This window comes from Rana temporaria, chromosome 3, assembly GCF_905171775.1.
Source record: "Rana temporaria chromosome 3, aRanTem1.1, whole genome shotgun sequence".
NCBI lineage: Eukaryota > Metazoa > Chordata > Amphibia > Anura > Ranidae > Rana > Rana temporaria.
The window spans coordinates 347967950-348256307 of record NC_053491.1 but is presented as its reverse complement, the minus strand read 5'-3'; the positions used below and the strand labels follow the sequence as shown (position 1 = coordinate 348256307).

At 44.0% G+C, this 288358-nt stretch overlaps 3 protein-coding genes across 10 annotated transcripts; 1 reads left to right on the top strand and 2 right to left on the bottom strand.

The window, feature by feature from the left end:
• Nucleotides 1-69210: 69210 nt before the first annotated feature.
• On the bottom strand, nt 69211-188323 carry NTF3 (neurotrophin 3). Of its 8 annotated transcripts, XM_040345147.1 has the most exons (4): nt 187508-188323; nt 90907-91040; nt 84151-84208; nt 69211-70840 (listed from the first exon to the last, which is right to left on the bottom strand). In XM_040345147.1, exon 4 carries the CDS (start codon nt 70817-70819, stop codon nt 70025-70027), a length of 795 nt encoding a protein of 264 aa, XP_040201081.1. In that variant the 5' UTR covers nt 70820-70840; nt 84151-84208; nt 90907-91040; nt 187508-188323; the 3' UTR covers nt 69211-70024. The 8 variants fall into 8 exon arrangements, with proteins under 8 accessions (XP_040201081.1, XP_040201078.1, XP_040201076.1 ...); XM_040345144.1 differs by lacking the exon at nt 84151-84208 and having other exon boundaries at nt 187351-188322; XM_040345142.1 differs by lacking the exon at nt 84151-84208 and having other exon boundaries at nt 187508-188322.
• Nucleotides 188324-258456: 70133 nt separating this feature from the next.
• Nucleotides 258457-263524, top strand: LOC120932627 (protein ALP1-like). Its single transcript, XM_040345139.1, has 3 exons — nt 258457-258793; nt 258878-258979; nt 261222-263524. The coding sequence occupies exons 1-3, from the start codon at nt 258579-258581 to the stop codon at nt 262099-262101; spliced, it is 1197 nt and encodes a 398-aa protein (XP_040201073.1). The 5' UTR covers nt 258457-258578; the 3' UTR covers nt 262102-263524.
• Nucleotides 259926-261225, bottom strand: LOC120932628 (soluble scavenger receptor cysteine-rich domain-containing protein SSC5D-like). The gene is made up of 2 exons (XM_040345140.1): nt 261018-261225; nt 259926-260941 (listed from the first exon to the last, which is right to left on the bottom strand). Exons 1-2 carry the CDS (start codon nt 261170-261172, stop codon nt 259945-259947), a joined length of 1152 nt encoding a protein of 383 aa, XP_040201074.1. The 5' UTR covers nt 261173-261225; the 3' UTR covers nt 259926-259944.
• Nucleotides 263525-288358: the final 24834 nt, after the last annotated feature.

The window sequence follows — 288358 nt, the reverse complement described above, 5'->3', positions numbered from 1 at the left end:
AAACTCTCAGTGACTGCCAATAGGGCGTCATTTTGTCTAATGTTGGTATATAATGACTCTATATCAACAGTAACAAGCCATGTATCCTTGGTGGTAGGGACAGGGGTTATAGATTTAATTAACTCTCTACTATCCTTTAAATACGATTTACCCTGAATCACCAAGGGTTGAAGATAGGTATCGAGGTATTCCCCTATACGAGAGTATAACGAGCCGATGCCACTAATGATGGGTCGACCCGGAGGGTCAGTTCTGCTTTTGTGTATCTTTGGGAGAATGTATAAAACCGGGGTACGTGGTGCTTGAGGGATCAGATACAGTGCCTCCTTCTTGGTTAATATCGAACGCGCAGCTCCATTGTCAACCCAAGAGGTAAGTTCTTTTTTGAGTTTATTAAGTGGATCACCAGATAATGGATGGTAGGTCTCCACATCAGCCAATAATCTATGGATTTCACCATAGTATTTTTCTTTATTTAATAGCACCACCCCCCCCCCTTATCCGCGGGGCGGACTACTATGTTTTTATTGGTTTCTAACTGTTTAATACCTTCTTTAATAAGCCGATCAGTTTTATGATTGTCTATGATTTCCATATCCTTAATTTCCTCCTGTACCATATTCTTGAAAACTTCGACACGGTGGTGAGTCCCTTTCTTGGGATTAAAAGTGGAATTGTTTTTTAAATGAGTATGTTGATATTCAGTAATCTCTACTTGGGGAATAGCATTATTTTGTTGGGAGAAATGTTTCTTGATGTTGAGTTTCCTTACGTACTTCTCAACATCAATGAAAATGTCAAATTTATTAATATTCTTAGATGGTGCAAATTTCATACCCTGCGAAAGAACTGTCATTTCAGCTTTTGAAAGCTCAATTCCCGCTAGATTATAAATACCATCTACTAATTGTCCCTGGGCCTTTTTCTTTCTGGTTCCCCCCCTGGAGCCTCTTTTCCTGATTTTTCTACTGGAGCTTGTATGATAGGAGGGATCTTGTAGGGTTCCTTCCATCCTCTCCATTCCCCCCCCGGTGGTTGGTTTTGATATTGATTATTTGGTCTTCCTCTATAATTTCCCTGAAATTTACCTCTAGGGGGCCTAGGGGCATATTGGGAAGGACCTTGGTGGTAATAGGGGTAATTATAGTCCATAGAATGATTATCCAGAGGAGCGAATCTGTTGTAGGTAGGAACGCCATAAGGAGCTCCATAATATTCGTTATGGGGTGGATAATTATTCTCTTGGGAGGGAGGGGGAGGCACTCCCCTACCCCCCACATACCCTTTGTTTTGGGATGGAGTTCTTACTTTTTTAGGGGTAGATACTTTAAGATTAGCCTTCTTGGTTACATGACTGACCACTTTAGGCACTTCGGGTTCTCTCTCCACCAAAGATTCATTTGTGACACCAGGTTCAAATTGAAGTTGCCATTTATAGACCTTAAGATCTTCGTAATCCTTAATGTCTCGCTGGTATTTCTTCAATTTCTTTTGTTTTATGTCACCGTCATATTTAGATAGCTGAGCATGAAGCTTTTGGGCTCTATCCAAATAATCTTTAGTACCCATATGGGGTTTCATTTGTTCTTTAAGATCTGCTATACTTGATTCGACTAGGATATTTTTTGCTTTACGCCTTCTGATCATCAGCTGCATTAGCTTTTGTTCACAGGCATTAAAAAATTGAAACCACTCGTCCAACAGAGTGGGGTCCTCAATACCATCATTGGGGTGTACGTCCCACCTCAACCTCCTAGGTGTGAGGTTTTTGGAGATATACACCTCAAATGAGGCAGTATCCCACCAAAGACGTATTTGCTTCTCCATATTATGTTGAAGCTGTTGGAAACCTCTCTCAAGATCGAGATTGGGACTAGGTAATTGCTGAAATATGTCGTCAAGATTGGTCTGGCGACTGTGCATAAAGTTAAATACATCCATGGCTGCAAAAAATAAACTAAAAATATATAAATATATAATAGTTGAAATGTGAGTGGGAAAATTTTCGCGCCAATATCTAATTAAATATAATGTAAAAAAGCTGCAATCCGAAAAATTCTGGGGGGCAACCCCAGTATTTGAGAATATGTGAAAGAAAAAGATGCGCTAATTAAATAAATAAATATGTTATGAAATTCAGTGAATCAACCTCAAACATCTAGAAGTAATATATAAAATAAATAAATAAATAAATAATGGTGGGATGTAAGTGAATATATATACAAAAATAAATAAATAAATAAATAAGTGTCCAACAAATGAATAAGACTCCTAGTAGAGGAGATCAAAACGAATTGTTGTGCAAAAAATATAGTCCAAATGATAGTGAGAAGAAATGTACAGGATAAGTCCATGAATCTGTGTAGACTTCCTCCTCCACCAAGGAAAATATAAATAAATCACCGCAAACAAGTGCTCATGGATGGCACCTTACCACAATAAGTTGATCTCCTTAATCAAAAGGGGATCGCAATAGGCATGGGTTCATATAACATCAGAATCCTTTGGGTAGATATCAGCAGATCCAGCATGCAGCATACAGCCTCATAGAATAAGCCAAAAAAAGGAAAATCGCCATAGTATAATAACGTTTAATAAAATCAAAGTTAAAAGACAGGCAACGCCAAATGGCCTCTTACTTGCTAAGTGCCTTAACCCGGCACTGAGGCTGGTCTGCGTTGGATGATTTGAGGGAGAGATCCACGCTCCAGGAAGGGTGTAGCGGCGTGCGTTCCACCAGTATGTGAGCGAGGACCAACAAAGCAGGAACCGGAAGTCCGCAGGAGATAGCGTGACCAATGCGCCTCGACGTACGTTTCGAGATTGACTCGTCGTCAGGAAGCGTCATTGGTCACGCATATGGGCCATTAATATAGGCCGTCCAATCAGATTGAAGTGGGAGGGACAAAGGATAATGACAGCCTCAGTCCCGCGCCAAGCAACAAATACATACAGCGATGCAATGGCCAATCAAAATATACATCTACAAAATGATATGGGCTAGTATAAATATGTCACAACGATCCTAGGCTAACAAACAATGCTAAATAATGCCTATAATCGGAAATATGTCAAACAATAATATACATAAAATTAAAAATCACATTTAATAATGTTAAAAAATGCATAAAATATTAAAATATTAAAATATGATAAACCAGACACTAAAATTTATTCGTTGGTTATAAAACAATTTAGGTCGAGATCAATGTTTAAACCCAAAGGTCGCATGGTACGCAAACGGTGTAACCATTTGGTTTCGTTCTGGGACACTGTCTTTTTTAAATCTGTACCTCTCCAATGGCTAATTACCCTATCAATGCCATAAAATGTTAAAAATCGTGGGTCTCTGTTATGACACTCATCAAAATGTCTAGATACGCTATGTTTAGGGAATCCCTTAAGAATGTTCGCTACATGCTCATTGATACGCACCTTAAGTTCTCTAGTGGTTCTACCCACATATTGTAACTTGCACGGACATTCCAGAACGTAAGTTACGTATCTGGAATGGCAAGTTATTAACGGTTCAATGATAAATTGTTCATGTGTAACATAGGATTCAAAACCAATGCGTTTTTTCCCCACTCTATTAGTACTCTTGCATGATCTGCATCTAGTACAATAATAGAAACCTGGGCTATCTAGGAAAGTCAGAGGTTTTTCAGGTGGGTCAGGGACATTTTTTGCAATTTTGTTGCGTAAACCAGGAGCTCTCCTATAAATAAAGGATGGCTTGGATGGTAAAATTTTGGCCAAATCTGTGTCTTGTAACAGAATAGGCCAGAACTTTTTGACAATCTTCTCTACCCCTTTATATTGTCTATGGAAACCAGAGAGAAAAGGGACTGTATCTGCCCGTTGGGGTCTCTCTCTGGATTCTGAATTTCATAACATATTTATTTATTTAATTAGCGCATCTTTTTCTTTCACATATTTAAAAAAAAAAAATTATAATTTTTTTAAAACTGCTTTGCGGTGCCTGCAGCTACCGCTGCCGAGTCTCTCACTCTCTCTCTCTCATCAGCAGGGCCGGACTGGCCCAGCCCGGTAGGCTGCCTGTCCTGAGGCTGCTTTGAGCTGTAGCTGACTGCAGCGCTCCCCCTCTCTCCTGCGTGTATGACACCGGGCATCTCTCGCTGTGTGTGAGAGCTGGGTCTGTGTTCGGCTGTGCTACCTGTGCTAAACCTGCTCGTGTGATAGTAGATGGAGATGGAACACTGATTGAATCAGTGTTTTGTCTATCACACAAGCCCGTCTAGGGGGGGCCTTGCTAGAGCACACTGCCCTGCCGAACACAGACCTACAGCTCCTGTTTGTTCCATGACACACGTCGGGGGAGGAGATACCTGCTGTGTGTGATCGAGGCAATGCCATGGTGAGTGCCATGCACAGTGGGGCTTCATTCAAAAAACAAAAGTGGGGCTGCATTCATATACAAAGTGGGGCTGCATTCATATACAAAGTGGGGCTGCATTCATATACAAAAGTGGGACTGCATTCATAGACAAAAGTGGGACTGCGTTCATAGACAAAGTGGGACTGCATTCATAGACAAAGTGGGACTGCATTCATAGACAAAAGTGGGGCTGCATTTATATACAAATGTGGGGCTGCATTTATATACAAAAGTGGGACTGCATTTATATACAAAAGTGGGACTGAATTTATATACAAAAGTGGGACTGCATTTATATACAAAAGTGGGGCTGCATTAATATACAAAAGTGGGGCTGCATTCATATACAAAAGTGGGACTGAATTTATATACAAAAGTGGGACTGCATTTATATACAAAAGTGGGACTGCATTTATATACAAAAGTGGGACTGCATTTATATACAACGGTGGGACTGAATTTATATACAAAAGTGGGACTGCATTTATATACAAAAGTGGGACTGCATTAATATACAAAAGTGGGGCTGCGCTCATATATACAGTGGGGCTGCATTCATATGTACAGTGAGGCTGCAATGATGGGCACTGATGAGGCTGCATTGATCTCTTGTACCATGTCTCCAGTCTCTGACCATCCCTTGTACCATTACCATCCCTTGTACCACGTCTGCAGTCTCTGACCATCCCTTGTATCATGTCTGCAGTCTCTGACCATCTCTTGTACCATGTCTGCAGTCTCTAACCATCCCTTGTACCATGTCTGCAGTCTCTGACCATCTCTTGTACCACGTCTGCAGTCTCTGACCATCTCTTGTACCACGTCTGCAGTCTCTGACCATCTCTTGTACCATGTCTGCAGTCCCTGACAATCGTCTACAAACTATGGGATAGATTTATGGCATTTATATTTAAATATTTTTTACTAGTAATGGCGGCGATCATTGATTTTTTAGCGGTACTGCAACATTGCAGCGGACACACCGGACACCTAATTGAGTTCTGTAAGCAACACCTTATTTTCTGGCAGTGCCCCTCCCGAAAATAGACTCTGGATCCGCCCTTGAAGTAACCTCGTCTTAAGGGGCCCTAGATCTAATTTTATGGTTACAGCCCAATAAGACTACCCTTGTGCTGTGGCATAATGTTAGGCAAAATATTGTTCTCCTCTATCTTTCTCTCCACATACACCCCTGTAGGATAATCCTACTGTATCTCATCTACACATCATTCCACATCCAGGGCTGTGAGTGGCCCACAGAGTGGTTGGTCTGAAGCACATTATGTCAGATGGGAGATTGATGGGATTCTCTGACCTCAAAGCTAAATAAAACCTTCCTAATAGCATTTTCTTTAGGTACTTGCAGTTGAGATATGTTGTCCAGGCATAATTTACCGTTTCCATTACTTTGGGGTCTAGCTATATCGAGGGACTGCTCACCTAGAGTATGTCGGGGAAACCCTTTTCTTCATTATACATTAGGTTCTCCCTAGCTTATACCATTATGTCAATTCGTACCTATCAGAAATGGAATGCTGACTTGCCAGATCTGGATAAAGAAAATGGGAAATCTGCACCAGCCACTATATTATGTATATGATCTCTCCTAGAGATCAGTTTGTAGGCAGGTGCAGTCTACTTTCTCCACTGCAGGTGGCGCTCTTCTGCAGTGGCACTACAGTTGGAAAAAAGTCAAGAGAAACATGGTTCCTCTATGGTTTCCTAGTCACTGGGGAAGCAATTCAATAAATGCTGCCTCCCATGTCACTCTAGCAGCCATCTTAGGTCAGGCAGAGCCTATTTAAGACCCTTGTTCCCAGTCTTGGTGCACATTTTGCAAGCTGGTAGAATAAGGACAGGTACCCCATCTGGTAGGGACAGAAAGAGTGGTAGGGAAAAGTTCCTGATGAGAAGGGAAAGCATAGGGCTTGCAACTTCTCTGGACATCTTCCTGCATGGGCACAAGACAGCCAGGCTGGATTCTACCCCTCTCAACAGGTCCTGTCAGTTTGGCTGATTCCTGCTCTCTTTAAACTGTTGGAACTGTGAATGTTCCCGACTGGTCTGCCTTCTTACCAGGTTATTTGTGAACAGCCTTTTGCATTATTTCAATACAAGCTTTTTCATCACACTGAGACTCTGTGTGTTATTGCCACGGCACCAAGCTGCATCCCACCTACAAGTTCATGTAGTGGAAGTTTCTCCATAGAGCTTATTTTACACTGCAACGAGTGGTTGCTATTGCCCATTTGACTGATCCTTTCTGTGCACATTGCTCCATCCTGTCCATTCCTTTCTGTGTGGCAGTGGAGGCTGACCTTAACAGGCTGTGTGATCCAACTAGGGTTGCCACCTGTCCAGGATTCACCCGGGCAGTTCGGGTTTGGAATCATGTGTCCGGGTTTCAGACAGCCTGAAACCCGGACACATTAGACTGGACAATGGCTTCCCAGCAGGGTTGCTGGCTGCAGTTGTCTAAGCTGAGAGTGTCTGTTACACTCAATTTCACACTGCCCAAAACCAATACTATAAAAATCACCCACCCCCCCCAAACACACCTACTCCCCTGTGTCTGCCCACACTCCAATCCCCAGTGCGGTGAATCAGAAAAGGAATGTTGGGGCTGGAAATTTGAAGTCCAGCAGCCTCAGATACATCTGGATGCAAGGTGCTGACTGCCAAGGGGTGAGTGAGCTCACCATCCATCCCTGTCTGTGACTGAAATCTCCCCCCTTCTCTCTCGTGCCTCTGAGTGAGTACACTAAGGTAAATCAGGGTTCTCAGAGCACCCCTTACATCAGAGTTTCCCTTTACACCAAAGGCCACAATGTTTCCCCTAACATCAGAGTCCTCTCTGTACAGTGTTCCCCCTTAAATCAGGGTTCCCAGAGCATCTCATAGGTTATAGGCCCCAGAGTTCTACCTTACATCAGAGTCCCCCTTTACAGTGTAGGGGAACTCTGTGGATTCAGATGTAAAAGGGGAACTCTGTGGACTCTGATGTAAAGGGGGACTCATATATATATGTATAGTTTATACAATAAAAAAAATTGCCATGCAGCGCTAAAGTGTTCGGGTTTGACTTGCAGAAAAGGTGGCAACCCTAGATCCAACCACTGTTGGGTATCTTGGATGGGAAAGATTTGGGCTGTCATGTTAAGATGTTTATCTTTTTTTGCTACCTTTTATGCACAAAGAGGGATTTTTTTAAAGTGGATGTCAACTCCCCCCCCCCCCCCCCCGACTCTGGCTTTGCAGCACACCATCATTGATAACACTTTACTGATATATAAGTTAACCTACGCAAGTAGTAACTGCCCCAAAAAGTTTAATTAGATATGGTGCACCTGGATCGACTCCTGGAGTTCAGGTTAACCCACTTTTCTGAAGTAAGGAAATCATACTGCCTAGAGGCTTTTTACGTAATGAATACCTTGACATTCCTTTTCTGTGACTACATTCACTTTACCTTTCCCACTCCCTGTCCTCTTTCCCCTTTACTATGTGTGTCTACTCTGTTCCACCCCTTATTCCTGTCTCTCCCCTTACCCCCTTCTTCCCCCCCTCTTTATCTCCTTGCAGACCTGAGAATGTACTGATATCAACCCACAAACTTGGCTTCATATCTGCTTTCTTATAGTTTATGTAACGGAACGTCCCACACTCCGCTTGAGTGCTTCCGTCATATACCACTTCCTATCAGTCTAGATATAGATATCGGATATTTCAGCTGCTCTCAACACACAACAAGACGAAGACTTGTTTGTGTGCTAAACATGGAGTGTTTATTAGAACCAATAATGCAACCTTATATACAGTTTAAAGAGGAGGTAACCAGAGCATAAATTAACATGAGCTAATTAACTAATCATTTACCCAGACTAGGTGACTCAGATATGACCTTTCAGAGTAGACGTCACGTCTCCGCTCACCTGCTATACAATATACATTATCATAAGTGTAAACACAGGACATCTTCACACAATAGCAGGGTTAATTAGCACAGAGAACAGACAGATGGCTGGAGGTAATGGCATTAGTATCTAACAGTATGTGTCCCAACAGTATGAATGCATCACTCTTACAATTAACCCGTTGAGTTCAGAATCAACAACCAGTAAATAGTTCTTTACAGATATCCCGGGAAATATATTGTGGATAATAATTACATAATAATCCCATCTCAGGTAGTCCAAGATATCATTCCTCAGTCATCCTATGCCCCTAGTGGACATAGGATGATTTTAGACATAAGAGGGTCCGGTGATGTCCCTGGTGAGTCTGTCACATTTCTCCCCCATCAAAAGTCGACAAACAAGGTCCCAGACCTCCACCTGGTCTGGACATGCATTAGTCGGACAAAGTGAACTCACATAGTCTGTCCGCATGACCTATCTTGGCTGCAAGGAGTAGTTGACACCAGTAGGTGTGGGGCAGAGGTCTTTTACTCTCTGACTGGCTGCCAGCGCTTCAGCTGGGTGGTTTTTAACATTCCGGGGCTTGGTCTGCTGCTGGGCAGAGGGGCCGACCTCCCCAGCTTCCTGAAGCTGTAGAGAGTGGTGCTCTGCCCTTTTGCCAGCGCTTCTGCTGGTGACTCCACATCATCCGCTCCGGCTAACCGTTGGGGAAGGAGGCTGGATTCCTCCACACCCAAACTGTGTAGCTGCCATTGGGGAGGTGAGCTGGCTGCTTCCTTTTCCGTTCCCTCATCTCGCTGCTGTGACAACATGTCTGTGGTACTGTCTCCCAGATGCACAGATCTTTGCTGGGGAGGAAAGACCACGTTCTCCACCCTGGCCTTCTGTTGGAGAGGGACGATGAACACCTCCTCTCCCTTCTCCCTCTGTATCGGCTGCTGGAAAGTGATTGCCACCTTCTCACCCTGAGCCTCCGGAACTGCCACAGGGGTGGGGCAGAGGTCTTAAACCCTCTGTCCGGTGACCAGCGCTTTAGCTGGGGAAGTTCCTTGCAACTCCACTGATACTGCTGTTGGTGATTGGCAGAGCACAGTGAAGTTTGGCCCTGATACCAGCTCTTCTGCTGGAGGATCATCAAGTTGTTCTTCCTCAGCAGAAAAGTCTATCAAATCCCCTGTCTCCACAACTGGTGTCTGGGGATAGGGGTTCACCATCTCCTGTCCGTGGAACCCAGAAGATGCTATCGGTGCTGGGCAGAGGTTAGCAGTACTCTGCCCTGCTGTCAGCACTTCATCTTTGGGAATGGCAATATCCAGATTTTCCACTGCCAATTCTCTGGCATACTGCTGGACAGGCACATTCCTCCATCCCATGCAGAAACAGGATCATCAAGGTCATTCAGCACTTGCTGCATCTGCCATAAGACCTCCACGTCCATAGCTGCGGGGGTAGGTTTGCAAAGCACACTGTTACTCTGCCACATCGCCGACTCTTCAGCCAGGATTTCAGAGTTGTCCACTGGTATTTCCTGAGAGTCCCAGGCAAAGGGAGCCCAGCCCTGGCGCTGAGCAGAGTCTAGCAGCCATCTGGAGGCGATCTCCAGCTCCCATTCATGAACGGCCAGAAAGTCCAAATCTTTTCTGTACCCAGTGCACTTCCGAGACGTTCAGTAGCCCTTCTCTGAAATCCATGATTTCGTCCAACTGCCACTCCAAATCACTCCCAAAGTTAGAGTCCCCTGTCAGCTTCACATACAACAGTCCCAGGCCGCCATAGCTTAAGCCTTCCGTTGGGCTGTCATCTGCTATCCAGGGACATGCTTGGGATACATGCCACCGAAGGGCTCTGTAGCTCTCATCCAGCCGCATCTCTGCTCAGACCAGCCTGCTTAATTCAGCTGTCTGTTCCTTGTGCAGTTTTTCTTCCAACAACAGCACCTGCAATCCATACTGCGACCAGTACCTTTCCCGGTTGGAGGGGAGAACTTTTCCCAGAGTTTGCAGCGAATAGAATCAAACCATCCCTGCAGGACCTGCTCTGATACTGGTCCTCTGTGCTGTATCTGCTTCTCTCGCAACCTCCTTCCGAATTCCTCTTCCATGCCGGCTGGTATCTGTACCTCTCCTCTCCTGCTATCCGAACCTTGGATCCAAGTGGAAAGTTGGATGTCCCAGACTGCAGGAAGCATCCCGCTGCTAGCCACCAATGTAACGGGAAAACATCCCACACTCCGCTTGAGTGCTTCCGTCATATACCGCTTCCTATCAGTCTGGATATAGGTATCGGATATTCCAGCTGCTCTCAACACACAACGAGACGAGACTTGTTTGTGTGCTAAACATGGAGGCCCGGATTCAAAGAGAATTGCGCTTTTTTTGCGGAGGCGCAGGGCAACGATTTTGCCCTGCGCCCCCGCAAATTTGCTCCGCTGCCCTCGATTCACGGAGCTGCCCTCCGTAAATTGCAAAATTGCCCGGCGCTAGAGCACGCAATTTAAATTATCCCGTAGGGGGCGGGAATCATTTAAATTAGGCGCGCTCCCGCACCGAGCGTAGAGCGCATGCTCCGTCGGGAAACTTTCCCGACATGCATTGCGGCAAATGATGTCGCAAGGACGTCATTTGCTTCAGAGTGAACGTGAATGGCGTCCAGCGGCATTCACAAATCACTTACGCAAACAACGTAACATTCAAATATCGCGACGCGGGAACGACGGGTATCCTTTAGCATTGGCTGCCCCTACTATTAGAAGGGGCAGCCTTACGCTAAACACGCCGTACGGAAACGACGTAACTTGCATACGCAGGGCTAGCGCAACATTGTGAATCGGTGTTAGTATGCAATTTGCATACTATACACTGAGCACAACGGGAGCGCCCCCTAGCGGGCATCGCAAGAATGCAGCCTAAAATATGCGTGGCATAAGAGCCTTATGCCACGCAGATTTTAGGCTGCAGTCGGCGTTACAATGTTCCTGAATCAGGAGCATTCGTAACGCCGGAGCAAGTAAGCAATTGCGCTGTGTAACCTATGGTTACACAGGCGCAATTGCTACTTGAATCTGGGCCGGAGTGTTTATTAGAATCAATAATGCAACCTTATATACAGTTTAAAGAGAAGGTAACCAGAACATAAATTAACATGAGCTAATTAACTAATCATTTACCCAGACTAGGCGACTCAGATATGACCACTCAGAGTAGACGTCACATCTCCGCTCACCTGCTATACAATACACATTATCATAAGTGTAAACACAGGACATCTTCACACAATAGCAGGGTCAATTAGCACAGAGAACAGACAGATGGCTGGAGGTGATGGCATTAGCATCTAACAGTATGTTTCCCAACAGTATGAATGAGTCACTCTTACAATTAACCTGTTGAGTTCAGAATCAACAAACAGTAAATAGTTCTTTACAGATATCCCGGGAAATATATTGTGGATAATAATTACATAATAATCCCAACTCAGGTAGTCCAAGATTTCATTCCTCAGTCATCCTATGCCCCTAGTGGACATAGGATGATTGTAGACATAAGAGGGTCGGGTGATGTCCCTGGTGAGTCTGTCACAGTTTATATTTCATATAAGTTGAAATTCTTGGTTATAACCATTCCAAAAAAAGGTTTTATATAATGCTTCAGATGGTTTATACTTGACCACTAGATGGAGTAAAGTATCATAGGAATTTCTGAAACTACTTTTCTCCATCTAGTGGCCAAATATGATATTTTCTATTTAGAATCAATGATTTACATTTAAACAGCACAGTATATACACAATTGACATTGTTTTTTTGCCCTATTCACACAGAGGAACAGGAAGTGAGAAATTCAGACAAAGAAAACAAAGAAAAAAAAAATTTAAAAGGGAAATCGAAGGAAAAGGTAAGTGAACCAACAATGCACTAGCTTAAAGGAACCTATTTAGAAAATGAAAAACTAACCTTTACAACCCCTTTAATCTCAAAAGTCTGTGTGACAAGGTAACAGAATGGCACAATTGGTAGACAGAGTCTCATTCCGTGTACACACGATCATTTTTCAGCATGAAAAAAAACGTTGTTTTTCATTTAAAATGATCGTGTGTGGGCTGCACATCGTTTTTCAGTTTCTGAAAAACGTAAAAAAATGTTTTCGAACATGCTGCATTTTTTAACGTCGTTTTAAAAAATGTAGTTTTTCGGGTTGTAAAAAATGATCGTGTGTGGGCTAAAAAGAAGTTTTAAACCTGCGCATGCTCAGAAGCAAGTTATGAGACGGGAGCGCTCGTTCTGGTAAAACTACCGTTCTTAATGGAGTAAGCACATTCATCACGCTGTAACAGACAGAAAAGCGCAAATCGTCTTTTACTAACAAGGAATCAGCTAAAGCAGCCCAAAGGCGAATAGAACTTGTACGTCACCGCGCTTTGTTTATAATTTTTTTTTAAATGATGGTGTGTGGGCAACGTCGTTTTTAATGATGAAGTTGGAAAAACGTTGTTTTTTGGACATGCTGAAAAACAACGTTTTCTTTCATGCTGAAAAATGATCGTGTGTATGCGGCATCAGAGTGCTATCACCCTATAACAGGAGGCATCTGAACAAGGACCTCCACGGCAGAATAACAGATTATTTTATTGACTGCTGCAGATTTAAAAATATCAAATATTTCTTCTGAAAATACATTAACACGTCAAAGCTTTATATGAATCACCTTTCAAGTGAAATTGTTTTTTAACCGCTTGTCTACCAGGGCCTCTTTTTTAATTTCTTAAACACATTTAAATGGCCATTTTAGGCCTAAAGATAAGTTAAAACCTTGCATACATTTATCAAACCTATATTTTATTTTAGTGGATAAAAACACAATATTTGTAATAAAAATAGTTTTAAGGTCAAATTTAAAAGATGAAGTTGCATCCAGTAAATAGATACTAAAAATGGCAAGTCTTAAGATGATCCCAAGCAATTACCATTCATCAGCTTAAAGTAAACCACTTCAGCCCCGGAAGAATTGGCTGCCCAATGACCAGGCCATTTTTTGCGATTCGGAACTTCGTCGCTTTAACTGATAATTTTGCAGTCGTACAACGTTGCACCCAAACTAAATTGACGTTGTTTTTTCCCCACAAATAAAGCTTTCTTTTGGTGGTATTTGATCACCTCTGTGGTTTTTATTTTTTGCGCTATAAACAAAAAAAAGAGCGACAATTTTAAAATATATATATTTTTTACTTTTTGCTATAATAAATACACCCAAAAAATATATAAAAAAACATTGTTTGCCTCAATTTAAGCCGATATGTATTCTTCTACATATTTTTGTTAAAAAAAATACAATAAGCGTATATTGATTGGTTTGCGCAAAAGTTATAGGCCTGGATTCTCAAAGGAGTTACGCCGGCGTATCTCCAGATACGTCGCAACTCGGCGCCTGATAGAATCAAATACGCCTCACAGTTGCCTAGATACGAGCGATGTAAGTCTCCTACGCTGTCGTATCTTAGGGTGCATATTTACGTTGGCCGCTAGGTGGCACTTCTGTATATTTCCGCATCGAATATGCTAATTAGCTAGATACGCCGATTCACGAATGTATGTGCGCCCGGCGTATCAAGATACGTTAGTTTACGTAAGACATACGCCGGTGTAACGTTACCCCTCATAAAGCAGGGGTAAGTCATGTTAGGTATGGACGTCGGAAACGTACGAACAGCGTAGTATTTTACGTTGTTTGCGTAAGTCGTCCGTGAATGGGGCTGGACGTAAGTTACGTTCACGTCGACTAGGCATTGAGCGGGCGTAATTTAATTTGAAAATTCGACGTGATACTGAGCATGCGCGCGCATGCGCCATTCAAAAAAAGCGTAATTTACGTGGGGTCATGATTAGTTTACATCAAAAAACCCCCCCTGTTCCTCATTTGATTTAGGCGCGCTTACGCCGGTACATTTAGGCTACGCCAACGTAACTTTGGACGCAAGTGCTTTGTGAATACAGCACTTGCCTCTCTAAGTTGCGGCGGCGTAGCGTAACTACCATACGCTACGCCCGCTTACATTTACGCCGCCCTACGAGAATCTGGGCCAATGTGTCTACAATATAGGGGATAGTTTTGGCATTTTTATTATTTATTTTTTTAGACTAGTAATGGTGGCGATCTGTAATTTTTCATGTGACATTGCGGCAGACACATCGGACACATTTGACACTATTTTCGGACCGTTGTAATTTATACAGCGATCAGTGCTATAAAAATGCACTTATTACTGTGTAAATGACACTAGCAGGCAAAGGGTTTAACACTAGGGGGCGAGGAAGGGGTTAAATGTGTCCTAGGGAGTGATTCTATCTCTGAGAGGCCTGGGCTACAAGTGACACGACATAGATCATTGCTCCCGATGACAGGGAGCAGTAGATCACTGTCCTGTCACTAGGCAGAATAGGGAAATGCCTTGTTTACATAGGCATCTCTCCATTCTGCAGCTCCGTGATGCAATGGCGGGACACAGGCGGACATTGAGTCTGCGGGACCCCCGGGTGCGCTCACAGAGCTTGCTCCTGCTAGGCGGCAGATTCAAAGCAATGTACAGGTACGTTGCTTTGCTTGTCAATGCCATTCTGACAAGTGACAATGCCAATTAGGCAAGTGATTAAAGCTGGCCAAAAATGTATCAAAATTCACAGTCAGTGTTGATGGGGGAATTTCTCCCGCTACGCTATTGTATTCGCTATTGTATTCTGACAGTAGCAGCTTTCACACTGTCAGAATACAGTGATCACTGCTGGTGGCAGTAATCGCACAAAATAATTCTACAGGTTGGTTGTACTGAAGTTGATCGATAGATAGTAAAACCAGCCTGCCCCGTGGATGGATCCTGCTGAACCAGCTGAATTTCAAGTGATCCGGCAGCTTTACAGCCATCCAAATCACTTCCACATCAGAAATGTTTAAAGGAGTACTCCAGAGCAAATTTTTTTTTTAAAATTAGCAACATCTTTAAAAAGTATATAACAATGTAAATCACCTTCAGTGTCATATCTGCAGCAATCCCCGACTTTTCAGAAACCGGAAGTTCGGCCAGTCATTCCTGGCTATGAATTTCGTACCCCATCCTGGTAACGAAACGTCATCTTTCTGCATCCTTCCCCCCGTCTGCTCCTGCCTCCTGTGTCCGCCCCTTGCTCCTGTGGGTCACTCCCACACTTTGAATATTCATTTCTCATTCGTTTGCACAGCCCTGATTCGCTGGGCTGTGCAAACTAGGGGGCGGGGGCGGGAGCGGGAGCGATTCACCTCGGATGTCAGTGACAGGCAGCCAGGGCTGGGCGGCCATCACCGTTCCCGGGGTAGCGAGAGCAGCCGATTCCCCCCGTGCTTCCAAACAGTGGCCACATTATAACAGGAGAGCAGGACAGCTGCAGGCTTTATGTGCTTAAGCCTGCTGCCTGCTCGTCCCGCTTCTCCCTCTGTCAGAAGCTGTGGACCGGAGATAGGGAATGAAGCAGAGCAGCGTTCTGTGTTCCTCCCTTCCCACCCCTGCCTGACAGACCCGTGTAGCACACAGCCGAGTGAAGTGTTGTGGCTGTGTGCTGGGTCTGACTCCGTCCCTTGGCTCAGTGTGCTGTTTGCAGTGACAGGCAGCTTGGGAGATGCGGCTGTCCTGGAAGGAGGGGATCCCCGCGCTGCTCCGTCCTCCCCTCCAGCATGACAGACATCCCCTCTTCCAGTCCTCTCTCCCTGCTTGTGTGCTGCTGCATCTGTGAAGGGGAAGTGGGGGCAGGAAGATAAGGAGCCGACAGCCACATCGAGAGAAGCTGCTGTCTGAAACCCCCCAGGGACCATTCATGTGAGAGCACTGACCAGACCATGCCCCCCCCTCTCTCTCTAAATCCCCCTGACCCCCCCTCTCTCTCCCTAATCCCCCTCTCTCCCTGACCTCCCTTTCTCTCCCCCCCTGGCCCCCCTTTCTCTCCCCCCCTGGCCCCCTCTCTCCCTCCTCTCTCTCTCCCTGACCCCCCCTCTCTCTCCCTGACCCCCCCTCTCTCTCCCTAATCCCCCTCTCTCTCCCTAATCCCCCTCTCTCTCCCTAATCCCCCTCTCTCCCTGACCTCCCTTTCTCTCCCCCCCTGACCCCCCCTCTCTCTCCCCCCCCTGACCCCCTCTCTCTCTCCCCCCCCTGACCCCCTCTCTCTCTCCCCCCCCTGACCCCCTCTCTCTCTCCCCCCCCTGACCCCCTCTCTCTCTCCCCCCCTGACCCCCTCTCTCTCTCTCCCCCCCGACCCTCTCTCTCTCTCCCCCCTGACCCCCCCTCTCTCTCTCTCTCTCTCTCTCTCCCCCTGACTCTCTCTCTCTCTCCCCCTGACTCTCTCTCTCTCTCTCCCCCTGACTCTCTCTCTCTCCCCCTGACTCTCTCTCTCTCTCTCTCTCCCCCTGACTCTCTCTCTATCGCTCTCCCCCTGACTCTCTCTCCCTCTCTCTCTCTCTCTCTCTCTCTCTCTCTCTCTCTCTCTCTCTCTCTCTCTCTCTCTCTCTCTCTCTCTCTCTGTCCGCCCCTCCTCTCCCTCTCTCTCTCTCTGTCCGCCCCTCCTCTCTCTCTCTGTCCGCCCCTCCTCTCTCTCTCTGTCCGCCCCTCCTCTCTCTCTCTGTCCGTCCCTCTCTCTCTCTCTCTCTCTCTCTCTCTCTCTCCGCCCCTCCTCTCCCCCTCTCTCTCTCTCTCTCTCTCTCTCTCTGTCCGCCCCTCCTCTCTCTCTCTGTCCGCCCCTCCTCTCTCTCTCTCTCTCTCTGTCCGCCCCTCCTCTCTCTCTCTCTCTGTCCGCCCCTCCTCTCTCTCTCTCTCTCTCTCTCTCTCTCTCTCTCTCTGTCCGCCCCTCCTCTCTCTCTCTCTCTCTCTCTCTCTCTCTCTCTCTCTCTCTCTGGTCGCCCCTCCTCTCTCTCTCTCTCTCTCTCTCTCTCTCTCTCTCTCTGGTCGCCCCTCCTCTCTCTCTCTCTCTCTCTGGTCGCCCCTCCTCTCTCTCTCTCTCTCTCTCTCTCTCTCTCTGGTCGCCCCTCCTCTCTCTCTCTCTCTCTCTCTCTGGTCGCCCCTCCTCTCTCTCTCTCTCTCTCTCTCTCTCTCTCTGTCTCTCTCTGTCCGCCCCTCCTCTCTCTCTCTCTCTCTCTCTCTCTCTCTGTCTCTCTCTGTCCGCCCCTCCTCTCTCTCTCTCTCTCTCTCTCTCTCTCTCTCTCTCTCTCCGCCCCTCCTCTCTCTCTCTCTCTCTTTCCGCCCCTCCTCTCTCTCTCTGTCCGCCCCTCCTCTCTCTCTCTCTCTGTCCGCCCCTCCTCTCTCTCTCTCTCTCCGCCCCTCCTCTCTCTCTCTCTCTGTCCGCCCCTCCTCTCTCTCTCTCTCTCTCTCTCTCTCTGGTCGCCCCTCCTCTCTCTCTCTCTCTCTCTCTCTCTCTCTCTCTCTGGTCGCTCCTCTCTCTCTCTCTCTCTCTCTCTCTCTCTCTCTCTGGTCGCCCCTCCTCTCTCTCTCTCTCTCTCTCTCTCTCTCTCTCTCTCTCTCTGGTCGCCCCTCCTCTCTCTCTCTCTCTCTCTCTCTCTCTGTCTCTCTCTGTCCGCCCCTCCTCTCTCTCTCTCTCTCTCTCTCTCTCTCTCCGCCCCTCCTCTCTCTCTCTCTCCGCCCCTCCTCTCTCTCTGTCCGCCCCTCCTCTCTCTCTGTCCGCCCCTCCTCTCTCTCTCTCTGTCCGCCCCTCCTCTCTCTCTCTCTGTCCGCCCCTCCTCTCTCTCTCTCTGTCCGCCCCTCCTCTCTCTCTCTCTCTGTCCGCCCCTCCTCTCTCTCTCTCTCTCTGTCCGCCCCTCCTCTCTCTCTCTCTCTCTCTCTCTCTCTGTCCGCCCCTCCTCTCTCTCTCTCTCTCTCTCTGTCCGCCCCTCCTCTCTCTCTCTCTCTCTCTCTCTCTCTGTCCGCCCCTCCTCTCTCTCTCTCTCTCTCTCTCTGTCCGCCCCTCCTCTCTCTCTCTCTCTCTCTGTCCGCCCCTCCTCTCTCTCTCTCTCTCTCTCTCTCTCTCTGTCCGCCCCTCCTCTCTCTCTCTCTCTGTCCGCCCCTCCTCTCTCTCTCTCTCTCTCTCTCTCTCTCTGTCCGCCCCTCCTCTCTCTCTCTCTCTCTCTCTCTCTCTGTCCGCCCCTCCTCTCTCTCTCTCTCTCTCTCTCTCTCTCTCTGTCCGCCCCTCCTCTCTCTCTCTCTCTCTCTCTCTCTCTCTGTCCGCCCCTCCTCTCTCTCTCTCTCTCTCTCTCTGTCCGCCCCTCCTCTCTCTCTCTCTCTCTCTCTCTCTCTCTCTCTCTGTCCGCCCCTCCTCTCTCTCTCTCTCTCTGTCCGCCCCTCCTCTCTCTCTCTCTCTCTGTCCGCCCCTCCTCTCTCTCTCTCTGTCCGCCCCTCCTCTCTCTCTCTCTGTCCGCCCCTCCTCTCTCTCTCTCTCTGTCCGCCCCTCCTCTCTCTCTCTCTGTCCGCCCCTCCTCTCTCTCTCTCTGTCCGCCCCTCCTCTCTCTCTGCTCTCCTCTCTCTGCGTCCCTTTCTCTCTCTATCTATCTGCCCTGCTCTCTCTGCGTCCCTTTCTGTCTCTGCCCTGCTCTCTCTATCTGCCCTGTGCTCTCTCTCTCTCTCTCTACCCCGCTTCTCTCTCCACTCCCCTGTCCCCTCTCTTGCTCTGCTCTCTTCCTCCATTTAACACTGGCAGAGGTGCTTACAGTGGTCATTTTCTATTTAATCAAAAACACCTTTATCCCAAAAGGAAAAATACAAATTAATTCAGCCACCACATCTAAGTATTGGTAAGCTGTACATTGTAATCCTCCCCATTTACAGCAGATTCTGTGAGATGGCCAGTGGGTCGACCCTGGGGAATGTTGGTGGTCAGGCCTGGGGGGGGGGGGCAGTACTGAAGTATTGTAAGGGGCCCCACAATTTCTGATGGCTGCTCTGGTGAGGACACTCGCAGCCTGCGAGGAGCCCGGCGCCGCTGCCGTTAGTGGTGGCGGGCAGTCAGCAAGTGAGGCAGTCAGCATGTATAGAACCATGACAGGTCCTCTTTATACTCCTTTATACATGACATGTATAACAGAGTATAAAAAGAGCCTGTCATGGTTCTATACATGTATGTAGGAGTATATAGAGGACCTGTCATGGTTCTATACATGTATATAGGAGTATAAAGAGGACCTGTCATGGCTCTATACATGTATATAGGAGTATAAAGAGGACCTGTCATGGCTCTATACATGTATATAGGAGTATAAAGAGGACTTGTCATGGCTCTATACATGTATTACATGTATAGAACCATGACAGGTCCTCTTTTTACTTCTATACATGTATACCTTGACGGGTCCCCTTTAGTCATCATGATATAAAATAATGAATGTGGGGGCCTTTTGGTGGGCGTGATTTTTTTTTTGGGGGGGGGGGGCAGCATTTCATTCTTGGTCCCAGGCAGGCAGCACAATGTCTTGGGCCGGTGCAGTGTCATATTCTGCTCCCTATCACAGAATGCAGCCTAAGTCACGTGGCGGCGAACTGCGCATGCGCAATGCGTTCCAACGCCAAATGTGATGCGTTCCAGGGGATTCACGACACTACCCTTCAGTGAACCCATCACAATTTGTCACGGAAGTGACGAGGACCATACACAGAGCGGGGGGGCGGGACAGAACATACAGATCTAATGAGAACCATACAAAGAGCGGGGGAGGGGAGACGGAAGAGAAAGAGACATGCAGATACAGATCTAATGATACATTAGGCTGCATTCTGTGATAGGGAGCAAACGGTGACACAGCCCCGCCTCCAACCCCGCCCCCAAAGCAGAGGCTTATTGAGGTCCGTAAAAAACATAGACTCGGGTGGAGGCTTTTAAAACATCACCCATGTATAATAAAATGTTACATTGTTTTGGTGTGCACAATAAAGACTGGCAAGAAAATGTGTATGTAGGAGGAGAGCTTCTGAATACCCGACCACCAAACACATTTCCATTTTATTACTCAATGGGAAAGTTTAAGGTGGAACTTTAGGTTTGATTCAACTTTGAAGTGAAACGTTACCCAAAAAGTAAAGTTCCGCTCTTCTGTATTTTTTTAGGCTCCATGTACACGGGACCATCCTCCCAGCTGTAGGGATCACCCCCCCCCCCCCCCCACCACCATCCTCCCAGCTGTAGGGATCACCCCCCCCCACCACCATCCTCCAAGCTGTAGGGATCACCCCCCCACCACCATCCTCCCAGCTGTAGGGATCACCCCCCCCCCCACCGCCATCCTCCCAGCTGTAGGGATCACCCACCCCCCCCCACCGCCATCCTTCCAGCTGTACGAATCACCCCCCCCATACTCCCAGCTGTAGGGATCACCCCCCCCCCATCGCCATCCTTCCAGCTGTAGGGATCACCCACCCCCCCCCCCCCACCTCCATCCTCCCAGCTGTAGGAATCACCCCCCCCCCCACCGCCATCCTCCCAGCTGTACGAATCACCCCCCCCCCCCCACCGCCATCCTCCCAGCTGTAGGGATCCCCCCCCCCCCACCGCCATCCTCCCAGCTGTACGGATCACCCCCCCCCCCCCACCGCCATCCTCCCAGCTGTACGAATCACCCCCCACCACCATCCTCCCAGCTGTAGGGATCAGACCTGTGAAAAAATCGTACCGCGTCACTTCCGGTGCTCGTATGCCAGGAGCACAGCTGATCGTGGGTCCACGGCGCATGCGCAGCTGCTTTTTCTTTGGTCGGTGAATATCCTAGACTGGGGTAGGTCACTTTTGCCCGTCATACGCAGCCAGTGTGCCCACCGTATGCAGCTACTTGTGCCCGTCATACGCAGCCATTGTGCCCACTATATGCAGCTACTTGTGCCCGTCATACGCAGCCATTGTGCCCACCATATGCAGCTACTTGTGCCCATCATACGCAGCCATTGTGCCCACTATATGCAGCTACTTGTGCCCATCATACAATAGGATCGCCTAAAGCTTTGGCCAATCGGGAGACAGGTTTTACTGACCTGCCTGCTGATTGGCAAGGAGGAACTTTAGTGTGAAAATAGCTTCTGGCTCTTATCACGTGCTTCAAAATACACACCCCGCCTATTCCCGCCATAGTATTTCATGTGTCCAGCATCCTGAAAGGGGCCAGGCACATGAATAGGGAGGGCGGCAGAGGTGACGGGGGCGGTGCCCATGCATTGTGGGCCCACCATGCAACCATGCAGGGGTCACCACTGGTCTTTGATCTCTGTCAAGTGCTGGGGTCTGGATCGCCTCCGCTGCTTTTCCTCCAATCGGACCAAAGAAGCTGAGTGCGAGTTTACCTATAGCCCTCACACTGGAGACTTGCACACCATCATCATGGCATCCCAGGACGGTGGGTATCAGGTCACGGGAGGGCAGAGCGCATGTGTGTCCCGCTTTGGGGTCACTGGTGGCTTAGGGAGAAGGAGAGGGCACCTGGGTGTCCGTGGCAGAAGGAGACGGCACCTGGGTGTTTGGAGGAGGAGAGGGCCCCTGGGTGTCCGTGGGAGAAGGAGAGGGCACCTGGGTGTTTGGAGGAGGAGAGGGCCCCTGGGTGTTTGGAGGAGGAGAGGGCCCCTGGGTGTTTGGAGGAGGAGAGGGCCCCTGGGTGTTTGGAGGAGGAGAGGGTGCCACCCTTCTCTCCCCCGGAGGACGGGGACACCCTTCTCTCCCCCGGAGGACGGGGACACCCTTCTCTCCCCCGGAGGACGGGGACACCCTTCTCTCCCCCGGAGGACGGGGACACCCTTCTCTCCCCCGGAGGACGGGGACACCCTTCTCTCCCCCGGAGGACGGGGACACCCTTCTCTCCCCCGGAGGACGGGGACACCCTTCTCTCCCCCGGAGGACGGGGACACCCTTCTCTCCCCCGGAGGACGGGGACACCCTTCTCTCCCCCGGAGGACGGGGACACCCTTCTCTCCCCCGGAGGACGAGGACACCCTTCTCTACCCCGGAGGACGAGGACACCATTCTCTACCCCGGAGGACGAGGACACCATTCTCTCCCACGGAGGACGAGGACACCATTCTCTCCCACGGAGGACGAGGACACCATTCTCTCCCACGGAGGACGAGGACACCATTCTCTCCCACGGAGGACGAGGACACCATTCTCTCCCACGGAGGACGAGGACACCCCTCTCTCCCCCCTCGGAGGAAGGGGACACCCTTCTCTCCCCCGGAGGACGGGGACACCCTTCTCTCCCCCGGAGGACGGGGACACCATTCTCTCCCACGGAGGACGAGGACACCATTCTCTCCCACGGAGGACGAGGACACCATTCTCTCCCACGGAGGACGAGGACACCATTCTCTCCCACGGAGGACGAGGACACCATTCTCTCCCACGGAGGACGAGGACACCATTCTCTCCCACGGAGGACGAGGACACCATTCTCTCCCCCCTCGGAGGACGAGGACACCATTCTCTCCCCCCTCGGAGGACGAGGACACCCCTCTCTCCCCCCTCGGAGGACGAGGACACCCCTCTCTCCCCCGGAGGACGGGGACACCCCTCTCTCCCCCGGAGGACGGGGACACCCCTCTCTCCCCCGGAGGACGGGGACACCCTTCTCTCCCCCGGAGGACGAGGACACCATTCTCTCCCACGGAGGACGAGGACACCATTCTCTCCCACGGAGGACGAGGACACCATTCTCTCCCACGGAGGACGAGGACACCATTCTCTCCCACGGAGGACGAGGACACCATTCTCTCCCACGGAGGACGAGGACACCATTCTCTCCCACGGAGGACGGGGACACCATTCTCTCCCACGGAGGACGAGGACACCAGGGCTGGACAGGGAGAAGAGGTGAGCGCTGCGGGGAAACAGAGCATCATGAGGGACGGGGGATAGAGGAGCAGGAGAGGAACAGAGAAGCATGTGTGGGAACAGAGAAGCAGGGGGGGGGGTATCAGTGGAGCACAGGGGGGACCAGAGAAGCATGAGGGTAAGAGGAGCATGGGGGGGGGGATATAGAGAAGCATGTGGGGGAACAGAGAAGCAGGGGGAGAACCAGAGGAGCAGAGAGGGGGACAGAGGCGCATGGGGGCCGGCCGCCATGGGAGAGACTTGTCAAAGTGTATGAAGTCCAGGGCAATATTTTTGTCCCAGTCCAGCCCTGGTGTCCCTGTCCTCCAGGGGAGAGAATGGTGTCCCTGTCCTCCGGGGGAGAAAATGGTGTCCCTGTCCTCCGGGGGAGAGAATGGTGTCCCCGTCCTCCGGGGGAGAGAAGGGTGTCCTCGTCCTCGGGGGAGAGAATGGTGTCCTCCGGGGGAGAGAAGGGTGTCCTTGTCCTGTGTGGAACAGAGGTGCGGGAAGTGATATTGTGTGGAACAGAGGTGCGGGGGGGGGGATGCGGTAGGGAACAGAGGTGCGGGGGGGGATGCGGTAGGGAACAGAGGTGCGGGGGGTGATACTGTGTGGAACAGAGGTGTGGGGGGGATACTGTGTGGAACAGAGGTGCGGGAAGTGATATTGTGTGGAACAGAGGTGCGGGGGGGATGCGGTAGGGAACAGAGGTGCGGGGGGTGATACTGTGTGGAACAGAGGTGTGGGGGGGATACTGTGTGGAACAGAGGTGCGGGAAGTGATATTGTGTGGAACAGAGGTGCGGGGGGGGGATGTGGTAGGGAACAGAGGTGCGGGGGGTGATACTGTGTGGAACAGAGGTGTGGGGGGGATACTGTGTGGAACAGAGGTGCGGGAAGTGATATTGTGTGGAACAGAGGTGCGGGGGGGGATGCGGTAGGGAACAGAGGTGCGGGGGGGGTGATACTGTGGGTGTGTAAAAGATAATGGCCCAGATTCAAGAAGCTATTGCGCCCGCGCAACCATAGGTTGCGCGGCGCAATAGCTGTTTTGCTCCCGCGTAGCGAATGCCCCTGATTCAGGAACATCGCTACGCGGACTGCAGCCTAGGATATGACAGACATAAGCCTCCTTATGCCTTCATATCTCAGGCTGCATTCTTGCGTTGGCCGCTAGGGGGCGCGGCCATTGTGATCGGTGTATAGTATGCAAATTGCATACTACCACCGATTCACAAAAGTTGCGCGGGCCCTGCGCACGCAAGGTACGGAGTTTCCGTACGGCGACTTTAGCGCAAGGTTGCTCCTGCTAATAGCAGGGGCAGCCAATGCTAAAGTATAGCCGCCCTTCCCGTCGTTTACGTAAGTGATTCGTGAATGGCGCTGGACGCCATTCACGTTCACTTAGAAGCAAATGACGTCCTTGCGACGTCATTTGCCGCAATGCACGTCGGGAAAGTTTCCCCGACGGAGCATGCGCTGTTCGCTCGGCGCGGGAGCGCGCCTAATTTAAATGATTCCCGCCCCCGGCGGGATCATTTACATTAGGCGCCCTTACGCCGGGCTAATTAGCATAGCGCCCGTGCAATTTACGGAGCTACTGCTCCGTGAATCGCGGGCAAATCGAAATATTTGCGTGGGCGCAGAGCAAAAATCGTTGCCCTTTGCCCACGCAAATATTGCGCGGATCTACCTGAATCTGGGCCAATGAGTGTATAGCTTTTGCATAACTAGAAATACCAGCATGCATTGGTATGTGATTGCTTGGAGTTGTAGTTTAGGAAATTTCTACTACCAGCAATCACATAGCATGCTTGCTGATATTTGTAGTTATGCAGCCAAGAATCACTGATATATTGACAAAAACCATGTTTATTACATGAACTGGGGGCCTGCAGCAGTTGCTAAACTACAGCTCCTAACATGCACTGTATGGGCATGCTTTGAGCTGTAGTTTTGCTAAACTTGGAGGCTACATGTGCTGCATGTGTAGTCACATAGCAGGAGCTCCGTGCAGTCACAGGACACCATGATTTTTGGAGGGGCGGGATATGATAATTTTAGGGGCGGGTGGCATGGCAGGGGAGGCAGGGAGGGGTGTGTTTATTGAAATGAATGGGGAGGGGAGATACTAGGATAGGGGAGGGGAGGATGAGGAGAGAGGCACTGAGAGACAGGAAATAAACGCAAGGGAGCTTGGGTCATGACGATTTTTACATCATCCACCATGGCTCCATAACCAGGAAGTGCCAGAAATTCAGGACGAGGTAGCAGAAGAATGGCTGGGCCGATTTAGGAAAGAAAGACATCGACTGAAAGGTAAAGCCTAAGGGAACATTATATTGTAAAAAAGAAATGCATTATAGAACTCCTTTAATGTAACAGTGCTGGTAGAGGATGAGGAAACATTTAGTAACATTACTTTTGATTTTGAGAGTACTACAATGTGTGCACTATATACAGTTGTGCTCATAAGTTTACATACCCTGGCAGAATTTATGATTTCTTGGCCATTTTTCTGAGAATATGAATGATAACACAAAAACGTTTCTTTCACTCATGGTTAGTGTTTGGCTGAAGCCATTTATTATCAATCAACTGTGTTTACTCTTTTTAAATCATATTGAAAACAGAAACTACCCAAATGACCCTGATCAAAAGTTTACATACCCTATTGATTTTGGCCTGATACCATGCACACAAGTTGACACAAATGGGTTTGAACGGCTATTAAAGGTAACCATCCTCACCAGTGATCTGTATGCTTGAAATTAGTGTGTGTGTATAAAAGGTGAACTCACTAAAGGGGTGCAATGCAAGTAACTGGCACATATAGTTTATAGTTTGGCCCACAAAGCACATTGGGGTATAAAGTTAATGGTATTATAGTTAATGAGTTAGTACAATGTGAATATACAAGTGTTTACCATATTTGACCCATATTTGGCACCCAACGAGGAGGGAAATATGGAGGATGTGACAGCCACCACATCATCCCACCTACCCTTACAGACACATCCACCCAAAAGTGATACTTAAAGCGGAGTTCCGGCCACAGTTTCACTTTTTAAATATAAATACCCCTGTAATACACAAGCTTAATGTATTCTAGTAAAGTTAGTCTGTAAACTAAGGTCCGTTTTGTTAGGTTGTTACAGCATTTAGACACTTTATAAAATAGAAATTGACTGGGGCCATCTTAAGTGTGGGCATCATGAAGCCAGACTGTATGACTTCCTGGATTTTAGCCTTGCAGATCTCACACATGCTCAGTGCTGCACAAGCAGTGTAATAGGTTTCAGATCAGGTTTCAGCACCTGTACTGTCCAAGTCACATGATTCTTCGAGACTGGGGAGTGCACAGACTCCTGGAAAGTTACACCCACTACATTCCCAGGAGTCTGTGCGGTGTAGGTTAGGAAGCTTAAGCACCTAGGTGCAGAAAGAGGGAAGATTAACTATTCTGCCTAGCAACAACACTTTGAAGGCATCTAAAAAAAAAAAAAAAAATTCTTAAAGGACTAATGACATTTTTTTTTTAAAACTACTGATGTAATGTTATATTTATGGGTGGAACTCCACTTTAAGGTGGAATCTGGTGGGTCAAGTGTCCTGTTAGGTACTAACATCTCTTGGGGACTCTAGCAAAATGAGGACTTTTTCTTGCTATAGTTCCTGAATCCTCAATTTTATTTCCATGCTCTGTGGAGTCTTGGGTATTCCCCTGTTACATTTATGTAATATACTGATGTGAAAGTACAATATATATGAAAAGTGCTGTGTAAGTTGTCAACCTTATATAAATACAATACCTGGAACAAATATATAAAATCAGTTTTAAAAATCCATTGTGGGAACGGCTCTAATTGGGTTACATGTGCAGAACTGGATAGTCTAAGGCAAAGATCTTGTCAGCAAAATCTCTGAAAGATAAAAATGTCACTCTACAGTCTATACTAAATACTGAATTACCAGTTTTGAGTGGACTGCCTCTTTGAAGGAAAACATATTAGTTAAGATTGCAAAGACAAAAAGTTGTGCCGTTTTAATGGCAACATAAATTCCTTTCCCTGAACAGCCCCATTTCACCTTCTCAGCCTCCCCGCCCCCTTGAGTCTGAATTACTTATTATGGGAGAACATTGCCGGTGGTTCAGTTTTACGGCAAGAGCTGTTTCCTCTCCTGTGTCATGCAGCAGGTTTGCACTTGCAGGCTGCTTGCTGGAATGGAAGAAGCCAATATCCAGGTGTTTCTACCTAGAGTAGAAACCTAAACCCTTAATCCTCCTGTTTTATAGTCATGGTGTTTCTCTGTAAATTCTAATATTTACTGCGCACTGATGGTATTTAAGGGTATCAAGGTAAGCCAACACCCTGGGCACCTTACTGTACTGTAAATGCAATTGGTGGTGTTTTGTCCATCCTGTCTAATCATGTTACAGCTGTTTGGGGAATTCCTATTGGAATAATGTACCATAGTGCTATGCTGTTTTGTTCTGGCTGCTTGTGCCTGGTGGCTAGCCCATACTAAACAGCTGGTGGTGAATAATGATGAATGATAATGGGAGGGTTTACCCGCGGACCCTGACTGACGAAAATACCTCTTCTGAGTGGGACACAAAGGACCCGGCTTACGGCGCGGCTCTTTCCCCTTGGTGGACTGAGGGAGGAGAGTGCTCCAGGGGGTCAACTACCAGAGGAGAAGCCCATTTTTTCAACAGGCTGTTCTCAAAAGGCTAACGCACTGCTAGGCGCTGAGGAACCACAAAAGACTTCCCATTCCTTATCAAAGAACTTGTCAAAAAAAGGCACACAAGCAAAAACCTTCACAGAGCGGTCCAACTTGTGGGACCGAAAAAAGACTGAACCCTCAGTGGATGCCTCAGCTGCACTATCCAGCTTAAGGGAGTCCCTTACAGCACTGATAAGCACACTGACAAGTGCCCGGTCCTGTACTTACCCATATGAGGAGTCTTCCTTACAAGGAAGGTCCTGGTCCACATACTCTGACAACCCAGAACCTGGGCCCTGTGCCGCAGCCAGGCCCGGGTCTGAGTCAGAGCATTCCCCAGGAGATAGCGGGGGAGGGGGCACTTTCTACCCTCTTTACGCCCGCACGCCACTTCCACCCTGGCAACAAATGTTTCCAGGACCGCCAACAAAGTGTCCATGGGAACCGCAGGTGCAGGGGCACCAGCTGCCACCTCAACTGCAAAAAAATGGCCCTGGGGACGCTAAAATGGCGGCAAAATGCCGCAATGTGGATGAGAAGGCCGCAAGGGGCCTCCAAAGGCAAAGCACACTCCCACAGCCAAAATGTGCCCAGATACCCCACAGTCCCCTGGTGGGAAATGAGCCCCCCCCCACAGGTCCACCCCCATAAGCAGCGGTAGCCAGCAGAGGGAAAAATGACAGAGAGCAGGAAAAAGGGAGGATAGGAGGACCCCCTAACCCCAAGGACTGTACTTACCCGTCCATGCGAGGACCCACTGGCGCATTCCTGACAGTCGTACAACCGCATTGGAGTAGCAGTCGACCCGGTCCACTGTGAGTGAGACAACACCATAGCCCAGTCATGTGTGGACCCTGGAGCAAAAAAGCCCACTGGCCACCCCAGGAGTCATGGGGTATGTCGTGGCAGACCCAAACCTTAGCAATTGTGTGCTCACGTTTTCTGGCCGGACTGAGGAGACTACAAGGATCTATATATCCAGCCTGTCACCCAACCGGCAGTTGATAGAAGAATCTTAAATAAAGAAAATTAAAAAGAAAATAAAACAAAAAATTTCTTCAGGGCACTGGGCCCAAATGGAGCCACGTCCATTTCCTTTGCTAGGCAGAAAAAAACTGAGGCTACATGCTGCAGGGAGGAGGGTTATGTCCGAAGGGACCGCCCCCTTTGCAGGGCTGTTTAACTCTGTTAAAGTAACATGTATTTAAATATCTAACATGTTCTGCCTAGTCCTCTCCTATGAACAGGAACATAACCCACTTGTCAAGACTTGAGAAGGCTTGAGCTTCTAAGCTCCTTTTATCATCCCTCCCAGCAACCTTCAGGCCACTGCAAGGGTCCCTGGCATTTGTAGTCTTAGGGTACAGGGATGCATAGCAGCAAATTTAAAGAGGACTATACGCCCCATAACTCACTTAGTTGGCGCACGGGTAGGAGGTCACTGGCTGCATGAATAATCACAGAGACAAACAATGTTTAGAACATTGGAAGATACAAAGCTTTCTGGTAACAGTCCATATCGCTACATATTCCTCAGGTGTTCATGATGTACATGCAGCAGGCTTTCTAATGCCTTGTACACACGGTCAGACTTTTGACCGTGCAAAAGTCCGCCGTGAGTCCGTCGGAATTCCGACGGAAAGAAAGAGAACAGGTTCTCTATTAAAGGTCCGTCGGAACTTCCAACAAAAAAAGTCTGACTTTTTTTCTCTGAAAATCCGGCCATGTGTGCAAGGCATAATAAGCACAGACAGAAATAATAAAGCACTGTTTACCCTACCTTCCACAGAAGATCCCTGCCATGACCACTATTGGCTCCTCCCCCTCATATCACATGCTGCTAGTTCAGCAGCGATTTTCTCTGTGCTGGACTGGAGGACTGCAAGACTGCTTCCACTACCACCCAGGTAGGAGGGACTTGAGGCTGGAGGCAGAGAAGCGAGTGTGTTGCCCTTCATCTCTCGGAGATAGGAGAAGAAGGAGGGGCAAAACGGGCAATTCAGGGCAAAATAACAGGTTTGCTTAAAAAGCCCAAATAAAGAATGCACTGCCCAGCCTAGGGTTATGACAAAGCACCAGGTGGGCGCGAAACACATTATATTATTTCTTCCCTCACTATTGCATGATGTCCATGCATTTTATGGAATGAACTGGAATAAACTGTCAAGAAGTGCAGCTATCCTGAATCTGTTTGTATGCTTATGCTGCGTACAGACGGTCATTTTTTGTGATGAAATAAAATTACATTTTTAAAAATGTCATTTAAAATGATCGTGTGTGGGCAAAATGTCATTTTATGTCTTCTGAAAAATGACAAAAAAAAAATTCGAACATGCTCGAATTTTTTATGTCATTTTTGAAAATGTCATTTTTTGTGTCATAAAAAATGATCGTGTGTGGGCAAAAATGACGTTTTAAACCCGCACATGCCCAGAAGCAAGTTTTGAGACGGGAGGTAAAACTACCATTCATAACGGAGTAAGCACATTCATCACGCTGTAACAGACAAAAAAGCACGAAACGTCTTTTACTAACAAGTAACCAGCTAAAAGCAGCCTCAAGGCGAATAGAACTTCCCCTTTAGAGTGCCGTCACTTTGTTCATCATTTTTCAAAACGATGGTGTGTATGCTACATCGTTTTTGAAAATGAAGTTTCAAAAATGTCGTTTTTTTTCATCACTTCAAACTTCATTTTTTTTCCATCGCAAAAAATGACCGTCTGTATGCGGCATTAGAACAATGAACTGCCTTATAAATTTACCATTAAAAGCATTTTGTTATATGTTTGATAAACACGAAAGGTACCTGTCTGTCCTTCCAGGAATCTAGTACTAAGCTGAAAATGCTGCACCAAAATCTCAGTTATTGTTGTTCCTCAATAGATATAGTAAGTTGAGTGAACCTTTTCATCCTAGGGTAGGAAATGTGTCGCTGGCAGGGTCATCAGATGAAAATAAATTAACCACTTAACAACCGCCCTATAGACGAAATACGTCTACAAGGCGGTTGCTTAACTCTGGGAGGGCGTCAATGTACGTCGTCCCAGAATCGCGCTCCCGCGCGCCCTGTGGGGCGCGCACACGGGAGTCTCCGTGATCGCCGGGTCCTCCGGACCCGGCTGATCACGGATCACGGTAAATCGCCGCTGATAGCGGCGGTTTACCACGTGATCGCTCCGTCCAATGACAGAGCGATCACTAGTAAACAAACCGGCGTCATGTGATTACGCCGGTTCCTCCCTCTCCTCTCTGTACCGAACGGTACAGTGTGAGAGAGGAGAGGGGAGAGAGCGGAAGCAGCAGCAGCTGCTGCTGTGGGCTGGATCTGTGACACATGCAGTCACAGATCCAGCCATCCATCCCTCCCTGTGCAATACTCTGCAATGCCCCCATACTCTGCAATGCCCCCATACTCTGCAATGCCCCCATACTCTGCAATACCCCCATACTCTGCAATGCCCCCATACTCTGCAATGCCCCCATACTCTGCAATGCCCCAAAATACTCTGCAATGCCCCCATACTCTGCAATGCCCCGCAATACTCCGCAATGCCCCGCAATACTCCGCAATGCCCCACAATACTCCGCAATGCCCCACAATACCCCACAATACCCCGCAATACTCCGCAATACCCAGCAATACTCCGCAATACTCCGCAATACCCCGCAATACTCCGCAATACCCCACAATACCCCGCAATACCCCGCAATACTCCGCAATACTCCGCAATACCCCACAATACCCTGCAATACCCTGCAATACCCCACAATACTCCGCAATACCCCACAATACTCCGCAATACCCCACAATACTCCGCAATACCCCACAATACCCTGCAACGTCGTCTATGGGGATTTTTAAGTAGCGAAGTTTGGCGCCATTCCACGAGCGTGTGCAATTTTGAAGGGTGACATGTTGGGTATCTATTTACTCGGCGTAACTTCATCTTTCACATATATGCAAAAGAATGAAGAAAAAATACTAAATTTGCCAAATTTTATAACAGAAACAAAGAAAAATTATTTTTTTTTACAGAATTTTCAGTCTTTTTTCTCTTATAGCGCAAAAAATAAAAAACCCAACGGTGATTAAATACCACCAAAAGAAAGCTCTATTTGTGTGAAAAAAAGGACGAAAATTTCATTTGGGTACAGTGTTGTATGACTGAGTAATTGTCATTCAAATTGTGAGAGCACCGAAAGCTGAAAATTGGTCTGGTTATTAAGTGGGTTTACGTGCCCAGTGGTCAAGTGGTTAAAACAAAGTGTAAAAAAAAAAAAAAAGAATGAACGCAACAACCACATATAGGGACTGGTAAGCTGAAATATAACATTTTTGTTCTTGGGTTAATATACACTTTAATTTGTATAATATGCAGTCTTTAAAGTAGAACATCCCATTCCCTAAACTTGTATCCTAATAGTCTGTTCTATCAGGTACTGTATTTTAAACATACTTCTTTCTCCAAAAAAAAAAACAGTCTAAGTAGACTACACAGAGCTATTTCTAATGAAAACAAATATTTATCTATGTTATGCTGTGCAAGAGCAAAATTGGTGGCACCCAGTAAGAGATAACTGAGAACAGATTGGTATAGAACTTTTTTGTATACTGGTTGTGCCCTGGTGAGTATTTTATAAGCTGAATAATTCATATTTTGTAGAAATCACTGTTAACATTGGCAAATTAAATGGCTGCTTTAATTGGTATGGGAGGATGTCTACTATCCACTCAACAAAATACCCTACTACACCCCCCTCCCAAAAAAAAAAAAGAAACAAAGCCTACCATTCATAACCCCTTCATCTATCACACTCTCTAAGATTTCAAGTGCACATTAAAAAACATGCTTTACAGAAACGGTGGCCAACTTACTGGATAAAGGGGCCTTATGGGTGGCTCTTGACATCACAAATGGTCAGATATAATATTATATACCATATTTATCGGCATATAACACATGCTTTTCCCCCCTGAAAATATGGGGAAAATAACAGGTGCGTGTTATACGTTGATAGCGTACCTCGGAGGAGAAGGAGGGGGATGAGCGACATCGGAATCACCGAGCCGTCATGTCCTGTTTACTCGGCTCTGATGTCACACACGCATCATGCCTCCATCACCGGCATTGGACCAGTGTTCTGTCAATCACAGGAGCTGGTGGTCCAATGGTGATTGCCGAGGCGGGACTGTGTATGTGACTTCTGACTGAGAGCAGAGTACTGTAAACAGAAGATGACAGCTTGGTGATTCTGGAGGTTGCAGATGGGCATCAGGCTGCATTGCATAGGCAAAGATCAGGCTGCAGATGGGCACAAAGGCTGGATTGAGGCTGCAGATGGGCATCAGGCTGCATTGCATGGGCACAGATCAGGCTGCAGATAGGCACAGAGGCTGCATTGAGGCTGCAGATGGGCACTAATCAGGCTGAATTGATTGACACTGACCATTATTTTGCTTCAAAGTGGTTTATTTGAAAAAAAAATATCCTGAAACTTCCCTCTTAAATTGGGGTGCGTGTTATACGCCGACGCGTGTTATATGCCGATAAATACGGTATGTTTAATGCTAGAAAAGACTCTCAGGGACTGCAGAGATACTACAAGGGACAGTTAGAGATTGTAAACAAGCTGCAATGGATGGCCTGAGACTGCCAGTCTCCAACCACATTTGTGTCGTATCAATAGTCTCTGACCATGCTACAGGAGACAGGGACATGTTACAAGTAATTGGAAACCACTGATACTGTTCAGTTATTGCTCTGGTTGTAAATGAGATTCAAGATTAAAGAAATGTTTTATCATTCTATATATATATATATATATATATATATATATATATATATATATATATATATATATATATATATATATAGGTTTGCTATGTATATATATATATATATATATATATATATATATATATATATATATATATATATATATATATATATATATATATATATATAAAAAATCTTAAAATGAAATACAGAAATACAGAAGCCTTTAGGTTGCACCAGAGTTTAAAAAGCACACCAAAAGGGTGTTCACTTTTGGTTATAAAAATAGAATCAGGTTTTACACCTCTATTTATTTGTTTATGAAATAACCAGTGGCTTGAATGATCTGCTTAAATACAATTGCTAAGAAAATTTGTGTCTTTGGACAACTCTTACCGGCAGGCTTCTGTTAAATGTAACCATGCATTGGGGTCTTCCACACTGTATGGGTTAAATGTTTGTTTGACTGGGGAGGAGGAATAAGTACAAGTACTCACCTACTGGTTCTGCATTGTACATGATGTAGCCAGAGTGCTGTGACTGGTCAGACAACAAAGTGAAGCAGCTTTGTGGGACTGGCCGCATGGAGTGACAGAACCCTGCAGGAGTAAGAAAAAAGGTAAGTATTTCTACTTACTAATTTTTCTTGTAGCCAAATGATAATTTGACTCACGCAGTGCGTGGGCGTGCAATGCACTGAGGTCAGTCCCAGGTATTTCAAGGTACAAGCTCGGCCTTGATGAAATGATGACATATTTTGGAAAAATCTTCAATCAACAACAGGTCAGCCTGCTGAAGGGAAGGTGAAATTTCCTTCTGGTTGCTTACTAAATTATTTCATCTGACCAAGGAAAAATGTGTTCCAGATTTTTATGAATCAGGTGTATGTTTCTGATATTACCACAATATCAGGTTTCCTGCATTTACAGGATGACAAAACTCACAAGGAGTAATACAAGATGATGAGAAAAGCAGATATGTAAGGTAGAGGGAAAGTCTGACAAAATGCACTGCATCTATAGGTGTTTATATTAAAGCTATAGTAAGGATTCAGTCTTGTGCAACAAATCCAGATACCTCGTTCAATAAAAAAAATGTTTTTCATGCATTCTCTTACTTTTAAACTTTAGAATGAAAAAAAATGGTGTGGTTGCTACTTTTATAGCTGGTGCTGCCTAAATTTAGAGGGTGGTCAGAGATTTAGTTGCCTCTGACTGTGTTATTTTTGCCAAATTTGGGCCTCTGTTCCAGCCGTGGCTGTGCTGTGAGTGACCACTATCATTACCTGGGGTGCCTGTACCACTCCAGGACGAGGGTGGCAGCAGTCAAGTCAAGGTGCATTGTGTGTTTTTCCTCAGCAGCCAATCAGTGGGGGTTGGTCGCCTCACTGTGCACGCTGGGGGAGAGCACTTGAGGGACAGAGGTCATTGGTTCCCGGTCGTCGATCGCTGGTCTGTCGTCCCACCACCTCCCGTGTGTGGCCCTCAAGGCCGGGGGTGCGTGTTCAAGTGTTCTTGGCTCGGGGACCACGTTGGTCCGGGGTACTAATCTACCGCGTAGACCTGGTAATCAGACTGGGTCTACAATTGCAGAGTGGTCCTTTGCTGTCCGTCCTGAGGGAGGAAGCCGCCAAATGAAGAACCTGTCTGGGGGAGTACCGAGCACGAGGCTGGTATCTCAGGAGAGGCCTTGAACTTCATCGAAGGACGCACCATTACTGAAGGGCTGAATGATTGTCGCCTGTCAGTTTTGAATTACCAAAGATTATTCAAGAAAGAGATTCGGGTGCTTAATCCTGTGTTGAGAAGAATTCTGGACCGAATACATCTCCATCTTTGGGAAGGTCTGTGGCAGAGACTTTGTGTGACATCCTGGCTGCTAGGCTGGTGAGAGAGGCCTATCCAGGTGCGCAATACCCACTCTGGCTAGAGTGGCGACGAAAGTTTATTGCTGGAAGCAGGATTGTTTCCAAACTAAGTTATACACCTGAACCTACTTCTTACTATCCCTTCTACCTCTTAAACTCTACTATTTTACCCAGTTGGGTAATAAAGCACAGAAAGAGACATCTAAAGTGTGGACATTGCAGTTCTTCTCAGCTCTCATTGTGTACATTAGACAGCAGAGGAATGAGGTAACATGCCACCCAAAACTAACCAGCAGCTCCTTCGGGGGTAGTGCTACACACATAAACCCAAGTACATGGCATTGTCAGCAGTGATCCCTTCCTAAATCAGTGATCATCAGCTAGTTTGATACTCCTTCCTCCAAATGGTTGGTGGTCAGCGGAAGATGGAACACACCCTCCCTCTGTGGAATAATTTGAGGCGACTGGCATTAAAAGTTAGCTTTGATGCTCATTGGCCACTTACCTGACAGATGTATTTGTCTGCCATGCTGCATCACTCTGCTTCTTGAAGTTGAGATCCACACTGGAACTATGCAAATCCTGTCTGGCAGGAGATCACTGCCCCTGAGGATGATGGCAATGATCTTGTGCCATATGCTGGAAAGAGCCTCAAGATTATGTTCGAATTCAAGGACTGATGGGATATACAGTTGGGGTGAAGGATGGTCTGAGACAGTTTTGGCAGCTGTATCCTGGAGTCCTGGATACAGTGGTAGTTGGATGTGTAGCGCATTTGTAGCTAATTCCCTAAAGCTTTGGATGATGGGTTGGTGTCATTCTACAACAGTCTCTTATTTTTTTTGGCCCCTCTTATCTTTCCTTTTGACACCCCTTTGGAATTTCCCGGCCAGTAATCCTTCGTATATGGCTTCCTCCAGCTGGTCCCCTTCCTCTCCTCTGTCCGCTAGCAAATAAGGAGAACATAATGGGGATCCCACTTTTGTTGAGTGATAAGGGGGAGAAGGAACAAGGTTTGCTACCCATGTGGAAGCACATCTCAGTTTCCAAAACTCATTGCTGCCTTCAATATTTACACTGCAGGGATTAAGGGCTTGTTTACACCATCAGCATTGGGCTGCATTGAGTTGTGTTTTCCAACACAGTTGCAATGCACGATGAAGCAAATATGGAACAGAGCGATATAATGCTCATTCCAGCACTGGCAATGTCAGTAATGACATTATATTGTAATGTCAGACAGAGTGATCTCCTGTCCCACAGCCCAACAGTATCTGCATAATCTTGAAAGCAGGAGGAGACAGAAGAAGGACCTTATGCTCATACAGAATTAGCATTCAATGAACACCCATATTTAGGGGGGAATTCTGTAATTACCACTGACCACCAATTATGCTGCCACTGACCACCAACACTTAGAGAGGATTTTGCTTTTATTGCTGCTGCTGCCAATACTCTTATTGCCTAAATTTTTGGGGTTGGAGATCTTATTTTCAATGACCACCAATGCTTCGGATGGGGATCTTATTGTCACTCACCACCAATGATTGGGGAGGATTTTTTTTACTGGCAACCAAAGCTTGGCTGTGGAGAGCTTCTTTTTGGCCCTTGACCACCAATGATTCCAGGAGGTAGTTTTCACTGCTGCTTACCAGTGTAAGGGCAGTATGTTACATATTTGTAATCAGTTGCATGTTACATATTCCTGACCGTTAATATTTTATAGACCCCTATATGTTGATACATTTGAGGGGGATTGGAAACTCATTGTGTCATTTAATGAGAAAGTATTCGTAGCTGCTCAACTGCTAGTCAGCTGTTTTCAGGGAAGTAAAGAAAAAATATATATATTTTTAGACTGCAATCTTCTGACATGGCTCAACCAGGTAGGAAATTGCCTTAAGATTGCCTATGGATAAAAATAGGATGATGCACATCTAAGTCTAAAAGCTCCTGCAGTGAGACCGCAAGCCTCGGCGTGCCTTGCCTGCAGCGCCACAGCTCAGATCACAGTGTTCTATGGTGTGGGACATGTTAGGAACCAAACACCTAGGCATCATTCCTTCAGTCAAATGATATCTGTGAAACCCACATGTCACCAGTGCCTGGCTGCCACAGGGTTAATGATAGCTTTTTCTGCATACTGTAATGTAAAACCAGGTCCAGAAAGTAGACTGGAGCCTGACAAAAGATTGTTGGAAGCCAATAATACCACACTGCCTTCCTATAAACAATTCTAACAAAGCCCTGTGCTTGCCATCTGTTTTGTATCATTTGGATTAATGTTTGCAATCCATATTAGAACAATGGGCTTTCTAAGCTGTACGCTTTGTAGTTTTTTATTTTTTTTACTCTTTTCCTATTTTGCAGAACCTTATAATGACTGACATTGTTTGTAGAAGAAAATACCAATCTCATTTATTTATTCCATCACTGTTAGTGACATTTCCTCTGAAGTGTAGAAGGTTTGGACAGATAATAAAGGGTCAGTCCATTCATAAGTGATATTTAAAGAGCAATTCCAGGCAACAGGTGAAGCCAGTCAATGAACTGATAATGCCATCAAGCAAATGTACTAAATCTATTTAATCCCCTGCAGCCCAAATCAAGGGAACACCTCATAAGGTTACTGGGAGTGTACTTCCTGAAGCCTTTGCTTAGCAAATTCCTGTTTTTGCTCCCCATATCACTAACCACATGGTGACTATTAGAAACGAGTGCTGACTTAAAAAAAAAAAAATAGTTTACTTTGTGTGAAAGACAGTAAGAAACCTTCAGTGTGTGTGTTTTGTAATTACTCTTCTGTATCACAAGCAGGTGTTCCCAGATCCCCAGATTATAGACAAAATGGAATAGGGTGGACTTATAGACTTCATCAATGCCTGGGTAAATACTGAACTACATAGCTCTAAAGTGCTGAATGTATGTGTCTCAAGGTCTGCTTTTCAATTTTTTATTTTTACCTTTAAAGTTGAACTCTGGTTAGCTTACAAAAATCCCACTTGGTTACACCCTCTTCTTTACATATATAAATTAAGGTCTAATTAGTGGTGTATTTTTGTTTTGTACTGCCCAAGACAAGACTAAAATCGGGTGCCCCCTATTTTGTCCCACTCCTTCCTTCTCAAATGTGGATGAGAGAGAGAGAGTGTTGAGAGAGAGAGAGTGGGGGGTGAGAGAAAGGTGGGCTTCACTTTTCCCCCATACTACACCAGGGGACCGTCCAACTCCCAACCCCAAAAACGATTACACCGGACTCTCTCTTTCTCGTAGCTCGCCGGCTCCTTTTTACAGCTGTGTGTAGCAAGGCTGCTGAGGCACGATCACAGTCCAGGACTCCAACCTGCTCTGGCAAATAAGCTACTTCCAGGATCATAGACTGCAGCCACAGTTGCCTCCTGCCTCCGCTTCACTCCCCTGTCACCGAACAGTCAGTCCGTGACCGCCCTTGGTGTCGCCCCTCTGGTGGGTGTAACCCAGGTGCAGTCTGCATCCCTGTAGCGATGATGCTGCTTTTCTGCTGTCCTTGTAGTGTCCCTTCTGCCAGAGGGCGGTGTTGCCCCCCTGAAAAATGCTGCCCAAGGCAAACGCCTTGTTTACCTCACAGTAGATATGCCCCTGACCCCTTGTTGAGTCCAAGGGAATGTAATTGAGAGTAATACCTTTTTCTTGGTCCTATAGGGTTCTCATTGCCGAATGCGGTATTCACAGCCATTCCCACAAAGTTGCTTCTCTTCTCCAATTGTGCAGCTGCCACCTTACTGACGTCATCATATTCAATGCAGGATAAGTGATCATGTATTGCATATGAGTAAGTCAAGGGCTTTCCAACATTATGGGGCTGGAATGGGTCAGCGGGATGAAGAATAAGGTAATTATTCCTACATTACATTCCCCTAGACCAGTCTTTCCCAACATTATTACTATGGATGGAGGAACCCTTAAAATAATTTTTAAATCTCAGAATCCCTGTTAAAATGTATGTAGCACTACCCCCGAAGGAGCTGCTGGTTTGTTTTGGGGGCATGTTACCCCTATTTCTCCGCCGTCTATGGTACTGGATAAGAGCTGAAACAAAGTCAATGTCCACACGTTGCGTTCCTTTTTCTCTGCTTTATTTACCGAACGTGGTAAAAGAACGAACAATAGATTGAAGAGGTGAAATAGGGTATAGGTAGTGGGTTCAGGTGAAGAACTTGATCGGAAGCACTCCTGCATCCAGACATGAACTCTCGTCGCCACTCTAGCCAGAGTGGGTAGTGTGCCCCTGGTTAGGCCTCTCTCACTAGTCCTAGCAGCCAGGGTACTACACGTAACCTGGGTACAGTCTCTGCCACTGACCTTCCCAAAGGTGGAGATACGTTCGGTCCAGAATCCTCTCAGATTAGGATTAAGACCTGGATCTATACTCAGATTAGTTACTTGTGAAATCAGGAAATTGACTGGCGATCACTGCTCAGCCTTTCAGTAGTAATGTGTCCTTTAATGAGGTTCAGGCCTCCCCTGAGTGTACCAGCCTCGTGCTAGGTGCTCTCCAGACAGGTACTTCATTCGGTGGCTTCCTCCCTCTAGGATGGATAGCGCAGGACCACTTTGTCAATGCAAACCCAGTCTGGATACTGGGCCTGCTCAGCAAGACATGACCCAGAACCCGTGATGTTTGTCACTTTAATACCCCTCCAGCGCACAGCGAGGCGATTAACCCCCACTGATTGGCCGCTGAGAAAGAATACCAAACACACCTGGATCTGACTGCTGCCACCCTTGGCCTGGGTGGAACTGACACCCCAGACAACAATAGTGGTCACCTGCAGTACAGCCACGGCTGGAAAAGAGGTCCAAATTTGAAAACAAATAGGTCAGAGGTAACTAACCCTCTGACTAACCTCTAAATTTAGAGCAGGGTCAGCAAAGAAAACAGCTGCCCACTACATGTATAAGATCACAGTACAGCAGCCACACCACATTGGTGGATAGTTAAAACCCAGATAACGAGCAATTGTGCTACAGGTTTGAAAATGACTTGCTAAGCTATTGCTAGACTTGCCAGGCTTCACACATTTTTTTGCACATTTGCAGCAAGTCCGCATTGCATGAATCCAGATCACCTTTCTTTGCAAACACTCTGCAAGTCTGCGGCAAGTTCTACTTCAATTATGTTGTGCAATAGTCATCCCACCACAGGGGTCACTGTGGCTGGATTTTCATGCTGTAGACTTGCAGAGCTCTTGCTGTAGACTCACCACAGCAATTTTGCTCTTGCTAGTGACTTTCTACACACATTTGCTACAAATTGGAAAAGTGTCACCTAGAACGTGTGCTTCAAGTGCTCTGCAAGTGTACAACTTTATAGTGAAAATATGCAGCAAATGAACATACTTAAAATTCAACACAGCCACAAATTTGTGGCAAGTTATTCTTGCTATCTTGGAAAGGGGTCCCCCCTGCCCTAGTGGTCAGTGGGAAACTTGCCCTCATACCTTGTTGGTTAGCGGGATGAATACCTATTACAATGGAAGTCAGTGTAGTGCCTCCAAACATTGGAGGACAGTACAACGTATGCTCCTTACATTGCTAGTCAGTGGAAGGAATTATCCTCTAATGCCGCATACACACGATCGGATTTTCCATTCGAAAAAGTCAGATGGGAGCTTTTCGTCAGATATTCCGACCCTGTGTATGCCCCATTGGACTTTTTCTGTCGGAATTTCCGACGGACTTAGATAGAGAGTAGGTTCTCAATTTTTCAGACGGAAAATCCGTTTATCTGTATGGAATTCCGTCGGGAAAAAAACCCATGCATGCTCGGAAACAATTTGACGCATGCTCGGAAGCATTGAACTTCTTTTTCTCGCCTCGTCGTAGTGTTGTACGTCAGCACGTTCTTAACGCTCGAAAGTTCCGAGAACTTTTGTATGACCGTGTGTATGCAAGCCAAGCTTGAGCGGAATTCCGTCGGAAAAAGTTGGATGGTTTTTCTTGGATTCCTCTTGTGTGTACAGGGTATTAGAGACTGCTAACATGATTAAATAGTGTCAGTAGTTACTTACTTAAGAAACCAGGTGGAGCTCTATTATTCCCATGCCATTTGCACTGTGAAGTGTGGTTGGGGCCAGAATTATGCAGGCATTACCAAGCAGGCGTTTAATCCTTTATGGTTTAAGGAACCCCTATAAACCTATGAAGGAGTCCTAGAGCTCTAGGGAACCCTAGTTGAGAAAAGCTGCCTAAACAAAACAAACATTAGACTCAGTGGTGGCTGGTGCCCAATATTTTTTGGTGGGGCGAACGCCAATCCCCCGCCGCACGCTCATGGGAAAACGGACGCGATCAGAGGCCTCCTTACCTTAGGAACAAGGCAGATCATGCAGATGCAGCTCCTTACTCCGGGGCAATTGATTTTCCTCCAGGCTGAACAGGAATAAAATCCATGCATGCTGCTGATTAGGGATGAGCTTAGTGTTCGAGTCGAACTCACGTTCGACTCGAACATCGTATGTTTGACAATTCGGCGAAATACAAACATTACGGGCCGTTCGCACAAAATTCGAGTGACGTGTCACGGCCCATAATTCACTGCGGCATCGCAGTGCATTGCTGGCTGATGATTGGCCAAGCATGCGCTATGACCCGCATGCTTGGCCAATCACAGCTTGCAAAAAACAGAGAGCCATAATTGGCCAAAGCCAGGGTGGCTTTGGCCAATTATGGCTCAGGGGGTTTAGTACATGCCCCACACTATAAAAGGCCACCTGCAGGTCGGCCTTGTGTAGTGTGTTGCGGTGGTTAAGAGAGAACAGAGAGAGACAGAGAGAGTGTCATTTTTTGCAGGTAGATAGATCAGGCAGGCTTTACAGTGTGTAGAGGATATATATGCATCCCAGGTGTTGTATATATATTTATACACTGTATAGTTTAGCTAGATCCGCTCTTCCTAATTTACTGACAGGCAGGCATGTGATTGTGCTAGCTGCAGTATTCTCACGTGGTGTACTGTCTGTGTCCTCTGCAGTGTGCACCTAAAGCTACGTGGTGTGTGTACTGTGCGTGTCCTCTGCACATTGTGCACCTAACGTAAAGCTGGTGTTTCTCATATTTACTCCTAGAAGCAGAGATCTTCTCATATTAATACTACAAGCAGGGTATATTGCTGCAAGTACTTTCACGTGGTGTACTGTCTGTGTCCTCTGCAGTGTGCATCTAAAGCTACGTGGTGTGTGTACTGTCTGTGTCCTCTGCAGTGTGCACCTAAAGCTATGTGGTGTGTGTACTGTCTGTGTCCTCTGCAGTGTGCACCTAAAGCTATGTGGTGTGTGTACTGTCTGTTTCTGTTGGGACAGAAAGTGAGGTGCTTCTGAACAGATGCACACAGACACCAAAACAAATGTAACAGGGGTGATAACCCTTCTCTATGTTTTCAGAAAAGCTTAAAATTGATTTTATGGCTGGAGCTACACTTTAAAGAAGTACCAGTTCAAAATTACAAACAGATTCTACTTAACAACAAACCTACAGTCCCTGTCTTGTTTGCACTGCCTGTATACTGCTGTTCAAAGTATATAGAGCCAAAGGGGCTGGTACCCACCTGGGGGGAGGGGGGCGGGGAAACCCATGCTTTTTTTCTCAATGATTTTCATCCATATTGCAGGGACCAGACATTACATTAAAGCCAAGCAGTTTTAAATTACTTTTTTCTTATAGTAATTTCATTTTGTGCAGGGACAGTTCTAAACACGTGCCACTTCACAGGCATACCATAAACACCCAGTAGGTATGATATTTAAAGGAATTTTTCAATTTTTTTTTCACTTTAAGCATCATTAAAATCACTGCTCCAGAAAAAAATGACAGTTTTTAAAACTTTTTTTTCCATTGATACATGTTCCCTGGGGCAAGACCTGGGTTCTCAAACCCGTTTTCCGACAATAACTTGCATATTAGGCTTTAAAATTAGCACTTTTGAATTCGAACTTCGAGTCCCATAGACTTCAATGGGGTTCTAAATGTTCGTGCGAACGTTCGGTCCGTTCAAAGGTTCTGATGCGAACCGAACGGGGGGGTGTTCGGCTCATCCCTACTGCTGATGTACAATGAAATGCACATGTGCAGCTGTCAGTGTAAAATTAGGAAAAAAGTGCAACAGAGAAGGAGTTACTTGCGAGCAGTTTTGCTTTTAATCACAAGTGCAGAATCTCATATGTCAGTAAGACTGTTCTGCAGACAAAAGAATGTGGACTGAGAAAATGTATTGAGAAAAGGGACTAAAGGAAAAAATTACAATGGTGAAAACTATATTAACCGTAATGCAATAACTATATTGCTTTGACTGCCAGGGGTCAAAATTGATCATTTCAATTTCATCCACTTCAGCAAGTGAGCTCTTGCATTGTTACATAATGCCTCTTGCTTTGAAATATCAGCAAAATTTAAACTATTGCATGAGACATGGAAAATGCCATGTTTATAGTAATTGTTGCACGGTGCTGCGGTAAAGGGATACATTTTCCATTCCGCCAGTGAACGCTAAGGGGACGAATGAATGAAAAGCGTTCTTGGATAAATTATATCCTTGATTTCCTTAACAAAGGGCTGCTGAAAGCGAGTCGCCCTCCTAAGCCCACAGACTATTTTAAGACACTATGGCAAATGACAAATGTTAGCGTAAAAACAAATAGCTATTGTCTGACAGGCACTCCGGCTATGACATGGGTGACATTTTTGTGAATATGTGGTCAGAATTGCATATGCAGCACTGCTCTCGGCGATGTGTAGATGACATTTCACACATCTCATACTGAGTGCGATGGCTGCTTTTATATCGAGGCAGAAAAATGTATAGTGGCGACTTTTAAAAAGTCAGCATCCTACAAATTGTATGGTTGCTTTACCAGGACTTCTGACACTTTTCTTTTTAAGCAGCATTTATTTCTCCTGGGAGTCTGTACTCAAACATGTTAAACTGTGTATGAACCTTGAGGCTGCGTAAAAATCGCCACTGCCAATCAATCCTAGTGCAAGGAGATACATATGCTGTTGTAAGTAGCAGGGATGGCAAATATGACATAAGTTGTTTATGACTAGGGATGAGCTTCACGTTCGATACGAACGTATGTTCGACTCGAACATCGGTCGTTCGCTCGTTCGTCGAAACTCGAACAAAACGGGTCGCTCGCGCCAAATTCGAATGACGCAAAACGTCCCATAATTCACTGCAGCGTTGAGCACTGATGATTGGCCAAGCATGCTGTATGTCCCGCAGTAATTGGAAAAATTACCCTCTGCTACGTCACTGGGGAAGCCCAGGAAGAGGGAATCCGGGGCTTACCCAGTGACGTAGCAGAGGGTACGTCAGAGGGTGCGGGGTCACGTGACGGGTGGCCCTGCCTCCTCTATATAAGTAATGTCACAGCTTCAACGCGTCATTCGCTGGGCTGTGTCCAGCGGTGAGAGGAGGTCGGGGATGCTGCGCTCCGGATGAATGGATCTTCTCATCGCTGGAGCGGAGATCACCCGTCGCTGGATCTTCTCATCGCTGGAGATCACCCGCAGCCGTCGCAGGATCAGGACAACGTTGAAGCAGGAAGCCGGGAACGAGTGGATTATCACCGCTGGAGTTTTTTTTTTTTTTATTAATAAAGGACTTTATTCTACGGTGTGTGTGTTTTTTTTTTACAAGACTTTACACTTCCATCGTGAAATGGTAGGGGTAGTGTACCCCATTACCATTTCACACAGGGGGGGGGGGGTCAGGATCGGGGGGTCCCCTTTGTTAAAGGGGTCTTCCAGATTCTGATAAGCCTCCCGCCCGCATACCCCCACAACCACCGGGCAAGGGTTGTGGGGATGAGAACCTTGTCCCCATCAACATGGGGACATCCTCCCCATGTTGAGGGCATGTGGCCTGATGCGGTTCAGGAGAGGGGGGGGGGGCGCACTCTGTCCCCCCCTCTTTTCTGCGGCCGGCCAGGTCAACGTGCTCGGATAACGGGTCTGGTTATGGATATTTAGGGGGAACTGCACGTCATTTTTGTTTTAAATTGACGGCGGGGATCCCCTTAATATCCATACCAGACCTAAAGGGTCTGGTTATTGAATTTGCGGGGACCTCCGCACATTTTTTTTTTCTAAAAGTCCGTGTCCCATTGACTACAATGGGGTTCGGAGCTCGGGTTCGGGTTCGGGTTCCCGAACCCGAACTTTTTTTTTTTCGGACCCGAACCCGAACATCCAGGTGTCCGCTCAATTCTAGTGATAACCCTATGTCAAGGATATGCAATTAGAGGACCTCCAGCTGTTTCAGAACTACAAGTCCCATGAGGCATAGCAAGACACTGACAGCCACAAGCATGACACCCAGAGACAGAGGCATGATGGGACTTGTAGTTCTGCAACAGCTGGAGGTCCGCTAATTGCTTATCCCTGCCCTATGTTATCCAAAAAGCTTAAAAAATGATTTTTTGGCTGGAGCTACACTTTAAAAATGTACCTGTTCCAACTTACAAACAGATTCAACGTAAGAACAAACATACTGGGCTAGATTCAGATAGGTGAGCGGATCTTTAGATCCGCGTAACCTATCTGATTTACGTTACCCGCCGCAAGTTTTTCAGGCAAGTGCTTTATTCACAAAGCACTTGCCTGTAAAGTTGCGGCGGCGTATCGTAAATCCCCCGGCGGAATTCAAATTCGGCGGGTAGGGGGTGTGTATCATTTAAATGAAGCGCGCCCCCGCGCCAACTGAACTGCGCATGCGCCGTCCCAAAAAAATCCTAGAGTGCATTGCTCTAAATGACGTTGCAAGGACGTCATTGGTATCGACGGGAACGTAAATTACGTCCATCCGTATTCGCGAATGACTTACGCAAACGACGTTAAATTTCAAAACTCGGCGCGGGAACGACGGCCATACTTAACATTAGCTACGCCTCATATAGCAGGGGTAACTATACGCCGGAAAAAGCCAAACGCAAACGACGTAAAAAAAAAGCGCCGGGCGGTCGTTCATTTCTGAATCGGTGTAACTCCTCATTTGCAAATTCGGAATTCAAATTCGGCGGGTAGGGGGCGTGTATCATTTAAATGAAGCGTTGCAAGGACGTCATTGGTATCGACGGGAACGTAAATTACGTCCATCCGTATTCGCGAATGACTTAGTGAAAACGACGTAAAATTTCAAAACTCGGCGCGGGAACGACGGCCATACTTAACATTAGCTACGCCTCATATAGCAGGGGTAACTATACGCCAGAATTCAAATTCGGCGGGTAGGGGGCGTGTATCATTTAAATGAAGCGTTGCAAGGACGTCATTGGTATCGACGGGAACGTAAATTACGTCCATCCGTATTCGCGAATGACTTACGCAAACGACGTAAAATTTCAAAACTCGGCGCGGGAACGACGGCCATACTTAACATTAGCTACGCCTCATATAGCAGGGGTAACTATACGCCGGAAAAAGCCGAACGCAAACGACGTAAAAAAAAAGCGCCGGGCGGTCGTTCATTTCTGAATCGGTGTAACTCCTCATTTGCAAATTCGGAATTCAAATTCGGCGGGTAGGGGGCGTGTATCATTTAAATGAAGCGCGCCCCCGCGCCGACCGAACTGCGCATGCGCCGTCCCAAAAAAATCCTAGAGTGCATTGCTCTAAATGACGTTGCAAGGACGTCATTGGTATCGACGGGAACGTAAATTACGTCCATCCGTATTCGCGAATGACTTACGCAAACGACGTAAAATTTCAAAACTCGGCGCGGGAACGACGGCCATACTTAACATTAGCTACGCCTCATATAGCAGGGGTAACTATACGCCGGAAAAAGCCAAACGCAAACGACGTAAAAAAAAAAACGCCGGGCGGTCGTTCATTTCTGAATCAGTGTAACTCCTCATTTGCATATTCCTTGCGTAATAATATGGAAGCGCCACCTAGCGGCCAGCTTGGAATTGCAGCCTAAGATCCGACGGTGTAAGTCACTTACACCTGTCAGATCTTAGGGATATCTATGCGTAACCTGATTCTATGAATCAGGCGCATAGATACGACGGCCGGACTCAGAGATACGACGGCGTATCAGGAGATACGCCGTCGTATCTTCTTTCTGAATCCGGGCCACAGTCCTTATCTTGTTTGTAAACCGGGGACCGCCTGTACAGTATACAAGGAGGAGTGGGAAGCGTTCGTCAGGGTCGCAGGTGGGTCTCTACGATCAGGCTGTAAGAGCCATCGATTTAGCTGGGAAGGTGCTGTAGGTGGCAGCAGGTTAGCTGCAAGATGTGGACAGCAGTAGACTTTGGAGATCAGCTGAGGGGATATGTACCGAGGGGATGGAGGTCCGGTCGGCAGGCTGTGGTGACTCCGCTAATAGAGACTCTGAGAATAGCAACTGATCAGCCACGTGGCAGTGGGACATTAGTCTGTAACAATCGGCTAGCTGGGTGCAGTGCAGGGATGGTAGTCCTGTCAGCAGGCTGGGATGGTAAAGCTGATGTCTGGGAATAAACCAGGGCTAGAGCCAGAGTGACAAGGAGGCAGTGTTCCAAGACTGAAATTGTTATAAGTGTCACCAGCGCAAAAGTAATTAAAACGTGATCTGCTGCAGTACTGTGTAGACCCTCAATAGAGGGGTTAAATGTGCATATAAAAATGTTACTGCGCTGATCTGATAATCCAAAGAATTCAATCTCTGGAAGTGTGAACTGTGAACTAGTTTAGTGCACAAACAACCATATATAGCATATACAATATCAAGAACTATAATGTTCCCAATATTCTATGTGGATAAACTTCTGTGAATCAATTAATATTAATACAGACAATATAAACAATATAAAATATATGTGTTATGCGAGTATTGCGATAAACACAATGCTTTAAATGTGACCCAAGATTTGTTTGTCGGCATGCACATCAATGCACCATAGTGCTCCTGTGAAAGAAAAAATGGCCACTCATGCTACTCTCAGGCCCCGTAGACACGGCCGAGAAACTCGACGAGCAAAACACATCGTTTTGCTCGTCAAGTTTCTTGTGAAGCCGCCGAGGATCTCGGCGAGCCAAATTTCCTCATTGAGTAACGAGAAAATAGAGAACATGTTCTCTATTTGGCACGACGAGATTCTCGTCGGTTTCCTCGGCCGAAAGTGTACAGACGGCCGGGTTTCTCGGCAGAATACAGCTCCAAACGAGTTTCTGGCTGAATTCTGCCGAGAAACTCGGTCGTGTGTACGGGGCCTAAGCCGACCAATAGTGAAAACAAAACAGAATAAAAAAATAAATTAAAACATACAAAAACAACAACAAAACCAATAACAGAGCATAGAGTCCCAAATGTGAAGTGCGCCAGCTGCACTGAAAAAAGTCCAACGACAGACAATCTTGCTTTTACACAATAAATTCCAATGGAAAAAGGTTCAATGCTGGTAATGCTGTATATAAAAAGATGCAACTGTCTCTTCCACCCGACAAAGATGTGCCACCATCACCAATGGTTAGACTCAACACTCACCATTCCCCGGGATAATAAAAGGCCCCAAAGTGGTGTCTTTTCTTTGTCCGTCACTGGGTGTTGCCTCCTTCTCCCTCTTACAAGGTGTCCTTATTTCCTCAAAAACAAGGGGCTCATCATAGTGTAGTATATAAAAACGTATTTATTAAAAAGATAAAAAGATGCACTTACAAGAAAAAGTGCCTCTGACCGGCACTGAGTATCTCTGGCAGAGTCAACCGTTATAGCCGCTGACCAGCATTTATATTGCGTCTTGGAAGGTGTGCATACCCCGCTCCTGTCCTCATGTGTTGCTACAAGCGGTCCTGGCGTGCTGGTGTGCTTCCCCCTCCGTGTGTGTCCAGACAGCCTCTACGCGTTTCGCTATTGCGTCATCAGGAAAGCTGTGGACACTACTTTCTTGGCTGTATTTATACCCCATCATACTGGCTGAAAAGTGATATTGTGGTTACCCAATACCGGAAGTATACCGGCCACCATCTTAGCTGGTGACTCCGGAAGTTCCAGTATTTCCATTTTTTTTTGTTTCTGGATACCTAATGTTAATACATTCGGTCGCCATTTTAACTATTGCCGCCGAATGTATACTATATGTCCAGTGGTTCCTAGCCATAGATGGCTCTGTGTGACTAACGCTATGCGCGCCTCTCTCTGTTACCTCCTTATGGGCGCGCGTTACCCCGTAGGCTATCTTCTCCATTCACCGCCCCCACCGGAAGTCTGTGCCCCGCCATCTTGGCTGCGTCACCGGATGTACTCGTTCTGCCATCTTTGTCACTGCCGTCCCTCTTTTTTGTATGTATTTCCTATGCTACCATTCATTTTGGCACCGGAAGTGCCAGATCGACCATTTTGACTATTGGTATTATCCCTGAGTAGCCATCAACGTCTATAGTTGACGCTGCCAGGGGCACTTCACTTAAAGAACATTTTGATAAAATTAACTTTCTCCAAAACAATATAATTATGTGATAAGGGCAAAACAGTGATCAGTGTTAGATTCCCATAAAACAGCATTCCTGTACATGGACGATTCCAAGTATGTGCCATCACTGATACCTATCTGTCCATATACTGCTATTTTGTTTTGCTCAATACATATACCCACTGGTATTGGTGTTATGATAAATACTTTACATTAGATTCTCTAATAGTATTTTCTGGGGAAAATTGCACAAAATAAAAACCAACAAGTATATATGTATGTACTATACATGCATATATATATATATATATATATATATATATATATATATATATATATGAAAATAATAAAAAATGATCAAAAATGAATGTAGAATATGCAAACCGCTAGTAATCTTCCAAAGAACAATTTACATCTAATTCTACATTCATTGTGTATCTAATTTAAAAATCCACTCAGTTTCATTCCTTGATACTTCCCTTCTCAGGTTTAGGTTTCTCCAGTTTTGTTCAATTTTATCTATGGCATAGAATTTCAATTTGCTAGGGTCTTTGTTATGTTTATGCTTAAAGTGTAATGACACACTGTGGTGTATGAACCCTTTTTTTAATATTTCCGATATGTTCTCCCATTCGTACTGAAAGTTTTCTTGTGGTTCTGCCCACGTGTTGCAGCCCACACTCGCACTCCAACACGTACGTAATGTGTGTGCTGCTACACGTGATCAGCTTATCCACTTTAAATTGTTCATTATTAGTGTGTGATTGAGAATGATCAACCTTCCTCGGCCCTTTCGTAGTGCGGCAGGGTTTACACCTTCCACACCTATAGAAGCCCTTCTGGTCAAGGAAGGATGTCATCTTTTTGGGTGGGTCCGGTACATTTTTAACCAAAGTGTCTCTAATTCTTTTTGCTCTTCTGTATACAAATTTGGGTCTGGCTGGTAAAATTTTATTAAGTTGTGGATCTCCCAAAATAATGGGCCAATGCTTTCTTATAATGTTTTCAAACACTTGATAGTCTGCATTGAAACCCGTTATGAAGGTGACGTCATTCTTTTTGGGTGGTTTATTTACTTTCTCTTTTAGCATATCATCCCAGTTCAAAGATCCTACCTCCAATCTGGTTTGTTCCAACCTAGTTCTATCATAACTTTTATCCGCAAACCTGTCGATCAGGGTATTGGTTTGTAAATTGTAATCGATCATAGTGTTCCAAGACTCACAAGTTCCAAGAGGAGGACTTGGGTGGCATGGATGTGTGGCTACGCATTTTGGGGCAACACGGACTGCCCCTTTTGTCAAACCAAGGTTTGACAAAGCGGTGGTTCTTGTTGCCTCGAAACGCATAGCCACACTGGAACACTTGGAACACTACCATCTCGCCGCTCCGGCTCTAGCCTTGGTTTATTCCCTGACTTGAGCTCTACGATCCCAGCCTGCTGACAGGACTTCCATCTCTGCTCTGCGTCCAGCTAGCCAATTGCTACAGACTCCTGCACCACTGCCACGTGGCTGATCAGTTGCTAGTCTCCATCAGCGGAGTCACCACAGCCTCCCGACTGGACCTCCATCCCCTTGGTACATCCCCTCAGCTGATCTCCACACTCTCCTGCTGTCTCCATCTTGCAGCTGACCTGCCGCCATCCACAGCACCTTCCCAGCCAAACAGATGTCCTCTCCTACAGCCTGATCGTAGAGACCCGCCCACGACCCTGCCGAGCTCTGCATAGTTTCCCAAAAGATAGATTTTTCTGTCTCTCCATTCATGAGATTTACAAAGTCTTGCAAGACAGCACAGACATTTTTTAACTTCACTTTTATTTATGCCAGTTAAGCAACACAGTGTGGTCACATCCCTGCCCCTATTCTATGATTGCGCGGTGAAGAAGCTCCCTGCTTTCTCCTCCAGTCAGCATGTTCATTGTCAGCACATGTAGTATACAGCATAGACTGATTGGTTTATAGTATTACCCGTCCTTTTCCCATACTGGGTAATGTTATAAAGGGGATAACAGAAGGCTCCCAACTAGGATACCCAGAGTCCTGTCATCACAATAAAAAGATAAATTCCAGTAAATACATCTTTGGAAAATAATCACCACAAGTTTCTTCTGCAGCTTTGGGGTACACAATAGTAATTTAGCGGCCAGGGGAAAGGAAGATAGTTGTAGTGGGCAGTGGGGGAGATGCAGGCTTTTCCATATTGTTTGAATTTGTATATAGAAATTTGTAAACTTCTAAGTTTACCAGAAAACTCATCTTATATATTATGACGGGTGCCAGGATTACACTCGCAGCTGCATGGAAAAAGACTAATGTTTCCATCCTATATATGAAAAGAAAGGTCACATGGATTATGGAACAAGAGAAAAGGGTCTGCTCCATGTTGGATAAGTCTACTCTTTTCTATGAAATCTGGGAACCTTGGTTGGAATACATGGGGATAACTTATACTCTGTGAAGGTTTTGATGACATCAGTGTCTTTTGGACGATGCTGGTAGATGGCAGGCTAATTTTCTATCTCTCCTGATTTTCTTCTGGCTTTCTTTTTTCACTTCCTCTCTTGTCTTTTGTCACTCTTTCTTTTTTTTCTTCTGATTCTTCTTAGGTTTTATCTCATTATTTTATCTCTGGGGATAGAATCCTTAAGATTTTTGGTCCTCAGTTTGTTTTATTTTGAAAAGATAATTTTATGTTTAAGTAATTGAAGGATTCTACTAAACCTTTGAAATAATTAGATTTGATGGGGATTCCGAAAATTTGTTTTCGGTTATCGGAGAGTTCCAGTAATGCCGCGTACACACCATCGTTTTCTGCGATGGAAAAATGCGACGCTTTATGTGCTTTAAAAAAACGTCATTTTTCAAACTTCAATTTGAACAACGACGTAGCATACACACCATCGCTTTTTCACAACGCTCTAGCACAGCGCAGTTCCGTCAATCACGCACGACGTCACTATAAAGGGTCGTTTCCATGCGGAAGACGGCCTCTTTTGCTGATATCGTGTTGCTGCGTGTTAGTAAAAGTTTGGTGAGATACGATTCGTGATTTTCAGTGACTGTGCTTTAAATTTCGTTTTCTGTCGTACAGTTTGTCTATTTGTTGTCGGATCTGTGATACAGTGCTTGTACTAAGGACGTATTTGTTTAGGCATTACGTTTGGTGTGCACGGTGCTGTTTAGCAGGTCGTTCTTCAAAGGCCATTCTTTACTTCAGGGCGTAATTTTTAGTCTGATCTGATTTGACGACCGTTTTCTAGCCATGTTGCGGGTACGAACTCGTCGCCGAGATCGTGCTGTGCTTGTTGTTAGGATGTGTGCTGCATCCCAGCGACGGTCCATGAACAGGGTGAGGAGGAGGTTGTGGACCAAGAACTGGTTGCTACGCAGGGACCAGTTCTCTCATATGCCTCTGCTGCGGGAGATCCGAGAAAATAACCCTGATGATTTCAGGAATTTTCTTAGGATGTCTGACCCCGTATTTCAGCAGCTTTTGGCTTTGGTGTCGCCATATATCACCAGGCAGGACACCGTTATGCGGGAAGCCATCACTGCTGAGCAGAGGCTAGTTGCTACGTTGCGCTACCTTGCAACAGGGAGAAGTCTGCAGGACTTGAAGTTCTCGACGGGCATCTCCCCCCAGGCTCTGGGCCTCATAATCCCTGAGACCTGTTCGGCCATCATTCAGGTTCTTCAGGAGGACTATGTTAAGGTAAGTGGTGTTCTTTCAATGGTCAAACTAATTCCCAAAAAAAAAAAAAAAAATACTTTTCTAATATGCTCAGAATGCTCACTTTGTCTCTATGTATGCTGTTCTACACAATTAGTAAAGCCCTACATGTTTATTTAATTTAGCCAACCTGTCCATCATTCTATGTTGTGGGCAAACCCACCTAGCATAGTCCCTATATTCCCGTTTATTTGTGGCCTCCATTGTAGTGCTGCATTTTGTGTGTCCCTATATCCCCGTTTATTTGTGGCCTCCATTGTAGTGCTGCATTTTGTGTGTCCCTATATCCCCGTTTATTTGTGGCCTCCATTGTAGTGCTGCATTTTGTGTGTCCCTATATCCCCGTTTATTTGTGGCCTCCATTGTCCAAACCCCCCCCCCCCTAGATTTTTGAAATACATACTAATAATTATTTTTCTTATTTAGATATTTTTTGGGGTGTTGTTTCTCATCTCATCTTGAGCCCCACTCCCCCTAAATATATTTTTTTCAACATCAGAGGGGGGTGATTAATATGCTTAATTGTTCACATGTTATTTTTTAATACTAACCTTTTTTGTGGAATTGTTGGTGGGATCCCTTGTAATTTTAGCTATATTCTGTTTAAAATCTTTGTTCTAATGTTTTTTATTTTTTCTTTCTATCCAGTTCCCCACCACGCCACAGGAATGGCAGACTGTGGCAGCGGACTTCTCCCAGCGTTGGAACTTTCCGAACTGTGGAGGAGCCATTGATGGCAAGCACATCCGCATTGTGCCCCCACCCCATAGTGGATCCCATTTCTTCAATTACAAGGGGTTCCACAGCGTTGTTTTGATGGCGGTGGTCTCTGCAAATTACGAGTTTTTGTACGTGGATGTTGGGAAAAATGGCCGGATGTCGGACGGCGGTGTCTTTGCGGAGACGGAGTTCGCACAACGGCTTCGGTTGGAGGACCTAGGATTGCCACCTGCGGAGGAGAACGAAGAGGGTCTGCCCTTCGTGTTTGTAGCAGATGAGGCTTTTGGTTTGGGTCCCCACCTCATGAGGCCATTTCCCGTACGCACCCTCACCCATGAGAGGAGGGTTTTTAATTATCGGCTGGCCAGGGCAAGACGTGTGGTAGAGAATGCCTTTGGAATCATGGCCAGCCGATTCAGATTGTTTTTAACAGCAATAAACATGGCGGAATACAAGTGGAATTATATCATACTATCTTGTTGCATTTTGCACAATTTTTTGAAAAGAAATTCTCAAACGTACCTGACGGTATTGCCTGATGAGGCTGATCTTGTGGCTCCGGAGCCGGGACATCAGGCTAGCCATAGAGGCTTGGCCCCCCAAACCGCACGTGCAGTGCGTCAATCCTATGTGGACTATTTTATGGGGAGGGGGGCCATTGCAATGCCTGATCTTGTTTAAAAAAATAAATTTACTTTTTGTTTGATGAAACAGTGTTTATTTGTTTGATTTTAGTTATTTGTAAGTTTTGGGGGGTAATGTTTCTTTTTCGTAGGTTCTCATCCAGCCATGTGTTTGGGATGTAATAAATTCCCATGAGTGTTAAATCTTAATAACTCTACAAATATGCCTGAGTAATTGAATGAGTCTGCATTGATACCAATAACTACACACAAATTGTTTGGAGTCCAAAATGTTATTTATTTGTTACTTTTTTAGTTTTGATTAGTACAACAAATCAATATTTTTATTTTTTTGGTCTTTTTTGATTATTACAAAATATAATATAATTATTTTATTTTTTTGGTCTTTTTTGATTATTACAACATATAATATATTTTTTTAGTTTTTTTGGTCTTTTTTGATTATTACAAAATATAATATAATTTTTTTATTTTTTTGGTCTTTTTTGATTATTACAACATATAATTTTTTATTATTTTTTTTTTTTTTTTAAATTCAAGGAAAAAAGAAAATACACCAAAAATTAAACCCTCCCCAAAACATTAATAAAATTTTTAAGCTGCCGTTCCAGCGTCTTTGCTTTGTGACGTATTTCACGGCAGGCCAGACGTATGTCCTCAACTTGGGCCCTGCAGGTGAGAACCTCGCCGATGAGGAGCTGGGCACTATACGTGTCCAGTCCCTGACCAGCCCGATTTCCTCCTGAAATGTGGAACCAAAACATGTGTTAAAAGATTGTATGCCTATATCTATATTCACAGAAAATGTGGTAGATGTTACTTTACCGGATGTTGAGGCAGGTTCCTCTTCCTCTACATCCCTCGGGGGTGTGGCTTGATTGGCTTGTGCCTCCTGCCTTTGTGCTTCATTGTGCCCTACAAGATTGAAGAAAGGGAAAACATGAGGTTCAACCATTTACGAGCGGCATGAAATGACACCCAAAAAATAAGAAATGCTAAACAAAAGGTCACTATTGTTGATTTTTAAACAATTATCAATAAAATAGACCAATATTTAATCCATTCACAAAGTAATGTCAAATCAGTTAACACAATTTTTAAGTTTAGATATGTAAGCTAAACAAGTCTCCCCTGGATCTGCTCACCCCTGTGTGTGACCCAACATAGGTTGTGATTGTGACAAACAATTGTGCTACTGAGTACACATGTTCAATAAAAAAAGGAGTAGCAAACGCTCCTTTTTGTGAATCTCAAGGTATTTACGTTTCTTCTAAAATAAGCTGAAACACATTTCCATCTATTCCAGAATTGAATACACCTTTTTTTTAAGCCCCAAAAATGTCACAACTTTCATATTTGTGTCGACTAATTGGTCATAGGAGTCGTCGTTCATTCGCCCACAATTCCTAAATTTACGATTTTTGTTCAGATACAGTGCTTCAACTCCCCTTTGCACATGCAAACTAGGCATGATGCCATTTCTCATTAATATGGTCTTGGATTATTGAAAGTCACCGAATGAACGACGACTACGACGACTGCATCATGCGTCCACATTCATAATATTCATTTTATGGTCAACCTGGCCCCAAAAAAAAAATGGCACAAAGAACACACCAAAATAATTAAATACACATGGAAAAAACTTACTTCTTCTTCGAATCACCCTATTAATTCTGTAAAGTTGGTGGGGTTCCCTTTTTTTTAAATCCGACCACCTTTTGCGCAGGTGCTCTCTGCTCCTGGTTTTCCCAAACTTCCGCTGGAGCCTACGGATGACCTTCTCCATAATTTTGGCTTTAACTTTATTGGGATGCATGTAGGGGCCATGCTTGGCATCATAGTCCTCCCTCCTCAATATGATGACCATCTCCACCATTTCATTAAAGCTCATGTTGGAGGCTCTGCAGCGGAATCTGCGGCGTGTTTGGGCCTGGCCTGCCTCCTGGCTAGAGCTAGAATACACCTCCATGTTGTCCATCTTTTCTCACTCACCAAACGACAGAGAAGGGGCGTGGAAAGGACGATACCGAACGTCAGGGGCGGGGTGTCGTGCGGAGCGTCACGCGTGCGTAGTGTAAAAGGGATGGGACGTGTTTGGAAACGGCCTGCATAGTCTGTGGAAGAAGTCGTAATTCCCGATCTTTACTAACGACGAGACGTAAGTTTTTAATTCCGACTTTATTATAGTGAATAGGGAATGAGTTTGTGGGCTAGTTAGGGGAAGTAAGCTAGTGCCTTTAATTACATTATTGTTTTGGCTTCTGTTTCATGTGCAGAAAGAATGGATGCCTTCAAGGATGCGGACTTCCTGACAGAATTCATCCAAAAATGGAAGGAACATCCAGTTCTGTGGCAAACCAAAAGCACACTAAATAAAAACAAAGATGCCAGGGAGAAAGCTAGACAGAGCATGCTTGTTTTTTTGAAAACAAGGGTCCCCAACGCCACAACAGCCACTGTGAAAAATAAAATCAATTCCATCAGGGGCACCTACAGGGCCCAACGGGTCCAAGTCCTGGCCTCAATGAGGTCTGGGGCTGCAGCTGACTCCATATACAAACCAACCCTGTGGTACTATAGTCAGCTGCAGTTCCTGGACGACCACATTGAGACCAGGACATCCATGTCTACCCTTCCCCCAAGAGGTAGCTCCCAGCTTCCCAGCAGCCAATCCTCCAGTGTTCCCTGCAGACAGGAGCAGACAAGCTCGGAGGAAGAGGAAGAGTTCCTGGAGGACCCCAATTGTGAGCCGTGGAGAATGGTATGTGTTTTTTGTTTGAATTTAGTTAGTATATGACAAGTATAGTAATAATGGTAAATGTATGTTACTATTGTTATAAATTCTATGTGAATCTCGTAAGTTTAGGGATAGGATCAATAGTCAGTAGTGGGAAAACATGATGGGGTCAAAATGGGCAAATTAATAATGTTGATGAAGGAGTGGGTGGCATTTTCTGATAGGCCAGTAGGGGGGGAGTAACGCAATACACCTGCAAGGGGTCCCAGATGGAAGACACCCTTTTTGAGTACTATCTAGTTGACACTAAATTGATTAAATGAATTTTTGGGGAAAAGGCCACTTATTTACTAAATTAGGCATGCAACAACCCACATAATTCCAGGGGGACCATGTCTGAAGGTGTTTAAGGGGCCACATAATTAAGGATGGCGACCCTGTGTGTAATATATATTGACATTCAATTTGCATCACTCATGATTGTAAAAATGTGTGTGATTAATGACAAACACAAATAACATATGTTCCTTTTTTTCATACACAGGCAGACCCAAGCCAGGAAGAGCCAGGGAGCCAGGAACAGCCAGGGCCCACAGGGAGCCAGGAAGAGACAGGGCCCACAGGGAGCCAGGAGGAGCCAGGGCCAACTGCAAGGCAGGAGGTGGCAGAGCCCACTGGGAGCCAGGAGGTGGCAGGCCCCAGTGGGACCCAGGAGGCACGCCGGCGGGATACCATCTCCCGGATCCCTCCATTCCGCAATCCCAATAAACGGCTCAGGAGTATGCGACAAATGGAGGAGGAGACCCAGGGCCTGCTTCGCCAAGCTACTGCAGCCATCCGAGAGCCACCCAGTGAAGTTGAGGGGTTCGCAGCGCTCATTGCAGCCAAGATGTACAATCTGGAGCAGAGCCAGCGTGTGCGCTGCGAACTCCTCATCTTCCAAGCCATAACCATGGCATCCCTGGGGCAGCTCGATGACGACACCCACATTGTGCGGATTGCTCCTCCTGTCCTTGCTGCTCCTCCTGCTCCTGCTCCTGCTCCTGCTCCTGCACCTGCTCCTGCTCCTCCACCTGCTCCTGCTTCTCCACCTCATGAGGCTGCTATGGCTCCTGCCACCTCATCTCCTCCAGGAACCCAGCCCCCAAGGACTCGGGCTACCGGGAAGGCTGCAGGGAAGACTGCAGGGAAGGCTGCTGGGAAGAAAAGGGCGAAGAAATAATACGGTGCCCCTGATGGAATTTTAATGTGGACTCACAGGCTGTATTTGTGGCTTCGGGGACCCTTGTTTTCTGAAAAAAACAAGCATGCTCTAAAGTGCTGCCTACCTTGGCATCTTTGTTTTTATTATGTTGTGTTTTTGGGTTGCCACTTTTTTTTTTTCAAAATTTTTATGAAGACTAAAATAAAAATTAATTTTTCTGCCAAATTTCAACATGTTTCTTTATTGTAGATTTGAGAGATCAGTATTGAGTGGGCAGACCCATTACAAAATAAATAATGCAAACATTAACAAGGTAAAAAAACATGCTTGTGGGTGAGTTAACTAAAAAATTAGGTTGTTGCAGACACTTCACACACTCCTAAATAAAAACAAAATAGAGATTACTAATCAAATTGGTGACAAAAATTAAAACAAAAAAAAAAAGGTGGACCAATATATATATTTAAAATGTTTAAGATGGAAGATACAACTAAATAACAGAACACAAACATAAACATTATCAAACAAGAAAGAAACTAATTAAAAGCTTGTCATAACTATGTAACAAGATCAGCCGCAACAAACGTCCATTTCTGGGTAGCAGTTAAAAGCAGGGGTTAAAGAAGCGCTTTATTTTCTTGTCTATAAGCTGAAAAACACCTTAACGAATGTGCTGATTCCATTCTGAACAGTCGTTTTACATGAATGAGCGCTGCCGTCTCCTAACTTGCTTCTGAGCATGCGCGGGCTTAAATCGACGTTTTTACGTACACACGGTCAATGTTTAGAACACAGAAACTGACGTCGGCCAAAAACGACACATAAAATTGAAGCATGCTTCAATTTTTTTCTGTCGTTTTTTAGAAGACATAAAACGACGTTTTTGCCCACACACGGTCAATTAAATTGACGTTTTTGAAAATGACGTTTTTTTCCATCGCAGAAAACGATGGTGTGTACGCGGCATAATAGTTATTGGAGGGAGGATTGGAGGTTTTGCTCAACCTCTTGGAAACAGAAAGTTCCCGTTAGGGGTGTCGGAGAGGTTGATGCACTCCGGATATCTTATCCTTTAATTATTCTAAGTAATTTAATCTGGTACACTCAATTAGTTTTATCCCTTATATAAGTTATTGTGTGATAACGCTAGACCTAGGAATTCCTTGATATATGAAAATATTCTGTTTCTCTTTCAAGTTTAAAGTATTACTTTGAAATAGTCTTTTAATTTAGCTTATGTGAACTGCCTTACTTTCACCACATGGTGTAGAGCATATATAATGGATAGATATAAGTGGCAGTTAATAAGACAGGAATGATTATTATGAATTGAAATGTATTTAAATTATTATATTTCTGCGTGCTATTGACTTATTTCTTGCTAATTTAATACAAATGTATGTATTTATTTTATTGAAAATAAACTTAAATTTGAATGAAAAAAAAAGAAATTTGTAGGTTAAACATTTAAATACACTGGCCTGGATTCAAGAAGCAATTGCGCCTGTGTAACCATAAGTTACACAGCGCAATTGCCTACTTGCCCCGGCGTAACGAATGCTCCTGATTCAGGAACCTCGTTACGCCGACTGCAGCCTAAGATATGCGCGGCATAAGGCTCTTATGCCCGCATATCTTAGGCTGCATTCTTGCGATGGCCGCTTGGTGGCGTTCCCGTTGTGCTCAGCGTATAGTATGCAAATTGCATACTAAAGCCGATTCACAATGTTGCGCGAGCCCTGCGTACGCAATTTACGTAGTTTCCGTACGGCGGTTTTCGGGTAAGGCTGCCCCTGCTATTAGCAGGGGCAGCCAATGTTACGTATACCCGTCGTTCCCGCGTCGCGAAATTTGAAAGTTACGTAGTTTGCGTAAGTGAATCGTGAATGGCGCTGGACGCCATTCACGTTCACTTTGAAGTAAATGACGTCCTTGCGACGTCATTTGCCGCAATGCACGTCGGGAAAGTTTCCCGACGGAGCATGCGCTCTACGCTCGGCGCGAGAACGCGCCTAATTTAAATGATTCCCGCCCCCTACGGGATCATTTAAATTGCGCGCGCTTACGCCGGGCATTTTGCCGGCGCGCCCACGCAATTTACGGAGCTACTGCTCCGTGAATCAAGGACAGCGCAGTAAATTTGCGGGGGCGCAGGGCAAAAACGTTGCCCTGCGCCTCCGTAAAAAATGCGCAAATCTACTTGAATCCGGGCCACTGTTTCTCCCTCTCTCTCTTAACGGCTGCTGAGATAAAATATCAGCCACACAGGGAGTTCATTGTTTTTAATACGTTGGCCTGCTCATAGGCTTGAGTTATGAGAAGAAGCAGTTACTGTAAGTAAAACCACTGTGTAACATTACAAAGCAGGAGCAGCAAAAAACACTCATTATATGCACTTATAAAATTGCATGTTGTGCACAGATACAAAGGGGTTTAACTACTAAAGGCCAATAGACTGTGCTCTTTGCAAAGTTGCTCCAGAGCTAAGCAAATGAGCAGAAGCTCTGCTGACTACCATCATCCAATCATGTGCAAGCACTAATGTGTTTTTTATTTTTCATTTTGCTTGCATGGGATTGGATATTCTTTGCAAAGTGAACCTTTACCTCATTTCCCAAGTTCTGAAGCAACTACACAGAATATTTGCCTTTAGTAAATGAACCCCAAAGCTTTTAAAACAGTACACATTAGTTATTTACCTCAAGCTTATTTTTTTATATATATTTAGAAAATTAAATATATACTTTATTCCCTATATGTTTACCCTTAATGTTTATTTTATTTCCCTAAGTGAGTTGCATAGGACACCTGTGTTCGCCTTCAGCAGCCTCCGGTCCTGCTGGCATAGGGACTCTGGTTTCAGGTTTTACCTGCTCTGTAACAGTTTAAGTCACAACAATACGCACAATAACAAGGCCCTTTTGACACTCTTACTTACACCAAGAAAACCGGGTTATGGTGGGGGTAGGATGTGATCCACTCCATCTTGAGTTATCTTAAAGTAATAGTAAAAGATTTTTTTTTTGTTAAATAACAAACATGTTATACTTACCTGCTCTGTGAAAAACTATTGTCCTGATCCTCCTTTTGTCGGGTACCCCACCGGCATTTCTAGCTCCATTTCCGCCAAGTGCCCCCATAGCAATCCACTTGCCATGGGGGGCACTCGTGTGTGCTCGCTCCCGTACCCCGTTCTGAATGTCCATAAGATGCACAGAGTGGGATTGGGCCCTGCTCCTTCCCCACTGGCTCTGACTGACATCAGCGGGAGCCAATGGCCAATCTGAGCCAATCAGGAGCAAGAGACTCAAGATTGTGCTCAAGTAAGTAGAAGAAAACAATCTGGTCAGCTGCACATCTGATAAAATCACCTTTGTTTGCACATATTCAAAATAGACACTCCAAACTATATAGTCAAGGGCACATAGCACTCCAGCTAATGCATTTCACGCCAACACCAGCGCTTAGTCATAGCTAAGCACCGATGTTGGCATGAAATGCGTTAGCTGGAGTGCTATGTTCCCTTGATTGTATAGTGTATCCCCTGCAACGGTCACAGCTCTCCTGGTGCCCGGCACCACAGCTGTTGTGTTGACCCGGTCTTCTTTCCGGGTTCTGGGGCTTTGGCCTCCTGTCCTGATTTGGCCGGGACAAAAAGCCGGAAGCCGACAGCAGTGCTCTGGGCCCCGAGGACTACATGAAAGAGGCCAATTGTGGCCTCGGGCTCTGGTCACGTGCTTGTGAGGGGATGATGGACCTGGTGGAGACCTGTTGGTCCAGTGCTCCACACAGTGCATTGCCACACACATGGAGCTATTTGATTTTTTAGTGAATGATTGTATGACTAACATTTTTTAATATTAAGATGTTGAAGGGTGTTGGTTATATTGTAAGGCCCCTTTCACACGGGCGGATCAGTAATGATCCGCTTCCATATGCTCCACTTGCTCAGCGGGGATCTCTCCGTTGATCCCCGCTGAGCCGGCGGATGACAGGGCGGTCCCCGCACATTGTGCAGGGACCGCCCTGTCTTTTCTCCGCTCTCCCCTATGGGGGGATCGGATGAACAACGGACCGTACTGTATGTCCGTGTTCATCCGAACTGATCCGCAGATGGAAGGAAAAATAGGGTTTTCTTCCGTCTGCAAAATCGGATCTTTGCAGAGGTGGACGAGATCGGGTGTCAGCGGATGTTCATCCGCTGACACCCGCAATCTCATTGGGACCAATGTATGTCCCTTTTTCATCCGCAAACGGATGGATGAAAAAGCGGACATACGGTCCGCACGTGTGAAAGGGGCCTTAGTTATTTAGAAATGGATCGTTTTGATGTTTGATTGTGCAGGCTAGGGGGCCCCTTGTGGACCAGACACCACTATTGAGCAGTGATTTTTTTCTGTGCTCAGGTGTGTATGGGGGGTATATGAAGTGTATAACCTAAATCATGGGTCCAGTATGCAGAATATTTTTCTTGCTTTGCTCTACATGTTTCACGTATCGTGATGCTTCTTCATGGTGGTCTGTAGACAGGTCGTATTGAGTAGTGTAACACGAGCCTGAGTACCAACACACTGGAAGTGTATCTAAACCAAATAGCCAGTTGGGTTTGTAGAAATCATAATAAAAGACAGCAGGATATTAAACGAAGCACAGTCTGCTGGTAAGCAGGAAAAAGGGGGTTCCTTCCAGGTGTATTTAGCTCTAAAACGCCAGAAATTGCACACTGATATGAAACTGGTGCATAGACTGGGCAGGGATAATCTGTCCAGAATGTAGCCCAGAGAAGGTAACGTAGTCAGGCTTAAGACCTGGCAAGTTGGCGTGATAGAGAATCCTGTAGGGAGCCTCTCCTGTGGTACATTAATTACCTGTGTGCCGTCTAAAGTCCAATTTTCTACATATGACTCTTGTCTAGAGTTTACCTTCAAAAGTGATACATATTGAGGGCAAATAAATGAACAAGCAGTTTGAGGACAAATGTTTTGTGTTCTAAAAAATATGATACAGATTGTACAGTCCATCTTTTCTTTGCCAAATTGCAAACAAGTGGCATAAAATGACTTTTTTACACCCTATTTGTAACCCTATTTGTAATTGTGTCACTATTTAAAACAAAGAAAAATACTCATAAAGTTTAAATATTAATCTTTCCCGATGTCATGACACTGAACTCCTCCTCACTAATACTGAGAAATCTTCTTCTCTGTGCTCCTCCAAAGCTCTCACTGGTTCTTCCCACTGACCTCCTATAATGCATAGAAGTCAGAGGGAGGAACCAATGAGAACTGTGGGGTACCTAGGAGACTGAAACTCCCGGAAGTGTCAATTTTGGTGTGGACTTCAGCAGAAGATTCATCAGCATCTTAGAGGAGTTCTATGGTAAAGGCAGCAGAAAAGATGAGTGCAAATTTAATTTACAGGTATAGCTTGGCTGAAATGTATATGTATAGGGAAATGGTTACAATGCATATGGTCACTTTAAATGCAGAAGCCTATGTCAACCAATAAGACCCATCTTGTACTGGTCTGACTTCAGCATTGCGTCCTCTTATTGGCTTCTGCAGGTTATAGGGCTTTTTTATTGAATAAAGCTGATAATTAGGGATAAGCTTCAAGTTCGAGTCTAACTCAAGTTCGACTCGAACATTGCCTGTTCGCCTGTTCGGCGAACATCGAACAATTTGGGGTGTTCACGGCAAATTCGAAAAGCCGTGGAACACCCTGTAAAAGTCTATGGGAGAAATCTAAAGTGCTAATTTTAGAGGCTAATATGCAAGTTATTGTCCTAAAAAGTGTTTGGGGACCTAGGTCCTGCCCCAGGGGACATGTATCAATGCAAAAACGGCAGTTTTTTTGGGGGCAGTGATTTTAATAATGCTTAAAGTGAAACAATAAAAGTGAAATATTCCTTTAAATTTCGTACCTGGGGGGGTGTATAGTATGCCTGTGAAGTAGCGCTTGTTTCCCATGCTTAGAACTGTCCCTGCACAAAGTGTAATTTCTGAAGGAAAGAAAAGTCATTTAAAATCACTTGCGGCTATAATGAATTGTCGGCTTCCAGCATTTCAGAGAAAAGTCATTCATAAAAAAAAGCGTGGGGGTCCCCCCAAATTCAATTACCAGGCCCTTCATTTTTGCATTGATACATGTCCCCTGGGGCAGGACCCAGGTCCCCAAACACTTTTTAGGACAATAACTTGCATATTAGCCTTTAAAATTAGCACTTTAGATTTCAAACATTCGAGTCCCATAGACTTTAACGGGGTTCTAAAGTTCACACAAACTTTTGGTCTGTTCGCAGGTTCTGGTGCGAACCGAATGGGGGGGTGTTTGGCTCATCCCTACTGATAATCTCTGGTTCCTGGGACTGTCTGTTGTCTGACTGTCAGACAATGGAAACTTTAAAACCATTAGCAGATCTGGAATTATATTTCAGTATCAACGTAAGCTTGTGTCACCACTTTCTGAGCCAAACTACTGCTTCTTTAATATGATGGGCAGCCTTAATGACCAAAGGGAATGCTCAGTCGGAAAAGGCTAGCATTGATTGACTGACTTGTTTATATGATATCATTAAGCCATTGAGAATAGGGAAATATGTTTTTTTCCTTATCAAAAGACACATTTATTTCATAGAAAAATTAATACAAAACATATTGAAAAAGGCTACTTGGAGGATGTTTTGAATTTTGCTAGGGCTTTGAATTGTGCAAAACATCTGTCAGAAACATGAGTGGAAAACAAAATTGTTGCAGAACTTTGGTCATTAATAGAACCAAATGAAATAAAATATACAAACATATCTTGTAATGAAAGGATTTCTCATGCACACAAAGGGGTTGATTTACTAAAGGAAAATCCACTGTGTACTATATTGGCTGAACATTGAAATCATGCTTTGGAAGCTTATTGGATACAGAAAATGACTTTACTTTTATAGAGAAATATATTACATGCCTTTTATCATCCTGGAGACAGACAGGAAGCTAACACAAATGAGTGCAGTCTTAGATACAGAGGGCCAGATTCAGAGAGATCGGCGCATCTTTAGATAGGCGTAGCGCATCTCATATGCTAGAAACCGTTTCTAGAGTTCGGTTTCCTAATGGTGACAGGTGGACTATGCCGGCACAATAAGTGCCTAAACAAGGACCTTTGTGGCAGGATCACAATGCGTTTTTTGTTTTTTTTATAAAAAAGCTACAGGTGTGAAAATATTAAATTCTGAAATTACATTAACATGTTCAAATTTATATGAGATTTTCTTAGCAGAAGTAGAAATTATTAGAATTACTGTCAGGCTATAACGTCCTCTGCCTCCGCAGTATGGAGATTTGTCATCAGGTAAAGTGAGGAGTAATCTCTCCAAAGAGATGCAGAAAACAATAATAACCAGTGTCATGAACCTTGGAATACTGAAGTATTTCTCCTTTGAATCTGTTACACAGTGGGGGGTCTTCTGCCTTGTCTTAAGGCTAACCCTCCCCTCCAGACGACTCCATGGTCTGGAAGAAAAGCATTGTTCTGTGTTTGGCTGTTTATGTACTTTAATTACCCCCTGGGGCTTCTGTCTCATTACACATATCAGTCCTCCTATTCAAGCTATTGGACCAATCCCTGCTGACCCTGTTTCAAGTCCTGATTTGCATGGCCAAGAGGACCTAATTGAGAACTACAATGTACTTTATAATTGACCAATAGGAAAGTGGTTGTTGGGGGCAGGGTGTTCAAACTGCTCTGTATAAAAGTGTGTGTGCATCCAATAAAATAGTTTCGTGTTTGAACTTACATACAGCCTGCCTGGTGTTTGTTCTGAGCTATCACAACTGGATTCGAATGGCACATAGCTGTAGTTCGAATCCCGGAGCATCGGATGACCGAACCATCAGACGTTGCGATCTGCAATCTGATTCAATAGCAGGAGAGGAGTGTCGGGAGAGTGGAACTGAGCGAGCAGGGGCTTGTAACAACCAGATAACCCTTACCCACTCCATCCAAAACTAAAATAAAAAAAATTATATGTAGTTGGGTTTGAAAATTGAACCAAAGCCAAACTTTTTCTTTTTTCATTTTAGAAGGAGTACAGGAGGGTAATAACTTCTCTTGTTCTCTTGAGGAGATTGCCCATCTTTTGTCTCATAACCAAAACAGGGTTGTGTCTTCAAAGCACGAGAAGTCCCCTGGTAGGTATTGTTTTGTGTATTGAATTTCAAAATAACTGTACAATTACATACCTCCTATCAAAAGTAAAAAAAAGAACACAATTTAACAAAAGCTGCAGCACATGTGAGTGACTGTCTCTGTGAACCAATCAAGTATATTTGTGTTCCTTGTTTAGAAGACCCTCTTTGTGCTGCACATGTAGTAGAACATTTCCATTTATTAATATTTAGTGTCAGCTACTTAAACATTATGGGCCAGATTCAGATAGGTTAGCGGATCTTTAGATCCACGTAACCTATCTGATTTACGATCCGCCGCCGCAAGTTTTTGAGGCAAGTGCTTAATTCAGAAAGCACTTACCTCAAAACTTGCGGCGGCGTATCGTAAATCCCCCGGCGGAATTTAAATTCCGCGGCTAGGGGGCGTCTACAATTTAAATCAGGCTCGTCCCCGCGCCGATCCAACAGCGCATGCGCCGTCCGCGATTTTTCCCAGCGTGCATTGCTCCAAATGCCGTCGCTAGGACGTCATTGGTTTTGGCGTGAGTGTAACTTGCGTCCGGCCGTATTCTAAATCGACTTGCGCAAACGACGTAAAAATTCAAAACTCGGCGCGGGAACGACGGCCATAATTAACATAGGATGCCCCTCACATAGCAGGGGTAACTATACGCCGGGAAAAAACGAACGCAAGCGGCGTAAAAAAAAGCGATGGGCGAGTGTTCGTTTCTGAATCTGCGGAAATCCTCATTTGCATATTCGTCGCGTGTAAAAAACGAAACGCCACCTAGCGGCCAGCGGGAGATTGCAGCCTAAGATCCGACGGTGTAAGTCACTTACACCTGGCGGATCTTAGGGAGATCTATGCGTAACTGATTCTATGAATCAGTCGCATAGATCAGACCGTCGGAACTCAGAGATACGACGGCGTATCAGGAGATACGCCGTCGTATCTCTATCTGAATCTAGCCCTATATGTATTATTGTAATGACGATCATTCACATTGATATTCTGCATTGCACTTCTTTAGGGCAGATTTACAAGGCACACATTCTTGCAACTCTGTATTCATTAATTCTTCATGACTTTTTTATTTTTATTTTGAGCAGTATAGGTACCCAAGCTTGAATTATTATCAGCCTACTGCAGTCCCTGTACAGCAGCTCTCAGACTGGGAGAGGGAGAAGTAGAACAAGCATCAAATCAATTCATGTTCTGACAGGAAGCGTTCTGATATAGGGATAAAGTGGACTGATGGAGAGATGGGCTCATCACTGTGCTGCTTCTCCTTTTTAAATAAAACAAGACACTGGTCGCACACTGGAACTCCAACTTATCTTGATGTCATCTTTATTGTCAAAAGGGTCAGACAGATAAAGGCAATGGTAGACGCGTTTCATAAGCGATAGCTGTTGTGAACAAACAAGCTATCGCTTGTGAAACGTGTCTACCATTGCCTGTATGTGTCTGACCCTTTTGACAATAAAGATGACATCAAGATAAGTTGGAGTTCCAGTGTGCAACTAATATCTTGTTTTATTCATCTTCCACGATGGTGAGCCGAGGTCTGCACCTGTGATCTACCTTGCACCTTATTCTGCCTGAAGCGGTGTGCTTCTCCTTGTTCTTTGATGCTTCTCCTTTCACTGTCCAGTCACAGGCTAAGAACCAGTCAGTTGTGCCGCAGAACTCACAATCTAACAAAATCCAAGGTCATAGGAGAAGAGGGCAGAGTGGCATAAAGATAACCTCATCAGTGTGCTGTTTTTACTTTCACTGTCCAGTCACAAGCTGGGGAAAGGTCAAGACCTTGAAATGTTACTTAACTAGAGCTTAAAATGTTACTTAACTAGAGCAAAAAACAATCAGGTCTCAACTTTTGCCCATTACGAGACACCTTTTTCTATTCAAATCAGTTATTGGACCAATCAAAAATATATCAAATTTTCACCCATAGTTGAATATGTTCTTGTGTTTCCCAATGCATTCAGTGTAAACAAGACTTTTGTAGACACCTGTTGCAAAAATCTCAAAGCAGGATTGCAAAATAACCGTTTTTATGCATGTTTAAAAGTACAGTCCAAATGACATTTTCAAATCTAAAAGCCCAAAAAATAATATTTTAAGAATATGCTCTTAATATGTACTGTGGCAAATTTAACATCTTTCTTTTTCTAGGATCATTTTTCACATATATATATATAGACTGTTTATTTATTTTTAATTCTTCTAAGGTAGTTAAGCTTGGCAGTAACGTGACCCACTTTATAGCAAATTCCATCAACAATAGCATCTATCTCGGGCTAAAAATGCACAATTTTTTAGAAATCCAAAATTATAAAAAGTCTATGTAGATAAAACAAAATCTTATATATACAAAAGAGCAAAATAAGTAATGTATAACATCACTGGAATCTTACCATTTGTTTTGCAATGGAACTTGTATTTTCTTTTTAATATTACTTTTTTTTAATTATCGAGGTAAAATATATTGAAATTGAATATAATGTGCATACAATTTATACATCTTTGATATAGTTGAATTTGAAAAGTCTGAAAAGACAGTCACTGGCAAAGAAAATACTGTATGACAAATACTGACATATAGTTTTGGGTCATATATACTGCTCGCAGTGGAATCAGAAGTGTACTTTTTTTTGCTTGTTTGTTTTAAGAAATGCCCGACAGGAGGCACAGACCTTAGGATCTGTTTGGAGGGGAGATAAAGCTTATATAAGTTTGCTGAAATTTAATAAATAAGAACATCTTATAATATATAAACAATATAAACATTTATATGCTACATGCATATTATATAATTTAAAGTAATAATTTATATAATGAAAAGTTGAAGCTATGTTCTCCCGATTTTCCTCGATAACGCGCAAACGCAAGATGTGTCTATCCTGATCCACCTCCATCCCACCAGTTTGTTGTTTTCAGAAGTCAATGCTCGGACATAAGTTTGGGATGTTTTACATTGAGAATTCCAGTGTTTGTCGTCAATGCCTCGGCATCCATTTTTGACCGGCCTCGCATCCTTACATCTTGTCTCATAAAAATATTGCTTGACCGGTGAATTGCCAGACTTAATTTCCCCCAAAACAGTTACTTGGTGCCCCCGAATGTCAACGGCATTTGACTTGTCTGTGACCCATAAGCTCTCGCTGTCGCACACAGAAAATTCTCCCCGGTGGCCCCTGTGCTCTGCGAACCTTTTCCTCCGTGACGTCCTGTTTGTTGAAGGAGAGTGTCCTACAAAGTCATCCATTAGATACAAAGGTGGAGGTTCCATTGGTAAGTCTCCACTCAAGAACACGCGTGGCGAATTATAACGTCTCTGACGCTGATGCTTAAATAGTTCTGCTTCCAATGAGTGGATCGGCTGAAAGTCTGATTTTCCACTTTCAAGGCTGTCATCAACCATATCCAAGTCAACAAGGATTTCTGTCTTTGGTATTGTATTTTGTTGGTGGTTTTCCTTGGTGTTGGCCACCTGCTTGGAAGCTTTATTTTTTACAAGGTCGGCTTGCATGAGCTTTATAAAGAAAGAATTCATTGAGTTTTCGGGCAAATTACTCTTATCCATGGTGGTAGCGTGGATGCCACAAAGATAAGGAAGAAACATCACACAGAACAGGAAGGACATCACCTTATTCACCTGTAAGATCTAAAAAGAAAAAACATATTTTAATCAGGATTTTCCAAGAATAAAACAACAATGAAAAAAAAAACTTTTTATATAGCTATCACTTAATTCTGCCTTTCCTACCTATTATTTCAGTAAATTTACAAACAGTTTGTAAAATCCATAATTGTTGTATCTGGTAATGAATGTCAGTTATGGACATGCAGCCTACATGTCCATAATGGACAATCAAGGACAGATGCAAAAAGTACAGATTTTACCAACCATTCGTAAATTTACTGAAAGTTGGAAACCCTGCACTGTCCTGGAACAAGCATGCACTATGAAAATCTGAATTATTAGCCTACATATATGTTCCAGGTCAGTGACTACCCTGGAACTTGCACCTTTCAAAAACAAGTTACACTGGCAGGCTCCATATTTCAATCTTCACAGGTTCACTTTAGGGATTATATGACAGAAATACATTTTTGGCACATTCATAACAAAAATAAGGCCCCGTACACACGACCAGTTTCCTCGGCAGAATTCAGCTTCCGACCGAGTTTCTGGCTGAATTCTGCCGAGAAACCCGGCCGTGTGTACACTTTCGGCCGAGGAAGCCGACGAGGAGCTCGGCGAGGAAATAGAGAACATGTTCTCTATTTCCTCGTTGTTCTATGGGAGCTCTCGCCCCGCCGAGCTCCTCGGCGGCTTCAGTGCTGAACTGGCCGAGGAACTCGATGTGTTTGGCACGTCGAGTTCCTCGGCCGTGTGTACGAGGCCTTAGTAACAAAACTGAGGTTTTCTGAATCTACACTATACTCAGCTTAAAACATTAGTAAACCATGTAAAATGAAACCTCAACGCCTTTTTTTCTTTTTTGTTTGAGCCCTAATAGCCTCCAAAATGAGTGCTCCCCTCCTGCTACTCCCAATTGCTGATTGGGTGATGCCTCTTCATCTTGGCCCTGGTCATCATGGGCACATCTCTTTTAGGCCTATGGACTGCAGGCGATATGTGATCACATTTACTCTCTGCCCCTGGAACCAACCAATCACATTTTTTTGGTGGCTCCCTGCATATAAGGAATTGTAGTTCTTTAGACATTTCTCATTCAAAACGTGAGGGTTTAGAAGTGTTGTTTAACCCAAGTCACGCAGATCTGCTGGGGCAGGGGTACATTTGATTAAATCACATAACAGCTTCTTTAAATCAATTTTTCAGATATTTGGGCAGTTTTGGCCAAAAGAAACACAATTTGGGGTAGTGTTCAGGAAGTAGGGGAAGAATAATGTGGCTTGTTTTAAAGATCCTAGAGTTGGACATTCAAGTACGGTAAGTTGTATTATCATCAAACTTATTCTGAGGTTTTAGGTGTCTACGTACAGTACAAATATGTTTCTTTTGATGTGAGTGTTACATTCTTATCAGCGTGTTTTTCTTTTCATAATTGTTATTGCATTAAATCTGGAAATGTGAAAATTAACCTCAAGCGGGAGATATGCTGTAATATCAGCCACATGGGGAATACATTGTTTTTAATGCATTGGGTGACTTATAGACTTGCATAGTGAGAAAGACCAGTAAAGCACAACCACTGTATAGCACTAATGTGCAAATATGGACACACATATGTACTTATATATATATATGTATTTACATCAAGCTTATCTCTAATAAAAAAAAAAAGAAAAAGGTTATACATTTCATCCAATGTGTATGTATACCATAAAAAGATACTATGGGTTTGATTTTTTTTTTTAATAAGAAACATAGCATACTTACCGCCACTGTGCAGTTCGTTTTGCACAGAGTGACCCCGATCCTCCTGTTCTGGGGTCCCACGGCGTCTCGGCTCTTTGGCTCCTAAAGCTAACCTCCTCTGAGAAGCTCTTTCACGAGGGGGTTAGCTTGCAGGCGCGGTCCCTTGTCATACACTTGGCGTCCATAGATGCCAAGTGTATGTCTCAGTCCCGCCCCCCCCCGGCGGCCGCGTCATTGGATGTGATTGACAGCAGCGGAAGCCAATGGCTATGCTGCTATCAATCTATCCAATCAACGGCCAGACTCTGTGGAGAAGAGGACACCGGGGGACACGCACAGCAGGTGAAAGCTCTCAGGTAAGTAAAACGGGGGGCTGGGGGGCCCATGACAGCGAGGTGTTTTTCACCTTAATGCATGGGATACATTAAGGTAAAAAAACACGAACCTTTACAACCCCTTTAACAATATGTTTCTCTTATTTGCTCTCTTTTGGTCTGTTAATCATACCATTAATTAATCATACCATTAATTTAACAAAATTTGTGTTTGGTTAAATCTGTTCCATAAGTGAAAAAAATACCTATTAGTCCTGCCACAAATTCAGTGTTATCCTATATTCTGTGTACTCTGCAGTCTCTTGTTAAACAATGTTATCAATGAGTGTGTTGGGATTACAAAACACCCCACCCCCCATGTTATGGTGCTCTGTAGTCTTGCCCTAGGGTGAAAATGTTGCTTGTCCATAGACGCAGTACAGTGAGTGTTGTAACCCTAAAACAGGACTGGTAAGCCCTGTACACACGACCGGGATTCCCGGTGGTATAAAGTTCGCTGGGAATCCCGAAGGGAAAACCGAGAACCTGCTCAGTAGCTTTCCCCGTGTACACACGGTCAGGTTTCCCGTCTGGAAAACTGTTGGGAGAGCTTTGGCCTTGAATCCCCGGCTGTGTGTATGCTCCCTCGCAGTGTTTCCCCATAGGAAAACTTCCGGGTTTAAAACCGCTGGGAATCCCGGTGGGAAAATAGAGAGCAGGTTCTCTATTTTCCCGTCGGGATTCCCAGCAGTTTTCCTGTCGGGAAAACTGCGAGGAAGCATACACACGTCCGGTTTTCCCGGCCAAAAGCTCTCTTGCCAGTTTTCCTGGCAGGAAAACCAGATGTGTGTACAGGGCTGTAGGGTTACTAGGCGAAAATGAAGGGGGAAAAATGCTGCCACCACATCTGAAGGCTTGTTAAGCTGCAATAAATTATATTTTTGTTCTTGGGCTTAAGGTTTATTAGGGAGAGTGAAATGTTTTTCAAAAATGTTTTTATTTAAATATTAATGGCATCAAATCGCCTTGAATCCCTCCTGTTTGCTCTTCAAAGGCTGTCAGTAGAGTGTTGAGGCTTAGATGAGGGTTGTAACTCACTAAAAATGCATATATATATATACATACACGCATGCACACACAATATTTATATATATATATATATATATATATATATATATATATATATATATATATATATATATATATATATATATATATATATACCTATTTTACAAATGAAACATAATATTGTGTGAAAATTAGGACACAACAATTAAACCAGATTCATTGTTACTCCTAAAGATTGTTTTCCACAAGTATCATGTTTTTGATTCCCCCAAGGCTAAGTTTGACTTTCTTAATCCTGAATAATCTTTTTATTAAATACAATATGATTAAAGCACCACTCCAATGGGCACCAGAAAAAAAAACGAAAAACTTTGCAGTGGGACCTCCCTGCACTGCAAGGATTAAATGTTTGGTAAGTCTAGAGGTGGAGGATTAAACTCACTTCTTGTTCTGGCACGCTTCCTCCATCTCCTCCATCTTCCTCCAAAGCCTATTTCCTAAGGTTCCCTGGCCAGTTGTTGCTCTCTGATGCCATCACATACAATATAGGATGAATAGTCCTTTATTTTATATGAGGACAGTGCCTGCTACAACATGGAGCATTGGAGAAAAGCGGTGAACGATGGAAACCTGCAGAAGCTCATTTCTCTTCTAGACACAATGATCATTAACCTTTGTACTTCTTTTATTACAGAGTTCAGCTTTTTGTATCTCATTTGTGCAGGCATACCAGAAAAAGGGTGGCATGATGCATTTTGTAGTACATACTGGCAAATGAATATATCTTAAGTACTAAATTATCATTCTGAGTAGAGAAAATTCATCCTCTGCCATTTAAAGAGGAACTCCAGGCTCCTTCAGAACAAAATAAAAACCAGCAGCTACAAATACTGTAACTGCTGACTTTTAATATTAGGACACTTACCGGTCTAGGGATCCAGCGAGTCTTCACCCAAGCCGATTTTTCAAATCGGCTCTCAGGTGCCTCTGCCCCCATGAGATTTTGTTTGTAGTAGAAAGTCAGCATACCATGGTTCGAATTATGTACTAAGGTGTCCGTTTATGAAGCAGTGAAATCTATTCACTGCTTCTTTCTCCGGCATTCACGGTGAAGATTTTTCTCCTCTGTGTGCCAGTTTATGAAGCGGAGAAGATTGCTTCACCCTTGGAGGGGTGAAGTGATCTTCCAACACTTCAAACAGTGGAGAACGGACCAGAAATTCACAGAAATACGGAGATGTCAGTTTATTGAGCAGTGATAAATTATCACCGCTCAGTTCACTGAAAGACACGTGGTTAATGTAATTAAAATAACGAGTTCCCCTGCATAATATATATATGTATACACACACACACACACATTGTATATACATGTATATACACACACATTATATATATGTACATGTATACATTATATATATTTATTTATGTATATATATATATATATGTATACACATAAAAATTACAGGGGGACATGGTTACAGTGTTGGGGGGTCTGAACGAGGTAGAAGGAAGTTAAAAATCTTCCTCCTTTCTCCTCAGAACCCCCAGGATTCCCTCTTCACTCCCCACTTCACCAGCTCTGAGATGGTGAATCGGGGAGTGTGAATTCTGACACAGATCACCAGTGAAGAGCTCAGATCACAGCTTCATAAACTGTCCGTTTCTGTGTCAGTCTATGAGACTTCTCTGTGAGTAGAGATAATCTGCGGGAAAACAAGTTCAAACACTTCTCCCCCCGATTATCACTGTTTCATAAACTGTTTATGGGCTGTGATCACTGGTGATCCTTGGGATCACCGCTCTTCACTGCTTCATAAACGGACACCTAAGCATGGATTCTGTTGAACATTACAGCAGATGCCTGTAATCTTTGCAACAGGTTGGTAAGGCTTTCCCTATTAAAGTTAGCCAAATGCCATGTGTACCCATCTTTACACAGAGGATGGATCTTTTTCCTAATTTCAGCAACTAGGGGTGGAGACAGTGACGTAAGCAGCAGCTGGGTCAACACAGGGTGGCCATTTGAACCAAATTGATGGTATCTAACGTGCTACCTGATACAAACATTCAACTTATTCTCTCTGGAGAAGAGACACTTAAGAGGAGATATATACAAATATAGTCGCAATATACAAATATCTAAATGGTGATTCCAGCATAGGGAAAAAAAACGATTCATTCTTAGGTTGCTTAAAGTGAAGTCCCACCCAAAAATAGAACTTCCACTTTTTGGAACCCTCCCCCCCTCCGGTGTCACATTTGGCACCTTTCAGGGGGAAGCAGATACCTGTCTAATACAGGTATTTGCTCCCACTTCCTGGCATAGATCACCTCTGTGATCTACACTACTTCCACACCTGCTCTGTACCCCAGCTGTCTTTTGGGAGACACACAGCTCCCAGAACACAGCGGGGACCAGTGAAGACGCGCAGCGCGGCTCGCGCATGCGCAGTAGGGAACCGGAAAGTGAAGCCGCAATGCACCATGGACAGGTAAGTGTCCATATATTAAAAGTCAGCAGTTGCTGTATTTGTAGCTGCTGGCTTTTAATATTTTTTTAAGTGGGACCTCCGCTTTAAGAAGACACGTGGCTACTCAATGAAGTTGGAGAAGCAGGTTAACCTTAAACTGCAAAAGGAGTTCTTTACTGTTAGAGCATTAAGGATGTGGAACTCCCTTCCAAAATCGGTGGTGTCATTGGGGAGTGTCGATAATTTTGAATTAAGATGCCCTTAGATGGGCATCTTAGAGAAAGCAATGAACAGGGATGTGGGAAATGTTAGACATACATACATACTTATACACCCACACAGGTTGAACTGGATGGACTGACGTCTTTATTCAACCTTACCAACTATGTAACTACTTTATATTAGGTGATGAGTTCAGTAACAGGCACGCCTCTCAACACACGACTTGTATCATAGAAGGGGGCGTGTCTGATCAGGTCTATTACATTACTAAGGGTACTGAGTCTTACTCCAGTGCCTACTGAACTGCACAGTTCTGCACAGCTGCTATTACAGTAATGCCCCTTTCAACAGGGTAGGCTTCATTGGAGTCAATCTGCTCAGCAGGGAATCTGTCCACTGATTCCCAATGAGCAGATGAATGGCTGGACCATGTCCGCTCTGCTTATGCAGAGTGGACATAGACACAGCCCACACTCCTCTTTGGGCAGTCGGATGTAAACAGCCTGTTCATTTACACCTGGCATCAGATCAGATCCACCAGACAGGTTCTGAACGGACCCTTATCTGTGTTTTTAGCAGATTGGATCGGATTGGATGTCAGTTCACATGTCCGTTGACACCCCCTGCTCCATAGAGGAGACTGGAGGGTCTGATTGGATTCCGCCTGAAAAAACGGATCTGATTAGTCTGCCAGTGAAAGGCCCCTTTCACACGTGGCTGTCTGTTTTGACAGACTCCACTTACTCAGCAAGGATCTCTCCGTTGATCCCCGCTGAGCCGGAGGATGACAGGTTCATCTCTGCTCACTGTGGAGAGAAGGACCTGTCAGATCTATGCTCTTCACTATGGGGGATTGGATGAAAACGGATCCACCTGTCCATTATAATCCGATCCGATAGACGAATAGGGTTTCCATCCATGATCTGAATTTAGCAGAGCTGATCGGTCCATCGTAGTCCAAGGACTGTTCAGGTCTGCCTAAAGAACTGACAGGTGTACCTGAACATGTGTGAAAGGGGCCTAAAGGGGCCTAAGGTGGAAGTAATAGTATCAACCAACATGGAGATTGTTAGTACACAATCTTTCTATTTTTGTGACTTCAGTTGAAATTCACTGAATTTTCACATCAAACACGTACTTATACATTTAAAAACTTTTCCTTTTAGGTAGCATGAACAAAAAATGGATTTCATTTTTACCTCTTCATAATACATCTGTTTTTTGCAGCTCCCTAAAACACCCATGGCCCATTTCCAAGTATTGTGCAATCCTACGATCCCTGTTTACAATTTAATTTGCAGCTTAAATGGCCTTGGATATTTATGAAACAAAGAGAAACGTTAGCTGGCTTAACGAATGTCAACATTTGCCGCAACTTCAATGACTGAGATAAAATGTGACATTGGAGTTTTGAAATTGTTCAGCTTCCCCAAAGGAGCCAAAGCTTAATATAGCAACCCAGCAATTGCAGATATGAAGATTTTGCAAAACACTCTGGTTCAAATCAGAATACATGATTCTCTTGCCTGCGTCGTCGTCCTCAGCTGAACTAAGGCCTTCAGTCAAGGCTTTGCCTATGGTGTTCACATGAAATAGAGTCTTTTGTAATTAAGTCCACAGGGTGTTCTTGGACCAGCTTACCAGGACTGTCACTGAAGTCTGATCACAGATGGACGTGTATAAGACGAGGGACTGTAATTGCATTAATCTGCATTTAGAAAACTTTCTCCAACTTTTCACACTTAAATTAAATTGTATGTCTAAAAATATTTAATGCATCTCTGTAGTGCATGCACATTTCCCAATGCTTTGTTGCTTTAAAAATGCTAAAAGGTACAGAAAAATGCCAGTTGACCTGCCAGACATCCAATGCGCTACTAAGTTGAGGTGACAACACAATGATCTCTGCAGGACTGAAATTTAAAAAAATGCTGTCACCCCTGCCTACTTCCCTCCCAGGGAATGACAGATTACCTCCTCCTATGTTATGGGAATAAGGAAAACTGGACAGGACTGACAACACTGCTGTATGTATTCATCTTCTTCTCCTTCTACAGAGTAGTTCTGGTCATAATCTCCTGCCAAGTTATGAAGGGTCACTTTAAACAAAAACTGGCCAGCTGAATCATACCCCAACCATATGGGCAACAATATAATGTTTGGCATGGTGTTCATTTTGGCACAGAAGACTCAACAAATTCTTGTACACTTAATTGAAGTCACACTGGTCCTATCATTACAGTGGTGTTAACGGGCTGCTATAACAGATTTTAATGAAGGGCAAAGCTGCTTTAACTAGTACAGCAGCCATACATAAGATTGTCATTCAAAGTAGAGACGTAACTAAAATCCTGTTACAAAATGTAAAGCCGAGATTCAGGCAGATATAAAATACACAAATGAATGCAGCTCTGGATTAATTAATTAATACACCTTTTAAATGTATATTTTTTAATGAAAGCAGTGTGACTTGGCATTAGCCTTTTGCAATCCCTGTACAGCTCAGTCTGGTAGAGGGAGTAACAGTACAAGGATCCAATCAGTTGTGCTGCAGAGCAAGGAACATGCCGCTAGGTGGTGGCAGGGCTGACTGACTTTTAGGACTGGATAGACAGAAATAAAAAAATCTTTTGGCAGGCAAAACAGCTCCCATATACAGTGCCTTTCAAAAGTATTTACCCCCCCCCCCCTGGCATTTTTCGTGTTTTGTTGCTTCACAACCTGGAATTAACATGGATTGTTTGAGGATTTACATCATTTAATTTACAGAACATGCCCACATCTTTTTAGATGTTTTTTTTTTATTGTGAAGCAAACAACAAATAGGACAAATAACAGAAAAGGTCAATTTGCATAACTACTCACCCCGCCCCTAAAGCCAATTATTATTATTATTATTATTATTATTATTATTATTAAAAAAATGCTTATAAACGCAGTCTTACCCATGGGCCTCGATGCGTATGACTATAATGAGCAGTGAAATTCTGATCTTCTTAATCTAGCTCCCTTACTGGCCAGGATGCAGTGACCTATAAGCCCCCATAACTCTTCTGCAAGAGCAAGGTCTTCAAACTCTTCCGGAAGCTTAGCAAATTGGTGGTGTTTTTTTAGGACCAACGGTAAATCATTCCATACCTTACACCCCTGCACCAAGAAAGCGCATCCTCCTCGTCTCTGTTTCCTCACCCTAGGGACAACGACATTCGTTTGTCCCGCTGAACCCAGTGCTCTACTAGGAGCATATTGTGTGAATTTCACAGCTCCAAGTCACTTTGGATAAGTCTCTATGAGCTTGTCACACCTTACCACTTGGATTTTTGCCCATTGCTCCTTACAAAACTGCTTCAGCTCCTTCAAGTTCAACAGCAATCTTTAAGTCTGACCACAGATTTTCTGTTGGATTGAGATCTGGGCTTTGACTAGGCCATTCTAACACATTTACATGTTTCCCCTCAAACCACTCAAGTGTTGCTTTAGCAGTGTGTTTGGGGTCATTGTCCTGCTGGAAAGTGAACCTCCGTCCTAGCCTCAAATCACACACAGAGTGGTACAGGCTTTGCTCAAGAATATCCCTGTATTTAGCACCATCCATCTTTCCCTCAACTCTGACCAGTTTCCCAGTTCCGACTGCCTAAAAACATTCCCACAGCATGATGCTTCACCATCATGTTTCACTGTGGGGATGGTGTTCTTCAAGTGATGTTATGTGCTGGGTTTGCACCCTGGGTTTGCGGATAAGTTAAAGATAAGTACTATTTTGCTTATAGTATATTGTGAGCCCCTAAATTATAAAGAGAAGCAATAGTCACAGTTGTGCTTGTTGATATTTTGGGTCTAGGATAAGAACATGTCAAAAGAGCAATGCAAAACTGAAATGGACAAAGGGGTTTTCTTTTAATTCTGGACAGAGAGGGGAAGGGTTAGAACCTCTGTTAAGTTTCGGTAAATTTTTTCCAGTTAGGATGACCAAACATCCCCAGGACAAAATGAAGGGGACAATAGTATGGTTGACAGTTGTCACTGGAACAAAAGGTGAGGGAAAAGCTGCCTGTCCCAGTGTGCCCTTGCTTTGGTGAGAATATATTTCCCTTTAAATTGAATATTTTTCTAAATTCCAGCACCCCTATGTACCAATATAGCATCCATGTACTTATTTTTTAAAAATAAAACAGCTTTCTATTTATTCTACACACGCTTACCTTACTTTCTGCACAGCTGATTTAAAACACTTCTGAATTACTTCTGCCTTACTTGCTAGACAGACTTTAGGTCATGACACAGGAACAAGTTGACCAGCTGAAGGTAGATGATGCAGGGTGTGTGCTAATGTGATCAGCTGGTCAACTTCTTCCTGTGTCAAGACTTAAAGTCTGACCAGGAAGTATGGCAGAAGTAATTGAGCAGTGTTTTTAGACAACTATGAAGAGAGTGAGGTAACTCTGTGTAGAATTAATGGAAAGATGTTTTATTTTTGAAAAATAAGTACATTGATGTTATATTGGTACATAGGGGAGCTGGGATTTTAGAAAAAAACAACAACAGTTAGCCTACATTCACAAGACAGTTTAGCCATGAATAATTTGGTGCTAAATGGCATCTCTGGACACAGCAACACTCTGTGCTATAGCCGTTAGACATGTGCACACTGAAATATTTTGTTTCGGAATTTAATTTTATATTTAGTTACTCCAGCAATTAATTTTTATTTATTTTGTTTCTTTAAAAAATGCATTCGTCCAAAAATCTGAATTAATTAAGGTTGAATCTGTCATTGAAGGCTCATTGTGTCTGTCGAATTCTAAGAAGATTCGACGGAGCAGCTAAACCGTACAATGCCACAATCGTACATTTCCTGTCGAATGATCCGCCTAGAATCTATAGAAGAATTTTAATGTTATATGACACTAGTAATAATTATATTTATAAATTATTTTTACTAGTCAACCAACATTCAAATTCTTCTATAGCCGGGATCCTCAAACTACGGCCCTCCAGCTGTTGCGGAACTACACATCCCATGAGGCCTTGTAAGACTCTGACATTCACAGACATGACTAGGCATGATGGGAATTGTAGTTCCTGAACAACTGGAGGGCCATAGTTTCAAGACCCTTGTTCTATAGCCTATGGGCCGAGCATTTGACCAGAAATGTACGATTGCGGCGTCGTACAGTTTAGCTGCTTGTCGAATCTTCTTAAAACTTTTGACAGACACCATAAGCTTGTTTTTTGCCACTTAGTCGAATCTTCGTTGTTCATGTCGAATTGTCTACCCCAACACTGTCTCTATAATGTTGAATCTTTTCTCTCTATGTCAAATCTTTCCTCTCTATGTAGAATAATCTTGGACTAATAGAGTTAAAGCGGAGGTCCACCCAATTTTTTTTTTAAAAGCCAGCAGCTACAAATACTGCAGCTGCTGACTTTTAATAAATTGACACTTACCTGTCCAGGGCACCCGCGATGTCGGCAGCCGAGGCCGAGCAATCGTTTGTCTCTCGGCTGCCCCCGTCGCCATCCTCGGTAAGGGAATCAGGAAGTGAAGCATTGAGGCTTGCCGAGTATCGCGGCGCACCCTCACTGGCCCCCGCTCTCTCCTGCTCTCTCCTTGGTCCAGTGTGTTCCCCAGGAGACAGCGGGGGGGGGGGGGGAGTGGCATGATTCTCATGGGAGTCTATGCCCAGAAGTGGGTGCAAATACCTGTCTTAGACAGATATCTGCATCCCCATTTCTACCAAAAGATGCCAATGTGACACCGGAGGGGGGGAGGGTTCAGAAAAGCGGTGAAACTCTGCTTTAAGGTTAGGCACATTCGATCACAGGTTCGATAGACACAGATTGCTATTGTCAGCATCATCTCAAATCTCCTATCTATATCGAACTGTTGTAGCAACGAAAATAAAGCATTTTTTATGTAGGATCTTTCGGATTTTGCGCGTTCATTTTTGTTTATTAAAACGATAATGAAAATACCCAAAATTCGGACAAAAATGCATTAAGACGAAAACGAATGCACATGTCCAATAGCCGTATACAAACTGGCTGATTAGCTGCAGCTAAAACTGCACAAAGACTTTGACCCTGGCTGCGTCCAGAGTTGATTAGAGGCTAATGCTAATGCAAAAACTGGCGGCACTGGTCATTGATTTGTACAAATCTGACAGCCACCACTGACAGCTTCAGGTGCTTGCATATGGTGTCTACTTATTCTTGCCGGCATCTACCCCTAGCCGCGCATAAATTGCCATGTGAATGTGGCCCAAGTTAAAGCTGCACCATCAACCACATGGAGGTGGCATTTGCATAATTCCTATGATCCAAGCTGGCCCAAAGTAGGTGTAATATTTATATTTTTGGAGTTCTTTTTGAAATAATCTAATGGTGTTTGTAGAAGCGGACTGAAATAGTAAGAAAATGCTGACTACAAAGTCTGATTTAACTCACTTTAAGGAAAGTAGAATTTTGAGGTTACTGTGCCATTAACTGTTGATCCACATGCATTAAAACAATTAGTGGGTGTAGAGTTTTACAACCGTGTTTTTGGCTCCCAGTCGGGATGTATAGAATGTTCATATAAATCTCGGTTCCATTGTAACAGTTTCCTGTTTAGAAGAGAGAATTAAAGGCTAGCTCGGCAGTATGAGTCTTTGGAAGAGCCAGGTCACTACACTAATAAAGCCCCAGGCTTCCAGTAATGAGATTACCACCACCATTTCCAGTATCCAGGTGCACCAAATGGACATGTAATTAAGCCTTTTAATCGATACTACATGTACTCTACTGATAAATGGGCAACTCACAGGCATAAAAGGAAATCTTATGCCCCTTTCACACAAAGGTCTGATAACGTCCACCTGTCAGTTTTTCAGGCGGACCTGATCAAACCCTTCATTCACCCCTATGGACCGAGGGGAGTACAAACTGACTTATGTCAGTTTACACCTGGCTACCTCAAGTCTGTGATGGATCTGTCATTCCCCTGCTCTGATCTACTCAGGGCTACTAGTTTTCTACTACTATATTATGGTGATTGTATTCAAGTGCAAGATCGGCTTTAAGTGTTTGGTCCTGTAAGTCTTTCATGTTAGCCTATAGAAGATATGAAACCAGGAGGAAGATTCACAGCTCTTCTTTTAGATGTAAAAATACAGGACAACAGTAGAAAAGACAACATGGCTGGCAGTGAAAAGAATTAAGAGTTCACACTTCACATAACTGGTATGGCAACTTAGTTGCTGTGTATAACCTAAAGTTCAACCCCAGGCTACATGTTTTGGTCTCCAAGCTGGTAAAAAAAAAAACTCCTGCTGCAATGACCTTTAGTCTGAAGCTGTACCCATAGTACTTATTTTCCACCACTAGATATCCTCAGTCACTCAGCGTCACTCAACCCAGAAGATTGAAGACAATATAATGAAGCAGGACATCATGGGCCTACCCTCTGAGGGGCTGTCATCATACCACCCTTTATTCATAGCATAATGATACAGAGAGCCACACTTACATCATCACATCAGCACCACTCGCTGCAATATGGAGGACTTCCCACCTCCAGTAGAAGACTGAAAAATAAAGAGGACCTAGCATGTCACTCAAATGGCCTGAAGACTTTGGAAAGAGGTGAGTATAAATAAAGCAAAACAGGGGTGGCTCCAGGGAGTAATGGTGGAGGGCTGAGCCTGGAATTAGGCTTTAAAGGACCACTATCATGAAAAATGTTCTTAATCTACATATTGGGCTAATATCTAATATGTGGTTAATAACAAATGTATTTATAATATAAATTCATACCAGAACGTACACAGCACTGACCAGAGATTAAAAAAAAAGTAAAAACACTGAACAAGAGGCACAGCAATATTTATAGGTAGAAGGCAAATATAGCAGCTCCAATTGTATATATATATATATATATATATATATATATATATATATGTGTGTGTGTGTATATATATATATATATATATACACACAGTATCTCACAAAAGTTAGTACACCCCTCACATTTTTGTGATATTGAAGAAATTACACTTTGCTATGTAACGTAATGAGTGTACAGCTTGTATAACAGTGTACATTTTCTGTCCCCTCAAAATAACTCAACACACAGAATTTAGTGTCTAAACCTCTGGCAACAAAAGTGAGTACACCCCTAAGCAAAAATGTCCAAATTGGGCCCAATTAGCCATTGCCCCTCCCCGGTCTCATGTGCCATGTTACTGTTACAAGTTCTCAGGTGTGAATGGGGAGCAGGTGTGTTAAATTGGGTGTTATTGCTCTCATTCTCTCATACTGGTCACTAGGAATTCAACATGGCACCTCATAGCAAATAACTCTGAGGTTTCTGAAAAAAAATGAATTGTTGCTCTACATAAAGATGGCCTAGGCCATAAGAAGATTACCAAGACCCTGAAATTGAGCTGCAGCATGTCGGCCGAGATCATACAGCGGTTTAACAGGACAGGTTCCACTCAGAACAGGCCTCGCCATGGTCGACCAAAGGAGTTGAGTTCACATGCTCAGTGTCACATCCAGGGGTTGTCTTTGGGAAATAGACAAATGAGTGCTGCCAGCATTGCTGCAGAAGTTGAAAGAGTGGGGGGTCAGCCTGTCAGTGCTCAGACCATGCGCCACACACGGCAACAAATTGGTCTGCATGGCTAAAACCCTATTGAGCATCTGTGGGGCATCCTCAAACGGAAGGTAGAGGAGCGCAAGGTCTCTAACATCCTCCAGATCTGTGATGTCAGAGTGGAAGAGGACTCCAGTTGTATCCTGTGAAGCTCTGATGAACTCCATGCCCAAGAGGGTTAAGGCAGTGCTGGAAAATAATGGTGGCCACACAAAATATTGACACTCTGGCCCCTATTTGGACATTTTCACTTAGGGGTGTACTCACTTTTGTTGCCAGCGGTTAAGGCCTCGTACACACGACAGAGATTCTCGGCAGAATTCGCCGAGAAACTCGGTCAAAACCCGGATTCTGCCGAGAATCTCTGTCGTCTGTACAGTTTTGGCTCGATGGAGCCGCCGAGGAACTCGACGAGAAAATAGAGAACATGTTCTCTATTTTCTCGTTGTCCTCGTTCTTCTATGGGAGAAGCCGGCCCGCCGAGCTCCTCGGCGGCTTCATCCCAAAACTCGACGAGGAACTCGACGTGCCAAGCACGTCGAGTTCCTCTGTCGTGTGTACGGGGCCTTAGACTTTAATGGCTGTGCGTAGAGTTATTTTGAGGGGACAGCAAATTTACACTGTTATACAAGCTGTACAATCACTGCTTTACATTGTAGCAAAGTGTCATTTCTTCAGTGTTGTCACATGAAAAGAAATAAAAAAATATATACAAAAATGTGAGGGTGCATGTACACCCTTTTTGAGATACTATATGTCCAAACACACACCTATATATTATATATAGCTATAAGTTATACATAAGTATAAACAATCATATTACTAACACATTGATAATAGCAAAATAAATCCAAGCTTAAAATGTTTGCATACCATGTTTATGCATTAAATATACTGTATATGCTTATTTTCAGGGACACTAATATCTATTTATTATAAAAATGTCAAAATCTAAATTATTAGTGAATATCTAAAAAAGTATATATGCTGTGTATATATAAATATATACAGTGGGTACAATAAGTATTGAACAAGTCACCATTATTCTTGGTAAATATATTTCTAAAGGTGCTATTGACATGAAATTTTCACCACGTCGGTAGAAACCAATGCAATCCATACATACAAAGAAATGTGTAATATTATGGAATGACACACGGAAAAAGTATTGAACACATGAAGAAAGGGAGGTGCAAAAAGGCATGGAAAGCCAAGACACCAGCTGAAATCTTTTAGAAATTAGAAAGCAATCCTGCCCCTTGTCAGTGTAAATGTAGCTGGTTCAGTCTCAACTGATGGCCTATAAAAAGGTGCCTCATTACCAAGGTGTCACACAAGAAACATCTAACGATGGGTAAAAGTAAATAGCTCTTTTAAGACCTTTGCAACCTTATTGTTGCAAAGCATACTGATGGTATTAGTTACAGAAGGATTAATACAATTCTGAATATTCTAGTGAGCACTGCTAGGACCATAATCCAGAAGTGGAAAGAATATATTTTCACCATAAACCTGCCATAACCAGGTGCTCCCCTCAATATTTCTGACAGAGGAATGAAAAGAATTATCAGAAGAGTTGTCCAAGAGCCAAGGACCACTTGTGGAGAGCTTCTGAAAGACCTGGAATTAGCAGGTACAATTGTTTAAAAAAAAATATAAGTTATGCACTTAACGGCCATGGCCTGTATGCGCGCTCACCATGCAAGACCACATTGCTGTAGAAAAAGCATGTTGAAGTTCATTTAACCACTTCCATACCGGGCACTTACGCACCTTCCTGCCCAAGCCAATTTTCAGCTTTCAGCACTGTCGCACTTTGAATGACAATTGCGCGGTCGTGCTACACTGTACCCAAACAATTTTTTTATCATTTTGTTCCCACAAATAGAGCTTTCTTTTGGTGGTATTTGATCACCTCTGCGGTTTTTATTTTTTGCGCTATAAACAAAAGAAGAGTGACAATTTAAAAAAAAAACACAATATTTTTTACTTTTTGATTTAATAAATATCACAATTTTTTTTAAAAAACATTTTTTTTCCTCAGTTTAGGCCGATACGTATTCTTCTACATATTTTTGGTAAAAAAAATCGCAATGATCATATATTGATTGGTTTGCGCAAAAGTTAAAGCGTTTACAAAATAGGTGATAGATTTATGGCATTTTTATTTTATTAATTTTTTTACTAGTATTGGCGGCGATTTGCGATTTTTTTACTGTCACCGTGACATTGCGGCGAACACATCGGACACTTTTGACACGTTTTTGGCGCCATTCACATTTATACAGCGATTAATGCGATAAATATGCACTAATTACTGTATAAATGTGACTGGCATTTAAGGGATTAACACTAGGGGGTGAGGGAGGGGTTAATATGTATACCTGTATTGTGTTCTAACTGTGGGGGAAGGGGGGTGACTGGGGGAGGTGACCGATCTATGTCCCTATGTACAAGGGACACAGATCGGTCTCCTCTCTCCCCTGACAGGACGTGGAGCTCTGTGTTTACACACAGAGCTCCACGTCCCTGCTCTGTCGTTACCGATCGCGGGTACCTGGCGGACATCGCGACCGCCAGGCACGCGCATTGGCATCTCGGGGACGCGCCGGGCGCGCTCGCGCGCCCCCCAGTGGCCGGAGGAATACAGGACGTCAATAGACGTCCTGTTGAATATTCAGAGTCACCGTGAAGCCGTCATTTGACGATGGCCCGGTGCTCAAGTGGTTAAAATTTGTGGCACAACATTTAGACAAGCCTGAATATAGTCCGGTCAGATGAGACACTCTTTGGATGCCTTAACCACTTGAGATCTGCGCTATGGTCGAAAGACGTCCACAGCGCGGCTCTCAAGTGCCGGGTGGACGTCCCTGGACGTCCTGCTGTTGTTGTTCCCTGTGCGCGCCACTGGGGGCGCGCAGCGGGGAAACAACGTGCCCAGCGCATCGCTCGGGAGCCGATGCGAGTGTCTGGCAGCCGCGATGTCCGTCAGACACCCGCGATTGACGGTAACACAGCAGGACGTGGAGCTCTGTGTGTAAACACAGAGCTCCACGTGCTGTGAGGGAGAGAGGAGACCGATCGGTGTCCCTTTACATAGGGACACAGCATCGGTCACCTCCCACAGTCAGTCCCCTCCCCCCACACAGTAAGAACACAATGAGGGAATACATTTAACGCCTTCCTCACCCCCTAGTGTTAACCTCTTCACTGCCAGTCACATTTATACAGTAATTAGTGCATTTTTATAGCACTGATCGCTGTATAAATGTGAACGGTCCCAAAATTTTGTCAAAAGTGTCCGATACGTCCTCTGCAATATCGCAGCCCTGACAAAAAAATCGCAAATCGCCGCCATTACAAGTAAAAAAAAAAAAAAACATAAATCTATCCCCCATTTTGTAGGCACTATAACTTTTGCGCAAACCAGTCGCTTATTGCGATTTTTTTTTTTTTTTTTACAAAAATACGTCGAAAAATACGTATCGGCCTTAACTGAGAAAAAAAATAGTTTTTTTAAAAAAAAATTGGGATATTTATTATAGCAACCGGTAAAAAAATATATATATATTTTTTTAAATTGTCGCTCCTTTTTTGTTTATAGCGCAAAAAATAAAAACCGCAGAGGTGATCAAATACCACCAAAATAAAGCTCTATTTGTGGGGAAAAAAGGACGCCAATTTTGTTTGGGAGCCACGTCGCACGACCGCGCAATTGTCAGTTAAAGCGACGCAGTGCCGGAAGCTGAAATTTCGCCTGGGCACAAAGGGGGTTTATGTGCCCAGTAAGCAAGTGGTTAATAAACACCATGTTTGGAGGTCAAATGGCACTGCACATCACCCCAAAAACACCACCATACCAACAGTGAAGTTTGGAGGTGGGAACATCATGGTGTGGGGCTGTTTTTCAGCATATGGTACTGGCAAACTGCATATCATTGGAGGAATGGAAAAATGTAGCAAACATTCTTGATAAAAATCTGCTGCCATCTACCAGGATGATGAAATGAGGGAGGACATTTCAGCAAGACAATGATCCCAAACACAAAGCCAAGGAAACTCTCAATTGGTTTCCAAGAAAGAAAATAAAACTGCTAGAATGGCCCAGCCAATCGACTGACTTGAATCCAATAGAAAATCTATGGAAAGAACTAAAGATCAGAGTTCATAGACGAGGACCATTATACCTTCAAGATTTGAAGACTGTGTGGAAGAATGGGCCAAAATCATTTTGTACAAAGTATTAAATACATTTCAGTATTGTTAGTGTGTTCAATACCTTTTCCCTGTTTCATTCCATTTTATTAGACATACTGAAACTTAATTTCTGAACTTATTTGCTTTGGTTGGTTTGTATGTATTGATTGCATGGGTTGTTAAATTCCATGTCAATAGCACCTAGTCAATAGAGCTTTCCTGATGATGCAAGTATTGCGAAACGCGTAGAAGCTGTTTGGACACACACGAAGGGGGAGTGCACCAGCGCGTTGGAACCATCTGTAGACATACAGGGGAACAGGAGCGAAGGATGCACACCACTCGAGTAACAACACAAACGCTGGTCAGCGGCTATAACGCTTGACACTGCCAGAGATACTCAGTGCCGGTCAGAGGCACTTTTCTTGTAAGTGCACTGTTTTTATTATTTTAATAAATACGTTTTTTTAAATACTACACTATGATGAGCCCCTTGTTTTTTAGGCAATAAGGAAATTCTTGAAAAAGGGAGAAGGAGGATATACCCAGTGGCGGTCAGAAAATAAACCATTTTGTGGCCTTTACTATTTGGGGTCTGGTGAGTGTTCAGTCTAGCCGTTGGTGATGGTGGCACATGTTTGTCGGGTGGAAGAGACAGCTGCACCTTTAATTATTCACTTCGCGCAATAAGCACTACCAGCATTGAACCCCTCCCTACTTACCACATTGGAATCCATCGCTCAATTGCGAAATTGTTTGCTGTTCCATTATTGAACTTTTTTAGTGCTGTTTGCACATTTACTAGTTATTTATGGGACTTTGAAATGTAATATATATATATTTTTTTTCTGGTACTCATTTCACATAAGTAGCACTATCAGCGGTAACATTTCCACAACAGGAGCACAACGTGCAGTGATTTTGTCCCTTGATATTCCATGTTGACAATTAACCGCTGTTGTTTCGTTTATTGCACATTTTTTGTAACATCCATTTATTTATTTATATATTTATTATTTTTTGGTATAGCGTGATAGACTCACGTACGTTTATTCATATAATATATCAATTATGTCGTTGTACTTGATATGGCACTTTATCTACGGCTGTTGGTGCACTAATTTAGTTCACAGCTTAATAGCACTTTATGAAATTGCACTTTTTGGATAATTAGATCAGCGCAGTAACATTTTTTCCAATAGCACCTTTAGAAATATATTTACCTAGAACAATGGTGACATTGATTAATAATTGATTTTATATATATATATATATATATATATATATATATTCAATTAAACATTATTTCGCATATTACTATAGTGCTAACATATTACAGGACACCTTTCACATTTGTTCCTTTTTAAAGTGATAGCCCCTACCACAGTCATACAAAACACACACTCTAGGTCCAGATGCCAATTAACCTACCAGCATGTTTTTGGGTTGTGGAAACCAGAGTACCTGGAGGAAACCCACGCAAACACGGGGATAACATGTGATAGCACATAAGGCCTGCTTAGTGTCCACTCTCAGTTCCACTGTTTTGTTCCCCTTCACGGCTGCTGTAAAAACAAAAATAGAAACAGACCAGCCTGCAGTTTACTTTATTTGATATATTAAATCTGTCAATCAGGATTAAAAAGATACAGTTTAAATATGTATCTAAAAAAGGACAATTTAAAGTACCGTATTTCGAACCTCTAAGTAATTGTAAATTAGGCCAGGAAGCAATAGCAAATTCAAAGTTTAACAGTTGACACTGGAACATGCATAGAGTGGAGATCTTCCAATAAGGAGATTTATCTAAATGGTTACTGACTGAGAGTGGATTTCCCATCAGGCCCCTTCCTCACGGATGCCCCCGCTAAGCAGAATCCGCTTGCTCAGCAGGGGATCCCTCCGCTGATCCCCACTGAGCAGGTGGATGACAGGTTCATGTCTGCTTTGTTATGCAGAGCAGACATGGACATGGTGCCACTCTCCTCTATGGGGAAATATGATGGAAATGGACCACCTCTCCATTTCCAACTGATGTCATCCGTTCTGATCTGACAGACAGATGAAGAATAGAACCACCATCCATCTGTTTTTGGCAGACAGGATAAGATCAGATGACGATAGATGTCAGCGGATCCACCGCTCCATATGAGAGACTGGAGGGTCCGATCAGGTCTGTCTGAAAAACTGACAGGTGGACCTGTTCTAACAGCCTGTGTGAAAGGGGCTTTATTTTACAGAGATTTTCTCTAATTTCCTCTCGTGTCTTCAAGACAAGGAACAAAGGGAATTCTCCTAATTGGACACATACACCCCAACAAAAATATAAAACAAGACAAAGAATTTAACCTGACCAAATCTGGCGGGAGGTCCCATTTGCACCATGTTATACCCTAAATGTGGGTGTAACATAGTCCCAAAGGTGGCGTGAGCCGTTAACTATACTTAGGTGCTGTGCCTGAAAGGGAGATCTTATACAGTAAATGGTAAGAGGATGTTGCTTTTCTCCTGGCTGACATCAATTACTCCAGCTCTAAAAATACAAAAAAATATATTGTATTAACTATTTATAAATAATAATAATATGTACTAAACATTAAAGGCTATGGAAGCTCCATTGATACTGGTGACATAAAATAATTCCAATGCAAGTATGTGAAAAAGAAAGACACACACTTTCTGACAAATGTATAATTGTAGCAAAGTAAATTCGAGCCAAGGTAGGGTTTTGCAGCATTACAGGGTAGATGAGACTATTAAACAATAAATAATGTTAGGTGCTGCGGGCAACTCCTCCACCTCTGTTCCTGGTTTCTGATCACTAATGTTCAGTTATTGCTGCTTATGAATTCGATTGCTACAACAGTCATAATAACCCAGTGGAAGAGTTAGGAAAAACCAGGGCTTGAGTCCTGCAGGAACACATGGGAAAGGCTGTACTTTTTCCACAGCAGGAACTTCATTCCTGTTAGCAGCCATGTCCTGCAGGACTGGCCTTTGAAATATGCAAGCTGTGTAGCAGGTGCTACACCAGCAGCCGTTGACACAGCTCGCAATAGTAAGTGCCGCACATTGATTGAGGCCAGTGTTGCCAACCACCCATTAATTTAGGTGCAGCCTGTAAATTACAGCCCTTTTTCAGGCTGCCCGTAAATGTCCGTTATGGGCAGCAGCGCCCCTAAAAAATATGGCTGCGGGCCGACAGTGCAACCGCGCATCCGCCATTTTTTCCCAGGACTTGACCCCTGAGAAAAACAGTGTAGAGTGGTACATGACCAGTTCTTCTTCTCCTCCTCCCTATAGCTGCTAATGGAACACGTCAGCCCCCCTTAACTGCTTATGCTCACCATTACCTGCTTCTCTATTTAGCCAGGCAGGGAAGTGACATACTTAGTTCTTCTGGTGTAGAAGAGCATTTGACTCCCTCTCTTTTCTACTACATTACAGTGCTGGTGCTTTGTGATCAGCACATACAGTACTAGTAGTGTGAGTGACCCAATGGTGCTTACACAGGTCTTGCTATTGCCGGCAAATGGCATGGAAACAAAGGGAAGTTAAGTATAAGCAGTGGGGTCCTCTATTTAAGTTAGCCTGTGCCAACTTCAATGCCTAGGCAAAGCACTGTTCACTTTAGGCCTTGACTCAGACATAACATAATGTTTTGCAAATGTACATATCGGCAGCCCATCCAGCTTCAGAACATAGGACTTAGGACACCACACCACAGGTTAATCGTCCAGGTTGTTTTATTACATACCAGTAATTTATTCTGATGTATAGTATGATAGAATAGAGGATCTTATAACAGAGAAAATGTGTTTCGGGGGCTAGAAACTGCTTCCTTCATCAGGGATTGAAGATAGGAAACAATATATGGACTGCACTGAATTAAGAGTTAAAGGGTAATTCCATTTTAACTTCCACTTAAAATATAGCAAATACAATTGTGACGCATGTCATATTGTAAATGAATGTTATTAAAAATTACCTTTCCTTTTCAATTTGCAGCTCTGTAATTTTCTGTAAAATGCAATGCAATATGGCTACCTGGAGGTTTTCTGTACACAGAATGTGTACAGAACACCCCCAGAAACATAATGTCCTGCTTGTGTGATTGGCTCACTGATTTTCCCAGATGTCTACACTAAGATACAAGTCAGATTTTTCTCATCCCCCTGCAACAAAAATTAAATTTTTCGGAAGATACTCCCAATAGAAAATCACGTCTAAAGGGATGCAGGCCCTGCAGTTTTCCTCATTAGAGCCCTACAGCTGGTTGATAATTATGAAACCACTCACATTAGACTCACTAAGCACAGGAGAACAGAGGAACAAACAGTAATTTCTTCAGAATAACAAAGGGTAGGAATCTGCAACAAAGTTTGTTAAAATCCTTGCAGTGTACATAGATCAACCAGAAGGGAATGATTTTTTTCCTCAACAAAAGAGTTATGCTTTAAGTGTGTTATTTGGACCAATTAAGTGTTAAAGCACAGTGTTTGACTTAAACTGCTCAGAAAAGCTGCTAAAAAATACTGTGCTTTAATATTTACAGAGTAGGTTCACCTTTTCACATGTAGCCAGGTGCGGGGCTACTAAAAAATGGGGGAGGGGAGACTTTGCCAAAAAAAAACAGTGACTGTTTATTTTACTGCTCATGGATGAGGTCATTGCATAGTCTTCTGCCTCTAGAGGGAGATTGCTCTTGGTGTCTTGAAGCAGAGTATTTGGGGATTTGTGGTCCCGTAGCTAACATTTACTGAATATTGAAGCCACTTTGAGCCCAGGTTCACACTGGGTGCGTTTTGCTTCGATATGAGATACGATTTCACATGTGAAATCGCATCTCAAATCGGCGGCATTTGCCGGCAATTGTCGGCAATGACACTGTCCTAATCGGTGCGACGCCGCATCTGCGGCGCTGCACCGATTTCAAAAAGTAGTTCCTGTACTACTTTTTGCGATTTAGGGCCGCGATTTACATAGACATCTGTGCAGAAACCTGCACAGATGTCTCTTAAATCGCGGCCGAAATCGGGACTGCCAGCGGGAGTGAAGCCGTGCGAGTTCAGCTGAACTCGCACGGCTTCACTCCCGCAGCCCAGTGTGAACCAGGGCTAAAACTACTGGATTCTGGGATAATCTATAAATTTGACTGTAACTGGAAGGCTCGTTCTCTTGGCCTGGGGACATCTGAGAGGTTAGTCAGGACCCCAGTTCTGCTCGCAGCTGCACTGAGATCCAGCGATCCAGCCTCACACAAGCAGCAGTCCACAGATTGATCTGCGTGAGAGGTTCAGTGACACTACATATGCCAGTGCCAGACACTCATCTACACAGCTGTCATTAGCGCCCAGAGGCATAGAGGTATCCACACTGCCCGCCATCAATACAGCAGTGTTTGAAACCCACGTTCGTTGCCTTTATTTTGAGCTGGGTACTGTTTGTTACAAGGTTACTAACCAGTGTTTGTCAAATTCATGTCTGAACCTAGAGTGTCAGAGGAGTCGAGGTGTTTGCAACGTCAAGGCAGTTCCAGAGGATAAGCATCACTCAGCGGCCCTTACGGTTGTAGCACTACACTCAAAATATTAAAAGGTGAACTAATTCACAACGTCCCTACAGCACTTACCTCTGTGTATGATTATCTTTCACTACCCAAGCTAGCTTATGTAGTGGTCTGGGCATTTTAATGCCACACCCTTCTACACCTCTCTTTCTTCCGGGACAACTTAGAGAGATTCTCATTGGTCAGCGCAGTCACATGTCAGGGCTGACCAATGCCCACCATTGTGGGCATTATGATGCTACTCAGCCTCTAGGCTGTGTACTGCATTTTTCAGATGCCTGAACACCCACACACGGGCAGCAGAAGCTAATCAATGATGGAGATAAGTGCAGTAGGGCCTGGGGGTGTGGGAAAGGTGAAGTGAGTTAGTTCACCATTTCATCTTCTGTGAAAAGATGAACAACCCTTTAATTTGGTTCAGCCCTGAAACGTGTTGGCTCTGTTATAAAGTCTTCTATTTAATCATACATTTAAATAAATCTGTATCTGGATGATTAACCTGCGGTGTGGTGTTTCAATCACAGATCATTTAGCAAAAAAATCTTTACAGAAAGTGTAACCCACCCTTTACTCTGTTCAATGCTAACAGAAAAAAATAAATCCTTTACATGCACTATAAGCTGTATTCACATCAATCATCCAATCATGTCAGTTTATTCTGCATTCCTCTGTATGTGATTGGGCGTTCAAAGTGAACACAAATTCACATAGCTAAGTAAAAAAACATTCTCCCTTAGTAAGTAAACTACCAGTGTCCCCATACTGAATATAAATCTCAGAGATAAGTATCTGTGTCTGCTTATTGTTGGAATCAGGCTAATGTCAACAACACACTTTGTTCCGTCAATTAATATGAGTAATCTGAACAATTTATGATGGATTCAACTTTATCCAGATTGGTGGTGTGTGCTTTATCCCACAGGAACAAAAAATAAATAACTGTGACTACGTAATAATACATAGCTGAAAGCCACAGAAAATCACCACAACAATAAAAAACACTATGCCTCGTGTACAAAATATGGAGGAAAGGAAAATAGTAGCTGACCCCCTAGCTACCAATCAGATGCCGTCTTTCTTTAGAAAGATGTCAAACACAATCTGATTGGTAGCAAAAGCAAAACTGGCCTGCTGCCCGCTGCTTTGTTACCATTAGTATTTTGTGAAAGTCAGTAACAGCCAAAAACTGTTCTGTCGTGTGCCGCTATAACAATGATGACATTTCATCAACAATACACTTATTGCACCTAACATCTGTTTATGTACGGTAAACACATTGGTCCTGATTTATCAGGCTGCATGATGTAAGGCTTGCTATTTAGCACTTAAGGCAAGCTGCAACAAGATACATTAAAACTTGTTGAATTGAGTGGCAAATTTTAGTATACCTAGTTCTTACTCCTGCCGCTGAATGCCCCTTGGCTGTACCTCTTGCTTTTTATTCATACTTAGCTTTTTTGGCTAACATCAGGCTGGCCATGTAATGCACACGTGAGTCCTCTTTTTCTTTGGATCTCCCCCAGTGCTGGGCGGTCCTCGGTGATGCAGAAAGTGTCACTAGTGTTATGGTGTGAGGCTCTCTGCATCATTGTATGTGTGTGAAGGGTGTTGTGGTCCCCCCAAAAAAGTGCTCAAATGTGATTGAGGAGGGTGGTGGAGGCAAAAAAAAAAACATAACTTCCCGTTTTGTGTGAAGTTTTACTTTAATATTTCAGGCTCTGAGAGCTGGATGGGGATGTTGCTTAAGCACCTGACTGAATGGGTAGTATCTTTTTTAGGATACCATCTATTTGTTGGTTCTATACATTTGTTGGTTCTATACATGCTGAATCAGTACGACTTTTACTAATTTAGAGGTATAGGAGCTGTTAACCAGGTAAAATTGCAACCGTTTGTTAACACACTAGAAAATCTCTCACTGGTGAGAAATCGTTCCCTTTCTCCTCTTAAAAAAATGAACAATCCCGTTTAGCACACAAATACATCAGTCAGTTGATTTTCAAAATGGAGTAAAAATTCCAGTGGACTAATAACTCACAACCCGACACTCATGTGTACATGTGTACATCTGCTTAGACTTATACGGACTTCGATTTCGAAAGTTTAAAATCAGATGGATTGTCAACTAGGCTGCTTGGATATTTTTTCTATTCATCTTAAGGCTAAACCAACATATGATGATTCCTACCTAAAATACCCAACTGTCTACTGAAAAGGACGTGGTTAAAGCGGGGGTTCACCCTATCAATAAAAAAATATATATATTTTTTTCCTCTAGCATAAAATTAGGCATAGTAGCGCGAGCTACAGTATGCCTGTCTTTATTTTTTTAGCCCCGTACTCACTGTGCAATCGTAGAGACAAGATTCCGACTCCCCTCGTGGAATGGGCGTTCCTATGGAGAGGGAAGGTGATTGACGGCCGGCTCTGGCACGTCACGCTTCTCCGGAAATAGCCGAAATAGAACTTGGCTCTTCACGGCGCCTGCGCATAGTCTGTGCGCAGGCGCCGTATAGCGCCGTGAAGAGCCGAGACCTGTTCCGGCTGTCTTCAGGGAGCGTGACGTGCCAGAGCCGGCCGTCAATCACCTTCCCTCTCCATAGGAATGCCCATTCCCCGCGGGGAGTCGGAATCTTGTCTCTACGATTGCACAGTGAGTACGGGGCTAAAAAAATAAAGACAGGCATACTGTAGCTCGCGCTACTATGCCTCATTTTATGGTAAAATGTTGTCATGGAGGGTGAACCACCGCTTTAAGAATGTGGAGGAAAGAAAACTTAGCTCAGTACCACAATCAAAACCTTTGCTGCCTCTGAGTGTCGCCTGTATAGAGAAATATAGAACATGTTCCACCAGCCTACATGATCAAAAATCAGTTGGGATGTTACCTTCTCCAAAGTTTCTAGTGGAAAACACACAAACACATATTTACTGTATCAGGCTACCTTTGGTATCTGCCACAGCTTGCAGACACTAGAGTTAATATATTTCCCCACAAGTAACTTCTTTCAGATATCCTGAGCCCTCTAGTTTCCAACCTACAGTGAGGTTAAGTACTACCAGTGGTACATAAGGGGTATTGTATACACTGTTGTGCAACTTACTTTTTTTTACAGCTGTAATATGGAGAACCCAGGATCCCCAACCAGCCATTTGTAAAAATAAACAGTTTGTATTGTCATTTAAATGAATGAAAACTCTGTGAGACTCTGAATTCTGGGTCCCAAATGAGGACTTACAAATCTTGAGGTCACTGTAAATCAGTCTCCTCTTCTCCAACCCGACTGCCCCAAAAGCACTTATCCTGCATGGGTGAGAACATGTGAATACTCAAAAATTGCCTTCAAGTCATCCCCCTTAAAAAGACCATAACCCAAATAATAGGGACACATACTGTGTCTCCAGTCCAGGACCCATCCCAGGCGTCCCGTACACAGTTTACAACCCTGCTTTGACATGGACCTTATGCCGAGGATACACACCTCTTTCGGGATATTCCATTTGTCTTTGTATCCCAAGGGTCCAAGCATCAGTCCATGGTTTGCATAGCATCTCATGACTCTCTGCTTAGCATCCAATTTTTCTCCAATATATTAGGCCAATCTGTCCTCTTCCCAGTTGTCCAGATGTTAATATGGGGCCCCTATTCTACAACCATATTGTGACATGTACGGTCACACCCAAGTCTCTCATCTGTGGCAATTTTCTTGCAAACCACCGATGTGGCTTTTTTTTTTCTCACAACCTCTGTGATAAGTCACTGACTCACTAGTACTTCTGCTATGACATCTTTGGGTCTGGGGCCACAAACATAGTTTACTTTCTCGGTGGCCAGTCTGTTAGAAATAACATTACATTAGAGGGAAAGCTTCACCCCTCTTTAGTGGTTGATAACAGTTCTGAACAAATGCTTAGATATAAGAACTGGAAAACTATTACATAAAAAGGTTTGTGTGTCCATGGATAGTTTTTAATTGAAACATAGCTAGATTGTGCTATAAAAATAAATTACTATATATTTCTTAAAACAGAAGGGAATATATAACATAATCTTGGCAGGAAATGTAAAGCAGGATAGTTTATTTCCATATGATGCCATTAATTGTTGACACACAGACAGGAGATGCAAAGAACAATGAAATATGCCATTCCTAGAATCTATAGTATGCACATGGTAATGCATTATTTCCAATCTTCTTCTGATGGATTACACATACATATCCAGGTTATAGTTGGTAATATAATTATTGCTTTGTTCTGTCATCAAATTATTTAAATTCTAAAAATATATAATGAAAACCGACAAAACGCTCTAAACTAGGAACAATTCAATATTTTATATATTTTGATGAGTTTACCCATTTGCTCAAAGTAGAATTTAACCCTGAACAGACCAATCTGTGAGAGAAAGTTTACCACAGATCTCGGATCAGGCATATTAACCTAGTGAACCAACAGAAGGTTCCTTCAGACTCCTGGAACCCTTACCAGTTACCGTTAACTGAGGGATCACACGCTGTTTGAAATCTGTTTATCATCCACACTAATGGAACTCTATTATCAATTAGAATAGGGCTTTAAACTGCATGCCCTGGCTGCTATAATGTTACTGACCTAATAAAGAAGTGATATACACCCTTATTAAAGTAGAACAAGGCGGTTTGATGAATCCCAAACTGAGTGAGGAGATATGGAATTCATATTGAGCACGGTGCAGGGCTTGACTGGGACAAAAATGTGGCCCTGGACTTCATCCAGACCGGCCCAGGGCACAACACATCAGGGTACAGTGCACATCAGGGCACGGTACAGAGCTCAGCACATCAGGGCACAGCACATCAGGGTACAGGGCACAGCACATCAGGGCACGGGCACATCAGGACACAACACGTACAGGGCACATCACATCAGGGCCCATCACAGCACATCAGGGCACACCACACTGAGGCACACCACATTGAGGCACAGCACATCGGGGCATGGGGCACATCAGGGCACGGGGCACATTATGGTGCACATCGTTTACTAGCCAGCATGCAGAGTAGCGCAGGAAGCATGTGTAATATGTTCTCTCTCCTGCAACGGCACTCACACGGCCCCCCGGCGGCCCCCTCTCTTTTAGTCCATCCCAGATGATGTCACAAGCAAATGGGGATGGACGAGAAGAGAGGAGGGGCCACCAGGGAGCAGTGTGAGTTCCAAGACAGGAGAGAGAACATATTACACATGTTTCCTGCGCTATTCTGCATGCTCGCTAAATCTCGATCTACCCGTCAGGCGCCCGCTGTCGACGATTGACAGGTAGATCGCCGTTGACCTCCGACCGGCCCACTGAGCCATCGGCCCACTGGGAATCTCCCGATAATCCCGATGGCCTGTCCATCCCTGGCACAGTGATACCCTCATTTTCCCAAAACTCACAAGTCTTCAACAAAATATTTAGAAGTAATTCTGATGCTTGTGCTGCAGTACAGGACAACATTTCTTAAAAGCCACAAAGTTGAACTCCCCAACACTAAAAAATAACCAGCTAAGCAGATCAGGTTGGAATGCATAATAGTACTTAACAGAGTCTGAAAATACTCCAAAAACATCTAAGCAAACAACACAATATAACTGGCATGTCATAAGACCTCTAGCAGAGCATTCAACAATGTATCCTGATCACCATCTGGCTCAAAAAACGCCATTAAGAAAGAGACTTGTAATTGGTTGTCTCAGAGGCGGCTCTAGGCTTTGTGAGGCCTTAGGCAAAACTCGACATGGGGCCCCACTCTCGCCCATGATGGGAAAAATAGTTCAAGGCCAAGAGCCTCTTCCCCACAACCCTGGCCATTGGTTGTGGAGGTCTGCCGGCAGGGGGCTTATCAGAATCTGTAAGCCCCCTTTAACAAGGCGGCCCACCAGATCCTGCTCTTTAATAACTAAGGGGCGGGGCCACCCAGTGATGTCACCTGGTGAACCCGCCCCCTTGTGACGTCATTGACGGAGGGCATGCTGGGTCATTGACGTCACAAGGGACGGTGTCACCGATATTCACTGGTTGTTAGGGATGCTGGCGGCTCGCTCCTAAATCAGGGCTCTTAACCCTGCCTGAGCACAGCAGCGTTAAGGTCCCCTGTCCCTCAAAACTGGGGTAACGCATTGGGAAAGTTAGGCGGCCGCGAGGCCCCTGTGAGTGCGAGGCCTTAGGCGACCGCCTAATTTGCCTAATTAAAGAGCCGCCTCTGGGTTGTCTTAAATCATTTAGAATCAATACACACGTGGGGTGTGGCTATACTTGACCTAAAACTGTCCTTTTCATACATCTCTAAACTCTCAAAGGCTGGACATAATCCATTATCCCAGTTATTATAATTACATTCATAACAAGCATTTGCCTGAATTTATAAGAAAAATGACCAGTTAGATTCTAAACACCACTATAATGAGAGGTGCGGTAAGGAGAATAGACATAAGGTCAAAATCATATTTGATATCTATTGTGATGTCACCGCCCCCGCCTCTCCACTTCAACAAATCAGAGAACACTTTGCATTTTTAGAGAGAAAGCAGTGTGTTCTCTGAATGGCATGCATGCTGAGCGAGGGACTTCAAGCAGCAAGGCAGTCACTTGGCACAGGACCCAGAAGCTGGCATGTGTAAAACGGAAAAGTGGTCTATGGGGGCCAGAAGCTGGCAGAGATCACTGTAATAACGACATCTGCTACAATGATTTGAATCTTCTACCAGGATCCAGAACCAATATCCATACCTGGAATTTAGCTTTAAAAACATTAAAGGCTTGTGTATTTTCATACATAACCGTTTCACACATAACTATATCAGATACATTTAACAATGTCTGACTCAGCAATACAGGTAGGACACTCTTCCTGCCAGTACATTCTTCATGGAGCCCAAGTAGACAATCTTCCATCTTGGGCAACCAAATAAACCTCTGTATGTTTCCACCAACTGGAACCACCAATATTAGCACTGAAGCCTTGCTGTCCTCTTCGGTTTAGTAAAAGCCAAATCTAAAACATAAGCAAGGGAAGAAGGCACATCAGCCTAGTGCACTACTGTATGACTCTTTATTAAATAGTAAAAAGGTAATCCATTGTATTCACAGGGAGGATAGGGAGGATAAACACAAGCGTAAACTGTGCAGAATACCACCAGACGCACAACGCATTTTGAGGGTCATGAAGATTAGCTGGTTGGTTCCTTGCTGGAGGAAAAATCACAGGATGCAGGAGGAAGGTAAGTATTATTCCAGGGAGATTTATAAAAGGTGAGTCTTTTAAAGGAAATATCTTTCCACTGAATTTTCTACATAAATAAAAACTATCCTTATGTATGGATATCATATCTGAAACCATCTAAAGTCTTATGCCGAGTACACACGATCATTTTTCGGCATGTAAATAAACGTTGTTTTTCAGCATGTCCAAAAAACTAAGTTTTTCCAACTTCATCATTAAAAACGACGTTGCCCACACACCATCGTTTTTTAAAAAATATTAAAAAAAGCGCGGTGACGTACAACACGTACAACGACACTCTAAAGGGGAAGTTCTATTTGCCTTTGGACTGCTTTAGCTGATTCCGTGTCAGTAAAACACGATTTGCGTGTTTCTGTCTGTCACAGCGTGATGAATGTGCTTACATCTGAACGAGCGCTCCCGTCGCATAACTTGCTTCTGAGCAAGCGCGGGTTTCAAACGTCATTTTAGCCCACACACGATCATTTTTTACAACCCGAAAAACAACATTTTTTAAAACGACGTTAAAAAATGCAGCATGTTCGTTTTTTTTTTGTCATTTTTCAGAAGCCGAAAAACGATGTGAAGCACACACACACGATCATTTTAAATGACGTTTTTTAAAAACGTCGTTTTTTTCATGCTGAAAAATGATCGTGTGTACGCAGCATAACTCCAGCCCAAAAAAAAAATGTTTATGTCTTTCACCTAATTTGAAAGATTTTTCCTCAGTACGTGACCTTGTGTCAATCAAGAAAAAACTTCAAGATGCAAGAGGTCATAAAGACATTGTCAGAAGTTTGTTTCTCTACCATAAATGTGTTTTCCTTGCACCAGCATGGCAGCATACATGTGGTAGTATTCTGTCATGGATTGGCACCAGGAAAGAAAAATGATGGTAAGTATTTGTTACAAGTTTCTGTTATCCTGGCACCAACATTGCAGCAAACAACCATATGTATGCTGTCTTGGATTGGCACCAGGAAAGACAAATTATGGCAAGTATTTAATACAATTTTTCCTTTTTTTTTGGTGTTCTTATTGGACATTTCTCATCACTTCCTGTCCAAAGAAGGAATAAAGAGAAATCGGCAGTAAAACCAACCAAAAACTCCAACCCATTCCAGCTTTTTTCAAAACATTTTTTTGCTGTCCCTAGTTGGACTTTAACCCCTTCCCGGTCCTTTAAGAGGTTCTAAATGCCAGGAGGCGGAGGCAGGCATTCTGATCATGTGACCACTGTGATTGGCTACTGGAATCCTCCCGATTGAAATTATGCATTGGGAGCTTTCTGGTTCCCAGCGGTCTTTGTGCTGCTCATCGGCGTGCGCAGAAAGATGTTTACATAGGGCCACATATATGTGACATCTTGGCATTAAGGCCCACCCGCTAAGAGGCCACATATATGCGCACGGCTGGCGAGAAAAGGTAAACCACTTCCCGATCGCCTACCACACATTTACTGAGGCACGGCAGCCGCTCTGTGCCCGATCATGTACCTAGTATGTGATCTGACACTTCCAGGTCTGGGGTGCATGCACTGGTGGCAACCGGCTTCTGCTGTGATCACACACAGCAGGAGCCCAGCCACAGGTACCCGCCGATTGTTAATTTCAGGGGGAGAACAGCTGTCTGCCTATGTAAACAAGGCAGACGGCCGTTCTGTCAGTAGGGAATACATAGATCCTGTGTTTCTGCTAAGCAGGAACACCGTTTTTTTGCCTTCCCTTAGTAGAAGCACCTCCCACACAGTGAGTAAGCACTTGCTAGGAACTCATTTAACCCTTTGATCGCCCCTGCTGTTAACCCTTTCCCTGCCAGTGTCATTAGTGTCATTAATACAGTGGAAGTGCATATTTTTTAGCACTGATCGTTGTATTAGTGTGACTGGTCCCCACAAAGTGTCAAAAGTGTCATTTAGTGTCCGATTTGTCCAATAGTGGAGTCCTACTATAAGTCGCTAATTGCCGCTATTACAAGTAAAAAAAAAAAAAGACGCTATAACTTTTGCGCAAACCAATCAATATTCGCTGTTTGCGATTTTTTTTTTTTACAGAAATATGTAGCAGAATACATATTGTCCTAAATTTTTGAAGATTTGATTTTATTGGATGTGTTTTATAGCAGGAAGAAAAAAAAAAGATTAATTAATTTTCAAAATTGTCGGGTTTATTTTGTTTATAGTGCAAAAAATAAAAACCACATAAGTGATCAAATACCACCAAAAGAAAGCTTCATTTGTGGGGAAAAATGAAATCAATTTTATTTGTGTACAGCATCGCATGCCTGCACAATTTTCAGATATTGCAGCACCGTATCGCAAAAATGTCCTGGTCGTGAAGGGGTTAAATCTTCCAAAGTTGAAGTGGAAAATGCACAGCTCAACCAGTAGGGTTTTACCACCCCCTAGACATTAGTGTGAATGAGCCCTAAAGAATTATTTTCACAGAAAGATAAAATTTGATCAGCCATACTTTTATTGCAGCTAAATTCTTCCATGCTCATTATTAATTTAATCTCTCTTTCCAGTCTCTTCTCTACAAAGTGTTTTTCAGATTACATAAAGTGGTCATAAATGCCTCTTTGACTTCCTTTTTGCATAACCCCCATTTCAATTCACAAACACTCAAACAGCCAAAAAAAAAGCCTATAACATCAAACAATCTCCAGTTCTTCTAAAGCATTGCACCAATCCACCAGATCGGGTTTAGAGTCTTTTGTCCTAACAATTATTCAAAGGCACATCACTCTTATAAACAGAATCATGTGAACTATTTGAACAATTCAACAATTACTTTACATGGTTCTATTTTAAGGTCGGAGTCTATTCCCACTTAGGCCAAATGCCAATCTTTTTACAGTTTCAAGAAAAGCTAAATCTCAGGCAATGGCTGTACAAGGCTCTATAATGAAACAGTAAAACACACTCTGAAACCTGTAAAAAGCCTTAAAGCGTATGTATAGTCATATGAAAAGGCAAGCCTTGAAGCTAAACTTCGGGCACAGCATTTGTCATTTACATACACAATATTACCAAAAGTATTGGGACATCCGCCTTTACATGCACATGAACTTTAATGGCATACCAGTCTTAGTCTGTATAGTTCAATATTGAGTTGGCGCACACTTTGCAGCTATAACAGTGTAAACTCTTCTGGGAAGGTTGTCAACAAGGTTTAGGAGTGTTTTCTATGTTTGACCATTCTTCCAGAAGCGCGATTGTGAGGTCAGGCACTAATGTGGATGAGAATGCCATGTGGATGAGTACCATTCCATAGTAAATACCTGGGGCTACGGCAGGAAGATCAACTTGGATAGTGTAGTTATTTGCAGATCGGATTAAAAGAGACATTACCACTTCCATACTGGGCCTATTCTGGCACTTCTCTCTGAGCAATTTTTTTGCTAGAAAATTACTCAGAACCCCCAAACACTATATATGTGTTTTTTTAGCAGACACCCTAGGGAATAAAATGGCAGCCATTGCAACTTTTTATCTCGCACGGTATCTGCGCAATAATGTTTGAAACGCCTTTTGAATTAAAAAATAACAAAACAGTAAAGTTAGCCCAATTGTTTTGTATAATATGAAAGATTGTTATGCCGAGTAAATAGATACCTAACATATCATGCTTTAACATTGCGCACATTCATGGAATGGCGCCAAACTTCAGTACTTAAAAATCTCCATAGGCGATGCTTACATTTTTTTTACAGGTTACAAGTTTACAGTGAAGCCTCGTACACACGGCCGGTTTTCGCGGCAAGAAAACTGCTGGTAGAGCTTTTTGCCGATAAAACCGGTCATGTGTATGTTTTCTTGTTGAGAAAACTGCCGGGAATCTCAACGAGAAAAAAAGAGAACCTGCTCTCTATTTTCTCGTCGGGATTCTCGTCAGCCTGTTTCCTGATGAGAAAACTGTATGTGTGTATGCAGCTACAAGCTTACCTGTCCTCCTGTAAGCCCGCACATACCCGATGAGACTTTGACGCATGCGCAGTAGCTTACAAGGGTAATGTAGGATGAAGCAAGACGGCGGCGACGACATAAAATGTGACAAAAGCATGCTCGTCATGTCGATGACGTCACCGCATTCTTGCCATTCAAAAGAACGGCAGTTCTTTTGAACGTACCGTGTGTACAAAAAAGCTTGCCAGGAATCTCGTCGGGATAACTGAAGTTTTTTTCCCCGACGAGATTCCTGGCCGTGTGTACGAGGCCTTACAGAGGAGGTCCAGTGCTAAAATTGTTGCTCATGCTCTAATGCACGCGGCGATACCTCACATGTGTGGTTTGAACAACGTTTACATATTTGGGCTGGACTTGCGCGTGTGTTTGCGAGGTCACGTAGACGCGTTTTACACATACATCTCGTGCTTGATCATTAATCATGTATGTGTGGTAATGATTAAGCACAAGATGTATGTGTGAAACGCGTCTACGTGACCTTGTGTTGGTGTCTTTGGTGTTATCACTTTGAACAATAAAAGGCAATCGGAATTCCTGGATGTGCAGCCATTTCTTTTCTTACAAGGTAAATACATGAGGGGGCGGATACAAGATCAGTTATCCTGCACATGAATAGAGAGCAGCAGTGACCGGTCTTTAATACAGGAAGCTCCTACACAGAGGTAAAGGTTCACATTGGATTACTGCACAGATCTAAAAGGAATACACAAAGCACACCAAGATTCAAGGCAGAATACAGATGCCTCAGCTTTAAAGTGTATATTTGTATAGACCAGTGGTCTCCAAATTGTGGCCCAAGCGCCGAATGTGGACCTTTGCTTGCCTTTGTCTGGCCCTTGAGGCACTATTCCTCCTACTGACATCAACAATGAGGCACCATTGCTTTCACAGCTATTTTATCTAAGAGAAATTCCCAAAACATTGGGGATACTTGAGGACAAGTTTGAGAACCACTGATTTAAGGTATCAGAACCCTGGAACTAGGACAAAAGGAATGGCCTCTACAATTTTTACAAGGTAAATGGTTGGGGATCATTATTTAATACATGTTTAAAGCTAGAACATGATTTAAAAGGCACAACTGCAAAGACAACGCTGAGGGAAAAAGAAATCGTAAAAATAAAAACAGTGGAACGTATCCAATAGTCAAATGTAACCAATCATTTATTATCAGTCAATACATTTTGATGCAGATGTATGGTATGACAGAGAGCCAGTCACATTTTGTTAACTACTTACATCCAACCAAAAACCTTGTTCTACCTAAACCACTTGACTACAGTGCACTTTTACCCCCTTCCTGCTCAGGCCAATTTTCAGCTTTCAGCGCTCACACTTTGAATGACAATTGCGCGGTCAGGCAACACATCAATATGACATTTTTATCATTTTTTCCCACAGAAATAGGCTTACTTTTAGTGGCAATTAATCACCACAGGTTTTTTTTCCTAAACAAATGAAAAAAGACTGAACATTTATTAAACAGGTCATTTTTCTCCTTCACTGATGTGCGTTCATGAGGCTGCACTGCTGGGAACTGATAGACTGCACCGATGGGGTTGCACTGATGTGCACTGATGAGACTTCATTGATGGGTGGCACTGATGGGCTCTGAGGCCTCGTACACACGACCGAGAATCTCGTTGTAAAAGAAACGTCATTTTCCTCGACGAGGTTGTTGTCAGGCTTGACGAGAATCTTGTCAAGCTTTCCTTGCATACACACTGTCAAGACAAAATCTTGTCGTTCCTAAACGCGGTGACGTACAACACGTACGACGGCACTATAAAGGGGACGTTTGATTCCACTGAGGCTGCTTTTGCTAATCTCATGTTACTGCGTGTTAAGTAAAAGTTTGGTGAGAGACGAATCGCTCTTTTCAGTCTGTTACAGCGTGACGAATGTACTATCTCCATTACGAACGCTACTTTTACCGAAGGTGCGCTCCCGTCTCATACTTTATTCTGAGCATGCGCGGGTTTCTAAGCATACACACGAACGTGTTTCTCGTCGTAAACCAGCCCGATGAGAAACACGACGAGGAAATTGAGACTCCCGACGAGAAAAAAGAGAGCATGTTCTCTTTTTTTCTCGTCGAGATCCACGACGAGTTTTGACAAAAAAGTTTTCTCGACAAAAAACATACACACAACCATTGTTCTCTGCAAAAATGCTCTGCCAGCATTTTTCTTGATGGAATTTACCGAGGAAAACAGTCGTGTGTACGAGGCCTCATAGGCAGCACTGATAGGTGGCACTGATATGTGTCACTGATGGGCACTGATAGGCGGTACAGATGGTCAATGATGGGCACTGATAGGCAGCACGGATAGATGACACTGATTTGGAGGTACTAATGGGCAGAGTAAAGGGACGTGCGATCACCAGAGGACATTCATGTATGCCCTCCCGGCAAAGTAAGCCCACGATGTAGCCTTCTTTCGGCTACAGGTTAATTAACCACTTTGCCTCTTACACTTGTTCACCCCCTATGGACCAGAGCATTTTTTAAATTTATGCTATGGATCTGTTAAATCACTTGCCTACTGGGCACTTTTACCCCCTACCTTCCCAGGCCAATTTTCAGCTTTTAGCACTGTGGCACTTTGAATGCCAATTGCATGGTTATGCAACACTGTAACCAGGTGACATTATCAATTTTTTTCACACAAATAAAGCTTTCTTTTGGTGGTATTTAATCACCACTGGGTTTTTTATTTTTTGCTAAACAAATGAAAAAAAAAAAAACCTTTCTTGGAAACAGGTAATTTTTCTCCTTCACTGATGAGCACTCATGGGCACTGAATGGCAGCACTGATGGGTACTGATGAGTTGTCACTGGTGGGAAAGGATGAGGAGGCACTTTTCATGGCTAACTTTCACTCCTCAGAGCAGATGCAGGATAGGCATCTATAAAACATTAAGAATCTTAATGGGTCTGTCTGTAAGGGGAGGAAAGAAAAAAGGATAGAAAGGTGAATCACCCACTCATACTTATGCCCTGCACACACGATCGGTCCATCGATGAAAATGGTCTGATGCATTTTTCCATCAGTTATCCGATGAAGCTGACTGATGATCAGTCGTGCCTACACACCATCAGTTAAAAAAACGTTCGTGGCAGAACGCGGTGACGTAAAACACGACGACATGCTGAAAAAAAATGAAGTTCAATGCTTCCAAGCATGCGTCGACTTGATTCTGAGCACGCATGGATTTAATTAATTTTGTATATTGTATGATTAGGTGGATGTAGGCCACCTACCAGGGTAGCACAATCCTTACATATGGTGATCTTGGCTTTGATTAATCAAAGAAGACATTTGTTGTACACCGGAAGGGGAGAGGGGTCCCAGCAGCAGGGCAGCAAGACTGGATGTGCTACACACGTCCTGTGTACAATGATGACGTTTTTTTTTGTTGCACACTAGTTACCAGTCTGCAACTAGTTAAACCATACAATAAGCAAACCTAAAAAAAGAGGTAAAAACTTGATACTAACTTTAGGTGTTATATAATAAGGAATAATACAAAGTAATAAAAAATTATGCCTAATCAGTGCACAAACTAACAGACTTGCGTGCCCTTAACCCAATCAGTGTCCTTAACCCATTGAGAACAATTATGGACAACATATTATAATCTACAATTGTTCTCAATGGGTTAAGGGCTCTGATTGATCTATTAGTCCAGACCTCCTTTCATTCTTTGCCTAGCCCTGCCCCCACAATGGGGTTATATTGCCTCTGTTATGCATTTTCCAGTGACTTGACAAAGCACGCAAGCGTGCAAAACCATTAGTCACTGCAACATAGACACCTTGCTCCACGTTGGCCGCGTCTGATTCCCTGAGACCTCAGTTTTGGCTTGTCTTCGGTGACGCCCCTTTCCTTTGACGCTCCCCACTGAGCTTTTTTCCCCTGAACACAGTCGGTTGCTTGACTCTATTCACATTGTCAGTGTCATTGACACCATCTTCCCTTTCTGTTGGGTCCGGCTCTACACACCACACACTGGAGCTGGCAAGTCCTTGTGGCTTCCCATGGTCAGTGTCCCTTGGTTGGTTGTCCCGGTCGGTCCTAGTGATCTATCAGTGCCTGAGCCAGCCTTACAGCCTTGTAGTAACGTTGTCATTCAAATTTGCATTTTTTTATTCTTTGGAATAAATCACTAGCAACCTTTTTGATTATACATGTGGTTCATTGCAGCCATTACCCATCAATTCCAGCTCAGTTCCTGAGCGCTGTCAACCCTTTTCAACCCTTTTTGTCTTTCTACTGTAAAAAACGTGAACTCTAATACACACGATTGGAAATTCTGACAAGAAAAGTCAGATGTGAGCTTTTGGTCTGAAATTTTGACCGTGTGTATGCTCCATCAGACTTTTGCTGTTGGAATTTCCTCCAACAAAAGATTGAGAGCTGGTTCTCAAATTTTCAAACGGAAAAAAATCGGAAATTCCGTTCATCTGTAGCAATTCCGATGCGCAAAATTCCGACACATGCTCGGAAACAATTTGACGCATGCTCTGAAGCATTGAACTTAATTTTCTCTGCTTTTTAGTAGTGTTGTACGTCACCGCGTTCTTGACGGTCGAAAGTTCAGAGAACTTTTGTGTGACCGTGTGTATGCAAGACAAGCTTGAACGGAATTCTGTTGGAAAGACCATCCAAGGTTTTTCCAATGGAAAATCTGATCGTGTGTACGTGGCATGAGGGCCCGTTTACACTGGAATGCATTGTGGGAAAGCCATGTTCCTGCCCAGCTTCCCAGATCGTAATGCCCTTGCAATATGCTGCAAGGGTCAGTTCAAGTGAATGATACCCCAAACATAGATCGCAAAGACAATGAGATGGCCCGCACTGGATCGCAAGGTACTTAAGTACCACACAATGCGGTTTTCGCATGTTTAAAAAGGTAGTGCATGCACTACTTTTAGTGTAATGCGATTTCAGCCCATTCAAAATGAATGGGGCTGAAATTGCACTGCACAGAACTGCATGTAAAGCGCACTGGAACTGCACAGCCTACCTGTGTGATTCACATACATTTCTAGTGTGAATGGGCACTTAGACTTTTGTATTGATGCACCAGAAAAGGGCAGTTGGGATTTAATGTGACACCAATTATAATATATTTTGCAAACTATACAACATTTTCACTAGAAACAAAAAGTTTAGACTGATTTTAAGGGGGAAAAAAAGCTTAAAAAAATTAACAATAAAAAAAAGCTTAAAAAAATAAAAGAAAAAAGTGTCCCTTTCTTTCAAATGGTAAACCAAGCGAAACTATAAATTATGTCCTACGTGTGTGACTGCAGTACACCAAACATCCTTAACGTTCCCCAGTGTGTCAGAACTTGGCTGGTCCCCCATTAAGAGAAGCAGAGTAGAAGCAAAGAAGGGACCGTCTGCCATGGAATTTTGTGTGGAACACATGGTAGAGTAATAGATCTCGCCTCGGTGGGATGACAGCTTGTAGTGAATAGGTTTAATAACCCAGTAAAACTCTTAGCTCTCAGTTCAGAAAGATTTCAGCGTAATTCTATTCTATCGCGGAAATTGGAAAGAGGGGTGGGTTGGCGTTCGTGTCTACAGACAATAGGTATTATTCAGTGTTGGATTTATAGCAGGTCGGTGGCAAATACCCTGTAGACTTTCAGACTTCACTGCAAAATTAAAGCTGAACTTAAAGCCGATATAAAAGAAAACAATACTATATATATATATATATATATATATATATATACAGGGCTTTTTTTCAGGGGGAACTTGGGGGAACTCAGTTCCACCACCTTTGGCTCAGACCCTTTGGTGTCTGCTCACCACAATCACTTGTAAACACAGAAGTCTGGTTTCTGTGTTTACAAGTGACAGCTCTGCACTCTGTGTGTAACCCCCCTGAACTCTGCACTCTGTATGTAATGCAATCCTGGTATTTAATGCCCCTTTTATGACCCTTCTACTGTTTGTAAAATCTGAACTGGGTCGTGGTTGAGTTCCTGCACCTATTTTCTGAGAAAAAAAGCTCTGTATATATATATATATATATATTCACAAGGCAATGGAGGAGAACTGCACACGGTATATAACGAGTGCCAGCAAACAGGTATTTCCACCGACCATATATATAAGAGAAAAAGTTCAAGATTTGCTGCACTTAAAATCTTTTTATTTTTCAAATTTTCTTGTAAAGGTTACATACCAGAGTATTCAGGACATGGATTTTTCAGACATGGATGTGCGTTTCGGGCTTACATGCTACCGCCCTTCTTCAGATCAAGTCAGAACATATCTCATGATATGTTCTGACTTGATCTGAAGAAGGGCGGTAGCATGTAAGCCCGAAACGCACATCCATGTCTGAATAATCCATGTCTGAATACTCTGGTATGTAACCTTTACGAGAAGATTTGAAAAATAAAACGATTTTAAGTGCAGCAAATCTTGAACTTTTTCTCATATATATATATATATATATATACACACACACACATATACACACATACAAGTCATCATTTGTTCTATTTCCTTATGTTATCTCTGAAGAAAAGGGACATAGGGACATTCAATCACCAGAAGTGTGCTTGTTATTTTTTATGAACTTTTATCTACCAATGAACTCCAGCAAAAAAAATGATCTTTTGGATATTAAATATAGATATATATATATATATAATAAATCAGCTCTAATGAGGTGTGTCTCACGTGGATAAGTGCTGCGATGTCTAATGTTATGCCATAAAAAAAGGAAAGTAGTGGGATATCTAAGGTAAAAAAGTAGTGAGCAGGGGCGGCCCGTCCATTAAGGGTGTACGGGCGCCACCCCATTATCCATTGCCACCTTCCCTATCCATGCATAAATTACAATGGCGGGGTGTTTTTTTGAAGCACCTTATTAGAGCCAGAGGCTTTAATAGGCTTCAAAATAGGGTAGGCTCGGGGCGCAAAGAATGCAAACGGAGCCCACCCAGGTGTGTTCCAACAGCAAATGAATATTCCCTATTGTAACACTGATCCTCCTCCTGGCCAATGAGGAAGTGGGGTTTGGGACCCGTCACCAGATTGGCTTAATCCTATTGGACACCTAGTCGGAGAGGAGGAGCCGCATGCTGGAAGCCACTGATGGAGGAGAGGACACAGAGCCGCTGCAACTGCCCGCCACCCGCTACCCACCTAGATGGGGTAAGTGCCAGACCGACCGTCAGACAGCAGGGTGGTTGCCCCCTTTTGGTACTTAGTGGGGAAGGGGCGTAGTTTTTTACCTGATTGGAAGTTGATGGTCATATGGGAGGGGTGGAGCCACAAAGGTGGGTTGTGCAAGGGATGCTGGGTATTCACTCCAGAAAGTTCAGGTGAAGAGGAAACTTTCCCTTCCTCTTAGACTGTTTTCTGGGTTACAAAATGTTGCATTTCCCTTATTTTTTTTGTCTCAGAGGCAATGATCATTAGGGCAAATAGAGAGTGAAAACCAATAATGAGGATGGAGATTGTAATAAAAACCTTATAAATTCAAATAAAAATGATTGAAATATAAAAACCTTATAAAAAAAAAATTCATTTACACCATAAGAGCGGGAATATACAGTGAGGAAAATTATTATTTGATTCCTTGCAGATTTAGTAAGTTTGCCCAGAGATTAAGGGCCAGATTCAGATAGGTCAGCGGATCTTTCGATCCGCGTAACCTATCTGATTTACGTTACGCCGGCGCAAGTTTTTGAGGCAAGTGCTTTATTCAGAAAGCACTTGCCTCAAAAGTTGCGGCGGCGTATCGTAAATCCCCCGGCGGAATTCAAATTCCGCGGCTAGGGGGTGTGTAACATTTAAATGTTACACACCCCCGTTCGGCGCGTCCCCGCGCCGAACGGACGGCGCATGCGCCGTCCGCAAAATTTCCCAGCTTGCATTGCTTTTAAATGACGTCGCTAGGATGTCATTGGTTTCGACGTGAACGTAAATTACATCCATCTGTATTCGCGAACGACTTACGCAAACTATGCAAAAAATTAAAAATTTGACCCGGGAATGACGGCCATACTTAACATAGGATACGCCGCATATAGCAGGGGTATCTATACGCCGGAAAAAGCCGAACGCAAATGACGTAAAAAAAAAAGCACCGGGCGGTCGTTCGTTTCTGAATCGGCGTAACTCCTCATTTGCATATTCCTCGCGTATACAAACGGAAGCGCCACCTAGCGGCCAGCGTGAGATTGCAGCCTAAGATCCGACGGTGTAAGTCACTTACACCTGTCGGATCTTAGGGATATCTATGCGTAACCTGATTCTATGAATCAGGCGCATAGATCCGACTGACTGAACTCAGAGATACGACGACGTATCAGGAGATACACCGTTGTATCTCTATCTGAATCTGGCCCTAAGGGTCAATAATTTTAATCATAGGTGCATTTTAAATGATAGAGACAGAATGTCAACCAAAAATCCAGAAAAAACACATGATACAAATGTAATAAATTGAGTTGCAATTCAGTGAGTAAAATAAGTTTTTGATCTCCAAGCAAAACACTACCTAGTACTTGGTAGAGAAACCCTTTTTTGGCAAGCACAGAGGTAAGACCTTTTATGTTGAAGTTGGTTACCAGGTTTGCACACATCTCAGGTGGGATTTTGGTCCACTCTTCTTTATAGATCTTCTCTTATTTCCTAAGGTTTCTTGGTTTTTACTTGGCAACTCGAAGTTTCAGCTCCCTTCATACATTTTCTATAGCATTAAAGTTTAGAGACTGGCAAGGCCACTCCTGGACCTTAATGTGCATCTTCTGGAGCCACTCCTTTGTTGCCTTGGCGGTATGTTTTGGGTCATTGTCATGCTCGAAGGCCCATCCACGACCCATCTTCAGTGTTTTGGCTGAGGGAGGAAGGTTCTCATCCAAGATTATACAATACATGACTCCATCCCTTGGCCCCTCAATGTGGCCAAATCGGCCTGCAACTTTAGCAGAAAAACAGCCCCAAAGCATAATGTTTCCACCCCCGTGCTTGACTGTAGGGATGGTGTTCTTAGGGTCATAGTCATTTTTCTTCCTCCAAACACGGCAAGTCGAGGTAATGCCAAAGAGCTTAATTTTGGTCTCATCTGACTACAGCACTTTCTCCCAATCCTTCTCTGAATCATTTAGATGTCCATCCATTGGCAAATTCAGACAGGCCTGTATTACATGTGCCTTCTTGAGAAGAGGGACGATGTGGGCGATGCAGGATTTCATTCCAATGGGGGCATATACAGTAGTGTTACCAATGGTTTGTTTGGTAAATGTGGTCCCAGCTGCCTTGAGATCATTCACAAGCTCCTCCCGTGTAGTTCTTGGCTGAACTTTTGCTTTTCTCATGATCATCCTTACCCCCATGAGGTGAAATCTTGCATGGACCGAGGGCTGGTTATTTTGTATTTTTTCCATTTGCGAATAATTGCTCCAACAGTTATTTTCTTCTCACCAAACTTCTTGCCGATGGTATTTTAGCCCATTCCAGCCTTGTGAAGGTCTACAATCTTGTCCCCGAAGTTCTCTGGGTCTTGCTGATGGGTGGTTTGAATGGAAGAAAGAGATTCTGTGAATAGTTGTCGTTAGGAGCACCTTCTTAAATTGACAGGACTAATCTGTGTACCACATGAACACATACTGCAAGAATTATTGTTGGTTGGTAGGGGATCAAATACCGGTACTTATTTTACTCACTGAACTACAACTCAATTTATAACATTTGTAGCATGTCTTTTTTTCTGGATTTTTTTGTTGATGTTCTGTCTCTGTAAAATACACATGTGATAAAAATTATGGGCCAGATCCACAAAGAGCCGCCGTAACTTAAATATTCTGATTTAAGTTACACTGCCGCAAAATTTCTACCTAAGTGCCCGATCCACAAAGCACTTACCTAGAAATTTTCGGCTGTGTAACTTAAATCGGTACTGCATCCTAAGATCCGGCAGTGTAAGTCCCTTACACATGTCGGATCTTCTGCCTATCTTTTGGAAACTGATTCTGTGGATCAGTTCCAAAGATAGAAACAGGGATACGACGGCGTATCAGTAGATACGCCGGCGTATCCCTTTTGAGGATCTGGCCCAATAGACCCTTTGTTTCTTAGTAAGTGTGAAAACTTGCAAAATCTGCAGGGGATGAAATAATTATTTTCCCCACTGTATAAGAAAATTGTTAACACACACACATATATATATATATATATATATATATATATATATATATATATATACACACACATACTTAAAAAATGGCAGAGGGTCTACTCAATTCAAAACTGTTTTTTTTTAAGTTGCCTTTACTTGCTGATCACCTCACGTATGAGTACAGCAGCTCTCCTTTGCCAGATCACGTACTGTATGTGATCCAGCACTTCCGGGTAGGGGTCGTGTGCCGGCTGTGCTGTAGTTAGTCACAGCACAAACCAATCAGAGGGTGCCAGCCAATGGATGATGCACGACACCCACTAATCGGTATGGAGGAAGACAGGACAGAGCTCTGTCCTGTCAGTGGGGATGTTTCCATGCAAAGCAGGGGATAAAACAGCACATCTCTTATTAAAAGCACCTTACAGTAAACACACCAAGCACCGTTAGGCACATATTTAACCTTTTGATCACCCTTGGTGTTAACTCCTTCCTAGCCGGTGTCAATAGCACAGTGAGAGTGTATGTTTTTAGGTGCATCAGTGTCACTGGTTCACACAAAATGTCAGTGTCAGTTAGTGTAAGATTGCCTGCCATACTATCACAGTCCCGCTAAAAGTCGCTGATTGCCGCTATTACTAGTATAAAAATAAATAAAAGTCCACTGTAAATATACCATAGTTTGTATATGCTATAATGTTCATGTAAACCAATAAATATACACTTATTGTTTTTTTTTACCAAAAATATGTAGTGGAATACATTATGGCCTAAATTTATGAAGAAATGTTTTTGTTTTTTTATTGGATATGTTTTATAGCAGAAAGTAAAAAAAAAAAAAAAAAATTTTTGGTCTTTTTTTTATTTATAGCCCAACAAATAAAAAACCCAGTGGTGATCAAATGGCACCAAAAAAAATGTAATATGTATTTCATGTGCGTACAGCTTTGCATGAACGCGCAATAGTTAATAAAGTAACTCAGTACTAAAAAGCAAAAAATAGCTTGGTCATGAAGGGAGGTAAATCTTCCAGAGGGCAAGTGGTTTATAGCACTTTAACCTTTCCTGATGCTTTTTCTGCCAGACACTGTTCCGATCACTGGTCCCCTGATTTCCACTGGAAAACCAAATCTTCTGGATGTGTTCATCTCTTTGGTTCCTTTTTATGACCTCAATATCCTTGTAGGATAGAGTGGTGATGTGAGGTCAGAGGGTGGAACCTGCAAGTGCTGTGCAGAATCCCAGAAATCTCAATCTCCTTGGTCTCCTGCAGATCTTAGGACCATCTCACACGTGTGGATGGGGCCGTTAGAATTTACAGGCTGGAGACCCATGAGCAACTACATGTGATCAACCACGATTAGCTGCAGGAGCTTGTGGGTTGCCACCCCATCCCTTTAAAACCGGACATATATTATTTACACAGGTTCAGTGGCTGATTAAGGGGGTCATTAAACTCTGCATTAAATATCTGCAATAAATTAGCCCCAGACCCTGTGTAATTCATATGTGTGTTGGTTTAAAGGGATGAGGTTGCAACCCTAGGAAGCTTTCAGCCTCCAATTGTTTTAACAGGGCTACAACACACAGCTAATCAGTGGGACTGGGGCAGACTGACCATTCGGGCACTACCCGAGGGCCCCATGCCACTAGGGGGCCCCATCAGGGTTGCCAGCCTCAGAAAAAACAGGGACAGTATGTAACAATCCCAAGATTATAGCTGCCACGGCTCCCCAGTACCTTTTCAGTGTGTGTATGTGTAGTCTGTGTGCATGTATACTGTGTGTGTATACTGTGTGTCTGTGTGTGTCTACTGTGTATGTAAACTGTATGTGTGTGTGTGTATACTGTATATGTGTGTGTGTGTATACTGTGTGGCCCCATAATCTCCTATTGCTCGGGGGCCCCATAATCTCCTATTGCCCGGGGGCCCCATGAGTTGTCAGTCCGCCCCTGAGTGTGACCCTCATGTAAATGCTAACGGCCCGCTTTGCAAGTGTGAAAGGGACATTATGGTTCCTTATACTGACCTCTACCCATTACAGGATATGTCACTATTAAGAAGGTCAGCCAGGAGACCAGTGAATACTGCAAAAGACCAATGAGATTGTCATTTATGTCAGTTTTCCAGCAGACATTGGGGGGACTATTTATCAAGATAAGAACAGATTTTAGTAGCACAGAGGGCATTAAACATGGGTATTTACATTTATCTTTTACAGGTATGGCTTTTATATGACATTTTCATATACTGCCACGGTCAATGTGAATGTCTATCTAGCTTTGTTTTTAATTTTTTACTTTCAATAAATCTTTATTGAGGATTTTTAAAGTACATATGATAATGTTAAAGATCATATAAAAGTGAGCAAAATGTTACTGGTTGCAAAATTAGTACTACAGACGATGGAAAGCTGTACGTGAACACAGTAAATATTCATAAAGGTACCCGTAGAGATAAAGATGGCCTGTGTATGTCGCACAAAATTCCTTTAAAATGGACCTCTCATTAATATTCAGCATTTTTTCAGATTAGTAGAGCTCATGTCAGCCTTACCAAATCACAAAAATACCTCCCTCTTGCCATAATATATATATATATATATATATATATATATATATATATATATATATATATATATATATATATATATATATATATATATAAATGCAACCTGTGCTACTGTTCAAAAATTCCAGTTTCCAAACATCAGTGGAATATGAGTATCTATTAAGACTTTTTTTTAAAGCTTTGAATACCATGTGGAAATGGTAATACCCCTGTCAGATTGTTATTGCTTGCTGTCTTCCCTAGGGAGATGCACTCTCTATTTTGTTTGGTGATAATTCTCACCAGTCTACAAAATTAAGGTAATTCTAAAATTGTCACCAAAACAGCAATAGAGGGGACATCTTCCAATAGGGACATTTGGTATGGTTACAACTGTCCAAAAGAAAAATTCCCTGTCTTTGGAGAGATTTCTTCTTACTTCAGAAAATGAATAGAGATCACCCCAATAGGACACAGTTTTGAAGAAAAAATTACAGATATTTTAACGATTCCATATTTCATTCAAAACAACAATAAAAAAAGTTATAGCTTTGCATGCACTTTAAAGCTGTGCTCAGGACACAAACATTTTCATTTAAATATGTTCCTCTATGTCCACATAAGTCCACCTTATATGCACCAAATACCTTTGAAAACCCAGATACTACTTTGGAGAAAGTAGTGATGACATCATCAATGTGCTGCATAGAGCAGACTCCACCCACTACAGGCTGCCTGCAGAAAATCAAAGGAATGGGGGTGGAGACAAGACCAGTCACCCTGCACACGTAGTGAGAGAAACAGTGACTGGTCCTTATTACAGGAAGCTCCTGCACAGAGGCAAGAGTTGTTTTATGTTGGGTTACTGCACAGATCTTGAATAAATACACAAAAAAGACACCAAGATTCAAGAAAGAATACAAAATCTTGTATTCGGACAGGACTTGTTTAGCCTGGAGTTTAACTTTAAAAAAAAAGAGAAATTATTGCTCGTGTTTTTCTTATTCGAATAAACTTTGAAAATAAAAATTGGAAGCTGATTGGTTTCTATGCAGAACTGCACCAGATGTTGCACTCCAGTTTTAGTAAATCAATCCTATACTTTAAAATAATTTACATGAACATGCTGCTACTTGGCTATTGAACCTTCATATTGTTTTGGTGCATGAAGATTCACTGCATTTGTTGATATAACATTTCCCCTTTGATGGTTATAAAATCCTTTCTTTTTTATGTTAAAAGCATAAATCATCATAAACATTAACATACTGCATTTTCTGTGCCCACCAGTGTCAGTTGCCATTGCCCACTATGCCACTTACCAGTGCCACCTATCAGTACCCACCAGTGCTACCTACCGGTGCCTACAGTGCCACCCATCAATGCCCACCAGTGCTGCCAATTAAGGCCCGCTTCATCAGTGCTTATCAGTAGACATGTGCACAACAACAAAAAAACATTTTTTTTGTTTAGTTTCATCTTGTTCCGTAAATTTGTAATTTCGTAAGATGCAAGTTTTCCTATTCGGACCCATTCGTATTTAGTAAGACGCAAGTTTTCCTATTCGGACCCGTTTGTATTTTCGTAACAGTTTCATTTTCGTTTATACTGAAGGATTCGTAAGTCTGTCTAATTTATTTTCGTTGATTCTAAACTTGTTAGATAATAATTTTTGTTTAATGGATTCGTAATTTTGTACTTTCGTAAATACATCGCGGCGCAGTCATTCGCAATCTCGTATTTTAGTTTCATTTTCATCACGCGGCTAATCCATATTAAGATAGACTTTCTCTTAAGCCCTGTACGCACGGTCGGACTTCAAAATGAGCAAGTTTTCAAAAAAATTTGACCGTGTGTACTCTCCATCTGACAAACATTTTCAGTTTCAAAAGTCCGGTCAACTCCCTTTGGACAAAAATCCACGGAAAAATTTGTTTGAAGTCCGATCGTGTGTACGAGGCTTTACACTGTCCAATGTGACTCAGCACAAAATAGATAAGCTGATTGGCTAAGATATTAAGTAAGATACATCATTTACTAACTACACTGCCCAGTGCCCATTCGAAAGAACGGTTGGAGTACACAAATTTACGAACAGACAAAGAAACGGATTTACAAAACACACAAATGAAAATACGAACATACGAATGAAAATACGAATATACGAAATTATGAACAGACAAAGGATTTAAAATACGGAATGCAAATCGTTCGTTATAGATGTCATTTTCGTTCTTTTGCTGTTTCGGTGTTTCGTATTTTAGTAAGTTTGTCGAATCGTACGTTCGTATTTTTGCTTGTTCGTTATTTTGCTTATTCGGAATTACGGAATTTTCGTATTTTATTACTTTCAGCTATTGAATTGATCCAAATGTACGAATACTAACAAATTCGTACGAAAATCCATTTTTTTACGAACGGAAATGCACATGTCTACTTATCAGTGCCACCTATCAGTGCCCATCAGTGTCGCCTATCAGTGCCCATCAGTGCAGCCTCATCAGCGCACATCAGAGAAGGATAAAAATTACCTGTCACTGCGGATGTTACATCATTATATACAATTATTCCGCATGACCTAGGACTTTTCGCAGTGGAATACTATCTGAGGCGCGATTCGGGTTTGTTTGATGAACAAATCTGTTTCATTTTAGATTTACTCCATTTTGCTGCCTCTCGAAACTATTTCTGGTTTCAAAACCAGTTTTACCGCCAAGACAGAGGTGTGGCGATGGGGGCTAAGTACGCCCCCAGTCTGGCCAACCTCTTCATGGCATTATGGGAGGAGGATGTCGTCTATGTTAGCCAGACACCCCAGCTTAAGCTGTGGAGGAGGTACATTGACGACATCCTCCTCCTGTGGGAGGGGTCTCTTGAAGATCTACAAGCCTTTATGGAGTTTCTAAATAATAACTCTAGGGGCATTCATTTGGACTTTGAGGCCAGCCAATCTAGTATTAGCTTTTTAGATTTGAAGATTTCTATTAAGGATAATAAATTTGTTACATCTACTCATTTTAAAAAAACGGACCGCAATTCATACATCCCAGTTGACAGCTGTCATCACAAGTCCTGGTTACAGTCCGTGCCTAAGAGCCAATATCTGAGAATCAGGCGTAACTGCACTGATCATCAGGAGTTCCTCAGTCAGAGCGGACTCTTGACTGACAGATTCCTTGAGAAAGGCTATTTATTAGGCCCACTTATGGCCACTTTGGAGGAGGTCAAAACAATGGATAGAGAAACTCTTCTTATCACAAAACCCCCCAAAGAAAATAACCTATCTATGGTCCCTTTTCTTACTACTTTTTCGACTCAACATCATAATGTAAAGCAATTAGTTAGAAAACATTGGCATATTTTAAAAAATGATTCTATACTTGGTCCTGTCCTACCCTCTGTACCACAAGTTATTTTCAGAGGTGTTTCAGCATTGAGACATAGATTGGCCCCTAACGTCATTGAACCTCCTCCTCGTAGGATGAAATTTTTGGATTCCTACACAGGGTTTTATCAATGTAGGAACTGTAGAGTGTGCTCCCTTAATGGGTGCACACATAGACGGACTCATGTTTTCACTTCCACATCAACCTTGGAGGAGCACAAGATTAAACCATTCATTACCTGCTCCACTGAGGGGGTAGTTTATCTGCTCCAATGTCCATGTGGATTGCAATACATTGGTAGAACGAAGAGACCACTTTCTGTCAGGCTCAACGAGCACATTACAAACATCCTTAATGGATTTCCCAACCATTCAGTGTCTAAACACTATTTATTATCACACAACAAAGACCCCTCCAAAACTATCTTTCTGGGGATTGACAAATATACCCCACATTGGCGAGGGGGTTCTTTGGTTAGGAGTATTTCAAGACTTGAAATGGATTGGATCCATAGGGTTAAATGCTACACTCCCCATGGATTGAATGTGGAGGTAGATGTCAATGCATTTATTAACAATTCTTAATCCATTTTCAAATCTTAATTCTGCTGGATCAATATTTCTTATTGTATATTAGCCATGTGTTTTCGATTTTTGTTAATGAACAACTTGAGTCGAGTTCAACACGGACTGTATATTCGTGGGCCTCAAATGGGGTGAGCCTCACTTATATATATATATATTTTTTTTTTGAGAATAATTCCTTTCCTTTTTTATCAAGGAATCAGTTCACCATTTTTGGTGATTTGATTTCCCTATTTTGTTATATACTATAATCCTTCTGGCCTATAGGGGGATGTACATTAGATATGGTCTAACCACTAATACCATTAAGTGGTTTCCTTATTAGTGTTTATTGATTATTTTTCGTAGATAGATTTTTATTGAGCGTATTTGTCCCTTGAGTGGGTTGCTCGTATCATACAACAGAGGTTTTATGATATCCATCTCTGTTGGTGGTTGTTTTACTAACTAATATTCAGACTCATTTTTTTCCCATCTATCGTTAAATCTATTGTTAAGTCAATTGATTACCATTATATTTAAACGGAACCTCACTTTCATTTTTATCTTTTTTATATTTTATATTTATTCCTAGTTCAATGTGAGGTAATGGCACTCTTTTCTGGCCATAGTGGTTGGCTCGACTTGAGTTTGTTTATTTTCTTCATTTTCTATGTTCATTTTCTATGTTTATTTCATATGTCTAATCCTGTTATCAATTTGGATGTTACATCGAGATTGCAGGGGTCTCCCTGCGGCATCTATGTAATACTTGTCTCGATTTTTGGCTCCCGCGATTGGCTAACTCCCGCCGCGTGACAACCATGAACATTCTCACATCGAGGCTTGGTTTTACCATTGTATATTTAAGCGCGACACGTCATTGCGTCGCCCGTTCCCCAGACGACGTCACATACTGACGAAACGTACGTCGGGAGGAGGAGACGCTTTGACGTGCTGCGTCTAGGTCCCGAAGGACGGGCGTTCGTAGTAGCCGGCCGGCTCAAAACTTTTATGCTGATATTGATCGACTTTTATGTAAGTGCATTTTTTGCTTTATTAAATATTTTATCTACGGTACATCACTATGTGGATCTTCATTTTCTTTTGGTGATATACTCCGCTGTGGCTGCTTGTGAGAGTACCCTTTCTTTAGCTGGTGAATTGGAGACAATCTTTTAAAGGCCCTGGCTGGGTTTGGCCACAAGCGCTCTGTTTTCATATATCTGGTAAGAGTCCCCCCTTACTTGGTGATACCTATTGGTGGTGGCTTTCCCTTGGTGTGCCTTTATTGGATTCATTTGCGGTACATCACCATATGAGACATATTTTCTTTCATGTATCCTGGACCTTGATCCTATCTATCTATTGGAGGAATACCATCCAGATCATTGGTAGCAGCTCCGGATAAAGACCCTAGCTGGGGGTTCCAGCTGCAAGCCCTGTTTGCTTGCCCTTCTGGTAAGCGCATAATCATATTCATCTATCACACTGGTGGAGGATTTGTGTTTGCCAGTCACTCATCATTTTATTCACCTGAGTTGAACTTTCATCACGTTTTTTTGTATGAATTTTTTGTCCGTTGGATCTTGGACACGATTTATATCAATTATATTTATTTATTATTATTCACTTAATAACTTATTATCACATATTGTTAGCGCAACTTAATTTTTCTTTCTGTCTATTTATTGTGTGTATATCACAATTTTTGTTGCAGCTTTTTTTATTATTATTTTTTAATGTTTATCTAGTTAGGTAGCGCAGTTTCGCATTTTTTCCGATAAAAATTACCTGTTTTCAAAATGTTATAACAAACTATGAAAATTTTCGGTCCTTTTTCGTATTATTTAGCAACACATAAAAAAAACAGAAGTGATTAAATACCATCAAAAGAAAGCTCTATTTGTGTGAAAAAAAATTATTTGGGTACAGTGTAGCATGACCGCGCAATTGTCATTCAAAGAGTGACAGCACTGAAATCTGAAAATTGTCTTCCTTCGGTGTTCACGCACTCCGACTGTGTGAGTGGCCGGACCTTCAGAGCACATGCCCAGTGAGGTCACGGGCTGCATCCAGGGTGAATATCTCCTAAACAATGCCCGTTAAGAAGATATTAATTTTTTTTTTTTTTTTTTTAACAATCAGGTTGTCTTTATTAAGCAATAATGTATACAGCAAAGATATTAATTTTACCTACAGGTAAACGTAATTATAGGCTTACCAGTAGGTAAAAAACACAAAGCGGACTTTACTACCACTTTAAGAGAAAAGTTCAGTGTCATAATATATCGATGTATAAATACAGAATCTTGCTCACTATGATTAATAGTTTTTATACATTGATATTGATCTAAAATTTTATAAAGCCAATCATTTAAAAAGGCGCTTTCTTTGTTCAGCAATTTTTCATGAAATGTTCTAAGAAAACAAAGCATCCATACCAAAACAGCAGACTTGGGTGACAGCCTGGCTCCTCCATAAGTACAATGAATTGAGTGTCAGCACCCTTGGACAGAAAGTATGTTACTAACAGGAATACCAGGAGAAAATAAAGGAGAAAAAACAAAAACAAAAGAAGAAATGGGGGAGTTCTTCTGTTAACCAGAACTTTGTACGGAATATCCTGAATTAATATTTAGTTGCTGATCAGACTCTTCCTGCCCACTAGTTTCCAGAGCTTTCTGGTCAAACAGGGGAAAGTAGTCAATCCTGCAACTACTGAAACATAGAGCAGGCTAAAACAATCAATGCAGGCACACTGGTTACAGCAAGGCAAAAACTCAATTTACCTAACAATGTAAAGCAGCTCCACTGGCTACAGTAAACCATGGCTAAATTTACCCAATCCTAACAGGTGTTTACCTAATCCTAGCACTCATCTAGTAGGGTGCTACAAAAGCACAACAAATTCTCTGACAATAGTTACTAGGATAAATAGGGTGACTATCTCAAGCTGCGACACAGACTGCAATAAAAATTATTTTTTTGCCTATTTTGCCTTCTGTATCCAAAACTAATAATAAAAGGTTTTGGCTTTTGGGGCTTTAGGTACAGGTAAACTTTCACTTGCTCATTCTCCCTCATTTTTTTTATTGTGTTTAATCACTTGCCAACCGCATAATATAGGTATACAGCGGCAGAGTGACTCTCCTGGGTACTTCTGGACAAGGGGCGTTCACACCTCTTCTGCTGTGGTTAGTCACAGCAGAAGCCGATCATCGGGTTCTGGCCAATGAATGTCTGCTGGCACTCGCTGATCGGTGAGGAGAATGACAGAACAGATCTTTGCCTGAGTAAAAAATGCATAGCTCTGTCCTTTCAGCGTGGATGTGCTGGACTTTGTTTCCCTGCTAGCACCACATAGTAAATGTTCCCAGTGTCATTACTACAATGACAGTGCATATTTTTATCACTGATCACTGTATTAGTGTCACTGGTTCCCACAGAGTGTCAGACACACACACACACACACATATATATATATATATATATATATATATATATATATATATATATATATATATATATATATACACATTTACAGTATCTAACAAAAGGGAGTACATCCCTCACATTTTTCTAAATATTTTATTATACCCTTTCATGTGACACTTTGCTACGATATAAAGTAGTGAGTGTACACAGCTTGTATAACAGTGTAAATTTGCTGTCCCCTCAAAATAACTTTACACACAGCCACTAAAGTCTAAACCGCTGGCAACAAAAGTGAGTACACCCCTAAGTGAACATTTTCAAATTGGGCCCAATTAGCCATTTTACCTCCCCGGTTTCATGCGATTAGTGTTAAGCCTCGTACACACGGCCGAGGAACTCGATGGGCAAAACACATAGTTTTCCTCGTCGAGTTCCTTGTTAGGCTGTCGAGGAACTCGACAAGCCAATTTTCTCCATTCCCCTCAAGGAAATAGTGAACATGCTCTCTTTTTGGCTCGTCGAGTTTCTCGACAGTTTCCTCGACGAAAATGTACACACGACCGGTTTCCTCGGCAAAAAAATATCTCCTAGCAAGTTACTTGCTGGTTTTTGCCGAGAAACTCGGTTGTGTGTATGAGGCTTTAGAAGGTCTCAGGTGTGAATGGGAAACAGGTGTGTTAAATTTGGTGTTATCGCTCTCTCTCTCTCATACTGGTCACTGGAAGTTTAACATGGCACCTCATGGCAAATAATTCTCTAAGGATCTGAAAAAAAGAATTGTTGCTCTACATAAAGATGGCCTAGGCTATAAAAGGATTGCCATGACCCTGAAACTGAGCTGCAGCATGGTGGCCAAGATTATACAGCGGTTTAATAGGACAGGTTCCACTCAGAACAGGCCTCGTCATGGTCAACCAAAGACATTGAGTGCACGTGCTCCAGAGGCTGTCATTGGGAAATAGATGTATGAGTGCTGCCAGCATTGTTGCAGAGGTTGAAGGGGTGGGTGTCAGCCTCTTAGTGCTCAGACCATACACTAGAAAAGTGTAATTTCTATAGTTTTGTCACATGAAAATATATAATAAAATATTTACAAAAATATGAGAACGCAATAGTATTTGCATCAAAATTATCTCTTCTATAAATACTGTATAGGTAAAAATATTGAATGTATTTTCAACATTTTGGAAATAAAACAAATATACATGTATATGTTGTATTTAAAATACAATTGTTTAATCGGCCACAAAACCTGTGCAAATAATATGTCCTCAATTTGCCAGGACAGTCCCTATCGTGACATCTACCTCTCCAATGCAAGCCATGTCCCAGAATCACAGCATCAATCTTATTTGAGTTACGGCACAAGTGCAATAATTAAAAAATGCATTAATTGTGGGGGTCAGGGTCATGAGCAGGTAGTCTGTGTATATTTATAGGCTAGGTCTTGGTTGGAGAAAACTTTAAGTATCAGCCTCAGTTATTAAAGGGTTGCAATGCCATCATTCTGACCACCGATAACCACACTGGGTCTAGCAATTCTGGAATCCAGGATCATAATATTGGCAGGCATAAATGTGTGAGTTATAAAAGGGCTGAAATGCAGTCCCTTCCACCAACACCAGCCACAATGGCTCCGCCAAGAAACAGAAACAAGCTTTCAGAAGGGACATGCCAGAGATAGACAATAAAGAAGCTTATAATGAAGACGCAATGGCAACACACGGCTCAGTGTGCAAGTAACGAGAAGAACATACTTCTGTTTTCATAGCCGTGGCAAGAAATGGTCACAACTTGCTTGGCCTATGTCATCCCCAGATGTCAGAACTATAACCAAGACTGAGGTTCCGTCACATTGTATTAGGACTCTCATAAAGAATAAATTGATTAAACTGCTGCCTGTGCCTCTCTCTGTCAGACTTCTGCTTTTACAATTAAACTACAAGCTGATTTTGCCATTAGCAAAATGCTCCCATCAGGAGATTATATTCACACCTCACAATCTGATTAACTGGTGACTCAACCCCGGTCTGCTGGCAGGCAGCACCTAGCTCTGAGATCCGCCAGTAATGCGTGCAGATGAGGAGGCAGCCACATAATACGGCCGTCACTGGAGCTGTCATTAAGGTGAACCTGTCACCACATCTTTGTCTCCATTATTTGCAGCTTTCCTGAAGGGTGATTGGTATATTCATTTTTGGAGTTATAAATTAGGCATGGTATTTTGAGGACTTTCGTACCAATAACATTTACAAATTATAAAAATCAAAAAAAGTTTCTAACACTGAAAAATGTAATTTTCATACCAAAAGAAAATTGTCAATGGTAATAGATTTAGAAAGAATATATTAATAAACATTACAGCATATCTTAACCCAAGAACAAAAATGTTATAGCAGGGGTGTTTTCTGAATGCAGAGGGCATGTGTGCAAGACGTTAATTTGTTCTAATGGGCAAAATAAATGAATGTTTTGGCCAATAGAATGCATTAATGCTAAACATGGGAATGCACCTAATCGCGGCATTAGGCATTTTTTTTAAGAAGCCCCTGGAACAAAGGCATCTAGGGAAGGAAAAAAAGTCCTGTGTGCGTGAGGCCTTATACTCAGAGGCGTAACTACAACCATGAAGGGCCCCCCTGACATCTGGTCCCGAGGTCCTTTCCTTCCCTCCAATCCCGGGACCCTTCCCACTGATCTCTGAGGTCTTTATGACCATCACAGGGCCCTTCATTATGGTCCACAGTGGGACCCCTGTACATGTTCTGCAGAGTTCCCCTTTACATCTGAACCTCAACTTGCAGTCTGCAAAGGAAGGAGAGAAAGGGCAGGGAGGGGGGACACCTCAGTCGCGATGGGTGGTGAGCTTAGTTACACCAGGAAGGAAGGAGGCTCATGCAGTCTGCATATACTTCACAATGTAGTTGCAGTTGCTTGGCTTTCCCACCTACTCATTTTACTTTCTGAGCACAGCTCTGCCGGGGAATGGAATGTTGGCGGGGCTGTGGGCACACACAGGAGGAGAGGGGTGGGAGGAAGAGGAGTAGATCCAGCTCCAGGGGGGACTTTGTCAGTGCTCGGTCTGGGCAGCATAAGAGAGAGTGTCATGGAAGGCGTTTCAGCAGTGTGCCCATCAGCAACAATAGCAGTGGAATCCAGGTCCAGCGTGTGCGGGAGCGTGCTCGCGGTGATGGCATTTGGAGCCAAAACACGCTATTTAAGGCAGCCAGGTCCCCCACCATCTTGCTGTCCAGTCTACAGCGTGACCCTGGAGTATCCTGCATCCGTATACCTGTTTGCATCTGATTACCTGTCCCGGCTTTCTCTGACCACTCCTGTCTGCCACCTGTCCCTGATCCTGGCTACGTCTGACCATCGCACCTGCTCTTCCCCTTGCTCTGATCTCTGCCCGCCTGTTATACCGACCCGGCCTGGACTTTGACTACCCTTTGGATTCTGCTCTGGCTCCCGATCTGCCCGTCTGTGTTTGACCCGGTCTGCTTCACCCTGCTTGGTTCCTATCCCACGAGTGTCGCGCTGCTGCTCCAGCTTGCCGTTAGCATCCTACCAGGACTTTGGTGCACCATTCTACTGCCGCATCCAGTCCGCTACTCAACTTACTAGCCAGGCGCTTGTGTCCCTCTGAACTCCTGACCCCTGTCTGCTCTACCAGGGGCTCCTGAGTCAGAGGCTTATGAGAGGCCGCTCCCTGCACGTTGGGCTCCACTACCAGGTACGTGACAGAGAGTGTAACAGACACTCTCTGCTTAACAACTACAACGGTGGCGGAAGGCTAGGGTCTGGTCGCAAGTGTGATCTTTGAGACCCTAGTAGTTCCGCCACTGCTTAGACTATATACCATTACTTGGTTTACGGGTGAGCATTTGCTCACCTTTCCTTTTTTTGTGAAAAAACACTTTAACACTTTAAGCTTGCAAAACCACTAAATATGTAGATAACTGTATATCAGAAAAAGGGTCATGGAATTGTATTCCTTGAAGCGTTACTAAAGCCTTTTTTTTTATAACAAACATGCTATATTTACCTGCTCTGTGCAATAGTATTCCACAGAGCAGCCCTGAACCTCCTCTTCTGGGGTCACCCGCCAGTGCTGTTTGCTTCCTCCTTTTCTCTGTCTGCTCCATAGCAAGCAATTGGGCACAGCGCTGGATCGAGGTAAGTATTTGGGGGGGGGGGGGGATAATCTATCTTAGAAGGTTGTTCACTTGCAGAGAATTAAGCCTTACAACCACTTTTAATGTCACAAAGAATTTATATCCAATTTGTTTGCACCAAATGCCTTTGTGCACCCAGATATAAACTTGTAAAAGTAGCAGTGATATCATCACTGTGCTGTACAGGGCCTATGCAGAGAGCAGAGCTGTGGGTGGGACCCACAAGGTGAGAATGCCAGTTCTTGGTGACAACCATAATGCATGCCACTCTGATTCTGAGAAATCATCTGCTGAAGTTCGAAGGGAAGCTGACACTCATCCCTTTCCCTACAGCTTTAACTGGTTCAATGATGTGGAGGTCAGAGGAAGAAACCAATAAAAGCTATGTGAGACTCTTAGGCCCCATGTACACTGTTGCTGCTAAATGGACATTCAGAGGCAGTTGGACTCATTCAATGTTATCTTATAGGTACATGTACACAGGTTCGTTTTTAGGCAGTTGCGTTTATAGGCCTTTTTTTAAGGCAAAAAAATTAGTTCAGATGCCAAAGTTTCCGACGTTTTAGATGCCAAACGCTTCTAAACGCGTCTAAACGTGGTAATCCGCGTTTAGCAGCATTTTGTTTATAAGCGTTTTTCGTTTTTGCCCATTTAAAAATAAATACATTTGTATTTTTTTTCAAAGCAGCAAAACGCAGCTAAACGCAGCATGTAAACGCAGAAATACTGACATTTTGAACGTGGGTTACTATCTGTCAAGTTAAATCCTTCAGGAGAGGTTGTAAAAACGTCCCGTGTACATGGAGCCTTATTTTGCTTTCCTTGTACTTAAAGTCATACTAAACACACACTGTTTAATTTACATTGTCCCTTCTATTTCTGTATGTGGATGATGGCACTTTAATAATTTTAATAAAAATAAATAAATCTAAGTACCTTTTATCCTCATTCACACTCTTTCATGCTCATTCACACTGTATGAGTCAGAGAACCCGTGTGAATGATCCCTTCATTTTTTAAATGATAATGTTTTAATTGTTTTTTACAAATCTTTAAAAACAATTTTTTTTACAAGTTGTTATTTTTATAAATGTAATTTGTTATTTTTTTTTTACAACACTGTTGGGGGGCTTTGGTGAGATATTAGGGGTCTAAACAGACCCCTAACATTGAGACAGAAAAAGGAATTGAGGATACAGATTCTTCAAATCCTTTCTCTGCAGCCTCTGAAGGTGAATGGACAGGAGACAGAGGCTCCTGCTTGTTCATAGACTGACTCATAGTAAACAGTTTACTTTCCTCAGTTATTAATGGACACAGGAGTGATTGGTACTGATCACTTACTTTGTCTATTAAGAAAAGAAAGTAGCCGGTAATTGAAATTTACTGGCCCCTTCCACGATTCTCCATTCTGGCACATCCCTCTGTGTACCCGTAGCAGCCGACGGGTAAGCCAGCAGAGCTGCGGGGGGGGGGGGGGGGGGGGGGGGACCCGAGCACACAGCCAGGCAGACAGGGGGGGGAAAAAGATGTTGGCAGAACAGGGATGGGGATTGGTGAAATTGGGGACAGTTATAGAACAATACCTTGTGCCTCTTTCTCTCCCTGCAGCAGCTAAAAACAGGCGGGAGGGAGAGAAACTGGCTTTCAGCTGCTGCTGCAGTGAGCCACACAGGGCAGCATTCTGTAATTGTCCCCCCACCCTGCCACACAGATTCCCTGTGTGCCCAGGCCCCCTATAGGAAAACCAGAGGTAACCCCCTATTGGCGGCCCTAGTGGGGGGGGGGGGCACTGCAAGAGTTTTTTATTGTGTAATTCCCAGAGTTTAGCTTTAAACTGAATATCTATTTTAGCCTTTCTATTGTTTGAGATATGTTTTTAGCAGCAAGTCTACAAAGCTCATAACATGTAAAACAGCTGTCATTTTAATAAGTAAATTGAAGCAAAACACCTTTCTCGGAAGATGCAAGAGGAAGTAGCAGTGTACCAGGATGGGTAATCAGCCAAATAATCACACAGAGTGACTGTAACGTTCACTAAACAGGAGTAAAGTTGGAATCAATATTGCAAAACAGGTCCAGGATGGCAAAAAACATACATACACTGTGGGGTATTAAAAAACAGATCATGAAAACTGTACAGACTCATAGCAATGTATATGTGGCTCAGTCAGGGTAACATGTGGTTGCATAGTATAGTATCTATATGACTCTAAAAAAACAAAGCGTGTAGCTTGGAATTGCTAATAAAACAGTTTAGAACACAAACAGCTCCTTGCAATTATCCTCATAAACAGCCTCCCCCCTACTTTACAGTATAGTCCAGGGTACAGTAGGTGTTTGTGATATTGTGTTTTTAGCACGACAGCATCGCGCTGATTCTCGGCGACATGGTGCCGAGATCTCGCCTACATCTCACACTCACTGGAATAGTGACAGCACATCCCAGCAAGCGCGTCATAGAAGCGACGGGAGATCCGACTTGGATTCCCGCCAATTCTACACGTGTGCAGCGTTTGTTATGAATCCTGAGGGGGAAGTCCCCGCCGGATTTTAAATAAAAATCCGGCATGGGTTCCCCCTCAGGAGCATACCGGGCCCTTAGGTCTGTTATGGGTTGTAAGGAGAGCCCCCCTACGCCGAAAAAAACGGAGTAGGGGGTCCCCCTACAATCCATACCAGACCCGTATCCAAAGCACGCTACCCGGCCAGCCAGGAAGGGAGTGGGGACGAGCGAGCGTCCCCCCCCCTCCTGAGCCGTACCAGGCTGCATGCCCTCAACATGGGGGGGTTGGGTGCTCTGGGGCAGGGGGGCGCACTGCGGCCCCCCACCTCAGAGCACCCTGTCCCCATGTTGATGAGGACAGGGCCCCTTCCCGACAACCCTGGCCGTTGGTTGTCGGGGTATGCGGGCGGGAGGCTTATCGGAATCTGGGAGCCCCCTTTAATAAGGGGGCCCCCAGATACCGGCCCCCCACCCTAAGTGAATGAGTATGGGGTACATCGTACCCCTACCCATTCACCTGCAAGAAAAGTGGTAAAAACACAAATAAACCACACAGGGTATTAAAATATTTTATTAGTCTGCTCCGGAGGCCTCCCCTGTCTTCTTTAGCTCTTTTACCAGGGTAGGCTTCTTCTTCCGATTTCCGGGGGTCTTCACCGCTCTTCTGTGACGTCTTCTCCGCTCCGGGGGTCTTCTCAGCTCTGGGGGGGTCTTCTTCTATATTCGCCGCTCTCCGCTCTTGACTCGGCGCACCCCGGTTCTTCCTCCCGCTGTCCGGTTCCTTCTCCTTCAGGGCTGGCCGCCGCTATACTGTAACGTCATCTTCTTCTCTTCTCGTCTTCCGTCTTCTCCAGATGTTGACACGCCGGCTCTTCTCGCTGCAATGACAAGTGCGCGGCTTGCGTCGGATTTATATAGGCCTCACAGTCCCATCATGCTCTGTACCTACCCATGTGATACCTACCACGTGGTAGGTATCACATGGGTAGGTACAGAGCATGATGGGACTGTGAGGCCTATATAGGTCCGATGCAAGGCGCGCATCCGTCATTTCAGCGAGAAGAGCCGGCGTGTCAACATCTGGAGAAGTGAAGAAGATGACGTCACAGCCCGGAAGAAGAAGAATACTTCACAGCACGGAAGAAGAAGATAGACGTTCAGCGCTGAAGGAGAAGGCACCGGACAGCTGGAGGAAGAACCGGGGTGCGCCGAGTCAAGAGCGGAGAGCGGCGAATATAGAAGAAGACCCCCCCAGAGCTGAGAAGACCCCCGGAGCGGAGAAGACGTCACAGAAGAGAGGTGAAGACCCCCGGAAATCGGAAGAAGAAGCCTACCCTGGTAAAAGAGCTAAAGAAGACAGGGGAGGCCTCCGGAGCAGACTAATAAAATATTTTAATACCCTGTGTGGTTTATTTGTGTTTTTACCACTTTTCTTGCAGGTGAATGGGTAGGGGTACGATGTACCCCATACTCATTCACTTAGGGTGGGGGGCCGGTATCTGGGGGCCCCCTTATTAAAGGGGGCTCCTAGATTCCGATAAGCCTCCCGCCCGCATACCCCGACAACCAACGGCCAGGGTTGTCGGGAAGGGGCCCTGTCCTCATCAACATGGGGACAGGGTGCTTTGAGGTGGGGGGGCCGCAGTGCGCCCCCCTGCCCCAGAGCACCCAACCCCCCCATGTTGAGGGCATGCAGCCTGGTACGGCTCAGGAGGGGGGGGGGCGCTCGCTCGCTCGTCCCCACTCCCTTCCTGGCTGGCCGGGTAGCGTGCTTTGGATACGGGTCTGGTATGGATTGTAGGGGGACCCCCTACGCCGTTTTTTTCGGCGTAGGGGGGCTCTCCTTACAACCCATAACAGACCTAAGGGCCCGGTATGCTCCTGAGGGGGGAACACATGCCGGATTTTTATTTAAAATCCGGCGGGGACTTCCCCCTCAGGATTCATAACAAACGCCGCACACGTGTAGAATTGGCGGGAATCCAAGTCGGATCTCCCGTCGCTTCTATGACGGCTCTGTCTCCATCGCGGCAAGCCAGCTCGGCGCTGGCTCCCGCGATGGGGCTCGTAGGTGGTCAATCTCGCCGAGAAAGGGAGCGAGATTGACACAATATCGAGTTCACCTACTGTATCTCTGGTAACTTAGGTGATCAGCTAAAGGCTTCCAAGGCCCAAGGATACAGATGGCCACTTCTCTGGAACAAAAGTACTCTGGTAGCCATTGGGGTTCAACATAAGGTTGCCACCTGTCCGGGATTCACCTGGACAGTCCGGGTTTTGAATCATGTGTCCGGGTTTCAGGCATACTGAAACCTGGACACATTATTAAGGCTGGGCTGTGGCTCCTCAAGTAACCTAGACAGCCACACACAAATCTGTTGCAACTGTGGTGCAGGCAGCTGTCTGGGGGCAGGTTCGATATCACTGGAAAACTTGAAGAGAAAATATGGACAGCCGCACACCAAAAAAAACTTGAAAAGGTGGCCTTTAATGGTAAAAGGAAAAAAGGCACTACAAAGCACAGCAAGCAGTGGGGTATATATCTGACGCGTTTCGCACTGGGTTTCAGTGCTTAGTCATAGCTGGGGGATATCACTGGGGGGCAGGGCGATGATACTTGCTGCGAAATGCTATGCCTAACGGATTGCTACTATCCTTGGGACACCCAAAGATGTCCCAGGCTGCTAAAGTGTTCAGGTTTGGCTTGAAGAAAAAGTGGCAACCTTAGTTCAACACCATAACTGGGTCTTCCATTCCAAAGAATCTGCGTGCTATTAGGCTCCAGCCCCAGGCTGTCTTAATAAAAGGGCACACCTGGGCACTGCCCAGGGGCCCCAGCTGCATGGGGGGCACCTGCACTTTCTCCAAAGCAGCTGGTGCTTCAGCCCACTCTGCCCCGCAATTGGGAGCTCCATGATGGCACTGAGAGTGATGGATACACAGGCAAGGCAGGCTGGCAGTGGCGCGCCGTGCTGTTGAGAACGATATCTATTATTTCACAATCAGCAGGGAGGAGCAGGGCCGGAGTGCCAGTGATGCTCTGACCCTGTCCCATACAGCTTGAATGCTTGGGACTCGAAGGCTGCGGGGTAGGAGCTGGAGTGGGAGCTGCTGAGTCGGCAGCACTATGAGCGCATCTGCGGAAGTGGCATTGTGGATGGTGTCATGGTGAGCTCAGCTGGCCAGCACTGTTTTCACTGAAAGGCTTGGAATGCCCGGAGGGATGCTCCCTCCTCCGTCCCTCCTTCTGCCTGCTTGATTGGTATAGGTGAGTGCAGTGCTGGAGGTGGGCACAGAGTGAAAAGTTTAAATGTTCTGTATCTCCACTGGAAAAAGGGTACTACATGGATGGAATAATGGTGCTGGGGATATCAATGCTGAGGGGGGGATCTGGGGTGTGTAGGGGGTAGCAATGCTTGGGGTAGCTTGGGTGGCTATAGTGCTAGAGGTATCAGGGATGTAGAGAGGTCACAGTGTAGGAGGTATGAGGGATGTAGTGGGGTCACAATACAAGGGTTATCTTATGGTTTATGGTTACAGTGCGGGGGATATCTAGAGTGTAGAGGGGTCAGAGTGCTGGTTGAATATCTGGGGTGTAGAAGGGTCAGAGTTCTGGGGGAATATCTGGGATGTAGAGGGGTCAGAGTGCTGGGGGGGATATCTGGGGGGCAGAGGGGTCAGAGTGCTGGGGGGATATCTTGGGTGTAGAGGGGTCAGAGTGCTAGGGGAATACCTAGGGTGTACAGGGGTCAGAGTGCTGGGGTGATATCTGGGATGTAGAGGGGTCAAAGTGCTGGGGGGATATCTCCGATGTGGAGGGGTCAGAGTTCTGGGGGATATCTGGGGTGTAGAGGGGTCAGGGTCCTGGGGGGATATCTGGGGTGTAGAGGGGTCAGAGTGCTGGGGGGAAATCTGGGATAGAGAGGGGTCTGAGTGCTGGAGGGATATCTGAGAAATATAGGGGTCAGAGTGCTGGAGGGATATCTGGTGTGTAGAGGGGTCAGAGTGTTGGGAGGGGATATCTGGGATCTAGAGGGGTCAGAGTGCTGGGGAGGATATCTGGGGTGTAGAGGGGTCAGAGTGCTGGGGAGATATCTGGGGTGTAGAGGGGTCAGAGTGCTGGGGGGATATTTGGGGTGTAGAGGGGTCAAAGTGCTGGGGAGATATCTGGGGTTTAGAGGGTTCAGAGTGCTGGAGAGATATCTAGGGTGTAGAGGGGTCAGAGTGCTGGGGGGATATCTGGGGTGTAGAGTGGTCAGAGTGCTGGGGAGATATATAGGGTGTAGAGGGGTCAGAGTGCTGGGGAGATATCTGGGGTGTAGATGGGTCAGGGTGCTGGGGGGATATCTGGGGTGTAGAGGGGTCAGAGTTCTGGGGGGGATATCTGAGGTGTAGAGTGGTCAGAGTGCTGGGGAGATATATAGGGTGTAGAGGGGTCAGAGTGCTGGGGAGATATCTGGGGTGTAGAGGGGTCAGAGTGATGGGGGGATATCTGGGGTGTAGAGGGGTCAGAGTGCTGGGGGGATATCTGGGGTGTAGAGGGGTCAGAGTGCTGGGGGGATATCTGGGGTGTAGAGGGGTCAGAGTGCTGGGGGAATATCTGGGGTGTAGAGGGGTCAGAGTGCTGGGGGGATATCTGGGGTGTAGAGGGGTCAGAGTGCTGGGGGATATCTGGGGTGTAGAGGGGTCAGAGTGGGCAGCTTTGTTACTTTATGTATGTAGTATTTTCCCACTGTTCCTTTACTGTACAGAATGATTGTTCATGTAGTTAATGCGGAGTTCCACCCAAAAAGGGGAAGCTCCGCTTGTCTGCCTCTGACCTACTTGATGTCTATTTACCTGCACTGTCTCCATTGTAGGGGCCCCAGAGCATTACTTTGCCCAGGGGCCCATAATGCTATTAAGATGGCCCTGTCCAGCCCATCTGTCTGCACACAGGTTCTGACAGTGGAGAGCCACCCACCTGGCTGCACATCAGTCGCACAGTTACTTCTGGCTTATTAGGTCTGGTGTCTCTGAGCTGCAGAGGGAGGGGGGCTGAGAATCATATCTTCCCTGGGCCTGTCCAGGATCCCAGGGAGTTGTGAGATAAGGAGATAAAGCATTCTACGCCTGCAACTAAGCATAGTAAATAAATGGCCATTACATAAGTACTGGTGAAACACATTTTGGTTCAGCTTAACTCTCCCTAAATATTATGCGTGTCATTCAGAGCATGCCTGCTTCCATCCAAGGCTTCTCAGACTGATATTTTGCTTTGTGATGGATTCAGATGAAGTTATACTGTAAAAAATAGACAAGGCAAAAAGATCAGTCACTGCCCTCCTAGTTACTGGCTTCCCATGCCACTTCCATATGACAAACATCTGAAATGGCTCAGCTCCCAGTACTTTTATTTAATAATAAAGAAGTATTTGACATTAAGCTAATGTATTTTCCATAAAAGTACTATTTTTCCAGAGGGTTAACCATATTTTTATCATAACACGAATATTTACTGCGGGTTAAGTAGGATCTGATCCTGTCCTATCAGAAATTATATTAAAAACAGAAAAGAAACTTTCCCACAGAACCCAAACGTACATCCTAGGACGAACTCCTCATATCTTTCCTTAATTTGTCCACATCTGAACTTTTTCCAAGATAACGGAAGAAAGTGATGCCAAGTGCGGTCTGCGGGACTGCGGACCTAGAATGACTCTTACAGCACACGGCTATCTTTCAGGAATACATACAGCATATGCACAAGATCATTTTCACCTCTCTGTTTATAGTTTCATTTGACTACATCCCCGACCTTCTCTAAACGCAGGAAAAATTATCAAGGAGGAAACTATCTGTGCATGCCCACCCAACGACAGTTTCTTCCTGTGATTCGTTAATCGTGGGACATCCAAGCAAACTCTTCATTACACCATGTCTTGTCACATGCATAAACTGTAACTAGCTGATTCTGTGCACACCTGACAGTTGCTGAAATATGAAACGTATGCATAGGCGTGCGCACAGGATGTGCCAGGTGTGCCTGGGCACAACCTAATCACCCTGTGCTGAGCAGATTCCTCCTGCTGCTTGGCTGCAGCGAAAGAGACTGGTAAATCTCTGTCCTCAGTCCCTTTCCCTATCTCAAAAGTGAGACATCAGGGGTCTGTTAAGTCTGTTTAGACCCCTGATATTTCAGCAAAGCCCCCCAATGGGGCTCCTAAAGAATTGTAAAAAACTTTTTTTTTGTAAAAGAACAAAAATAAATAAATCATTAAAATAAACTACTGACACTAATCTCTGGCCTACTGACATCATTTACTGCTCTACTGGCACTGTCCATTGCTATATATATATATATATATATATATATATATATATATTTATATTTTTATATATATATATATTTTCACACATGTGTTTGAGCTTTGGGGTGCACACCCTAATCCAATAGACTGTGCACACCTATGCACGTATGTATATATCCGTTTAGCTCTCCATGTACCATGCCTGAAATGTTTAAAAGTGTTTTTCCATAACATTTTTGTAGCAAATTTTCTTGGAGGTAGGTCACCAGGTCTTTGCTTAACGCTCCCCAATTGCACGGTTTAGGATCAGCATGCAGAATGTGATAACACGTGTGCATAGCCCATTTGTTCACACATACTGGGGCAAATTTAGACAGGAGCCAATTAACCTACCAGAATAACATTTTGGACATGTTCACACTTCTGGTTGGGGAAAGGGGGGGGGGGGGGGTCATAAAAAATAGGTGCTTGAGCCATGGATTTACTCCTGCCTGACTGCCACACTTAACCCAATATAGCGGCTAGAGTGTGTTGAACACATGTAGGCAGGTGCAGTCTATTTTCTCCGCTGTAGGTGGCATTTAAACCACAATGTCATTGCAGTTGGAGGGGAAGACAAGAGGAACATGGTTCCTCTATTGTTTCCTGGGTCACTGGGGATGCTATCCGGTTGAATGCTGCCACCTCATGGGACTATGGCGGCCATCTTGGGTCAGGCAGAGCCTATTTAAAAAATTGCTACACCCAAGAGGGGAAGCTTTGCTTTTTGCACCCTTCACATTTGGCACTTTTTGGGATGAAGAGGGGGCAAGTTCCTGGTTTCGACTCTTCTGGCTCAGTCCGCCCCTCTCCTTACCCTGCAGTATTCTGAGACACATCACAGGTCCCAGAAGACTACAGGACCATTCACAAGGTGCAGCGCGACTCGAGCATGCACAGTAGGAAACAGGCTGTGAAGCCACAAGGCTTCACTTCCTGTTTCTTTTACTAGAGATGGCAGCGCCTCCCCCCCATGCCGATTGAAGAATTATTTCGGATGAGAACATTGCTGGATCCCTGCACAGGAAAAGTGTCCTTATATTAAAAGTCAGCAGCTACAGTAATTGGCCTTTAATTTTTAGGGGGAAGCCTGGAGTTCCTCTTTAAATCCTTTGCTTTTAGGCTTGGTACACATTTTTCATGTGAGTAGTGTAGGGAAAAGTCATCTGTCTGGTAAAGACAGGGATTAGCGGCAGGGAGAGTTTCCAGATGAGTAGGGAAAGCATATGGTCATGCCAACCTTCCTGGGGACCTCCCCATTTGGGTATGGAATGGCCAGGCCGCATTCTGCCCCTCAAGACAGATGCTGTCAGCACACCTGAGAGCTGCTTTGCTACCACTGCTGTTACATTCTATGAATGTTCCTGGTCAGGCGCCTTTCGGCTGGGTTTATTGGGAATTATTGAACTCTAACATTAATACAAGTTCTGTTCTCTACAACTAAAGAAAGAGGCCCGGAGTAAAGGAAAAGCCTCAAAGGAGTTGTAAAGGAAAACATTTTTATTTGCTGAAATGACTGGTTACAGGGTATAGAGACATAATAGTTAACTGATTCCTTTTAAAAATGATTAAAAATAGATAAAAATCAATCATTTAATGTACCTACAGTTTCAGTTTCGTTTTTGCATGTTTCCTGCTTCTCTGCTGCACAGAGCCAATACAAGGCTTTGATGGTTTGGAAAACGAAACTGATTGGTGTTGAGGGGTTTTAGACACACAGTAATCATACCTCCTTGATTAGTGACCACAGAGAGAAAAAGCTCCCATCACTTTTTTCATCAGGAAACAGACAACCAGGAAGTGTTCAGAACAGAGAAGGATTACAGCAACATCAGAGCAAAAACGAACAATAAGGACATGAAACCAGGACTGCAGTAAGGTAAAGGAAGCTATTTAGCTAAAAAAAAAAAAATTCCTTTAGTGTCCCTTTAACAGAGGGCCTGCGTGACTGGGTCAGAAGGGGTTTGAGAATAGGAGTATCAGTTACTAGTTTAAGGTAATGTAGGAAGTTTTTGCACTCACCTGATTGGTGAAAAGATAAGAGCAGGAGAGGTTTTAGGAGTTGGTACGTAGGAAGGGTATGGGAGGAGTTCATTTGGAAAAGAGCATGGACGTGACATCTTCCCACCCTCTCTCCCTAAGGGGTGTTTGGGTATTGTGGTTGTTTTGTTTTTCTGGCGGCGATGGCCAATAAACTCCAGTCTGTGTCACGTCTAGTCAATTCTATTTTAAGTGGTTGGTGGAGCAGTGGTTAGGCACTGGGGTCAAAGCCTCTTTAGTACCCTAGTCATGTTTACTGCTGATGCACCCCGCTGCACCTCCCAACACATGTGTCACAGCTGCGATTCTTTGCTTCACGGCAAAAATGATACCCCCTATGACGTTCAGCAGTGGTTCTGGTGCATTTAAGTGCACCGCAACTGCACCACAATGCACACAGTTGCAGTGCAGTGGTGCAGGCTTTTCAGGGTTAAAAGAGGAGGGGAGGTGCACATCTTGTCCGTACCAAAAAATTGCAAAACAAACACAGTGTGGGTCTGTTCACACCCACTTGAATTGTGGTTCTGAGTGTGTTGCAATGCACTTTATCATACTTTATAACATACTGAGCTACCACATTCATTCTGAATGGGCCCTAGCCCAAGAAAAATCACTTACATTTTTATTATATTTTTACCACAATGTACATCATTCTATGCATGGTGCACAACCATGCCACCATGTGATGGAGTAATGGTGTCCAAACACTAAAGCCCTGTACACACGACCGATGGACCGTTATCATCGTGTGTGGGCCCCATCGTTTTTTTATCTATCGGTGAAAAAAAATAGAACCTGTTTTAAAATGTTCTTATGGTTAAAAAAAACGATAAGAAAAAAACGATCGTCTGTGGGGAAATCCATCGGTCAAAAATCCAGGCATGCTCAGAATCAAGTCGACGCATGCTCGGAAGCATTGAACTTTATTTTTCTCAGCACGTCGTAGTGTTTTACGCCACCGCGTTGGACACGATCAGATTTTTAACCGATGGTGTGTAGGCAAGACTGATGAAAGTCAGCTTCATCGGATATCCAATGAAAAAATACATCGGATTAGATTCCATCAGATATCCGATCGTGTGTACAGGGCATTACTGTTCTTAAACTAACGCAAGTCAAATAGAAAAAAAAAAAGCATCTTTGTGTCTATAGATTGCATAGAAAATCTATTAATTTTTGGAAGACACTATTAACAAAAAAAAAGTTTTGCTTGTTCTGAAAAAAGTATCTATTACTTTGTTCTTATCTGAAAGTAGAACTAAAAGCAAAACTTTTTTTGTTCCATCTGTGTCCCACCGGAGAGATTTCTTTTTACTTTTAGTCCCATATCCAAAACAGAAAGTGAGATAAAATCTCTCTAAAGTGAGAGAATCCAGGGGTGTTACCAGAGTGACCAGAACTAGTGTCCCCATTGGAAGATATCCCCACAATTTCTGTTCTGGAGACAACACAAAATGTGGGGTTTTCTTTTTGGTTATAACAGTAAACAGGACTAATAGAGAGGGTGACAAAAGAGTAAAAAAAAGACAAACGGACCGAATGTAGGCCGTTTTTATTGAAACTTTTGGGCAATTTATCAAACTCAGATTAAGCCCTCGTTCACACTGAACACAGCTTTGAAATCGTGCGAGCTGAGTTTGCACGATTTTAAAGCCGCATTTTAGTCTGACTTCGGGGAGACTTAAAAATCATCTATGTGGGTTCATGCAGGAACTACTTTTGGAAATCAGTGCGATGCCGCAAAGTCGGCGTCGCACCGATTGGGACGCTCCTATTGCCAGCAATAGGCTCAAATTTGACATTGGATTTGACCTGTCAAGATCACGCCAATGAGAACGGGGGCTCGGACCCATTTAGCAGACTTTATACCTTTTCACTGATGGATTTCAATTGTTGTCTAAATCTCTCCTTCAGACTGTTGGGGTATACAGCTCTCATATGAACATACTATTGCCATATTTAGATCCCCAAGCACATCTGCAGACACACTACAGAGACAGGGATCATATGTTCCTGACACAGACAATGGCCTTCTGGTGACCACGGTCCACAGGCTGCCCATATCTCACCTTGGCTAACCTATAGGGCTATTATTCTTCTGCCATTCACAGGCATTACAATTTTGAAGCCTTCCTGGGTGGCAGCCTAATAGGGGACCTTCGGGGGGCACTTAGGGGGCTCCTTCTTTTGATGTGCACACTACCTCTGCTCCGCCTGGGTGTCATCCCACCATACCCTCTGCAGTAACAGCATCTGGCTACATTCTTCTATACATAGAAGGTCACAGAAATAAAACTCCATAATTTACATGCCTGGAGAAAGTTTATAATTACCTGAAATGCGTCCGGCGAACAGAGAAACCTACAGCTTTAAATCTGTCACACACTCTGATGGTCATGTATATCAGCCATATTTTTATGCTATTGATTCTGTTGTGATATATTTCTCTATATGTATTTTAAACTTTTGAATACATATTTTTTTTACATGTTTATTGGTGTTTTGCTTGGCTTTAAAATCCCACCATTCATGGTGGTCCAACCTTTTTTCCTAGTATACAGGGATGTTGGCAAGCACACACCAGACTCCATCGTGGTGGATTATTTATTTTTTACTCCTGTGTTATTACTCTGTCACATGGGCCCCTGATGGAGACTACTAGAGGCCATATCTGCACACTGTAAGGGTAAAAGCCACAGTTGCGACTATAAGAAAGTTAGGCCTGGAGTAAAACCAAAAGACATTGACGGAGGGGCTACATGACTGGGTTAAAAGGTGAGTTTAAGTATTGGAGGTGTTTGTTATTTAAAGTATGCTAAGAGTTTTGCCGCATACACACGATCGGAATTTCTGACAAGAAAAGTTCCATGTGAGATTTTGGTCGGAAATTCCGACCGTTTGTAGGCCCCATCTGACTTTTTCTGTCCGAATTTCTGTCCGAATTTCTGTCAGCAAAAATTTGTGAGCTGGTCCTCAAATTTTCAGATGGGAAAAGTTATTGTCGGAAATTCCGATTGTCTGTATGCAATTTCGACGTGCAAAAAAACATGCATGCTTGGGAATCAATTTGACGCAAGCTCTGAATCATTGAACTTCATTATTCTCGGCTCGTGATAGTGTTGTACGTCAGCGCGTTCTTGACGGTCGGAATTTTGTGTGACCGTGTGTATGTAACACAAGTTTGAGCCGAAATTCCTTCAGAAAAAAATCCACGTTTTTCTTGTCGGAAATTCCGATCGTCTGTACGCGGCATTTGGGTACTTTCCTGATTGGTGTGGCTGGAACAGAACAGGCAGAGTTTTAAGGGGTTGGAGGTAGGAGGGTCTTGTGAAAGTTTTGGCTGGAGGACAGCAACCCTTGAGGAATCTTCCCACCCTCCTTTCCCCTCTTTGAAGTGGTTTTATTGCCAGTCTATGCATTGATCAAAAAAACCTTCTCTGCTGCAGGATCCCTCCAGCCCACCCCATTATTCTTACCTGAGTCCGATCCAATCCAGTGACGTGCACGAGAGCAGCGGTTTTCCTTGTTGGACATATTGATAGCAGCTAGAGGGAGTTGGGGGGCGACGCTAAGTCTTACTATTTGTGTCAATGGTTGCAGCAGCGGAGCCCGGGAGTGAGCTACTCACTGGTGCCCCCATGGGAAACAGTTTCCTATTGGGGGCACTAGCAATAAAGAAGGAGCGCCGGCGGGGGACCCGAGAAAGGGAGGATCGGGACACTCTGTGCAATTAATAATCTTTTAATAATTAATTAATCTATGAATAATTAATCTATTGCACAGAGCAGGTAAGCATAGACATGTCTGTTATTTATAAAAAAATTGCCTTTACAACCACTTTAATAATTTTTTTTATTTAGTTCTTCCCTTTTTGTTTTGTGACATTCAGTCATGGCAGCTGGCAGGGTTCAAAGTGCTTGAAGGTGGGCAGCAGGTTAAACCTGAAATGGTAAGGAGCTGTCTTGGGTATGACTTCCCTCATTTCTGTACATTCATGGTAGTACCTGAGACCACTGGTGATTGTCTCCAAGTAGGTGTGGTGAGGCTGGAGGCCTACCTTGCAGGTTGTCGCAAGCAGTTAAAATGCCTACAAGAATCTTGAGGCTCCATTCACATTGAATTGAAGGTCATTCTGTTTTGTTATTTATATTTATTATTAAAGGGCTGCTGTGGTCATTAAAACTCCAGTCAATGTTTGCAAAAAACAAAAGAACAAAAGCTGGACAGCCGCACTCCAAAATTTTCTTTAAAAGAGATGTCTTTATTTTCAACTGTGCATACAGTCACTGCAAGCCCACAAAAATCAGTATGGCCAACGTTTCGCACTGGCGTCAGTGCTTAGTCATGGCTAAGTCAATGTTTGGTGTGTTCTATTTAGATAGTGGCATGTGGTGGAGGGATGGTCAGGTGGCATGACTACCTAAAATTCAACTTTAATACCTTAGTCAAGCTGGTCCTGATGCATTTAGATAGAAGTGGCTGGAGGACAGCAGCCGTAAGATGAAAATAAAAGATGAGAAAGAAGTGAAAAATATTTTATGGAAGTAAGAATATGGCAATTGTTTATGATAAACAGTGCTTTAGCAAACTTAATGTCATCCAGAGTTTACATGTACTTCGGATCAGAACGCAGGGTTGCCCCTTGTTCCAATCTCATGTCCACTTGACGTTGTTATAAAACAGCCACCACTCTATCAAACTTATCTGGACTGAGACACTTGAATATGAAACATGATCAGGAAGTTTGCAGCGAATGCCATTAGAACGGCTGACATACAGAGCATAAGTGACCCTTTTCTGAGTCAGGGACTATGATTGTTCAGCTTTCTCATGGGAACCTGGACCCATGTCCTCGATTAAATAATGATCCAGCTTGTCTGCCCAGCCAAGTCAACCAAGTCAAGTCCAAAATGTGTAACTAATCAGTAGCCAGATTTAGAACAGGAGGGAAAAGAACGTCTCTCTCTCTCTCTCTATATATATATATATATATATATATATATATATATATATATATATATATATATATTTATATATATATATATATATACAGTCAGGCTGTATATACAGAAATAAATACAGTGCTCTAGCATTTTTTTTTTACATTTCCTTAGTGCTGCAGCATTGATACACTGGGATAAATCTACTTACGCCCCTTTCAAATGGGCTGTCCGATCAGGTCTGCCTGTCAGTTTTTCAGGTGGACCTGATCGGATCCTCCAGTCTCTTTTATGGAGCGGCGGATGACAGCGAACACATGTCCGCTGACACCTGCTGCTATCTGATCCAACCCTGTCCGCCAAAAACACACAGATGGTGGTCCTATTCCCTAATCCGTCGGGATTGGGTCGGATGGCATGAGATGGAAATGGACAAACGGTCCATTTCCAGCCAATTGCCCCATAGAGGAGAGCTAGACTGTGTCCCTGTCTGCTCTACATAGAGGAGCGGACACAGACCTGTCATCAGCCTGCTCAGCGGGGATCAGCGGAGAGATCACCCCGCCCCCCCGAGCAAGCAGAGGAGCCATGTGAAAGTGGCCTAAAACTGAAGAATGCACAATCTGGTGCAGCTGTGCATGGTAGCCAATCAGCTTCTAACGTGAGCTTTTATTTTATTAAGCTTTGATACTGAAACCTGGAAGCTCATTTTTTTTCTATGCAGAACTGCGCCAGATTTTGCACTCTCCAGGTTTAGTAAATCAACCCCACTGTGCTGGCAGCAGGGGAGAGTAGACTGCAGCTTTACACATAGACGTTTGCCTTGTGATCTGGCATGCCCACCTGGATGCTACTCCAGTGCTTGTGTGGGAGGGCAGAGGTCCAACACTCCAATGTGCTGCCAACACAAGACATTTAACCCATGCTGCAGTACTTAGGATCTAAAGAACACAAACTAAAAGAACAGTGCATTTATTATTGTATATGTAGCCAGACTTCTTTACAGTAAGGTTCTGTTCACACTAGTGTGATTTCAGATGTGACTTGGAGTCACACAGAATTGCATGACAATGGAAATCACATTGTTTTTAATTTTGCCAGTTCCCATCAATGCAACTAAGCACAGAGCAATTTTGGAAAATATTTCTGTACTAATTTGGTGCAATTCCAGGGTGATTTTGGCTCCAGAAAATATGAAAACCACATCAAAGTTGCCTCCTAGTTGCACTACGTAATCAAACTGAAAACAGATACAAAATCGGATCACTGCAGAGTGAACCTAGACAAGTTGCCCTTTGCAAAAAAAAATCAGTAGTTAAGCCCAAAACTTTATCAATAACCATGTCCCCTGTAGGAAGGACACGGGGAACCAGGGAGTAAATGGGTTTCTGGTGAAAGATGGGAACAGAGTTTTTTCTATTGAGAATGCATCAGTAAACTTTTTATAAGCTAATAATTTGATAGTGATTTCTAAAACAATTTAAAAGGAAATGTTTGCATTAAAGACTGCCAGTGACTGCAATAATAACCCCCAGTATTGGTGCCAGTGAATGCAAAATAGTAACCTCCAGCAGTGCTGTTAACATCACATCACCTTCATTGGCAGTACCAATGATGTTAACCCCCACCCTACATAGTGGTCGTGGCAAGGTTTACTTACCAGATCACACATACTTGCCAACTGTCCCATTTTTAACGGGACAGTCCCGTCAAATAGGACCTAGTCCCGGCTAATTTAGCCTTTCTGGGACTTGTCCCGGCTAGTGGGGAAGGCTTAGCGGGTTTCATGGCTGTGGGCTCTCCTGCGGAGGATTCCATAGAAGCAGCTTCCTAAGCACCGGAACCTCGGCCCCCTGACCCCGAACACAGCACAGGAAGTGTTGGGGGAATCCTCCGGTCAGGGGGTCTCCGCTCCTCCCAGCCGCCAGGTGGCGCTGGAATCATAAGCCGCTGGTCACACCGTGCCTTCACTCTACACTCTTAGGGCCTCTGGAACTGTGGGTGGCGCTGTGTATCAGGAAGTGAGGGAGAGTGATGTGAGTGGTGGAGGAGCGCGGGGTCACCGGGAGAAGATGGCTGTGATGTGAGTGACATGAGCGCTTTGTATTCCTGTGAGAGGTGTCATGGCCGGACCGGACTTGGCAAAAAAAGCTTATTTAGTTCTGAGAGAGAACCAGCCATACACCCTCAACTACCAGTCCGGGTGTGTGATGGGGTCAGGCTGGGAGTACAGTGATAGGAATACACAGAGCTATGTGATGGGGAGTACAGTGATAGGAATACACAGAGCTATGTGATGGGGAGTACAGTGATAGGAATACACAGAGCTGTGTGATGGGTCAGGCTAGGAGTACAGTGATAGGATAACACAGAGCTGTGTGGTGGGGTCAGGCTGGGAGTACGGTGATAGGAATACACAGAGCTGTGTGGTGGGGTCAGGCTGGGAGTACGGTGATAGGAATTATGTGTGATGTGGTAATTAATTAATTAATAGCTGTGCTGCAAAGTGTCCCTGGACATTTTTTTCAAATGTTGGCAACTATGATCACACGTACTCTCTCACTTTGAGTATATCTAGCTGGTACTATAATGATACTTTTGAGTAGATATCATTCCACTTGGCAGCACCGGCTTCATTATAGTGCCCAGACCACAGCAAGCATCCCTGCACCTGGCATCCCACTGCCACTCTGCTCAACAGATGGCAGAACCTGAATTGCATCCAAACTAAAGTCTTTTGTACCATGTAAACAACATTTAGTACTGCAGAGCTAAATTGAAATCCACCATACTGAAATAAAAATAAAAACAAATATAAGGCAAAACTTTTTTTAAATGAGACTAGTTATATTAGTGCACATCAAAAAGTAAAATAGGTGCATAAAACAAGTGTGAAAGAAATCAGTGTAAGCCCTGGTTCACACTGGTGCAGCTTTGGTGGCGTTTATTAAATACGGTTATATTGTATCCTTATATTGTGTTTTTTTTCTTTCATATTTATGTTATGGAATAGACAGCACCAATAGTCATCTGGAATCTCAAATCCCGTAATCTCCTTTATATATGCTCTTACCACCTGCCAAAATTCCCTCATCTTTGGACATTCCTGCACTACGTTTTACTGATTACATTGCGAATTGAATAGACTTCTGAATGAAGTCACAAGCCGCAATTAAATCAGCAGTGCAAATCGCACTGATGTACGGCTTTGAAATCGCACTTAAAGGGTCACTAAAGGATTTTTTTTTTTTAGCTAAATAGCTTCCTTTACCTTACTGCAGTCCTGTTTTTATGTCCTCATTGTTCGTTTTTGCTATGATGTTGCTGTAATCCTTCTCTGTTCTGAACAGTCTGTTTCCTGATGAAAAAAGTCATGGGAGCTTTCTCTCTGTAGTCACTAATCAAGGAGGTGTGATTACTGTGTGTCTTAAACCCCTCAGAACCAATCACTTTCATTTTACAAACCATCACTGCCCTCTATTGGCTCTGTGTCTCTGTACTTCACAGAAGCATGAAACTAGATGCATAAACAAAACTGAAACTACAGGTACATTATATGATTGATTTCTATCTATTTTTAATCATTTTTAAAAGGAATCAGTTAACTATTATGTCTCTATACCATGTAAACAGTCATTTCAGCAAAAAAAATGTTTCCTTTACAACTCCTTTAAGTAGCGGCTTGTGACTTCATTTAACAGAAGTCTATGCAAGTTGCAAATTAAATCTGTAAAAAGTAGCGCAGGAATATCCGAAGATGAGGCTATTTTGGCAGGTGGTTAGAGCATATATAAAAGGAGAATATGGGATCTGAGATTCCAGATGACCCTTGGTGCTGTCTATTCCATAATATAAGTATGGAAAAAAACACAATATAAGGATACAATATTATTTAATAAATGCCGCCAATGGCACGATACTAAAAAAAATGTCAGTATAATGAAAAACCCACAACAAGAATATTTTAATAGGATCAAGCATATACTGTATAAAAAATTGAATATCTGAATAATAAGGAGGAAGAACAAGCCAGAAGATTTGAAAGCATATGGGAAAGTTGAATTAGATTTAAGAAAACAAGGAAATACTCAGAAGTATGGGTAGAGAAGTGAACAAGAAGGGCAGTGAGAGGGCGGAGTACCAGGGAGGAGACGGGAGAGGGGTCAGCACAAGTGGGGAGGGGGAAGGGCGGGATTTAAATGTCTGTAATAAAATGTTTGTTACATTTTGTATGCTATATGGAAAAATAAAACTTTGAATAAAACATTTAAAAAGGGAAAGTAAGGAACCTTTTTCATAAATCACTGAGACATGAGTAGCGTCGATCTGAATGGTTCCATTTTCAGCAATGGGGTGCAACTTGAAATGTTATTTGGAACTGTTAAATCGCATGACAAGTCACACCAATGTGAGCAGGGGCTAAGTATTCTTAGAAATCTATAATAATCAAAAAGAAGAACTACAGCTAAAAAAAAGTTGTAAGTATTCTCTACCACTCAATATTCCAATCTTAAGCCTTGTACACACGATCGGATTTTCTGCAGACAAAGCGTCAGACTTTTGTCCGAAGGGGGTTGGCCAGGAACTTGTCTTGCATACAAACAGCAAACAATTGTCTGTCAACAAACATGAACGTAGTGACGTACTATGTGAAATTTCAGCTCTTGAGCGCCACCCTTTGGGCACCTTCTGCTAATGTCGTGTTTGGTGAGCAATCGTGTTTGTACTTTGGACTTTTTTCTGATGGACTTGTGTACACACGATAGGAAAATCTAACAACAGACCGTTGTCCATGGAAAATTTATAAGCCTGCCATCCAACATTTGTCGGTGGAAGGTATGACAACAATTGTCTGATGGAGCGTACAAACGGTTGGTCTGGCTGTCATCACACAATTCCTGTTGAAAAATCAGATTGTGTGTACAAGGCTTTAATGACAGCGAGCATCATTCAACCCACTTCCTTAGAGCCTAGACTGTCATGGACAACCTGCCCCCGGGGGTGTTGTCATCAGGGCACCCTATGATTTATTTTATGGTAAATAAGCTACAGTGGGAGCCTCAGATAGGCAGGGTCTAATCAGAAACTCTGAAGTTCTGCTCTGTTTTCTCAAATTAGAACAGTGGTGTGCTGGGCAGGACTTACCATTGGGCTTGACTAGGCTCAATAGGGGGCCCTGCCCGTTTACGTTTGATTTTTTTCAATAATATGCCAGTCATTTAATTTTTCATTTAACCACTTAAGCCCTGGACCATATTGCTGGTCAAAGACCAGAGCACTTTTTGCGATTCGGCACTGCGTCGCTTTAACTGATAATTGCGCAGTCATGCAACATTGCTCCCAAACAAAATTGGGCGTCCTTTTTTCCCCACAAATAGAGCTTTCTTTTGGTGGTATTTGATCACTTCTGCGGTTTTTAGTTTTTGCGCTATAAACAAAAATAGAGCGACAATTTTGAAAAAAATATAATATTTTTGACTTTTTACCATAATAAATATCCCCCAAAAATATATATAAAAAAAAAAATTCGTTTTCCTCCGTTTAGGCCAATACGTATTCTTCTACATATTTTTTCGTAAGAAAAAAAAAGGCAATAAGCGTTTATTGATTGGTTTGCGCAAAAGTTATAGCGTTTACAAAATAGGGGTAGTTTTATGGCATTTTTATTAATATTTTTTTTTTACTATTAATGGCGGCGATCAGCGATTTTTTTTCGGTAATGCAACATTATGACGGACACTTTTGACACAAATTTAGGGGTAATCAGAGTGTAAGTGACTCTGATTCCAATTGCAACCAATTAAATTAGGGTCTCTGTTTCAGCTTGGCTGTGCTGTGGGCTCATTCTGTCGTGCTGAGGTGTTTTCCCACCCCAGTGCGGTAGGTGGCAGCAGTGGATTTGAGGTTTGGGTGTTCTCTCCCAGCGACCAATCAGGAGGTTTGGGCCTTGCTGGGCATGCTGGGAGAGGGTACTTATGAAGCAGACGCCATTTTGTGAGGTCATTTTCCACTTTCACTTTTAGGGTGGCCACCTCACTGCGCTCCGGCGTTATGGCCTACTTGGCCGGAGTGTGCGTACTATGTGGTGTTCCTGGTTTCGGGCCTAAGTTGGTCCGGAGCATTTGAGCAGGACAGGGACCCAGTGGTCGACTGGGTTGCCACTTCGAAGACCCCAAGCGAGTTTAACTGTTCGGTGGGGAGTCCATCTGTGGAGCGCCAATGAGAGGTTGGCGGTCCAACAGGATTCTGACGAACCATCGGGGATTGAGGTGACCGGACAGTGAAGGATTGACTCCTCTTTCAGTCGGTACCTGTGGCGACGTTGACAAAAGAGGTTCCATTCTGACAGTCATTTAAAAGGGTCTGTGGCAGAGGTTCCATTCTGACATTCATTTAAAAGGGTCTGTGGAAGAGACTTTGTTCTGAAGAGATTTGAGTGGTGTTCCGGCTGCTAGGTCTGTGAGAGAGGCCTATCCGGGCACGCTAAACCCACTCAGGCAGGAGTGGTGTAAGAAAAGCTGCTATGCATAGGAACAGGACTGTTCGAAGTACTAAGCCTGAATCTGCGGTTCTCCTTTTTCACCTCTATCCCTTTCATCACCTGTTAACTGTTTTTACCCGGCTGGGTAATAAAGAGCACATAAAAAGACAATTATTCGTGGACATTCCTTTACTGCTGCTGTGCGCATCATTCATTCCTAGACATTTAAAGAGAGCCATGAGGTAAATTTGCCATCCCATTTAATAACCAGTGGCTCCTTCTGGGATGAGCGCTACAGTTATTTATCCCCATACACACATTAATTTTATGCTGTTTTGCGTTCCTAGGCATACCCCTTTGAAGTGGGAGAATACATAGCTTGTGTATGTATCATTTTGTTCTATTTAAAGTAACGTATAGAAGGTAGGGCCCGAAAGTGACTCAAGCCCAGGGGCCCCCACCACCCTAAATCCTGCCCTGGTGGTGTGGGCTAATGCCTGCACCACTCTTCATTATTTTCCCATTGTAAAGTTTGTAACCACAATACACATGGACTATAAAATGTACCATCTTATAGGAGTAAGTTTGGGTATCTCAAAATAATTGTCACTTCAGAAATACTCTCATAAATACACCAGACCCTCAGAAAAGCCCCAGAGCTGACAAACCAATCCAGGCCTAGATGAAAAGCTTTAAGATTCCCAGTTCATTCACAAAACGTCCCTTTTTTATATTTAATGGATGGGCCCTCTGTGATTTGATGGCAGATGAAGAGATCTATCTTGATTTAATCACCGTCAAGATGTGAGTTTATGACCATCCTGTAATTGTTCCGCTCTGTTTCTAATTAGATGCATGAAAATTAATTTTCAAATAAATGAAGACACTGAATTGAGCTAAGCCGATTACAGCTAACTGGAACACGAAGATGTATTCTGAAATGTAGATGATATCAGCAGAATCCTGGAACTGTTGAAAAACAGTATTTAACGCCGCGGTTTTGTGTTAGTGCTGAAATCTATCAAAGCATGAACGTAGGAGCAGATTTAGGTTCGTTTGAGGGTGGGGGGGGGGGGGCACACAGGCGTTTGATAATAGTTTGAGATGCGTTTCCTACAAACTTGCAGTCATTTTTATGAATTTATAAAGTAAATAAAAACTGATCTCAGATTTTACCCTAAAGCTGATCTGGTACCAGATATCATTTTATTTTAAGTGCAGAAAGTTAAAAGGGTTGTAAAGGTAATTTTTTTCCCCCCTAAATTGCTTCCTTTACCTTAGTGCAGTCCTCCTTCACTTACCTCATCCTTCCATTTTGCTTTTAAATGTCCTTATTTCTTCTGAGAAATCCTCACTTCCTGTTCTTCTGTCTGTAACTCCACACAGTAATGGGACACTTTCTCCCTGGTGTGGAGAAAGCCTCTTGAGGGGGGAGGGGCCGAGCAGGCAAGTCAGGACACTCTCTACTTTGCAGATAGAGAAAGGAGCCGTGTGTTAATGGATGTCCTGACACTCCTGCTCGCCCCCTCAAGAGGCTTTCTCCACACCAGGCCTAATAGACCCCAGATCTTTCCATAAAGAGCACCTGTCATTGTCTGTTGCTGCCACAAGGGATATTTACATTCCTTGTGGCAGGACTAAAATCCATACATAAATGGAGATCACACCACACTTGTGAGGTATTGCCATGAACGTCAGAGAGAGCAATAATTCTAGCACCAACCTCCTGTGTAACTCTCCACTGGTAACCTCTTGGCTGGTAACCTAAGGTTTTTAAAGTGTTGCCTATGGGGATTTTTAAATATCGTATTTTGGCGCCATTCCGTGAGCGGGTGCAATTTTAAAGCATGACATTTTAGGGGTGACACAGCAGTGCCTACTCACAGGGCAGAGTCAATACGTGTCACAGAATTCCAGGAAGAAAATGTTTGGGGATCTTCACAAAGTACGTTTACAAACTTCAAGATTATTTGAATTATTCTAAGTAGGCTAGATTTAATTGAAATACAGTGTGGAAATGGATATATGATTTTACACTTTGACCATAGATACAATGTTAAACAGTTTATTGTCTTGTGTGTAATAAGGCGTGATTTTTTATTTATTTTTTTGCCATACATCGGTTTGTGACTTTAGTACCAATTAAAAAAAAAAAAAAAACACAAACAGGAAAGTTTAAGATGACAAGTGCACTTTGTTTTAAAGTGCACCTGACCTTTTAATCTTTCCTACTTTTATTTTTGCCCCATCCCTTAACCGCTTCTTAACTGTGCACTTTTACCCCTTTCCTACCCAGGCCAATTTTCAGCTGTAAGCCTATCAGTGCCCCAGTAAATATTATTTTTTTACACAAATAGAGCTTTCTTTTGGTGGTATTAAATCATCGCTGGGTTTTAATTTTTTTTTGCAAAAAAAATTAAAGAAGACCGAATATTTTGAAAAAAAAAACTTTTTGTTAGTTTCTGCTAGTTTCAATTTTTTTGTAAATAAATAATTTTTCTCCTTCACTGATGTGCGCTGATGAGGCTGCACTGATAGGCTTCACTGATGGGCACTGATGGGATGGCACTGAAGGGCACTGATGGGCACTGATGAGGTGGCACTGATAATGGGGCACTGATATGGAGCACTGATAGATGGCACTGATGGGCACTGATATGCAGCACTGATGGATGGCACTGATGGGCACTGATAGGCTGCACTTATAGGCAATGGTAGGGGGCACAGATAGGTGTTACTGTTGGGGCTGCACTGATGATCAGTGCTCTGATTATCTGTACAGGTATCCCCTGTGAGGTACGGCTCTCCTCTCTTCACACGCTATCAGTCTGAGGTGAGGAGAGACGATAACCGGCATTTCCTTATTACATTTGGTTGTAACATGGGATTGGACACACCTGATCACATGGGTAAAGAGCCATCATCAACTCCGATATCGTGGTCGCGCCGCGTCCCAGTGACACAGCGCGCCCGCAATTGCCATGCTGCATGCCCCAACGGGTGCGCAACTGCGGTGAGACTGGGGTGACGTCATATAACTCGTCCCAGAACAACAAAGCATCCTGCTCGCAATCATTTGTCTATACTGTGGGCGGGGGATAGTTAAACTTCCCTAATCCACCCTATGTAATTGACTGTAATTTCTGTGGTGCTGGGAATCACACAGCCTGCAGCTGATTGGAATAAAAAAAGAGTGAGACTTAGAAATTCGGGTAGAGATTGAGTTCAGAAAATTTACGAGCTCATCTATATTGGTAAGTCAGTGATGGGGAAAAGTTCTTTTTTTTGGGCGGCCTTTTTGGGTACAGCTTCCACAGCTCATGTCCTCTTAAATTTTTTGACTGACGATCTGTATACAGATATCAAACTAAATTCCGAATCATTTACCAACACACCAACAACCAACGAAAATTACACAAAAACAGCCCCTACATTTTCTCAAAGTTTACATTTTCACTTGCAGGTTTAACCTGCATCGCCCCCTATAGGTGGATTCTGTTGTCGTAGCAGAACCTTAAATCTCTTTTGCTTCCTAAGGGGGCAGTTGCCTAATGCTGCATATACACGAATTGGAAATTCAGACAAGAAAAGTCCGATGTGAGCTTTTGGTTGGAAATTCCGCCCGTGTGTAGGCTTCAACTGAATTTCCCTGTCGGAATTTCCGCCAAGAAAAATGTGGTTCTCAAATTTTCCGACAGGAAATTCCGATCGTCTGTATGCAATTCCGCAAGTCAATGCATGCTCGGAAGCATTGAACTTAATTTTTCTCGGCTCGTCGTAGTGTTGTACATCACCGAGTTCTTGAAGGATGGAATTTGGTGCAACACAAGTTTGAGCCAACATTTCTTCTGAAAAAATCCCACGGTTTTCTTGTCGGAATTTACGATCGTGTGTATGCAGCATCAGGCCCCGTACACACGGCCGAGGAACTCGACGTGCCAAACACATCGAGTTCCTCGGCCAGTTCAGCCCTGAAGCCGCCGAGGACCTCGGCGGGCCGAGAGCTCCCATAGAACAACGAGGAAATAGAGAACATGTTCTCTATTTCCTCGCCGAGGTCCTCGTCGGCTTCCTCGGCCGAAAGTGTACACACGGCCGGGTTTCTCGGCAGAATTCAGCCAGAAACTCGGTCGGAAGCTGAATTCTGCCGAGGAAACTGGTCGTGTGTACGGGGCCTCAGTGTTGTGAAGTGAGAGGAAATTGTCCAAGTGGGGCAAATGATCTGGTGACAACGGTTTAAGGCAGGAACTCCTTTTTCAGATGTCCTTTTACTTCCTGTTACATCTCTAGGACAGGAAGTGAAGGGAAAAAACGTGATAGGGATTTCAACACCTCTCTACTCTATCCAGAATAAACAAAAGGGGCTATGCAAACACTTTAAATCAATATAGTCACATAATGATCATTTCTTGTGTATTTACTTATCCCACATTCAACAAGAACACCTCGTCATCAAGAGGGTTCTCTTAAGTGTTGTGTTTGCATTCAGAAAATCAGTTTTATTCAACACAGTAATCCTATCCTGATATATAAAGCTTGCCTTAGAGATCACTGCCAACTCTAAGATGTCATCACCTTTCCTTGAGTTCTCATCTTCACCTAGTTAAAGGGTAGCGGCTACAAGTTTCATTGATGTTTCCTAACAGCTATCGAAAGCCAAAAACATGATATTCCAGACAGGAAAGTAAGAAAACCCATCTCTGTATCTTAGTAAATAGCAGCAGCCCACGCCAAGTCCACTTAGTAGCTAATGGAAAGGAGAGGCTTGAGAGACTCAAAAAGCAAATAGAGTTTGGGATGAATTTGTAATAGTGCTGTTAAAGATTACCTTTCCGTTACAATCTGTAGCCAGCTGTGGTATACAAGAATACTTCACAAGAGTTCAAATTTATTTTCCTTACCCCCATGGAAATTGTTCCGAGGCATGATTTCTTAGTTATCATCCTGCTGCTCCAGTAAATAGCTCTCAGCTTTTTCCAGACACTTTCCAAAGAATAGTTGGGTTCTGGAGTTTAACCAACACAGAACTGGGTGAGGCATATGCCTCTACCACTCATAGACCCCTGGCTCAGGCTAGGACAGGGGAGGCAGCAGACTGCTGCCACCCCAGAGGAGCCACCTACAGGTATATATATATATATATATATATATATATATATATATATATACACACACACACACACACACTATTGTCAAAAGTATTGGGATGCCTGCCTTTACACGCACATGAACTGTAATGTCACCCCAGTCTTAGCCTGTAGGGTTCCATATAGAGTTGGCCCATCCTTTGCAGTTATAACAGCTTCAACTCTTCTGGGAAGGCTGTCCACAAGGTTTAGGAGTGTGTCTATGGGAATGTTTAACCATTCTTCCAGAAGCGTATTTGTGAGCTCAGGCACTGATGTTGGACAAGGCCTGACTCACAGTCTCCGCTCTAATTCATCCAAAGGTGTTCTATCGGTTTAAGGTCAGGACTTCCTCCACCCCATACTCGCTAATCCATGTCTTTATGGACTTTGCTTTGTGCACTAGTCCAAATCATTTGGTGGAGGGGGGATTATGACGGGGGGTTGTTTCTCAAGGGTTGGGCTTGGCCCCTTAGTTCCAGTGAAGGGAACTCTTAAGGCATCAGCATGCCAAGACATTTTGGACAATTTCATGCTCCCAACAGTTTGGGGATGGCCCCTTCCTGTTCCAATATGACTGTGCACCAGTGCACAAAGCAAGGGGCCAGATTCAGGTAGAATCGCGGCGGCGTAACGTTTCGTAGATACGTTACACCACCGCAATTTTTCATCACAAGTGCCTGATTCACCAAGCACTTGCGTGAAAAATTACGCCGGCGGGCTCCGGCGTAATCCTGCGTAATTTAAAGGGGTGTGTGCCATTTAAATTAGGCGCGCTCCCGCGCCGGACCTACTTCGCATGCTCCGTTTCGAAATTCCCGCCGTGCTTTGCGCGAACTGACGTCATTTTTTCGATTGGCGACTTGCATAGCGTACTTCCGTATTCCCGGACGTCTTACGCAAACGACGTGAAATTTTAAAATTCGACGCGGGTGACGACGGCAATACTTTATACAGCACATACGTGTGCTGTGTAAAGTTAAGGCACCAAAAATGACGACTAACTTTGCGACGGGAAACTAGACTAGCGGCGACGTAGAGAACGCGAAAATCCGTCGTGGATCGCCGTAACTCCTAATTTGCATACCCGACGCTGGTTTACGACATGAACTCCCCCCAGCGGCGGCCGCGGTACTGCATCCTAAGATCCGACAGTGTAAAACAATTACACCTGTCGGATCTTAGGGATATCTATGCGTAAAACTGATTCTATGAATCAGTCGCATAGATTCTCTGAGAGATACGACGGAGTATCTGAGATACTCCGTCGTATCTCCGCTGTGAATCTGGCCCAAGGTCCATAAAGACATGGATGAGCAAGTTTGGGGTGGAGGAACTTTGACTGGCCTGCACAGAGTCCTGACCTCAATCCAATAGAACACCTTTGGGATGAATTACAGCGAAGACTGGGAGTCAGGCCACAGTGCATTCCCACACAGTACCCAATAAAGGCTTATAAAGTGTCACCTATGGAGATTTTTAAGGCATCAGTATACCAAGACATTTTGGATAATTTTATGCTCTCAACTTTGTGGGAACACTTTGGGGATGGCCCCAGCCTGTTCCAACATGACTGCATCATTGGAACTAAGGGGTCAAGCGCAACCCCTGAAAAACAACCCCACATCATAATACCCCATAATAGGCTCTGCATATAATGTTTCTGTTTCTGTGTGCTCAGAATATTTATGTCACTGCCATCCATTCTATATGGCTGTTTTTTCCTAAAGACTGAGACTACTAATGCTCTGTACACACGATCGGTTCGTCTGATGAAAACGGACCAATGGATTTTTTCATCAGATATCCGATGAAGCTGACTTTCATCAGTCTTGCCTTAAAAATCTGATCGTGTCCAACTCGGTGACGTTAAACACAACGACGTGCTGAGAAAAATTAAGTTCAATGCTTCCGAGCATGCGTCTAATTGATTCTGAGCATACGTGGATTTTTGACCGATGGATTTCCCCACAGACCATTTTTTTTTTCTATCGGTTTTTTAACCATAAGAAAAATTTAAAATAGGTTCAATTTTTTTTCACTGATGGGAAAAAAAAACGATGGGGTCCATACACGATCGGTTCGTCCGATGAAAACGGTCCATCGGTCCATTTGCATTAGGCCCCGTACACACGACCGGATCTGTCCGCTGAAACTGGTCCGACGGACCAGTTTCAGCGGACAGATCCGGTCGTGTGTAGGCCCACCGGACAATTGTCCGGCGGATCGGACAGTTTCCAGCGGACAAAAATTTCTTAGCATGCTAAGAAACCTGTCTGCTGGAAACCTGTCCGTCGGACGTGTTCGGTCGTCTGTACAGACTCACCGGACACATCCGACCGATCGCCATCCCTCGCATGCGTCGTACTGATTCGACGCATGCGTGGAAGCTTTGAACTTCCAGGGCCGCCCACGTCGCCGTGTCATTGTCCCTGCGTATTGTTTACGCACGGATTTCTGTCTGATGGTGTGTACAACCATCAGACAGAAATCTCCGGGCGGACATGTCCGCTGAAAACGGTCAGGCGGACCGTTTTTAGCGGACTGTCCGTCCGTGTGTACGAGGCCAAAGACGAACCGATCGTGTGCACAGGGCTTAAGAGTTTTATGCCTGCTTCCAGGCTAATTGCAGTCACCAAAACAATCCCAAAGGCAGCTTCCTGCAAAAGATAAGCTTTTATACTTACAGTTGTGCTTATAAGTTTACATACCTTGGCAGAATTTATTACTTCTTCGTCATTTTTCAGAGAATATGAATAACACAATAACTTTTCTTTCACCCATGGTTAATGTTTGATTTATTAGCAATCAACTGTTTTTACTCTTTTTAAATCATAATCACAACAGAAACTACCCAAATGACCCTAATCAAAAGTTTACATACCCTGGTGTTTTTGGCCTGATAACATGCACACAAGTTGACACAAAGGGGTTTGAATGGCTATTAAAGGTAACCATCTTGTAATTAGTGTGTGTGTATAAAAGGTCAATGCATTTCTGGACTCCTGACAGACCCGTGCATCTTTTATCCAGTGCTGCACTGACGTTTCTGAGTTATGGGGAAAGCAAAAGAATTGTCAAAGGATCTGCGGGAAAAGGTAGTTGAACTGTATAAAACAGGAAAGGGATATAAAAAGATATCCAAAGAATGAATAATGCCAATCAGCAGTGTTCAAACTCTAATCAAGAAGTGGAAAATGAGGGGTTCAGTTGAAACCAAACCACGGTCAGGTAGACCAACTAAAATTTCAGCCACAACTGCCAGGAAAATTGTCCGGGATGCAAAGAAAAACCCACAAATAACTTCAGGTGAAATACAGGACTCTCTGAAAACATGTGGTGTGGCTGTTTCAAGATGCACAATAAGGAGGCACCTGAAGAAAGATGGGCTGCATGGTCAAGTTGCCAAAAAAAAGCCATTACTACGCAAATGCCACAAAGTATACCGCTTACAACACTGCAAACAGCACAGAGATATTTGGAGTGATAAGACCAAAATGTAGCTTTTTGGCCACAACCATAAACACTACATTTGGAGAGGAGTCAACAAGGCCTGTGATAAAAGGTACACCATTCGTACTGTGAAACACGGAGGTGGGTCGTTGATGTTTGGGGATGTGTGAGCTACAAAGGCACAGGAAATTTGGTCAAAATTGATGGCAAGATGAATGCAGTATGTTATCTAAAAATAAACCGCATTCTTCAGCCAGGAAGCTGCGCATGGGACGCACTTGGACATGCCAACATGACAATGATCCAAAACACAGGACCAAGTCGACCTGTCATTGGCTACAACAGAAGTGAAGGTTCTGGAGTGGCCATCTCAGTCTCCTGACCTCAATATCATTGAGCCACTCTAGGGGGATCTCAAATGTGCAGTTCATGCAAGACAGCCCAAGAATTTACAGGAACCGGAGGCTTTTTTCCAAGAGGAATGGACAGCTTTGCCATCTGAGAAGATAAAGAGCCTCATCCACAAATACCACAAAAGACTTCAAGCTGTCATTGATGTTAAAGGGGGCAATACACGGTATTAAAAACTGGGGTGTGTAAACTTTTAATCAGGGTCATTAGGGTAGTTTCTGTTGTGATTATGATCTAAAAAAAGTAAACACAGTTAAATGATAATAAATGGCTTCAGAAAATAAAAGTTTTTGTGTTATCATTCATATTCTCTGAAAAATGGTCAAGAAATCATACATTCTGCCAGGGTATGTAAACTTATGAGCACAACTGTATCTCTCTGGCAGTCCCTGATTTATCTTCACTCTGCTGCAGTGCTAATGATGATAGGGTGGTCCCCGCACACTGTGCAGGGACCGCCCTGTCTTTTCACCGCTCTTCCCAATGGGGGGATCGGATGAACACAGACCGTATGTCCGTCTTCATCCGATCTGATGCGCAGACGGAAGGAAAAATAGGGTTTTCTTCCATCTGCAGAATCGGATCATTGCGGAGGCAGACGAGATCGGGTGTCAGCGGATGTTCATCCGCTGACACAAACGCAATTTCACAGGGACCAATGTATGTCCCTTTTTCATGCGTTGTTTCCAGCAACATTGACAACATTGCTATGATTTCACCTCAGAACAAACAATGTTGTCACTCTGTTAAAGAAAGTGGAAAATCAATGGATCTACTTTCAGGATCAACAGGTGGCAAAACTATGTTTCAGAATGGACTCAAAAATTAAAATTGCTGTGTTATTGTAAGTGTCAGACTTCTTCATATACAGTAAAACCTTGGATTGCGAGCATAATTCGTTCCAGAAACATGCTTGTAATCCAAAGCATTTGCATATCAAAGCAAAATTGTTTTTTTTTACAACAATTTATTCATAGTTCCTTCAGTTCCTAGTCCCTATAAAAATATTATAGCAATTTGATAGGTTGTGTAACTATACAATGTCCATCCACAAATTGAAGCCTCCACAAGGGGATTAGAAGCAAAATCCAACAGGAGCTACAGAGTATAAGGCCCCTTTTACACGGGGTGGATCAGTAATGATCCGCCTCCGTATGCTCCGTATGCTCAGCGGGGATCGCTCCGTTAATCCCCGCTGAGCCGGCGGATAACCGGGCTGTCCCCGCACACTGTGCAGGGACCGCCCTGTCTTTTCTCCGCTCTCCCCTATGGGGGGATCGGATGAACACAGACCGTATATCCGTGTTCATCCGATTCGATCCGCAGACGGAAGGAAAAATAGGGTTTTCTTCCGTCTGCAGAATCGGATCATTGCGGAGGCTGACACCCGCAATCTCATAGGAACCAATGTATGTCCCTTTTTCATCCGCAAACGGATGGATGAAAAAGCGGACATACGGTCCGCAGGTGTGAAAGGGGCTTAAAAGAGAAGAGAGGCGCCTCTAGGTGTATCAATGTGTTGCTAAATGTTGTACCTTCATTAAATGTAACCAAATTGCTACACTTATGCCCTGTACACATGATTGGGCTTTAGCCCGACAAAACTCACATCGGAATTCGGAAGGAATTCAATCGGAGGAAAAGAGAACATGTTCTCTATGTCAACGCCGACGGAATTCCTCAAAATATCTGATGGAAAAACTCAGATGGGCATACACACGGTCGGAATTTCCGATGGAAAAAGTCAGTCTGTATTTTAAAATGTAGTAAACAAATACATATCTTTTATAATATTTTTGCCTTGCGTTGTGCATGAACATGTTAAATTTGCCTGATGTTCTACTTTAGCTTGGTAAGTGTGCAGAATATTGAGTAATGTCATTCTGTCTGCATGTCCAATATACTACAACAAAAGGACGGTTACAGATTTTGTACTGTGCTGAAAGGTTTTTGCTACAGGCCTATTCCTCAGCTCACACCTAGACCCCATGTGCGTCAGTACGGGGCGTGGCCAACATGGGCGCAACGTGAAATAAAAAAGCTTTTAAACTGAATAAGCATGGGAAAATGTCTACATGAAACGTGACCATCTTGAACAATATTAGCTGAAATGTAACACAGTGGGTGTAGTGGATACGGAATAAATAAAAGTACAATGACCTAAAAATAGGTTCAAGGCCATAAAAGCACACCTGAAACATACTTTTTCTACCTTTTCCTTTAAATGATATATATACACTTTATTACCTAAAGTATTGGGACACCTGCCTTTACACACATAAAAACTTTAATGGCATCCTGCTGTCTTAGCCTGTAGGGTTCAATATTGAGTTGGCCCACCCTTTGCAGCTTTACCAGCTTCAACTCTTGTGTGAAGGTTGTCCACAAGGTTTAGAAGTGTGTCTATGGGAATGGGTGACCATTCTTCCTGAAGAATGATTGTGAGGGCAGGCACAAGAAGGTCTGACTCGCAGTCTCTGCTCTTATTCATGCCAATGGTGTTCTATCGGGTTGAGGTCAAAGTTCCACCAACCCAAACTCGCTCATCCATGTCTTTATAGACTTTGCTTTGTGCGCTGGTCCAAATCATTTGGTGGAGGGGGATTATGGTGTGGGGTTGTTTCTCAGGGGTTGGGCTTGGCCCCTTAGTTCCAGTGAAGGGAACTCTTAAGGCGTCAGCATACCAAGACATTTTGGACAATTTCATGCTCCCAACAGTTTGGGGATGGCTCCTTCCTGTTCCAATATGACTGCGCACCAGTGCACAAAGCAAGGTCCATAAGGACATGGATGAGCAAGTTTGGGGTGGAGTAACTTTGACTGGCTTGCACAGAGTCCTGATCTCAACCCAACAGAACACCTTTGGGATGAATTAGAGCAGAGACTGCGAGCCAGGCCTCAGTACATCCCCACACAGTACTCAATAAAGGCTTAAAAGTGTCACCTATGGAGATTTTTAAATAATAAAGTTTGGCACCATGTCACAAGCGTTCGCAATTCAGAGTGACATGTTTTGGATCTATTTACGTGGCGCAAAACACCATATTTTATATTTTAACAAAAATGTGGGTGTTATATTGTCTCTGTGTGCATTGAAATTCATTAAAATGTATGTATGCGTTAGTGTGTACAATTGTGTTAGAAAAACTGCTGCGCAAATACCATGTGACATAAGAATTTGCGAAACCCACCATTTTATTCTCGAGGGCCTCTACTCCAAAAATATATAATGTTTGAGGGTTAATTTTCTAGCAAAAATACAGATTTTCACTTGTAAACAAAAAGTGTCAGAAGAAGGGCTGGTCTTAAAGTAGACACTGCCTGAAGGTGCTAACTGCATGTTAGGGCTTACTATGTGGCTAGGCTGTAAAAAAAAAGTCTCACACATGTAGTATCTCCATACTCGGGAGGAGTAGCAGAATGTGTTTTGGGGTGTACTTTGCCTATGCCATGTGTGAGAAATAACTTGTTAATATGACATTTTTGTGAAAAAAAAATCTTAATTTTCCAAAAAAATGTGGGTAAAAATTACAACTTAAAAAACTTGCCATGCCCCTTACTAAATACCTCAGTCTGTCTACTTTCCAAAAAGGGTCATTTGGGGGATATATGTCTGGGCCAGTTCACACCAGACGCAGTTTCAGTACAGTTTTGTGTGCATTTTTTCTGCACTAAAAATGCATGCACAGTGTTTTCCATGTATTTCAATGCCTCTATTTAGCTCTAGTTCACACCATGCAGTCAGTTTCCGGTCAGTTTTTGGTGCAGAAACTGACCGGAAATTGACTGCATGGTGTGAACTAGAGCTAACTAGAGGCATTGGAATACAATCTACACACACATATATATATATATATATATATATATATATATATATATATATATATGTGTGTGTATAGCCATGGTGTCCCATTGATTTTCAATGGGCAGGAGCGGTGGAGGCGCGGTATACACACCGCTTTTTCACTGCCCCAAAGATGCGGCTAGCAGGGCTTTTTTTACCGTCCTGCTATCGCACCGCTCCAGTGTGAAAGCCCTCAGGGACAGGGTTTTGAAATTTACAGATGCAGCAATTTAGAATTAGGATAAAAGGTTTAGCACCGTGAAACACTTTTTGAGAGATAAATAGTGCATTTTATATACAACTTTAGACCAAAATGAGGAACAAATGAGTAAGAAAGAGGGGCAGAGGGACATTGTGCCAAATCAGGGACAGTTCTTTAAAATCAGGGACAGTTGGAAACTATATAGATCACCAGGTGAAATAAAGGGAAAAAGACCTGAAAAAAAACAAAAAAATTTAAAGAGCCGCCACATCTAAGGATTGTTAAGCTGCAATATATACAATTTTTGTTCTTGGGTTTAATGCCACTTTAATATTACTTTACATTCAGACTGAGAGAGGAAGGAGTACCACTATGATCCAATCAGGCTTTGCTGCAGTGCACATTTCCTGACAAAGGGTCATGCTGACAGGAGAAAGCAGAATCACCAGTCTGCTGTTTCTCCCTCAGCCTCGGTTCACACTGACTGTGGGAATGAAATTGTGCGAGTTCAGCTGAACTCGCACAATTTCATTCCTGCATGTCAGTTGTGAGTTTGGGGGCGATTTCAGAGACATCTGTGCGGGTTTCTGGATAGATGTCAATGGAAATCACAAAAGTAGTACAAAAACTAGTTTTGGGAATCAGTGCGGCACTGCAAATGAGGCGTCGCACTGATTCGGACGGGGCCATTGACGCCAATTTGGCATGCCAAAACACAAAATCGCATCAATGTGAACCAGGGCTGGGGAAAGTGACCTAACCAAGTTGTTTTACTACAGCAGAGAAAAATCAGGTCACTAGGCTGGCTGTGTAAAGCTGCGCACACACATATAATCCAGCTGGTTGACAAAAAACAGACAGATCCCTGCATCCACACAATGATTTGTGATGCAGGAATCTCTCCCACTGTTCTATTTCATTCTGACTTGTGGACTCCCCCACCTGACAGAATACACTCACTGCCAATGGCTGCAAGTGCTGATCAAATGCTGATGGACCATTGGTTACACAGGCTTCTGTTGAATAGACAGCGATATACATGTACACATGTTCCTGATGACTTTCCATCGTCTCAAGAATTGATGGACAGAAATACAAATTGCTTGGCAGGTAATCAGTATTTCAGCCGTTTACCTTGAGTTCAGCTGTAAGCTTATGAGCCAAGTTTTGTCCGGCAAGAGTACTAACCACTTTAGCTATCATGCTGCTCCATGAAAATGAAAGACCAGATTCAGGTAGAATCGCGGCGGCGTAACGTATCGTAGATACGTTACACCGCCGCAATTTTTCATCGCAAGTGCCTGATTCACCAAGCACTTGCGTGAAAAATTACGCCGGCGGCCTCCAGCGTAAGCCCGCGTAATTTAAATGGGCGTGTGCCATTTAAATTAGGCGCGCTCCCGCGCCGGACCTACTGCGCATGCTCCGTTTCGAAATTCCCGCCGTGCTTTGCGCGCAGTGACGTAATTTTTTCGAACGGCGATGCGCGTAGCGTAATTCCGTATTCCTGGACGGCTTACGCAAACAACGTGAATTTTTAAATTTCGACGCGGGAACGACGGCCATACTTTATACAGCAATATGTTTGCTGTGTAAAGTTAAGGCACCAAAAACGACGACAAACTTTGCGACGGGAAACTAGACTAGCGGCGACGTAGCGAACGCGAAAATCCGTTGTGGATCGCCGTAACTAATTTGCATACCCGACGCTGGTTTACGACGCAAACTCCCCCCAGCGGCGGCCGCGGTACTGCATCCTAAGATCCGACAGTGTAAAACAATTACACCTGTCGGATCTTAGGGCTATCTATGCGTAACTGATTCTACGAATCAGTCGCATAGATACTCTGAGAGATACGACGGAGTATCTGAGATACTCCGTCGTATCTCCGCTGTGAATCTGGCCCTTTCTTTTTAGCCACAAGCTCCCAGGCCATTTACCCTTCCCTTGGAATAAATTTCTATCCTCCTGGTCTGGGGTAGGAAGAGGAGCACATTTGCATATCGTTGTAAACAATATTGCCACTATTAATGCAGCTGCAAAATGAGATACACATCTGCAAGCTTTTAGCAGCTTCCCATGACTAATTAGCATTGCTGGAACGATCCAAACCCAAAGTTGATTTGTTCTAATGGCAATAACTGACAATGACTTTCGGAGTCTATCCATAAAGCCTAGAAAACTCCAATTTAAGCAGATGTTATTAATTGCGCCTCTTGCTACTATAAACTGTTAATTAAAAATAATAGCCTGGATTATGAATTCCATTACTTAAATCATAATCCACTAATTGTCTCTTCTTTCAAACATGGGTCACGCTCTTTACATTGACCATCAATGGCTATTGTCAATCAGCACCACAGTCAAAGAGCATCCACATGGGTATTAAAAAGGTTAGGTCAACTGCAATTATATTCTTAGTTTTAAATAAAACACCCATTGCCGTTCTGTCTTACATTGTATTTGTGGGTAAAGAAAATATGCAGTAGATATCTGCAATACATGCACATTTCCCCATGTTTTATACCCTAAAAATGCTGCTAAGGTTTCTGTGCCAAAACTCCAGTGTGCTCCCAAATTCCTGCTTGGGACTTCAGTGCAACAGAGTGCTTAGGATTTCTGGCAGGGTCAACTGGTATTTTTCTTTAAAGAGACAAAACATAGAAAATGTGCATATATGGCAAAACGATATTGTACCTAATATGTTTTTTTCCCCTGACATACGCTTTAACCAAGCCTTGTGGATAACATGGTACTCTGGCAGCAGAAGTAGATTAGCTGACATCAGGCATGCCCTCGTGCATCCTTAGTATCAAAATTGCAGACCTATGGTTTTTACTCAAAGTACATAACTGACACATGCTTAGATTTGTTGCATTGGATGTCAGACAGAGAGACTGGCTTTCTAGGTGAAAGTCATTGTGTATTGAAGTCCTTAGCTATCCCTCTAGATCAGGGATCTCCAAAGTACGGCCCTCCAGCTGTTGCAGAACTACACGTCCCATGAGGCATTGTAAAACTCTGACATTCACAGACATGACTAGGCATGATGGGAATTGTAGTTTCTGAACAACTGGAGGGCCATAGTTTGGAGGCCCTTGCTCTAGATCAAGGGTCTCCAAACTTTCTAAACAAAGGGCCAGTTTACTGTCCTTCAGAGTTTAGGAGGGCCAGACTGTGGCCAATGGGATTAAAAAAGGTTCCGACATCAGTGGGAAAAATAATACCCCATTGTTTATAGGGCAGCACAGTGGTGTAGTGGCTAGCACTTTCACCTAGCAGCAAAAGGGTCGCTGGTGCAAATCCCGACCACGACACCATCTGCCTGGAGTTTGCATGTTCTCCCTGTGTCTGCGTGGGTTTCCTCTCACACACTGTAACTGGGAGGAATTGTACTTCATCACTGATGTTATTGGGCCCTATTGTTGGCATCATTGAGAGGAATTGGGCCCCATTGTTGGTGTCATTGGGAGAAATTTTGCCCCATCGTTGGTGTCATTGGGAGGACATGTGCCCTTGTCATTTGTGTGAGTGAGGAGAATTGCCCCATTATTGGTTTTAGATGAAATAGTGCCATGGGCCATGACAGATGTTTTTTTTTTTTAACCCGTTAGAGACTGACAGAAACTTTAGAGTCTTCATTGAAATAGTTAAAGTTTAATTAAACTAAATAAAAAAAAGAACGCTGTCAGGTAGGGTTTTTATGACCGAAAAGGCCCCATTGGTCTGTTCTTTCATAAATGGTTCGCCTTACCTCTCGGCGGTAATGTACACTGAGCAGGGCCGGTACAAGGCAGGGGCGGGCGGGACGAGTGCCCTGGGCGCTACCATTCCGTATAGGAGGGGGGACGCAGTTCTGACAAACAGGCAGCCGCAGCCCGCCAGACCAGTACACTTGTGTGTCATATAGACTAGTAGTAAGCGCGGGCAGCGGCAGTGGCTGCCGAGTGCGCTCCACACCTCCTGGCTCCCTTTCCTCTTTGTATACATACTCCCCCTATGGAGTCAGTTGGCCCATTCCAGCGGTGTGAGAGCCGTGGTCAGCACAGCACATCGCAAATCAACAAGTGTTAGGGATTGCTGCCCACTCTCTGCACTGACTGCTATCTCCGCCCCCTGTACCTCCCTCGGCTATTTTGCAGGCACTCTGGAACATCAGTGAGGCGGAGCCTTCTGGCTATAGATGTTTAAGTGGGCGGGAATCGGGATAGACGTCCTATGAGATTGCACCTGCCGGGATGTGGGTGGTGTCATAGCGAAGTTACTGAGCAGTGAGGGAGCCGAGTCTCGAGCTAGTGTGTCTGGACGGAGGTAAACTCATCTAGCAGCACATCTTGGATTCACTTGCAGCACCTCTATGCTAAGTCTGCTGATCTACTGCAGCTTAGCATAGAAGTGCTGCCTGTTACAGTAGCTGAGAAATGGGGGGATGTTTTTTTCATGTAGCAATGGGAGACATTGGGCTCATTAATGATTGCCACTGCCTGTGGTGTATGCCCTCCTGACCCCCCTAGTGTGTGCCCTCCCAACCCATGTACTGTACCCTCCTGATCATTGTGCCATCCAAACCCCCCCCCCGGCATGTGCCCTCCCACTCTTCCCTCCTGACCCCCCTGGTGTGTGCTCTACCAGCCCCTGCACTGTGTCCTCCTGACCCCCCCTGATGTGTGCCCCCAGCCCCTGTACTGTACCCACCTGACCCCTATATTGTGTCCCAGCCCCTGTACTGTACCCACCTGACCCCTATATTGTGTCCCCAGCCCTTGTACTGTGCCCTCCCACCCCCCCATACTCTGGTGTGGGCCCTCCTGTCCCCCATATTGTGCCCTCCTATCCACGTGTTGTGCTCTCCTGACCTTGTACTGTGCCCTCCACCCTCTGTACTCTTTTCTCCTGACCCCCCTGATGTGTGCCCTCCCAGACCTGTATTGTGCCTTACTGACCCCTGCACTGTGCCCTACCACCCCCATACTCTTCCCTCCTGACCCCCCTGGTCTTTGCCCTCCCAAGCCCCACCTGTACTCTTTCCTCCTGAATCCCTGGTATGAGGTCTCCCAGCCCCAGTATTGTGCCCCCTCAGTGGAATTCTGTGGACATGTTTCTGGTGTGTAAGTTTGGTACCTCTTTTGTGTCCGCTTACATGTTTTTGGTGCATAAGTATGCTACTTATTGTTTCTCTGCAGGGATATGTTGTAAATACAGTAAATGGATGATAAAAAGATAAAAAATCATAAAAAACTGTAACTTTCAGCCACCAATCAGTGAGCAGTAATAATGTTCAGTAACCTCTAGCAACCAATCAGTGAGCCTGGACCAGTTTTTGGGGTTTAAGGCTGGAGAGTGAAATTGCATGAGGAGGGGGGGGGGCCCAAGAAAATGTTTGCCCAGGGCCCAATCAATAATAAAGACGGCCCTGACAAGGAGCCCGAGTGTGCCACGCTATAGTACTGCAAAGAAGACTACTGACTTCTAAAAAGTAAGCAGAACAGAAAAGAACCTGTTAAAGCAAGTAATTAAATGGCTGTATTGGGGGGGTAAGCTGACTGAGGTGATCAGCACTTTGTGTTTTTGTGTTATTTTGAGCCATGCCTTCTCTGACTAGCAAAAAAAAAACATCAATTGCAGCCTCACTGTGCCACCAAACGCAGCCACTGTGCCATCAATTGTCGCCACTGTGCCCATCACACGCAGCCACTGTGCCAACACACCATCAATTGCCGCCAGTGTGCCCATCAATCGCTGCCAGTGTGCCCATCAATTGCAATCAACGCTGCCACTGTGCCCATCACACGCAGCCACTGTGCCCATCAAACACAGCCACTGTGCCCATCAAACGCAGCCACTGTGCCATCAAACACAGCCACTCAGCTGTGCCATCAAACGCAGCCACTGAGTGGCTGCGTTTGATGGCACACTGGCTGCGTTTGATGGGCACACTGGCAGCAATTGATGGGGCAAACTGGCAACAATTTTATCTGCACTTTGTTAATAAAAATGGCAGATAAAAAAAAAAAAAAATGTTTGTTATTTTGAGGCATGTTTTAAAAACAACATTGATTCTTTCTTAAAAACGGGGGGGGGGGGGGGGGCAGTTTGCCATCTTTGCCCTGGGCACCAAATGGCCTTGTCCCAGCACTGACACTGAGCCACACATGCGCAGCTCAGCATATATTTACGGCTTCCTACTGTGCCGTGATGATGTAACTCCTGTGCACATGCATGGCCTGGTGGTTCAAGCAGCCAGGCAGACTGGGCCCCGGAAGGAAGACCAATAGATAAGAGTGCCTGTGAGTAGTGCTGACAATGCAGCCTGGCGGGCATCATTTGGCAGCCAAGTCTTCCATAATGTACTAACATGTGGTGTATACTATTACATTATGACATACAGCTCCTGGGGGCCAACTGATTAAAAAAATAGCAGAGTTTAATCCCACTTTAAGGACTTATGAATTATTTCACAATACAAGCAGCTAGAGAGGTCAGGAATGCCTTGCTTTAAAGCCCTTGTGAAGAATATTTAGGTAGATTCAGTAAGAGTTAGGCCGGCTTATCAGTAGATAAGCCGACCTAACTCAGAATCTACGCCGACTTATGTTTAAGTGTATTCTCAAACAGAGATACGCTTAAACATATCTAAGATACGACGGCTTGCGCCGTCCTATCTTAGATTGCAATATTTTGGATGGCCGCTAGGTGGCGCTTCCATTGCGGTCGGCGTAGAATATGTAAATGAGTTGATACGCTGATTCGCGAACGTACGCCCGGCCGACGCATTACTTTTACGCTGTTTACGTAAGCCATTATCAGGCCTAAAGTTATTCCATCTATTAGATGGAATAACAATGTTAAAGTATGGCCGCCGTTCCCGCTTCGAGATTCGAAATTTTTACGTTACGTTGTTTGCGTAAGTCGTCCGCGAATAGCGATTTACGTCGTTTACGTCCACGTCGAAATCAATAGGCCCGTGCGGCGGACGTAGCCGCAATGCACACTGGGAAATGTAGGCGCCCGGTGCATGCGCAACTTAAAAAAAACGTCAATCACTTCGGGTCAAAGCATATTAACATAAACATATGTAACCACTTTAACATCCATAGTCTGGGCACTTTAAATTATTGTCACAATGTACAAAACAATTATAACAGTTTAGACATCTATATATTATTGCTGTATGTGTCCCCGCTGGGAGATTCATCATCTCTAATTCCCCCCCGGTGACCATTGTCACTGAGATCGAAATTGTGGGAAATAAAACATTTTAGAGTTGTCAGCTGAGTATAAGGTAAGGGAAAATCTTTCAAAGGAAACACGTTTTCTGGTGATAAGTGTCTAAGAAGGAAATTAATTTAATCTCACAGAAATTTCCTTTCACATTGTGTTGCATCCCTGAGCCAGGTAGTGAAAGGGGTTGAAAACCCTTACATATACCCAGCGAAGTGACTAGCCTCAGGTGATACAGAGAGGGGAAACATATTCTCCTACATAAGTTGTACCAGTTTATCTGCGGGTATCTCTTTTCTACAATCCTTAAAATGCAGTTTGCACAGCTTATCTGAGCTTTCAGAAAGCAGGGGATATGGAGCTAATGTTACACTCTGAAGAGCTCAGTGAGAACTGATTGGAAGGAAGGAACACACCCCCTTCACACAGCACACAGGTACAGAGCTGTCAGTCACAGGCTGTATGCTGGAGCGCCCACCACTGTCATATTTTTACCACTTGGTGTCAGGAAAACCTGATAGAAGTGACTCATATAGATAGCAGAGGAACAAGGCAGCAAGCAGAAATGACATTTAGCGTTTTGGATTGAGACAAGTACACACTATAGAGGGATATGCTTTGTTCATATTTCATGTCTGAAGTTTACAACCACAAAGCAAATCTCCACAAAGGAACACAGACAGCAAACAATAAATTGAAAGAAGGTTTAAACATTTTGATTCTATGCAAAAGTGAAAAAATGTTTAGGGCTAAACATATACTTTAAATATTGTCCTGGACTGAGACGGCAAGCTAAAATACTTACAAGTTTCATGCTCTAGGTATATAGGGCCAGATTCACAAAAGAGATACGACGGCGTATCTCCTGATACGCCGTTGTATCTCTGTTTCTAACTATGCGACTGATTCATAGAATCAGTTACGCATAGCTAGCCCTAAGATCCGACAGGTGTAATTGTTTTACACTGTCGGATCTTAGGATGCAGTACCGCGGCCACCGCTGGGTGGAGTTTGCGTCGAATTCCAGCGTTGGGTATGCAAATTAGCAGTTACGGCGGATCCACGACGGATTTACGCGTTCACTACGTCGTCCGTAGTCAAGTTTCCCGTCGCACTTTTAGTCATTATTTGACCTGACCTTACTTTACACAGCAATCGTATTGCAGTCATTCCCGCGTCGAAATTTAAAAATTAACGTCGTCGTTCGGTAAGCCGTCCGGGAATACGGAATTACGATACGCGCGTCGCCGTTCGAAAAAATTACGTCACTGCGCGCAAAGCACGGCGGGAATTCTGAAACGGAGCATGCGCAGTAGGTCCGGCGCGGGAGCGCGCCTAATTTAAATGGCACACGCCCATTAAAATTACGCGGGCTTACGCCGGAGGCCGCCGGCGTAGTTTTCATCGTAAAGTGCTTTGGGAATCAGGCACTTGCGATGAAAACTTGCGGCGGTGTAACGTATCTACGATACGCTACGCCGCCGCACTTCTACCTGAATCTGGCCCATAATGTCAAGGACAGTCACAAAAAAAAAAAAAAAAAAAGGGATTAGATTCAAACCAAAAAGAGGTGTTACAAGTAAAAACAATAAAATAAAGTGCTTAAAAATAGTTTTAACTGGTTCCTGTCTTTTATAGTGTTTCTCAGCTCACATTTCTTGGCTTTTAAAATGTTTGAAGGGTTCAATGGGGAAGGTTCATTTGAATAGCGCAGATATTATGGTAAAGGGTTACCGCAGACACTTGAGGTTTACAGTTTGATTTCACTGTGGTCGATTTCAATTGAACTCAAGTGAATTGTGAATTGTAAACTATAACAAAGTTTTGTTTAAACTTCTCTAAGTCGGCTTACAAAAAGGATGAAAAAGTATGCTTTATGTGCTTTTAGACCTGGCAAAAATAGCGAGCTGTTCTTCAACAAAGAATATAAACAGTGTAGACAAGAACATTGCAATAAAAAATATGCCATGCCTCGCTCTCCCACCTTTGCTGTCTGCATTGCCCTGAACAGCCAATAGGAATTCAGACATCATGTTTGCAATGGGAGTTTGTTGAAAGGAACCATAAGAGTGCAGGGAAAGATATGACTGCGTGAAGAACGAATTTTCATTATAAAGTAAAATTGACTTTCTGCCCTGAAATCCTATTAAAAAGTCTATGCTGATAGTCTTTCCCAGTCAGATACATCAAGGCTCGGACATGTGTTCCTAACAGCAAATAACCCCTTGGTGTGCGGCTACACATGTAAAAAAATGACGGCCGCTGTCAGCCTGTCATTAATTTAAAGAGGCCACCGCTATTTGCATGCACCTGTTATTCCAACAGCAATTATTCACAGTGTAGGTAGGTTAATGCCCATGTAAAGGAGGCCTAAAAGACTGCTTTATATCTAAAGCCAAAACGTATTTTTAGAATGTAAAAGGATCAGAAATGTGAGTTTTTATTGCTATCTGTACCCCCATTAAGTAGATTCAACCATAGGGACAATGGCCACCAGGACAGAAGGCCATATATAATTCAAAATGTTAAGATGGTCACCAGAACAGTGGCAGAAGGGAGATTTCCACTCACTTCCTGTTTTGTCTCTAGCACAGGAAATAATAGAAAATCTCCCCAATGAAACACAGGTAGCAACACAAATATGAAAATCTTGATGTTGTTTTAAGCAGTTCCTACCCTATCCAGAATAAAAAAAAAAACAGTCTTGGATTTAGATATACTTAACTTTTCCTGGACATAAGAAATCAACGTGGGAGTAGGAATGCCAGAACTGTAAGACAATCAGACTTTCCTTTGTGTCAAACGAATCAGTTTCAGACACTTTGGGTGGGCAGAAAAGGTTACCAGAGCAAAATCTGACCAGTGTGTGGAAGCTCACTTGGTCCATTGAACATTCTGATGATAGGTTGGGGAATCCAAAAGTTCCAAAGTTGCAACCATTGTAGGTAGCGGTATGCCAATCCCACCCAACCAGTGTGACAGGTACAGTTTATGTAATTCACAAGAATGAGTGAGCTGAAATACAGATACTGTGACAATACAACCGTGTACCTCTCCAAACTTTGTTTTGAGCCTTTGCCACTGCATTAATCCTCCCAAAAGAACATTGGTGACAATTTACCCAAGTACTCGATGTACTCAATTTGTGTTGGATAACGTGTGAATGGGCATTGTAACAAAATCATTGCCTATTCATAGCACAAAAAGAAAAATCTTTTCCATATTATGTACTATGTTATGTTATGTTATGTTATGTTCTATTGCACCAATCCCAGTGGTGAAAAAGAACATTTAAAGACCGAGACAAACATTATAGGGTTGATTTATGAAAACTGGAAAGTGCAAAATCTAGTGCAGCTCTACAAAGAAACCAATCAGCTTCCAGGTTATTATGTCAAAGCTTCATTGAACAAGCACAAGTTAGAAGCTGATTGGCTACCATGCACAGCTGCACCAGATTTTGCACTCTTCAGTTTTAATAAATCAGCCACATTGACTAACTCCAAAGAATAGTAAAAACAGAATGAGGCAAATTTACTGAAGCGGACAGAATCTGGAGCATCTGTGCTTGTCAACCAAGCAGCTTCTATCTTTCATTTTTAAAGCTTATGTGAATAAGCTAAAGTGGATTGGTTACAATGCATAACTGTTTAAGATTCTGTCTGCTCCAGGTTTAGTAAATTCTCCCAAATGCTCTTAAAAAATCATGTCAGTGCTTATTAAAGGTTATAGGGTAGAACAAGTATTGTCACTATAGCAACAATTGTGATCATCATAACAAGTATAGTAAAACTGTTAAGTAGATGGTCTGAATTTGCACCCACTGCATACAGAAGTGCACTAAATGGCTAAGTCTTGGGTACCGCTAACGAACAAAAGTTGGACTAACTCCAACTTTTACAACATAAATGTAGGCATAGTTTTACTTCCATCCCTTCTAGGCATTTTCTTGTAGACAATGGAGTCATAAATCCATTTCAGCTCATTGGAATTCCTAACAGCACATCTGTTAATTTGACTTACTTCCCCAAAAACTTAACCCTCAGAAGAACACACATAGGTACTGACAAAGAACTTCATTGGCTACAACCATCATTTTAAGCATGATAAAACTCTGTAACAAATAAGTTATCTTAAGACCTTGGACCCAAGTTATGAGTTTCCATAGTGAACATGTTGTTTGGTGTAACTGTGACCAAGGCCTTGGTATTAGTAATTCAATATTGTAACAGTTTATTTGACATCTGTTTGGCCCCTGTCACACTAGCAATTTTGTCACTGGCCAGCTATTGGATCACCAAAATGTGCATTGAAAACAGTCAATGCACGTGTCTCTCCTTGTCAGCAAGACATGGCTCCCTTGCTGAAAAAAACACTGTAAAATTTAGATCACTCGCAAGTGAGCAAAGCCTCCATCATTCAGCTGGCAAGGAAGTGACACATGCAGTCATATGAGTTATCTACTGCCCTTCTGTGTCCTTCATAGCAATCCTGCTGCTGGCAGATTGATCGATTGCTAGTCTGACATGTCCCTCACCTGGGTGGACCCCTGTAGCAATTAAAGAGATCTTTAACTTAAATATTGTTTTCCTCTTTGGCCTCTTGCTTATTTTAAATTGCAGCTGTTTCAAGATATCCTAAACTTTTAGTTATTTAGGTCCTTCATTTTTCTTTGTCAAACCAAAATGTTAGCTTAAGGCAACCCCGTGCTTTTGCTATGCAGGGAAAAGAAACAGGTGCTCTTTAAAGCCTAATTACCTAGCAGCACATACCCACCCTCCCATTTTCACCCCCCCTGCTGCTATGTTCTGCTGTCAGAAGTAACAAAAATATCTGGTACGTTAGGGGATGGAGGGGCATGTGACTTACTCCATGTGACAGTGCATGTGCTTGGTGATTGGCCCTGTATGTTCACATGGGGTTGGGGCAACAGTGTAAGCTTTAACTGGAGAAAATGTTTTTACTTACATAGGGTTGTCTTTCTTGCATTGAGTGATGTTACATAGTTACATAGTTAGTCAGACTGAAAAAAGACACAAGTCCATCCAGTTCAACCATAAAAAAATAATAATAACAATAATAATATCATACAATCCCATATATCCAATTCTATAACCACAGTTAATCCAGAGGAAGGCGAAAAACCCCAGCAGAGCATGATCCAATTTGCTACAGCAGGGGAAAAAATTCCTTCCTGATCCCCCGAGAGGCAATCGGATATTCCCCGGATTAAATTTACCTATAAATGTCAGTACCCAGTTAAATTATGTACATTTAGGAAAGAATCCAGGGCTTTCTTAAAGCAATCTACTGAGCTGGGCAGAACCACCTCTGGAGGGAGTCTATTCCACATTTTCACAGCTCTTACTGTGAAGAAACCTTTCCGTATTTGGAGGTGAAATCTCCTTTCCTCTAGACATAAAGAGTGCCCCCTTGTCCTTTGTGTTGGCCTTATATATTTGTACATGTTGATAATATCCCCCCTTAATCACCTCTTCTCAGTTCCTCTAATCGTTCCTCATAGCTGAGCTCCTCCATGCCTCTTATCAGCTTGGTTGCCCTCTCTGCACTTTCTCCAGTTCCCCAATATCCTTTTTGAGAACTGGGGCTCAAAACTTAACTGCATAATCCAGATGATGTCTTACTAATGATTTGTACAGGGGAAAAATGATATCGCTCTTTCTGGAGTCCATACCTCTCTTAATACAAGAAAGGACTTTGCTCGCTTTGGAAACCGCAGCTTGGCATTGCATGCCATTATTGAGCTTATGATCTACCAAAACCCCCAGATCCTTCTCCACTACGGATTCCCCCAGTTGTACGACCCCTAGTATGTATGATGCATGCATATTCTTAGCCCCCCAAGTGCATAACTTTACATTTATCAACATTAAACCTCATCTGCCACATAGTTGCCCAATTAGACAGAGTATTGAGGTCGGCATAGGAGTGAAAGAAAAGTACCGTATTTATCGGCGTATAACACGCACCCTAACTTTAAGAGGGAAGTTTCAGGAAAAAGAACTTGCCACAGCTCCCTGCGTATAACACGCAGGCACAGTTTACCCTCTATTTTCAGAGTACAAAAGTGAGTGTTATACGCCAATAAATACAGTAACTAAAATCTGCTGGGAAAGTGACGTTTCATGGATAAGACATAGCTTCACTTTAAAGTAAGTTGCTGCCTCCTTCTAAAAATGCTAATAGCTTTGTTGTCATGCTGATGTCTTCAAATCTTTTTGGGTCACTGACATTCAACAAGCATGCAGATCGGTTGTAACTTAATTTACTGCATGCTCCTTCTAGCCTACTGGCTCAGAATGTCTGAAGTTTTTAGAAATAAAACAAGGCAAAAAGATACATAGAATACAATCATATCATAATCATAATGCATGTTGCAAATATCATGCATAACCAAGAATGAATTTACATAAAAATTTGGTAAGATCCCATGTACTCTGGCTAAACAAACCTGAATGTTATGGACTATTTAATCTATTCAAACGGGACACAGAGATAAATTGTAGGGGTGCAGCTTGAACCAGACAGGGGTGAGAACAAGTTTTTTTTTTTTTTTTAAAAGGCAACCAAAAAGGAAGAGTCTTTGTAGTTCTGTTCCTCAAAGACGGAAGTGGTGTCTGTTCTCTGGATTTATACAGGGCCACCATCACAGCGGTCGATAAGTTTAATACCGTTTTTTCCGGGGTATAAGATGACCTTTTAGACCGGAATTACACAGCCAAAAACCAGGGGTCGTCTTATATGCCGGGTGAAGCAGCTGCCCAATAGATATCATTATGTAGCCTGCTCGGATTGGCAGAGGTTGTTACTTCAATCCGAGCAGGCTTAGCAGGCTCTGTAGTCATCAACAGAGTGCATCGCCTGCCGGGATTGGCTGAGCGGCGCACATACTAAATTACATACAGCATTACAGAGCATCCGGCGGGCTGCGGCCTCTTCGTTTTTGAACGGTATTACCGCACAAGGGGGTCATCTTATACGGTGAGTAGAGCACAAAACCATTGTTTTAAACTGCATATTAGGGGGTCGTCTTATGTGCCCAGCCACCTTATATGCTGGCAAATATGGTAATTTATAATATCCCAGTTTCAGACTTTATTTTCTGGCTTCGTAGAGCTTTAAGAATGAATCCCATATCAAAGATTAACACATATGCTGTATATCTATAACTATTATGTGTCATAATTGTTTACCAACCATAAATATGTGCTCTCTCTTTTGTCTAGACACGTAGAAATTTGTCAGGTAATTTGCAGTCATTAGGATGACAAAATAGAATGAAGATTCAAGGAAACTGGAAGCTACCATGATAATTGATAAAGTCTCCAGTTCACCCAAAGATATACGACACCCTAACCACAACAACCTATGGTTATAGTATTCAATTGCAGATACCAAGGGTCTGGTCACAGTTAATTCCAAACATGTTTAGTTACATTAATAACCATTTTGAGACCTGTAAATCTTTCACTGCAAAACACTTAAACGATTAGACTTTTTGCCCGTTAGTATCAAACAAGTGTAACTTTAGTCAGATAATTAAGTCCTGCTAGCTTACTTCATTCTGGCTCCTTTTGCAGGTGTAGCTATGTAAAACATTACCTGCCTATACTGTTTATAATCCAGTAATTTACTATCTCATACTGCTCTGCACATGCTCAATTGCTCTCTATTTTTAGGCACTGTGCTGAATTTGTAGAGGCCAATCTGCTGACAGCATAAAGATTTAATGCTGCCCAGGGGCTCTGGGCTTCAGTAAAATGGCAACCCCTGGCAAGAAGAAATACGAGCAATGCTAAAGGCAATTTACAACACACACTCATTTTGGTAGCATAATTATTAATATGGAATGTATGTGCCTTGCTAAAGAACATTCATTTTTATCAAGTTGTTAGCGCTAAGGGAACAAACACAATTAAAAAAAAACTGCTGCCAGCTTTGGATTCCCATATACAAGGAGAGAATCACTGAGAGTGCCCCTACTTTAGGGCCCAATGGGTACCTTTACCAAATAAAAGGCTATGGAATGGTAGCCTGTATGCAGTTTCTGTATGATCTTATACAGCTTTGGTACCCCATGGTTTGATATGGTGGCCATCTGCGTTATGTTTGTTTTTTACCCCAACATTTAATATTCCTGATATGTGCCTGCTGTACCATGCACTTGTATGAGAAATTATGCAGTTCTCTTTGTATTGCTTCCTTTATGCAAAATTCCTAGTGTTCTTTCTGGCCCCCTTGCTTTCCTATTAAAAACACATAATGCTCAGTTCTCTAGCTATGCTGGGAACTCAGCGTGCTGTCCTCCAATGATCCGACTTGTCCTGACACCCCCCCACCCCCTTGTACAGCTATTTACTAGGAAGCTTAGTGTACTGCTGCTTCTCCTCCCCCAGCTCATATGCAGCTGAGCACAGAGGGAAAGTAATAACTAATAAAAAAGGGAACAAGGTATTTATAATGTATTTTTATATCTATACACAACTGTTTTTCCGTTCATTCCTATTTTAAACTAAATAGGTTGTTTTACAAGGTGGTCGTTTACAACCACTTTAAGGAGTGCTACGTTTTGGTCAAAAAGGAGATGTGTTCTTACTACAAACAAATAAAAGAAGCCTAAATACTGACTTTACACCAGGGTTTTAACGAAGGCCATTCTGTATTACAACAGAGTTTGCCTTTTACTTTCTGACAGTTCAAAAATGAAGCCTGAACACTGATCATGGATATCAAAGGCCAAATTCAAACCTTTGTGTGTGTATTTTCACATACATGAATAGGCCCCATGATGTATGCAGATGCATAAAAAAAAAACATATGTCCACGCTTTAAACATATGGGAATTAGCACCATTTAAAACAATGGCTTCCTGTGTTTATTATTATTGTTATTATTATAAATGATTTATATATTGCCAGTTTGCACAGCTACAGTATGCATTGATATGTGCTAGGTGTGCATACATAGGTGTGAATGGGTTCAAAATTGAGACTTTTGCTCAGAAGTCCCTGTTTTAAGATTTGTGACAGTTACCCTGCATATGCAAACTGTTAAAAAGCAAAACAAAAATTTACCGCTGCTTGTAGATTGCTGCTGTATTTATTAAAAAATTCACAAACAATATATAAACTAAATGGAGCATCAACAGGGCAAATCAAAGACATCTTTATGGTTGCACTGGAGGTGTATGAGCCATCATGGAAAGTCACACGATTGTCTATACTCTACTCTATAGTGTATCCTTGTTGCATGGATAAACCCTCAATAAAGAGGAAATGCACCAAGCAGTTTCCTACAGCTGAGGTGTACAACCAATGGGGAACCAGCATAAGTTTTTTGACCCTCTGGTTTTCAGAACTGCAATATACTGTATGTTTTTTTGACAAGTAGCAAACCAAAACTGGGGTCCAAACAAAATACTGATGCCGCGTACACACGACCGTTTTTCGGGTTCTAAAAAACAATGGGGCAGATTCACATACATTTAGACAGGCGCAGCGTATCAGAGATACACTACGCCGCCGTATCTTACCTGGCTTTAAGTCGAATCCAGGAATATTTCGCGCCGTAAGTTACGGCGGTGTAGTGTATCTCTCGGCGCGTAATTCAAATCGGCGGGTAGGGGGCGTGATTCATTTAAATGAAGCGCGTCCCCGTGCCGATTGAACTGCGCATGTTCCGTTTCGAAATTTCCCGCCGTGCTTTGCGCGAAATGACGTCACAACAACGTCATTTTTTTAACTTAGACGTGACTTACGTCCATCCCTATTCACAGACGACTTACGCAAAAAAAAATATTCAAATTTCGACACGGGAACGACAGCCATACTTAACATGGCAAGTCTATCTATACGCCGCAAAATAGCAGCTTTAACTATATGCCAGAAAAAGCCGACTAGAGACGACGTAAGAGAATGCGACGGCCGCGCGTACGTTCGTGGATCGTCGGGAAAAAGCTAATTTGCATACCCAACGCGGAAAACGGCACAAACTCCACCCAGCGGACGCCGAAGATTTGCATCTACGATCCGAAGGTGTACGAAGCCGTACGCCTGTCGGATCAAACCCAGATGCCGTTGTATCTTGGTTTGAGGATTCAAACTAAAGATACGACGCGGGTAATTTGAAAGTACGCTGGCGTATCAGTAGATACGCCGGCGTTTTTGCTATGAGGATCTGGCCCAATGTTTTTAAGGGTCTAGAAAAAAAAAGTTTTTTTCAACCCCATCATTAAAACGGCCTTGCCTACACACGATCGTGAAAAAAAATGCTCTAGCAAAGCGCGGTGACGAACAACACATACGATGGCACTATAAAGGGGAAGTTCCATTTGGATGGCACCACCCTTGGGGCTGCTTTTGCTGATTTCGTGTTAGTAAAAGACGATTCACGCTTTTCAGTCTGTTACAGCGTGATGAATGTGCTTACTCCATTACGAACGGTAGTTTTACCAGAACGAGCGCTCCCATCTCATAACTTGCTTCTGAGCATGCATGTTTTTTTCAAGTCGTTAAAGCCCACACAAGACCATTTTTTACAACCTTAAAAACGTTGTAAAAAAATAGAGCATGTTCGAAATTTTTAACGCCCATTTTTTAGATCGTGAAAAATGCTCTGGAGCCCACACACGGTCGTTTTTAAGACATTAAAAAAAATGTCATTTTTTTAGAACCCGAAAAACGGTCGTGTGTACACGGCATAAGAATTGGGTCTCAACAAACATGATGTTTGACCACAAATTTAAGCGGTGTAGATTTTCTGTACTCATTTCCAAATTATCCTGATCTTAGAACTTTTTTTAGTTAGAGTTTATCACTTAACAGTGATTGTCTAATAAATATTACAGGGGCTAGTCATTAAATTAAAGGTGTTGTAAAAAAAAACAAAAGTATACATCAAAATTCGTTTATATCTTGAAATAGAGAAGGGAGATTTGAACACCTGTTGGGTTTTTTCTGATATCTAAAGGTTTGTTAGGAAGATCTTCCTCATCCTGTTGACAGAGCTTTTACCAGACAGGAAGTGAAAGAAAATCTAAAACAACAATCGACAGAAATAAAAGTACTATTTTTAGTAGAGTAGGTAAAGGTAGAACTGCGTCAGAATTGTATTGCTTTTTTTGCCCCTTTTGCAGATTTTCTCTCACTTCTAGTCTGGTAAAACCATGGTCACTGGGACAATGTTAAGTAAAAATAACTTTAACAAGTCCCCGGATAGCAGTAAAAAATAAAAGGTACTAAACTTTCCCTTCTCTATCAAAAAACATTTAGACTGAAAAAACACTCTAATAATCATTCCATTGCTTCATACAACTCTATATGGCAGCACAACACCTGTTCACAAACCTGCCAGTATTAACATTTACCAGTAGTTAATGTACTGTAAAGGGGTCTGATTGCATTTTAAAGGGGCACCCAATAAAGTTAACTCTGAAAAGACTTCCCCTGCCAAACACATGGCCACTCCCCTGTTACGCCCATCCTCTGCCACCAGACATAAATGTTGCCAATTTTTTTGCAAATTACAACTCAAGTTGTAAAGCGATTAAAGTCTAATCCAAAAAAGTGAGAAAACACAATTCATTTTAATATTTTGATTTAAATAGTTGAGCAAAGGGTTTCAGTATGAATAAAAGGAAAGTTTCATTCTTACAACCTGTCAGCCAGAAAATTAGGTAACATCCAAATTCCATATCACTAGTCTAAGAATAAATAAACACATGACACAATTTCCACACACTGCAGAATGCTAGTGACTACATCGCACTATCCAGTACAATCCTATTAGTGGAGAATTACTAAAGGAGATTCCAGCACAGTGTATGCCCACAGCTTTAAATTATATCATTGAGAAAAAAAAAAAAAAAGTTGCAAGCCAAGTCAACGTATGGAATCCTCACGTTCGAGTTAATGATTGCAAAAACACTTACACTTCATTTAATGGTTTTCCAAGCCAGCAAGGTAATTAGTTGAAATCATTCATCGTTTTTACACTCCTAGCTTCCCTTTAGCACTTAGTCATAATAACCATCTATTATGCCCATGCATGTAGCAACAACTGTACCATCACTCACATTTATGATTGTGCATGCCAAAGATTTCACACTTCCAGTATTTTTTTTTTATAAACTTACCATGCTACCTTGCAATCAAATGTGTTACATTGATTGCTAAACACTGGTGACATTGGTTACACAACCATTCTGCATAAACTCATTCTAAACAGGCATGGAGCATCTAACAGTAATCTGGCCCTTGAGCAACCATGCTATAATGCACTATATCTGTGTAAAATCTTAGCTGCTGCCCAGATGGCAAACCTTACATACCAGTTTACAATGTCCTGTAAAGCTGTGAATTATTCTTGAAAATTTACTTTGCCATTAAACATAAAAAAAAAAAAAAAAAAGCACACACATTTCAGAGTATTTTCTCTGTAATAATATTTAGGTAAAAAGCTTTTTTTAACTAAAATCCTGCAATAAAACAGTTTGACATGTCCCCAAGAAACAGGACGTTATTTTTGGATACCAGACTCTATTAAGTAACAGTTTATGCCTGTGGAAATGGTATGTTCAGAATTAGTATACCCTAGAGATTACTGCAATAGTAAATAACTTTATCACGGCACTCCACAGAAACACTTACAGTATCCAGCACATGTGGAACTGCGTGTTATTACAAAAAAAAACAATGGTGGCAAATGTGTAGCTAAGCTGGAAGCTTAAGTGCATTACCTGAGCAGGAAAACAGAGAAAGAAAAAACATTTTGACTGCTTTGTCAAGAGTTAAAATTTGCCTCTGGGGTGTAAAAGGTCTGTTAGAGCTAGTTCTAGATTCCTTTGAACTTAAAAAAAAAAATGTTTTTTCATGTCTTTAAATATTTATAATTTTTCTCACCAACAACTTCTCCTTAACCCAAGAATATGTCCTCTTAGTCTCAGCAGTGACATCCATTGCAAGAAAAACATAATTTTGTTTTTTAATCTAGGCAATCTACATTTTATATTATTGATTTATATTTCAACCCTTTTAAAAATCTAATTTAAAGTATACATACAATAGATGCATTGAAGTTTAATGCCCCCTACTTCATGCCTGTTCCCTGGTCTGCACATTGCCATCCAGATCATAGGTATTTTGTCTTACCGTGGCGGTTGGATTAACCATGGCATCCGCATCAGTCTGTGAAGAAACATGAAGTTGTACTTTTCTGGAAGTCTATTCATTCAGAGTTGAGAAAAAAAGAAGTTGACTTTTGCTAGCTTTGTACGAAGATTTCTGAGTTGCTCTATGGGTGAGGAGTCTTAAAACTCTGAGTCTTGTGAACATAATCTGCTCGATTATACCAAACCAGCCCAGCCAGATGGCTTGGTGCTCTGCAAAGTAACCCTTTCCCTTCTGACTGCTTGTGTGATACTGTATCACAGCGTCACATGATTTTACATAAAAAAAGAGGTAAAATTTGAAATTGATAATAATTAATTTAAAAATATGTACTTTGCCTTAGGGGCTAATAAAATAAATTGTAAAAAATAAAATTTTCACATTTTACAATTTTATTTTTTTTCTGAATGATGTAAGGAGATTATTAATGTGATATTGTACAAACAGATGTATTTTTTTTTTAACTATTGCATAATATGTTTACGATAAACCAATATTAGGATTGCAGACACAGAAAATCAGTTACACACCTGTTTTGAGAAAATAGGAACTTAGGTAGCCAAGGTATTACTTGACTTTTTCATTTTTAATTCCTATAGGAGAAAGTTGGAATAAGTAAAGATGAGCCCTGCAACCCTGCTCCAATCTGAATTGTTAATTATGTTTTTAATAAGATATTTGATATTTAAAATATATTAGAAAAAGATTTGACTGCGTTTTACCTGAAAACCTGTAATGTTTCTAAATCATAAAGAAACACACATTTTAAATAGTAAACGATGACTTCATACGGGCAATCTACTTTTGGATGTGGGGCAAAAAATGCCAGCTAATGCAGTATATCAGAAAATTATGACAAAACTGCAACCTCTATTTTATGCCACCTTTTCATTGATGAGGCTTGCACAAAATTATACTCAAGTTACCTAGATTCTACAAACACAAAAGCCCTTATCTCTAAAAGCATCAGAGTACTCTAAAGAAACTTCTGTGCGTGTCAAAATATACATGTGTTAGTATCAGTTGAATAGCATTGATGACATGTATATTCTTGCATTGGTTAAGTGGACCTTCAAATACCTTTTAGAGACTGAAAGCATTAGGTTACAATGAAATTAGGAGCAGTTCCTTCTATTCCACTTTCCCCAAACTCCTTTTGTTCCTCTGTATTTCCATCTCCAGTTTCCCCCTTTTTTTTTTTTGCATCTTCAAATATCTTTTGCCATTTTGACCCTACCTGTTTCCTCTTTTCAGGAAATCCTAAACCCCCTTCTGGGTCTAGGTTTCGTAGTAGGGTAAATTTCACTTTGAATCCGAACAGCTCTCCCAATCAGATGAAGCAGACAAAAAAGCTTGAAAAAAATCTTCTCTATACAAATTGCCCTTGTCTGATCATCCCTCGCTGGTAGACCTGTTGTCACGACTGGAGGCTCGCAGTCAGATGGAGAAGAGGTATCAAACACAAGCTCCTCGGCGTGAATTCGTTCAGAAAACGGCTTCTCAGTAGCTTGCAAAGTCAATGGTCTGAGCATTTTTCTGAGTCCTCAAAAGTTGAAAGAACAAATCGCGAATAGGGCAAAGATTTTCCAGCGTAGCGAGATTGACTCCTCAACATGAGTCCTAACAACCGATCAGGGAGTTTAGACAAGCCAAGTCAAACTTGCTGCTGTGAAAGAGGTGCCTGGCAAGTCTCAGATAATGTTATCCCCCTGGAATACACCACTCCCTGGGTTCTGAGTGACAGATAAGGCCATCCAATGCAGAGTTTGTAGTGAGAGAGGACTGCAGCCCAGCAAAAAAGAGCAAAAGTCACCATGCGTTGGTGGCAACCAGAAGAGTTAAATCAGGCAGAGATAAGACACAGCTATGAACCTCTTTCATATCACCAAGCATTACGAAAATCTGGCTAAGCAAAGCAGTGTACACAGCTCATAGCTATTACAGCTTCCTCCAGAGAGAAACAGGGACCAGAGGAGGCATGCTATTGCATTAGGATCGTTTGGAGGTGGAGGGTGGGGGGGATCATTCATGAGCATAAGTGTGTCCGTGTGCCTGAGCAAGGGGAACAAGTACGTGTGTACTGTACACATTTGCATGCAAACAACACGCCTTGTAATTTGAGATCTGACAGCTTTTTCGTGCCAAATATGCACAGAGAACAAAAAAAAGTCAAGAAAAATGTCTCTAAAACAGAACAGTCTTTAGAACAGCGGACCCATTTCAACACGGAGGGTGTATTGCGTTCTTTTAACATTATTTATCTTTGATCATACAAGAAGCATATGTTATCTCTTTTGAATCGATTCTGGATTTTATTATTTGGTTTGAAAGGATGCAGATTTTAATTTACAATCTCTTTCAGTAGGAATAGTAATCAGAAGAGTAAAAAATAAATAATAAAAATATATATTTTTTTGCAGATAAACTAGAATGTAACTGCATTGTGATTAACTACAAGACTGATAGGCTGTGGAGAGACAGCTAAGACGTGTTATAATCCAGATCCGATTGAGCTTGGCCCTTCCTCGGGAATTAACTTTGTTATATTTTTAGGCACCCAGAGCTAACAGTGTCAACAAACACAGAACACAGTGCGCATGGACAAAAATAAATCAAATATTACTACATATTTCACTGCCTTTCTTGGAAGGAAGGTGTTGTAAAAACTGGGTGTCTAAATGTGTCTATTTGCAAAAAAATAAAAAATAACAAAGGATGGTTGTATGATTTGTGTTCTAGTTTACACAATTTATATTACATACATTGAAAGAAAAATTGCCAGTATTAAATATAGTAATGTAAAATTCAGCCTTTGGCTTTTGCAACAGCACCACTCTGTGGCTGGAAATAATAAAGTGATGAAGGAAAGACTATATATGAAGGGTCATGCAGAGAGAGAGAAAACAGTGTTGAAGGAAGGAAGGAAAGAAGGAAGAAGAAAAAGAGAGAGAGAGAAATAAAGAGAAAGAAAGAAAGGAAGAGAGAAAAGGAGAGAAAGAAAGAGAGAGAGAAAGAAAGAAAGAAAGAAAGAGAGAAAGAAAGTAAGAAAGAAAGAAAGAAAGAAAGAAAGAGAGAAAATGAGAGAAAGAAAGAAAGAAAGAAAGAAAGAGAAAGAAAGAGAGAAAAGAAAGAAAGAAAGAAAGAAAGAAAGAAAGAAAGAAGGAAGAGAAAGAGAAAGAGAAAGAGAAAGAAAGAAATAAAGAAAGAGAGAGAGAGAGAGAAAGAGAAATAAAGAAAGAAAGAAAGAAAGAAAGAAAGAAAGAAAGAAAAAAAGTGTTTTTAAATTAATTTGAAGAGACCCCGTCACTACTTTGAAATCCCAAGCCAAACTCATGCCTTTAAACAAAAGGAAACCACAGAGCCAGGGACAGACTGACCATTTGGGCAATCAGGCACTGCCCGAGGGCCCCATGCCACTAGGGGGCCCCATCAGGGTTGCCAGTCTTAGTAAAACCAGGGACAGAATGTAAAAATCGGTGTTTTAAAAAAAAAATCCCAAGATTATAGCTGCCCCGCCTCTCCAGTACCTTTTCAGTGTGTGTATGTGTATTCTGTGTGTGTGTGTATACTGTATATGTGTACTGTATGTATGTGTGTGTGTGTATACTTGGGGGCCCCATAATCTCCTATTGACCGGGGGCCCCATGAGTTGTCAGTCCGCCCCTGCACAGAGCGCAGATGGGGACCAATTAACCGACTGAAAGTGTTGGGTGCAGAACTTTATTTTAGCTAATTTAGCTTCTGAAGATGGCAGATATCAGCAGTGCATGCCATGTGAGGGGCAAGTAATAATCCTTTTCTTTTCAGCTATGCATTTAGTCTGAAATTAGAAATAGTGACAATGCCCCTTTAAAGAACATAGGTACAACAGTATTGTATATATATATATATATATATATATATATATATATATATATATATATATATATATATATATATATATATATTCATACAGTTTTATCTGACTCTTGGAGATTTTGAGCATTTTTTTCCATATCATTTATTTTTAGCAATTTACTATGGGCCAGATCCAGAAAGAAATACAGATCCAGAGATACACTACGCCACCGTACCTTACCTGGCGCATTTTCGAATCCTCAGCGAGTTCGCGCCGTAAGTTACAGCGGCGTAGTGTATTTCTGGTGGTGTATTTCAAATTAGGCGGGTTGGGGGCGGGTTTCATTTAAATGAAGCGCGTCCCCGCGCCGAATGAAATGCGCATGCGTCGTTCCTAAATTTCCCGCTGTGCATTGCGCTAAATGATTTTTTGAACTTAGACATGAGTTACGTCCATCCCTATTCACGGACGACTTACGCAAAAAATATTTTTTTTCAAATTTCGACGCGGGAACGACGGCCATACTTAACATGGCAATTCTATCTATACGCCGCAAAATACCAGCTTTAACTATACGCCGGAAAAAGCCGACTACAGACGACGTTAGAAAATGCGACGGCCGTGCGTACGTTTGTGGATCATCGTAAATCGCTAATTTGCATACCCGAAGCGGAAAACGCCACCCAGCGGATGCCGAAGTATTGCATCTTAGATCCGAAGGTGTACGAAGACGTACACCTGTCGGATCTAACCCAGAAGCCGTCGTATCTTGTTTTGAGGATTCAAAACAACGATACGACGCGGAAAATTTGAAAGTACGCCGGCATATCAGTAGATACGCCGGCGTACTTCGTCTGTGGATCTGGCCCTATATCTTTAGGAATGGAATGCAGAATGTGCATAGCCAATTTGAAAACTCATACTAGAGCCATTTTAGACAAAAGTCAATCAGCCTACCAACATGTCTTTGGAATGTGGAAGATAACCCATGCAATCACAGGGAGAACATGCAAACTCCATGTAGACCAAGTCATTGAGAATATTTGAACCAAGAATTGTTGCTGCTGACAAGAAGAATTGCTAAGCCACTATGCTGATATATACAGGAAGCACATTGCCTAAGTGGTTAGCACTTTTGCCTAGCTGCACTAGGGTTTTCAATTCAAATCCCAACCATGGCAACACCTGCCTGGAGTATACATGTTCTCCCTCTGCCTGCGTGGGTTTCCTCTGGGTGACCCAGTTTCCTCCCACACTCCAAAGATATGCTGGTAGGTTAATCGCCTGACTGTTAGCTCCTTGAGAGCAGGGACTGATGTGAGTGTACAATAAAGTGCCTTGAAAAAGTAACCTTACCCCTTGAAATGTTCCACAATTTGTCATGTTACAATCAAAAATGTAAATGTATTATATTGGGATTTTATGTGATAGACCAAAGTGGCACATACTTGTGAAGTGGAAGTGGAATGATTAATAGTTCTTAAAATATTTTACAGATAAATATCTGAAAAGTGTGGCGTGCATTTGTATTTAGCCCCCTTTACTCTGATACCCATAACTAAAATCTAGTGGAACCAGTTGCCTTCAGAAGTCACCCAAATAGTAAATAGAGTCCACCTGTGTGTAATTTAATCTCAGTATAAATACAGCTGTTCTGTGAAGCCCTCGGAGGTTTGTTCGAGAACCTTGATGAATAAACAGCATCATGAAGGCCAAGGAACACACCAGACAGGTCAGGGATAAAGTTGTGGAGACATTTAAAACATTTCCTAGGCTGAGATCATGTCATCAGACTGCGGGTTGGGTTATAAAAAAATATCCCAAGCTTTGAACATCTCATGGAGCACTTTTTAATTCATAATCTGAAATGGAAAGAGTGTGGCACAACTGCAAACCTACCAAAACATGACACATCCACCTAAACTAACAGGCTGGGCAAGGAAAGCATTAATCAGAGAAGCAGCCAAGAGGCCCATGGTAACTCTGGAGGAGCTGCAGAGATCCACAGTTCAGATAGGAGAATCTGTCCACAAGACAACTATTAGTTGTGCACTCCACAAATCTGGCTTTTATGGAAGAGTGGCGAGAAGAAAGCCATTGTTGAAAAAACCCATAAGATGTCTCTGTTTGCGCGAAGCCATGTGGCAGACACAGCAAACATGTGGAAGAAGATGCTCTGGTCAGACAATACCAATGTAACTTATTGGCCTAAAAGCAAAACGCTATGTGTGGCAGAAAACTAACGCTGCACATCACCCTGAACACACCGTCCCCGCCGTGAAACATGGTGGTGGCAGCAACATGTTGTGGTGATGCTTTACATCAACAGGGAAGCTGGTCAGAGTTGATTGGAAAATGGATGGAGCTAAATACAGGGAAATCTTAGAAGAAAACCTCTTATGCCACGTACACACGATCTGTTCATACGATTAAAATGGACCGATAGATTTTTACATCAGATATCCGATGAAGCTGACTTTCATCAGTCTTGCCTACACACCATCAGTTAAAAATCCGATCGTGTCCAACGCGGTGACGTAAAACACAACTACGTGCAGAGAAAAATGAAGTTCAATGCTTCCGAGCATGCGTCGACTTGATTCTAAGCATGCGTGGATTTTTGACCGATGGATTTCCCCACAGACGATCGTTTTTTTCTATCGTTTTTTTAACCACCGGAAAATGTTAAAACAGGTTTTATTTTTTTTCACAGAGGGAAAAAAAAACGATGGGGCCCACACACGATCGGCCCATCGAGCCTTTTTCATCAGACGAACCGATCGTGTGTACAGGACATTAGAGTCTGCAAAAGACTTGAGACTGGGGCAGAGGTTGATCTTCCAACAGGAAAATTATCCTAAACATACAGCCAGAGCTACAATGGAATGGAATGGTTTAGTTTAAAGCATATTCATGTGTTAGAATGGCCCAGTCAAAGTCCAGACCTAAATCCAATTGAGAATCTGTGGCAAAGTGTGGTTCACAGATATTCTCTATCCAATCTGACAGAGCTTGAGCTATTTTGCAAAGAAGAATTGAAAAAATGTCACTCTCTAGATGTGCAAAGCTGGTAGAGACATCCCCAAAAAGACTTATGCCGCGTACATGCGATCATTTTTCGTCATGAAAAAAAACGGCGTTTTTCAGCATGTAGAAAAACCGTTGTTTTTCCAACTTCATCATCAAAACGACGTTGCCCACACACCATCGGTTTTAAAAAATGCTCTAGCAAAGCGCAGTGACGTACAACACGTACGACGGCGCTATAAATGGGAAGTTCCATTCGCCTTTGGGCTGCTTTAGCTGATTCCGTGTTAGTAAAAGACGATTTGCGCCTTTCTGTCTGTTACAGCGTGATGAATGTGCTTACTCCATTATGAATGGTAGTTTTACCAAAACGAGCGCTCTCGCCTCATAACTTGCTTCTGAGCATGCGTGGGTTTTTAGCGTTGTTTTAGCCCACACACGATCATTTTATACAACCTGAAAAACGACATTGTTAAAAACAATGTTAAAAAATGCAGCATGTTCGAAAAACATTTTTGTCGTTTTTTAGAACCTCAAAAATGATGTGAAGCCCACACACGATCATTTTAAATGACATTTTTTAAAAACTACATTTTTTTCATGCTGAAAAATGCTTGTGTGTACGCGGCATTACAGCTGTAATTGCAGTGAAAGGTGGTTCTACAAAGTATTGACTCAGGGGCACTGAATACAAATGTACGCCACACTTTTCAGATATTTATTTGTAAAAAAAAAATTGAAAACCATTTATCATTTTCCTTCTACGTCACAATTATGTGCCACTTTGTGTTGATCTATCACATAAAATCTCAATAAAATACACATACGTTTTTGGTTGAAACATGACAAAATGTGGAAAACTTCAAGGTGTGTATACTTTTTCAAGGCAATGTATAGGGCATTGACTTCTATCTATACATTCACTTTATCGTGGGTGTAGGACAGGGATATGCAATTAGCAGACCTCCTGCTGTTGCAGAACTACAAGTCCCATGAGGCATAGCAAGACTCTGACAGGAACAAGCATGATAGCCAGAGGCAACGGCATGATGGGACTTGTGGTTTTGCAACAGCTGTAGGTCCCCTAATTGCATATCCCTGGTGTAGGATATATACTGCATAGACATACAGTAATATACCACTGATGTCTAGGCCATTGTCTGTTTTACTGCAGGTGTCTCTATGTGCTTAGTCCAACGCTCTACTTGTCTTTTAAGCATTTACAGTCATCTCATTGGTGTAATTGCTTTATTATGCTGAATGTATGGCTCTCTTCTCTGCCCCCTGGCTGTCTGGATTCCTGATCCACGAATGGAAGAGGAAGCTTAATACACTACAATTCCAACACTTAACTTCAAAAAATAAACATTAGGGTCTGCAAAAGTTAATAATTACTTGGAATGGTTAAAACTCTCCCAAAAGAGGCAGCAATGTTCTATTTGTTTGGAAATATTCTGCCCCAAAGGCTTTAAAAAGAGGATTCTTCACTTAAGTGTTTTCTATAATTTTGTTTTACAGATTGGGATGATGATTGCAGCCTGTTAATGTGTTTTGAATTCCTCAAAACCATCCAGGATGAAATGTGGTCCAAAGCTAAAGTCCAGGGAAGATTTTCTACATCTGAAAGGGTTTATCACTGGGTTATTTAAAGTTAATTTAATGCCACATTGCTCTCAATTGGCTGTATATACTAAATAAATCAAGCATTAAATTAGATATAATTATCTTAAAGGTCTTAAGTCAACTTTTTGATCAAAGTAAATGTTGTCCTATATTTTACATAGGGTCCCTGTTCTTACTGGTTGTTTAATGTCATATGCTGTAAGTAAAAGCCAAATCATTTAAAAAAAAATACTAATTATATATTGTAACGGAATGAACCGTGACACCCAAAGACTTTGTGAGGATGGAGGATACTCCTGTGTCAGCGTCACTGATAACTCTTGGGTCTGAGTCCACTCTGTGCCCTTTGGGCATGGAGTGGCAAGGGAATCATAATTCATGTATTACATGAGATAGGACCTCAATAATAGTTCATATTGCAGGATCTTGAGAAATTGCAAGATGTTGGCCCAACCAGTCAATAGTGACTCATTTCTAGTGACATGCTAATTGCATCAGGGCCTGGAAGACAGTCCATTGTTCGTGTCTCGTCTTGATTCTGGGAAATTGATATGGATCGGGTCCTGTGGGTTGGAGTGTCGATAAGCTGTCGTGACTGGGATGGAAGGTCGTAAACGGTGGTGACCGTAACATATATATACTGTATTTAAAATGAAAATATAACATATATAAAATAAAGTAAAAAAACTGCCACACTGTTTAATGACTTGTAATCCAACCACAATTTGACACCATGGGGTTGCTCTTCTTAACCACTTAAGACCCGGACCAAAATGCAGCTAAAGGACCTTGCCCCTTTTTGCGATTCGGCACTGCGTCGCTTTAACTGACAATTGCGCGGTCGTGCGACGTGGCTCCCAAACAAAATTGGCGTCCTTTTTTCCCCACAAATAGAGCTTTATTTTAGTGGTATTTGATCACCTCTGCGGTTTTTATTTTTTGCACTATAAACAAAAATAGAGCAACAATTTTTTTTAAAAATGCAATATTTTTTACCTTTTGCTATAATAAATATCCCCCAAAAATATATAAAAAAAAATGTTTTCCTCAGTTTAGGCCGATACGTATTCTTCTACCTATTTTTGGTAAAATAAAACGCGGCCGCCGCAGTGAGGAACGGGGAAGCCGTGTTTACACACCGCTCTCCCCGTTCTTCAGCTCCGGGGACCGATCGCGGGACTCCAGCGGCAATCGGGTCCCGGTCACGGAGCTTCGGACCGGGCCTCTTCGGACCGGACCTCTTTCCCACCGCGCTATAGACAAAACACGTCTACAGCACTGTCGAGTTGTTCTGGGAGGACGCTCCCGGAAGCATCACGGATCGCTGTAAATTGCCGCTGATAGTGGCCGTTTACCACGTGATCGCTCTGTCAAATGACGGAGCGATCACTTGTAAACAAACCGGCGTCATGTGATGACGCCGGTTCCTCCCTCCCCTCTCTATACCGATCAGTACAGTGTGAGAGGAGAGGGGGGAGAGCGAAGCAGCGGCAGCACTGTGGGCTGGATCTGTGACAATTGCAGTCACAGATCCAGCCATCCATCCCTGCGCAATACTCTGCAATACCATCAATACTCTGCAATACCACCAATACTCTGCAATACCACCAATAGTCTGCAATTCCCCCAATACGCTGCAATTCCCCCAATACGCTGCAATACCCCCAATACTCTGCAATACCCCCAATACTCTGCAATACCCCCAATACTCTGCAATACCCCCAATACTCCGCAATACCCCAATATTCCGCAATACCCTGCAATACTCCAATACCTTGCAATACGACGCCTATGGGGATTTTTAAGTAGCGAAGTTTGGCGCCATTCCACAAGCGTGTGCAATTTTGAAGAGTGACAGAGTTAGGTATCTATTTACTCGGCGTAACTTCATCTTTCATATTATGCAAAAACATTGGGCTAACTTTACTGGGTTTTTTTTGGTATATATTTGGAGGCAGGGCCGCCATCAGAAATTTTGGGGCCCCTTACACAGCTTCAGGCATTGGTCCCCTGGAGCAGAGAACCGTCGGGGGGGGGGGGGGGGTGCTGCCGCCTGAAATTGAGAAGCGGGGGGGGGGGGGGCTGCCGAAAATTGAGAAGCGCAGGGGGGGACTTTACAAAACAACGAAGAAATATAGAAAAAATATATATATATATAAAAAAGGGGGGTAGCCATCTCTGGGCCCTTTAATAAAAATAAAAAATAAACCTCTGGGCCCTTTAATGAAAAAATAATTAAAACAAATATATATAAAAAATAAACATTAAACCGATAAACCCTTATTGCGATTTTTTTTACCAAAAATAGGTAGAAGAATACGTATCGGCCTAAACTGAGGAAAAAAAATGTTTTAATATATATTTTTGGGGGATATTTATTATAGCAAAAAGTAAAAAATATTGATTTTTTTTCAAAATTGTCGCTCTATTTTTGTTTATAGCGCAAAAAATAAAAACCGCAGAGGTGATCAAATACCACCAAAAGAAAGCTCTATTTGTGGGAAAAAAAGGACGCCAATTTTGTTTGGGAGCCACGTCGCACGACCGTGCAGTTGTCAGTTAAAGCGACGCAGTGCCGAATCGCAAAAACTGGCCGGGTCCTTTAGCTGCCTAAAGGTTCAGGTCTTAAGTGGTTAATAATAATAATAATAAAAAAATATATATATGTATAAAATAAATATATGTATAAAATAAATATATAAAATGTATATATTTTTTCATTTTTATATATATATATAATATATATATATATATATATATATATATATAATATATATATATATATTATATATACACACACATATATATATATATATATATATATATATATATATATATATATATATATATAAAATAAAACAATATATTCCTTTTTTTTGTATATAAAAATAAATAAAAAAAGGGGGGGTTGCCATCCGGGGTCCTGGGGGCCTCCGGACCCCTTACAGGTGTACTGCCTGTACCCCCCTGATGGCGGCCCTGTTGGGGGGCCCACGTCATTTAAAAAAAAATGTGTGGTTCCCCTTAAAATCCATATCAGACTTTTTTTATTGCCAGCAATGTTTTTTTTTTTACATTCAGCTGTCAGTGGAGAACCCCGCTGAAGGCTGATGAGTCATCCGTTGTTAAGGACACGGCAGATGGCTTCCTGACCGCCTCCTTAACCATCAGCTAATGTTAAAGATGCCGCTGCCCACCGGCGCCAGAAATTTGCATCTAAACTGCATCTAATTTGCAGCTGAACAGCTGCTTAGGAAATTCACAGTGAATACAGGGGGGAAATTTTCAAGGGACATGTGTGAACAATACTTATAAGATCATAGACATCAAGCTAATCTTTTTTTTATGGATATATAAAAAATCAATAAGATTATACATTCCCTTTAAAACAGACTGCTGTCTTGTAAGGACAATTATAGTTATACATTTTCCCTGTGCGTTAAAAACAAAGGGACCCCAGGAACAAAGTGTGACACGTGAGAGGAAAATTATTCTTGCATTCCCAGACGTCTGCTTGAAGCATTTGGCCTCTAAAACAATGTATTCATCATGATAATTTTTATTGCATTAAAAAGCCAAAAATAAATATATCTATAGAGCTTGCCAGCTGCTCATGACCTTTAACAGAAATGTAATCAGGTTGGAGGTTGTAGATCCATGAGGTCAGAGGAACCAATCGTAATCCCCCTTTACCCCCTAATTATCAGCTGTTTGCATTTTAATATGTGCAAAACAAATAGTTTTTTTTTGATTGCATTACATTTTCTTCCCCTCTGTTTTGTGCTGTTTCAGCATTAATGGGATTGTCAGGACTAAAAATACAGGTTTATTTTAACCCAGAGATTAAACAGGACAATTAGATGTTTGTGTATGAGATATGCTATGACCACAGTTTGGCCCCCAGCCTTGCTGCTACACGTTGCTTTTCGTTAAATAAAACCAGTCACGGGCTATTGAAAACATTTGACTATTCATTCTTAAATTATTATAGCTGTTCAGGTTACTTGGAAAAGGTATATTTGCCCCTATATACAGCCTTAATTCATTTACATTATGATGACTCTGGAGCACAATTGAAGGACCTTCTGAGGTCTGAGGCCCCGTACACACGTCCGAGAAACTCGACGAGCAAAACACATCGTTTGCTCGTCGCGTTCCTTGTGAAGCCGCCGAGGATCTCGGCGAGCCAAGTTTCCCCATTGACTAACGAGGAAATAGAGAACATGTTCTCTATTTGGCCGACGAAATCCTCGTCGGTTTCCTCGGCCGAAAGTGTACACACGGCCGGGTTTCTCGGCAGAATACGGCTCCGATCGAGTTTCTGGCTGAATTCTGCCGAGAAACTCGGTCGTGTGTACGGGGCCTGAGAATTGCCTGACCACATGTTGACCTCTAGCTCCTGAGTATACACAACATTTTGTACCAGTACCCAGTAGTAGTTTATATTGCTGAAGTAAACCTTTTCTAAGAGAAATTTAAAAGTTGACCTTCTTTTTAAAACCCTAGTTGTCTGGCTGCTAAATGTACCCTTTAATTAACCACACGACGACCGCCGCACGCAGATATACTTAGGCAGAATGGCACAAGCAGGCACATGGACGTATATATATATACGTCCCCTTTATAAGCTGCATTGTGGACTCCGACCGCGGGTCCCGTGGACTCGATGTCCGCGGGCATACCCGCGATCGTGTCACGGTGAGGAAGAAGGGGGAAATGCTTATGTAAACAAGCATTTCCCCAGTCTTCCTAGTGACAGGACAGTGTAATCGGAAGCTGTGATCACTGCGTGTCACACATAGCCCATCCCCCTACAGTTAGAACACATCCCTAGGCACATTTAACCCCCTCAGTGCCACCTAGTGGTTAACCCCTTCACTGCCAGCCTTATTTTCACAGTAATCAGTGCTTTTTATAGCTTTTAAAAATTATGATGGTCCAAAAAAGGTTTTAAAAGTGTCCGATGTGTCCGTCATAATGTCGCGGTCACAATAAAAATCTCTGATCGCCGCCATTACTAGTAAAAAAAAAATATTAATAAAAATGCCATAAAACTATCCCCTATTTTGTAGACACTAGGGCCTGGATTCTCATACCTCGGCGCATAGTTATGCCGGCGTAGCGTATCGAATATACGATACGCCGACGTCACGCAGACCGGCGAGCACAGTATTCACAAAGCACTTGCTCCCAACGTTGCGCCAGCGTAACGTAAATTCTTCGGCGTAAGCCGGCCTAATTCGAAGTAGGTGGAAGTGGGCGTGATCCATTTAAATGAACCGTGACCCCATGCAAATGATGGGCCAAACGAACAGCGCATGCGCCGTCCCGTGGACGCATCCCAGTGCGCATGCTCAGAATCACGTCGGAAATACTCCCTAAGATATGTCGAATCACTGCCTACGACGTGAACGTAACCTACGCCCAGCCCTATTCACGCACTACTAGGTAAACGACGTAACATCCGACAGCTGTTCCCTGGTCCATACCTTAACATGACTTATACATGCTTTATGAGGCTTAACTTTACGCCGGACGTACGACTTACGTAAACCTCGTATATTAATGCGCCGGGCGCAAGTACGTTCGTGAATCGGCGTATCTCACTCATTTGCATATTTGAATCGTAAATCAATGGGAGCACCCCTTTCGGCCAGCGTAAATATGCGCCCACGATACGACGGCATAGGAAACTTACGTCGGTCGTAGGAAACCTATTTTCAGGCGTATCTAGTTCTATGGGCACGGAGCATAGATACAACAGCGCACATTGACACTTAAGCGGCGTATCTCGAGATACGTTGGCGTAAGTGCTACGTGAATCCGGGCCTATAACTTTTGCGCAAACCGATCAAAAAACGTTTATTGTGATTTTTTTTACCAAAAATATGTAGAAGAATACGTATCGGCCTAAACTGAGGAAAAAGATTTATTTTATATATTTTTGGGGGATATTTATTATAGCAAAAAGTAAAAAATATTGAATTTGAATTGTCGCTCTATTTTTGTTTATAGCGAAAAAAATAAAAACCGCAGAGATGATCAAATACCACCAAAAGAAAGCTCTATTTGTGGGAAAAAAAGGGCGCAAATAAATCGCTGATTGCCGCCATTAGCAGTAAAAAAAATATTAATAAAAATGCCATAAAACTATCCACTATTTTGTAAACGCTATACATTTTGCGCAAACCAATCGATAGACGCTTATTGCAATTTTTTTTACCAAAAATATGTAGAACAATACGTATCGGCCTAAACTGAGGAAAAAAAAATGTTTTTTATATCTTTTTTGGGGATATTTATTATAGCAAAAAGTAAAAAATATAGAATTTTTTTCAAAGTTGTTGCTCTATTTTGGTTTATAGTGCAAAAAATAAAAACCGCAGGGGTGATCAAATACCACCAAAAGAAAGCTCTATTTGTGGGAAAAAAAAGGACGCCAATTTTGTTTGGGAGCCCCGTTGCACGACCGCGCAATTGTCAGTTAAAGCGACGCAGTGCCGAATCACAAAAAGTGGCCTGGTCTTTACATTGGAAAAATCAGAGCAAAGTTTGCAGATCAGTTCTGGGTTAGCATTTCAGGATATTAAAGTGGAGTTCCACCCATTTTTTTATGTTTGTCTGTGCTGCATGCCCTAATCTCATAGTGTTCAGAATGGACAATTTGTATTTATTTTGTTGCTTGTAAATACCTTTATTTGTAGTCCTTCATTACTTCCTCCTCCTTATTAGCCTAGGCTATTAAGTCACAAGGCTATTCACAAGGGTTTCTGGGATAGGCATCATGTATCCCCCAGTAGTCCTTGCAAATAGCCTATTTGCATAGAGAAGGGGCGGCAACTTCCTCTGACACTCCCGTTGCTATGGAAACCTGACTGAAACCTATTACATTGCTTGTGCAGCACTGAGCATGTGCGAGATCTGCAAGGCTAAAATCCAGGATGTCATACAGTCTGGCTTCATGATGCCCACACTTAAGATGGCCACGGTCTATTTCTAGATTATAAACTAACTAAATGCTGTAACAACCTAACAAAACGGACCTTAGTTTACAGACTAACTTTACTAGACTACATTAAGCTTGTGTATTACAGGAGTAGTTATATTTAAAAAGTGAAATTATGGGTGGAACTTCCCTTTAAAGCCAGAGACTCAGGCAACTTGAATATTTACAATGAGATGTCAGCAATGGCAGCCTCCATTTTTATATAATGATTTTTTTTTCTTTTAGTAAACAGCATTTACAATACAGCTTGTTGATAAAGATATCCATTTATGAAACATCTTCTTTTTTTTTTCTTTCATGGATTTCTTTATCAATAAGCTGATTAGTAATGGGTACTCAGTGATTGCATTCTGTGGAGGTAAAATGAGGATATAATGATAAATAAAATAAATGTATGCCCTCTTCCTTTTTATATGTATTCTTTTGTATTTAGTAGATAATTGAGGTTTTTAAGACAATGCATTCCAAACGGCATCATGAAAAATAACATCCAGACTCGTATCCCACTGCTATCTGAAGTATGTAACTGAAATCTTTTTTTTTCAATAGTTTGAAATACAACTATTCTAATAAAACTATTCCTATAGAGAAAATGTGCATTTTGTAGTTATGCAGTAATGCCATATTTCCCCAGTTGGTGGAGCTGCAGTTTGTCCCTGTAAAATGTCCATCTCCTGATGACTACACAGAGGGTGGGCACAGAAGTCTCACTCTCCTTGAGATTCTCTGTTAATCTCAAGCATAAACTAGACTGTTAGATAATTCCTGAACTAAACATTTCTTTTCTTGGGTTGAAAGTACACAATGTTCCAACAGGGAAAATCTGATAAAATCATAAACAATGGCTTAGAGAGACACAAGAGATTAGGAATACATTTACAGATATTAATGTCTGTGCCCTGCTATGTCTGCTAAACAAATTACAGGAAATTACAGTTTTTTACACATTCTTGATTTTTGATCCCTCCAATAATTTACTGGGATCACTGAGTATGCTTGAAAGGTCAGGATAATCACTTTCATAGCTAAATATGTTTACTGAGCAGCTGATGGCCAGACAGGAAGTCATAAAAGAATGCACAAGTTAAATTTTTTAATCATTTTTTATTTATTTTCCTCTTGCTTACACATCTTGCACTAACTCCCTGCCCTAGGTGTTAAACTTCACATTTTCTTCTTCTATCTATTATTATGTACCTGTGGACACTCGAGAATGTTTTTTCAGGACTGTTTTTTAAAACTTTTATTTCATTGATACATGTTCCCTCGGGCAAGACCCGGGTTCTCAAAGACGTTTTCACAGGCATACTATAGACACCCAGCAGGTACATTATTTAAAGGAATTTTTCATTTTTTTATTTTTTTATTTAAGCATCATTAAAATCACTGCTCCTGAATCTTTAGGTGCAAACTACAGAGCACACGGCCAGTATACACCAAGTATCTTTAGGTGCAAACAACAGAGGACACAGGCAATAAACCATGTAAGAATACTGCAACTAGCACAATCACCTGCCTGCCAGTAAATTAGGAAGAACTGATCTAGCTAAACTATACAGTGTATAAATATATGTACAACACCTGGGATGTATATATATCCTCTACACACTGTAACATTAACTGACTAGCCTGCCTGGCTGCTCTATCTACCTGCAAAAAATGACACTCTCTCTGTCCTCTCTTAACCACCACAACACACTACACAAGGCCGACCTGCAGGCGGCCTTTTATAGTGTGGGGCGTGTACTAAACCCCCTGAGCCAAAATTGGCCAAAGCCACCCTGGCTTTGGCCAATTATGGCTCTCCATTTTTTGAAAGCTGTGATTGGCCAAGCATTCGTGTCATAGTGCATGCTTGGCCAATCATCAGCCAGCGATGCCGCAGTGAATTATGGTCTGTGAAAGGTAATTTGAATTTGGCGCAAACGACCCGTTTTGTTCATATTTCGACGAACGATCGAACATACGATGTTCAAGTCGAACATGAGTTCGACTTGTATATGAAGCTCATCCCTAATGGACAATCATTTTAAAATGAATGTACAGTGGGTTTGTGTTTGTAGAGTTAGATAAATAAAATGTTGTCACCAGAACAGGCATAAAAGATAAAGGTTCCAATTGGGAGGTTTGTTTAGACTGTCCTTCTACTTGGAGATATTTTTTCTCACTACCTGTTTTAAAGGCAGGACAGGAATTGAAGGAAAATCTCCACAATGGAATATAGATGGCAAAAGAAGATCAGACAGGGGTTGTAACCATTCCCTACTCGACCCCATTTTTTTTTAAAGTTGGCTTTAGATATACTTGAAATTTGCACACAATTTGCTGATGTAAATAATATCATTAATAGTAACCAGTAGGGATGAGCCCGATGTTCGACTTAAACATTGGGTGTTCGCCGAATACTGAACATTATGGGGCATTTGCGGGAAATTCAAAAAAAGAAGGGGGGAGAGTGGGACTTTGAATGAGGTGCATGGGATAGAGCCAGTCAATTCCATATTCCATTCACGGGAAATTCGACCACACGCGGAACTCCCCATAATAAACGGCGAGACCATAAACGGCGAAAAATACTCACTTCCTGTTCTTCTGTCTGTAACTCCACACAGTAATGCAAGGCTTTCTCCCTGGTGTGGAGTGTCTTGCTCGCCCCCTCCCTTGGACTACAGGAGAGTCAGGACACTCTCTATATTGCAGATAGAGAAAGGAGCTGTGTGTTAGTGGGCCTCCTGACTCCCCAGTAGTCCAAGGGAGGGGGCGAGCACGACACTCCACACCAGGGAGAAAGCCTTGCATTACTGTGTGGAGTTACTGACACAAGAACAGGAAGTGAGGATTTCTCAGAAGAATTAAGGACATTTAAAAGCAAAATCGAAGGATGAGGTAAGTGAAGGAGGACTGCAATGAGGTAAAGGAAGCTATTTAGGAAAAACAATTGACCTTTACAACCCCTTTAAGAAGACACATGGCCACTCAATGAAGTTGAACAAGAAGCAGTTTAACCTTAGACTATGTAGAGGGTTTGGTGGTATTAGCAGGGAGTGTTGATAAATTCAAAACAACTTTTCATGGACATCTTAGCTAACACAGTACACAGGGATATGGAAAGTCGTAAAGGCATAATACACACACACCCACATCCACACAAGTTGAACTGGATGGACTGGTGTCTTTATTCAACCTTACCAACAAGTAATTATTAATGAGAATGAAGTAACTCCTCCCAGTCTCCTTTGAATCATTTTTATTGAAGATTTTTTTTATAAAAAAGGGGGAACAAGGCTAAAACAGACACATCTTCAATCACCTAACAGAAAGGAAGATGCAAGTCCACCATACAGGAAAAATGCATTGCAAACAAATAAGTAAGGGCAGCAATAATTGAAGACTTACATTGGTAAAAAGAAAGGTAAAGAATGACATCAGCATTGCATATGCTAAAAGGAAACTAACATATAAATTGCAGGCTCTCCAATTAAACGGGACAATTCCCAAACCTAGTACCAAGTGCCTACTGAGGCGCACAAAGAGTAGCTAACCAACAAATACCCCCCACTAGTACAACATGTGGTTGGCAGCACATGAAAATCCTGTTGAGACATCAACAGGTTAAAGAAAAAGAGCACAAAGGAGGGAAGAGAAGGAGTAAGAAAAAAAAATGGGGGGGGGAGGGGTTAGGACCTGTCCTACCAATGCTCCCGATCGCCACCACAGTAGCCGTAACAAAGGAGATTGAAGGTATTGTATCCATAAATTCCAAACTCTATCAAAATCGTGGAGAGGTATAGCGAAGTATGCTGACCAGCTTCTCATTAATCATGATCCAAGTAAGCTTGTGCTTCATCACTGCCAGGTCAACCAGTGGTTTCTTCCAAGTGGTTGAAATGGCTATTTCGACCAATAGGAACATAAAATAAATTGGTCTGAGTTTGTCTAAGCACCCCCTCTATAGGTTCATTAAGCAAGGCTTCTCTGGGGTCCGTAAATCAGGGCATGTACTCATATCCAGAAATACTTGACATTACAAGACCACTACGTGTGAAACAATCAAACCCACTTGTCTGCAGCCCCAAAAACTGAGGAATCCGGGTACATTCTGGAGAGGTGCTCTGACACCGACTCCTCCCCCTCTTAACATCCAAGGTTTCAATATGACACAGTAAAACAAGAGCTCAATAATACCCTTTGTTTCAATAGATTATGACTTCAAGACTTTTTTTCTGTATGGTATTACTGCAATGTAACACTACTGTGTTTGGCCTACTCAGTGTGATATAGCTGAACGAAACATTTTACCTCTCCCCAGGAAGCAACGGGAGCTTCTTCGTATCTGTTGTATGTAAAGTGTGCCATTACTATGACTGGCAATAGTGGCCATGCTGGCACACATGATGAACCAGGTTGGAGAAAAAAAAAGCTCTAGAATCAATGGTCAGTGGGAGGGAACATACCCCTGGCATTGATGGTCAGTTAAGGGAAAAAAGTTCCTCAACATCGGCGGTTAACAGAAGTAAAAAAAATCCCCAATGTCAATAATCATTGGTAGAAAAAAAATTATTCAGTGTCATTTGGTGGAAAAAAAATGTAACAGAGCTCATTGTCAGCCAGTGGAAAAATATCTCCAGTGTATGTAAGAGAATGATATGCTGTGACGTTGGTGATCAATGAGAGGAAGAAATTCTCCAGTGCCAGTGGAAGGAGAAAAGTTCTCCAGTGTCAGCGAGGTAAAATAACCCCTACGTCAGTGGTTAGAGGAAGGAAAAAGTTCCCCAAAGTTAGTTGGGGAAAAAATTTGACAGTGTCCATGGTCAGTTAGGGCTAGTTTATTTACACTTGCTTCAAAACGTGGCTTCGGACACGCTTTGTTAAAGCTCTCTGAAAATGCCCCAGTGTTGGTGTCAGTAGTAAGAAAAAACTGTTAGCAAGAAAGAGACAATGTCCTGAAGTTGGTGATAACTGGGAGTTAAAAATGGTGCAACATTGGTGGGCAGTTGGAGGAAAAATAATTATTCTGAAAAAATTACCTGAAGGTCAATGGTCGCTGAGTGGAAAAAAGTCCTTAGTATAGTGGAGAATAATATAATCTGTTATTAGCATGAGATAGAGAAAATAGAGAGCGAGCACGGAAACAAAAATGTGCAACTGTGTCTCATTCTGGACTATGGGCCAGATTAATGTACATTTGCGGCGGCGTAACGTATCGCATTTACGTTACACCTCCGCAAGTTTTACGTGTAAGTGCTTGATTCACAAATCACTTGCCTGTAAAGTTGCGGCGGTGTATCGTAAATCCCTCCGGCGCAAGGCCGCCTAATTGAAATGATCGGGTAGGGGGCGTAGATCATTTAAATTAGGCAAGTTTCCGCGCCGAACGTACTGCGCATGCTCCGTTTTGAAATGTCCCGTCGTGCTTTAGGCGAAATGACGTCGCACCGACGTAATTTTCTGAACGTAGACGTGAGTTACGTCCTTTCCTATTCACGGATGACTTACGCAAAAAAAAAATATTTAATTTGACGCGGGAACGACGACCATACTTTAACATGGCACGTCTATCTATACGCCACAAAATAGCAGCTTTAACTATACGCCGGGAAAAGCCGACTAGCGACGACGTAAGAGAATGCGACGGCCGCGCGTACCTTTGTGAATCGCCGGAAAAAGCTAATTAGCATACCCGACGTGGAAAACTACGCAAACTCCACCCAGCGGGCGCCAAAGTATTACACCTACGATCCGAAGGCGTACAAAGCCGTACGCCTGTCGGATCGAAGCCAAAAGCCGTCGTATCTTGGTTTGAGGATTCAAACTAAAGATACGACACGGCAAATTTGAAAATACGCCGGAGTATCAGTAGATTCTTACTTCTTCTGTGAATCTGGCCCAATGTATTTACAGTCCTGCAAAAAAAAAAAAGTATGAGCTTCTGCAATATAGCGTTCCAAGCAGTTCCTTATTACAAAACAATATCCTAATTTTGTACATAGACCAATGTTCTGCTTTAAGGGACACTCCGCTCCCAGCTCTCTGTCACCTACAACAGTAGCTTGTAGTATCCCTTTTAATAAACACTTTCTATGTGTCAACACTGCAATGCACTCACAGCTTGGATTAGCTCTGTGGTCTCTGTGGGTAAATGATGCAACGTTTAATTTTCAGCTCTGTGTCCTTCTAATCCCTCCCTGTCTCACACTCCTCTTCCAAACAATTACATTTGCAAATCTCAGATTTAACTAACCAAAAAACCTCTCTGAAATTCTGGCTGCATAATGCCAACGTATTGAATAAAGTGGTATAAGTAAAATTATAACATACAAGGGCCAGGTAAATAAAAGCACCATTAACCCAAAAGCAAACATTTGTTAATTTAGGTTTTCTTGTTCTATTTTCATCTGGTGATACAGACTGTTATAGACTTTTTTTAACCACTTCAGCCCCGGAAGATTTGACTGCCCAATGACCGGGCCTTTTTTTGCGATAATTGCGGGTCGTGCGATGTTGTACCCAAACAAAATTCACGTCCTATTTTTCCCACAAATAGAGCTTTCTTTTGGTGGTATTTGATCAACTCTGCAGTTTTTATTTTTTGGGCTATAAACAAAAAAAGAGCGACAAGTTTGAAAAAAACACAATCTTTAACTTTTTAGTAAATATCCCAATTAAAAAAAAATCCTCAGTTTAGGCCGATATATATTCTTCTACATTTTGTCGGTAAAAAAATACACAATAAGCGTATATTGATTGGCTTGCACAAAAGTTATCATCCCTGTGCTGTGCTGAGTTCCTTCTTGGGCTTTACCCCTGTTGTGCTTATTATGAGGGGCTCCCACCATCCCTGTGCTGTGCTGACTTCCTCCTGGGGTTGTACCCCTGCTGTGCTCATTATGAGGGTCTCCCATAATTCCTGTGCTGTGCTGACTTCCTGGGTTTGCTTATTCATCATAACGAACGTTCGTCGAAAATTCGTATTCAATCCAAATTGAATTCCGGACAGGAATTTACGAAATAAGAACTAACAGGCCGGCCCGAGCTAAAATACCTTTCTCAATATGGCAGTTATCTTATTATGCTCATTATGAGGGGCTTCCACCATCCCTGTGATGTGCTCATTATGAGGGGCTCCCACCATCCATGTGCTGTGCTAAATTCCTCCTGGGACTGTGCCACTGCAGATAGTTGCCAACAGTCCAGATTTTCTCGGGACAATCCCGAATTTGGGACCCTCGTCCCAAATTAAGCTTGTCCCGATTATTTTCCCGGGATTTTGACTTTGTCCCGGGAAAATCTGAAATGTTATAGGGATAAACGGCCGGCGGGCTACAAAAAGATGGCCACCACAGACACAAGGATTATTTCCCCTTGTATTCAGTGGCGAGGGGAGGGGCAGCCAATCATGTCAATAGAGGGGAGGCTGCAGGGATGTATCTTGGCCTAGGCCGACAAGGCCTAGGCCTGGGGCGGCACTTTGCGGGGGGCGGCACGGCCGGGCACCAAAGCCACCCCCCGCATGAAAAAAAAAGACCCCCGATCCATCCTTTTATTTAATCGGCCCCCGCGGCCGCCTTCCGGCTCCCTCATAAATTTAGCCCGGACTGTAGCGTGGTACTTGGCCAGGGGGAGGGAGCGCCGCCTCTGGTATGACATGCACCTGGTCTGGCCAATCACTGGCCGTTCAATGCGGGCGTCACTGTGTCAGTCGCTCCCTCCCCCTGGCCAAGTACCACGCTACAGGCCGCCGTGCCTGTGCCGCCCCCCACAAAGTGCCTGGCCGGCCCTGAAGTGTCTGCAGGATCCCACCACGGCGTTTTCACAGGTAGGGGAAAAACAGGCTGCACACTCAGTGCACCCAGTAACCAACCTGAATAAAAATAAAAAAAACTTTTCTGCTGTCAGGTTTATATTGTAATTTACAATATGTACAGAGGGGGACAGAGGTGTGGGGGAGGAAGTTACAGAGGGGGGGGGGGGGGGGGGGGTACAGATATGTGGGGGGCAGCACAAAACCTAAATACACCTCTGGGAGGCTGGAGCAGAGCGTAGGTACATTAAGTGCGATCGCATAGCCTTCTTGCTGCACGTTATAGTTCCGGCTGGCTGCCTATGCTATGACCTCCCTGGCGGAGTGATTCTTTGTACCTCAGCTCCCTCAGCAGATGCCATGGAGTGAGGGATAGGCTTGTGTTGAGGTGACTGAGAGGGCGCAGATCGGCAATCCCAGCGGCGGGCAGCGGTGCACATGCAAGAAACACACGGTGACAGCATGCCTGAATGTAAGGTACAGTCCCCAGACTCCACATGGTGTGATAATTGACATTACCATTACCATTGTAATGAACACAGGACAGCAGGTCCCCTCTGGCTCTGTGTCAGTGTCACATGGCTCTTGGGTATTGACTTTGTTATAGCTGTACAGTGTTAGTCTGAAACACTTAGGACAGCCATAACAAAGCCAATAACCAACAACCATGTGACATTGACACAGAGCCAGAGGAGCAGCACTGAGTAAATTTTTTTTTTAACAGTTATTTTGTGTTTCTTCCATTTGTGAATCATCGCAACAACTGTTGTCACCCTCTCACCAAGCTGCTTGGCGACGGTCTTGGCGATGGTAGCCCATTCCAGCCTTCCTGACATCCTTGGACAGCTCTTTGGTCTTGGCTATGGTGGAGAGCTTGGAATCTGATTTATTGCTTCTGTGGACAGGTGTCTATTTTACTGGTAACAATCTGAGAGAAGGAGCATTCCCTTTACGAGAGTGCTCCAAAACTCAGCTTGTTACCCATATAGAAGACACCTGGGAGCCAGAAATCTTGCTGATTGATAGGGGATCAAATACTTATTTCACTCATTAAAATACAAATCAATTTATAACTTTTTTGAAATGTGTTTTTTTTCTGGATATTTTTGTTGCTATTCTGTCTCTCTCTGTTAAAATAAACCTACCATTAAAATTATAGACTAAGGCCCCGTACACACGACCAGTTTCCTCGGCAGAATTCAGCTTCCGACCGAGTTTCTGGCTGAATTCTGCCGAGAAACCCGGCCGTGTGTACACTTTCGGCCGAGGAAGCCGACAAGGACCTCGGCGAGGAAATAGAGAACATATTCTCTATTACCTCGTTGTTCTATGGGAGCTCTCGGCCCGCCGAGCTCCTCGGCGGCTTCAGGGCTGAACTGGCCGAGGAACTCGATGTGTTTGGCACGTCGAGTTCCTCGGCCGTCTGTACGGGGCTTGATAATTTTTTTGTCAGTGGGCAAATGTACAAAATCAGCACAGGTTTAAATACTTTTTTTACTCACTGTACATGTATGTAATTTTGCTTGCATGGGCTTAGGAGGGCACAGCGACGATCGCTGTGTCTACCGGCGGCTAGGGGATTGTGTGATTGTTATGATCACAATGTCAACAAGGCTGCTATGAATGAATTCATTCATAACAGCTGTGTTTCATATGCTTGGATGGATCCACAGCTATCACATGGTACCTGAGCCAATCACAGCAATTTTATTTCTTCATTCTCAAAAAAAATACCATAGTTTCTAGACTCTATAACTTTCACAAAAAAACAATTAATATACAGTTGCAATAAAAAGTATGTGAATCCTTTTTGAATGATATGGATTTCTGCACAAATTGGTCATAAAATGTGATCTGATCTTTATCTAAGTCACAACAATAAACAATCACAGTCTGCTTAAACTAATAACACACAAAGAATTAAATGTTACCATGTTTTTATTGAACACACCATGTAAACATTCACAGTGCATGTGGAAAAAGTATGTGAACCCCTAGACTAATGACATCTCCAAGAGCTAATTGGAGTGAGGTGTCAGTCAACTGGAGTCCAATCAATGAGATGAGATTGGAGGTGTTGGTTACAGCTGCCCTGCCCTATAAAAAAACACACACCAGTTCTGGGTTTGCATTTTTACAAGAAGCATTGCCTGATGTGAATGATGCCTCGCACAAAAGAGCTCTCAGAAGACCTACGATTAAGAATTTGTGACTTGCATAAACCTGGAAAGGGTTATAAAAGTATTTCCAAAAGCCTTGCTGGTCATCAGTCCACAGTAAGACAAATTGTCTATAAATGGCTAAAGTTTAGCACTGCTGCTACTCTCCCTAGGAGTGTCCGTCCTGTAAAGATGACTGCAAGAGCACAGCGTAGACTGCTCAATGAGGTGAAGAAGAATCTAAGCGTGTCAGCTAAAGACTTACAAAAGTCTCTGGCATATGCTAACATCCCTGTTAGCAAATCTACAATACATAAAACATTAAAAACAAGAATGAATTTCATGGGAGGATACCACAGAGCAAGCCACTGCTGTCGAAACAAAACATTGTGGCATGTTTACAGTTTGCACAAGAGCACCTGGATGTTCCACAGCAGGACTGGCAAAATATTCAGTTACATAGTTAGTCAGGTTGAAAAAAGACACAAGTCCATCCAGTTCATCTACAAAAAATAAACAAAAAAATAAAAAAACACAGTACAATCCCATACACCCAACTTCATACCCACAGTTGATCCAGAGGAAGGCAAAAAACCCCAGCAGAGCATGAGCCAATTTGCTACAGCAGGGGAAAAAATTCCTTCCTGTTTTTCACGGGGGGGACACTGGGATGGGGGAGGGGAGTACGGGGGGGACACTGGGATGGGGGAGGAGATAGTTACATAGTTAAATGTCAGTGGACAGATAAAACCAAAGTTGAGTTGTTTGGAAGAAACACACACCACTATGTGTGGAGAAAAAGAGACACAGCACACCAACATCAAAACTTCATCCCAACTGTGAAGTATGGTGGTTGGGGCATCATGGTTTGGGGCTGCTTTGCTGCGTCAGGGCCTGGACGGATTGCTATCATCGAAGGAAAAATGTATTCCCAAGTTTATTAAGACATTTTGCAAGAGAATTTAAGGCCATCTGTCCACCAGCTGAAGCTCAACAAGAAGTGGGGTGTTGCAACAGGACAACGACCCAAAGCATAGAAGTAAATCAACAACAGAATGGCTTAAACAGAAGAAAATAGGCCTTCTGGAGTGGCCCAGTCCTGACCTCAACCCGATTGAGATAGTGGGGCATGACCTCAAGAAAGCGATTCACATCAGACATCCCAAGAATATTGCTGAACTGAAACAGTTCTGTAAAGAGGAATGGTCAAGAATTACTCCTGACCGCTGTGCACATCTGATCTGCAACCACCGGAAACTACAGTTATTGCTGCCAAAGGAGGTTCAACCAGTTATTAAATCCAAGGGTTCACATACTTTTTCCACCTGCACTGTGAATATTTACATGGTGTGTTCAATAAAAACATGGTAACATTTAATTCTCTGTGTGTTATTAGTTTAAGCAGACTGTGATTGTCTATTGTTGTGACTTAGATGAAGATCAGATCACATTTTATGACCAATTTGTGCAGAAATCCATATCATTCCAAAAGGAATACTTTTTATTGCAACTGTAAACTTATTGTGATTTTAATTACGAAAGACATGTAGCCGAATACATTGTGGCCTACATTTGTGATGAAATTTGATTTTATTAGATATGTATTGTATCAAAAAGTAGAAAACATTGGGCGGGGGGGGGGGGGGGGGTTCTAAATTGTTAGTCTTTCTTTGTTTAAATCACAAAAAATATAAAACCCAGTGGTGATCAAATATCACCAAAAGAAAGCTCTATTTGTTTGGAAAAAAAAATCATAAAAATGTAATTTGAATACAGTATTGCCAGTTAATAGCATAAAATGCCCTGCTCACGAAGGGGGGAAAAATCTTCCAGAGCTCAAGTGGTTAATTGTGGCACAATGCATAGAAATCAATGCATTGCAAAAATGTGATGATTACCTAAAATATTCCAGTCTTCTGATACAATATGATACAATTTAATTGCCTTTCTGCTATTGTCCACTCCACACACAATAAAATACACAAGTAACAGAATCTCATCTTTTTCTTAATTACCTTTTGCATATTAATCCAGGGATCATCCCCTCTCTAGCCGGCCTTCCGATATCAGAGTGCGCATTGGCGTTACCGTGCACCATTCATCTCCGAATGAGTGCTAAAACTTTCTGGCTTATCTTCCTGCAGACTGATAACCTTGAAATGTCAATGGCACAATGGCCAAGGGAGGGAAATCCCAAAGTTTTTTTTTGTCATGGCAACAACCTACGTCTTAATTCTATTTATTTCCTTTGGCACTTTATTCTTCTTTCTTTAATGGGCAGTAATTGTTTTCCATTGTATTTCTGTCTTTCTGATGCAAGAGACCTGTGTATCCAGGAGACAGAGGCAAGGTGAGACAGGTGTATGCCGAGAACACCTGGAGAGGATCTCAATGGGCAAAAACCGACACAGGGAAAATATTTCCTTCCAGCACTACACTATCATTACGGAAACAAGGAAGAGAAGGTACGTTCATTGATATGTATGATTTGCTTTCACTTTTGCTTGATAATTATAGGATGCAGTGGAATTTCTCTAGCTGGCTGGAAGAAGATTAAAAAAACAAATTAAAGCTGAACTCTAGGAAGATATACAAGGCATAGATTATTGCAGCTTGATAATCATTGATACATCCCTAAATGTTTTTTTTAAAATAGTATCTGATCTGGTCTCCAATTCTTGCAGTCCACTGTACAGTATGCACAGCAGAGCTCAGAAATCAATGTGCCGCAGTGCAAGTAGCATGCTAATAGGAGATAAGAGCAGAGTGACCGAACGATTAGCTCATTATTCTGCTGTTTGTCCTTTTACTGTCCAGTCAGAGGCTAGTGGAGGGAAGGAGACCTGTAAGTGAAAGTGAAACTGTGGCAAATATCAGGTTGTTAGCATGTGAGTTATCACCCCCTACTGACCACAGGTCATCTTACATTAGGGTGACCAGACATCCCCGGTTTCCGGGGACAGTCCCCGGATTGAGGACACTGTCCCCGGACCAAGTCTGTCTCCGGTTTTGTCCCCGGTTTCGATCTGAACAGGGGCTGAAAAGACAGTCAGCGCAGAATAAAAAAAAAGTCCGAATTACACCCTCCCCCCCCCCCGCTCTGCTGCTCCTACTAGGTTGGGGGGGGGGGTATTTTTTTCATTATCTGTGCCCCTTTCTGATGATTATGTGCTGGTCATATCAGAGGGAATATTTCTTCAGTTTCGGGTGCATGCCCGTTCCGCTCCCTCTTACATGTTCTTCTGCCTTGGCTCAAGTCCCGGCCAGCCACCTGCCTGCCTATCTCATTGCCTTCCCTGGCGGAGTGATCTTCCTCCGCTCCCCATCCAGTAGTAGCCGGGGCCCAGAGAGTAAGACTTGACAGGCTGTGAGGCGGGCAGCGACGGGCAGAGAGTCGCTGATTGCCGCCATTACTAGTAAAAAAAAATATGTCCCCGGATTTAATTTTAAAAATCTGGTCACCTTATCTTACATAGTTACATAGTTACATAGTAGGTAAGGTTGAATAAAGACAATCCAGTTCAACCTGTGAAGGTGTATGTATGTCAGTGTCTATAATCATTTCCCATATTCCTGTATGTTGTATTCTTTAAGATACAAGTCCAAGAGTCTTTTAAAAATATCAATACTCCCAGCTGACCCCACCAATTGTGTGTAGCACCCTTCACATTGGTAGTGCAGGCAAATTTAAGCAGGCCCAGCTAGTTTGTTTTTGGTTTGTGTATGTGCTGGGAGTGGCTCAGAGTAGCAGCTATGACTCACAGGCAGCATCACTTCGCTGTTACCTCCCTTTTTCTTCTAGAGGATTCTAGAAGAGGAGGAGGAGGGGAAGAGAGGTGGAGCTGTCTGGGGTGTCTCGGGGAGCCCTGACCAATCCCCAACTAGGATTGGCAGGGGGCAGGCCTTCTTGAAATACCCAGGGTCAGCCCAACTGGGGGAGTCTTCGGGTGGAAGAACTGAGAATGAAGTACTAGGCTGCCTGGGCCTTTGAGGGAGCTCCCCAGTCTGGGGGGGGGTGACCTTGGGCCTGGGACTTGGGTGCAGGACGGAGCCCTTTCAAGAACTCATGAAGGATCTGAACAGGAGGAGTGAGAGAGGATAGCAGGAGCTAGTAATGTCGGGCAAGTCTTCAGGAGGGAACCACTGGTTTCAGCGAGGAGGGCTGGTGAGTGACATAAAAAGTCAGGAGGACTGGGGAGGCACGCCTGAGAGGACTGGGCGTGTGCAGTCTGGGATGGGTGCAGAGCCAGGAGTGTGAACTGTGATGTAGCGGGCGGCTGTAGCCAGGGGGGCTGGCAGGGCCTGAAGAAGGCTGACTGGGGGCAGTAGGCCATCTGTCAGGACAGCTAGCACTAGAGAGACTTTCCATATTTTCTGCTACACTATACTAAAGAGTGTACATAGTTGTCCCTAGCAATTGTGCTATTATTCCACTGGGCATCCCATATTTCCCACACCCCATCCAAGTTAAATTCCCTCAATAAAACAAAAAAACAAAGCCAACGGACTGTGAATTGTCTTGGAGTGTCTGGGAAGTGAATGCCGGGCCAGGCAGGGTGACAGGTGGGCCACATCACTCAGCAGCCCCTATGGGGGGTACCGCTGCATGTGTAACAGAGTTCGACATTTTTAATGCCCTGACAGTCATAAACCCCCTGCACAGTTTAAAGTTAAACCACTTTTCCGCCAATCTTATTGTGTGGCTATGTGTCCTCCTACACTGCCCTCCTTACCCCACTATCCAGACCCTTTGCCACCTGGCCACCACCACTCCCATTCTAAGCTGCTCCTCCTTTCTTCCAAAACCAGCAATAACAGTTTCAGATACTGGTGGTAACATTCCCCAAAATAATGGCAAGTACAATGCAGTAAATGCCTAACAACAGTGTTGGCTGTTTTCTATATAAACACTAGGGGGTGATGTAGTGCTTAGATTACCGCTTTCTCTCTATCTTTTCTAGGACGCAAAACCCCACCTCACAAGTCTCACACTTCGTTCAAGTCCATAGAGACATATCCCTATTATGGAGTGCCCAGCCTTGTATCAGAACCTCCCCAGGTTTGCCCTCACTAACTCTGCTTCTTTATAGCCTCAGCACAGAGAGGTATAGAGAACCACACCTACAAGTGGGAGGGCTCCACAGCAGCAAAATACTACTTTAAATCCTGATTACATTGTCCTCCTCTGCTAGGCAGAGCTATGTTCCAGAAATTTGTAACGCCCAGAATTAAATGAACAGCAATACAAATCCCTGAGCAGGTAAAACAGCTCTTATGTATACATTTCGCCTATGTTTGCCTTTGGCTATAACTAAAAATCAGCAGTCCAACAATAAAAAAGCAGCTCTGGCCACAAGAATCACCTACCCGCCTTGGGTTAAATAATAGCTTCCTGTAGGCCCAGGCTATCTCATATTAGTATATTTTGTTTTAAATAAAATTGGGCCATGAAGCCCTGAAAATGCACTTTCTGGTTGGCGTGAGCTCACTGAAACACTCTGCACCATTAAGTTAACTGCCCAAGAGATCATAGTATATATAATGTGAAGAGGGGCTTCAAGAAAGGAGGAGAGTAGGTTGGAGTGAACCTGGAGTTGCCCTTAACTGTGAACCAATTGTAAACCTATACCTCCACGCTTAAGAAAATGGAGGCCATCCACTGAACTTCACCTTTCAATTACTTAACTAATACTGATCCAAAACTAAAAAGTTTGTCTACAGTTACACTTTGCATTCTTTTTGACAGAAAGGTACCACTTGTGACATGCTCTGGATTTAAAAAAGATGTACCTGGATGGATTTTGCAGGTAAAATAAAAGGTATGAAACGTGGATCGGTTCTGTATTTTTTTCAGGTGAGTGGGGTTTGGCAAGCGTAGATAGGGCTTGTCAGGTGACTGATGCCTTAAAGACAGAGAACTTCATATAACTTCATATAACCCTTGTAATTTATTAATCTGGCCTACAGTTGAGTTTAGCAATTGTCCTCTTATTAAAATTGCAAATGTTTCTCCCAGAGCCTAATAATGAGATAGCATTCCCTACTACCTCCATGTTTATCTCTGCTCTTCCAGCACTGTTAAGTATTCCCACGTGACTAAAATATCTAAAACTCTCCTAAAGTATTTATATGAGCTTTAGTCATAATTTTATTGGCAAGGGAAAATCTTAATCATTTATCTTTGAAATACCTCCATAATGTTAATTCAAGATGGAGATTAACTATCCCACACAGCCACACCACTCAAATGTCTATTTAAAAGTCTGCTATCCATCATTAGCTTAAATCTTTAAGATTCCAGCTTGCTTATGTTGGCATATGACTCCAGTTCCCAAAACTTTCCTCTTTTTTGACTTAATATATTTTACTTGATTTCCTAAATGTTGCACAACTGGCAGCTCCTAGTTAATTCCACATTGGATATTAGAAATTCCAAGATGTGTTTTCCATTCAAGGACTGATAACTCTTGCAAAAGGTTAAAGAAGAGCTCCATGGTACTTTTGGGGTCATTTTGAAGGTTGTACAAAGATTAAAGATGATGTGCAAAGTATGATAATGTAAAGAGTAAAAATGATGTGCATAGCAGCCAATCAACTTTTACTCTATGTAGTCAGCTCAGGTAAAATATCATTTCTGATTTCCCTCACTTTGACTATTACCATTCCTAGTTGTAGTCGTATGAATAGCCAGAGTTTTCTTTTTTTGGTTTTGGATGGTAGAGGTAAAACCTTGTCAGTTTATTTTTTCTCCAAAAAGACAAATCCAAGAGGCACCAGGACGTTAACACCTATTTGTTTATTAAAATAAAGAAAACAATTATTCAATAAGCTAACCGACTCTGCTGAAACCGCTCATGTAAAGCAAGGCTCCCATGTGCTGGGTACCCAGAATGTGATGAAGGAGTGCCAGACCAAATGATGTAACAGTGGTGTAAGCCTGGGAAGAAGCATGTTATCTGCGAGTGTGCCTGGCTGGTCAGAGGTATATAACGGTCATTGGTAAAAGACTGGTATACTAATGAAGGCGTATTTATCGGCGTATATCGCGCACTATTTTCCCCTTAAAATAAGGGGAAAATCGTGGGTGCGCGATATACGCCGATAGCCGCTTCCCGCGCTCAGTTTGAAATCCTGCGCCAACATATACCGAGTGCAGTACACTCGGGTACATTCGGCTAGTCTCGGCTTCGCTGGTGCTCACGCATAAACGTCACAGAGCGTGAGCGCGAGCGAAGTCGAGCCTTGCCGAATGTACCCGAGTGTACTGCACTCGGTATATTTCGGCGGAGGCGTTCGAACTGAGCGCGGGAAGCGGGGACTCGACTTGAGGCGCGCGCTGGAGAAGCCGGGAGGACACCATCGAGGCCGCAGATGGACGCCGGACCAGACGATGGATGCTGGGAAGACACCAAAACTTTAACTAATAAAATCATATAGCTTTTTTTTTTACAGGAATTGGGAAGACACCAAAACTTTAACTAATAAAATCATATAACTTTTTTTTTTACAGGAATTTCGGGGGCAACTTTAGGGGCAATACGGTACCTTAATTCCCCCTCACCCTCAGAGGTGTGTTCTGTGACTTTGTGACTGATGCTAAATGCTGTGGAGTATATGTGGTTCTAACTCATTGGGGCTCCCAAGGAGAGGAATGGAGTAGAGGGAAGATGGTTTAGCTTAACGATGCGTGTTTGTGATCTGCACTGAAATGACTGCTACAGAACATCTAGCCTGACAGGGGGCGTTCCGTGCCGAAGAGTCTACTAGTATGTCAAATGTGATAGGTCACAGGCAGTTGTGTGAAGATGTAAAGTAGCTGTAGAGTGCTGGAAATGCATTTGTCTGTGGACATTCCTTTATTTTAAAATATTAGGGTTTCTGGCCAAGGATTTCATGAGCAGGCCTATGGCTGGGAGTATGACACAAGATGGAGGAGAGAGTTATCTCAGCAACAGGTGTATGGTTGTCCTGTCCAAGAAGAAGTGGGGCAGGGACTGTACAACTTGGTACCAACATGTGCCAGTCGTAAGCCCCCTTACAAACCTTCTATATACAACAGCAAGCTTTGCCACATATATTTATGACTTCATTCCTGGACACATGGGGACAAGTGTGAATATGATGATTTTATTTCACTTTTAATGTATTTTGGTTATTGAATAAAATGTTGTATTTTGGACTATAATATGGGTGCCTAACCACTTCATCTCATTTTTTGTGACACGGCACTGCGTTATTTTAACTGACAATTATGGTTGTGCAACGTTATACCCAAATAAAATGTATGTCCTTTTTTTTTTTTTTTTTTTGGTGTTTGATCACCTCTGCATTTTTTTTGAGCTAGAAACAAAGATAGACTGCCAATTGTGTGTGTGTATATATATATATATATATATATATATATATATATATATATATTTTTACTTTCTGCTCTAAAACATATCCAATAAAAATATGTAAAAAATCAAAACAAATTTCTTCATCAATTTATGCCAATATGTATTCTGCTACATATTTTTAGTCAGAAGGCTACCATACCTGTCCCTCATAATAAGGGCCGATATGATAGCACCTCATTGATTCCCGGCGGCTTAGTCGCTTCAATTCGCTCAATCCAGAAAGTTTCCTTCTGAAAGATGCGTTTATCCTGGTTGCCGCCACGTGGGTCCTGAGGTATGACTTCTAAAAAAATCAATTGAGTATAGTGGTATCAAGTTTATGATATAGGCCCAGATGGCAGCTAACCGAGGTAAGCATCTTGGCATATTGAGAATAGTATATATGATCATATATACATTGTTTGAACTGACAAATTGTTTTCCCAACATAAAAGGCCCCACACCTACAGGTCATAAGATACACAACTCCCTCTGTATTACATGTAGCATGAAAGCAGGGGCGAAACATGTCCCCATTTGGCAAACAAAACTTTAAGCCTGTCTGTACCCAAGGACAGTAGGTACATTGTCCACATGTAAATGTGCCTCGTGCTAGGGCATTTCTACCATTGTTGGGTCTGTATTAGTTTGCCGTCAGTTTGTTGCCTATCGAGGAGCTTTTTCGAAAAACTCTTTCCAAGTACACAGGGTTGAACGTGCCCCCTTAGTTGGCGCTATGGGCCGGCGATCTACCTCTCATTTGGAAGGGTGTTTGTGTTACTGCAGCACGTTTTGAGCATGGGCGACTGTTAATGCTTTCTATTGTACCATTCATTGGTGAGTTCACATGTTACTAATTGTGAAAAGGCGCCTGGCGCCGCTATGCGTTCCACGCTGGAACGCAGCGTGGCGGACGTGCGATCACGTCATCTCCCGGCGCCATGTGCGTTCCAGCTTGGAACGCGGAAGTGCCCAGTGCAATCAGTACTGTATAGGGCACATATGCCTCTCACCTATAAACAGAACAGCGTGTATTACACATGCCGTTCTATTGTCAGTCATAGCTCGGCCACGCTACAACGCCGGTGCCATCGCTCTCCATGCTACACTTCTACCCTACCAGGAATCCCTAAATCTATATAGCTACTATGCTATGTACCTCCAGACTATTATTACTGCTGACACCTTAGGAGGAATTCCTTGCTGACACCCTACACTACGGAATCCCATGCCACAAGCCCTGCAAACGGATAAGTAGCTGTTGTTATACTTGTAGTGCCTTAAGAAGATCTGCTACACTTATTGCTGCTAAACAAATGCTGTACTTAACGTTGGCTTCTTAACCATCTTCATATTACTTGGGACTGACTGTTGTGTCTTGGCTGTTTGCTGTAGGAACATCCTAAAGGAACATATACTTTCAATTAAGCTGAGCTATATATGCCTCTTCTATATAACTACTAATTACTACCAGTATTCATATTATCTACGTGCTTGACATAAGTGTTACTTGTTTATGGGCCCTTGCCCTAAGTTGCTGAACATGTTCGCTTTAACTTTTCTATGCTAAGGATTGAAGGTATTTCATACCAACTCCCTTAGTGGCCTAATGCATTTCTTTATGTTTAAGTGATATGATGCAGAGAAACCCCAAACTCCTGTTTGCGTGGAGTAATGCCTGGGGTCCCGTACTGAGGGTCACTTGCATATAGAAGTGCATTGGAATCTTGATCTGTATGCTATAATTTTAAATGCTAAGCTTTGGTCGCATGTTGTAATACGTCCAAGCTTAGTAGCTCAACGCACTTCCTTATGTGAGAGAGAGATTATGTAAAGAACCCCCAAACTCCTGTTTGTGTGGAGTGACGCCTGGGGTCCAATACTGAATTCTCACATAGAGAGGTGTATTGAAATCCTTGCTAACCGCAGTTGAGGTTCACTCCTTTCACCAGAGCTGTTACACTAATGTATATAGATGTCAATAAGTATTATTATGTATTCCACGTTTCATATTATATTCTAATTGAAGCATGCTCTTTGAAAATTTAGAAGCGCCTGAAGAAGAGACAAATTCAGTCGCAAAACATGTAGAGCCTTTTTAACTCTTCAAGGACCCCTTGGCAACACCCAGGAGATACTTCATACTCAGCGTGGGCTCTGTTTCTTCATACAGCACCGCAGCAAGTTTATACTGTATTTTCTAAGTATTCTCTCTGGGAAAAACCATCTGGCTATTTCTACGTTTTTATTTTTATCTTAGATGTATTATGTGCTTATTATATGACAATTATGTGAATTATTAAAATATTGTTTAAAATGTATTACGTGCCTACAAAGTGCATTTTTTTTATAAATTTCCAATCCAACACACTATTAGGATGTAGCACTTTTTTACCTTGGGTGTTTGATCACCACCCCAGGGCATTCGTAATCAATCTATACTCTCCTTATTGTCTTACCTTTAAATAGGCTATCCCCTATTCAGTCCATCATGAATGTTGCTGCCAGTCCCATCCACCTTACAAATCGTTTAGTGTCCTCCACCCCTTTCTGCCAATCCCTCCACTGGCTGTCACTCACCCAACAAATTAAATCAAAAATACTAACAATAACTTACAAAGCCATCCACAACTCGGCCCCCAGCTACATCACTAACCTAGTCTCAAAATACCAACACAATCGTTCTGATTTTGTTACTCCCAAGACCTCATATGCTCTAGTTCCCTTGTCACCTCCTCCTGTGCACGCCTCCAGGACTTCTCCGGAACTTCACCCATCCTTTGGAATTTCCTACCCCAATCTGTCTGACTATCTACTACTCTATCCACTTTTAGGCAATCCCTGAAAGCTTTTCTCTTCAAAGAAGCCTATCTATCCTGCCTCCACCTAACAACTGTACTTTTATTTTCTCCACCTCATCCTCCACAGTAATTACCTGATTAATTAGACTGATACCAGACCAGTTCAGGTACTTAAAGTGGATGTAAACCCTACATACACCCAGGGCCGGTGCTAGACTATTTTGCGCCCTAGGCGAGACCAGCTACTTGCGCCCCCCCCCCCCCCCGAAAAAAAAAATCTAAACAAACTCAATAATTTTAGCACCAGAACTGGTCCAGGTGGAGAGGGGGTTCAGCCAGGTGAAGGGATAAAGCCAGGTGGACAGGAGGGGGGTGCAGGCAGGTGGAGGGATGGAGCCAGGTGGACAGGAGGGGGTGCAGGCAGGTGGAGGGATGGAGCCAGGTGGACAGGAGGGGGTGCAGGCAGGTGGAGGGATGGAGCCAGGTGGACAGGAGGGGGTGCAGGCAGGTGGAGGGATGGAGCCAGGTGGACAGGAGGGGGTGCAGGCAGGTGGAGGGATGGAGCCAGGTGGACAGAAGAGGGGGGTGCAGCCAGGTGGACAGGAGGTGGTGTGCAGCCACATGGAGGGATAGAGCCAGGTGGACAGGAGGGGTGTGCAGGTAGGTGGAGGGATAAAGCCAGGTGGACAGGTGGGGGGTGCAGGTAGGTGGAGGGATGGAGCCAGGTGGACAGGAGGAGGATGCAGCCAGGTGGAGAGGGGAGGTGCAGCCAGGTGGAGAGGAGAGGTGAGGTACAGCCAGGTGGAGAGGAGAGGGGAGGTACAGCCAGGTGGAGGGGTGCAACCAGGTGAAAGGAGGATATGGCCAGGCTGACAAGAGAGGGGGTGCAGCCAGGTGGAGGGAGGATATAGCCAGGTGGACAGGAGGGGGTGCAGCCAGTTGGAGGGATGGAGCCAGGTGGACAGGAGGGGGGTGCAGCCAGGTGGAGGGAGGATATAGCCAGGTGGACAGGAGAAGGATTGCAGGTGGACAGGAGGGTGCAGCCAGGTGGAGGGAGAGGGGGTGCCGCTAGGTGGACAGGAGGGGGGTGCAGCCAGGTGGAGGTAGGATATAGCCAGGTGGACAGGAGAGGGGAGAGCAGCCAGGTGGACAGGAGAGGGGAGAGCAGCCAGGTGGACAGGAGAGGGGAGAGCAGCCAGGTGGACAGGAGAGGGGGGTGCAGCCAGGTGGACAGGAGAGGGGAAGTGCAGCCAGGTGAAGGGATGGAGTCAGGTGGACAGGAGAGGGGGGTGCAGCCAGGTGGACAGAAGAGGGGGGTGCAGCCAGGTGGACAGGAGAGGGGGGTGCAGCCAGGTGGACAGGAGAGGGGAAGTGCAGCCAGGTGAAGGGATGGAGTCAGGTGGACAGAAGAGGGGGGTGCAGCCAGGTGGACAGAAGAGGGGGGTGCAGCCAGGTGGACAGAAGAGGGGGGTGCAGCCAGGTGGACAGGAGAGGGGGGTGCAGCCAGGTGGACAGAAGAGGGGGGTGCAGCCAGGTGGACAGAAGAGGGGGGTGCAGCCAGGTGGACAGAAGAGGGGGGTTCAGCCAGGTGGACAGAAGAGGGGGGTGCAGCCAGGTGGACAGAAGAGGGGGGTGCAGCCAGATGAAGGGATGGAGTCAGGTGGACAGGAGAGGGGGGTGCAGCCAGGTGGACAGAAGAGGGGGGTGCAGCCAGGTGGACAGAAGAGGGGGGTGCAGCCAGGTGGACAGGAGAGGGGGGTGCAGCCAGGTGGACAGCAGAGGGGGGTGCAGCCAGGTGGACAGGAGAGGGGGGTGCAGCCAGGTGGACAGCAGAGGGGGGTGCAGCCAGGTGGACAGCAGAGGGGGGTGCAGCCAGGTGGACAGCAGAGGGGGTGCAGCCAGGTGGACAGCAGAGGGGGGTGCAGCCAGGTGGACAGCAGAGGGGGGTGCAGCCAGGTGGACAGCAGAGGGGGGTGCAGCCAGGTGGACAGCAGAGGGGGGGTGCAGCCAGGTGGACAGCAGAGGGGGGTGCAGCCAGTCTCAACCCAGTCTCCATTAACCCCCCCTTCTCCTTCTTCCAGTTCCATTAAGCCCTCCTGCTTTATTAATTATCCACCCGACCCAGTCTCCATTAACCCCCCTTGCTCCTTCTTCCATCATCCATCCATTCTTCTTCCCCACCCTCACCTCCTGTGCGATTTTCTCCAATCTTCCGGCGCGGGACTGGGTACTGTGTCACTCTTCTGTACTACTGCTGCAGCCTCTGTGGCGCCAGCAGCGGAGGGCCGCCCCTTCAGTGACGTCAGACGTCCTCCTGCGCGGAGGAGGACGACGTCGTCACTGAAGTGCCGTGCCGTACAGGCCAGAAACCGGCGTCATCCATCACCTCACCAGGCAGTAACGTAAGGATGGGAGTCGGGACTGGCTGCGCCCGGCCCGGGCCACATCCAGTCAGCAGCTGACAGGCGCTGCGGTGCATTAGCACACCGGAGCGGGGCGCCGGAGGGCGGCGGCAACTCCGGATCATAAAGTATTAAAAAAAAAAAAAAAAGTAATTTTTCCGCCCCATCCCAGGCTGCGGACCTGCCCGCCCCAAGCGGCCGCTTGATCCGCCTGGTGGTTGCGCCGGCCCTGCATACACCCAGTGAAGTGAACAGCCTCAATTGATACACAGCGATGAACCAAATCTCCCTACATCCATATCTGCCATCTTCACATTTATATACTGTTTATAAAGTTCAGATCATGTTAGGAAATATTCTCTTCCTGTTTAACACAGAGTGTGATGCCTGGGCATACAGCCGAGATAGCTAAAATTGCTAATTGGAGGAAAGGCACACACCCCCTCTCCACATAGGCAGAGACTCTCAGGCCCTGTACACACGATCAGTCCAAACAGATGAAAACGGACTGAGGTTCAGTTTCATCAGTCCAAACCTATCGTGTGTATGGCCCTTCAGACTTTTGTCCTTCAGTCCAAAGTTTTAGAACTTGCTTTAAAATCGTACTGATGGACTGATGACCGATCGGTCAAAACCGATGGTTAGTACGCAAAAGCATCGGTTCAAAACCTGTGCATGCTCAGAATCAAGTCGACGCATGCTTGGAAGCATTGAACTTCATTTTTTTCAGCACGTCGTTGTGTTTTACGTCACCTCGTTGGACTCGATTAGATTTTGAACTGATGGTGTGTAGGCACATCGGACCATCAGACCATCAGTCCATCAGACCATCAGTCCGTTTTCATCAGTTTGGACTGATCGTGTGTACAAGGCCTCAGAGGTGTTTTGTAACAGGGCCAGCTCCCTGCTAATCTATTAAGCAACCTCCCCTGACAGAAATGTCAGGCTGCTTTTACCTGATGTGTCAGAGAAATTGGCAGGAGTAATCTGATAACAGAGGAACCGTTCAGGAGAGAGCTATGGGACTTAGCTCTTTGAAGAGAGATAACAAAATACTGCAGATATATGTGCCCAGCTCAAATTTCATGAATTGGGTTTACATTCACTTTAATAAGGATGAGACCAGATGTGTTTGGATCCTATGCTGAACCCACCTAAGCTATCCATCAGGAAGCTGTCCCAGCACATTGACAATCATAACTAAGCAGCTGAATTGTTGCCTGCTCCGCAGTCGTACATATACAAGGAGCCGCAGCTGCTTTTGATTGGAAGTGTACAGTGACAGCTTCATGGCAGTATAGCTTAAATAGGTTCAGACTAGGATCTAAACATTCCTGAGCTCATCCCTGGTACTTACTCTCTGGTACTTGCACTATCTGCAAATTAAAAATACATTTATTAGTGCATTATTGATTACAGGGCTGTAATAATTTGTGCTGGTTATATCTGCCTGGAGTTAAGCTTTTAGATACATGTATGCCTTTTTCTCAGTGGAAAAAAAGTAGCAAATAACTGTCAAATTATTTATTCACTGCTTTTTTAATGCTCTCCTTTAAAAAAATAATTGCAGGACCAATAAAAAAAAAAAATTCTCATCCACTCTCTGATTAATCAGCACCGGTGGTCTAACAGTACTGTACTGCTTGTAGATATTTTCCCAGTTTTCTAGTGGTATTGTTTCTCATTCTTCCCTCTATAACTGCTATAAACGGCAAAATCACATCCTAGTCTGCTCTGTTTCTATATTTAGTTACATTTGATACTTTTGTGAGATAATTTGGTGATAGACTGGGAAAGTATAAATGTGGCTTGCGCCATTGTAAGTGAGATTATTGGGATAGTCCCCACATCTTCCACTCAGTTCTGGGCCAGCGATGAAATCCATCCACATCCAGCATACAACACAAGCCAGGGGCTAAGACACACCTTTGTCTGGAGTCTGTTTATAGTCACTGTGGACCACTCATTTACCTGAACAGCAGGGATCAGAGAATTTACAGATTACAGAAGAGGTACTTGCGTCCAAAACTAAACCGACATAGTCCATTTATTTTATGTTTTTCCCAGTTGTTTTTTTTACATTCGATTCTGTCACGGGGATGATAAAGCAAGAAATATTCTCCATAGGAATATCTACAGAATTTGTTGGAAACAGCAGAAGATCAGCCGAAAATAGAGTTTTGGCCTGGTAAGGAAACTGCCCACTGGGATCTCAAGAAACTGTAAAAACCTGGCAAAACTTTAAACTCTGCTCAACCACACAAAAAAGGGCAACCTCCATTGACTTAACCAAGGGGCCTCCAAAAGTTTTAATCGAAGGACCCGAAAAAAAAAAATAGTTCTTACCCATCCCACTTCTTTTACTGGACAGTGAAAGGAGAGCCAGTACAGTGATGAACTGCTTCTTCATCCTGTCCACATACTTCTTCTCAGCGTATGAACCGATTGACACCTCATGCTGCTTCTCCTTCTTCCAGTTAGAAACAATGGGGTTTATTTACTAAAGCTGGAGAGTGCAAAATCAGGCTCACTTCTTCATATAAAGCAATCAGCTTCCATGTTTTATTGTCAAAATTTAAAGTGGTTGTTAACGCACTCATATAATCTTCTATAAACCTGCATGATTCTTAACCGCTTAAGGACCGCCGCATGACAATATACGTCGACCCAGCCGTGGGTCGCGAGTGCTCCGCCGCTGGCACGCTCGCAACCCGGTCCGAAGCTCTGTGACTGCACCTGCTGGACCCGATCGCCGGTGTATCGCGATCGGGTCACAGGAGCTGAAGAACGGGGAGAGGTGAGTGTAAACAAACCTTCCCTGTTCTTCTCTGTGTCTTGTCACTGATCGTCTGTTCCCTGTCATAGGGAACGACGATCAGTGACATCACACATCCAGCCACGCCCCCCTACAGTAAGAAACACACAATAGGACACACTTAACCCATTTAGCGCCCCCTAGTGGTTAACCCCTTCACTGCCATTGTCATTTTCACAGTACTCAGTGCATTCTTATAGTACTTTTCGCTGTGAAAATGACAATGGTCCCAAAAATGTGTCAAAAGTGTCCAATGTGTCCGCCATAATGTCGCAGTCATGAAAAAAGTATCGCTGATCTCCGCCATTACTAGTAAAAAAAAATATTAATAAAAATGCCATTAAACTATCCCATATTTTTTGGGGATATTTATTATAGCAAAAAGTAGAAAATATTTTTTAAATTGTCGCTATATTTTTGTTTATAGCGCAAAAAATAAAAACCGCAGAGGTGATCAAATACCTCCAAAAGAAAGCTCTATTTGTGGGAAAAAAAGAACGACAATTTTGTTTGGGAGCCACTTTGCACGACGCGCAATTGTCAGTTAAAGCGACGCAGTGCCGAATCGCAAAAAGGGGCCAGGTCTAATGCTCCGGGTTTTAAGCGGTTAATGACAGGAGCTCCTGTCTTGTGTGTTTTATAAAATAAATGCCTTATTTACTGTATTGCAGCTCTCTCCTCTGCCTGATTGACAGATGTAGTGGGCGGGGCCGAGATTCCCCCGCTGACGTCAACTGGGATGAGATTGCAGGGAGCCACTGAGAAATATGATAAATAAGGCATTTATTTAAAAAAGCACACAGACAGGAGCTCCAGTCATTAAGAATCAAGCAGCATTACAGAAGATTATTATTGTTATGAGAGCCGCAGGAGGGGTGGGGCGGCACTGACACAGGAGCAGACAGGCAGAGGGGGAGGAGTACACAGGAGCACAGAGGAGACACAGGAGAGTTGCACAAACTGACCACGTGTCAGGGCTCAGCAACAGTTTACAAAGCAGAGGGTAGAAACCGTCAGGATCAGCCAGGTATTTCAGGTGATACAGTGGGACCAAATTACAGCACACAAGCACTGTGCTGTATAACAGGCTTTAAGGGAGCAGGATCTGTTTTTTTTGGGGTTGCTTTAAAGTGATTGTAAAGTCTCCTTTTTTTCTATAAAAATAACAAACATGTTATACTTGCCTGCTCTGTGAAATGGTTTTGCACAGAGCAGTCTGGATCCTCCTTTTCTCAGGTCCCTCTTCTATGCTCCTGGCCGCTCCCTCCTGTCGAGTGCCCCCACAGCAAGCAGCTTTCTACGGGGCCATCCGAAATGAGATGCAGCTCTGTGTGTCCATTCACACATGGAGCTGTTAGGCCCCGCCCCCTCTCTCCTTATTGGCTAACTGACTGTGAATGACAGCAGCCTTGTTTTTTACCTTGCTTTTAAGGTAATTTACTATATTTTCAAAAACTGTACTCAAGCAGGTGGCTTAACGGACAAATTACTGAAGTTTGAAGTTATAACCTCCAACCAGTAATTTCACAGTAAATAGATAAATAATAAATTATTATGTTATGACATATAGCATAAAAATATATGATTTAACTTGAATATAACAGTACCTTTTCAACATAATCAGTTTCTCCCTCCTAACTGTGTGAGAAAAACATGGGATTATGGGTAAATCTTGTACCCATAAACACCTGTTTTTCCTTGTAGATAAGAGGGCTGGGCTGGAAGCGAGCATTTGTCTTTTAGACACATTGCCCCTTCTATGACGCTGCAGTGAGAGGCGTGCCTCCAAAGCAGGATTTTTATTGGACAGCTGGCACCAATGGTACTTTACCATTGGTCCAAGCCTCCAAGCTGTTCATTGAGCTCAGTGCCTCTGACAAGAAGTGAGAGGCATTGTGAGCTCAACCTCTCAGTCTGCTGCCAGCTTGTATTTAAAGTGGCTGCTCTGTATTTAGCTTCTGACAGGCTGTAACTTTAAACTTGTAACGTGTAAAGGTTTTTAAAGCGTCACTAGTAGAGATACTGTAGTCTGGCATTGTTCCACGGGTGTACGCAATTTTAAAGCGTGCAATCTATGGTATCTATTTACCCAGTGTAACATCAGCTTTAATATATTTTAAAAAATGTAAAAAAAAAACATTTTTTATATTATATAGTGTTTGTGTGCAAACGTATATTTTTTCCCAAAAAAATTGCTTTGAAAAAACTGCTGACAAAAATTGCCTTAAAGGGATAGGAGCATGATTTTTTTTTTTTTTTAGGGTTACATCCTTTTTTAAAGAAGTTGTAACCCTTGCTTAAAACAACACGGGTGTCAATAGATGACATCAAGGGTAAATGCACTGTGATTTTTGTTTGTTCAAAAAACTTGCCTCTGCAGTACTGTGCACCTTCAAACTGTAGGTTGCATGATCTCTGTCAGCTCCACAGTGATGCATGGACCTTCAACTGTGGCTTATACGATATTGCACCTAAGCCCATTTGCAGCACCTCACCACAGCCCTGTCAGGAATTCTGAAGATGAATTCTAGACAACCAAGGCAAGAGTAGACATTGGACCTGGATTTTCCTTAATAAGGAGTACACAACAGAATAGAGAATAAACTGCATGTACAGGAATGCTAGATATAGGACAACGAATGTGCCACAGCAGCTCTTAAAAGCAAAGTAGCTTTGCAGAACAGGAGACAGAGAGTGGCCTTTAGGGCCAGTTCACACCACATGCAGTCCAGTGCGTATTTTTCCTGCATCAAAAACGAATGAATAGTAGGTTATATGGTTTCCAGTGGCATAGTTCACACCAGTGCAGTAAGTTCCAGGGTTTTCCAGTTCCAGAAAAAAAAAAAAACAACAACACAGTACTGGAACACAGTAAAATGCATCAAAAATTCACTGGAATGCATCAAAAACATGTCAAAAACTCACCAGACCCTAGTACAGTGTAAAGAAGAAAAAAAGAACCTGGAATGCTTCTGAAAACGCATCAAAAACGCACCAGAACATGCTAAAAACCTGCATTAAAAACACATCTGGAAAGGATCTGGAGTGCGTTTTTGTGGTGTCAACCAGCCCTTAATGAACAAGAGAACTTAAAGCGAAGTTTTACCTGCTCCTTTAAAAATTAAAAGTCAGCATCTAAATATATTGTAGCTGCTGACTTTTAAACATTAGAACACTTACCTGTCCTGGAGTCCAGCAATGTTGGGACCGCAGCTGATGTTTACATTGACTGTCGGGTGCTGCCGCCGTTGCCGGTAAAGGGAACCCGGCAGTGTAGCCTTGCGGCTTCACGACCGGGTCCTTACTGCGCATGCGTGAAGCGCACTGCGCACTCTTACTGGCCCGGCAAAAGGGGAGGAGGAGGGGGGATATGTGTCGTACTTCATCACGGCCCGGTTTCCCGGAAGTGGGAATAGGGTACCTGTCAAAAACAGGTCCCCGTTCCCCTCTCTCCCCTGAGATGTGCCAAATGTGTCACCGGAGGGGGGGTGGGGGAATGAGATAAGCAGAAGTTCCACTTTTGGGTTTAATTCCACTTTAAAGCAGTTCTTTAGCCATTCTGCAAAAAAAAATTATAGTCAGCAGCTACAAAAACAAAGACTTTTAATAAACAGATAATCACCTTTCCATGGATTCAGCGCTGTGTTCAACCAAGCCTGTTTCTTCAGTGGTCTTCTGTTCCAGGCATCGGCATGTTGACTGTGGGCAGCCAGCTGTGGCTCCTTGTGGCTTCACAGCCAACTGAGCTGTCCCAGAAAACTGCAAGCAGGGGGGCGTGAGTGGGTAGAGAAGGAGGAAAAGCGGAACTTCCCCTTTTGGGTGACATTCCACTTTAATAAAGCACGTGGCCTATGTGCTGGAAGGTAGGGAGGCAATATGACAAATAGGATAGGATGAGGTTGGCCAAAGGTTCATAGCTGACCAGAGGGCCCTAGGCACTTATTGCTACATAAAAAAACAAACCCCTTCTTGAATTTGAAAAGGAAGTGATGACATAAAGATAACTTCTATTTTAATAGAGGATTTCTATATTATCCAGCATTGAGAGTATTGGAGAGTTCTTTGGTGTATTTAAACTCTTTAACAATAACGTAAATGAGTTGTACTATTTCATTGCTCCCCAAGCCCTAATCTGTAGAAGACCTGGTGTCTATATCTTACATTGCCGAGGGCTAACAAGCTGGAAGCAGCTGTTAGCACGTTAGAGAAATGTCTGTGTATTCTAGGCTGTATCTGTTCTGGTATGCATAGGTGACCACAGGGACATATTGCAATGATTTGCACATCCCTACACACTATCCTTAAAGTGTCAATAAGCTTTTGTTGAAGAAAAAAATGAATAGCTCCAGGTGTACTATATAAGCATAGGAAGGTATTCAGCAAATTAAATTGCAGGTTCTTACATTTTTCATATTTGATGTAGGCCTTACCATGTCCTTTTCCAAACTGACTGTTAAGTGAGATTTTCTGTTTTCATTATAATTACTATGCAGAGCAATGTGACAATGTCTATGGAAAGACCCCTTACCGTATACTTATGTAGCGGTACCCCAGTAGGAGCTGCTATGTGATGTGGTCCACCTGTCACCCTGCCCAGTCTGGCATTCAATTCTCAGTCACTCTAAGACAATGAACAATCCATGTGCTTGTTTTTGTCTGTTTTATTGAGGGAATTTAACTTGGATGGGGTAAGGAAAATATGGGATGCCTGCTGAATTGTAGAACAATCAATTGGTGAATTGTAGAACAATCAATTGGGACGAACTATGTACACACATCACTACTTCAGTCTCCTCCAGCACTTTCCTTGCTTGCAGACTATTCCTCTTCCTTCCTCCTGCACAGGTCCGGCCTTTGGGGTGTGCGAGCTGTGAGGCCGCACAGGGCACCATTGGGCAATAGGGGCGCCGTGCGGCCATCACAGCTCACAGAATGTGAGCCGTGTAGGCAGTGCTGTATTCTGGCCCAGGCCTGCCGCCCCCCCCCCCCCCCAAAGAACATGTCGCCCTCCTCCTGACTCCCACACGCAGTGCCACTATCAGGGGAGTACTGCTTAGGAGAGCAGTGGCTTGCGCGGGGTGCGGAGGGGGCCAGGAAGCAGTTTATGCTGTGGCCAATCAAGCTGGGCAGTGGCGCGGCAAATCCAATTGGATCCACGCTGTACCCCGCACCACCAGAGAGCCACGCTGTACCCGCACCACCAGAGAGAGTGCCATGCTGTACCCGCACCACCAGAGAGAGAGCCACGCTGTACCCGCACCACCAGAGAGGGAGAAAGACCGAGCCACTGCCAGGATACAGACATGCTACACTACTGACTAGAGTCACCCCGGGCAAACCAGAGTGAGCGAACGTCCAGCCAGAGGGATCACTGTTGCGATTTCGCTGGGTCTGGTAAGAGGGCCTGTTGGCCATTATCCATTACTGTTCCCAGGGACTGAGTCATTAGGAAGTGCCTAGCCTGCTATTCTCTAGGCCTTATTGACCGCCACAACATCCCTCTCTGTCCTCTTCCCACGGCGTCCTTCTCCCACAGCTTCCCTCTGTCCTCTTCCCACGGCGTCCCTCTGTCCTTAACCCACGGCGTCCCTCTGTCCTTCACCCACGGCGTCCCTCTTTCCTTCACCCATGGCGTCCCTCTTTCCTTCACCCACGGCATCCCTCTGTCTTCTTCCCACGGCAACCCTCTGTTCTCTTTCCAGGGCGTCCCTCTGTCCTTCACTTCACCCACGGCGTCCCTCTGTCCTCTTCCCAGGGCGTCCCTCTGTCCTTCACCCACGGCGTCCCTCTGTCCTTCACCCACGGCGTCCCTCTTTTCTCTTCCCACGGCATCCCTCTGTCCTCTTTCCATGGCGTCCCTCTGTCCTTTACCCACGGCAACCCTCTGTCCTCTTCCCAGGGCGTCCCTCTGTCCTTCTCCCTGACCCCTGTATTATGATGCTTAGGCTTGCCACCTGTCCGGGTTCCACCTGAATAGCTCAGGTTTTGAATCATGTGTCTGGATTTCAGTCTGCCTAAAACCCAGACACATTATTCAGACCAGACTGTGGCTTCCCAAGTAACCGAGACAGTCATATACAAATCTGTTGCCACCTGTTAAAATTGGCCACACCAACTGTTTGCTGCGGCGTACTAAGCATGCCTGCATTATTTCTCTCCTCAAGGTCTTTAAAATCTTATAAAGTACAGCACAAAAAAATTGCCATGCGCAGCTAAAGTGTTCGTGTTTGGCTTGAAGAAAATGTGGCAACCCTAGCCTGTGGGCCCAACAGAATTAGCTCACACAGGGTGCCTGAACACCTAAGGCGGCCCTGCTCCTGCACAACTCTTGACTCTCAGGATCAGCTAGCTCTAAATGATTAGGCATGATTCTGACTCAGCCAGACCCTAGCAACTACCCTTTGCAGGCAGAAAATAGAAAGTCTTCAGTGCTAGCTCTCCTACAGATGGACTACTGCTCCCAGTCAACCCTCTGTCCTCTCTGCTCCTCCTGTGCCTCCTGTCCAAAACCTTCATGCTTTTCTGAAGGGCTCTGTCCACATCCGAGCCCCAGGCCCAAGTTCACCCCCCAGACTGGGGAGTTCCCTCAAAGGCCCCAACAGTCTAGCACTGACCCAGGGTATTTAAGAAGGTCTGCCCCATGCCAATCCAGGTTGGGGATTAGTCAGGGCACCTTAGAAAACCCCAGGTGGCTCCACCTCTTCTTTCCTCCTCTCCTTCTAGAATCATCTAAAAGAAAGAGAGAGGTCACATTGATGCTGCCTGTGAGTCACCAGCTGCTACTCTAAGTCACTCCCAGCCCACATAAACTAAAACAAACAGGCCTGTCTACAGCCAGGCCTGTCTAAATTTACCTTACCTATACGCAAAAATCCTATTCCAGCACCTACCTAAGTAAAGGGTGCTACACTTACTTGACCTGCACTCTCTCACAGATCCTCGCTCCTCCAAAGCCATCAAAGAATCCCGCCACTTTTGGGGATATGAGAGTTTAAAAAGTAATTATTGATCCTTCCAGAAATCTTAATAATTTCCTGTGCTCTGTGCCTGTGATGTTTTCTGTTGACTATATCTGGGCCAGAGTCCTATAGTCATAGTCATGACCTGTTTCTGTTGTCTTAATACAGAGGGGTAAGTGAGTATTGTCATCATAGGACTGGACGAGTGTTACTGGCAGAGTTACCAGATGAAAATAAAGGGAAAACAGCCTGAAACACATGACCAGGACAGGAATTTCATGGTGCATTTTGTATTTATTTCAGGTATTTATATATAGAGGGTATAGAAAAGAAACCACCCCTTTTAAAACACTCACATTGTGTTGCTTTGAAGCCTGAAATAAAAACAGACACCATATTTGTTTTATCCAGCTGTATTTACTGTGCAATTTATAGCATACAAGTGAAAGATATAACACCAACATGTAAAAAACAAACAAAAAAAAAACAGAATCAGAGTTGAAAAAGGGATCGCCCCATTTTGTTGGTATTTTGTTAAACCACATTTTGCTTTAATTACAGCCTTTAGTATGTTGGGATATATCTCTACTAACTTTGTACATCTAGACATTACAATATTTGCCCAGAACTGCTCAATTTCAGTTAAATTTCATGGTGACTGCAGTCTTTAATCATTCCACAGATTTTCAATGGGGTTTAATTCTGGGCTCTAACTAGGCCATGCAAGGATATTCACCTTTTTCTCCTTCAACCACTGTGTGGTTATTTTTGTTGGGTGCTTTGGGTCATTGTCATGTTGGAAGGTAAGCCTTCTTCCCATTGACAACTTTCTGGCAGAGGGCAGCAGATTTCCTTCTATCCTGACAAGTGCTCCAGTCCCTGCTGCAGGGAAACACCTCCATAACAGGATATTATCACCTCCAAGCTTTACTGTAGGAATGGTATTATTTGGAAGGTGAACTGAAAGACCAACCAAAGGTATTCAAATTACAATGGGCAGCAAACGCTTGCAGTCATAATCCCCATCCCAGATGATAAGAATATCATTGATGTATCTGCTGTACACAATGTATTGTGGCACACCTGGTCTTCTACGGCAGATACATCAATGATATTCTTATTATCTGGGATGGGGATCATGACTTAGTACAAGAGTTTGCTGCCCATTGTAATTTGAATACCTTTGGTTTGTCTTTCACTTCAGTGGTAGATCCCATAAGAATATCAAGAATGTACTTGCCGTAGAAAACCAGGTGTGCTGCAATACATCATGTACGGCAGATACATTGATGATATTCTTAGATTTTTTGTCTAGTTTTCCATTTGTAATTCCACCACCTGTTACTCGTAGGGTGGTAAGTAAATGTGGATATGGTGATTATAGCTATATTAACAATACATAGCTAGAATAACTGTTTTTAAATAATTTTAACCACTGACAAATGAAATCGGAATCACCTCATTGAGACTGATATTGGTTGGAATTTTGTTTTTCCATAATACATTTTTTTAATAATTATTCCCCTCCTTTTAAATAATTTTCCCCTCATTTTAAAATAAATAATGCTCTCTCTTTAACTTTCCTATTTTTAATATAACCTAATATGAATAAATAATTTTTGATAAATATATCTCTCTCACATATCATACCCTTTATTTAAATATATTCACACCCACAGTCATTAACTTCTTTATTGTTGATCATTACTGATTGTCTTACAAGACACAAGAACGAATAACAATACTCACAGTTAAATATATACCTTGTTTTGTCTCATGATATTGGAATGCAGGGGCATTGCTAGGTCGCAAAAAGACCAGGGACTTCAGCCCGAAGTCACCACCGGGGGTGGGGGGGGTCTCCGTGGTGGTCGTGGCACATTTTTTTGGCTGGGTGGTGGGCTTGTATGGCGGTGGGTAAGCTCACTTGCTGCCTGGCTTACCAGTGCCCATCAATGACCACTAAACTCACCTATCTGACACACTGACCTATCTGACCTCACCTACCTGACATACACTGACTTCACCTACCTGACATACATAGACCTACCTGACATACACTGAATTCACCTACCTGACATACATAGACCTACCTGACATACACTGACTTCACCAACCTGACATACATAGACCTACCTGACATACACTGACCTCACCTACCTGCCATACATGGACCTACCTGACATACACTGACCTCACCTACCTGACCTCACCTACCTGACATACACTGACTTCACCTACCTGACATACACTGACTTCACCTACCTGATATACACTGACTTCACGTACCTGACATATATGGACCTCACCTACCTGACATACACTGACCTCACCTACCTGACATACATGAACCTACCTGACATACACTGACCTCACCTACCTGACATACATGGACCTACCTGACATACACTGACCTCACCTACCTGACATACTGACCTACCTGACCTCACCTACCTGACATACATACACTCACCTCACCGACCTGACATACACTGACTTCACCTACCTGACATACATAGACCTACCTGACATACACTGAATTCACCTACCTGACATACATAGACCTACCTGACATACACTGACTTCACCAACCTGACATACATAGACCTACCTGACATACACTGACCTCACCTACCTGCCATACATGGACCTACCTGACATACACTGACCTCACCTACCTGACCTCACCTACCTGACATACACTGACTTCACCTACCTGACATACACTGACTTCACCTACCTGATATACACTGACTTCACGTACCTGACATATATGGACCTCACCTACCTGACATACACTGACCTCACCTACCTGACATACATGAACCTACCTGACATACACTGACCTCACCTACCTGACATACATGGACCTACCTGACATACACTGACCTCACCTACCTGACATACACTGACCTCACCTACCTGACATACACTGACTTCACCTACCTGACATACATGGACCTACCTGACATACATGGACCTACCTGACATACACAATGACTTGACCTACCTGACATACATATAACATGGACCTACCTGACATACACATTGACTTCACCTACCTGACATACATGTAACATGGACCTACCTGACATACATGGTCCTACCTGACATACACTGACCTCACCTACCTGACATACATGGACCTACCTGACATACATGGACCTACCTGACATACACAATGACTTCACCTACCTGACATACATGTAACATGGACCTACCTGACATACACAATGACTTTACCTACCTGACATACATGTAACATGGACCTACCTGACATACACCCATCATGTGTCACGGCAGCCAGCCAGCCAGAAAGGAGGGGAGGAGAGGAGAGCCGCCCGCCCGAGCCGGGATCTTTACAGTGCATGGTGTGGAAGAGGCTTGTAATTGCCGCCTTCTGGAGCCTGCGGAGCCTATGATGGACGTCACGCGTCCCGCGGTCCTAGCATTGGACCTGTGGGACGTCCATTATAGGAGCTGCAGGCTCCAGAAGGCTGGACTTGCAGTATCACTCGGCGCCGTTCCTAATAATAGCGGTCCCTGTTCGGCGGTGGCCGGCAGCGCTCGGGGCTGTCAATTGGATGCAACCTTCTTGACACTCGGGGCTTTTCAGGGACCCATTCGGGGCTCCAGCCCCCCTAGCCACACCCTCCCGACGCCCCTGATGGAATGTCAATATTTAACATGTATAATTATTAAACATGTATTTTATTTGTTCACAATAAGTTATCTTGCCTCTGGTCTTTGGTCTGTGTGATTTTCTATATAGACCGTTTAGATCAATAGCCATTTAGATGTCATGAAGAAACGGATGCTTTGAAATGTTATCACCATGTTCTGACGTCACTTCCGATGTGACTCTAAATGTGTTCCATGCTGGTTGCGAGACGACGAGACGGATGTCCGGCCGGTTGTTCCTCTCCACTTGTGTTAACATCTACACACCACCAACCACTGGGGACCTGCTAAGTGACCACAGTAGTATACTGTTATATGCCTATTGATCTTTATATTAGTGTGAGTAGCCATTTGGCTAATTTTAATTAAATATACTATCTGTTGCATCTTCTGATGCACTTAGTTTTTGGCACACGTTGTTTTTTCTCCCATTAATCACAGTTGAAAATCAAATGGCTTTGTGTGCAAAGGTGATTAACTACACCTTTGTTAGTAGTAGTTTATAGGAGGTGGGGGGGGGGGGGGGGGGGGGTTGATTATTTTTCCAACTCAGGGATTCTGTTTTTCAATAAAAAATAAATACATTCTGACATGTTGGTATTATATCATTCAGTTGGAAGTTAGGAAGTAAATAAAGCTTGATAAAACAAAAACAATGGGCAAGATTCAGGTAGCCGGGCGCATTGTTACGGTGGCGTATCGTATTTACGATATGCCGCCGTAAATCAGAGAGGCAAGTGCTGTATTCACAAAGCACTTGCCTCCTAAGTTACGGTGGCGTAGCGTAAATGGGGCCGGCATAAGCGTGCCTAATTCAAATGAGTATGAGAGGGGCGTGTTTTATGTAAATGGGTGGTGACCCGACGTGATTGACGTTTTTTACGAACGGCGCATGCGCCGTCCGTGTACATATCCCAGTGTGCATTGCTCCAAAGTACGCCGCAAGGACGTATTGGTTTCGACGTGAACGTAAATTGCGTCCAGCCCTATTCGCGAACGACTAAAAAAATAAAAAATTTGACGCGGGAACGACGTCCATACTTAACATTGCGTACGCCACATAGAAACAGGAGCAACGTTACGCTGGAAAATCCTTACGCAAACGATGTAAAAAAATTCCGCCGGGCGCACGTACGTTTGTGAATCGGGGGTATCTAGGTCATTTGCATATTCTACGCCAAAAACGACGGAAGCGCCACCTAGCGGCCAGCATAAATATGCACCCTAAGATACGACGGTGTAAGAGACTTACGCGAGTCAGATCTTAGGCTAATTTCGGCGTATCTTGCTTTATGAATACAGAAAGAAGATACGCCGGCGCAGCTTTGAATTTACGCAGCGTATCTATATATACGCCGGCGTAAATCAATGCTGAATCTAGCCCAGTGTCTTCATTTCAGGCTGAGAAGCAACAAAATGTGATTATTTTAGAGGGGGTGATTCTTTCTATACCCACTGTAGCTCCATCAATTTATACATCTCTACTTATTGTACATTTTCATCAGTCCCGGTTGTGATTAGAACCAAGGACCTTACTGATACTAGGCTAGGATTCTACAGTTAAAGGGAAGCAATATCTGAATGTTAATTACATACACTATGAAATGGAAAGCTAATTTTTAGCACTTAACCTCCCTGGCGGTATGATTCTGTCAGAAAAAAGGTGCTGAAAGCGGTACCATTATTTGCAAGGAAATTTGGCGTTTTATATTGTAGGTCTGTCATTTTTAGAAATAACTCACTTAAATCTGACCAAACAAGATTCTAATAGGCATCCCGGGTATGACATTTTTTTAAAAACAAAATTATAAATTATAATATAATAAATAATTATAAATAATTATAACAAATAATAATATAATTATAATAAAAATTATTCAATAATGTAATCAAATTAAAATCACTGAAATTTGCTCAGTTGCAGAATTGTTGCTGTCATTATTTTTTTTTTTTTATGACGAATTTCCCCACAAATCGCTATCGCACAATTCTGCAAGTGATTATAATTTATTATCGCTGTTTTTTAGCTGATCTAAAACAATTTTTGACATAAAGGGACACTTTTGGTTGCTATGGACAATCTACAGTTTGCAGGGAGAAAGAAACGTTTTTATTATATAAAATGACATGCATGACACAGGACAGACCACTAGGGACAAGGGGGGTGTGTTTTTTTTACATACAGTACTGTAATCTATAAGATTACAGTATACTGTATGTATAGTGTTTGTTTACTTTTTTGAATTTGGCGCCGTTCTCCGTCCCCGTGCGTCGTAACGTCGCAGGGAACGGAGATCGGCGTCACACGGAAGCACTATGTGAATCGAGCGAGGTCCCGCTCGCTCACACAGCGCGGTGGCATCGCTGGATCCAGGGACAAGGTAAGTAAAAAGTGCCTGTGGATCTAGCGAGGCAAGCCCGTGACTGACACGGGGTTACCAATAGTAGCAAGAAAATCTAACCCCGTGTCAGTCTCGGGAAGACCGCCAGGGAGGTTAAGTAATGACATGTAAATACTTTTTATTTTAAAGCTGAACTTCATCCATATTGTTTTAGACCACTGGCAACAAAAGTGAGTACACCTCTAAGTGAAGATGTCCACATTGGGCCCAATTAGCTTTTTTCCCTCCCCAGTGTCAAGTGACTCGTTAGTGTTACAAGGTCTCAGGTGTGAATGGAGAGCAGGTGTATTAAATCAGGTGGTATCTCTTTCACTCCCTCATACTGGTCACTGGAAGTTCAACATGGCACCTTATGGCAAACAACTCTTTGACGATCTGAAAAAAAGAATTGTTGCTCTACATAAAGATGGCCTAGGCTATAAGAAGATTGCCAAGACCCTGAAACTGAGCTGCAGCATGGTGGCCAAGACCATACAGCTGTTTAACAGGACAGGTTCCACTCAGAACAGGCCTTGCCATGGTTGAACAAAGAAGTTGAGTGCACATGCTCAGCATCAAATACAGAGGTTGTCTTTGGGAAATAGACGTATGAGTGCTGCCAGCATTGCTGCAGAGGTTGAAGGGGTGGGGGGCAGCCTGTTAGTGCTCAGACCATACTCCGTACAATCGCCCAGAGGCGATTAAATTCGCATGTGCTGCGCTATATAAGTTTTCATTCATTCATTCATTGCATTAAATTGGTCTGCATGACTGTCATCCCAGAAGGAAGCCTCTTCTAAAAATGATGCACAAGAAAGCCCACAAACAGTTTGGTGAAGACAAGCAGACGGGAACCGTGTCTTATGGTCTGATGAGACCAAGATAAACTTATTTGGTTCAGATGGTGTCAAGCGTGTGTGGTGGCAACCAGGTGAGGAGTACAAAGACAAGTGTGTCTTGCCTACAGTCAAGCATGGTGGTGGGAGCGTCATGGTATGGGGCTGAATAAGTGCTGCCGGCACTGGGGAGCTACAATGAGGGAACCATGAATGCCAACGTGTACTGTGACCTACTGAAGCAAAGTGTGATCCCCTCCCTTCGGAGACTGGGGCGCAAGGCAGTATTCCAACATGATAACAACCCCAAACACACCTCCAAGATGACCACTTGCTACAGAAGCTGAGGGTAAAGGTGATGAACTGGCCAAGCAAGTTTCCAGACCTAAACCCTATTGAGCATTTGTGGGGCATCCTCAAATGGAAGGTGGAGGAGCGCAAGGTCTCTAACATCCACCAGCTCTGTGATGTCATCATGGAGGAGAGGAAGAAGACTCCATTGGCAACCTGTGAAGCTCTGGTGAACTCCATGCACAAGAGGGTTAAGGCAGTTCTGGAAAATAATGGTGACCACCCAATATATTGACACTTTGGGCCCAATTTGGACATTTTCACTTAGAAGTATACTGACTTTTGTTGCCAGCGGTGCATGTGCATCACTTACCCAGGGAAGATATAGCACCAGTGTGATGCTTTAGGCAATGTTCTGCTTGGAAACCTTGGGTCCTGCCATTCATGTGGATATTACTTTGGTGTCCATACCTCCTTGGGTCAGGGCTGTTTTAGCAAAAGGGGGCCATACTTAGTATTAGGTGGATGGTCATAATGTTATGGCTGATCAGTATATATATATCAGACTCCAATGGTAGGTGCCTTTTTTCAGCGAGTATGCCAATCCAGACTGAGTTTTTTTAAGGGCCTGGTAGCCCACTTTTATTTAAAAGTTCACAAATACAAATAGCAGCCCACGCAGGGGGGTTCCACCATTCCTGTATCTTGGAAAACATCAACAGTTCAGCCTCCCGCCTTTCACATTTGCCATCCGGCTGTTTCAGGCCTTTAGCTTAGGCCCCAAGTTCTGCTCCTCAGAACTACCAGTTTCTTAGACATAAGCACACATCTAGCTTACAGCCTGCTGCAGCTAAGCACACACCTAGCTTATATCTTGCTGCTCCAACAGTAATGACCTCTGCCACCTGCAGAGATGCATCCACTCTGTGACTTCTCTCACAGAGCTTTGGGAGTCACCTGACTCCTATCACAGACCTCCTGTCTGTGGGGTGGGGCCCTGAATGCTGTTCAGGTCAGACTTAAAAAGCCCAAAACACAGCTGACCAATTAACACATGTTTCTCTCCAGAATTTGGCGTAAAGCAGCCATTTCTCACCCAGCACAGGGTCCCATCCTCACAATATATATATATATATATATATATATATATATATATATATATATATATAGCGCAACTCCTGAAGGAGCCACTGGTTAAATTATGGGTTCCCTGTTCTGCGCCTCGACTCCAAGAAGCACACCTGGTTGAATAAAATTAGTGCAAGCACAATTTACAGCAAGTGAGAAATAGCTTTCACCTGGCTGTGAGATATGGCAATAAATACACACACACACACCTGTTTAGTGATAAATACGCTTATGCCCTGTACACACGATAGGAATTTCCTATGGGCTAAAACAGGGCTCAAAATTTCAAGTCCTGAGCTACTAGCCAGGCCTCAAGGGTTACTCGCCACCAGTTGCCCCGCCCAACCCCTACCATGTCCCGCCCCTCGACATGCCCTTATAAATTTCATGAAATTACACATAATATTTATTTTTAGAACTTAATCATGCATAAAACATTTAACAACAACTTTATCCGTGCCCAAAAATGCAGCCTGCCAATGTCTACCAATGCAGCATGTGTCCCCAGTGCAGCAAAATGTCCCCATTTTGCAGCCAGAGTCCCCACTTTACAGCCAGAGTTCCCCCACAATTGCAGCCAGAGTTCCCCCACAATTGCAGCCTACCTGTGCTGGGTAGGAGAGGAGCCGGAGCCGCCGCCTGGCTGTTCAAACCGCGGGGAACATAACAGCTTTCAATTCAATAGCTGTGTTCCCCGCCACGCGCATCATATACAGCCCCTCCCCCCTTGTCCGGGAAACTTTGATAGACAGATTACCCGTCCAATCCTGGGACGGGTGATCTGTCTATCAAAGTGCCCGGACAAGAGGCAGGGGCTGTATATGACGCACGCAGCGGGGAACACAGCTATTGAATTGAAAGCTGTTATGTTCCCCGCGGTTTGAACAACCAGGCGGCGGCAGCAACGACAGCATTAGCGACTCTCCTCTCCTTGCTCGCCCCCCCCTGCTCCCAGGCAGCCCACACTCGCCAGCGCTCAAAATTTACTCACAAAATGCGAGCAGGCGAGTGTAAATTTTGAGGGCTGGGCTAAAATCTGATGGAATTTTTTGTCAGAATTCCATTCAAGCTGTCTTCTATCAGTCTTGCATACACACTGTCAGATTCAATTCCAACCGTCCAAAACGCGGTGATGTAAAACACTACGATGAGCCGAGAAAAATTAAGTTCAATGCTTCGGAGCATCCGTCGACTTTAATTCTGAGCATGTGTGGTTTTTTTTCTCTGTCGGAGTTCCACACAGACGATTTGAATTTCCCATAGGATTTTTTTCCATCAGAAAAAAATAAAACATGTTCTATTTTCAAAAAATCCTATGGGGCCCACACACAATAGGAATTTCTGATGAAAAAATTCCATCAGACTTTTTTCATCAGAAATTCCTATCGTGTGTACAAGGCATAAACCTATTGACTGTCTATTATAGCGTATGTAACAGTTAAAGGGGTTGTAAAGGTACAATTTATTTTTTCCTAAATAGCTTCCTTTACCTTAGTGCAGTCCTCATTTACTTACCTCATCCTTTGATTTTGCTTTTAAATGTCCCTATTTCTTCTTCCTCCCTGGTGTGGAGTGTCATGCTCGCCCCCTCCCTTGGACTACAGGAGAGTCAGGACGCTCTCTACGTTGCAGATAGAGAAAGGAGCTGTGTGTTAGTGGGCATCTTGACTCTCCTATAGTCCAAGGGAGGGGGCGAGCACCACACTCCACACCAGGGAGAAAGTCTCCCATTACTGTGTGGAGTGACAGACAGAAGAACAGGAAGTGAGGATTTCTCAGAAGAAATAAGGACATTTCAAAGCAAAATCGAAGGATGAGGTAAGTGAAGGAGGACTGCACTAGGGTAAAGGAAGCTATTTAGGAAAAAAATTGTACCTTTACAACCCCTTTAAACCGAATTAAACACACTCAGCAGGCAGGTTAGCAATAAACAATGCATATAAACTTTAAATGCAGCAAGGTTGTTTATAAATCCACACTAGGTTTTGAGTGCACTCAAACGAACAGACAGAGGTATAGTACCCCTTTACACAGGCCAGCAGATAGAGCATCAATGTAGTTATAACTAGGGGCAGTCCTTAGTCTATACGTTTTGTTGGCACTCGTTGGTGTACGTTGCGGCCGTCAGTAAGGCCTGCAGGCAATATTAGAGCTATGGGGTCACTGGTTAACAGCTCTCCTCAGATGCTTTTACCTCAGACAGCTCTCCTCACATGCTTTTACCTCAGACAGCTCTCCTTAAGATGCTTTTACCTCAGACAGCTCTCCACACTGTCTTTGTCAGCCCTCTCTCTTTCTTTCACCTCAGTCCTTCCCTCCCCTCCTTCTCCTCAGCACTTCCTTCTTCTCCCCCAAGGACAAGTCAGCATCTCTCTGTCTCCATCTTGTGGCCAAATGGAGAAATTGCATTAATTACAAAATGCCTGATATATATATATATATATATATATATATATATATATATATATATACACATACTGTATTTATCGGCGTATAACACGCACCCTAATTTTAAGAGGGGAGTTTAAGAAAAAAAAATGTTTTCACAGCCCCCTCGCCAGTACACAGCCCCCCCATGCATTATACATCCCCTCATCCAGTACACATCCCCCTATCCATTATACATCCCCCATTCATTATACAGCCCCCCTCCATAGTATACAGTCCCTGTCCATTATACATCCCCCCCATCCAGTACACAGCCCCTCATCCAGTACATATCCCCCTATCCAGTACACAGCCCCCCATCCACTATACATTCCCCCACATCCGCTATACATCCCCCCATCCAGTACACAGCCTCCCCATCCATTATACATCCCCCCATCCAGTACACATCCCCCATCCATTATACATTCCCCCATCCAGCACACAGCCACACTGCACTCCCATGAGACCCCCAGTCTCCCGGGACAGTGCTGCCAGCATTCTCTACAGTTAAGTAATACAAAAAAAATCACTGTCAGCCCCTTCCACACTGCTCCTCCTGTGTCACTCCTATTGCAAACTGAAGCTTCCATCTACCTCAATAGCTCAGTTTATTTCACTGACCTAGTCACATGACTGCTCTCCTCTGATGTTACACAGTAGGTCATGTGACTGCTCTCCTCCTCCAATCAAAGCTACACTCAGAGGAGGAGGAGAGCAGCCTGAAAAAACAGAGCTATAAAGATATTTAAAAGCTTTGTTTTACAATGACACTGACACAGGAGGAGCGGTGTAGAAGGGCTGGCAAGTGACTTTTTTTTTCTCAACTTCAGACTATGCAGGGAGCATTGTTTCTAGGGCTAGGGGATTTGGGACAGCCAGCCTGACACCCCCCCAATGGGTGGCTGCTGGGGCGGACTGCCTGATCCCCGCCCCCTATTGGTAAAACATGATATTGGTGTATAACATGCAGGCACTGTTTACCCTCTGTTTTCAGAGGAAAAAAGTGTGTTTAATACGCAGATAAATACGGTATATATATATATATATATATATATATATATATATATATATATATATATATAAGGTTTTGATGTCTCTTTGTCTCTAATCCTCTAATCCCCACTTTCTACTCTGGTGACACAATGCATGTGTTACAGAGTGTGACAGCAGGTCAATGGGACAGGCGAAACCTCTCCAAATAGAACACATACTGGTACAGAACTTGACAGGATCTAATCCATCCACAGCACTATGCAAAGTGAAAACAACAGGAAAATAAAAGTGTCTGGAGTTGGGCTTTCAAGGGCCAGTCTACCCTAAATAATATTTCAGTTTTTAATAGAATCTAGAGAGGTAAACATCTGTCTTTTCTATCTCTCATGTGGTCTATTATTGAGACCCCTGCCTGCACTGAGTTCCTGCAACTGCACACCTGCTGTGCCCATTATGAGTGGTTTGCACCATCCCTGCTGGATTTGTTCCATTGTTATTGATGCAGGCTGTAACAGGAGGAGCCAAAACACACAAAGGTGACCTGTACTACACAAGAAACAGTTACGTTGAGAATTATGGCAGAAGAGATCTCACTGTAGCAGTATCCAAAACATATAGAAACCTAGGGACTGATTTCACCAATCTACAGCTAAATGTAACTTTAAAGTGGCCTGACCCTTTAAAATGGCAATGCTGTTCTTCAAAACATATTAAAAGAGAGCTTTTTTAGTTCCTTTGGGTCCTCTAACTATATAACCTGACTGGTTGTACTTTCAAAATATGTTTTAAGAGGAAAGACAGAACCATTGAACAAAAGCCAGTGGCAGATACAAAGGAAGAATTGCAGGCATATTTACACAGCAGCCTTCTCTCATGTCATCAGTTGCATAGCGGACAAAAAAAAAAGAAGCTCTCGGTTAATGTTTACTTTACTTTATTGTGTTCATCAAAAGCCGGGTGCTCCTTTCATAAGATAAACAGTCGTTTATGATCATTCCATATTTATTCGTTTTCAGGACGTCTTTGCTGTATGCTTCTCATCTTCGCAAAAAAGAAACAAAGTAGCACACAATGTTTATGACAACAAATGTACATTAAACTCTGCAAACATCACGACCAACAAAAGGAGAATTTATTCTGGAGCTTATGACCATTGTTTGTGAAACAGAAGGAGCAAAGAATCATAATATAATGGCAACCGCATGCAATGATAAATGCCTAAAGAGTATTGTTTATCATCTGCGGAACACTGGGGCAGAAATAAGGCTGGATTAGAGTAATGGCCCAGCATGTACCTTTCCTTCCCTTCAAAAAGTTAAAGGATACTTAAAGGATAGCAATACTTTTCTAATAATTTAAGTTGAACTCCAAGTAGTTATAAAAGACGCTGCTCTGTAGTCAATATTACATTATACAATGCAATTTTTAAAATGCAAGCCCTACAGTGTAAGTGTATAGGCAGGTGCAGGATAAACCAGCCTTTCCAAACCAGAGTGCCCAGGCACCCTGGGGGGCCTTCAGGTTTCTTCAGGGGTGCCCTGGTAAAAAAAAATATCTAAAAAGTGCCCAAAAATTGTAGACAAGCCAACTGGTGTACCAAGCCTGCCTTTTATTTACACAAAGCCACGGGTTTTCATTGCACACAATTACAACCTTCCAGCCATCGGCGTCCTAACAACTAAGTAATGACGTCATCAATTGATAAGGAGGAGGTCGGGTGCCTAAATGGCATTTATGTTTGCCCATCTCCTATTCTTGTCCATCAGCAATGGGGTCACATTAGCTGAGTGATGGAGAGAAACATTGCAAAACTGGTCAATACCGATGTGCAAAGGTGTATAAGTCAGGTTGGCTATACTGCATGTGTTGATGTTTCTATGTTATGTAAAACTATTTGTTTCATTTTTTACATTTAAAGCCCCATACACACTATGAGTTTTCCTGACGGTTTTCTCTTCAGGTTTACCAAAACCATCTAATATGAGGTCAAACCTCAAGAGTTTCAATTTGTATGCAATCAGGCAGGCCCTTGCACTACATGGTTTTGGTAAACCTGATGAGAAAACTGACAGGAAAACTGATAGTGTGTATGGGGCTTTAGAATGGGGTGCCTAGAGATTGTACATCATTTTAAAGAGTTCATTGACTGACAAAAGGTTGACAAGCACTGCTTTAACCTGAAAGTGACACTGGGGGTTATTTACGAAAGGCAAATCCACTTTGCACTAGAAGTGCAGACTACAAGTGCAAAGTGCACTTGATATTGCACTGAAGGGTAGATCTGAAATGAGGGGAAGCTCTGCTGATTTTATCATCCAATCACGTGCAAGCTAAAATGCTGTTTTTTTTCCTTGCATGTCCCCCTCGGATCTACAGTGACTGCACTTCCAAGTGCACTTTTAAGTGCACTTTGCACTTGTAGTTTGCACTTGTAGTGCAAAGTGGATTTGCCTTTCATAAAAAAAAAAACACTGTGTCATTTCTTCAGGCTGGCAGTAGCCGATTGGGGATTCAATATTTCCTGCTATAAGCTCCAGGCAGCCATCTTTGGGAGGGAGGCAATCCTATTGGTTACTGGAATCCTATGAGATATAAACAGCCATTTTGACTCAGGATTCCATAAATAGTGGAGTTTTGCATCATCAACAAACTTATTGTGGACCCTGGCAGCCAAGGGCAGACAATGGCCAGCATCTCAAAATTCTTAATAGATCACGCGACAACTTGTTCCGCAGATATCCATCACAAGGTTTGAATACCCTGAATCTCTATATTTTCCAAGTTTTACAGGGGCATGTATGACATACACCTCTTGTAAAAGTCTCTGGTCAGCAAGGTAACCTGGGCACCTGAATCAAGAATGGCTCTGGTATAAATTCCTTCAACCAGAGCAGGCACTACAGGCAGAGGGCCTACCAACTGGGCAGGAGGCCTGTTGGAAGCATTCAGGACCGGAGGTTGGACCAAGAGAGGCTGACCTGGTCATTTTAGTCTCCTATCAGGTACCCCTCCAAGGGCAGTGCTCCTCTGGCATCTTGTAATCTGTAAGTGTGGATCATAACATTGCTGGTAAACTGCTGTTCTTACAAACATTACTTTATCTACCCAAAGAACTGTATACTCTTCGATATATATAGTACCATTGCTATAACTGCCTTGTTTATGCCTTTTTCACTCTGCACTAAATAAATAAATAAATAGTGTTAAAATAATTAGACTCACTTGTGAGGTTTTTAGTGATTGTGATTAAAGTAACTTTTCTCTAACTCCTAAAATGAGCCATAAACATTTAACCTGGGTTCTACTGAAAATAATACTGAAAATCACAGGACAGTTATACAAAATGAATGGCTTTCATTCATAGGCCCTCGCATGGACGGGTAAGTACAGTCCTTCCTGCCTCGGCGGGTTGGTATGGCTGGGCATTCCTGGGGTTTGGGGATCTTCCTATCCTCCCTTTTTCCTGCTCTCTGTCATATTTCCCTCTGCTGCTCTACTGCTGCTACCACGGCGGACCTGTTGGGGGGCTTCTTTTCCCACCAGGGGACTGTGGGGTGTCTGGGCCCATATTTTTCTGTGGGGGTGTGCTTTGCCTCAGGGAGGCCCCATTAGGCCTTCTCATTCACATCGCTGTGTTTCGCCGCCATTTTTTTGTAGTCTGCTGTTTGCATTGAAAATTCCCATTGCCGGCCATCTTGTTGTGGTCGCGCTTTGGCGCAGCTTGCTATTGCGGTCGGCCATTTTACTGTGGCCTTGCCCTGTTACCTCTGAGGCGTCCAGCGGCCATTTTGTGAGTGGTTTTGGCCTCTAGTGCTGGCTTCTACACGGCGCGCAGCACATATCTCCTCACAGTTTTTTACCTCACAGCTTTACTTCGCGGCTTTTTCCTCACAGCACACGCTGTGTACTGAGGGCAGGCAGCGGTGCTGAACAGTCTCTTGCTGGGTTGGTGAGTCCCCTGGGTAACTCCCCGGTAAGCGCAGCAAGGACTTTTAAGGAAAAGCCTTCACAGAGTGGTCCGACTTGTGGGACCCAAAAAATAATGACCCCTCAGTGGATGCCTCAGCTGCACTATCCAGCTTAAGGGAGTCCCTTTTTTCAGGTCTTGAATAGGTCCCTGAGAGCTGTCTGTATTATGGAGTCAGTGTCTGGTTCTTCTTTCCCAAACATGCCAGAGGTGGCAGCTGGTGCTCCTGCACCTGCGGTTCCCATGGACACTTTGTCGGCAGTCCTGGAATCATTTGTTGCCAGGGTGGATGCAGCGTAAGGGCGTAAGGGGGGTAAAAGGGCCCCCTCCCCCACCATCTCCTGGGGAATGCTCTGACTCAGACACGGACTTGGCTGTGGCACAGGACCCCGGTTCTGTATTGTCTGAGGATGTGGACCAGGACCTTCCTTGTGAGAAAGACTTCTCACTTGGGTCAGTACAGGACAGGGCACTTGTTAGTGCGCTTATCAGTGCTGTAAGGGACTCCCTTAAGCTGGATAGTGCAGCTGAGGCATCCACTGAGGGGTCATTATTTTTTGGGTCCCACAAGTCGGACCACTCTGTGAAGGCTTTTCCTTATGTGTCCTTTTTTTGACAAGTTCATTGATAAGGAATGGGAAAAGCCGCAGAAGTCCTTTGTAGTTCCTCAGCGCCTGGTGGTCCATTACCCCTTTGAGGACAGCCTTTTGAAAAAATGGGCTTCTCCTCCAGTAGTTGACCCCCCGGTTGCCTGGTTAAATAAGGTAACCACTCTCCCTATAGAAGGGACCCCTGCCTTCAAGGACCATACTGACAGGAGGTCCGAGGCGCTGACCCACTCCATGTTTATCATGCTGGGGTCTGCATTGCAGCCTATTGTGGCTGCAACCTTGGTGTCTCAGACACTCGCTGAATGGGCAAAAAAAGTTTTGCACCAGACTGTGGAGGAGCATCCGCTCCCTCCCGAATTTATTAGACTGGCTGACCAGTTGATCCAGGGCCTTGTATATGTCTGTGATGCTACACTGGATGCAGCCCCCTTGATATCCAGAGCTTCTGTGTCGGCGGTGGTTTTGTGCCACCTGATTTGGCTGGACTGCTGACCAAGCATCCAAAAAAGACCTGTGTAACAGTTCTGATGAACGGGAGTGAACCTCAACTGCGGATAGGGAAAGAATTCAATGCACTTCCCATGTTATGTGAGATTTCAGTACTAGTCCCCAGGCGTCACTCCAATCAGAGAACAGGCATTTGGGGGGTCACTACATCATCTCTCTCACATATAGGAATGTGTTGAGCTACTAATGGTTGACGTATTACAACATGCGTCCAACCGTTAGCGTAGAAAATTTACAATAGAAATCAATGAGCACAACTGTATTAAAGGTTCCAATGCACTACTATTATGCAAGTGATTATCAGTACGGGACCCCAGGCATCACTCCAATCAGAAAACAGGAGTTTGGGGGTTCTCTACATCATATCACTTTAATCATAAAGTATGCAACCCTTAGCATAGAAAAGTTAAGGCGAACATGTTCAGTAACTTAGGGCATGGGCCCATAAATAAGTAACAACTTATGTCAAGCACATAGTAAATGAGGATAGTGTAGGCAACTAAATAGTTGCGTAAGAGAGGCAAATATAACTCAGCTAATTTCAGAGTGTATGTCCCTTCTGTATACTCCACATCAAACAGCCAACAGGCACAACAGTCAGTCCCAAGCAGTATCTTAGTATCTAATAAGCCAGAGTTAAATACAGCAATGTTTAGAAGCAAAATATGTAGCAGGTCTTTCTAAGGCACTACAAGTGAAACAATTGCTACTTATCCGTTTGCAGGGCTTGAGTTTTAGCAGCAAGGGATTCCGTAGTGTGGGTTGTCATTAAGGAAGAACTCTTAGGTTGTCCGCAGCGATGGCAGCCTGGACGTAGTGAAGGTCTTTGCTAGCTGGCCATAATGTTGCAGCCTGAGTTGATGTCCAGTGTGGTAGCAAATGTACCTGTATTGTATCGTGGCCCGTACGGCTGACAATAATAGAACAGTGTGCAGTGTGCAGGTGTAGTGCATAAGCTCTAATACAAAGCAGGTGTATGGAGAAACTGCCATAATCCACAACGCACTTCCGCGCTTTAGGCTGGAACGCACGCGGTGCCGGGCGAAAACTCCATCGCGCGGGTGCCGTATGCGTTCCAGCGTGGAACGCATTACGGCGCCGAGAGCGCCTCTTACACCCTGGCAGATTTACCCTTCAAGGGTGGGAGGCTTTTTGGTACCTTGCTGGACGACATTATCAAGGATGTCACTGGGGGTAAGAACACTCTCCATCCTCAGTCCACCAACGGGAAGGAGCCGCGCCGTAAGCCGGGTCCTTCGTTTCCCACTCAGAAGCGGTATTTTCGTCAGTCAGGGCCCGCGGATAAACCCTCCCAGGCCGACAAAGGCTCAGCTGGGGGACAGAAACATCCCTGGGTGCGTAAGCCGAACAAACCGGCATCCAAACCCGCCACTGCATGAAGGCTTGCCCCCGCCCGACTAATGGGTGGGGGATGGCTTCTCAGGTTCACAGCTCGTGGACCTCCCTGCTCTCCGACCAGTGGGTCTGCGAGGTGGTCTCTTCGGGGTACAAGATAGAGTTTCTTTCCTATCCACCGAACAGATTCTTTCCCTCAAGTCTTCCTCTCCTTCCGGCTCGTTGGGCTGCCCTACTGGGGCCAGTGCAGGACTTGCTAAGTTGCAGGGTAATTTTACCCGTTTCCTTTATGAAAGTAAGGAAGTTCCACTTGGAATCCATTCGTTTGGTGGTGGCTGTGCTCCATCCGGGGAACCTTCTGTTATCCTTGGACATCAAGGACGCATACTTGCATGTCCCAATTTGCGCAAGTCACCAGAGGTTTCTGCGCTTTGCGATAGGGGAGGACCACTATAAGTTTGTGGCGCTTCCTTTTGAACTAGCGTCAGTACCAAGAGTTTTCATCAAGGTGCTCGCACCGATCCTAGCTTTGCTGAGACAGCGAGGCATTGCCATCGTGGGCTACTTAGACGATCTTCTTCTGAGAGCAGCTTCTGGCTCAGAAATAGAGGTGGATGTGTCTATAGCCAGCCAGACCCTCCAAGACTTTGGGTGGGTGTTAAACATTTAGAAGTCGGTCATGGTACTGACTCAGCGTTTGGAGTACATAGGGTTGATTCTAAACTCCTCGGAAGCTAAAGTCTTTCTTCCCCTGGAAAAATTGCAGACTCTTCAGTCTGCGGTGAAGCTGTTTGCATCCCGCAAATGGTCGTCTCTCTGTTTTTGCATGCGAGTCCTGGGTCTGATGGTAGCCTCCTTCGAGGCAGTACCATATGCCCAGTTCCACACTCGTGTATCGCAGAGGGAGATCCTGTCCAAATGGAACAAATCTCCATTGTCTCTGGAACGTCAGATTCAGGTAAGCCAACTAGTCAGAGTCTCTCTGAATTGGTGGCTGAGATCCCTGGCTCTTCGGTTCGGGAAGTCGTTTCTTCCCTTTCAGTGGACGGAGATTACTACGAACGACAGCCTCACGGGTTGGGGGGCATCTGGGGGGTCCAGTCAGCCCAGGGTCGCTGGAATCTAGAAGAATCACATCTGCCGATCAATGTCCTGGAACTTCGGGCGATCAGACTATGCCTCTCCTCGTGGTCGAGGTTGCAATCAGGCAGTGGCTTATGACAACCATCAGGGGGAACACGGAGCTCGGCTGCAGCGTCCGAGGTCACTCACATCCTAAGGTGGGCGGAAAGAAGCGGAAAGAAGCATGCCGCCCCTGTCGGCCATCTACATTCCGGGCGTATAAAACACTTTGCGGGTGTATCTGTCTGCTACGGCTCCGTTTCGTAGATCTGACTCACTTTTTGTGTCTGTGTCTGGTCTGGTCTCGTGGATCAGGCAGACTTTCATACAGGCCTATGCTCTTAGGGGGCAGGTGCCCCCCTTTCCGGTCACGGCACATTCGACCAGGGCAATTGGTGCTTCCTGGGCTTTCCGACATCAAGCGTCTGTCTCACAGGTGTGCAAGGCGGCGACTTGGACGTCCGTTCACACTCTTTCCAAATTTTACAAGGTTGATGTGAGTGCATCTTCTGATGCTTCCTTCGGCCGCAAGGTTTTGCAGGCGGCTGTTTAAAGTTGCACCTCCTCCGTTGAAGAGCTCTGCTTGTTTGCGGTGAAGTTGTTTGTTTTTACTGATACTGTTCCCACCTCTCGTTTTTTGACACTGCTTGGGAAAGTCCCACCTGTCAAGACTTGAGAAGGCTGTGTCCGTCCATGGACGATAAGAGAAAATATAATTTTTTGTACTCACTGTAAAATTATTTTCTCTGTCGTCCATGGACAGACAGAATCCACCCCTCCTTTTTAGGTTTGTACTGCTTGTGAGGCTGCATGCTGCAGGGAGGAGGGTTATTTCCGGAGGGACCGCCCCCTGGGCGGGGCTGTTCAACTCTGTTAAAGTAACATGTATTTAATTATCTAACATGTTCTGCCTAGTCCTCTTGTGTGAACAGGAACATAACCCACTTGTCAAGACTTGAGAAGGCTGTGTCTGTCCATGAATGACAGAGAAGAGGATTTTACGGTGAGTTCAAAAAATCCTATTATTTGCAAAGTGTTATTAAAAATTATATTTCATTTTTTTTAAAGATTCTAGGAAGGTAAATCACCTGACTATTCTATTCTATCTCTCATGGGGTCTATTAGTGAGATTCCTGCACTGAGTTCCTGCAACTGCACACCTGCCTTGCCCATTATGAGGGATTTGCACCATCCCTGCTGGATTTGTTCCATTGGCCCAGATTCAGGTAGAATTGCGCTATATTTGCGCGGGCACAGGGCAACGATTTTGCCCTGCGCCCACGCAAATATTTTGCGCTGCCCTCGATTCACGGAGCAGTAGCTCCGTGAATTGCGAGGGCGCGCCGGCAAAATTGCCTGGCGTAAGCGCGCACGATGTAAATGATCCCGCCGGGGGGCGGGAATCATTTAAATTAGGCGCGCTCCCGCGCTAAGCGTACAGCGCATGCTCCGTCGGGAAACTTTCCCGACGTGCATTGCGGCAAATGACGTCGCAAGGACGTCATTTGCTTCAAAGTGAACGTGAATGGCGTCCAGCGCCATTCACGAATCACTTACGCAAACGCCGTGAAATTCAAATTTCACGGCGCGGGAGCGGCGGCTATACTTTAGCATTGGCTGCCCCTGCTATTAGAAAGGGCAGCCTTGCGCGAAAGTTGCCGTACGGAAACTCCGTACCTGGCTTGCGCGGGGCCCGCGCAAGTTTGTGAATCAGTTGGTAGTATGCAATTTGCATACTACACGCTAATCACAATGGGAGCGCCCCCTAGCGGCACACGCAAGAATGCAGCCTAAAATCTGTGAGGCATAAGAGCCTTATGCCGCGCAGATTTTAGGCTGCAGTCGGTGTAACAAGGTTCCTGAATCAGGAGCACTCGTTACACCGGAGCAAGTAAGCAATTGCGCCGTGTAACTTATGGTTACACAGGCGCAATTGCTTCTTGAATCTGGGCCATTGTTACTGATGCAGGCTGTAACAGGAAAAGCCAAAACACACAAAGGTGAGCCACCCATGAACCCCATTTAGACAGAAACACATTGAAAATTATGGCAGAGGAGATCTCACTTTAACAGTATTCAAGACATATAGGAACCTGGGGCCATATTCTGAGTAAATCTCCGCTAGCTTCGCTTAGGGCACTTACACTCCGCTGTCCCAACTTACTGGAGCAGGTGTTGTATTCCCCAACCACTTGCTCCATAAGTTGGGACAGCGGAGTGTAAGTGTCCCGGCGTAGCCTGGCGGATCTCCAAGGGGGCGGCTTCTATTCAAATGAAGCGCGCCCCCGATACAAAAGAACTGGGCATGCGCCGGGCTGCAAAAAGCCCAGTGCGCATGCTCCAGTTCTCGGCGGAAAACGTCAATGACGCCGACGTGTGCATCATTGACGTAAAGTCGTATTCAAGAACGACTTACGTAAACGACGTATCCGACGAAAAAACACGACGGGGACCCGACGCCATCCGTAACATGGCCTACGCGAGACTTGCGGAAACTTACCCCTCATATAGCAGGGGTAAGTTTCCGCTTACGCAAACGACGTTAGCGACGGTTACGCGACGCGAACTCGTTCGTGAATCGGCGTAGAAGGATCATTTGCATACGCAAATGACTCCTTCACTTAAATGCCATCTAGCGGCGGCCGGCGTCATTGCATTTAAGATCCGCCAGTGTAAGTGACTTACAGATGGCGGATCTTAAGTGTATCTATGCAAAACTGATTCTGAGAATCAGGAGCATAGATACACGGGTCAAAAAAGGGAGTGACGATGGAGTATCCTGAGTTACTCCATCGTAACTTTACTCAGAATATGGCCCCTAGGGACTAATTCCACCAATTAGACACCACCCAAGTGGCCTGACTCTTTAAATTGGTAATGCTGTACTTCATAGCATATTAGTAGAGAGTTTTTTTAATTCCTTTGGGTCCTCTCACCGGATAACCTGACTGGTTGTATTTTCTAAGAGGAAAGAGAACCATTGAACAAAAACCAGTGGCAGATAAAACCCAGTGGGGATTAAATACCACCAAAAGAAAGCTCTATCTGTCTCAAAACAATTCTAAACATTTCATTAATTGTCATAAAGTGTGACAGCACTGAAAATTGTCTTAGGCAGTAAGGGTCCATTATTGAAGTGGTTAAGGAGGTCAGGTTTGCCAATAAACTGTTCTTACTATTCTTGTCTTTCATGATCTTCATTTTTAATCCAGCTCACTGAGATGACACTTAAAATTAAGTTTTTAATGTTAAACATTTATACTAACCCAGGTGGATGCAGCATTGATCCAATGCTGCATCTTTCCCCCGCCGTCTCTGCAGTGAGAACTGAGCGATCAAGCACTGCTGATTGCTCAGTTCTCCCCCTCTGCTCTGAGCAGAGAGCTGTGACTTTCAGTCAGCAGCTCTCTGCTCTCCCCTCCACCCTCTGCCACTTACTGGAACAATGGGCTGTGAAGGGGGTGGGAGGGGCTGGTTCAGACTTTCAGCAGATCACTGAGAGGCTGAACCAGGTGTCAGTCCAAGTTTCTGAGCAGATACCGACCATAAGGAGTGCAGAACAAACACTGCACACCTGTGACCTATTGGAGAAGTATGGCCAAAAAAGCTTTGGGTATTCTTCTCCTTTAAGCCACAGGTACTTAAGGAAGTAATATTTTCAGAAACAGGTTAGCAATAGCAGTCTTTGCCCTAACATTTAATTGTTTTGTATGTAAATTTGTATTTTGACTCTGGTGCTGCATGGGCGAGGCTTAACATATTAATAGACCTTTAGGCCCCATGCACACGAGACGCTGCTAAACTCGAGTTCAGAGGCATTTGGGCATTTTTTTCAACTGCCCCTGAACACATTTAATGTTATCCTATGTGTCCATGCACACAATCACGTTTTTTGGCGTTTCAAAGCAGTTGGGTTTAGGCTGCATTCACACCTAGGCGTAGGCAATAGCGGCGTTTTTATCGGCGTTTTTTTTCGGCGTTTTGTCGCGCGTATATGCGCGTTTGCGCGCGTTTGCGCGCGTTTGCATACAGCGTCTTCCGACGTTTTTGTACCTCGTCGTTTTTCATATAATCCAATAGGAAAAATTATCATCCCTGACATCACTTGTTGCTATCCTAGGATTTTTTTTTTCCTCTTCCTGTGTTAATATACCTCTTCCGGGTCATCATTGTGCTTCCGACTCCACACTGAGAAAATGAGCGACGATGAGATGGCATGTATGCTGGCAGCAGCCACCGCCACCTCGTATATGCTATACCAGGGACAGAGGAGAAGGAAGAGGGCACGGAGATACTGGATCCACCCTGTTATTGCCGGTCGGGAAGAGACAGGCCAATTTTGGGTCCTTTATAATGATCTCCGAGAGCACGAGGAGAAATTTCTGGACTACACCAGGATGTCAATTAAAAGGTTAGTAAAAAGTATCTGTATTCATTCTTTTTGACATTGTACCTTTCCATGTCCACTAAAAACCCCATTTATTTTTATTAACAGCTTCGATGAGTTGCTTGAACTGCTCAGCGGTAGATTACAGAGGATGGACACCTTTTTCCGCAATTCCATACCCCCTGTGGAGCGACTTATCATCACACTGAGGTAAGGTTAAAAATCTTTGTCAAATTTATTGTGCTGATATTTTTTTTTTTTTAAATTTTCCAAAATGATGCTCTAGTGCCCATAAAAAAAAATAAAAAAAAATGTAGAAAACCCAAAAGAAAGCTACCGTATTTGCCGGGGTATAAGACCACTGTGTGTAAGACGACCCCCTAATTTTACATCCAAAATGTTGGTTTTGTGATATACTCACCGTATAAGACTACCCCCTTCCAACTATTCATGACTCGCCTCACGGTGCCACCATTACATTCCAGACTGTGCCCCATTACATGCCAGACTGTGCCCCATTACATTCCAGACTGTGCCCCATTACATTCCAGACTGTGCCCCATTACATTCCAGACTGTGCCCCATTACATGCCAGACTGTGCCCCATTACATGCCAGATTGTGCCCCATTACATGCCAGACCTGCCCCATTACATGCCAGACTGTGCCCCATTACATGCCAGATTGAGCCCCATTACATGACAGACTGTGCCCCATTACATGCCATATTGTGCCCCATTACATGCCAGACCTGCCCCATTGCATGTCCAGACCGGCCCCTTTACATGATCAGACCGTGCCCTTACCTTTGCGAATCGTGGCCGTACGTTTCTTCAAAAGCCGTGCCTCCTACATCTTCTGTTCCGTGATAGGCGGAACATTCAGCGTCCTATGAGGCACTGTGTTCAGTGTTCGTCCATCACGGAGGCCCTCTCGTCCGAGGACGAGAGGGCCTCCATGATAGGCGGACACCAAACGCACCAAACACTATTGCATACATTACCCAATACTAATATATTTGTATATGCATCTAATATTAAAAAACACACGTTTTAGAAGGTCCAATTTTTTTTATTTTTTTATACAGAATATTAAAAACTATATTCATCAAATTTGTGTTTTTTTATTTTTGTCAAAAAAAAGAAATCAAGCAAACGTTGCTCATAGAACAGTTTATTAAAGATTTTGGAAACTTTTAGGGGATTCCCCTGTGTCATCCACTGACATGCCAGCATGTATTGATTGGTCAAAACGTGACCGTTTGGAACTAGACGTACTAGCATGCGTCCAACGGGAAGGTGGTGTTGCTGGTGGTGGTGGTGGTGTTGGTGTAGGTTGGGGATTGTAAGGTGGGAGTGTAGGCAGGTGTGGGTAATCAGAATAAGTCGATGTCGTCCGAGAAGGGTAATAAGTAGGAGGTTGTGTCGGCAGATGAAGTGTTTGGGAAGTCGGAGGATGGTAGGCAGAAGGTGTCGTCTGTGGGTGTGTGTAAGGTGAAAGTGTTTGGGTAGTCTGAGGAGGGTAGGTAGAAGTTTGCGTCTGCAGGTGCGTAAAATCAGGAACTGTTGTGGAAGTATGAGTAGTGTATGCAGAAGGTGGTGTTGGTAGATGAGGGTGGGTAGAAAGTGTTGTCGTCTGAGTCGGGTAGGGTGGTGTGGGTTGAGGTAGGTGGCTGGGAAAAGGTGGTGGTGCTGACATATGTTGCGGGGGGTGGGTAGCATAAGGACCATAGGGTGGTGGTGGTTCTGGGGATTGGTATGGTTCCTCGGGTGGTATGAATGTGGCAATGTACCGTATGGTACCTGCCAACATATCGGCTTGTAGCCTTTTCGGAACCCTGTCCATCAGTTCCCCCAGACATTTGGCAGACATGTGTCCGTATGAACGGTTAGTACCCATTCTGTCTTTCATGTCTGCCATTATCTCTAACATTAATTTCACATTGGGGTCTGGATCCGGAGCCTTCCTTCTGATCCCTCTCGCAGCTACACGCGGTAACGGCCTTGGTGTGGACTCCTCCTCTCCCACAGGTGTTGCCGTCGTTGATTGTGAAGAAGTGGCCAACTGGCTTTCCGGCTCCAGACCCGCCAGTGCCTGATCGGCAGAATTTATGCTGCAGCTATCCATCCCGACAGGGGCGGTTGGAGCTGCTTCCTCCCAGCTGTTTTCAGTGCTGAAAATATAAATGAGTTATTATAACTTACGTATACCAATTTCGTTTACTGTCCTTAGTACAGATAATAGTTTACCTCGCCAAAGTCAATGAAGGTCTAAGGAATTCCAATTCCTTCGCATGGATATATTCCTTCGGGGCACATGCCGACGATCCACTTCTGGTATTCCTTATTATTCTCATATAGCGTGTATAGGCGTCACGAATACTCTTCCACTTATTTTTTATCATTTTAACTGTCAAAAACAAAATAAAATAATATATATTATTGTCTTTGTAGGTATTTATCGACTGGACAGTCTCTAGGAAGTCTACATTATGCCTTCCGTATAGGCAAGTCGACAGCGAGTTACATCATACGTGACACCTGCTCTGCTATATGGGAGGTTCTCCATGAAGTAGTTTTCAAGAAACCTACTGCACAGGAATGGGCACAGATTGCGGAGGTATTCTGGCAACGCTGCAACTTTCCCAATTGTGTCGGAGCAATAGATGGGAAGCACATTAGGATTGTGAAGCCCATGACAAGTGGAAGCGAATTCTTCAATTACAAGAAATATTTCTCTTTTGTATTGATGGCTGTAGCAGATGCAAACTACTGCTTTACATACATAGACATTGGGTCATATGGCAGCAGCGCGGACTCAACTATCTTTGGGAACTCTTCCTTTGGTCAAATGCTGCGAACAGATGGTCTTGACCTACCAGAATGCAGTCCACTACCAGGCACAAATGGCCCTCCCCTACCCAGTGTATTTGTGGGTGATGAGGCCTTTTCTTTGGGGACAAATCTCCTACGGCCTTATTCGGGTCATAGTTTAACACAGGAGAGGAGCGTATTCAACTACCGCCTAACCAGAGCACGGCGAGTAGTTGAATGCGCTTTTGGTATACTTGCCAATAAGTGGCGGCTCCTGCACACTCCCATTGTGTTAAACATGCAAAATGCCGTCACTGCTGTCAAAGCTGCGTGTGCCTTGCACAACTTTGTGAGGCAGCGCGATGGCTTTGATTTTGAAGAGCCGGTTGCTGAGACTCTGGAAAGAGCTCAGTGGACTGGTGTCCGTGGGAACAGGCAGGGTTCATATGTCCGCGATCAGTATGCGGCATATTTCATGTCTCCTGCAGGACAGGTACCATGGCAGCTGGATTCTATTTAATTATTAACATTATTATTTTTTTGTGAATATGCTGTTGTGATAAAATAAAAATCTTTGATTTATGTATTAAGAAGTCTCATGTTTATTTTATTTTTATATTTTTTTAACTTTTGGTGCATTATCCCTATGATGTCAAATTCGGGGTCAGAGTGTCAGGATGGGAAGAACAACTCACGGGTCCTGCATCAGTGGGAACATTAGGGTTGGTGGTTACTAGGAAGGGGAGTATCTCCCCAATGGGGCACTGTACTGTATTATTCACTGATAACAATGATGGTATACTAATCCTCCTAGGTGGAATAGTATACCATCATTGTTATCAGTGAATACTACAGTACAGTGCCCCATTGTTGTTGTCAATGGGGGGGATAGTGCGTCATGACATTGGAAGGTGTTGTGTCCAAAGGGCCGGACAAAGGCTAGCAAACGGCCAAATCTGGCACTCGTGCAGCAGCATAGGTGCTTATAAAAGGTGGTGGCAATAGATATTTTATTTAACCACTTCAAGACGGCCATCAGCACATATACGGCCACAGGGTGTTTCTACTTCTGTGGTGGTCCGTATTTGTACGGCTGACCCTTCCCTCTTTCACCACGCGCGCTCCTGAGCGCCCAGCGGGGAACTTCTGTGCTGGCCGTGTACCTTTGACACATCAAATGACAGAACACTGTGAAAGACACATTTGAGTGACCGTTTGATAGAAAATCTGTGCGGCCAATTAGAGACGATCTCATATGTAAACAGATGAGATCATTTCTCATTGGCGGCTAACAAAATGACAACGTCATGTGAGGGAGAGAGGAGACCGATCTGTGTCTCTTGCAAATAGTGACACAGGTCTGTCACCTCCCCCAGTCAACCCCCTTCCTCCACTGTTACAACACTATATTGAGTACACATTCCCTTCCTCACCCCCCTAGTATTAAGCAATTCCCTCCCAGTCACATTACTGCAAAAAATGTGAAAGGCGTTAAAAATTGTGTCAAAAGTGTACGATGTGTCCGCCATAATGTCAGTCTTGAGAATATACCTACAAAATAGTCTTACCTGTAGATAAAAGTCAAAAACCATGGGTTTACAAACATTGAATTTCCAAAAATAAAATATATATATCATCTACTTATGTTCATTTGACTGTTTGCAGGAGTTTACCTTTTTTATCCTTATCAGTTATTTGGGTCCAGTTCTGGTAAATCTGAGAGCCAATTTGGTCCCATGCCCTCCTCCGAACGGTTCGCAGGCTGTAAGATGGATGCTTAATGTCATGAAGGCAGGGGTGCTCCTTGACCATCCTGATAAATTTTTCAGGGTCTAGGAGGGAGAGGGTTTCATCCATGTCTGAATCCATGCTGCAGTGTGATATACTCCTATGGAAAATGGTGATTTTTGGACTTCCTGTTTGAGATTATGTACTTTTCTTTTACATTTCCTGTATTCAATTTGAGCAGCAGAGGCGTCAAAACGCTTGTACAAACGCTTGTTGTCGCGCTATACGCGCGTATCGGGCGTTTTACATTGCTTTCAATGGAAAACAAAAAACGCTCAAATACGCGCATATCGCGCGTATTGCGCGACAAAAAAGGGTCCGGAACTTCTTTTGACTACAGGCGATGCGCGACAGGCGCATCAGCGTGCAGATGTGAACCATGCCCATAGCCTTACATGTATTTTGGTCCCTCTGGCGTTTGTGCGCGTCGCGCTACAGGCGACAAAACGCCAAGGTGTGAATGGGCTCTAAGGGCCGTTTTTCCAAACCCAAAATTTTGGGTTCAGAAGCTTTCAGCTTTTGCGTTTTAGACGCAAATCGCGGCAAATCGCGGCAAATCGCGGCAAATCGCGGCAAATCGCGGTACCGGCGTTTTGCCGCGATTTCGTTTATAGGCGTTTTTAAAGGTGACCTGTTTTTTTACATTAGAAATCTCAAAAATTATGGCAAATGATGAAAAACCATAAAAAAACATAAAAAATGTAATTGCTTGCATTGCATTGTGGACAATCCACAACTTGTGGCAGGTGACGTGGCCAGTGGACAATCCACAACTTGTGGCAGGTGACATGGCCAGGTGACGTGGCAAGTGGACAACCCACAACTTGTGGTATGTGACGTGGCCAGGTGACGTGGCAGGTGATGTGGCCAGGTGACGTGGCAGGTGACGTAGCCAGGTGACATGGCAAGTGGACAATCCACAACTTGTGGCAGGTAACGTGGCCAGGTGACATGGTAGGTGACGTGGCTAGGTGACGTGGCCAGTGGACAATCCACAACTTGTGGCAGGTGACGTGGCCAGTTGATGTGGCAGGTGACGTGGCCAGTGGACAATCCACAACTTGTGGCAGGTGACGTGGCCAGGTGATGTGGCAGGTGACGTGGCCAGGTGACATGGCAAGTGGACAATCCACAACTTGCGGCAGGTGACGTGGCCAGGTGACGTGGCAAGTGGACAATTCACAACTTGGCAGGTGACGTGGCCAGTTGATGTGGCAGGTGACGTGGCCAGTGGACAATCCACAACTTGTGGCAGGTGACGTGGCCAGGTGACGTGGCAGGTGATGTGGCCAGGTGACATGGCCAGGTGACATGGCAAGTGGACAATCCACAACTTGTGGCAGGTGACGTGGCCAGGTGACATGGCAGGTGACGTGGCAGGTGGCGTGGCCAGTGGACAATCCACAACTTGTGGCAGGTGGCGTGGCCAGGTGACGTGGCAAGTGGACAATCCACAACTTGTGGCAGGTGACGTGGCCAGGTGACATGGCAGGTGATGTGGCAGGTGGCGTGGCCAGTGGACAATCCACAACTTGTGGCAGGTGGCGTGGCCAGGTGACGTGGCAAGTGGACAATTCACAACTTGGCAGGTGACGTGGCCAGTTGATTTGGCAGGTGACGTGGCCAGTGGACAATCCACAACTTGTGGCAGGTGACGTGGCCAGTTGACGTGGCAGGTGGCGTGGCCAGTGGACAATCCACAACTTGTGGCAGGTGACGTGGCCAGGTGACGTGGCAGGTGATGTGGCCAGGTGACGTGGCCAGGTGACATGGCAAGTGGACAATCCACAACTTGTGGCAGGTGACGTGGCCAGGTGACATGGCAGGTGACGTGGCAGGTGGCGTGGCCAGTGGACAATCCACAACTTGTGGCAGGTGGCGTGGCCAGGTGACGTGGCAAGTGGACAATCCACAACTTGTGGCAGGTGACGTGGCCAGGTGACATGGCAGGTGATGTGGCAGGTGGCGTGGCCAGTGGACAATCCACAACTTGTGGCAGGTGGCGTGGCCAGGTGACGTGGCAAGTGGACAATTCACAACTTGGCAGGTGACGTGGCCAGTTGATTTGGCAGGTGACGTGGCCAGTGGACAATCCACAACTTGTGGCAGGTGACGTGGCCAGTTGACGTGGCAGGTGGCGTGGCCAGTGGACAATCCACAACTTGTGGCAGGTGACGTGGCCAGGTGACGTGGCAGGTGATGTGGCCAGGTGACGTGGCCAGGTGACGTGGCCAGTGGACAATCCACAACTTGTGGCAGGTGATGTGGCCAGGTGACGTGGCCAGTGGACAATCCACAACGTGTGGCAGGTGACGTGGCCAGGTGACGTGGCAGGTGACGTGGCCAGGTGACATGGCAGGTGACGTGGCCAGGTGACATGGCCAGTGGACAATCCACAACTTGTGGCAGGTGACGTGGCCAGTTGACGTGGCAGGTGACGTGGCCAGTGGACAATCCACAACTTGTGGCAGGTGACGTGGCCAGGTGATGTGGCAGGTGACGTGGCAAGTGGACAATCCACAACTTGCGGCAGGTGACGTGGCCAGGTGACGTGGCCAGTGGACAATCCACAACTTGTGGCAGGTGGGGTGGCCAGGTGACATGGCAGATGACGTGGCAAGTGCACAATACACAACTTGAGGCAGGTGACGTGGCCAGGTGATGTGGCAGGTGACGTGGCCAGGTGACGTGGCCAGTGGACAATCCACAACTTGTGGCAGGTGACGTGGCCAGGTGACGTGGCAGGTGATGTGGCCAGGTGACATGGCAGGTGACATGGCCAGGTGACGTGGCCAGTGGACAATCCACAACTTGTGGCAGGTGACGTGGCCAGGTGACATGGCCAGGTGACGTGGCCAGGTGACGTGGCCAGTGGACAATCCACAACTTGTGGCAGGTGACGTGGCCAGGTGACGTGGCCAGGTGACATGGCAGGTGACGTGGCCAGGTGACGTGGCCAGTGGACAATCCACAACTTGTGGCAGGTGACGTGGCCAGTTGACGTGGCAGGTGACGTGGCCAGTGGACAATCCACAACTTGTGGCAGGTGACGTGGCCATGTGATGTGGCAGGTGACGTGGCCAGGTGACATGGCAAGTGGACAATCCACAACTTGCGGCAGATGGGGTGGCCAGGTGACATGGCAGATGACGTGGCAAGTGGACAATACACAACTTGAGGCAGGTGACGTGGCCAGGTGATGTGGCAGGTGACGTGGCCAGGTGACGTGGCCAGTGGACAATCCACAACTTGTGGCAGGTGACGTGGCCAGGTGACGTGGCAGGTGATGTGGCCAGGTGACATGGCAGGTGACGTGGCCAGGTGACGTGGCCAGTGGACAATCCACAACTTGTGGCAGGTGACGTGGCCAGGTGACATGGCCAGGTGACATGGCAGGTGATGTGGCCAGGTGACGTGGCCAGTGGACAATCCACAACTTGTGGCAGGTGACGTGGCCAGGTGACGTGGCCAGGTGACATGGCAGATGACGTGGCAAGTGGACAATACACAACTTGAGGCAGGTGACGTGGCCAGGTGATGTGGCAGGTGACGTGGCCAGTGGACAATCCACAACTTGTGGCAGGTGACGTGGCCAGTTGACGTGGCAGGTGGCGTGGCCAGTGGACATCCACAACTTGTGGCAGGTGACGTGGCCAGGTGACGTGGCCAGGTGACATAGCCAGGTGACATGGCCAGTGGACAATCCACGGCAGGTGGCGTGGCCAGGTGACGTGGCAAGTGGACAATTCACAACTTGGCAGGTGACGTGGCCAGTTGATGTGGCAGGTGACGTGGCCAGTGGACAATCCACAACTTGTGGCAGGTGACGTGGCCAGGTGACGTGGCAGGTGATGTGGCCAGGTGACGTGGCCAGGTGACATGGCAAGTGGACAATCCACAACTTGTGGCAGGTGACGTGGCCAGGTGACATGGCAGGTGACGTGGCAGGTGGCGTGGCCAGTGGACAATCCACAACTTGTGGCAGGTGACGTGGCCAGGTGACGTGGCCAGGTGACGTGGCAGGTGACATAGCCAGGTGACGTGGCCAGTGGACAATCCACAACTTGTGGCAGGTGGCATGGCCAGGTGATGTGGCAAGTGGACAATTCACAACTTGTGGCAGGTGACGTGGCCAGTTGATGTGGCAGGTGACGTGGCCAGTGGACAATCCACAACTTGTGGCAGGTGACGTGGCCAGGTGATGTGGCAGGTGATGTGGCCAGGTGACGTGGCAGGTGACGTGGCCAGGTGACGTGGCAAGTGACACGCTAAATACACGTACACTGCTGCTCTCTCAGCTGCTCTGGTCTCACAAAATAGCTGAAATGGTTAAATAATATTGTTTTTTGAGCTTAGGGAGGGTCTTATGATGTTTCTTAACCAAATGCTTATAAACGCAAACGCGGTAAAACGCGGTAAATCGCGGTAAAACGCCGCGAAATTCGCGGCAAAAACGGGCGTTTTAAACGCCGGTTTTTGCGTTTGAAAACTTGTGTTTAGATGAGTTTGCATTTGCTTCTCGTGTGCATGGGGCCTTAGGGCCCTTTCACACGGGCGGATCAGTAATGATCTGCTCCGTGTGTCCGCAAAAGCTCAGCTGGGATCCTCTGTAAAATCCCAGCTGAGCTGGCAGCTGACAGGGCGGTCCCGTTATTCTGTGGCATGAAGAAGGCGAAATGGCACGAAGAAGGCGAAAAGTAGTTCAAGAAAATTTTCAGAAAATCAACAATGCACAGCAAATGTGTTACAGGTTGAAAAAAGGTGAACTTGGCTGTAGCGGCCTGTTGGTGTATTGGTTACAAGCCTGATGCGCAGACCTTATATCGATGTATAGCAGCAACTATGGAAACTAAACATTGCACGTGCCAGCTCTGATCTCACGAGCTGCGCTGTATGCTTCCCAGATGTTTTACTTTATACAGTATTGATCTGAAGAAATTCTCTTCTGATTTTTTGTCCAAAGAGGGGAAACATTCGGGCCCCATCTCCACTCGTCCATTTATTCGCTCTTTTCATATTGCCGCAGCAACGTGGCAGAAAGCAATGATGCCCGAAGGCACTGGGGCACAGTAAGTTAACCCATTTGTTTACAACTAAAACCATATAAAGATCAAAACATTATGGCCGGATTCACGTAGCACTTACGCCGACGTATCTCGAGATACGCAGCGTAAGTGCACATATGTGCCGTCGTATCTATGCGCCTGACTCTGAAAGCAAGATACGCCTGAAAATAGGCTTCATCCGGCCGACGTATGTTTTCTACGCTGTTGTATCGTGGGCGCATATTTACGCTGGCCGCAAGGGGCGCTCCCATTGATATACGATTAGAATATGCAAATGAGTGAGATACGTCGATTCACGAACGTACTTGCGCCCGGCGCATCAATATACGCGGTTTAAGTAAGTCGTACGTCCGACGTAAAGTTAAGCCTCATAAAGCAGGTGTAAGTCAGCAGCATCAATGCAAATGGCTGCACCAGGGAACACAGCTGTCGTTTTTTACGTCGTATAAGTAGTACGTGAATAGGGCTAGTCGTAGGTTACATTCAAGTCGTAGGCAGTGATTCGACGTAACTTAGGCAGTTGTTTCGACGTGATTCTGAGCATGCGCACTGGGAAGCGTCCATGGGACGGCGCATGCGCCGTTCGTTATTCGTATCTTGATGGCGCTCGGCCCATCATTTACATGGGGTCACGCCTCATTAGCATGGCTCACGCCCACTGCCACTTATGACGAGTTACGCCGAGGGAACCCAGTGTAGATTAGGGAGCAAGTGCTTTGTGAATACTGTGCTCGCCGCTCTGCGCTACGTCAGCGTAGCGTATATTCGATACGCTACGCCGGCATAACTATGTGCCAAGGTATGTGAATCCGGGCCCAACTGTGTAGATTAGAACTTGATTATCAGATAGAGAGACCAGTGAGATTCTTTGTTGTCATAGAGGATAATTTAGTCTATGCAACCCGATTAGTCAAGCTCTTCGCTATTGTGATTAACTTTCTTTTTTGCCTTTTTTTGTAAATTGATTCTAAAGTCAATTGTCACTTAAAGCCCTACTCCAAGCTCAGGAACCTAAACCCATTTGCCCCTCCAACCACTTGACTGGAGCACCCCATGACCCATAAAGTAAAACCTTTACACATACCTTTTTTCCCCTCATGCCCTCGGTCCAGGGCCATGGCATCACAGATCTTCTTCATCGTCTTCTTCTTTTGGCAGTTGGTGGATCCAAAATGCTACAGAGAACATTGTCACGTAATGATGTTCTGCAGCTATTTACAGCATTTTTCTCTGAGGCCGGGTCAGGGGCAATTGACACCCTAGGCTTATAAGAAATAGGATAAATGACACTGAACATGATTCAGCTTGGAAGAGGAGTTATGCTTGGATACAATGTTAAAGGATTAGAACTCCTGTTGTTGGTTTTGGTTGCTGTTTGTGTGTCCATTGCCAGATTCACCCAGTCTATTCATGCTACCAACACAGAAAGTAATAGGAAATCCAACACTTTAGAGTTGTCACCAGGACAGAAACAGGATTCTAATGGAGACACCTGTCCTGGTGTCAACTGTCTGAAAAGGGATTTTCCCTCAACTTGTAGAGATGCCCTATCAATTCCTGATGTGTCTTTAAAGCGGGAGTTCACCCGAAAAAAAAAATTTAACATTAGATTGAGGCTAATTTTTTAAGCAGAATCGGGTGTTTTTTAAAAAATCAATGCCGTACTTACCGTTTTAGAGATCGATGTTCTCCGCCGCTTCCGGGTATGATCTTCGGGACTGGGCGTTCCTATTTGATTGACAGCCTTCCGACGGTCGCATACATCGCGTCACGAGTTGCCGAACGTCTGTGCGGCTCTATACGGCGCCTGCGCACCGACGTTCGGCTACTTTCGGGAACTGGTGACGCGCTGTATGCGACCGTCGGAAGGCTGTCAATCAAATAGGAACGCCCAGTCCCGCAGCCCATACCCGGAAGCGGCGGAAAACATCGATCTCTAAAACGGTAAGTACTACATTGATTTTAAAAAAAAACACCCGATTCTGCTTTGCCTAATTAGCCTCAATCTAATGTTAAAAATAGATTTTAAGGGTGAACCTCCACTTTAAAGGAAATCTCTCCAACGTGACAAAAATAAACTGATGGGCCTGTTGAGAGAACCTGTCATTTAGTCCTGAATAGGCCAATTGATGTTTTCTTTAATGAACTTGCTTTAAATTACTATAACTTGTAAATAAATGATCCTCCTCCCTTTAAATATGTTTTATGTATCATCTGAACTAAAATGAGAGGCCTGTGGATCTGAGCTGTAAACATCTGCTGCCAGAACCTAAACAGAGCAATGCAAACGCAGATGATATACTATGGGAGGGCTGCTTTCAGTTTAGTCGTGGTTGCCTTTCGTCAGTAATTCCCTTTGAAGAATCTACTTCAATATGGCATTACAAAACATGCAATGATGAGTGTGAAAAGTGATCTGTCTGCCAATATACTCGGTGCACGACAAAGGAGGATGAAACATTACACACTGAGCAGACACAAAGCCATATATCACTGACAATCATTACTTCCTGGATTATACAGAGCTATACCACATTTGGACACAGCAGGATATTAAGTTTTGGGTGTGTCTTATCAAGGTTGGTAACATAACTTAGCAGAAGAGCCCGTTTAAGTCACATTTTGAAGATTTTACATTGTTTTGTTTTTTTGGGGTTTTTTTTTGCTGTAAATTTTTTATTTTAAATTGTGGGAACATAGAGAATGATTAAATGTTTAGCCAAGAAGAAGATCTTGGAACTATGAAGAAGAGCTGATGAAAGAATATAAAACGCATACAGGCAATATATAAAATACAAACCAGACAACTTAACAATCAATGTACTCCTAATGCTATGCAGGAATCATCACATCTGTGCGAAAATCTCAAATGGGTTTTTCAAACCATATTCCAACAGTCAACAGCTAGGTATAAATCCAGCATTTATGCAAGTCTATGTGGTGCTTAGCCCTGCAGGAGCCGCTGGTGAAAATAGGTTCCCTGTTCTACTACAACTCTCTCAACTGCTCAATCCCCTCTAACACAGTTGGTCATAATCTGAAAGCCATTTATTACCCCTCTATATTAACTCACAGAAAGTAGGTCAAAAGTAGGTAATTTAAATAAATATATTAAGGAAATTGCAACTAAACAAAGCATGGATCAAGGAAGAAATACAGTAATTAACCAAATTATAGGCTCTATATCAGGTGAACAATCATTAACCCACTAACTTGCCCTCAAAAGACTAATACAAAGATAAATAAAACTATTACAGGTGCAACTAGAGTCTGCATCAACTAACTCAGAAGAACAGTAGGACTATGCATATAACCCCAGCAGCAGGGGAGACTATGTCTAAGGCCCCGTACACACCAGCGGATCTGTCCGATGAAAACAGTCCACGGACCGTTTTCATCGGACATGTCCGCTGCCGGATTTTGGTCTGATGGCCGTACACACCATCAGACCAAAATCCCCGTGGAAAACAAACGCGGTGATGTGTCGCGACGTGGCCGCGCTGTCGCCGCGCCGCGTCATCGTCAAGCGCGACCCTGGAAGGTCAATGCTTCCACGCATGCATCGAATCAATTCGACGCATGCGAGGGATGGCGGCCGATCGGACGTGTCCGGTGAGTCTGTACAGACGACCGAACACGTCCAACGGACAGGCTTCCAGCGGACATGTTTCTTAGCATGCTAAGAAACATTTGTCCGCTGGAAAAAGTCCGCTCGGCCGGGAATCCAGTCCGGTCGGCTGTACACACGACCAAACATGTCTGCTGAAACTGGTCAGCGGACCAGTTTCAGCAGACATGTTCGGTCGTGTGTACGAGGCCTCATAGTTATCGTTGGCTGGCTTTCGGTGGGGCCCTTCTTTTGGTGGTACACGTGAACTGTCTCTTTAACCACTTGCCAACCGCCTCACATAGATATACGTCGGCAGAATGGCACGGGCATAAACGAAGAAAAAAATTGGGGATATTTATTATAGCAAAAAGTACAAAATATTTTTTTTTTTCAAAATTTACGCTTTATTTTTATTTATAGCGCAAAAAATAAAAAACGCAGAGGTGATCAAATACCACCAAAAGAAAGCACGGGCCCAGATTCAGGTAGAACCGCGCAATATTTGCGTGGGCAAAGGGCAACGATTTTTGCTCTGCGCCCACGCAAATATTTCGATTTGCCCGCGATTCACGGAGCAGTAGCTCCGTAAATTGCGCGGGCGCTATGCTAATTTGCCCTGCGTAAGGGCGCCTAATGTAAATGATCCCGCCGGGGGCGGGAATCACTTAAATTAGGTGCGCTCTCGCGCCGAGCGAACAGCGCATGCTCCGTCGGGAAACTTTCCCAACGTGCATTGCGGCAAATGACGTCGCAAGGACGTCATTTGCTTCTAAGTGAACGTGAATGGCGTCCAGCGCCATTCACGAATCACTTACGTAAACAACGTGAAATTCAAATTTCACGAGCGGGAAGGGTGGCTATACTTTAGCATTGGCTGCGCCTACTATGAGTAGGAGCAGCCTTACGCTAAAGTCGCCGTACGGAAACTCCGTACCTTGCGTGCGCAGGGCCCGCGCAACTTTTGTGAATCGGTGGTAGTATGCAATTTGCATACTATACGCCGATCACAATGGCCGCGCCCCCTAGCGGCCAACGCAAGAATGCAGCCTGAGATATGAAGGCATAAGGAGGCTTATGTCTGTCATATCCTAGGCTGCAGTCTGCATAGCGATGTTCCTGAATCAGGGGCATTCGCTACGTGGGAGCAAAACAGCTATTGCGCCGCGCAACCTATGGTTGCGCGGGCGCAATAGCTTCTTGAATCTGGGCCACTATTTGTGGGAAAAAAAGGATATAAATTTTGTTTGGGAGCCACTTCGCCACGACCGCGCAATTGTCAGTTAAAGTGATGCAGTGCCGAATCGTAAAAAGTGGCCCGGTCATTTGGCAGCCAAATGGTCCGGGGCTGAAGTGGTTAAGAGTGGCAGAGAACATAATTAAAAAGCTGAGTAAAAGCAGTCTCTAGAGCGTTAACTTTGTCTGTTGAGAGGTTAAAGGTGTAGTTCAGCTTACCCCTCCTGGCAGCCAACTGTGGCTCAGTCTCTCGGCTTGGATGCTCACACAGGGTCTAGTCTCTCAACTCCAGTTCTGAAGATGAAGTGACTCTCTCCCTCAAGCTCAGTCTCTGAAGGCAGCTCTGCAAGACTCATCTGTAGGTCTGTTCTTTCTTCCTGGTAGAGACAAACAGAAACCACAACAGGTCCTCTAGCTCCTCTCTTGATGGCCCTGGTCCCAGCAGGCTGAGAGCAAAAATCCTGACTATACAGTAGGTCTGCACTCTCCTCTCTCCTGCCTAGACTGGTCCAGATCTCTCTCGGTCTGCACAGGAAAAGCACTCCTTCCCATGGTGCAGTGGCTTGTTGGAATTGAAGTCCGGGAGCCATTAGCATCCATTCTCAAGCATGGTGCAGCGCCCCTTTAAGAACAACAGCTCCCATGATTCTGGTGTCCCCATTGGCCCCTTTTCCCCACCCTCCGATTGGATCCGATCTGCCTACCGGGGGGGGTGGGGGAGGATCATGCAGAAATTACACACAGATCGACTCCTGTCTCTCTGTATAGAGCAACAGCATGGGGAGCATTCTTACCCATGTGCACAGCAGACTGGGGGGGGGGTTGGAGGTCCGGGTAAAGAAACATGCAGCATAGCCGCTGCTCCCGATTAGCCCACTCTTATCACTGCTGACATCAGGGTAGAGTGGTTGAGCAGGAGAATACACACAACTAAAGTCCTGGCTGGCAGATCAGTGCCAGGGGGAGGCAAGAAGAGGCAGGAGAGTACCAAGCTGGCTACACCTGGCTACATCTATACAAAATTACACAGGCTAAAAAGGCCCATTGGAAGCAGCTTAACAGCTTAAAGCAACTTTGTGAGAGTGTCTAGGCACTCCTGTGTGTTAGGCTGCTCAAAAATAGGCCTTTTTGTTTTCAATCAGCTGATCAAAAATAAAAACACCCCACACTATGCTATTGTATTTTGACAGAATACATTGATCAGCGCTGCAGCTAATTGGCTGCAGTTGCTGATTGAACGGAAAATTTTCAACATTACCTTTCGACAGAAGTCGATCATTAGAACGACCAAAGATGGATCGAAATTTAGATCCATCTATGGCCAGCTTAAAGTGGAGGTTCACCCTATAAAACATTTCTAACACTACATCCAGCCCAGTTCTGCATATAAAATGACACTGACCTTTTTTTTTGTTTGCCGTAGATAGCGTTTAGCCTTAGAATTCACCGCGGCTTCCGGGTAGGGAATCCCGCGGGAGTGGGCGTTCCTATTGACATGCCAATTGATTGACATGCTAAACGAGGGCGCACACAGCGCGTCATGACTTCCCAAAGGAAGCTCCGGGCGGCTCGGCTCTATTCGGCGCCAGTGCACAAAACGCTATCTACGGCAAACAAAAAAAAAAGGTCAGTGTCATTTTATATGCAGAACTGGGCTGGATGTAGTGTTAGAAATTTTTTATAGGGTGAACCTCCACTTTAAACCCCATAGCTGTATATCTGCAGTGTGAGATTATATAAGGCAGTGCTGCCTCTGTCCACTAATCTGAGGAGATTTGAAGTGAGATTTGGTGGTGTCATTACTGTGCTGCTTACTGTTCCCCCCTCTGGAAGGAAAGTTGTACCTGAGGACCTGCGGTAGAAGGATCTTCCCAAACTTGCTTCATTAATTCTTTGGAACTGTGTTTCCTCCCCTGCTGCTTCTTAAATACCAGTCATTAGAGGGAAGCAATGAAAAGAGAATGAAAAGCTCTTCCCCAACAAACATGGCAACCTCCATACATAAATACAGAGCAGAACAATTGTAGGCTTGCAGGGCGATCTCAGGCAATACTTATGACTAGCCAGTTGCCTTCTGCTGCATGTTATGAAGCAAAGCTTCCTCAGTTTAGCTCCTGTTTAAGTGTAGACACCTTGATATACTGTACATCTTCTGAAGCTTGTATTGCCCCTTTACACCCAACTGCCAACACAAACTGCTTAGGGGGTGCATAGTAACTAATCAGCTTTTAACTTCAGCTTGTTCAATTAGGCTTTGACAATAAAACCTAGAGGCTGATTGGTTACTATGCACAGCTGCACTAAATTCTGTGTGCACCAGTTTTAGTTAATCTCCCCCAAAATAGAGGAAGGAAAACTTGACACTTCAGTGCTCAGAAATCATGGAGCCGCCTGCTGTAACTGTAACTGTAACTGAGCAATCCAGACTGAAAGGAACAAGCGATGCAGACTGAAAGGAACAAGCGATGCAGCCCTCCTTAAAGGAGTTGTAAAGGAAAAAAATGTTTTGCCTAATATTAATGTCTGCAAGGTAGACAGAAAGAATAGTGTAATGATTCTGTTAAAAAACAAGTAAAAACCTATTAAATTCCTTCATCTACAGGTATATCACTTCCAGCGTTCTAGTTTCTGTTCTCTCATTCACTTCCTGGTTTGCGGCGCTCGTTCATGTAAGAACTACATTTCCCAGTATGCATTGTGGCACGCCTAGTAATTCACACCTCCTTGAAGTCTCTAACACGTAGAGAGCATCCTGCCACACAGATGTAGTTCCCAGGAGGGGGCGAGCATGTCACTGACCACCGCAGTAAAGCCTCCCTCCACGGTGGTGAGTAAAAATCAGACAAGCAGAAAGTGAACAGAACAGAGAAGAAATAGAGCAACTTCTGAGCAAAAACAAACAATGAGGAAGTGAAAAGAGGAATGTCTGCAGGTAAAGGATGCTTATTATGAAAACATTTTTTTTCCTTTACAACCCCTTTAAATTGAGGGAGTCCAACACAGCACAAAAATAAGAACGTGGCTTGTGCACCTCCAGCTCCAACCTCTTTAAATAAATCTACCCCAATACTATAAAAACATACTCAAGAGAGTGGTGCACCACCACCAAAACCATCCATTAAACACACACAACAGTGTTATACTCATAACATTGGAATAAAATCAAGCTCATCAAATGAACAGCAACAGCAGGTAAAACGGGTAACTCATCTGATGCAACCCGGTGAAAAATCGTACGCGTTTCCGGGGGCCTTTCTCTGAGGAAGGGGGTGTGTCCCCCAAAACGCGTAAGCTTTCTTGTGCATGTTTTTACAGTATTTCGAAGATTGGATGGCTACATTATTGCATGTTTGAAGTTATTTTCCACAGTAGTCTCCTTTAAAAAATTTCACTGGATTGAGCGCAGGATTGTTTTTAAAATATTTGTCTTAAATGGACCCCAATGTCTACTAGTGACATAGCCTGCCCACTCCCTCCATCCTTCCACAAAATTGTATTGGCAAGTACGGCTGGCCAACATAGAGATGGGTCAATTTGGTTGTACAGTAGTTGAAGGGAGAAAGTGGACATGCTCCATCACTACTACTCTTATGCCACGTACATACGATCGGTTCATCCGATGAAAACGGACCGATGGATTTTTTCATCAGATGAAGCTGACTTTCATCAGTCTTGCCTACAAGCCATCAGTTAAAAATCCGATCGTGTCCAACGCTGTGATGTAAAACACAACGACGTGCAGAGAAAAATGAAGTTCAATGTTTCCGAGCATGCGTCGACTTGATTCTGAGCATGCGTGGATTTTTGACCAATGGATTTCCCGACAGACGATCGTTTTTTTCTATCAGTTTTTTAGCCATCAGAACATTTGAAAACAGGTTCAATTTTTTTTCACCGATGGGAAAAAAACGATGGGGCCCACACACGATCGGTTCGTCCGATGAAAACGGTCCATTTTCATCAGACGAACCGATCGTGTGTACAGGGCATTAGTGTCATGACTCTCAGCATTTATGTATTTTGTGTTGCTGTTCCTCATGGGACCGCAGGCCACACCACCCACCCCCTCAGAACCCAAAACTCCCAGTGAACAAAAAATCAAAACAACTGCTTGGCATTTTAATGGCCGTGGCACCTTTATTGGTTTAAACAAAATTAATCTATATAGAATAACCATCTTTATTTAATCAAATTATTGAATTGAATAGTAAACTTTAATAAACCAAAAAATTCCCTGCTCAGCCATAGGACTCGAGCAGCTTAAACTTGGAAAAACTGTAAAGTCCCCCCCCCGATTCGGGGGTGACAAACCACATAATTGTGCCAACGACAGGGAGGGGGGGTGGGGATCAAAGTCCAGTACCCAGCCAACAGCCCTGAGTGGACGCAGCTGCAGCCTTATATAGGGTCCATCCGGAATCCAGAACCTTCCAGCGGTCACCTGCTCTACCTGGACCAGTCAGAGCCCACTTATCCAGGTACCTGTAATTTACTAGAAGCAGGAGAAATTGCACAGGTGTTTTATAGTAACAATCAGGTGTTTTACTATACTGACCATATAATTTTGCCAGTAGAAGCCAGGCCTGAAAAGGGGAGGGGGAGGGGCGGCCGCAGGACCCATGTGCATGGGCCCAAATGAATTGTGCCCTTTTATGCCATGGGACCGCAGGCCACACCACCCACCCCCTCCGAACCCAAAACTCCCAGTGAACAAAAAATCAAAACAACTGCTTGGCATTTTAATGGCCGTGGCACCTTTATTGGTTTAAACAAAATTAATCTATATAGAATAACCATCTTTATTTAATCAAATTATTGAATTGAATAGTAAACTTTAATAAACCAAAAAATTCCCTGCTCAGCCATAGGACTCGAGCAGCTTAAACTTGGAAAAACTGTAAAGTCCCCCACCAGCCAGACCTGTTGCAAACAGGACTGGCCTACCCAACAGCCACGGCCATTTCTACACAGGTTTGCAGTCCCAAATTAAATAAATCCAAACCAACTTCGGATAAATGGATAAGATCTGATCGATAAAACCCTGGGATACCCCCTTCCAAATCAGCATGTCTGTAGGAAAAACCTTCAATAGATGGCATAAATTTTTCCATAGATCTGTTCACCCGCCTTCTTACCTTCTCAAGCGGCTTAAGCTGGGGGGAAGTGGATCAGAAAAAACAAATTTACAAGATGGGAAAGCTAGCTTAAACCTTTGAAAATCCCGCTTTATATTAAAAAGCAACTCAATGGATTTCATTTTCCCGATGTCATTACCGCCTGCATGTATAATGATAACAGAGGGAGGGGGCCATTGTGCGCTTAGCTGGGCTAGTTGGAAAGACACTTGACACCAGCGCAACCCCCGAATACCTTGCCATAATACTGAGAAGGCGTCAGTTGGAAGCGTTAAGTTCTCCATGTAGCAACGCTGAGATGCTCTCCTACGTGCCCAGAAAAGAAACGAGTGCCCTAAAATCCATATGGTGTTGTGAAAACCTGAAAATCAAGGAAGAAGGTTAGGCCGGACATATAATTTGAATCTACCAGATTCCCATCTCCCCAACCTGCGGATGATTGCCTCATCGAGCCCCAACCTTGCCGCCTCCGTTGCAGCGCCGATGCGGAAAGAATGGGTTGAGAAGAAAGCATCCGACATACCAATAGCCCGTAAACACTTCTTAAAAACTGAACTAAACTGATATTTGGTCAGTGGTGAGCCGTCACTGTGGCAGAGAAAATTACCTGTGTAAGGGGGCCTGATGGCCAAGTATCTTTGTAAAACTAACGCCGGGCAAATAATTTGGTCCCCACAGGGGTAGAGTTGTATACAGCACCCCTTTCCCAGCTGATCCGTCTTTGAATGACGTATAAACAAATCGATCCCCTCATTGGAGACAATGACATCCTGGAACAACAGACCCGAAGTTCCAGATTTATTCGCTGGTACCAACTCAGATACTCTAAGTGCTGCGAAGAAGGCTATACAAAAAGCTGCTGTGAACAGACCAGCCTCAAATTGATTCAGACAAGTGTAATTTGTGGACACGCAAATTCTTTTGAGCAGTTCAACTGATACTGGCCTACGCTTATCCTGTACAAACGTGCTTTTCCTATAACCCTTCAGGGCTTGTTTGACCGAAAAGAACATGTTCAGCGAAGGTAGGTTATGTAACTTAAAAAAGAAAGATACACCAGCCAAAATCTTAGATATGTGGCCGTGTGATAGATTTTCGTGCATCAATGTACACAAGAAGGATAGAACCGCTCCCTCCGAGTATTGGTAGCAATCAAAATCCAGGGATCTACAGAAAACTAACCACCGATTCCAAGCGGCCGAATAGCCCGACCAAGTATGAGGGGATACAGAGTTCTGGATTACTGTAGAAAGGCTTGCTATATCAGGTCCCACAGATGAGCTGGACATACACAACCCTCGGGATCTGCCTGTGGGAATAACTGCCGGAACCGTGACATCTGAAAACGGGATAGAGCATCCGCAATAGTGTTAGCCTTACCGGGAATATGCTGAGCCTTCACCCAAATATTATGTTTTAGACAAAGCAAAACAAAATGCCGAATCAACCTGACTACTGACAAGGATTTGGAAGAGAGACAGTTTATGGCAAACATCACCCCTTTGTTGTCCGTCTGCACCGTTATACGCTTATTCGCGAAGTGAACACTCCAAAGTTCGAAAGCTGCCACAATAGGAAAAAATTCCAGCAAAACAATATTCTTGGTGAGTTTTCGGGTCACCCAAGAGGCAGGCCAGGCGCCGCAAAGCCAGTGTGTTTGCCATATGGCCGCGAAGCCCAAGGAGCCCGCTGCGTCAGTGTGAAGCTCTAGCTCAGTAGCCAAAACAAAATCCGCTTGGAAAAATGACCTCCCGTTATACTGATCAAAAAATTTAAACCATACCGACAGGTCATCTTTCAGTTCTGCAGATAATCGAACGTGCGAAAACGGAGATTTGAGCCCCGATGTTGCCAATGACAGACGACGTGAAAATATTCTGCCGACCGGCATGATTCTGGACGCGAATGCCAACAGGCCGAGCAAGGATTGGAGCTCCTTCAATAAAACCTTCTTTTTTCGAAGCATACCAATTATGACCAATTTCAGACGATCGATTTTGCTTTCTGGCAACCGAAATTCCAAGGCAAGGGTGTCAATTGTGATACCCAAGAATTCGAGGGACACCGACGGGAGGATGGTCTTCTCTTCTGCTAGGGGAATACCAAAATAAGCCGATATTTTTGAAAAAAGCTGCAACAGCTGCAAACATGCCGGGGAACCTGCCGGCCCGATGAAGAGATAGTCGTCCAGGTAATGGACTATGTAGTCCAGACCTGACTCAAAAGATACAACCCATTTTAAAAAGGACGCGAACGACTCAAAATAAGCGCAGGATAGTGAACACCCCATTGGTAGACACATATCGAAAAAATACTTGTCTTCGAAACAAAAACCTAACGAGTTGAAAGAAAATGGGGCAATAGGCAGCAGCCTAAAGGCAGCTTTAATGTCCGCCTTAGCCAATAGCGCGCCTTGACCAAGGCGCCGGATCACCTTTATGGCATCCTCAAAAGTTGAATAGGAAACTGAAGAAAGGGAAGTGTCTATATCGTCATTCAATGAGCTCCCCGCCGGGAATGATAGATGGTGAATTAAACGATAAGCATTGGGTTCCTTTTTTGGTACGATACCCAGGGGAGAAATGCGGAAATTAACAAAAGGTGGCGAGGCAAAAGGACCTGCTACTCTACCCTCTCTGACTTCTTTTAATATTTTTCCCCGGACAACCTCAGGAAACCTGTCCACTGATTTCAAATTTTTAACTGGTTGGCAACCTATACCTGTAAAAGTTGGTAAAGGAAAACCATCCCTAAAACCTTCAGTTAAGAGGCTGGCCTTCACCCTGTCTGGATAGATTGCCAACCAATGAAGCATGTTTTCCAGCCTCACTGGCGTGCAGGCTTTTGGAAAAAATATCCCTTTGGGAGCTGGTAGGGGTGTTCTTTTTAAAGCATTTTGCCACGGGGTGTGGACCTGAACAGAAGGAGCATTCATGTTTAAAGCGGCAAGAATTACCCCACTTGCACTGACTTTCATTGAAAGAATAGCAGTAACCTTTCTTGTATGGAGACTGGCCAGTGCTATTGACTTGAGGCGTTGGTTTCGGAGGGACGGATCTCTGGGGGACAATAAGATTTAGCCAGAGGCCTACGTCCTTCATGCCCCATTGCAGGCTGGGATAAACAGCCAACTTCTGGCGGAAGGATTCATCGTATGCAAACCATCCGAAACCACCAAAGCTTTTGTACGCTTCCAGTATGATTTCCACATGCTGGAAAAGGCCGCTGCAGCGATCCGGGAATTTTTCTCCCATTACGCTAGCGAAGATGCAGAAGGCCTGCAGCCAATTAAAAAAGGACCTGGCTACCGGCCTCCTCCTATCATCCTCTGACCTATCATCCACCCTTCTGTCTGTGCGCAAAAATTCTTTGGCAGAGGGAAGTAGAGACAGCATGTCAATGAATTCCCCTTTCCAAATTTTTTCTTTTAGAGATGTAGTTAAATGAAAACCCAGGGGTGATAGTGCACAGGGCATTACCTCACGGACAGATGTTTCAGGGACAGGATGATTAAATAATTCTGTTGTAGGATAAGTGTTAGTAAAAACAGGTGTATGCATAACTGTAGAAGCAGGCATATTGACATTAGACCACACTTTAACAGGAGAATTATTCACAGGTAAAGCAGGTTCAGAGGGTACAGCAGGTGAGTTTTGCTGGGACACCACTGCCTCTGCAATTTTAGACAAAGAAGAAAGGAGAGAATCCAGCAGAGGGACAGAACCATTGTAAGCAGCCTGAGGCAACATTACTGGGAGAGCAGGGGTTAATTTACCTTGCAGAGCCTCCGGTGCGTTCTGGCCTCCGTCCTGTAGGTGGCGCCCTGGCGGCTGGTGTGTGCTGCTAGCTGGTATAGGAGCTGGGCTAGGAGCTGGAGGCACGGCTGTGCGCCGCCCACGGCTCCCTTTTCCACCAGGTCTGCATGGGGAGGAGGAGGGGGCCCGCTTGCCTCGGCCAGACCTCCTCACTGTAGGGGTGGCGACTGCATCCTCCTGCTGGCGCCGGGACTCCTCTTCTTCAGGCGTTGCGACTACAGATCGCTCCGCCGCACAGCTGCGTCTGGGTCTCGAGGTGGGAGGGCTGGCATCATGGCGCTGTTCCTCCTCGGTTGCCGCGTGTGTCGCCGACGGTCCTTCTCCCACATCTGCGGTCCGTTCTTCAGCCGAATCTTCCATGGCCAGGCAGCGGCGGATCCAGTCTTCCCCTCCGGCGCTTTCTGCTCTCACAAGGAGTTCCCTCAGGAGTGAGTTCATGGCGGGCCCGCAGGATCAAAGTCCAGTACCCAGCCAACAGCCCTGAGTGGACGCAGCTGCAGCCTTATATAGGGTCCATCCGGAATCCAGAACCTTCCAGCGGTCACCTGCTCTACCTGGACCAGTCAGAGCCCACTTATCCAGGTACCTGTAATTTACTAGAAGCAGGAGAAATTGCACAGGTGTTTTATAGTAACAATCAGGTGTTTTACTATACTGACCATATAATTTTGCCAGTAGAAGCCAGGCCTGAAAAGGGGAGGGGGAGGGGCGGCCGCAGGACCCATGTGCATGGGCCCAAATGAATTGTGCCCTTTTATGCCATACCTACAGTACAACAGTGTATCATGCTGGCTCTGTTCACCTAGAACCAAATTGCAGAAAAAATGAAAAGATATTGTTCTGACAAAGTAGTCAGTCTCGTTTGACCTACCAACCTCCATCCTCAGCTACTGTATATGAATTATGGCAAGCAAATCCACAAGTCCACTGGGACGGAGAGTGTCACACAACAGTTGGCCTAGAGATACAAGAAGTATAGATCCGGCCCTGGAGGTGTCCTAGGTTTGCATGGCATAGGTTCTCCCCTGATTAATATTAGCAGTGCTTGGATAGATTATACATCTCTGCATATGGCCAACCTCACCTCCAACATTTCCAAAATACACTTTGCTGAGTTAACATGAACAGAACTCTGGAGACATGCATTTTACTTACAACGCATTGACCGGGCTTGTTTGTACAGCTTTAAAATGTTCCCTTTGTGCTTTCTTTTGTATCCCCAAGCTGTCAGTCATCATAGTTTTAAAGTAAACAAAAACGATAAAACTGGATGCGGCCTATGAAGAATAGAGGATCCTAAAAAGTCTTTCTTTTGTTATTGTACTTCTGAATAATACAGCGCTCTTGTTGAAGAGGAGGGGGATCAAATACAGAAAGAAAGAGACTTATCTGGCAGTGTTGTAGGCTGGATTCATCAACATTCCTATCCCATTCTTATTTTTGTCCTGAGTATTTAAAAGACATCACCCAGCTTAGGCAGAAGCTTTGTAGTTCCGACTTGATGTGTTGATATTACACCGGGGATAGCTTAAGATGCAAATTCTTCATCTATAAAAAGCACCACTGGAGAATTGACTGCATCACTAGAGAATTGACTGAAGCCGACAAGAATTTACCTACGTCAACATGTTTTAAATATGTTTCTGATGGGAATATGTTATGTATGTAGTCTCTCTTCCTATCTCGCCATGAAATTCAGATGACACCTGGGCCATCAGCAAACAGTTGAGTGGCACACAGCAGTGGGATATCTCCAGTCGTCCTTGTGTTAAATGAAAAGTGCTGAACGAATTTAGGGAACAGATGTTGAAGAATTTACTGTAGTGCATTCAGTGTGCTACAAAAATAAACCTAGATCATTTCTGTGACAACATTTGAAGAAGTCTCAATCAGGCTTATATAGTAGGAAAGGGCAAAGAGTGAAGTACTGTATTTATTGGCGTATAACACTCAATGTTTTACCCTGAAAATAGAGGGAGCTGTGGAAGTTTTTTTTCCTGAAACTTCCCTCTTAAAGTTATGGTGCGTGTTATACGCCTGTGCGTGTTATACGCCGATAAATACGATAATCCTAAGCAACTTATTCGATTTTGGTTCTCTAAAGTCACAGCTATGAAGGTTAAATTCTGATTGATTCATCAGCGTAATACTCTCTGCCCATGCAACAAGCATATCCATGGAACAAGTAAAAGAACAGACAAACTCGAGGCAAAAAAGACATAAATGAATGTGGCTTCTGTATTCTGTATTTATGATTAAATAATTACACTTTTTGTGTGTAAGCACTTGAGTTTGAATTGGTATTAGCCTCTTGCAATCTCATGTACAGCTGTACTCATACTTGGAAAGAGAGAGGGGTACATCTGGGAGCCAAATAAGTGTACTTTATGCAAATATGCTGACAAGGATCAGGTTGACAGGAGGAGACAGCAGAATGAGCAGAGACATGACCTTATCAGTGCCCAATCTCCCAGGCTGAAACAGAAACTTAAACAGTAAGCAAGGTGAATCAGCACAAAAGCAATACAGTACAGCGTGGCTACTAGTCCTGCAAGACTAAGGATATAAATAATAGCCCTCCGACTGGGGGACTAGAAAGCAATTAGGGCTAGCTCACTCAAAGGCCCTCAGTCAGCAGAATCTAGGTTTAAGCACTAGGAAATCTCATGCACACCATTACTTCTAAGAAAGACAGTCCCTGAGCACAATCAATCTGGAAGGTTGATTCTTCTGCCGGCTTGGTTGAGGCCTTTATGTTGGCACGCAATGAAAAGTGAAAGGTCCCTTTTAGATATGGTGAATAGAATGATTCTCTTGAAGAGGCAACATGGTTGTCACAGTTCTCCTGCAGAGGGGTTAACTTAGTTCAGTAACCTGCAGGCATTGACCATGATAGCATTTGAAGGATGTCAGTCTGTAGCAATAAAAGGCACTGGCACATATGTCACAATTAATTGGCCTATGCAGAAGTGTGTGTTTTAACTTGAAGAACCTGAACAGTTTTTATTTGTAAATGACTATAAATGGGTCAAGAACCCTCTCACCCAGTCCCAATGTAATGGTCAGCTAAGCAATGAGTGTCCAGCGATGAGGGGCCCCTTTTCTCTTGAGAAAGAGGCTGTGCTTGTGAACAGGTCTCCACAAGTCTGCTTCTTCCACTCAATGCTCGACTTAACAGGGTTCTCTGTGGCTTCTCGGCCTAACTCAGTCCAGTCCAGGCCCACGTGGCTCAACACAACTCTCACACATGCTCCTTAAATCAGCAAAGTCTTTCTCCAACACCCCTCTATGTTCCTGGAATTTTGCTTTAATCTGCTTTAATCTGCTCCCGCCCCCAGGTGATTACCTCCGGACTCTGTAGTTTAGTTTCAGCTTCACAGTGGGAAAAAATTCTGCTTCTAGCATACAACTCCCAGCAATCGCTGTACACCTGTATTAAAGTGGATGTAAACGCTCACATATACCCAGTGGAGTGAAGAGCCCCAGATGATACACAGAGATTAAACAAATCTCCCTACATAAGTTTTACATGTATATCTACTGTCTTCAGCTTTATATATTCTTTAGAAAGTGCAGATCATGTTACAGATTTTCCTGTTCAGCACTGAAAGTGAAGTCTGGGCACACAGCCAAGACAGCTGTATGAGCTGTGTTGTTTGTTATTAGTTCAGCTTTCTGCTAATCTATATATAGCAGCCTCCCAGACACAACATTCAGACTGGTTTTAGCTCAGTTGACATAGAACTTGTTAGAAGTTATCATGCTGATAACAGAAAAACTGAGCAGGAGAAAGCCATGAAACTTAGTGCTTTGAAGGGAGATAAGAAAACACTGCAGATATATGTGTCCATCTTAAATTTAATGAATCGGTTTACATCCACTTTAAGGTTGTAATGAACAGTAATGCTAAACACTGCCATCCTGTGGTTAAAAACAAATATGCATTCACATTAACAATGTACAGTGTTACCTTTAGTTAGGTAAGTGCTGGCCAGCAAGCAACACATTTCCTGCACTGCTGCAACACATAAATGTGTCACGGCTCGAATATAGCACCCAACTATGCATTATTCCAAAGGACCAATGCTCTTTTGCATTCAAAACTTCCTGTCACATTTTCCTTCTCAGTGTCCCTCTTTTTGGTCTGATGTATATGTAGCGAGTGTCTTACGCTATAACCCACAACCCCGCCAAGCTGGCCGGAACAATGTACACAGGCTTTCCAGCTCCCCCCTCCCCCCCTGCTTCTTCCTTTTTCACTGACTGTGCAAAAGAGCTGTGCATTCAGTAGCCTCTCTTGTTCCCCCCTTGAAGAAGTAAGCCAATTAAATGCACAGTTACAGCAGCCAATCAGAGAGACTGTACTAAGCTGCAGGAAGCAGCTGCAATAGATTCTGGGACATGCAGATCCCTCACAAAGCCCAGGATGCTCTGTAACAGGAAAGTAAAAGACTCAATTTTGTGTCCTGAGCAAAAGTGAGTCAGCCTTTAGGGAGGGAAGACACTAGACCTAAGGGAGATGTGCTGTCTCTCAGATGATCTCCCCACGCGATTCAGGCATCCACCACCAGTTGGGATGTCCAGCCTGATAGTGGGGGATGTTGGGTGCATTTTGAAAAGAAACCTACACTGACAGTGAATCGTTCCAGTGTGAGGTGACCGGTTGGGTAACCAAGAGAGCCTGTCTGTATCGGGACGTTTGTTTGGGCCCTAAACGTAGGATTTGGTCAGAGGGCATTTCTGCAGGGAACAGAGACACTACACTACAGAAGGAGTTATTTGAACGCTGTATACAGGCATCACTGCTGGTAGTCATCTCACTGACACTTGTAGTACCACAGGGATAAAGGGATAAGGCTATCCATTTCTGGGGCATTGTATACAGACACCATTGTCCTCTCACTTTGTTTTCCTGTCTGTTTCACTTGATAATCTGTGCCAGTTGTGTTGTTTGGCCCTGCTATCTAGGAGTTTAAGTGCACCAACGAAAGTGGCTAGCTGAAGACACCGTGAACAAATCTTATCTTTAGTTTAAAAGGACTGAAGCTGTTAGTGCCATACAAATCCCCACACACATATTCAGGGCTCTGCATATGCATTGGGTGTGTGGGACAGTTTATCCAAGAGGTTAAGCTATTACCTGTTGATTTGTATGTAGCACCCCCTTACTTTAAGTATGGGCGCTACGCTAAAGTTAGTGGGGAATGGGAGAGTTACCTTGCTCCCATTCATGGTTTGTTTACATTTTGGGACTTCTGTCATTCCAGAAATGTCCACTGGGTCAGTCTGTGGTCCAGGGGTGCAGTGCCACCCCTGGCCGGCAGTTGGCGCCAGAGGGGTTCTGGCGGAGCGAGTTTTCCCCAGCAGCCAATTGGAGGAGTTTTTCCCTCGCGGGGCATGCTGGGCATGCTGGGGGAGAGTGGGGGAGAGTATATCTGTGACAGGGGTTGTGTGCTAAGAAATCTTTCGTGGGGTCCCCGTTCCAGGTGCGGTATCCAACTTCAGGGTACCTGTATCCATGGACCCCGCCGGCACGGCCCACCTGGCCAAAGCTGCAAACTGCCTCAAACCTCATCCGGAGGTAAAAGGGGACCCCAGTGCTTCACTGGGTTCCTGGACCTGTTGAGAAAATCCCAATCTGGGATCGGGTTGGATGGGATGGGGGACCTGAGCGACTTCATGGCCCGTGCGGCCTGCTTACAGACTGAGACCGCCTCGGCTGGCGCGGCCTCCATACGATGTGTGCCTGCCGGAGAAAAATCTCCCGAACCGTTCGACTGGGGGAAGATACGGAGGACCATTCGATCTAATCCAGCCACAACCTTGCTAACCTACCTTCCCGCTGGAGCAGAGGACTCTTTGGAACTTGATCGTTGGTCAGAAGGCTCCCAGACGGATGATGGTGATCTTTCTGACCACCTATTCGAGCCGCGATTCCCCGAGCAACAGGGCTATGGGGGATGTTGGGGCTCCAGAAGAAGAAGGAGGAAGAAGCGCCCGGTTCAGAGCGCATCCTGCGGGCCCAGTGGCCCATGTTTGCCTTGAGGAGCAGGTGAGCCCGTTGTGTGTTTGTTTCTTTAAAACTAGACTCACCGCTCCTCCAACCCGGGGCATGCCGCCCTGTGTGGGG

Excerpts from the sequence above, each read along its gene's own strand:
- NTF3 (XM_040345141.1), bottom strand. The coding sequence starts at position 186,273 with ATGGTTAATCCAACCGCCACG. Across the intron at positions 70,841-186,252 it reads TGGTTAATCCAACCGCCACG|ATCTTACAGGTGAATAAGGT; the intron begins GTAAGACAAAAT and ends TTTTCTTTTTAG.
- LOC120932627 (XM_040345139.1), top strand. The coding sequence starts at position 258,579 with ATGAGCGACGATGAGATGGCATGTATGCTGGCAGCAGCCACCGCCACC. Across the intron at positions 258,794-258,877 it reads ACCAGGATGTCAATTAAAAG|CTTCGATGAGTTGCTTGAAC; the intron begins GTTAGTAAAAAG and ends TTTTATTAACAG. Across the intron at positions 258,980-261,221 it reads CGACTTATCATCACACTGAG|GTATTTATCGACTGGACAGT; the intron begins GTAAGGTTAAAA and ends TTGTCTTTGTAG.
- LOC120932628 (XM_040345140.1), bottom strand. The coding sequence starts at position 261,172 with ATGATAAAAAATAAGTGGAAGAGTATTCGTGACGCCTATACACGCTAT. Across the intron at positions 260,942-261,017 it reads CCTTCATTGACTTTGGCGAG|CACTGAAAACAGCTGGGAGG; the intron begins GTAAACTATTAT and ends TTATATTTTCAG.